The sequence below is a fragment of the Cylas formicarius genome, unplaced genomic scaffold (genome assembly GCF_029955315.1).
Source record: "Cylas formicarius isolate icCylForm1 unplaced genomic scaffold, icCylForm1.1 PGA_scaffold_4__25_contigs__length_36172078, whole genome shotgun sequence".
Taxonomy (NCBI): domain Eukaryota; kingdom Metazoa; phylum Arthropoda; class Insecta; order Coleoptera; family Brentidae; genus Cylas; species Cylas formicarius.
In genome coordinates this window covers 18,596,364-18,828,919 of record NW_026844334.1, presented here as the reverse complement: position 1 = coordinate 18,828,919, position 232,556 = coordinate 18,596,364, and the positions used below count along the sequence as shown (strand labels likewise).

Sequence of the window (232,556 nt, the reverse complement as noted above, 5' to 3'; positions counted from 1 at the left end):
GAATCGAAATCTGCGGTGCAGAAATGTCGGAAACGGGACTGTTACTGTTACTGTAGTCTACGGTTGGAAGTATTTTTGCGCAAGTTGATAGTTCGCAGGAATCTCGCGGTGTGGCCACAAAAACTTTCCAACTAATAAAAAATTGACCGGGCTGCATGTTTTTTTGTATTTGCTTTACTTTTTTTAATGTTTAGCCACATAAATTATGGAAAATGCTAAATTTTGGAATTGTTTTTTAAGCTGACTATATGCAACTTTATATATTAGAAAAACCCACATGATAAAAAATAATTCACAGGGAGTTAAAAACATAGCACTGAATCGTACACCGTGTGCCAAATAAAACGACCCACTATACGATCTGGAAACCCATAGGCGATACGAAAAAAAGTTTCGTACAAAAGTTTTTTCGATTCTTTGAAGATTTAAAATATTATAATTTTGTTGATACAGAGTGTCCCAAAAGTGTCTCCTCCGACATCAACTTTGTTATTTTAAATGTAACACCCTGTATATATTGACATTTTTTTAATACTTGGTTAAAATAAAGGTCACTTTTTTAAGAAATTTATTCGAATTTTACATAGTATAGGCAGAAATTTTATTATTATTATTATTAATATTAATAATTTTCATATTTTGATTGTCCCATTTAAAATTGTGCGGGTGATGCGATTGATCCAGATATTGCACCGAAAATTTACCCATAGACTAAGGAGATGATGCACTACTCAATCAGTTGTGACCTATGCACCTCTGCTTATACAGGGTGTTCCAAATAGGTGGTGCCGTTCTGGTGAATTCAATTAACAAAATATCAAGATTTTCAAATGAACCACCACCGTCTATATTTTTATTCATTCAGCTTGTAATTTAATTAGTTTGTAATTTATCTTATATTTAAATTTTTCTTACTTTTTGGGATATTCGCGCTTTAAGATAACACCCGTATAAATTCTGGTTGAATTTAAAGCTACTTACTTTAGGCCACTTGTTGACAATATTAAGTATTTTTTAAATAGCAAAGACCCGATCCTACTTCTTTTAAAAATATAATACTCCAGACATGCGAATAAAACCTATTGCTAAAAACACTAATTTAATAACGGTAAGTAAAATTTAAATATAAGATAAATTACAAATTTACCTTGTTTTTTTTTCATGGAATTGATTTTTGAATAAAAGTGAAAATCTTGACATTTTGTTAATTAAATTCGCCAAAACTGCACCACCTATTTGGGACACCCTGTATAAGCTGAGGCGCTTCTGTCAAACTGATTGAGTAGTGCATCATCTACTTCGTTGCAATACCTGGATCAGTAGCGTCACAGCACAATATTATACGGGGCAATCAAAATATGAAAGAAAAAAAACATATAACCTCAGTTTCTTCCTAAACTATGCAAAATTCGAATAGGAATTTCTTAAGAGAGTGTGCTTTATTTTAGCCAAGGATTTAAAAAATGACGAAATATACCGGGTGTTCCGTTTAAAATAATAAAGATGATGTCGGGGGGTCACTTTTGTTACACCTTGTATCAACGAAATTATAATATTTTAAATCTTCAGGAGAGTCCAAGAATCTTTTGGTACGAAGCTTTTGTTCGTATCTCCTATGGGTTTTCACATTGTATAATGGGTCGTTTTATTTGGCACACGGTGTACATATGAAGTTATATAGGAGTTGGTTATTAGCTTTTTGTTAAGTTCAGAAACGAAAACGAAAAACGAAAGCTGCAGATGTTCAAATGGTTCTTACGAAGTTTGATGACTTTCCTTGTGCATGTGCGGCTATTAGAGTTTAGAGTTTAGAGGTTGAATTTTTCAGTCTCTCTGAAAATTTAGGCCCCAGGGGCGTAAACCAAAATACTCAATTCTCCACAAATTTTCAGATGTTCTAAGTACCTACGCAGTCTTGACTAAGTAGTTACGTCCTTTTGTATTTATGCATGCACCCATATGTATTTAAATGTCATTTGGGCATCAAGTAGGCTTAGGACTAGGACAAATGGTGAGACAAAGTTACTTAAAAAAACTAATGTACGCCCCATAGAGATCTTGCAACCTTCGAATGAGATGATCGAGGTTTTGCATTCTCAATAGTATATTCCATACTAAATACTGAGGTGATCGTGATAAATGGTATAAGGTAGTTTAGCTATAATCCGACTCCGTATGCCATTGATTAACGTCTGTACCTTAGCTTGCCGAAAAATGTAACATCTGGATACCATTGAGTAGAAAGACGATAACATGACTCGGGCTTTGAGTGGCTCTCTGAACTTAATCGTTGTAGTCATGCGGTCAGTTCCTTCTTGAGGATAACTTCATCGACGCTTTTACTTCAACCGTGATGAACGGTGAATGTTGCTGTGGCTGTTTTTAATTTAACAAGTCCGTATTTTAGCAGGCTTCCCGTGTAATATTCGTTTTCTATTTTTGGACGTACCGCGTTTTTCAAAAGTCGCGTTACGCTGGCGTAATGACTTAGCAGTGTTGTTCGACCACTCGATGCGGAAGGCTGCAGCAACCGCTTTCATTCTCTCGATGTGTGATTCATTTCACCTTTCGATGTCATGACTGCGTCGGGTCCGGCGGCCAGCCATGCTTTGTGGTCTGCGACCCAAAGAAAAGCCGCCGCCAGGATTTTCGTTCGGGCTTTAATGCCGGTCCTTCCCACCGCCCCCCAGGTTTATAAGAATATGCGTGTAGAGAAACGCGATTGTCTGACAGGTTAGTAATTGTGGGGACCTTTCTCTGGTTGATCAAACATGTTGCTTCGTAGAGGTAGCGCCCTGCGATGGGGGAGCTATCCGACCTGTTCGCAGAAATACGAACGAAGTCAGTAGTAGCGGTTCCTGCTGCAGTTCCGGCGACTATGTATATAGCGATGAGTCGATAACACCCAGCGAGGTGTGACAAGAGCGTGCGTGTTTGGTTTTACGGGTGGCTTAATAATGTGGTATTACTTTGGCTTGCCATTGCCACTAATCACGTTCTTTGCGGCATTTCCCGTCTGTCCTCAAAACGTGTATAATTAACGACTAAAAAATCCGCGTGTTGACCTGCGCGCCGGGCAATATCCTTCAATCCTTTGTTTTCATCTGCCATAAACGAATTTGCTGTTTTTGTTAAATCTTATATTTCCTTTTAAAATCATCATTAATTAATATTTATTATTTGTTTTGCCTATATATTTTTAATCAAGTGGTTGCGATTTAGGAGAAGAGCTCTCATGTTTGTGATAAAAAAATATGCCTGTGAGCCTGTAATAATTTTTTTAAATATCCTTATCAGCCAACGTGCAAATTGAATCTTAATATTTTGATTAAAAAATAATTTGGAAAGTCACGTTTGGTGATGTAATGCGCAGAACGGTTTTGCGTGTTCTTTTCTTTTTCATTTTCAATTAATTGTTGAAAATGTTTTATGTTCGTCATCAGTGCCACGTGTTGTTGTTTCCATGCCTACTTCTCGGTGCATCCGGGCTGCTTTATAGTAAATAGTAGATTAGCAATGGTTTCCGCAAATATAATATTTGCCCTCCCTTGAATTATTTGTACATCTTGAATATTCCGGAGCCATTTTTTATGCCTATTAAGTTGTTTGTTGGAATTTCGGTAAATTACCTCCAAAACGACTATAACTGAATATTAAAAGTAAGGAGGCAATTCTATTTGGATTGATAGTTGATATAAATATTTACTAAATAAAATCATTAAATTCTTGCCTCGTCTCCCTGTTTTTTCTTACTATCTTATAACGTGAGTCACTGACTATTCTTGAATTTTATTGAATAAACGGGTTGTGCACAAATAGAAGTGGGCGTGTTTCCCAAAAATATTAAAATGGAGTATTCTAAATTTTCTATTGAAGAAATAGGGGAATTTTATATTCAGATTTATTCTATAGACCATGAATGGTAAAAATGGAGAAAAAAAAGGCAATACTTATTTTTGTTGTTTTGTGCTTATTTGCGAGATTTTGCTACTTGATTAATATGTAGCCAAAAATCGCAATAATAGGACCTTAACTAATTTGCGTAGTGCTGATTTTGAGGAAAATTTATGTTGAGCTGTTTAGACTAACAAAGCCTCTTGTTCAACAACTTGTGGGTGTGACCACTAATGTTTTATGGTTATATATACGAAATCCTTTTTTTTTATTCTGCGCTAACCTGCTTAAATTCATTTTATTGAGAGTTGATAATAATTACTAATTATTTTGTTGTTGTACTATTATTCTCCATTGTAATAGTTGACTATCAAGATCATAAAATAATATAATATGGAGGGGTGGGATAAAATTACCTACCTACGTTCATTGGTGCAAATTTGGTAACTTAAAATCCTTTGTCCTTGTTTCATTTCCATTCAATGCAATTTTTTTTTTCGTTTTCAAGAATAGGTACAATGAATGTAACCAAATTAGAAACAATTCGCCCAACTTATTATATTTTTTAATTTTGATGTTAGATAGTAGTGGCAGAACTTTTGATAAGTTGTTCACTAAAGAGCTAACTAAAACTGAAAGAAAGAACGTCTGAATCAATCAGAAGGAATTAAGGGTCACTTTGCGTCTCTGCAGTTAAGGCGTGGACACTTGGAATTGTATTTAGGGATTGTTTAGTTAAAAAAAACGCTATTTTATTCGAAAAGGAAGTAAGACGCTCGACCTTCGGACTGATAAAGCAAATATCAGAAAGGGACAGTGTTTGGCATCGATTTCGGTTCGGTCGATCCCTTAAAAACGGCAAACGGCAGTCTTATTGCGGTCCCGGTTAAATTTAGACACCTAAACTCGGGAACCGTAGCGGAGATAGTTCGGGAATATGACCGGTTCCGCGCCACCAAGACGTCGTCGTCGGCCGCATAGTATTATTAGAAGCACGCGAACTTGGGGCTTAGCCGCACACGTGGTCAAAAGCTGCGCTCCGAAACGTTCGTTCGTTTAATAGAAAGTCGCGCACGAATTTTGATTTTTTTTATTGGGTGGGGGCTGGCGGACGTTTTTGTGCAACTATCGACGCGCCGTTTAAAAATCCGTTGGTTTCGAGTTTTTCTCGAAAGTCATTTGCCATGTTTGATTCTTATCCTTAACCGTGAATATGACGGCCTTATTCATAGTGACTTCATGAGGTGTCATTTACGTGCATTACGTGACATGTTGAGAAGGATTCTTCTTTAGCACTCCTTAGAGTATTTAAAGATTCTAGTTATTTGTCATATTTTGTTTTTACGCAGTGTAATAAGCATGTAGGAAACAAACTTGTTATAGTGAGGGACCCGTGTTTTTTCGTATCCGTTGGTCTCGTGGTTGATGGTGATTTTCAGTATTAAGCAAGGTCGGTGTTATGGAAATTCCTTTGAACAATACATAGTGCGTTTAAAATAAGATTTCCAAAATTGTTCTGTGGGATGGTTTTTCTTGTAATTACACAATCAGTTTTCATTTCAGCTGTATTTTAATAACTTTTAACCAAAAAACGCAGTTTACCTTTATCTTTACAGATCTTAAAAGGTCTTTTGATTGTTTGTGTTGTGTAGTGTTGTTTTGGTGAATGCTTTGCAAGCTTTTTTACGTTTAGCGCTTCTAGGATGTCAGATATTTAAAAAAAATCTTTTGAACAATATAGGGACATAGTGCTTTAAACATTTTTTTTCTGATGGTTATGCCATTAGTTCTTTTAGATCCAATTTAGGCTTCAGGATGCAACAACTTTTGCCATATTTTTTGAAACAAAAATACATAATTTTTCTTCGATTTTGTCAAATCATCGTTTCCGCATTGCCAATTCTCGAAACTATCCTTATCCAAAACTACATCTAAAGTGCAAACAGTCGCCACGGTGGGGATGTCGTGTCGTCCGGTGCTGCGTTGTCAGATGCTGCTTATTATCGCCGGGCGGAAGGAGCTAGAACTGAATATTATTTTTTAATAAAGTTTTGTCTCACATGAAGTTCTGTACTGTAGACGTAAATTTACTCCGAAATTCCAAATCTGCCAATTTTTTTTCAAGATACATATTGCCTTATCGCTGATCGGGATTTATGTAACCCCTACGGTGGACACAATCAGTACCTATGAATTCGGCCCTTAATTTAAGTTTTGGCTTGGGACTTTCGATTGATTTATTTCGTTCAACGTTAGAGACCCCTTCGGGCAATAAATTTGACGCCGCGGGACTTTTATCCATCGAAAGCGATGAGGGATTTAAAAGCGAAAAAGAAACCTTCCGTTTACCCCCGCTACATCAAGCGCAAACTGCTCGACTTATTGCTGAAAAAGGTTAGTTTTCTCGGCAACGTCGGAGTTGTTTTTCCAACTGGTTGCCGTCTTTTTTTTTAATAGCGACCGTGCGTCACCTCGTTCGCGAAGGTCTCCAAAAAGTCACCGGCGATACTTGTCACACGCGCGTTTCCACGCCACATCCCCCCCTGCTCACCTTAATTTACGTAATTATATCTCTATGCTCAGTCGAAACGAGGCAGAGCGACGGCTCGCGTCTGGCATGCGTTTTTATATTTTTAGTTTGGCCAGCGTAGGTCGGATCGGAACGTCGCGGCAGTAGTGGTAGAACCGAGTGAACGGAGTTATGCGAAAAATCGTTACCCATGTACGGATCGGGGCTCTCTTCTTATAGTCGGTACCACCCCGGGTACTATGACGACGCGGCGACGCGATATCCGACGACGACGGCATCGAAAGTACTACCGGATTACACCTGGCTAGATTCGGGCTGTCGCTCGACGACCGCCAAAAGTCGCCAGCACGCGACATCGATGGCGAGTGGCGCGGATAGCACGAACCGCAGACAACAGCGCTACTCGCGCTCATCGACGGCTAGCGTCGCGCAGCTATTGAGCGATTCGTGTTCGAGCTTACTCCAGAAACTCACCACGAGGGTGCGCGGACCGTCGGCCACCGTAGAGAGAACGCTGCGCGGCAACACGACCAACGCCGGCGCGAGCGCGCCTACCGTCAATCAGCTGACGACGAGCAGGAGCAGTACCGCGGTGGCGTCGAACTTGGGCTCGACGCGGAACCGATTGGAGGATAAATATTCGTCGGTGCTGGACCGGATATACGGCCGGAAACGCGACAACGAAAAGTCTTTGGAGCCGTTGCTCGGTCGGTCGTTGTCGAAAAGCAACACGACGGCCAACGTGCTCCAGCTCAGCGAGAAACAATACCCGTACGTGTCGAGCAAGCACAACACTCCGTACCGCGAAAAAACGCCTTATCGCGCCGAACAAAAGAAACACTCGACCGCTTACTTGGAGCCTACTCATTATTCCGAACTAAACCGGGAGCAGCCTTCGAGATACAGAACGAACTATTCGGAACTTAGGCCGAGGCGGCACTCGAAACCGCGACGTGCCGGCAAGAGCGAATATAACGAGCGCAAGTCCGTTACGAATCTTAAACTTAGCGCCGTCGAAATTCCTCTGGCCGCGGAGGCGCCTAAAAATGCGAAAGATACACCGGCAGACGACGAGGACGCTACGCCCACCCCTTTGGTTCCCGATCCCGTGTCCGAGAGAGACGCGAAACGGAAGGAAATCCAAGGTCTCATTATGAAATATTCGGCCTTGGACGAGGCTTACAACCGAACTAGCTCTTTGTTGGCCACTTGCAGCGCGGCCGCCGTGCCAAACTGCGCGGGCCTGACCGGCGTGGCCGCCGCCATCGCGAAGAAGTACTATTCGGACACGTCGACGTCGTCGGTAGCTGTAAGTTCGGCGAGCCGGCCTTATGTGTGCGATTTCCACAAAGTATTCCAAAAAAAAAAAGAGTATGATTGAGGCTGGACCCAAACTAACAGCTGAGTGAGACGCTTGATCGGGAGTTCCCTTAACACCGTTTGCCGCGCTAAACGTTTTGTCTAAGTCGCAAGTCGTGTAAGTCTCTTCGGTTTACGTTTGCTATTATTTGTTCGTCGATTAATATCTACGTTAATTATAACCGCCGATTATAAAAGATATTATTCGTAGTCGGGATTAGCTTGTAATTAACAGTTGCATTTATTATTCTCGATTTGGTTCCGAAAATTGTTGCTATAACGCTGGACCTGTAGTTCACGCGGCGTATTCCGGAATTGTCGGTGTTTTCAGCGGACTATACGTTCGAAAATAGGTTCGTTCCAACCTCCTGTGACAAATCGCCTTTCAAGCAAAATGTTTATAGTTCAAACCAAAAATACCTAGTGACCAAGCTTGACCGGCACAACGTTGCTGTCATCTACATATTTTGCTTTAATCAAAGTATTTTATATTGTATACATATAAACCATTGTTACTTAATTTTATAGATATTTATAAACAACTCGATTTTATTTACTCATTGGTCAATCATTACAAAAAAAACATTATAGAGTCGTAATTGGATGACCACGATAAAAGCGGGCGAACGACGACACACCCACGGACCACCGACACATTACCGGGATCTGTATTACCGACAATATTCTCAGAGTATAGAAATTAAAATTACATTGCTACAATAGTAACGTCTAACCTCTAAATATTAATAATTGAATATTATGAATATTCGAATACTTAAAAATATTTTCTAAGTCGCTGAATTACTAGAGTCGCTATCAATATTAATAATAAACGCTAGTTCTTGTCTATTAGTTGTTCCTTGTTAGACCACTCGCAAACAAGAATATTGAGTCTGGCAATGTGTTTGCTATAATATTTCTTTTTATATATACATATCGTAAATAGTGTTACAACACTGATATTGGACTTTAAAATATCACAGACTCTTTGAAATGCTTTAACTGCCGTTGAAATAACACAAACAGTGGACATATTTAAGTTTGCCTTTGCTGTGCCATGAAAATGGAATAAAGTTTAAATTGAAATGCATATTTGGTTTAAGTTTAAGCTTAAAATAGTACAAAATTCATCTAAACCAAGTAAAACGTAATACAACTAACCTCCCTCTCAAACACAATGAAGGATATCAACACATCGATTTTTCAACTTCATGTTTGTGTAGTGCTACCAAATGAACCGTGAGCGGGATATTTAAATTATAATCAAGACAGTCCGAATATTTCCATGGTTTAGGAATGGTTTTATCAACAACGTGACCAAAAGTTTATTTGGTATGCTATTATTGGACGGACCTCCACAGATTTTCAACCAACTGAGCTCTCTGGTGGTAGTTCTGACCAAACCAAACTAAGCTAATTTCTTTCGTAATCGTAAAATTATGCAAATTTGCCTCATATTTAGTACATATTTATGGTAATTTCAGAGTTTCAATTTTCTTTCCCAGATTGTGCAAAAATGAAGCTTGGAACGAACCTAATGTCTACAATTTCAGTTTCTGGAATTCTGGAAACGACCCGGACATGGAAGTTGGGTTTTGCCGTAAAACAGATTATAAATTTTTCCAAAGCTGAAATTTAGAAAGTGCTGGAATAAAACATATTTCTGGATAATTTTTTAATTAAAAAATTTATATTGTACCTGGCAAATATATACACCGCCGTGACTGGTTGAATGTAACTTTAATACTATACAGCAATGATTCACCTTAACAATAAGCACGGCTTTAAACCTTAAACTAACTTCTAGCAAAAACAAAACCACTCTCGAACCATTCGCATAAAAAATAAATAAATATAAGCTCTTCTGCGACAAATGACGCCACAGATTATATAAATTTTTAGACGCAGAGGCAAAAAAGCAACCTATATAAATAAATAATAAATAATAAATAAATAATTTTAACAGTGTAAACAATTGTCCAGACATGCTAAGAATCGTGTCCTTTTTTTTTTTAAATTTGCACGCTGAGATTTAGATCCTCTCATAAAAAAACACTTTTTGCAGTAACGATGTTTTTATAGCTGGGATATTAAAATAGTACTCATATCTTATAACACAATGATGCAGAACCTTTCCTCGTCAAGAACATTTGTTAGGTGTTCTTTGGTAACAAATAATTGTTTTCTTAAATTCTAATAGTAATATTTGAGCCGGTGAAAAGCAAAGTGGAAGTCCCTGGGAATATCAGAGATTTTGAAATCATATGAATTATGAACTATCAAACTACAATACAAATATGTAAATATGTAATGTTGCTATAACATCTCAAAGTTCCACAGAGCAATTATATGAAATTTACAATAGATGCCGTGTCAGCGTTATAGGAGTGTATACTGAGTTTAAAAATATCTAGCGTACACCACTATACTTTCCATCGGTTCATTGGTCCTTTTAATACATTGTCGTACGTTATTAAAAATATAATTGCTTTATCACATGTAATAAAGCATATTCATCGGCGATTGTGTATCTACCGTTAACAATTTCTTTCTGTTATATCTCAACATTTTTTGACTAACAAACAAGGTGAGAAAAATAACTGAACAATCGAATCGCGCTTATTTCGCGCATTTCTTTCAGCATTCTCCTGCTGAACACGTGACAGCGCTATACGTACTTCGATATATCGCAACGCATTTGCATATTATTTGCCGCACTTGTCCGCGAGCGTGGATAAACGAAATGCACGCGCTAATATCGAGACGTACACGTTTTCCGATATTAATGAATAATTTCCGGTGCAGATGTAGTATTGGTACTACTATAAAAGAATTCCATTTAAATTAATACATTTTATTGTAGGGCACGATATATCATACGAGATTCGCAAAGAGATTCGTTATTTACGCACGTGAGATGGTATTAATGCTATAGTGAGTTTATGGGACGCAATCATATAGCTGTTTAATATTAAAGGACTGTAAATAGCTTAAAATTAATGCAGCCGGGGTGGCTATGACATTTTCGCACCGAAGGCAATGATGATCTTCCGCGCAACGGCTAAAATTTTATACATTAAAATGCATTTTGCTTCATTTTCTTTACTCTCGTTTTCCTGAAAATTTAATAAAATCAGATTAAAAGATTATTTGGTAAGCACAAAAAAAATTCTTGACGTTGCATATTCTCTTATTTGAAAATATTTTAGTGTTAATTTTTTTTATTGAAAAAACAGCATCAAAATATTCATCATGCTTTTCAATGATATTAATTAGGATTCGCTACAACCACCAGTTGAGTTATAGTATATATAATTTTTAAATATAATATATAGTTAATTTGATATTGTCAAATTTGCAGGATGTCTCAAAAAAAACGCACTTTTGTCGCATCAAAGTTGTGAATTGTTCCAGTTTTTACAAACACGCCTATTTTAAAGCTACTATGATAATGTTGCGAACTACCTAAAGGTATATTTGTTTTTTTCATTTTCGTAGTATTAATCTCAACAAAAGAAGCTCCTAAAGTTTTCGGAAATGCACTTTTTTTTTAAATCACCATCCAATTTATTCTCGTAATTTATTTCAAAATGATTTTTTTTGATTTGAGCCTCCATAATAAACAAATAAAATCACAGAAACAAAATTCATCGGTGCGATTTTAATGCAATAAAAACGTTTTAAAAATATAAGTGCGATTTGGTGCGGGTTTGTATCGATTTACCACTTACCTTTTATTGCGATTAAAGTATTTTCAAATTTAATCAAAAGAGTACAAAGTAAATATCGCCTCCGTCGAAATAAATGGCGGAACGCCAGCAGTTGTAGGATGTTGCCCTATTAATAACGGAATCATAATAAAATGCTCCGTTAATGTTTGTTAAGGACGTATATTTTTCCCGACGTTTTTGGAGTGCGCGCTTGTTTTGCGCATATATTTTTAGCATTTGTGTCAGGTCGCCGTAACCTACAAATTTACTCAAGAAGCCAAAATTAAAAATAGGCGCGTATTTGGTGGAGCGAATTCGCTAGTCGCTCTAACGCTTTGGCAGTTGATACGTGTTGACTGTTTACAAAATATTTTCTTTTTTTTTCTGGCCGATAAATCACTGAACTTTGTGCGCCAACCCGACAACCTTATCCTTTAGCTTCGGACGTTGCGTCGCATTGAGTTGTGTGTAGGTATTACGCACAAAAGTTTTGGTTCTCGTTTTTGCCTTGTTTCAAAATGTCTTAGGAAAGTTTTGGTTCTCGTTTTTGCCTTGTTTCAAAATGTCTTAGGAAAGTAGGTAATGGGTGATTGCCAGAACCTTATACCGAAACCGATATGTGCATATGCGTATCAAATTTGGTTTTACCTCACCTAGCTCGAGAACCGCAGTTATGTAATTATTTATTTAAAAAGTTGACCAGTCTTATTTGCTCGATCAGGTCACATTATATTTTGCGAAATCGAAATTTTTGTCTTTTTTGTTTTGTTTTCATTCAAACAGATTGTTTGGAATTTACGTTTGTTGAATAATATTTCTTGCGAAAGTATTAGCAAACTTCTTTATTGCTTACATGAAGAACGCTGCTTCCTTTTATGGTAGTGTTTCGGGGGATTCGCGCAGTAACCATGGTTCAATATTTCGTATAACGTAATGAACAGGTTAAAACAGACGAAGCAGAATATTTTATGCCTGTGAGATGTCATTTTGCATGAACTAATAAAAATAAACCTTTTGCTTGATTACTAACGCCGAACTTAATAATTCACTTTGATTTTTTTTATTTTAATTTTGTCAGTCGCGTTTCCTATAACTAGTATTTACTCTTATTTAACAAAATTTTTCAATCTTCAATCAATTTTTTTGAAAAATCAACGCGAGCGAGATCAAAGTGAATTAATGACTACGTGGTCATCGTAAAATCCTGCGAAACGAAAAAAAAATTGTAAAAAATAATACGGTGATTTTTAAATTTGGAACCGGCTTGATCGACTTTGGGGCCATCTGATCCAATATTAGTAGATGTGTCGTAATTTTCACGATGCTCACGTAGTTACTATTTAGTGCGTAGCACAGATTTGCCGTTTTAGTACACAGCAATACTTTATAAACGAAATCCGCAAGTGCACAGAGATACTTTCGATCGTACCTGTGGCAACGGTAACAGTTTTCAGAAATGGCGTGTCGGTAGGAAAAACTCTGAACACGACTCTTTCCACCATCAACTCCCAGTAGTTGTATTTTAGCCTTATCGTGAGATTTGTTTTAAGTTTCATCGTATTCGTATGACGTAGTTGATTCGGTGCCATATTCATGTTTATATGATATTGCTACTATTATGTGTGAAATTTTGAGGAAAACGGTTTTTGATTTGGCAATACATTTTGCCTTCCCTTTGTCTTTGCTTGTCGGGCCACAATCGACCACTTGCATGCGGTGTTGCTACAATGATGACCGAACCGAAATGCTATCAATGCCATCTACCACACGAAACCACACTACCGATCAACCCACTTCTACGTGTCACGGGACTGTGCTTGACAATGTGGACACCCGACTGCCGGCCCATCTAATCGTGCTGACCGGATTGATGACTGGACACTTGCATTGGATGATGACGATGATGATGTTATGCAAACAAACAGAGCTGTAAAGCGCCCTCAGTGGAAGATGATCAAGAAGGCCACCTTGTTTACAGATCAGGAGACATCTTGCAAGATCGATGTGTGTGAATACCGCTTTGATATAACTTAATATTTAAAGTATTATTTTCCGATCGTTCCATTTCACAAATAGGATCGTTCAGGTTCATAAAGCTGCGATGATAATGTTGTAACTCCTTCTTTTCAGCAAAATTTTGTTCACAACGCAAGTCTCTATCAAACTAAATTAGTTTGTTAAAATTATTTCTGCGGAACACTATCGTTTATTCCAGTAGTTTTATTTATCTTTGCATGCTCGAGAGAACTGTCGATAGATTGGGAGGTATGCAGCAGTGCAGGAAATTGAAAATGTTTTGTTTAAAATTTGGTAATCTTCTAAGGGTCTTTATTTTTTTTTTTTATTTGTCAACGTATACTTTTAATATTGGTAGTAGTAGACTGTTTTTATTATGTGATGCAAATTCCAATGAAGTGTTACAATTGGGTTACGGTCAATTTAATCAAATCAAAATAGAAATGAAAAATAGTATCCTCGGAGTGTTTATTATCGTGATTCATGTCTGCCCGCCAATTTATTCAATGCCAATTTTACACATTTTCATCGTGACTGAAGTACCTTACATTAGAAGTATAATAAGGATAAAAAGTATTTTGGCTTAATAAACTAGCGATCCTCAAGCGCTGCATATCGTCCCGATTTTAACCAGTTTTTAACTATTTTTGATGTTGCGTTACAGATAAAATACTTGGCACGCTCGGCGAGGGGACTTTTGGCAAAGTAGTCAAAGTGAAGGACTTGGAAATGTAAGTTCACATCTAACAATAATTTTTGTTAGATAAACTTTGCATCAAATTCGCGAACTATTTATAAATACTAAGTAGACCAGTCAATTATTGTTGTTTCGGTAGTGACAATTTTGCATCTTCAAATAATAAAATAAAATGACAAACATAACCGACCACCATTTTGAATTTTGCGGCTTTCGTGGCCCAAGATTATGTTTTCGTAAAAGTAAATGTGGCGCAAATAGAAAAGTCATAGCTGTCTTGCATTTTTAGATAACTTGTGATTTTGGAAATTTTAAAGTTTTGAACGACCTTTGTAGCTCGGTTATGTGTTCATTTATCGAAAAGGTAAAAACTCTTGGGAAATTTTGATGCATAAAGTAAACTTGTTTTCTTAATACATCCTGTATGCCTTTTAATAACTTTGTTAGGCTTGTTATTAGCTCTTCATAACACGTAAGAGCTATTTCAGATACAAAGCGGCTATCTTTAATTTTATCTAATAATAAAAAATAAAAACACATTTATATCCGTAATATCCAATTTCTTATGATTGTCATATTTTGGGTCAACATGAGTCATAGCAAAAGGAGGTATTAAAATAATTGGCAGCTAAAGTATATTAAGATAATGCAGACCTTTCTTCCATGCCAAATATCTTAAGTGTTACATATTTTTGAAATAAGGCGAATAAAATACATACAGGGTGCTCCATTAAAAAACAAAATTTGTGAATTTCAGAAGAAAATTGGCTATGACAAGTTAACGCATAACCGAATTACAGAGGTCTAAAAATGCAACGTTTTCAAATCCAAGTTAGCATGGCATTTCTGTTTTTGCCACCCTTTCATTTCATAACAAAGCAACCTTGGATGACGATAGTGCAACACGCTTATTAAACATGGAAATTTTCTTCAGCTCGGTATTTTATATTGCTATTCATTTTTTAAATAAATTTGTAACAAAATTTAACTATATTTTTTTTCATACACCGGACAATTTACTTTTAGTAACTTACATTTATCACCTTTACAATAATGTTCTTATATTAACATTACCATTAACATATACCCAAATACGCCTGCAATTTAACTCAATCCATTATAAATAATAATTAATTTTAGGGACCATTCCATGGCTTTAAAAATAATCAAGAATGTAGAGAAGTATAGAGAAGCCGCTAAATTAGAAATCAACGTTTTGGAAAAGTTAGCGGAAAAGGATCCGGAATGTGTTCAGTAAGTTTGATATTGTGGAATAATGAATACTAATGATAATAATATTAAAATAATTATTGCAGCTTGTGTGTGAAAATGTTGGACTGGTTTGATTATCACGGGCACATGTGTATTGCCTTCGAAATGCTGGGTCTTAGTGTCTTTGATTTTTTGGTAAATATTTGGTGTCTCAGTATTTATTGTAAGACTTAATTATTTCGCCAATTAATTTTTGTCAAATAGTCCATTCCAATTAATGGCGTAATTAACAACAACATTCTCTAGGTGACAGACTGTATTTGGATCAAACATTTTGCAATATTTAAAGAATTAATTTGCTATGACATTTCACCAACCATCCACAGCAAGTGTCTTTTTAAATGAAATATTCTAATCTTGAACAAGAAAGTAGATGTATTGCAAGCATATTTGCATCATTCATTACTGTACTTTTTACTTTATGATTACTTGAAATTGCACTTGCTTCAATATCACTCCTTGAAAATAATACAGTTTATTCAGCCAGTGAAGGTTTTCCAAATTCTCTGACTTGCTTGGGCTTTTTTTGCATCAAATTGTTTTTGTAGAAAGACAACAATTATCAACCTTACTCACTAGAGCAAGTGAGGCACATTGGTTACCAGCTATGTTACTCGGTAAAATTTCTCCATGAGAATAAGCTGACGCACACTGATCTCAAACCTGAGAACATTCTTTTTGTAGATTCGGATTATGAATTAGTATACAATTCCAAAAAGGTAAAATGGTAAATCGGCGATAATTTTTTTGTTATAATTTGGATTTTTTGGTACCTTCCCCGCAGAGACGCGATGTGAAGCGAGTTAAGAGAACTGATGTTAGATTAATTGATTTTGGCAGTGCCACCTTTGATCACGAACATCACAGCACAATCGTATCCACTCGACACTATCGTGCGCCCGAAGTGATTTTGGGTGAGTGTATAGTATGCGTGTGTCGAAATTCGGTTTTGTATTTTTTTTTTTTTTTAATATGGCTTCATTAAATCTTCACACTAGATGAACTCGACAGTTTTTCCTTACTATTTTTGCATTGGAAAAGAAAACATTCTTTACAACCATTTAAGATGAGAATTAATAATAAAAATAAAAAAGAAAATTGGCGGCAGTTATAAAGAGTGGAAAGAATATATATTTTCTATGGGGTCTCTTGTAGGTTGTTTCATGTTATCAGCGATATATAGGTGTGTTTCACGCATTTATTTACTCGATTTTGTTTTATTCTTACTTTTTATGTTTTTTTTGCAGAACTGGGGTGGTCTCAACCGTGCGACGTATGGTCAGTGGGTTGTATATTGTTTGAATTGTATCTAGGTATTACTTTGTTTCAAACCCATGATAACCGGGAGCATTTGGCAATGATGCAGCGAATTTTAGGAGAAATACCGGCAAGGTATGCAGATCGGTCCCGTGAATTATGTGTTGCCAAATCCTTTTTGCTTTACAGAATGGCGAGGAAGACCAAAACAAAGTATTTCTATCGAGGCAAACTTGACTGGGATGAAAAAAGTTCTGCAGGGAGATACGTACGCGATAACTGTAAACCCTTGCTGGTATGTACGGTATATTTAGTTTACCCTCTATGCATCTGATGTAACTCAAATTCTGTAATTAATGTTTCCCTTAATTTTCAGAGATACAAGCAGTCAGATGATACGGAGCACAACTACTTATTCGATTTAATCTTTAAAATGTTAGATTATGAGCCAACTGACCGAATAACGCTCAAAGATGCATTAAGGCACCCATTCTTTGATAAGATTTTGCCAAATCAGAGATTGGGCGATTTAGATGGATCAGAAGATATTCATCATGAAAGGAGTATATCCCGATGATGAGTGAAATTATATAATGTTGCATAATTATTTGTGATGCGCTACTATAAACTTTCGATTAATAATTCCGAACCCGGTAGTGCGTTTTTTTAATGGTTTGGTGACGAAAATTAGGGTTTACTTTGGACGTAATGCATTCGTTTTGTAAAAAAAATTAGTTAAAATCACTTGCGCAAGGATATATTATCTTAACCAAGTATTTTTAACCTCCTGTCTTATGGGGCTGATCATTCGGTTCATTGAGTATGCAATTAAAAAGTATTGTAATATGAATTAATTTGTTTTAATGAAAACTCTCCGATAAAACAGACTGTTTCATTTAAAAATAATTTGAAATAAGCCTTTCAATTGTCATTTTAAAATTAAATATAATTATTGAATTTTATCAATGTAAATACTTGCTTTAAATAAAGTTCTATAATTATATTATTCTTTCATTTGTGTTTTTAGTTTTAATTTAACCATCCACTACATCAAAGAGGTATTGGTATTTTTATGACCTTGACAAAAATAGTAAATATTTGTAGTTATGCTACGCGTAGTTCTCAATTTTTATTGCGCCATAATACCATATGATTAAAAAGTGCGAATTTGTTTACATTAGAGAATGGTGTTGCTGGCAATGTGAATAATTTTGTCAGCTTTAAAAAGGAAAAAGAAAATATGAAATATGGTCTATTTCTTCTTCCATCTCTTAGGTTTGTCATCAGCGCATCTGCAGTTAAAGAAATCGTCTCGTAGTTATATATTTATACCAGTATCGTGAAGTGCAGAATTTGCTAAGGTGAGTGATACGACTGACCAAAACATCGCGAAAATGTTCAGTAAAATAATGAAAGTTTGAAATGCTAGTGTCAATATTTATAGACGGCACCTGGCAAGGGTAAGAAAACGCGCTTGTAGGTATTTGTTTGGAATTATTATTTCACATATTTCATATAAACAAAAGAAATAAAAATGTGGAAAATTATTTCATAAATTAAAGTAAATACATTATTCTAAAACATTCATTAATAGGACAATTGGCAAAATCACAATTTTACTATAAAAAAGCATTGCACTCTGCCTTGATATCAAATGAAATATAACGAATCACAGATAATTTTACCTATACAGAACCATTACAGAGCATACAGAAGAAAATACATTTATACAGAATTGCTATTAAGATTAGTCCTTTCACAAAATATCCAGTTTCCCTCAAAAAATTAAATGCGAGATCCAATAATCTTTTAAAAAATAGCCTTTTTGATTATGTTCGTTTTAGCTCCGCCGAGTTGTACTTCTTGCGTTATTGTGTAACTCTTAATGGGGAAATCACGTATATAATCTGATGAGAAAAAATCCTATTTCCCCCTTGAACTTAATAAAATATTAAATCAAGCTGAAGAAATACAACTTATTCTGTAAACAAATTGTTCAAATAGGCCTTTTTGATAATTTGATATTCAGCAAAATTTATTCAGCAGTTGAGATGTTTCTAAAATATACGTAAGTCAAGCATGTATAGTCACATATTTTCATACAAAAATGAAACTTTCCAGACTATAAAATTACACTAAATTATGTACAGAGTTTATTAAAATACATGTAGATAATTCACGTTAGAAATAAAAATAAAATCTTCGTTATATATATATTAAGGTCCCTGAGCATTTGATAAAAATTATAATGTACATACCAAATCAAGAGTATCATTAAGTAGTGTGACAGCATAATTTTAAAGAAATATGTAGAATGCAAATTTTTATCGCACTAATCATCTCAACCAAAATACTGAAAACAAAAATTGCACAACAAATCACTTTGAATAACTTGTCAAGTTTTTTACATATGAACCTACACTATTCAGGTTTGTTCAGTTACACTTGTAAAAAAGACAAATTAAAACGGAAGAATACAAAAATTTTGAAATTTCTTAATGATTTTTGGTAACTTAGTTAATAAACATAAATAACAAAAGATAACTTTACCGATCTTCGTTCTTGCACCAATATTAATTGCGTTAAAAAATCACAACGTTTTTTTATAAATTAATCAACAAATTTCAATTGCAGTTATATTTATTTACATTAATATGTAATGTCATTTAAAGAGAGTTTTTAATTTTTTGTCACCTACTCACTATTGTTGATTCAATACCTAAAAGTTCCTTCACTCTATCGGTATACTTTACTAAAGCTATTTTTGACGCTCTCGTGTTGATTTTTTCACCTTGATTTAAAAATTGGCAACAATGCGCCTGCTCTAAAAAGTCTGTCATTTTGAGTTCTCTAAGCAGACTCTTAACACTTTGTTGGGAACCCGAACTAGAAGGCGGCGCGATTTGCCTTAACAATGCGTCACGAGATTTTACTTTAAGAAGGTTGGACAGATCTTGAAGCAGGATCCACCTCTCTGACGATGGCTCACCACGAAGTGTGTAAAGATTTGGTAAAAGAGTTTCAGATACTTCAAATTCAATATCTTCAAACTCCTGTTCTGAATCACTTTTTGGACTGTCGTCCAGTACATTGTATCCGAGGTCTTCTACAGGATCTAAAATACCAAAATCATATATTCCCATTCTCATTATTTCTCATAACAAAGAAAAATGTTTAAACATAGATACAAAAAAGTAGATGTTTACCAAAACAAGAAGCTGGTCCATGAAACTGCCAAGGAGGACCTTTTTCGCCTTGTAAATCCAGCAGGTGATCTTTTAAGAGATTTCTGGTATTTTCATCATTGGCTAAACTCAATGGTGTTATTCCAGAATAAGTTGCCAATGCTGGGTCCGCACCATAAGATAACAACAGTCTTACTACTTCAACAAACCCATTTTCAACAGCTTCGTGCAGTGCTCTAAAGTTTGACAAAAATAATTAAACGGAATGTTAAAACTAATTTAAATGTATACCTGATCCCACCCTGAGCTGATTCGTGAACATTCCCACCATACATAAGAAGCAGTTTCGCTATGTGAAGGTGACCTCTCGCACATGCTTCGTGAAGTGGAGTGTATCCAGCATTATCTTTTGGCGACGGATGAGAGTCCATTTTTTCTAAACAATATGCCGTGATATCCTGCGAAATAAGTAACGATCATAAACACTTTAATAACACCTGCATATTGCTACTTACCGTATATCCCAGTCTTGCGGCTCTATGCAAATGAGATTCACCAATTCCTTTATTCAAAACCCAAGATTTGATTTCTCTCTGAATATCGTCCACTGATTCGGGCGTTTTAGCGGTAACTTTTTTCTTTCTTTCCGTGACTTCATTCTCAACGTTCTCCTTTTTAGTTTTTTTCTTTTTCCTTATGTAATCGAACCCTGAACTCAATTTTCGCCTCAATTTGCCAAATTTATTTTTTCTCCTCGTCGTTAAATTAGAATCATCACCGTCTAGCGATACAGATTCGTACTTCGCGTCTGGATCATTTTTGATTATCAAATTTCCAAATTTTTCCTCTTCTAGATCCTCATCTACAATTTCTTCTTTAATTTTTGTTTCGGATGCAGGTTGTTTCCTGTGTTTCGTGGTCAAGTTTTTAGTGACCTCCTTAACAGCCACTAACTGTTCCAGATTGACAGAAAACATTTTGACATCTTCGAGTTCTTCTTTAACTTTGACATTGTCAATACAGGTCACCGGTGGTGCGGAAGCTGGCCTGTCTTCGCCAAACACTTCTTTAATGGTGGCTCTTTGCTTTAACGCCCTGGTTCCTTTCCTCGTTCTAGATGTCAAAACAACAGTTGTAAATTTGTCGTGAATTACATTGTTATTACTTTTTATAAAAGCGTCTTTAAAATTTTGAACAGTATCTTTTCTAAATGGCAGTAATTCTGATTTTTCGGTTTTTACCGGACTTTTGTTTTTCGCATTTTCGGAGCATTTTTCTTTCGGTAATTCGAGGCCCGGAGTCGGCAAAAGTTCGATGGGATTTTCGGCTTTGGGAATAAGCTTTAGACCATGGTCGTCTTTACTTTTTTGTTTCCTTTTCTTTCGACCGCCACACTTCTCAAGCAGCTTGTCCAGAATGGACATATTCTCCTTTCTGGTATTAGGTAGACTTTTTACTGAACACGATCCCTCCGAATCATAATTTGTTTTTTTACTGAAAATATTAAAATTACTCATGGATTCACTATCACTATCGAGTGGCTCCGACTTAACCTTCTGCATTGTCTTTTTATTCGTTTCTTTATTTTCTATATCAGTCGTCACAGATGATGTGGGGGACTGAGGACATGGATCCAAATCTGGTAATGACGTCGATAAACGCATAGATGCTGGAGGACGCGTCACTTGAATCAGACTAGCGGGCATACGTAAAGATTTCTTATACCTATACACTTCTTCTTCCCAACCTGGCCCAAATTCAGAACCGGTTCCAAATAAAGGTTTTCGAGCGGGCCTTACAACGGAAAGTTGTTCACTTTTTTGAGACATTTTTGCGTCGACATCGATCACTTCCTTCCCTTGACTAGCTTCCGTAGCAATTGCATCAGCTTCTTGTTCTATAGGTGCATTAGAACGTCCATTATCTACGACAGGGATGTCCTCATCATCATCATCACTACTTTCACTGGATGAAACTAATTTACGTCTTACTCTGTTCTTATTTCTAAACGCACTTCGCTCATCTCTTTTAATTTCACTCTCTGTCTCCGCTTCATCCTGTTTAAGTGTGGGGGTAGAGGTTTTAGACTCAGCTATCTTACTGCTTGACTCACAGTTATCTGATAACTCTACTTTCTCCCCAACATTTTTCTCGCTACGAGCTACATTTTCCGGCGGACATAATTGTAATACAGCTATGCTCTCCGCGTTATCGTCTTTTATTTGCTTCTTTGTAGTTCCATTTTTTAATTCATCAACAAAGCTATTACACAGACTATCGAAAATATCATCTGGCGTAGCTGGTCTAGGCGATTCAGATCTGAGATCCTTGGCTTCGGCATTAAATAGAGGGGCTGGAGTCGATTTAAATGACGATTTTCTGTCCCTCCTCATTGACTCCAAAGATTGTCGCTCTAACACAGGCATTTCGTTGTCGTCGTCTGAGTCCGGAAAATCAAACACTGAAGTTTCCGATGAGCTGCGTAATCCTGACTTATCCCTAGCAGGAAGATTATTTCCCGACTCTTCTTCGTTACGACTAAATAATCTTTTTCTCGGAGCAAACTGCCCAAGCTTTTCCTTCAATAACTTGGGTGGACTCCCAATATTCTGGGTCGTTAGTGTAGGAGACTTTATTTGTTCATTAATAAAAGTCTGAATTATAGAAGTTTTAGATGTTATTCCGTTGGTATTCATCGGACCGCCTTGCTTCAGTTCCCCTTTAGTCCGAATCCGTGCAGCCAAACCATCGTAATCGCTATTTGCACCAGTGCTTATCATAGAGTTAGTCTCAGCTTGTTTAATGATCTCAGTTTCCGTTTGTTTAATGTAAGAATCACAGCTTACAGATTCGGTGGCTTTGGGAAACTTGTAAGTAGATGCCATGTTATTTTCTGGAAAACTGGTGGGAGTAAATGGCGACGTATTGTTTCTACCAATAACACCTAATTTGGGTTGCAACGGTGCGGTAACATCTGTATTGGGATGCTGAATATCGGGTCTAGGGTGCAAAGGTAAATTTTCGCACGATTTCAGTTGCTCCATCTTCTTTTGTTCTTTAACTTCTATACTGGTACGCAACAAACTAAGAACTCTTTTGTCCACCGCCCCCCCAATATTCTGCTTGTTTAAGCCAGAAGCGTTTGAGGATGTATTGGTCTGCGAAGCTGGATTCGTATAGGCATTTTGAGAATGCCTAATGTTTGAGTTATGGTAATCTGGATATTGGTGCGCGACTGGTGAAGGTACATAGGTTTGTCTCAGACTAGATTGCGTATGATAACTGTGGGATGGATTGTAATTTGTTTGAAACGTTGAGAATTTGCAATCCTTCTGAAAACTATAATTTCTATTATAATTTCCATTGGAAGATGCACTGAAACTTTCGTTCGAATTGGTGGGAGGTTTGTTCATGGGATTAACACTTTGTTGTTCCATCTGGAGTTGTTTTTGTTGCTGCTGTTTATAAGAGGAAAGTTTCTGTTCAATCTGAAGATCTATAGACTGCCTCCAATTGTCGACTTTGGCTAATTTGTTTGGAACTATGTTCGATGTAATATCGGCTGTCCGTTTCTTTGTAATTTCGGAACTCTGGTAAGCATATCGTTGGCTGTCTTTCTGTTGCTCGGACGCCGAGTAATCCGTTCGTACGACATTTTTCACAGCTGTGTGATTGTGAGAATACGAAGCTGTAGAGGATACTGGCACATTCGATACATTTTGAAAAACTCCAGGATACGAATTGTAGCTACCGTCTAATTTAATACTGTTTGATGTTTCTTGCGGAGGCGTCCTGGAATCATCAGGTTGCTTTCCTAACATGCGATTCGCGTGTCCCATAGTAGGAATATTAAAGTTAGGATGGAAATCCACTTTTGGTGCTGATGCAGCTGATATTTGAGAACTATGAGAAAGATTCCTTTGAAATGAACTTATATCAAGAGTTGGGTAGCTGTGACTGGAAACGCTTGTGTTTGAATGCGAATTCGGAATAGACCTGTTAAGAACGACTTTATTATTTACATCATATTCCTCTAACGTTGAATCGGCAGAGGTACGAACGGTTTTCACCGACAGATCCAGCGGACTTTCTCGTTTTTGCTTTATCACACCGACCGACCTCGTGTCGTGAGATGCGCCGTTGTTAATTACTTGCGTCGGTCGATTCGCCGTTTCGTTTAACTGGGCTTCTGGGTTCGACTGATTGAAATGCTGATAGCACATTTGAGATGATTGTTTTGTTCCAGAATAGTATGACGTTGTATTCGATGAAGTCCCAGCTGCATTGTTGAAAGTGTTGACGTACGAATAACTTTGCGATTGCGATTGACTTTTAGGATTGTTGTTCCGAGGTTCTACATTATACATCGAACTAGTTCTAGGGTAATTTTCTGACTTAGCCTGGCTCTGTTGTATCACATGTTGATTCATACTCACTGCGTGAGAACTCGCTTGCAAAGACGACCTTGATATTGAAGCATTGCTGGCAATATTCCCCGATACTTCTTTGGAATTTCTATTGGAATGATAATTAGACAAAGATGCAATCGGTGGTAAATTGTGAGTATTTCGAAAGGAAGATTGGGCCGAATCGTTCTGTCCAATACTCTGATGTGACTGCCCCGTGACAAAGTTATTTGCGCCCGCGGACACCAAAACGGAATTAGAACTCTGCGTAGCGTAATTTCTTTGATGAGATAAAGTATTCTGCATTTGCGGTGTATAAGTATTTTGCGTCGGATACACGTTTTGCGAAGTTACCGGATACGACTGAGTGGGTGGGGTTTTAAAGTTGTTGCCGCCTCTGTGTTGAGATTGTGCCGACGGATAGTACGAAATTTGTTGATAATTTTCATGGGGCATATGCCCTTGATATCTCGGAGATTGGTGATGTTGATAATTCTGAGTCGGCTGTGCTACCTGTTCTTTAGATGGAGTCCGGCCCAGTTGGGTCGTCGCAGGTTGAATATAGGGAGAGTTGGTGACGCTATGCGACTGATACTGATTGGAGGGAGCTTCCCTTGACTGTGGACGGGAGAATGTAAAACCCTGATGTTGCGTTTGAGGCAATGACTCTTTTGGGTAAGAGTTAGTATATTGCCTTGAGATATCTTGATACTGTAGCGATTGAGACGGAGGCCTCGAACCGTCCGAACTATGTGATGATGGCCTCTGGAGCGGTGTTTGTTCCCTAGTAGGTGGCCTATATATCAAGAATTACTTTTCAAATTTCACTCAATTCGTGTATGTTACCTGTTCGGTTCGCACTGAGACCAAGATGGTTGAGATGCAGAGGGGACTGCCGAGCATCCATTCTGTTCTGTGTTTTGATATGGTGCATTCTGGTGTTGATAAAAGGTACCATCGACAGAACTGGCTGACGGCAGACCCTGGAAATACTGTCGCGCCCCCTCCAATACGTTGGTAAACGTAACATCCATGCTCTGCAGGCAAACACCTGCCTATAAGCTGTCACCTAAAACAGGTACATCAAATAAAATAAATTAAACACTAGTTGAAATCAAAAAGCATAGAATTATGTAAGTAAACTTCAAAATTTGTCCTCATCATATAATCGAAAGTAGACAAAATGCGTTAAAAATTGCTACATACAAAAAGTAGCAAAACATTGTAATCTAGATCTCATTTGCACCAAAGCCGGAAACTGGAAGTCTTTCAGTACAAATCTTTACAAAAAACACTGAATTAATTTTCGTTATTTGAGTTGTACATAAAGTACATAAACAAACAAAAAAACAAATAAATATTGACAATCTGAAACAAAAACTAAATAAAAAACCTTCCATCTTCTACTAATATACTAATATAACTAATCAAAACATCCTAAGCGGCTCGTATAGAATGGAACCCAAGAATTCAAAAAGGAAGCCAATATTACTGCAGTAAAAATATGCTTAATATTAATTTAATATTAACATTATTGACGACCATACTCATTATTAATAATTAAATAACATTTAATTAAATAAATTAAATAACATTAAATAATAACATAATAATATAAATATTAATAATATAAACAATATTATTGCTCTTATTAAAAGTGAGCTTAATAGTCGAAGTGCTGTATAAAGTCTCAAACTAAAATATCGAAATATTAAAAAGAAAATTTCAATTGCTCGATGCATCCACCAATTTGTCGTCATTTGCAAAAAAACGGTGACGCCCTGGTTACTATAGTCGATGTCATACTTACCTTATGATATTTATCCAAAACAGTAGTTAGGCCAGCCCCAGACTGGCAGAATGTTTAGTTTGGTCATCTGAAATAACAAAATAAATAAAATGAAAAATTACCCCAAAAATAGAAGAATAGCAAATTTGTTATTCGTTTAAGAATTTACGAGACATCCATTCGTCAAATGGTGCCAGCGCTATTAGCTATTACCGAAACATTTGCTTGGACAAAAAATTAAATTTAAACAATAACCAAATCATTTTTTTTTCTTACGTCCGCGAGATTAGTTTTCAAATTTCTTATAATTATGGGCAACTAACTAGCAATTAAGCTAAAATTCAACCAAAAGAAAAATAAATTGTCAATTGTCTGAAAAGCTGATTGCCAAATAAAAAAAGATGGAAGTCCACATTTATTTTTATATTGGCTTGTATCATTGTTAAACAATATCAAATAAAATAAAACGAACAATAATGTTTAAAAACAAAATTTTTGCATTTGTAAGCAGATAAAAGTAGAGACTCTGTATATGTATATAAGTTGAAGAGTTTGCGGATGGTACGTACGTGAGTGCTTTTACACATTTTTAAAGTCGCAATTCATTTCTTAGTAAAAATAATCTCTGACTTTGTGTTGTCAGACGAAGAGTATCCAGTGAAAAAATTAAGTCATTAGAATTTAACACATCAAGAATCGTACTTTGATATTTTTGGCAGAGTGAACAAAAATTGTTGGTTTTGGTTAGTTTTCAGCCCATTTGAGATATTTTTTGGTTAAAACATGATATATTGGTAGAATTGCTTGTTGACTCTTTTTATTATAAGCATCTAACGATATGAACATCAATGCTTTTAATATTTTTCGTTGGGAACCCTTAGCCGGACGACAAAAAGTCAAGAGTTTTTAAAAATGCAATTTATTATTGAAACAAGAAATGGCCTATCACATAAAGAATCGTACTTTGATCTTTTTGGCAGAGTGAACAAAAATTGTTAGTTTGGTTAGTTTTCAGCCCACTCCAGATATTTTTTGGTTAAAACATGATATATTAATAGAATTGCTTGCTGCCTCTTTTTATTATAAGCATCTAGCGATATGCACATCAATGCTTTTAATTTTTATCGTTGGGAGCCCTTAGCCGGGCGACAAAAAGTCAAGAGTTTATTTTTATTAAGAGATGAATCTTGATTTTAAAAATGTAATTTATTATTGAAACACGCAATGGCCTATCATTTTTTCCACTCACGAAAGTAGAAAAATAATTTGCACTAAAAAAAGTTGTTTCTATGCCTCTACCCAACAACCAACAAAATAAGTAACACAGTTTCAATTAAATTGAGGAAAATCATTGTTAATACCATATAAATCAAAAATAGCAGATGATATAATTTTTTTTTCTTAAAACTCACTGTATATTTTGACATAGTTTGAATTTAATCTCTTTTAGCGTTTTAAACATATAAACAAAAATGCATGATTATCCTTTTAAAAGTTTAATGTTTAAGTTACATAAAATTTTAAAAAGTTGTAGCGATAAACTGACGCGCCCAGTTTGAACGTTTACTTTGGAGGACAAACACGTGGATAGGTGAGGGAAAACGGTTCTTCCGTTTTTCCCTACTTTAATTGATTCGACTTGTAGGGTGCTTAGTATTCCACGCATTAGTTGCGCGAGTATGATAGTTCGAATTTGTCTCGCTCCGTGTTTATAAACGAATGACCTCGATACATTTATTTATACGCGTGTATCGTTGCTGCAACATTGACACTGCCATACCGCAGTCGGCGGCGAGTCGCGCACGAACAAGCAGGTTGGAAATAATCCATTGTGATTTACGTTACGTAACAATTTTGGCGCTTTCGCGAATCTATCGGTAACCCCTCATCTTTTATTATTTATATTTTACTAAATCGAGTTTTATCAACGAGTGGCCATCTGCGTCGAGGAAAATCGTAACATTTTAGGTTTAAATGGTGTTCGGACGATATATTATTATAATGCCCTTCGGCTTCAATCATTCCCAATCTAGTCCCTTGCGATGTTCAAGATCAGCGAACAATCCGCGGGGTGGAGAGGCATTTTTAGCTCTCCAACCGACTAAGTCCCAGAGTTATCATCTTATTATTATCATGAGCACTAAATCGATGTATCAATGGCACAGGCTCTCCAATATAAAAAAAACATTTAATGAACTAAAAAATATTTTAAAAAACTCGATTTAAATACACCTAGTGTTGGGACTTCTCAATTGAGCACTTTTTAATTGATGAGTCAAAAAATGTTTTAAACGATATCGTGCAATTGTGTGTATTTATTATTTATATGTAATTATTAGTTAAAGTCTGTTCATAGATATAAGAAAGTGACTAACGGATATGAATTAAGGAAATACCCGGGCAAGCTGTAAGAATGAAATATGGCCGAACAGGTCCGTATTTTGCTTAGAATTTAATTATTTGGGGTTTTGTTAGGAAAGATACTAAACAATATTTATTTATTTATTTATGTATTTATGTTTAAATCTAAAATAAAATTACAAATTATTTTTATTACCTACTTAAATTACTTAAAATCATTCACACAATATATCAATATCACTATCGCTATCATCGCCTGTTCTAATTATTATTTGTTCTATATTATTTGCAATATGGATATACGATTGTTCTGCTTTTTTCTATATGTTTAACATAATTTGCCCAATAGATGTTAAAAACTTCGGTTTCTATAAGTTTGAGGACATTGGAGTTAACACGAGAAAAACATTGTTACGACGAATGGCAGATTTCAGTTGGTGCCAAACATGTTCAATGGGATTAAATACACAGTGGTGGGTCTTAAAACAGACAGACGTATTCCTTTTGTAGGTTCAAGATTGTAGAACCTCAATTGTTTTTTGGTCTAATCTTCGTAAAAATAAATGTCGTTATTATACAAGTAGTTTTGCATTGTTGCTTTTGTGTCACAGGAAAGGGTTTTAGTCAACTGTCTACTGTGATAACTTGCATTGTCCATTACAATTACGCTATTAGGAAGAATGTTTGGAACAAGTTTGTTTTTAAACCAACTTTCAAATAAATCGGGGGTGGTGTCTTCATGGTAATCCAAAAAAGAATCTTTAATATTTTTCGCAAACAGAGAAAGTCCATTTGGAATCCAACCATCTTTAGAGACAGCATGCAAAATAGTTATTCTTTTACCTGTTTTTGATGGCGCGTTTGTTTTACACTTATCAGTTGAGTGAACCCAACCCTTTTCCGGAGTATCATAAGTGTCGAACCAGGTTTCATCCAAGTAAATAATTGGCCTTTGTTGTTCTCTGTAAATCCTAACTTTTTCTAGATATTCCAGTAGCCATTTCCGAATTCTAAAAGATCCCATTAAAACTTACCTTTTGTCGATATTTTTAAATCTAAAACCCATGTGTTGAATACACTTCCATAAGGTAGTTCTGCCACATTTAACACTGGTTTCATCTTTTTCAAACATCCTTATTAAGATATCTAATGTAGGCACGCTTTGTTCCTCGTACAACTGGTAAATTTTACGCCGTATTATATCTTGATCACTTTCATCTACACTCGCTTCTTTTTTTTCCTCGCTGAAATGGGATTATTCACAATTTTTCATAGAGTTGATGTTGGAGTTTTCGTTAATGTGGCCGTGAGAGTCAAATAAACATTGTTTATAACTTCCTTAGCCTCAATAGAATAGTATTTTCTAAATTTGGGCGAGAGCATCTCCTGCGATACACTAGACTCGCACATATTTTGCATAATTCACACACGATTCAACACACGCTGTATTACACACGAAATAAGAATATTAAACACAGGTAGGTATAATAATATATAATAAATAATCTATTACGAACCACAATTTTACCTGAATTTAAATTCCGAAACATTAGGTAATAATCTTGTTGCATTGTATGTTAATGACCACCCTAATCCCATTCAAAAGCAATTGGTCACTTTCTTATATCTATGAACCAATAACCCTCTTCAAGGAATATCTGAATACGATTCCGGAAATCCCAATAATGATATCGACTCCATTTGGTTCCCAGAATGACGCGACGGCGACGTAATGCACCATATAAATTAATATATATTTCATGGTACTTTTAAAATTATTTCGGTCCATTGACCAGTCAATTGACACAACAAAATTTGACCTGTCAATTCCACAACCCTAAACTTACACATGCTTTTCCTTTAAGACGGCCAAAACACACTAAACCGCAGAGCTAAGCATAATTGCTTCTGTACTTATAATTCTTCGGATTTTTTTGGAAATCCTCGGAATCTCTCGAAATTCGACTGAAATTTAACGGATTTTAAAAAAAAAATCTTTATTTCTCGAGAAGGCCCAGGTTTAAGTATTATATTATACTAATATAGTGCGGATACTCATAATTCAAAATGGGTTAGTATAAATAGAAAAAATTGTATAAAGAGCAAAATACATAAATGACTATATAATGTCTTTTAAGTTGACTTAGATACAAACTAACTCGTGTGGATTAACTGAATCGCTCATGTTAAAAACCAGATATAAATAAATACACCTTAATAAAAAAAAATCTATTTGCACCAACAAAACATACCATTTTAATTAATTAGGTTTTAGTGTTTGGTAAAAATTATACTTTTTGTGTTTTTTAAATTAATTAATTGGCTTTTTCACAAATTAGTTTGTTTTAATCTTAACGACCGTTGCGATTTGTGTATCATTAAAAGGGGCCGAAGTTGTTTACATCAATAGGAAAGGTAGACCATTATGCCCTTGATCTCTAAATAATTTTTTTAAATGCTTAGCAATCGCAATTTTCATTGTTCCTTCGATTTATTTATGTCCGTTATGCTACGGTTTATTAGTAAAGTAGTGCGAATAAACAGGAAATATTAATAGACTTCGACAGTCGATTAGAAGACGAACGCAAAAATCTTTGTCGACTTAAGTATCTCATACGTGATCTCCTAGTTTATTACTTTCGAAACATTTCTATCACGAGTAATCACAATTGCGCAGCATAATATAACGACTTTAAAGTTTCAATTAATTCGAATTAATTATTAGTTAATACTGATACACTTGGTTCTAGTTTTATGCCCATAATACTCTCCAAAAAATGAAGAACTAATAATTTGACATGACGTCAATATATTAAAAATATATCCATCCCTTTATTAGATCCAATACAGTTATGCGCCAGTGGTGTATCATAACAACATTAAATATTAAGGTTCAAACTTTCTTCTAAATAAACTTGCAACGATGAATAACTTTCGAGCGACCCAAATTGGACGTACGCATGTAAGAACTAATAATGTGACATACATCAATATCCCAAACATATATATGCGTCCCTTTATTAGACTCAGCTTATTTATGCGCCGGTAGGATAACAGCATTAAATATTCAATTTTAAAGTTTCATCTAAGTAAACTGGCAACGATGACTTTTGAGCGGCCCAAATTAGATGTACGAATGAGAAGTGGTTCAGCAACAACCTATTTTCATCAAATATTACAATCTATAGTGTGTCCCACTATACACCCTTGTGAAATCTTTGTTGTTTATGGATCGATTTTGATGATTTTTTGTGTTCGATGGATCTCTGAAAAATGCAGTAAAACCTTGTTTTGCTTATTGCTTCAACTTAAAGTCATGGCCAACTGGGACTAGTTAACAAAAGAAAGAGAAGAGACACGTACTATTTAGAACCCTACTATACCAATACAGGGTGTTTGAAATATCGTTTACGGCCCGCTTAAGGATGTACATCGTTGTAAAATCTTTGATTGCGGTATGATTTTAATATTTTTTTGTTGGATAGATCTCTCAAAATACTTTGTTTCTTTTTACATGGCCAACTGGGACTAATTTTTGAGTGTCAACGAATTCTTATTCAGAACTACATAAAATCTAAGTATACTATTTTCCATGAAGTTCGTTTAAGCATTACTCCCGTAGAATGTTTGGTTGTGGCTCAATTTTGGTTAGTTTTCGCTAACAGACAGTTTTTTGAAGCGAAAAATCGAAAAGTACTTTTAGGGATTTTTTCAAATTGAAAATGACAACAGATTCGTATTCGAGACTACCTAAAAGTAACTAGACCAATGACCAAAGTTTTTTTATGTTTTTAAAAAAATTATAGTGTAAACCTTGCAAATAATCGAAAATCCAACTAAAAAACAAATCCAGACAAGAGTAAACTCTTTTTATCCCAAACCTAATACAAAACAAGAACAATTTAAAACAATTACATACATAGGAGAACCCAATGAAAAAGTTTCAAAGATTTGTCAAAATGTGGTTTAAAAATAGTTTTCATAAATAACAACACAATAGAAAAGTTATTAAAAAACAGTAAAACGAAGTATCCAAAATCTCAAAAATCCGGTGTCTACAGGTTGAAATGCGGATCTTGTCCTACAATTTTTATTGGAGAAACAGGTAGATCCTTCAAGAAGCGCATTAACGAACATAAAAGAGCGTTTAAAAACAATAGTCTAGAATCTAATTAGACTACACACTTAAACACAGAAAAACACATTTTTGACAACAATTTTGATATTTTAAATACAGCCACAAAAAGTAGAAAATTAAATTTATTGGAAGCCATGGAGATTAACAAAATGAGACATTCAAATGTATTGCTTAACGATCAATTACATTTAAATACCTCTCCTTTAAGACAACCCCTTTATAATAGTAAATACATTCTATCGATAAAAGAGCGCCAGACACACCATACCTAAATCAGCCGTTCAGTGGAAAATTGGCATAACCCAGTTATTCCAACATTTCGTAAACTCAACAAGAGTATAGAAGATAATGTAAGAAACCTATATAAACGTATTTACTGAATAAGTTATATCAATTGGAACCAAAATACTGAATAGTCATACCATTTCTCGTATGAATGGTTCATAAACTTTTGTTAATTTTATGTGTCAGCTGATACCCCACTCGTACGAAATGACTACAATGAATATAAATTCGCGAGACTCCTATCATCATGAAAATAAAAATATTGTTTATGATGTCAACTGATGTTGTGATGTTAAATTGTAATAGGTTAATGTAATATGTAATGTAGTGATCAAGAGTGCGCTAAGTCTCACTGTCGCGAGTCGCGAGCGTTTCGGTAAATCTTTTCCTGTCGTTTGGCCAAAATGTAACCAAAAACTAATGGTAAGCAACACGTTGATAAACGTCGGTATGCACTTGCTCCGCACAAACTCGTAACTAAAGTGTCGTTCATCAAACTTGTCGGGTACTATACCATATCAGGTTAGTTTCACACAAATAAAAAATTTATTTCATCTCAAATAATAACACTTTTGCTAGCAACTGATTCAAAATATAGCATGCAAGTTCACTTTTATTCAAGTAGCTGTATTTATTTGGTTTCCGAAAGAAATTGCGCTCCCAATGTATCGAGTTCAGATTCGCTCGATACGCAGCGGGTCAGTACAGCGCCAATTAAAAATTTAATAAAACATAATCAACTTAAAGCGTGGAGAAATAGTTTTGGCATGTTTAAACGAATACTTTGACCTCGAAGATAAAAATGTAATGCGTCGTTGATTCAATATGTATGGTCGTAAATTAAAGTTGTGCATGTTCTAAAAATATCCTCCTCATCGCACGAAAATATTTATGTTGCGGTTTTTAAATAGATTTTTCGAAATTTAAAAATGCCGGGACAATGATTCGCGGGACAATGAATTTATTTTTAAAACCCTTGTCTCGAATGACCGTATGAGAGAGAAAGGAGATCCTTAGCTCCCCATTTTAAAAGCAAACGACCATCGTTTTTGTAGTAAGAAACAACACGTAGTTACGTCAAGTATAAATTATTTAATAAGGTTAAGGATCGGGATAAAGAGTTTTACTTTTACGTTGGTGCGATTACATATCATAATTATTTACCTATATCCGCTGTAGGTCTCTAAGGTTTTCATCAAGCTTTAAAAAAAGAAAAAAAAGTGTTAAGGAAGTATATGTTTTTGACTAGGGCTAAACGACAAAAGAAACAAACCTGAAAAGCTATACACTTCCTTTTCATAAGTTAACCCTGGGAACCAGTTTTGCTGCAACGTAATTCAGGCACCCGAATTTCTGTTAAAGCTTGGTATCAGCGAATTCGGCATATAAAGTCAAATCCGAGAATGTCCCCCTAGGGAACGTTCTTTCGCTCATTATAAACCACAGGACGCGTGATTTAAGCGAATGTTGTTTAAAGAGAAAAAAAATTGTTAGCCTTTGTTATTATTGTGTTCGCATCGAATAAAATGTGTCCTTTAGGCTTTAGGTAGCGTCAAACGTTAAAATCTTTACCGCTATTTAAAATGAAAGTGCAGCAACACATAAAAAAAATTAAAATAAACAACTTCGTTCGTTATACATGTTTTGCACTGTTTGAGACAATAAAACTGGCAAAGTAATTACAGTAAGATGTACAATACATTTTGCTGATGCAAAGTTAGAGAAAAGTGACTTAATTACAATGACAAGTTGAGTTTTTCAAGCTGTTTTTGGCCTTTCTAACCAACATATGAAAAAAAGAACACGAAAAAATATTTCATATTTACTAATACCTAATTTCTAAAGAGAAATAAGGGACCGTAAATTAAATATTTAGCTTAACATTGACGAATTATTTCTATAAATATGAGTGAGCAAGTCTTTCGTTTTTCAGATACAGCAATTGAACTGAGGTGGCTTTTACTTAATGAAAGTCCATTTAACAAAATAAATAAGAACTAAAAGTTCAGATTTTCACATGACAATTGTTTCGACAACACCGTGTCTTTATCAAATGTAATACAGGATGTTTTATTTTTGTGTAAACATTATTTATTGTAATGTTTATAGTGGTGGTGACGAATTACGTAACAATAATAATGACATAGCCAATAACTTAAAAAAAAGTAAAAATAAATGCACACACCGATAGAGACAAGTATCACCTTGACAATGTACACATTACAACCTAGATCAATTAAAATCATATTCGAACTTCACATGTGGAAATATCAAAATCATTTCAAATAATATTTGGGAAAAACAAACCACAACAATGTTGTAAAAACGAAGGTCTAACGAAATTGTTCCTTTGGGCTCCATACTTAATTAACACATATACATAACAAATAACTATTTACTTCTTTATGTGTGTATCTATTGATTTGTTTGACGTTTTTGTTCATATAGACAAGAGTTGTTGTTGAAACTCGAATGTAATTTTGGTCGTGATTTATATATAAAACTATAAAAAAAATATATATTAATTATTTCGAATCTTAGTGTGTACTATTTAACTAGCAAATCTCCAATGAAATGTCAATTGCATTATAAACAAAATGAAAATATTAATTTGCATATATTGTAGCACACAAAATAAAAAGTTTGCGGCGGGTATCCAAATTAAGTATTTCAAAAATTTATGGTTTAATTATAATATTAATAAAGTATATGTTATACATTAACGATAGGAAGTAAATAAATTGGATTTAATCACGCATGGCTCTCCTTAATAATCAAGAAAGGATTCTTGTGGATCGACAAGAAATCTGATTTAAAGTCGAATGGGCTGAAACATTAACATTATGTTGTTAATCTTATTAACAACATAATTGCTATCTCTGATCAATTTTAAACCACCATCTTTGCAAACACTTGGGCTCGTTATTTTTTATTGGTTAGTAGATTATTGCGGAAGCACGAAACTCTTTGTAGCGACTTGCTCCTTTAGCGAAGTGGACAACACTGAAATCGATACATGTCAAGATTTTGATTTATATCGTAGATCAAATTTAATATACAAGCTTTATCAAAAAATTGTTCGACTCTTCGTTTACTCAAAGGTCTCTTCACCGCAGTTTTACTTCAGGACAACAGCAGATTTTTTGTCGGAAGTAATTACATGGCAATTCACACGAGATATTGATTAAACGCGTTTTAAATTGTGCAGAATAATGGTAAGCGTATATCTATAATTATTGGCAACAGTGCCTCTGTAATTTATGGAGACATAGCGGCGACTTATTCTGAATATTTAAACAGGTTCAGATTACTGCATTTTCCTCTTTAATAGATATTACGAGAGCCGAATGGTAAGTAAAGTTCTGCCAGCGAGCAAGTCTATACGAAACTATTGCTAGAAACTAAATAAATATGCGTATTATAGAATGCCAAAAGGCGTCGATGGCCGTATTAATTTTCTATTACATTTTAACAGTTTGCCGCATTGGCTTGTACGTCTACGTTTCTAGATTTGCTGAATATATCATACATAAATTTGCTTAAAGAAATAATCGGTTGTAGGTTTCGGCTATACGCCCTATACCGGCTGATTGACGCTCGATGGTAGGTTAGACGTATACGTTAACCTGATGTGATAAAAAGGACGAAAAATCGCAATAATCAAATATACTTATTATCTTGGTATATTTATATTAATTATTGATTCGAGTGTCCGACAGACACAATTTTTAGGATTTTATTATTTAAATGCTTTTATTACATATTCAAAATATTTGTTTGGTCGCTGGTAATGCAAATTAGTCTTGCTTTTTACAAAACTTCTGGATTCTTCCTGCGTCGGTTTTTGCTTAGTCGAAATTGCTGACGTTTCGCTAATCATCCTGTTGGCTTCTTCAGAGCTTGACTGAAACAGTTTCAATTTCGACTGAGCAAAAACCGACGCAGGAGGAATCCAGAAGTTTCTTTGAAAAATTAACAAATCAGCCTTGTTCTTATTCTTGTTTGAAAAGCTGGAAGTAACCGCGATAAAATTTTGGACACTAATAAAGCTTTTCTCCACGTGCAAAGGCAATAGAAAGTCTATCTATTTCTAATCCATCGCATTTAAACGAATTAATTGAAAATACCGCCGTGAATGCGAAAACGTATGCATTTACAATTTGTTTAATACAATTTCCTCATGGTAGAAAGAGAAAATCGTAGTTTATCCTCATTAGCGATTCTGCGTCCTTCTGTGGGTCGAGGAAGACACGCGCCGTTGTCTACTTTAGCGTTCGACTTTCATATGTATCGGTATTACCTGTCTTCGGCTGCGATTCTCGGGTCAGGAATGTGTCAGCGGATTCGACCTTTTTAACGTTAAACTTATTGAAGAAGCAACACTGCGATTTAGTATCACACTGGAGCGTTCGCAGACGACATACCAATAAATTGAGGAATACAATTCTTTATGTTAAAAAGGAGCTTTTTAAACTGGGCACGACTCGCAACCTAATCTAACTAACTATAAGAATAAACTGCCAAATAAATTAGCTACAGCATCACCTCGGATAACAACAGCAAGAAGAAGGATATATTTACGAGGAGATCTTGGAAAAATAACCGTGGTATCTAGCGATATAGGGTGGAGCAATACCCGGAAGGCTCATGTATTTGCTAAAACATCAGTAACAGATTTAATTTATATCAACCCAAAGATTAATGGACGAAAGCAGACCTCAAACCAAGAGACTTGATTTTTTGGCAGCAGTGGTCTAACTTTCGTCTAATTTTCGGAGGACTCCACATCTCGTTTACCCGTCAATTTCTCTGTGTAATCCGAAAACGAAAGAATGGGACTAACTACAAACAACTTTTTTAAATGGAACTAAAATTATATCACCTTAATGTGACCAATATTAATACAGATGCTAAATTAAAAAGTAAACCATTCTTCTTAGTAAAGTAGGAGAAGAAATTATTTAACATGGTTTATGATAATTTTAAGATAAAGATAAGAAAAATAATTTGTTGGTAACAGTTTGCAAGCACATTTAGGAGATCAATTACTTTATGGAATTAAAAACATATTGTAACAACAAGCAATGATCAGCCAATACGCTGATAATTCTATAACTTTAGAAGAGGTTTAAGCGAAAGCAACTGCACTGGAACAATCTTATATTAAATCACAACCTGTAACAAGTTTATCAAACAACAATGAAACAAACAGAATCATCAACAGAAAGGCCTCTTCATTCACTTGTGGTTTCCGCTAACCAAATTTAGATTTCAGACTTATGAAACTTCTTGTAACAAATTACCACCAGTGGATCAAGAAGTTTCTACTGATTCTGTTTCAAGAAATTCCAGATTATACCATCAACGTAACAGGAAAATGGTAACATTAAGTCTTCTAGAAACGCCGGGACCTTCAATTATTTTTGAGATATTTAATTAGTCGATCGTCTATTGTAGGTATGTAGTAATACAAGTCTTCCTGACATGTGATGTTAGGTTCAGAATTTAATTGTATAGTCTGTCGTGTTGGCTTTGGACGGCCCTACCCAATAAAACTTTAACGATGTTATTACCAATTGTTGTTGGATAAAGTCATTAACGAAAAATTTATTCTTACTTGAGTGATAAGGCAGGGGCGGATCAGGAATACTTCTTTCTTTCTGATACCTTTCTTGAGTGTTGACCAATTGTGACAGTGTTGAATAATCGTTTTTACTGTGGGTTTCGAAAAAGTTATTTTTCGAGAATATAACAATTATTCAAAACGGGTTGTGAAAAAAGTGTATGAAACTTTAATCAGTAGAGGACTTATTCAACCAGAAGAAAAGCTTTAAAAGAAACCTGTCTACTTACAAAAACGCCAATATCGTGGATAAGGAATATTATTAATAGTGGAGAATTGAAGGAAAGGAATAACGCCAGTGATTTTTAAACTCACCCTCAATAGAGCTGTTTGAAAAATGGTACTGCAAAATAGATAAGAGGCAAGTAGTAATGGAATCACCCAAATTACGCATTCAAGACTGTCAGACGAAAGCACTTTCAAATAAAGGAAACGCATCACCATAATACCCGCTAAGTCAGAAGACGGATTTGCCCGAAACTGCTTGCTGTTGCCTGCAAAGAATAATAAGAATTCCTAGCTTGGATTGTCATGAGGATACAAGCGCCGAACTTTTTGAAAATCTCTTGCAAAACAATTTTTAACAAAATATTCCCCATAACGCAAGCTACCACATCCGTCTGTTACGCAAAACACCAGCACCATCAAGTTCAAAAACCGTAATCCAGATAAATTTGTTAGAAAATTATAATTATTTTGAATTCAGTTAAACAAAGGCGCAATTTTTGGAAGTCCTCAATTAATTAATTAAAAAACAGTATGTATGAGATAATTTGGCTGAACAGGCTGCGCATACTGTTTTACATCTTCCTCCATATCATTGCATGATTAACCCATCGAGCATTTGTGGAACCACGTAAAATCAAAGATCAGAGCAGAAAATGTTACTCCTACTTAAGTCACAGTGTTATAAATTTGATAAAAAAATTAATTAATAGCATACCAGTTGAGAGCTGGAAAAATTCATTACAGCACATTATAAAAATCGAGGACTCTTACATTTCTATCCAAAACAACATCAATCCTATTATAATTAATCCCAATGACGACTCTGATGGTGAAACAGAATTAGATTCAGACATTTAGAATAAAAATGTAATTATGAATAGATATGAATTTATCGTATATATTTAATGTCACTATTATTTCTTAGTGTAATTTAATAATATTATACTCATAAACAAAAATATATCATTACCAAAACATTGAGCGATCGTCCCTAATAGCTACCGGACCAAGTTTCATTGCCGTCGGCAGGTAACTTCCATAATTGCCGCAAAAGCCAACACGATGAAGATTGAGACAGACTATACCTTGTATATAAAAATGTATAAATATACCCATATTAGCAATGATGAGTAATTTTAACGGGTCCATAGAAACCCGATCAAAGTAGATCCCTTCGTATTACTTGATTTACGTCCCCGACCGGAAAATAGAATAGAAAATATGATTTTTTTTTACGCACTAGCATCGATATAATCGTAAATTTGGAAATTTAACACGTTTCGTGAAAGATTTATGCTCGTTATGAATGAATTTAAATTTGATATCCCATCGTAAACCTAATGCTAACTTAATATCCAGTTTTATGGGGAAATTTATTTCGAAACCTGCACGAAGCACGAAAACGTTGCCGCGATATAATCGATACGGCCCCTTTGACGATGTTGGAGCTCCAGAATTCACCCCGCTGCTATTGCCGTTCCCCCTCGCTATAGTGGTTTTCACGGAATAAAGTCACGTTTACGTATTGCAATGGCTGGACATTTTTCCCACAGCGACGCTATAACCCCAAATACATTGTTAAATATAAACAACGCCGTTAAAAGCTGCTCGAAAATGGTTTAAACAAGTTGTTTATTAGTCTGGTGTAAAACCCTAAAATCAACAAAACAAAAAGCGTATTTATTCAACATTTTTTGTTAATAAAAATTATAAAGATCGCATATACCGCGGACAAACTGTTCATTTTACCCTATCAACGTAATACATGACTAAAATTAAAACACATTTCACGCACACTTTTCTAAATGTAAACATCATGTTACTATTACTTGCACAAAATGTTTTATTTTCTTCATATTTTAACCCCAACCTAACCTAACAAATCCCAAAATTTAATTATTACAGGACGCATTAAACTTTAACAAAAGTAATCTAAATAACTATTACTTTGAAAAGTAAAATAGAATTATGGTCGAAATTTTAAGGAAGTTAACGGGCTAACCTAGTGAAACGAATAAACGAATGTCTTAAGAAATTTGCATACCATACTTTGTATATGACAAATTTTACTCTTATGTCAGGCCGGACGTTTGGAGTTTATAGAGAATTAGATAGAAAGCGATCGAATTGTGTAAGGGACGCATATACAAGGGTATTTCCACAGGTTTATTTTTTCTAAATGTGAAGTAGATTGCTACATCCCCAGTCACTTACACAGAATTAATGTGCTCTGTTAGTGTGGAGACATTGAAGATCGATTCCATGTTTTATTTGATTGCCCCCCTAATCTTTATGAATAATAATTATCTATCGTGCTATGCACGTATTTCAGAAATCGGTTGTTGATGAATCGAACTTGCTGACGTTGCGGATGGGTGGGGGGGAGCTAAAGGATGACTGAAAAGTTTTGACGTTATATTTCTTAAGAACTCCTGATATGTGGTCAGCGGCAAGTGTGGGGTTGCTTTCGGACTCATTGTCTTGGACGTTTGTGGTGAAATGTATTTTATGATAGAACGCTTAATATCTGTAATGTGGAAATTATTAGAGAAGAGGAGATGTAAGATGTTCTGGGTTCAGTGACTCGGATGGAAATAGTTTTACAAACTGTAAACAAGAGAGTTGATACCCGATAATTTTTGGGCCGGATGGTGATGTGACATAGCATTAAGGTATCTGTATCTGTGTGCTTAGGATTTTTGTAAACAGAATTATCCAATGTTGGGTCTGATTTTGTATTGATAAGAATATTTATATAAGAGATTATTAGTAGCTTCTAATTCAATGGCAAAACGAATCGTGGAGATATTAAACGTTCCATCATAAAATACACTTCACCACAACCTTCCAAAGACAATGAGTACGAAAGCAAACCGGTACTTACCACTGTTGTCCTTCCTTTCATTCAAAACATCACACATATCAAAAGTTCTTAAGAAATATAAATCAGATTTACCACCTACTCAAAAATCCTTCAACATCTTCGATCCGTCAAAGACCAAATTCCGTTTAACATAAAGCATTCCATGCATACGCGTCAAAGAACACATTTGAGAGACCGTACGTAAAATATCAACTAGGCCCAAAGAACACCAAAGAACCGTAAGACTACTCTAAATAAACTTATCTGCAGTTGCCGAACACAACCACGAAACCAGACATTAAAATTTATTTGATAAAACTGTTCACTGTTTCATGTGATCATTTCTTCTACCAACAAGAATCTATAGAAATTTTGAAGCAACCAAACAATGTTAACGACGACTCAACAAGTACAGAATAGAATGCGACCCAGTTTCAGTTAAGCTCTGAAGAAGACAGCAGGATGATTTTCGAAAAGTCAGAAAGTTTAATTCATCAAAAACCGACGCAGGAAAAATGTAGAAGATTTGTTATTATATTGTTATATTTCTTATATTACAGTATCCTGTGGAAGTTTGTTTGAAAAATTAGGAAGGTTCTTTCACGCATGTAATCTTTGCTTATAACTTAGTGCTTGGATGTTCGGCACATGTGCCTAGTTTACTTTTAGCTTCCCTATTGGATGGTTTGGTGTTTTTTAATCTCTAAGGCTGCCCAATGAAGTTTCGTTGACAGCCGAGGAAGAAATCCTAGGTGGATGCAGGATATTGGGGGCATGATCTTAGTACTCGAGCACAGCAGAACGCAAGTCGTATTTCTTTTCTTTTTCACTTTGTTACTGAGTGAAGCGTGACGTGACCGTCAAAACGGGCGATTGTCAAAATACTGGCTAAAATCTTTATACCGAAAACTCCTTTCGTTTGGGCCCATATTATAGAGAAATTCCAAGGTATATCTCACAAAAATAATGTTTTTCGAAACGTACCGTAATGTTCTTTCATTATATATGATTGCCCCAAATTCCAATATCTTTGCTACTAGCCTGTCAATCTTATTTTCTCACAAGACATCTCGTATATAATAGTTATCATTGTTGAAAACATTTGTTCAAATTAACCTTCGCATAAATTTGCGATCTAATCTCTCGTTCGATATGTTAATAAATCCTCTTTCAATAATGCCTGTTCCCTTCCAATATGTAAAATTATTTATTACACCTGCCCTTTTCCCGAACTTACTTTAATACCCTTTGGCCAATCTTCCATGAAAGCTTGACGGACGCTGGCGATATTTTCATCTCGTCACATTTTTTGATTACCCCATGGGCAAAAATGTACCGTATTGGACTTAATTCCACTTTTTATTTCTCTACAATTCGGGAACAAACGAAAATAGTTTAACAAAATGCACTAAGACGACAATACAGAATGGAAAACAGTCAATATCTTCAAGATATATCGATTACTTTTGTTTCACTGCCAATGTCACCATTTGAACCCGTGTAAATGAGATCACCGGCCGCGGATATGGCCTTGGAGATTTTGATTATAACTAGTCCCGACAAGATTTCTCACCGACATATCCCGGTTTAAAGAATTTAGAATTGCAGTCTCGTCGATTCTGGGATTCGCGCTTGTCACCTTAGTATATATTAATTATTATAAAGTGCGTCACAGAGGTCCTGCGTTCATTGATGTCAATATGAGCAAAATAACAACAGAAATCGCTTGTATCGTGTTCTAACTAAATCATAGGAAACCATTTCTCGCCTTCACAGGAAAGTTTTTTTTCAGCAACTAAACAATCTGGCAACGCGGCGCTTATAAAAATAATCCCACATCCAATTGCCACGCTTTTGTTCGGTGCGGCTAGTCGGCCAGTCACCGGTTCCCTGAAATATCCGAAAAAGCGGTTGGAATTTATTTACAATTTATACCCGAGGATTGCAGGGACGTGATTTAGGTGTCATTCATCTGTTGCGCAGCTAAGGGCCGTCAAATGACCAATGCGGAAATCATTTCTGAACGAAATCCGTTTCTCGTTACTCGGACTTTAATAATATAATTTACTTTATTTGCTTTTCCACACTACATAATGTTCAACATCCTCCGATAGTACATAATAGTGATCAATTATACATGACAAAAAATAAAGTAAAATACAAATAGTTAGAATTTAACTAACCCAATAGATAAGGGGTACATTTAAAATTTGTGACACAGACATAATTATTAAAAAAATTTAAACGACCCTCGCCAATCCAGCAACAAACTCGTCCACTGTGTACGGTGAGAGATCCAGGATGATTCTCTTTACTTTCGCTTTAAATCTTTGAATTGGAGGTCTCTTATGTGGAGCGGAAGTAAATTAAACAGTATCCTAGATATTCCTATCTTTCACAGTGAGGTAGCCCGATCTTCTCGACTTAACAAAAATTAGACACTGATAGATATACAGACCCTGCAAGGTCAGAATCCTATATTCCCTGAATAGATCTCTACAGCTATCCCAGGGTTTGTATTTACCGATAATTCTTAGTGCTATCTTTTGCATTTTAAATACTCGCTCCCAATCTGCAGAGCTCCCCCAAAATAGAAGTCCATATGGTATTCGTGACTAAAAGAGTCCAATGTAGGCAGTTCGAGATACATATCTTTCACTCTGGGAAGGAGATAAATATTCAGCCTAATTTGTTTGTACGCTCATTTATATGATTCTTCCAGGACAAACGGTTGTCTAGATATACACCCAGAAATTTCACGGCCGTACTGTGTTCATGTTCCTTAAGAGAAAAGGTACATATCTCGGTTTTATTGAGATTTAAGCTTAGATTGTTATCTGCGAACCACTCAGGAAGTTTTTGTAGTGTTAGTTAGTGTTAAAGTGTAAATTTTGTTTAATTAGGGCACAGTCAGTGTAACTATCGAGCAAGGTGGTATCGTCCGAATATTGGACTGTTTTCGTATTAGAAAAAGAGGCTGGAAGTTCGTTTACATATAAAATAAACAATAATGGGCCTAAGATAGATCCCTGTGGGACACTATGACTGGTAAAGCTGATGATAGATTTTTTTTCAAGATCAACAACCTGTGAACGACCTGACAAATAGGCTTGTATTAGGTGGAGCGAACCAAAGACAAAAAACTCAAAGAGCGATCTTCGACATTTCGAAATTACGCTGTTTAATGTGTGGATTTATTTTCCGTTGCCAGAATTTTTGTGTTTATCCTTATCACAACTGTCACGGGTAAGAAATTAGAGCGTCATCTGACATCCAGCAACCGTCCAGTCTCATTCGTTTCGACTAAATAATGCTTGTATCTGAGGTAAATATTGAACATTTCCGCGTCTTTTACTTTGTCATTAACAGATGTCATTAACGCAAAGATTCGGATATATTTTTCTCTCTTCCTCTGCATATCATCAGTTTCCTTTAAATGTTACAACGCAAAATCAGTTCCTCGTTTCCCATGGATGTGGGCGCATCCTAAATTAAAATCTATAACTTCCATTTAAAATTTACAGGTTTTAGCATAAAAATCATAAAATCGGGCTATTATACACAGCAGTTGTTTGCAGAGTTAAAATTGGGTTTATATTCGGCGATTATAGTAACGCGAATCGCAGTAATAAAGAGGAAATCTCACCGGTAATCTGACGAAATACAGGCGACTTCTTGCCTTTCTCTTTTTTTAACGGCCCTGTTTCAATTTGCTCCTCGCTACAGGCAACCGCCGCTTGTTTTTAAATTTCTTCTTAATATTCGGTTAAGTTACGAGAATTGGCCGGATTTTAAGGGAATAACACCTTTCAGAACATCCCTTGCGCTGGGTGGGCCAATTTGAACACTTTAAAAGGAAAACTCCCTTTTCTACAATAGAAAGTTAAAAACTGATGGTTCGTGGGAGACTCGACTCCATTCTCATAAAAAAATATAATGTTAAAAACTGTACATATCTGTACAGTTGTTATAGGGTGTTTTTCATTTTAAAAAATTCACTTGACTTGTTTAGAGTGTAAAATTTGGGTTTTACGTGAAAATATTCCCAGCGCACCTTTTTACATAGAAAAAAGTCTGTATATTATGGAATTTGGTAGTTTGATAAACTGGGGAGGCAGTAAGCAATCGTTCCTCGACTAATATCCTGAGAGAAAACAAAAATACAAACCATACATACTAGAAATGTACAATGTACAATGTACAATGACCTTTAGCGCGGCATTTAATTTTGACAGTCGTTTCTGGAAAAATGTAACCGAGTTTCGCAATTTTCCGTTCATTTTTTGAAAATTACTTGAAAGATTGATCTAAAAAATAGTCTTTACAGCGAAAATCACAATTTGACAGCAACATATCGAGTGCGCTCTATTTTTTGGAAATGCAATTTTAAGTTAATTTCAATTATTTAAAAATATGCATAACTATTAGATTTACAAATATCACAATAGTCCTTTAAAAATGTTTATATTGTTAAACAAAATTTTAGAAAATTGCAAAATAACTCTGACACGGTTATATCTGCAGTTGTCACAATTATCTTTTTCATGAAAATTAAGTCTATTTTTCGTTGGTCTCTTTTATAAAGGGGAATGTTGTTTTAAAAGCGTCCCAAATTAAAAAAAAATATTAAGTACCAAAAAAACAATTAAAAATTATAATTTCTCCGATAGTTCTCTGGAATAAAATAAATCACAAGGAAGAAAATAAAGATAAATAAGAACTAAAAGTTCAGATTTTCACGAAATTATATATTATGACATGACAATTGTTTCGACAACACCGTGTCTTTATCAAATCAAATCAACATTTGAAGTATTTAAATCTAATTGATCGTTAAGCAATACATTTGAATGTCCCATTATGTTAATCTCCATGGCTTCCAATAAATTTAATTTTCTACTTTTTGTTACTGTATTTAAAATATCAAAATTGTCGTCAAAAATGTGTTTTTCTGTGTTTAAGTGTGTAGTCTAATTAGAATCTAGACTATTGTTTTTAAACGCTTTTTTATGTTCGTTAATGCACTTCTTGAAGGATCTACCTGTTTCTCCAATATAAATTTTAGGAAAAGATCCGCAATTCAACCTGTGTATACATCGGATTTTTGAGATTTTGGATATTTCGTGTTACTGTTTTTTAATAACTTTTCTATTGTGTTGTTAGTTCTCAAAACTATTTTTAAACCACATTTTGACATTTTTCATTGAGTTCTCCTATGTATGTAACTGTTTTAAATTGTTCTTGTTCTCTATTAAGTTTAGGATTAAAAGAGTTGGCCATGGACATTAACAAAATGAGACATTCAAATGTATTGCTTAACGATCAATTAGATTTAAATACCTCTCCTTTATTGAACTAAAATTCTCGCAACAACATTAATTTTTGGTCATTTTTCGGTATATATAGTAGCAGGTAGTTTGTAAATATTACATTTGATAAAGACACGGTGTCGAAACAACTGTCATGTCATAATATATAATTTCGTGAAAATCTGAATTTTTAGTTCTTATTTATTTTGATAAATTGATTTTCATCAAGTAAAAGCCAACTCAGTTCAATTTTAGAAAATAAAGAATAAATTAGGCAAAATTTAGAAATTATAAAAACGATATCACAAACGTGCCGGTTTTAGGGACAAAAATGCAGCGTTGGAATTGCAACGCGAACTCTACCTCGTTTAGATAACAATAATTAACATTAGTGCTTCGGCATACGAAATGTAATTAAATTTCATTTGGCCGCAAAATCCCTATTTTCTCCATACTTTTATGTAAATACCATTACCACCTTAACAGCGACACTGTTTTTCATCGTCCTTGCGTTCGCCAAGATGAATATTATTCCTTACACCTTCAAGCGAAAGTTTCTTTCGTTTTCGTATACGAAATTTCTTACTGAAAACAAGCCACTTGTTACTTTCGAAAAATCGATCTAAATCGTAAAATCACAATCACATCATAGCCTGGTCAGGCAAAACGTATAAGACAAAAGTATAAATTGACTAATAAAATAAATGTAACTCAGTAATAATGTATTTTATTCAGGTCATAAGTTTAAATCGTAATATCTTAATAGGTTAATAATGTTTGTTTGTCAATATTTATTAGGTATGTGATACTTATGCTATGTACATCAGTTATTGTTTAAATGTTGAGGCCTGACATCCGACAAAAATGATTCTTATTATATTAATATTCAATCAAGCGAATCGCTACCGTTTTTCAAAAGAAACAATAATTGACAATTGCTATAGATGGTTAGAGATCGAGATGACAAAATGATCTTTGATACCAATGAATATTGCGAATATACAAATGAAAGAAAAATGTGCAAAATAGAAAGTAAACGAGATCTCCGGTTATAGAATCCAGAACGTCGATTTGCGAACAAAATCGCTTGTCAAAAAAGCAGAGCGATAAATCTTCAATTCCCACGCGCATGTAAGCAAGACCAAAGAAAGTTGGACATTAACGTTAGATTTATGTTGTTGCAGGTAGAAGAATCGGTCGCGTCTAAAAAAGAGTGGACTACCTGCAAGAATTTTCCTCGTCCAATGTCGGAAATACCAAGCAACACAATGCTGACCGCATGGAAAAAATTGGTTGTTATTGATCTGCGATTATTAATAGTTATCCGAGAACTACGGAATTTCATGTTAATGATTATAAAGTTAACAAACCATTTAAACCCAACTATCTAATGTCATTTGTTATCTGGAGTTAATCTAATCTAAATCTAATCTAAAATATCTGTATTCGTTGAGAATGTGATTTCGATTCTTCTGAGGAAATCAAATGAAGAAGTAAATTAAAAGAAGAGGCGCAAACTTAAAGAATTTATTAAAATATATAATTTTCTCGAAGTATTTGTGGGTTCGCCACCGTAAAAAGGACACCCATCAGATCCTTACAATTATTTCTACTTTGGGATAGTTATAGTCTTCAATATAGGTAGAATTGTTAAATATTGAATAAAACAATTATTTCTGTTTCTCAGGCCGATATATATTGTTTAGTATAAATTGAATTCGCAAATTAAAGCAGAACCAAGAAACAGCAAGAGTACAAACAGTACAACATATTTTATAGACATGATTTTAAACCAGACACTTCACGACCAGTTTGAACGTTGAGGCGTCGGATAGGTCTTAGGCTTGCTTAAACTTACTAATTACATGATTGATTGTGGTGTTTGAATTTTATGAATGGTGCTTGAGATTTAGTAGAGAGATACCAGGTCAATAAACATATTTCAGCAGCCTTTTGGGCGAACTAATATTGGTTTTAATTGATTCATACCTACCTGGGGCAAGATTATTCTGTATTATGATTACCTTCGTTGTATTTTTTTTGTGCTAGTTTTAAAACTTTTGATAAGTATTAACTTAAGTGGTTTAATAAACTTTGACAGTTTCGATTTTCAGATAATATGATCATATTTTCTGTAGGATCCACCAATTTTCAGTTAAAATACACGAAATACAATTAGCATATTAGTTCAGTGTTGGTAAACTTAAAAAAAAAATCAAGTATCAGTATCGTTCTGGAATCAAAACAATTTTTCCTTTTTTGATTCAAATTTATTCAAATATAGGTTGCGCTTAGTACTATATGTTAATTGAATCTAACAGCCTAATCCACTAAATTTAATTTAGCTTAAGATTATCAATTATAATTTTCCAAATTTAATTGTTTCAGACACGGTTCATTAAACTATCGACAAATAACAAATTAATCTGAAAAACTACAGAATTATAACTTTATTAACGTATATCGTATACCAGCTAAAAATAATTTAATACCTCCAATTAGGTTAATCGAGCGAATATTTTTAGATCGCACGCTATTGTTGCTTCGATTTAAAATAATAATATCCTGTTGGCAAGGATTGTAATGAAATACTCCATAAAGCGCGTTTAATTTGGGGCGAACGGGAACGAACTAACGCATTTTCGTTTACTTAAGCTCGCGTAATTTATGGAGAACAAAGCGGGAGGCAACCCAGGCAACGAAGTCAATCAGGTTCAGAGATGTGTCGGTCAATAAGCGAGTATAGCAAAAATTTTTAAAGACTTCCACTAAAGTTGTTAACACTTTAATGCCCACGCCTGCCACTTGGATATACTTTTTCTTTTTTTAAGCTACGAAGGTACAAAACTCATCTAAAAAAAAATGAACTAGAATATTGTTATCTCCAAAAGTTTTTGGAAAGTTGAAAATAAATTGCTCAAAATGCCGACTTGAGTTTTCGAAAGGTCCCTAGTTACGTTGTCATAGTTTGTGTCCATCTCGCAATCCGTCGTCTTTCATAGAAATCTAATATCAAAAATATCTTTTTTAAAACTTACTCAGTGTCGTTTTTCTTTAGTGTTGTAGAATTTTGGCATTGTGTTGTATTGTGTTGTATATAAAAAGTCTAAGAGCAAGGGCGTTGCTGAAATAATACGAGATATTGAACTTGAACCTTCTCGTAGTGTTTATCATTTATCAAATTATTATTATTATTATTAGTTTAGTCCTCTTTTATCAATAAATAAATCAAGAAATATATTTTATCAACCTTTCCCAGTCACAATTTGGGGGGAAACATTTTCGTTGATTTTTAGTTAAATTTTATTATTTATAAATTGATTGTTCGGGTCCATCAATTATGTAGACATATATGAAAATCGCCAATTAATACATCATCTAAAGTCATTTGCGGTTTCATTTTACGATGTTTTGAAAAACGAAAATGTTTCAATAGGGCATGGGTATTTTGAAAGTATGTCTTGTCCATATTGATCTTTGAAAGATTGTCCGTGTTGTATTAAATAAAAAATTTTTCTGCTCCCGTGTGTAAAATGCCTAATTACACACCGATCTAGCGTGCGGGAAGCGGCACTTTACCACGTCAGTTTCGTTTCCCACGGGTCCGAGCTACTTCGGACATTTCCGGGATTTTACCGCACGGGTTTGGGAGCAATCGGATGTTTTCGCAGATTTTACCGCACGGTTTGAATTTTGACGTTTTTTGACGGTTATGTCAGTGAATATATTCGTGCTGTTTTGCAACGATGTACCCAAAAACTAATACACAGAAAAATGTTATGCAATATATCGGACAATTTAATTTACATTTATACATTTATATTTTAAGGTTCCCACAGAAATTTTACATACCGTTACAGTTTTTATATTTATATCTTATCAAGACAAATATTCGTGTCTCATCAGTACAGACAAAACAAAACTGAAGGTTAGGATCTGCTTTTTCTTGCTTATACGAACTTAAAAATTTAATCCTCTTAAAAGGTGTATCCTTGAATGATTTTTCTTCCAATTACAGTCTTTTTCTTTAAATAAACTATTTAATGATCAATTGTAAAAGTTCAATAAACAACATAATGTTTTAAAATTGGGTTTATTCCGTTGTATATATGACATATCCAATAATACATCTCTCTCTGTCTAACGTATACAGTTAAACAGATACAACAATAGCAGAACCGATCGGAACGATAAACGAATACGTTTAATGGCAAATAGTAAATATTTTGATTGAATGGTACGAAATCTGGTATCCGATAATCTGTTATTTTTAATTTGTTAAATGTTAAATTTTTTCGTGACAGTCGTAGAAAAAGATGAGTATGCAACCCGTTTGCTAAACTCTCGTGGGTCAAATGCCGTTGACCGCACTTGTTTCATAATATGCTATTAATTATATTATAAATGCACTAGAATTATCATACTGGGTGTTTTTAAATACGTGTCAAGTGGCCTGCCTATTCTCCTTTAAATATATTATGATGTCATTGTAATAATGACGTATATCCATAGGAAGACCCACGTAGGCATACAAAAGACGTTTGCTTGCATTTTTGTATTTTATTATGCCAACGCGATATGTTGGCTTTGGCAATATATAACAATTTCAAAACGTTTCGTTTGGCGTCATAAAAATTTGGGTCACTACATACTACCAAATTTTTGAGATCTCCAATTCTCCAAGACTTTTATAATTAACACATTGAAACGCTGTCGTTTTTGTTATCTGTTACAAACGATCCCATTTAGGCAATCAAACATCGACCTTCAGCGAGACACCCATTTCCTCCCAATAACTCAGAGACAAAATCATGGTCTCTGCGGTGATGACCACGTATTGGTTAATAACTGAAAAGGTTGTATTATTTAAAGGAGCCCTGACAGGGCTGCAATTTGAACCCACATGATAACTTTGGAAACGGCAAAACATTTGCTTTAGTTATTAATTTATTTTGCTATTAAGTTTTTCCTGCGACTTGGTAAATTTCAGGCCTTTACGATCTCGGAAGAGTCACAAAGTAATTTGTGGCAAGTGTTAGGCTGTTCAGGCAAAAACAAAACAAATAGATCGAGAATCAGGGTTGATAAATAATAGCAGAATTTAAATCTGTTGTAATATCGTAAGCACAGAATATTAAAATTAACGGACCATATTATATGTATTTTTCTATAGTTTTTTAAACTTGTTAGAAATATTTTTGCCTTTTCTAAATATTTAAGTACACTTAACTTAACAACGTCATTAAAAAAAAAAGCTTCAATAGACTATACGATTTAATGTAAAATTTTTGTATATTAGGGGGCGATCATCTATTAAATAATTATCTCACTCCTCTCTACGGATTACCAAGCACCTGTCTATTTCTCTACAAACCATCGACAGCAACCACTTTTAACCCCTCCATCTTTGAAAATGCATTTTTTTTTGTTTAAAACGGGAAGACTGAAGTTGTTACGTAAATAATAATGTTTACGAGGGGCGGATCTTTGTTTATGTCTGCTGTCGAAAGTTTACGGGAAGACCTTTCACAATCTCCGTGTAGGTATTACTCCCACAGAACGGCCATTTTATACAAATAAATAACCAGCGAAATGAAGGTAATTAATTCAAACAATCCATAATTCCATTAAAATTTATTTAACCGACATCGGCTCGCGTATCGCGTCGGACGTCCCCCAGGAAACCAAAATACAAACACGACACGTGATCCCGACGCGCTGGCCGCAGCCGAACGAGTAATTTTAGCAATCGGTTGTTGCGAAACAAAACGGCAAACTTTCGATCGACTACGACGACGACGATGACGGAGAACGAACGACCGCAAGTTCCTTCGGCGTTTTCCGCCTCTTATCTTCCCTACTCTCTCATGTCAGGTACGTGGCAACGTCGGCGGCGGGCAGTCGCTAATCTTGGCCTGAAATAAAACTTGGCTGGTCGCACACTCAAAAAGAATTCCATTTCGACTCGCCGCGTTTCGGAGGCTACGAGGTCACTGCCATCTCGTCTAACTGTTGTTCGCAGCCGACGCAATAAGGAGCCCATCAAGGAGATCCTGGTTAATGTGTTACGGGCGGGTGAGGCGACGGCGATGTGCGATACAGAACGATTTACCCGGCGGATTATTATTTGCGTTCGAAATCAAATTATCTTGGCTCAAGGTCTGCTCGGCTTTTGTAACAAACGTTTTTTTTTTATTTGAAAAATCAGCTGATCAGCCGACACCTTATGTCAAAGTTACTGAGCATAAACAGGTGAAGACTGATCACTCTAGGCTCCGCCTCAAATGTTGCCTTTCTTGCTCGCACAGTAATGATTCTCTTCTTTATGACGACAGATACAGGTTGTTGAAGCACTCACGACTGTCGGGTATGTATGGTTATTTGTTTAAGGGTTTGGTTAATCCAAATAAAATATGTAATCTTATTCATCATCAAATTAATTAATGGATAAAAAAGAAAATAGAAAAAAAAGGACTTGCCAATGGCACGTATCACCAGAACACCCGTTTTTCAACTCCATAATTAAAGAACTTCTAAACACTGCATATGAGAGAAATTTCAAAAATCGTTTAATCTAAGGTAGAGGTAAACATATTCTAGATTGTAAGCCAATCCCAGCCGTTTTGTAATAAAGGACAAACAAATATTAACCAGCAATAAATATATTCAATCATGAATTATGAACATTATGTTCAGATTTATTTTGATAAATAAACTTGATATTATTATCTATCACTAAATCACCTAAATAACTTGCAGTTCAAACTTAACAATTAAATTAAAGTTCGCAAACTTCTAGTGACTTTCTTTTTTGAAGGGTAGGTTTTCCAAGAAGCAGTCTCCAAACTGCACTCCACATATCACAAACTTTAGTCTGGACATACTCTAATAACAATTCAAAAAACTGTCGCAAAAATATCCTAATATCCTCAACTAATACGAGTAGGAAACCTAATGGCAAAAAGTTATAAAATTAGAATTCAATGCACACCCTAAACTCAACCCGTATAACAAGATTATAAGAATCCGATGAAAGTTTGTCGTATAAAATGGAGTGGAGAGGGTTAGACGGGGAAAAAATTAACGGAAGTTGACCGTTACGAGCATCATCCTTAATATTCACGAAAGACATCTGGTGCCCACAGTTACGTGAAGTAAATAGTGTGCATTTATATAATAATTGTTCTTTCTGTTCAACGTATAGTTTCTCAGTCAGTAGTCGCGCTCTAGAATATGAGGATTCGCAATCTGAACAAAAAGCGACTTCAAAATCAAATCAAATCAATTCGAAATTTTTAAATGTCTCTGCCAAAAGTTGTCACATCGCAAAAGTTTAGAAATAATTGGTAAAGAGCAACTAACAAAAGTAAGAATGAACAACCACAAACTAACCCAAACAGCCTGTCAATGATCACTTCTCCGTTACTCGGCGTGTTTCCTTTATATTTATTTTTTAATTTAATCTACAAATGCTGAAACAGCATCATCTTACTTTAAATCAGACTATCACAATGAAATGCATAATAGAGCATGTTTCTTTTATTTCTCCAATTTGTTTTTGAATATATCTTCAACAAAACCTTCTTATTTTCTGTGTATATTCTTTTGGAAGGAATTAAATTGTAGTAATTTAAAATGCAATATCCATAGTTCATATAGCATATATAAAATCAATTAAGCTGTTGAGCTACTGTTAATTAGGTGAGAAAACCACCTTGGTTTAGGAGATCTCTGTCTGATATTGCAAGTCTTACTATATTAGGAATGAACAAAATTTCATTCTTTTACCTTTGATCTTTCCTATACTATGTCAACAACTTCTTTTGCTTTAGTTAGTACCCCAGGCCTTTGCTCTGTACAGTAAATACGAAATTTTTAACGCTTTTAATTTAGTGCGGTAGTTTAAGGTTGAGATCTCGGCTTTTAAGGCGCCTGAACGATTTTTCTCCTCCTGTGCCTCCAAACTCTGATATCATTTGTCGCTACTTTATAGCTCTCAAGAGAGCTTGTGAACTTTTCCTAATTGAATACTATTTGCGCGAAGATTCGGAACTAAGCCATTTTAATAATAAATATTTGTTTGGTTAGTTCTTAATCTTCAGTTCTTTGAAAATTCCTTGTTAATCTTGAAAGGCCTCAAAGCTGATCTTTTCAGGAGATGTTAAGGAGTTGGCCCCCCGCTTTTAGAATCTGAATCTACACTTTCCGACTTTTTGTGAAGTCTATACAGTTCTTTTAAGAATAATTACACAGATCTACCAAATTAAACTTTTTGACAGATATTTTTATTTGGAAAACTGATTTTATATAATTTTGGTAGTTCGATTTCAAAAATGCTGTACACTTATTTGTATTACGTAGGGTTTTTTTTGCAAATATTGAAGGAAAAAAACGATATTTCTAAAATATATATTTTTTTTCAATAAAAAAGTGAAATCCTATTGTTGCAATATACTTCCTGAGTAAAACATCGACCTAATTCTTTTTCGCGATCTCGGTAAAAGCTTGATGTGACGCCAGGTGCCAGTAAATGCTTGTGACGAAATCTGAATGCTAACAATTCGAATGCATCCTTTGAAAGGTGCAAATCTCTAATTAAATAATTTAATTCGTTCTGCTTAAACCCTTCGGGCTCTCTGAAATCTGATGTGAAATATAAGTCATCTGGGTCGGAATAATATTCTTCTGACATTGACGATATGACGTTTTCTAGTTCTTTTGGTCCATGTGGAACTTGTCGAATAGCAAGTCAAGATGGGGATACACAATTTGTTTCTTATTTTTTCTGTTGATTCCTTGAACAATACACGAACAAAAATAACAATTCTCACTGCGATTCCTACATTTTTGCCAGTTTCTTAATGTTTCAACTTAAACGGAACAAACAGTATGAGGAGCGCCGTACTTGTCTTGGTTGCCAATTTTTACACCAAAATAAGCGTAGTATACATTTTCAACAAAAAAAGTTTGCCTTCGCTTTACTAGGACATAACTACCACAGATATAACAAACGTTATTTGAATTGTTCACACAATGTCTTCTCTCCATATTTATAAGTTGTAGAACACTGAGAATACGCAACAACGAAGACAACAGCCCCGAACACAGTAGCACGACGAATTGCGCATAAGCTGTATGCTCCTGCGCCAACTCTGTTGGTTTGCAGATAAATCTAATATTATCACATTTAATTTCATATAAATTAATTCGTTTCATATTAATTACATTCATAAAATAGCATTTTTAAGACATAGAGCGCTATAAAAAAATGACGTGATAGAGCGAAAACATGGCGTTTTTTGGAAAAAGGGGCTCAAAAATATACAAATAAGTTATCAAACATCAAAATCACTGTAGACCTGTGTTATTTCAAGTTCATCGATAACGGAATTCTATAAATTAGAAAATGTCTATTTTCCAAATTGCGAATTAGAAATAACAAAACGAATCACGAGGTTGTGAGCGACTGCATAAAGAGCCACAATTTTACGCCGCGATATTTCGAATCATTCGTTACACTAGGTCAAGTCTGTGTTTACGTCAGATAACATTTTTCAATTCCCCAGCATTCATTTATTACCTCGGAGCGTCGGGCGACAGCAACTCGTTCGCATTTATTAATTCGACGGATACACACTTATTCTCTACAGAGATAAACCGAGACATAATTTATAATTCATACGTTAATCGTTACGCCAGAGACACGGAGGACCACTTGATGATTTTCAATTATGCCGATATCTACAGACGAAAACGCCATGAACTGTAACGGATGTTTAAAGACGAAGCTGTTGATTACCGAGATCTGAAACTGGGTACGAGTTTTATACGAATTTCTCGATGATAAAATAAATCAATAGACTTTCATCGTCTCGCCAGCTTCGCAGCACTTGACTTCAAAAATAATTGTAAAGGAGAATATTGTGCTGCGCCGGCGGAAAATATATTTCATTTAATTAACGCTCGTCTTCACAAACTCGTATTAATCATAAGATTGTTTTACAAATATATTTCAAATTTTCAATATTTTTTATTCAATTTTTTGTCGTGTACATTCTTTGGCTGGAACAATTTTTCAGGCCCTACTAAAGTTTTTTTTAATCAAGCGTCGCCACCCGATGCTTTATTTTGCTATACGACTAATTTCGTTAATTTCACTTTAAATTGACAGAACATGATTTTTTGTTATTTCATTTTCATTAAGCTTCAAGCAAATGGACAGAATATAGTTTTACGCGACAAAAGTGAGGAGGAAGATAATACAAAAACAACTTCCACGCTACTACAGGTTACTCTTCTTCTAGCAAAAAAACAAGAATATAAATGTTGATATAAACGTAGGAATGCGAAAAGATATCTTTCGGGGTCTTTTTTACAATTTGCAAAATATTTTTTAGCCTATTTTGTTGTGAAGTGTAGTGCCTTCCTGGGGATATTCTAACGAATAGTGTTGTCAAAGTATGCCACTGACTTTCTTTGAATGTTTTTTGTTTACTTTGATTAACCCATTAAAGTACAACTTTTTTGACTCTTGGGTTGTTTTCGTATCATACCTTGTTTTAGAGGGAATAAATAAAACTCATGACAATTGAGAAAACGTATTTTTTTGAAATATTTATTTTTTAAACCTCATGTACCTCATCATGAAAAGTAAGGATTTTCGCACTCTGTCGCAAAAGCGGTTTGTTTTTTAATATGTATTTTCGAAACTCGTAATTATACATGTACTGGCGGTGCGGAAAACGTCACTTAAAGACAGTTTCGTCGCTTAAGTCTGCAAGCCACTTCGGACATTTCCTATATATGAGTGACAGGTTTGGAAACGATCGGATTTTTTCAGATATATTAGTTACGGCATGAATTTTCACGTATGTCAATTCTGACAGTCGTTCAGTAAATGTATTTGTGCTCTTTTGAAAAAAGCGAAAAATATTTTACTTGTATGTAGAATGGATTTCAGCAAGCTGCCGCGTAATAAGTCATGCTCGAATATATTCAAAAACGTCTAAAATCCCTAATAATACATACTTGTTTACAAAGGTCAGTAGGCTACACGTGAAAATATTAATGTAATATATTTTGCTTCAGTTCGATTAATTTTCGGTATAGTGGATTAGACACATTGAAGGTCTTCAAATTGTTAATAAAAGTAAAGTTGGGAAAACAAAGAATATAATAAAGAAAAAAAAGCATAAAATTTCCAGGGAATTTTTATTTGTTAATCCTAATCTTAATTAGTGGCATAATCATAATAATAATAAAGGTGAAAGAATAAAATGTTTTTTTTTATGTCAACTCATAATTAAAAAATAAAAGCAAATTAAATTTAATTACAATAAAAACTCCAAATTTTTAATGTTTACTAGGAAGTAAAATTAGAATCGCTATCATCAGCAGTATTCATAATGGAGAGAAGGGTTGTGGAATTGACCGGTCAATTTTTTTTGTTTCAATTTACAGAAATAATTTTAAAAATACCAGGAAATTCATATTTATTTATTTATATTGTGTGCGCTACGTCTTCGTCGCGTGGTTATGGGAACCAAATGGAGCCGATATTATAAGTAAAGTGAACATCACAAACGCATAATAGCTTATTATAAAATATTATCAAATAATGATAGATAACACTCTACAATTGCAAGAAGTCATTTAAAACATTTTTTGACATGTCAATTGAAAAGTGGTAATTAAAAATTGGTCAATTGGCTGATCCAACACTAATGGAGAGTATTTCTTGTCTCAAATAAATATTCTTGTTCATATCAAATGGAAATCTAATCAAGTTTTACAAAAAAAATACACTAATTATTTCACCAAATTCATTTATTTCAATTTGCAAACTATTGGTTTTCTAAATGCGACATGTGTGTGCTTGAAATCTGTACGAAACTTTGCAATATACTGCACGCAGCGTAATAATCCTACTCACCTTGCCGGAAACCTTGAAAACAAAAAACTGTGCACACAGAGTTTTAATTGAAGCCTTGGAATTTCGCTCGGAATTCGTCGTTTGAAACACATCGAAACGGTGAGGTAATTTCACGTATGTACACGTAGTTAGTCGTACGAGATAAGATTTTTATGCGACATTTTTCGGGATATAACCGTTCGAAATATTTTCACACCCGCGACGATTTTACAAAAATCTATTTGATTTTATTTGCGAGGACGTGTCGAAATTGGAATATCTTCTCCACGAACCGAATCGACGAAGCAACAAATCGATATTTCGGATTCTCTTTCAGATTGGGTTTGATTTTAAACGTAACGGATTGAATTGCATTTGCGAATTTTTAGAATTTTTTTGTTAACTTAAACTGAACGACAGATGAATTGAACACGCAAGAAGTTGTTTAATTTTGACTAGCTTTAACTTCGACATTTTCTTGTCGACGTTGGATTTTCAGTCAGCCGGGGCAATGCGTAATCCTTGCTTTATGCTCCAGTGGTGTCGGATTTTTTCACTCAAGGTGTGAAGGCAGCGAAAAACTGAAAATAAACAACAGATATCGTCCAAATTGCATTAGGTAATAATAACTTGTAACGAAATTATCAAAACCAGAGGTGTGCAAAAGAGGTTTATGAAATTTGAGAAAAAAAAAGGTTTTATTTGAAACAGTTTTTTTTAACCGTTACTGTGTAGAAGGTGTAACTAACTACATAATTGTAATGAGTTTATTCTCTATAAGGTTTAAGTTCGATTTGAACATTCAGAAGCATTCAGTAGGGAAAAAAAACGTTTTCCTATTTTTTTATGTTCTATAAAGTGTTCCCACTGTAGAATGAGCTGGCTGAAAAAATACAGCTATTCACTTAAGTGTCCCACTTCATTTGCCGATGTTTATTACTAAATATCAAGCAAAAGTCAAGCCAACAGTCCCGTTAACGCACTAAAGGGCGTGTATGTGCGTAACTATCCCCTGGGGAGTTTTAGTTACTGCCACTAGAGTCTCGGCATCGTTTATAAAGTAACCACAAACGAGGCCGAACGCGATCTTTCGCCTGTGGGAAGACACGGCACTTTCAAAGAAGAAGTTAAGTTTTGCTGTGTTACAGTTTTGTCGCGAAGATTCTTAAAACAATATGTTCTCGGGAGATTTCTTCCCGAAAAACTAACTACATCATTTCTCATGACGTGGAAAAGTTCCACAACGTTCTTTTCGTCATAGTACTAATTATGTCAATCTGTCTATCCCGTCATCCTCAACGTTCGTTGCTACGTACACATTATGAAAGCTTTTAAGCTTTTGTGCGATGTTTCAATGAGAGTCCACGTACGATAATATGCCGAAGACTGGAGCACGTCCATTCTACCGTCTCACAGCTTTTGTTTAACATAATTTACGTATTTTTGACACTATCCAAAACTAAAAGCTAAGATTGAACGTTCAATTTGATTGTTACTCTTTGCGAGTAAAGAGTAACGGGTGAAACATATTTAAGCTCTGTTAACATTTATATAGATCTCTGGCGACTCAGACTCGTAGAGAATATGGCCGCCCTTTAAGCAAACCTGGAGCAAGCTCTGCTCGTAAAAGGGTGGAGCCGAGGGGTAAACCGCAGAGGAAGGAGTGAACACTTCAAATTTCTTGCAATTCTTCTAGAATTTGCGGAAGTCCTTCATACTGTACACCAGAATACCTCTGCGAGTAACGTCTCCCTTGGCGGTGTCTTTTCTGTATATAATAACGCATAGTTTTGTTCAAATACTGAGTTCTTCAGCTCAAAATTAAGTAGGACAGTGTAGGTTTAGGTTATAATTTACCAACTACACGGTAGTAGCTGGAGGCGGTCTTAACTCTAATTGATATTTCAATTTAAGTTTTAAAAAATTGCATAATTAACTTTCTTAGTGAATAGTAACTTAGTGCGCGGCGTATAAATTAGATTAAAATTAATTAAGCAATTATTAATTAATTTCTGTGTGCATTTAATCCAACAATCTTGTGCCATTTTGGTTTCCGATGTCCGTGCGGGAAGCGTCACTTTACCATGTCAGTTTCGTTTCCCATGAATCCGAGCCATTTCAGACATTTCCGGGATTTTACCAAATGGCAATCGAATGTTTTCAGAGATATTTCCCACGTTTTGAATTTTGACGTTTGTCACTTCTCATAGTCATGTCAGTGAATGTATTCGTGTTGTTTTGCGAAAATGTACCCAAAAACTAACGGTCGTAGAAAAAGTATAGTATACAACACGTTCGGTAAACTTTTTAACTCACTCGTTTATTAAAGACTCGCTCCGCTACGCTCCGCTCGTATCAAATAAACTCCTTAGTCATGCCGTTTACCGCACTTGTTGTTTAATATACTATTATAAAACTTCTGATTTGCCGACGCAGGAGGGATCCAGAAGTTTTAGAAAAAGTGAATGTACTTTTGTTGTTTTGCAAAAAATCGTAGAAAAAGTATACTATGCAACACGTTTGATAAACTTTTTAAGTCACTCGTTAATTAATCACTCGCTCCGCTCGTGCGAAATAAACTGTCTATCACACTTGTTACATAATATACTATGTTTACGTATATTTGCTTCCTGCTTGCTTGCAAAAAAAAATATTGCTTTCTTTGGCGTTCCAGCAAGACTCTTAGAGCACCAAACTAAAAGAATTTTCCGGTTTTTATCCTTCACTAATGATGGCCAACAAAAAAATCGTTTCGTTCGAATGGCGAAACTGGAAAACGGGGAATAACTGCTACCGCCATGACAGAACTTGCAAACATAATAATCTTTTGTATAAAATCACTTGCACAAAGGCAACTTTTCCGATAATCTTGGCAGTAATTTTTTGTCGAAAGCGTCTTCCGGTTTGCATCAATCGACTTATTCTGTTTATGAGCGCAACTCCATAAAATAAAAAAGAATCAAAAGATCGTGGAATCAAAATTGATGACATCCCTAAGACGATACGAAAGGCAAAAGAAAGCGTTAACAAAACCATTTTTCATGTGTGACGACTGGAAAGACTTATTCAAAAAAAGAAGAAGAATGAAGAAGAATAAAATGCTCAATTATTTTTAATTTGAACATATACAGGGTGTTTCATCAACAACGGAACATGCATCAACCATGGAAATACAGGGAGGTTAAAATTGGAATATGCTTAAATGAAATTTGACTTTTTTTTGCAAAAAAAGGGAGTATCGAGTGCTACACAGCAGGACCTTGTAACTGGAAATCGCCCTTCTTGCAAAACTTAATCAAATCAAAAAACTGTGAAATAAACGTCACTTACGAAATTATCGACGCAACAACTATTTTTCTGCGGAATTAAAGTTTTGCTAACAGATAGACCTAGTGGTTCTCTAATTGCACAAATAATAAACAGAAAACCACTAAAATGCGAGTTACGAGGTCCTGCCGTGTAGCAGTCAATAAGTTAATTAATAGTTACAATCTATTGTGATCACAGCCACCCATTTCTATTTCATCTACTTAATTTCATTTCTCTAATAAGTTTAGCAAGATTGCAAAATATTTACTGTTAAACTTTGAAGGAGAATAAATAATGCTTTGGTTAGTTGGTAACCATGTATTTTTGCGAATAGTCTCTTGAAGTTTCATTGCGAATAAAAAATTACGACACAATTTCAATTATCATAACATCTAATAATTTTAGCATATTCAATTTCCTTTGGTCAGAACATTCCGCACTATCTTTGGTGACGTATGATTGCATTTTTAAAATGGGCAAAATCGGGCGGTATACACATGCATTCTAGCAATTTGCGATATCCAAAACACACATTAGTCGTCTCTACCGACTTTTAGCATAATCGATAAAGGGGTGAACGCGAGAATCCCCCAGTCAAATAATCCATCAATCGAAGTTTTGACAGTTGACTTCAGGGAAAGCCCGTTATTACGTTCCAAGCTTCGACAAAATATCTGCACCGCGGCAAATTTGACAACTAGTAATTTTATCACTTACCTTAAAACGTATTGCATTTTTCCGCTATAATTTGTTGTGTACATGTACAGGTGCGGAAAAAACCCTATCCCAAATTGCTGGCGGTTAAATATAACGATTTAATCCGATTTATCTTACTTACCAAAGTAAACTTGGTTTTACTTTTGCATAAACCATTTTAAATTAACTCTGAAAAGATTTAATAATAAAAGGATTGATATATCAGTTTTGTTTGGTGTAACTAAATCGAAACTGAAAAGCCAACATGAAAAAATAATGCTGCTGTAACTTCCTTCGAGACCTCAGTAAAGCGATAAAAATGAATTCGAAATATTACAAAAATTTAAGAGAGAAAACGCTTCCTTTAAATCCCTTACCTTGATGGTATGTGGGTCTTGTTTCTTAATTTAAGGTAAAATATTGGATGGCAATGGACAACGGTACTAAGACCTATCTCGATGGACGTACGACTTCACCTTCTGTCTATAGCGAACTTTTGTTCTGAACTATTAAGCGTAGTGAAATTAGTTTGGAGTAAGTTATAAATTAAAAAACTGGCATAAATTTAATCAGTATTTCATTGAAGTTGAGGAACTTGATATATCAGTAACTTATAACTTATAATTAAAATTTAGCGTCAGAGCTGACTATGACAGTGCGTATTTTTGCAAAAGCCGGTGGAAAGTTTTCCGAATAGGCACTGCATTTTTTTATTTAAAGAATATCGCGATGCAACATTTTATTTTTGTTTTTTGTTAACAATTTTTAGTGCAAGTGCAACTGCAGCATAATATACTTAAGATCCATGGCATAATTAAGTTAGATAGTGTCCCGACCAATTTAAGTATAAGTATATAAATAAATATTTAAGCAAAACACTACACACACACACACACATACACACACACACACACACTACACGAGCGCAGTTGTGGAAATAGATCGTGTGTATTCTCGGCCAAGTAAATTGTTAGATTACGTTCGAATATTTAAATATTGGCGCGATCTATCGATTTCGGATGCGTCGGGAAATCTTCGGGTCTATTCGCGCGCGTGAGCCGGGACGCCGCAGAGGGTGGCGACGGGCATCAGTTTGATGCCCTGCTCTGGCATGCACCGCTCGACATTGACGCCAAGATCGGAAAAGTCGTCTTTAAAACAATCTCGATTTATTTAAATCTAACATCAGGTGTGGGGTACACGTGTAATCGTTTAACGTAATTTGGAGTGTGCTATAATGGCCGAAGAAGAACTGAATCGATCTTTGGGCGCCATAGCGTCGATCCTTGAGAATTTGCAACAGCGTGTCGGTACAAAGGAGCCGTCGCCGACATCAACCACATCGCCAGCCACCCAAACCACTCCCATTTCGTTGGCCTTGCCGAGTTTTGACCCCGACAATATGGATAGTGGTATTTGGTTACAAAAAATTGAAGGGTATAAGAACGAATTTGCTTGGTCAGATCGGGAAACCGTGAGTAGAATTGGTCCATTTTTGCAAAAATCTGCACTAAGATGGTTTTCGGCATGGCAACCCACGGAAGAAACGTGGGAAAATTTTAAATTTGACTTTTCTGTATCTTTTCCCAAACAAAAGAATTTGGGTAAACTGTTAAGCGATGCTGTAAATTATCGTAGTTCCGATGCGCGCAGTTATGTTGAATACGCGAGAATTAAATTAGAAAAATTAAAGCGCACGCGGGCAAGTTGGTCTGATTCGGATTTGATCGAAATAATTGCTCATTCAATAGACGATCTTGCGGTCAGAACTGCGGCCTATAATTGTAGTGCCGCCTCTGTTAGTGATTTAATTGCATTTCTCTCTAATTACATAAAAATTCCTCTGGTCGAAAAATCGGCATCCGAATTGAATAAGAAAAATAATGTATTTTCACACAAAAAAACGACGCAGGCAAATTGTTATTCTTGCGGTCAATCGGGACACTTTTCTCGCGATTGTAAATCTAAAACTAAGAATACCAATAACTCGGATAATAAAGGGTTTGATGTTTGCCGATATTGTAAAAGACCTGGTCACGGCATTGAAAATTGTTTTCGTCGGCAAAATAAACAAAGTCGAGGAAGTGAAGTTTCAGAGTCCGGACAGGACCCAACCGTAAAGAAATTTAAATCTCATCACGTTTTGCTCAATTCACATAATTTTAATGAAAACAAGTTAAAAACTGTGCCTATCGTTATTTCGGGTTACACTACAAATTGTTTAATTGATACCGGCTCCACGTGTTCGCTAATAAAAGAAACGTTGGTAGACAAATTAAATCTAAAGAAAATTCCGCGTGTTACTCCTTTACGATGGTTCGACGGTACCATACATAATTCTTTTTCTTTTACCAAAGCATTGGTAGAGTTTCCCGAAATAAAAATAACGCTTGATCTTGTTATTGTGCCGCATAGTCATTCCAAATATGACGTTATCGTTGGTGAAAATGTTTACGAAAATAATGTAGTTTTAATAAAAAATAAAAACGTTCAAAAAATTATGCCCATGCTTGCGCTTACAAATTCTACTCGAACCATTCATAACTCGGAAATAACAAGTGATCTGGAGCATGCAGAAATGGCTGAACTAATCAAACTGCTGGGGAATTATCAGAATTTGTCAACTGCTACTGATTTTACCATTAAACCTGTCAATACCGGGGAATTAACCATCACATTGACAGAAAACAAAACTGTTTATCACCATCCCTACCGTATGTCGGAGTTTGAGCGTCAGAAAGTACGTGGCATCGTTGCTGATCTAATTAAAAACGAAATCGTCCGGGAGAGCAATTCTCCATTTGGGAGCCCGATTATACTCGTTAAGAAAAAAGATGGGACATTTCGATTGTGTGTCGATTATCGTCATTTGAATAAAATAACTTTAAGAGATCGGTATCCATTGCCACGTATTGACGATCAGCTCGATCGTTTAGGCAAAAATAAATTTTTCACGTCACTTGATATGGCTTCGGGCTTTCACCAAATCCCGATTAATCCCGAGTCGATTCCAAAAACCGCTTTCGTGACACCGGATGGTCAGTATGAGTATTTAAAAATGCCTTTTGGACTGGCCAATGGTCCTGCGGTCTTTCAGAGAGCAATTAATATGGCTTTAGGTAACCTAAAATATGACACCGCGGTTGTTTACATGGATGACATAGTAATACCCTCCATCACACTTGAGGATGGATTTTGTAAACTAAAATTAGTTCTTGATGCTTTGTCTAAAGCCGGATTTTCAATTAACCTTCGTAAATGTCGATTTTTTATGCAAAACATCACCTATTTAGGTCGTCAAATATCGGCTGATGGTATCCGACCTGATCCGAATAAAGTTAAAGCAGTCAAGGAAAGTCTGTCACCCACTAACGTGAAACAAGTGCGCCAATTCATCGGTTTGGCGAGCTACTTCCGTAAATTTATTCCCGCTTTTTCTTCCAAAGTAGCTTGTATAACTCACTTGACTCGTAATGATGTTCCCTTTGTTTGGACGACTGAATGTGAAAAAGCAAGGCAGTATGTTATTGATGTCCTTACTCAAAAACCCCTATTGTCAATTTTCGATTCAAATTTAGAGACTCAATTGCATACTGATGCGAGCAGTATTGGTTTCGGTGCTATTTTATTGCAGAAACACAGTGATACCTTTCGTCCAGTTGAATATTTCAGTCAAAAAACCAATCCAGATGAAGCTATGTATCATTCGTTTGAACTAGAGACTCTGGCCGTTGTGAAAGCTTTAAAAAATTTTCGTGTATATTTGCTTGGATTAAGATTCACTTTAGTAACTGATTGCAATTCCTTAAAATTATCTGCAAGCAAAAAAGAACTTAAGCCGCGGACCGCCCGCTGGTGGGCTTATATGCAGGATTTCGACTTCGAAATTGTTTATCGTAAGGGCTCTGAAATATCTCATGTTGACTTCCTTAGCAGGAACCCAATTGAAACTGTAGCTCATATCGATTCACAACCCAATTTTCATAAAAATTGGCTTACCGTATCACAAAGTCAAGATGAGGAATGTAAACAAATCATTCAATCTTTGAACGATGCTAAAGATGATGTCAAACGAAAATATAAATTAGAAAAAGAGACCTTATTTCGTATTACAACCAATAAAAATAACAAATCGTCTCAGTCTTTACTTTTTGTACCATCTAATAACCGTTATAGTCTTTTGAAAATATTTCACGATGATCAAAGTCACATAGGTTGGGAAAAAACTCTTGCCTCAATCAGACTTTACTTTTGGTTTCCCCATATGACCAGGTATGTTAAAAAGTATGTTGAACACTGTTTGATATGTGCAGTACGAAAAAATCAGACGGGTCCTAAACAAGGCTTCCTTACTTCTATCCCAAAGCCCGATGAACCATTCCATACAGTTCATGTCGACTGTCTGGGCCCCTTACCAGGTAATCCAAAAAACTATAAATATATCCTTGTTATAATTGACGCCTTCTCCAAATTCTGTCTCCTATATCCTCAATCCACCGTTACTACAGAAGAAACAACACAAAATTTTGCTAAATTCCTCAGCATATTTGGCACGCCCTCCAAACTAATTCACGACGCTGGAACTAATTTCATAGCAAAAATATTTAAATCATTTACCGAATATTTTGGCATCGAATTACACGTGACAACCCCCGGTGTTCATCGCTCCAACGGACAAATAGAACGCTATATGCGAACTATTACCAATTTGTTAAGAGTTGAATCCAATAAAGTAACAGATTGGCCGAACAAAGTATGGAAGATCCAGTTAGTAATCAATACTACGAAACAAAAGACGACTGGTTGCTCACCTTTTAAGTTAGTATTTGGTCGAGAGGGTCAAACGCCTCAAATTCGTACAGTCTTAACCGATTTGCCAATCCCTGATGAAACTAAATCTCCAGTGGATTATTCCGCAGTTATAAAGAAACTACGGCAAAATTCAGAAAGGCAGTTGAATTATCTAAATAAGAAGCGAAGAGACAATCAGCTGTATAAAGTAGGTGATACTGTTTTGTTAAGCCGAGGTCAAAGACCTGAAAAGTTTTCTTGTGAATTTGTTGGTCCTTACATAATCAAGAGATCACTTACCAATAATCGGTATTTGATTAAGAAATTAGGTACTCCGAAAACTTTTAAATGTTCTAAGGATCAGTTGCGGCATTGGCCTACTGATTGGACGCCTGACGATTTCCAAAGATTATTACAACTAGACAATTGTAAGTACATAATTTGACTTGTTGTGCCGTGTTAGATTGATTTGAGTTGTGTATATAAAACTAATTTAAATAGTCTTTGGAGTATTTTGTGTTTTGATTTTGTTGTTTGAGAGCCCATCGCAAATACGTGCTTATTGCAGTATTTCCATCGCGCTGCTCAAGTCAACTCTGTGTTTTGATTTTGTTGTTTGAGAGCCCATCGCAAATACGTGCTTATTGCAGTATTTCCATCGCGCTGCTCAAGTCAACTCTGTGTTTTGATTTTGTTGTTTGAGAGCCCATCGCAAATACGTGCTTATTGCAGTATTTCCATCGCGCTGCTCAAGTCAACTCTGTGTTTTGATTTTGTTGTTTGAGAGCCCATCGCAAATACGTGCTTATTGCAGTATTTCCATCGCGCTGCTCAAGTCAACTCTGTGTTTTGATTTTGTTGTTTGAGAGCCCATCGCAAATACGTGCTTATTGCAGTATTTCCATCGTGCTACTCAAGTCAACTCTGTATTTGTAAATGCGTGCTTACTACAGAATTTCCATCGTGTCTGTCAGCTTGTGAGTTATTACGTAAATCTAGTCCCAATTGTTTGTGAAATTCATTTGATTGATGAATTCTCGTTTTTTGTTCATTACAGGGAACTCTGGGACGGCTGATGATAAATCTGCAGAATGAAAGGTTTACGAATTTTTACCGATGTACACATCTATATATTTTAACGTTGCTGTAAAGAAATAAAACTTTGTTTTTTTTCTGTGTGTTCATGTCTGTGACACTTCAAATGAGTCATGCATTCCGAGAGCGGAATGTTGTCAGTTTGGCCGTGTTAGATTACGTTCGAATATTTAAATATTGGCGCGATCTATCGATTTCGGATGCGTCGGGAAATCTTCGGGTCTATTCGCGCGCGTGAGCCGGGACGCCGCAGAGGGTGGCGACGGGCATCAGTTTGATGCCCTGCTCTGGCATGCACCGCTCGACATTGACGCCAAGATCGGAAAAGTCGTCTTTAAAACAATCTCGATTTATTTAAATCTAACAAAATCATATATTTTCGCGGTTCACGAATAATTAACAAGCTACCGGTATATGAAGTATGTCGAGCAAAATTGAATTACAGTAAATTAATAAAATATTTTTAAAGTTAATTAATTTTAATTATGATATTTTTAAAGCTTAGTTAAAGCCTTACAATAGAGACCACGTGTATTAAAGAAAAAATACCATAATCATTACAAATTACAGGAAATTGTCGAGAGTTAACCCCATTTCTAATTGGTGTACAAATTTCTAATTAAAGAATCGCAACGCGAACTAATAGATACTACTACCTTAAATTTTTTTTAACTTATATTGTTTATTGAGAAAATTATTCCCATAAATTTATTTGAATACTCAAGGCGAGAACTTTCGTTGCAGCTCCATTAAGTGATAGTCTGAATTTGTTAGTGTAAATTTGGTGTGGCTTTTCGTTAAACAGTGTCTGGTAGGAATTGACTTCTCTTCACCAAAGTGTCAAAAGTTATGTTTTTGGTCACACTTTCGACATAAAGAATTTGGCTGGTCAGCTGATTACGTTAAATCTGCACTCTAACTGTCAAGACACTGGAATTGGCTTGGATTTAGTTATTTATTTATTGGAAGTTATCAAAAGGAGAACCACCCATAAAATTCATAGAAATGTGTAGCTAAAAAATTTAGTCGATTCAAATAAAAAAGTAAAGTAAATCTCCGTGTTCCGAATTTAATAATTTTTTTTGGCTGTTTGGCACGCGGAGTTGAAAATACGATAAAAATGGATTCCAAGAGAAAAGAATAGAACTTATAGAGAGGTGATAAATAAAGATATTCAACTTTAAAATTTGTTCTCCCACTCCAAGATTACACTTTCAGCTTACGAAATAATTTAATGTGAATCGAATTGCGTGGATAAAGTAGAGTCTGAGCGTAACTAATTGATTGGATGTAAACCGTTAAATCTTGTTCAAACTTTAAACTGGCGATGCTAATGAAACATGTTTGTTAGTCGGTACACCTTTAGAATTTGGAGGCAATGAAAACCAAATATTGAAACCGGCCAAAAAGAGAACATTTTTTGGTCTTAAAATTTAGGAAAGCAGGTGGGACTCACCTGAAGAAAAATACGAATCGGGGTTAATTTTGGTCAGTTTAATTAGTTCACCTGATTTTATTTTTTATATTTCGAATAAATACGATCTTCCACCAATTGAAAAAACCAAAAAAATTAAAGGTTTTTTGGTTACTTTTGTGTGCTTTTCATAAATAACAATAATAGAAAATGTCTATTTAGATGATTACGATTTTCTTTTATAACAATTTGAAAAATTTCAGAAAAAAGTCGTACAATATTTTTTGATTTGAGTGTTTTCAGCATTTATGGATTGCCAAAAAGAGAGGTTAGACGAAATTTGTTTCTAGATTTACATATAGTTTTTGCTGTTTTGCTGCCACTTCGCACATTTCTGGAACTTTAGTCACAGATTGGGGAGCGATCGGGATGTTTTCGGACATATTCGACACAGAAAAGTTATCAATTCTGACAGTTATACGCGGGAAAGTATTCGCGTGTTTGACATGTTTGACATGTTATACGCCAGACAACCAAACGGAGATTGTGAAGTAGTCGTTTTTTAGGAATTAACGAACTTTTTGTTGTTTACTTTCGAAGTTTCTGGCAAGTACTTTATTCAATGAGTAAGCAGCGAAAATCAGAGCTTGTTTGTGTGGTTAGGAGCTACTCCCTACTGTAAAATAACTAATTATACATGGATCTAGCGTGCGCAGAACATGACTATACCACGTGAGTATCGTGTTCCACGGATCCAAGTCACTTCGGACTTTTCCGGGATATTATCGCACGGGTGTGAGAGCAATCGGATGTTTTCGGAGATTTTACCGCACGGCTTGAATTTGGACTTTTGTCAATTCTGAGGGTCATATCAGTGAATGTATTCGTGTTATTTTGCAAAAATGTACCCAATGTATTCGTGATGTACAAAAAGTGTAGTATGAAACACGTTTGGTAAAGTTATTAAGTCACTCGTTTATTAATCATTCGCTCCGTTCGTGCCAAATGAACTCGTGACTCAAATGCTCTCTACCACACTTGTTGCTTTCTTTGGCGTTTGAGTAAGACTCTTAGAGCACCAAACTAAAAGAATATACTATAATATACTTTATACATAAACAGAGTAAGAGAGGTACGGAATCTGAAACATCTTGTTACTTTCTAAAATCGATGAAATCTTGTATACAAATTTTATATCTCGATCGGTAACGGTAGGACTTATGGCTTCGCCATTGGTACAGAAATGATCAACGCCGAAAAAAAAATTTTTTTTTGTCTGTCCCTTCTCCGTTCTCCGTTCTCGTCTTTTGGTTTTTCATGAATAACGTTCGCACGGTTGGAGCTACAATATTTAAATTTGGCCTCCTTTTTAACCCTCCACGAAACACATAAGCATATATGAAATGGCCTCGATCCGACGCCGACATCTATCTTTTTTTCACGATTTTCGACTGTTTTTTGAACATTGGTGGGAATCACGATAAGTGTCCGAAATTTGAAGCAATGGACTTCATATGGCACATATATGCAGTTTTGCCCTGTGACGGAACCTGTGGGGTCAGGAAGTATTTTAAAAAAATTAATAATCGCGTGTGCAAGGGTCTACAAAAAAGACCATTTTTCAAAAACCGTTTAAAAAACCGAACAAATTCTTGAACCAAAAGGCTTCATAAACTTTTATTATTTACAATTTTTCAAAAATATACAGGGTGCGACGCAAATTCAAAAAAACTGAAAAATGGCCCCCCTATTATTGAAAATTGGCAATACTAATACGATAATAATTTCAAGTCTGTGTTTTAGATGTCAGTTTCTTTTACATGACGATATAGCACATATAGGTAGATAAAGCTTTGTATTTAAGGTTTTTAAGTATTGTACAGGGTGTTCACTATATTCCGTGCAATATTAAAAAGCATAATAAGTGCCCCAAATTTGCAGCTACCGACTTCAAACTTGGGAGAGAAGTAGACTCGCATTTAGACTCTTTAAATTGGGAGCAACAAAATAACGCGAAGTATTTTTTTTATTTCAGAATTTTTTTCTGGTTATTTTGGCATCCAGAAAAACATCTTTTCCTCCAAAACCATTCATCCGATCGAAAAAATTTTATAACCGTAATACTTGGGAGACCCGGCGCTAGAACTTTTGTTTCACGCATTTTTTCGATTATATACAAGGTGTTTTAGTTATGGACGAAAATCTAAAACATCCTGAAAATTGTTCGTTTAGAGAGTAAATTATTAATCGTAAATCAAAATTCGTACAAAAAATAGCTAATCCGTTCAAACAGTGTTATACGCCGTATCAAGGGATACAATTTTTGTATTTACGGTTTTCGTCTATCACATACGCTGTTCGAGATATTTGAAAAAATCCAAATGAAAATCACCATTTCTCGCCCCCATCTAGCCGCGATGACGTTATTTGGACAAATTCGGATGCCAGAAAACTAAGGAGAGCCAGGACTATAGCCTCTATTTCGAACATTGTTGGGATTATATACAGGGTACGTCGTTTGTGGACAAAAAATTCTAATAGATCCTAGAAATTTCCGCTTTTGTGGGTGAACTATTTTAATACCCAGGAAATATCCGAAGTGGCTCGAATGAGTAGGAAATAAAACTCACATGGTAAAGTGACGCTAGATCGATGTATAGTTAGGTATTTTACCAAAGGGAGTATAAAAATACCTTTAGTGTCAGTACCTAATGCGCAGTGGGGGAGTACAACTTAAAAAAAATCTGATTTCGGTTCTCTGTAAACGTCTAATTTACTATGGACCACCGAGAAGCCGGTATTTAAGTAAAATTACCATAAAAAAGGATGGACCAAATATAGACGTCAAAATGCGCAACCTAAACATCTTATAAATTCTAAACTTGAAAGTGAAATCGAGCGCGGTACATTTTCAGATTAAAAGAATTCGCTTCGGGTTGCCGCTATACGCATGCTTGTTCTCGTAGGATAATTTATTAACACATCGTCGCGGACACCGTAGAACAGCGGCAACGTTCGCGGCATCCAACCGTAGACGTGAAAGTTCCGTGACCCACATAGAGACCCCGGCTATTTTCACGAGGCAACCTGCTCGAGATCTCCTCGACGAACACCGAAGACTTTTGCGCCGTTTATAGACGCGACGACGGTGGCGGTTCGAAGGGAATTACATAAATATATCGGCGGGGTAAATATTCATTTCGCGTTCCTTTCCGGATTAGGCGGTTTCGAGTAAATATATATATATTTAATTACATATAATTGATAAGCAGTACGCGGCAAAGATAATTTGCGAACCGAAGATACGTATCAAATGATAACAAAAGTCGATGCAACGGTATAATATACTTAACGTTGGCGAATGACACGGTTCGCTGCGAAAGAGGATGATCCGGCCTCCAGCACGAGTTAGTTATCGCGATCGGATGCGAAAGAAACGCGACCCGTTACTCAACATTATTTTGACGGTCTGGGGAACTGTTGACACCGAACCAGAGAGGCCCGTCTAACGAGAGGCGACAGTGTCTCTCGTCAATCTAGTTACTTTCGCAAAATGAATGAAATTCATTGTTTGCGAAAGTATAGGAGCTTGGCAATGAAACTTATATCTCGGCAACGGTAGGTCATAGAGGACCGCCATTGGTACAGAAATGATCAGCGTCGAAAAAAAATTTTTTTTTGTATGTTTCGCCGTTTTCCGTTCTCTGTGGAAGTATTTTTAAAAAATTAAAAATCGCGTTTGCAAGGGCCCAGAAAAAAATCATTTCTCGAAAACCGTTGATCGTAGCAAAAAAATTATTACACCCAACTTTTACTCTTAATAATTTTTCAAAAATATATAGGGTTCCACTTTTAATAAAAATTGGCTATAACTACAAGACTGAGAATCAGTAGTCGATTTGTTTTACACAGTAATATAGCCCGTTCAGACAGATAAAACTTTTGAATTTCAGGTTTGCACCTATTCTACAGCGTGTTCCGGATATTCAGTGCTATATTAAGAAATATAACAAGTGTCTCAAATTTGCAGCTATCGACTTCAAATTTCGCAGAGGGGTAGAAGTCCACACCAGCATTTAAACTGTTAAAACTGGGTACTGTCAAATATCGCAAAGTATTTTTTACAAATTTTTGGAAGTTTGTTTTTCCTAAACCGTTAACCTGATCCGCAAAAAAACAACGCAGAAAATCTGGTGCTACAACTTTTATTTCAAGCATTTTTTCGATGAATATATAAAGGGTTTTTCAAATATAGACAAAAATATAAAGGTCCCTGAAAATTTTTATTTTACGCTGCTCGCAATATTTGAAAAAATCCACGCTATTTCTCGCAGACTCGATGACGTCATTTACTATTACGGCGTCCTGCATAGTTTCAGAAAAGTATTATTTTCTCGAAAACCATTTACTATATTGGAAAAAATCATGGATTATTAAACGCGGGAGATTCCGGGCTATGACTTCTACTTCGAATATTTTTTGAATTATATACAGAGTGGGTTGTTGTAATGTATAATTAAAATTTTAATGATTAAAAAGGTAATTGTGTAGGTACTTTCGTTAAAAGAAACTTCTCATAGTTTATAAACCTGTTTATCAATTGGTAAACAAATTTGGCTGTGTATAACGAGAGGAAAGCAAGGTCGCGAAAAATGGACACCCCACAATTTTAAGGATGTCGACGCTTAATGCCACCTCTCCTTTGGAGGTCCTTGCAAGCTAGCGAACTGTTGAACGGAGACACCGAACATTAACATCGATAAGAAGAGCCAATTTCGGCGACCGCGTCGAAACACTGCTGACCTCTCTCACTTCTTTTAAATGTCACTTACTAGCATTCGTTAAAAACAAGCATATACAACTGCACAACTCTTGTTTAATTGTTTTACATTTGATTTTGTTGTGAAATGGTTGGCAGCAATGGCAAAATTGGAAACTTGACTTCAGGGTCCTAGGTAAACCCAAATTTGCTTTTGGAACAATTTGCGATTCATACTTTTCATAAAATTTTACAAAATAGGTAATGTAGCTGTTGGCAATCGATTAAGTGACGACAACATTAGAGAAAAATTTTGTTGAAAATAAAATAGCATGCCGAGAATCTATAGAAATCTGTAAGCAACCAAACCAAACCCAATATTGGAATCAGTCGTCCGAGACAATGTTGATGCCCTTCCCTGGTTCCACCCCCTCAAACTATATATAAGCAGGTGCAGAGTAGAATGCAAGCAAGTTTCAGAGACGCTCTAAAGAAGTCAGCAATCGACGAAGGAGGCATCCAGTAAATAGTAGGTTTGTAGCATATATATTAATAGTATATTATGCAACAAGTGTTTAATAAACTGAAGAAGTTAATAAACGTATTGAATACTATACTTTTTCTGGCAGTCAGATTTTGGCAAAACAGCATGACGTGATGAATGCAGAAAATGATAAATGTCGAAAAACCAACACCCGAGAGCATTTTTGATAAGACATTTAACCGCGCAGATTTAGGGAATTAACTAATTTATTAATATGAAGATGGATTTAATTTCCGAAATCATTTTATTCTGACTTTGGGAAATACAAATATAAAAGCAAAGGAGTTAAATATATACCAGTGTTAATAATAACCTCAAATAACGTCTAAAATGTATTTATAGTTTGCTGCCAAACACGTCGGCAAAGTACGGGAAATGTCCGAAGCGGATCACGACACTTTAATGCAAAGTTAGATATTAGAACTAAGTAAAATTGTTAAAAAATATAAAAAAAATAAAACATTATCATTGTCGTATTCCTAACCTGTACACTATCTAAAACCCAATTTGTTTGGTAATCCTTATGAATAACATAAATAGTTAATTCCTACCGAATTTGTCTCTACGTTTGCAGTTTCATATTTATTTACTGTCTTATGGCGTCACAGAAAAAAGGCAAAAAAGGAGTAAACGTAACCACCTTTGTGGGCGTCATATTGCAGTCGCTCCGCCTTCATTCAATGTGCGGAAAGAAAAAGACGCCTCCTTTTTACTATTCGTTTTCTTTCAAAATACATCACGTACTCTAACCACTCACGATATGACACGCGTGTCCACAAAAACGTCTATTGAATTCGAAAACTTAAATATCGGCTGGTTTTCTTACTGTGCGGGCATTGAAAACCAGCGAATTTCTCAGGCGATTTTACTGTCGACGCGGACGATAACGAACGAAGTTTACAAACTCGAAAACGCTATAAATGATCTCGCGCGGCGCGGCGGTTGCGAAAAAAAGAAAACGAGAAAGCATTTTAATAACGTAAACACGATTTTCGTAGGCCTTGACAGAAGAAATTAATGGAATTGTTCGAAGAGTACGACGAACGAGACGATTGTGACGTAAACCAAAAGCTTTCGAGTGTCGGGAACGGACGTGTGGCTTGTTGTTTGTGAGTTTTTAATTGTCGGTCTACATAGACGAGGATATTTTCACGTTCGCTAGCATAAGCATAAGTAAAACAACTTTCACATCCAGAAAAACAGCATCCCCTTTGCACTTCTTACACGCCCATTAGAAAAAAAAACTAAAATGTCACCTGAAAAACTTGCAGTCAATATAAACTAACCATTCATCGATATTCAACGGCTTTAATTAGATATAGTTATTAAAAATATCACATGTTTAATGTTCCACAATTTTTTTTCTGAGCTCTCTTAAATCTGTGCCTTCCGGATTTAAATTGAGAGCGCTTAAGATTGTTTTAACCAGTTTAGAAGTGAGGCTGGAAATATAATCAAAATGGATTCCAACAAAATGAAAATTATCGTCTTGTTGATAATAGTAATATTATGCAACACGTTTGAGCCATGAGCGGAACGAAGGTTTTAATAAATTAGTGTCTGAAAAACTTGTACAAGTGCTGCTCATATAGCAAAAGGTAAAATATTTGATATATTAGTCGAGTTTGGTTTGACAAGAGCGGAGTGCCTGTATAAGCCAGTAGCGTGTTGCATAATATACTTTGTTTGTGAGTATTGGTTTTGGATACATTTTTGCAAAACAACTGTCTCGGGGCATCAATTTTATGGCATTTATCCTGCCCCTAATTTTTTTAATAGGAATATGAAATTCACCATAAAACAAAAGTCTTTACGACGGCAAAACACTCAAAACGATAATTTTTGATTGTAGTAGCAAAAGCAATGTTGCCAATTTGACTTTGAATTGATTAAAATTTTTAATAATTTAAACGCTTTAATGCCAAAAAATACTATATATTTCTAAAGATATATTTTCTATGTTTTCTTGCACAAGAATAGTGTTAGGACTGGTCACTTTTTAATTGACTAGTCAAAAAATGTTTTAAATAACATTTTGCAATTGTAGTGTTATCTATTATTATTTAATAGTAATAGGTATTTTATTATAAATTATTATTAATTTGCGATACCCAATTTACATATACTCTTCAAGGAGTATCCGCATACAATTCTTAGCGATTCGGGGAATCCCAGTAATAATATCGGCTCCACTTGGTTCCCAGAACGACGCGACGGCGACGTAACGCACAATAGAAATAAATATAAATTTCATGGTATTTTTAAAATTATTTCGGTCAATTAATTTAAAATGCGGCAACAATTTCCATATACGTTACGAATATGTGGGCTCTGTAAATAGTAAGTGTATCTTTGGATACAATGTCGTTGGGTGACACTCCTGTCAGCTCTGTCAGGTCTTAATAAGATATTTTTATATAAAAATTATGCCCAACAACTGTTGCAATTAAAAAAAAAACTAATAGAACTACGTCTTAAGTTAAAATAAGTATAAGTACAAATTAACTAATTAAAATTTGTTTCCCAAAAAGTTATACGGCCCCTTAAAATTTAGTCTCGAAAAAAAGTTTGTGGCCGGTATCCCATAATTTCAATTGTGGTTATCACCCTTTTAGACGAATGGTACAATACTTGACACGATATAGCAAACGTAGTAGTGCACGCGTGCAGAGCTTACACGCAAAACGGTGGCATCAAAGGGAGAAAGCACGGCACTGAAATATACCTCTCAGGTGACGGTATCAGTTGTAAACCCACGTACGTGCGGTTATTATTATATGTTTTGAATAGACACCCGAAATTACCGGTTCTAAATCAGACACCTCTTAAAATAAAATGATGAAAAGGTTGTAGAATATTTGTCGCAAAAGTAAGTTGGATGACGAACGGCATAAGACAATTTATGAAAACAATGATCCTAGATCTAAGATCTAGAAACACCTTCTACTCAAGTCAACCAATGCAATTGGTATATTTTTGGAGTATTCATCATTGTTTATTTATTCTATTAAAAGTATATTTTCTTATCGGTCCTTTAACGCAGTCAATAAGAGTAAGTTCTTCAAAAAAACAGTCCTTTATCACAAGGACGAATATGTACTACAATCAGTTTCATTGTTATTAAAGATAAGTAATCTCGTGTGGAATAGATTAACGCAAATAAAAATATATAAGGTAAGTTATTAATACGCAGAAAAAATGCGCCGATAAATACAACAATGTCTTGCCATATATTAAGGGTCGTCAATTTTAGAACATGACATGAAGTAGCCGATACACCATGAAACTGGAACTTAGGCAGAACGTGCGACAAACTATGCGTGAGAGCGTAATGGAGAGCATACTCAATCGATAATCGATTTAGTAAACGGGTGGAATGAATGGATGCGATGGGAAAGATCACATCTCGCGGCGAACATTTCATTATGCGAATTAATTACTAGCAAATCATTAAGCCACTGATCCAAGACGTTAAACGAGAGTAACGGAAAAACAAAAAACTGGCGTTTTGTGATCGCTATAACATCAAAGGCGTTTATTATTTAATAAATATCAAATTTTTAATATCTTTTAAGGAAATCGGTCGATGAACAGGTTGGTTTTAGAGCAAATCTGGAATTTTTACTAAATTATTTTCCAATTAACTGCAGATTAATAGAATATAAAATGTTCAAAAACTTGTTTCAATCATTCTTAAAAACAAGGACCGTTTTATTATTATGTTATTATCTTTTAGTAAATTCGAGCATGCGGAATTCAATTTCAAATTGTTATCGAGGAAATATCACAACCCAAACTTATCGCCATCAGAAATTTGAGACGGCATTACCCGCCACGGGCTAATGACCTTGAACTTATCTTTTCGAGGGATCAATAGGCTCAAGATTAAGTACTACGAAACCGAAAATCGATGTTTGTAATTCACACGTGATATTTTGCCGTTCGGACGTTTACTACCGAGAATTAATTTTTTTTATACACCCGTCAATATACGGATTTGGGGAAAACCTACATATTTTATGATATATACACTATTACAAGTTAAACAATGAAGCAAATGTGAAGTTATGACTATATGGATTCTCATTTCCGCAATACTGATAGTGATGGCCCGTTATCGATTTGGGATCATCGACAGCATAACTATGTGTGTGCCACATAATATGTGTAATGTGTGTAATCACTTAAATAATATCGATGCGAGCAACTTACCATTCCTCAGACGTAAATAATTTTCAGTTTTAGTATGAAGCTGGCTTACCTGCAAAAAGAAATATTTGTTAGCATCTTTTCTTTCGTCAGTATAGTACTGCCACTTCAGACATTTCTGGGATTTTACCGCACGGGTTTGGGAGCAATCGGATGTTTTCGGAAATATTTCCCACGCTTTGAATTTTGCGAAAATGTACCCAAAAAATAACGGTCGTAGAAAAAGTGCACACATACGTTCGGTAAACTTTTTTAAGTCACTCGTTTATTAAACACTCGCTCCGCTGGTGTCAAATAAACCCGTGAGTCAAATGCCGTTTACCGCACTTGTTGTCGAAACTAAACTATCAATTCAATATCAATATGTGGAGTCATGCAAGGTCGTTTCCTTTTCATCAACAAAAAAGTAAAATACATTTTAAAAGCGCAATATATTTAACGGAAATTTCGATATCCTAGACGAAAGTGTAAGTGATTTCAGGCACAATTCTGAGAATATGTGTTAATAAATTTTAAATAAAATACAATAAATTACTAAACTACAGTCAAAAAAGAATGCAACAAATAAACCAATAATGTGGCAAACAAAATGCTCTTGTCAAAAATGTCGACAAACCGAAACTGGTTCTTTTGTCTTTTTTTTTATGCGTTCATTACACCTCCCTGGTTGAACTACGTGTTGAGCGGCAAATATCTCCAACATATTTGACAAATAATGGACAAAACCTGTTCATTCGTATGCAAAAAAAGTCTACCGCTACACTTTGCTGGATCTCCTTTTAACGTACGGACTCAAGGACGACCGGACTTTGTCTGGCCGTACTTTCGTATAATACGTATAACTCAGATTTGGCACATTAGGCTTGCGGCTTTCTAAAAATGAGTATGGGAGCAAAACCCCAAACGACCAGCATTAAATGTAGTATGTGTTGCTACATGGACTCTCCATCGTTGCAATTTCAAAAATTAAATGCAAAGTTGCTCGTAATATAATTTTTTATAATTTATGTGCGTCTTAATAAAATAAATTAGAAAAAATGGAATTAACAGATGAATTTCTAAAAATTATTATAATTGTTATTATTATAATATATAATTTAGTAAAGCCACAAACGATTAATTAATGTTGGTAGACTTTTCCACGGATGACAACTTGTCCAAACTTTTCAACGCATACGTACAATTTTTTTTTATTTTTTCTCTAAAAATTAAAAGAGAAACTTTTTTCACAGTGGAGTTCTCCAACCTATATAACGTTTTTTACGACATAGTACGGTATTTAATTTTGATAAATTTTTACGAAGGTTTAACCGCAGGCCTTACTCGCTTGGGTTTATCTGTCTAACCCTCAATAAATAGATTCCCAATTCCACAATGATCGGTACTGCATGCATACAAATGCTGAAAGCTGACGAATTTGTGTAGAGTTTCATCGGTGAGATTCCTCGATTATTATTAACCCATGCAGTGAAAAATCCATTCTTTAAAATGTCAATTTAGCTATAAAACAACGTTAGAATGTTTATATAAAAAAAAAACATTTCTGGTACTCGTCGACTTCTTCGATAACATGTTCTACACATTTTTTCCAACTAGAAGCAGATATTTTTTCTACCTCACTTCTAATTAATTCTATTGTCCCAGAACTAAAATTCGGAGAGGTGTTGTTTCTTTTTAAACTAAGTTTCAGCTGTCCAACATGTCCACATTATACTTCTTAACAAACGTTCCCGCCGTCTTAAGAATTTCCTTTCTTGACAGTCTCGGGGCTATCAAACCAGGTCTCATCTAAATATATGATGGGGACGAAATACGAATTTCTTGGATTTCTCTCAAATATCTTGTCCTCCACTCCGAAATTCTTCTTGGCAACAGTCAATGTTCAAAACATTACGCCACTGTTCATGTGAAGTTTTAATTGTTAAAACAATATTGTTCTGATACGCATCAACATATCAACCGACTCACTATTCCGGCATGATATCAAGTACACTTTTTGGGACCCACGATCGTTCCGCGTTTTTCTTTCTTTTAATTTTTTGTTTTAATCATCTCGGACGTTAATTTTCGCGATTTCACCAACCCCCTCAAATCAACCAATAGCAAACTGGGAAAATATCCATAAATCAATTATCTACAGAAGCTTTTGTATTGCTTTCCTAGGAAAATATTTTAGAGTCATTGTGTTAAACCCTTAAAATCAGCTTAAGCCTTCTAGTGTGTTTTTAATATGGGAGATCAACCTATTAAATGGACAAATTCAACTAAATTCGAGCTACCTCAAGTAGGGCCTGTTTTAGAAAGATTTACAAAAGGCACACTAATATGAATTAATATCACAGTTTAATCAAAGAAATCTTCCATACTCTTAAAATACAACAGTCCGCACGGCAGAGTTCTTGTCGGTTAATATCTTAAATACGGTCCTGGCTTGTGGTACACGTGCTGAAAAGAATGGTCCCTGTCGCTTTACAATAGGCGGGTCTTAAACACATTCCGAAATCAAAATCATAAAAGGTATATTGTTTGGTGAACTTTACTAATTTATTCAACATCAGTGACAACATGTTGAAAATGACAATTCAGGATCACGTAAGAAGATAAATTCAACACCCGAAGGTAGATGTATAAAACTTACCTATAAAAACGTTAAAATGCATTTTTGGTAAAGCTAACGAATCACATAACACTTAAATGGTATATGAACTTAATGTTGCAATGCCAAGTCAAATCCGGGAGATAAAGTTCAAGTAAACAAGTCCCGGTAAATTGCAATAGTACATTGTTTGATGGATTGATTCATTTTAACCACGTATTATTATGTTTTCATTTTGTTTTTATTAACGTTACGTTACGTTTATTAACGTTAGTGTATTATCTATGGCTTTTTTTTTAGTCAGATAGATAGTCAGTGCCACTTTTAATCAATACAGAATCTAATATTGTTGTATTACAGTACCTTACTTTACTATGATTTTCGTTACACAAATCATGCTGTTTTAGAAAAATCTATAAATTTTTCTCCGTGAATGGCAGTTATTATTAGTGTCGTAAATGATAAGTAAAAAAAATACTGTGCTGTTTTTAAAATATCTTGCACATGTAAAAAGGTGTCAATTGATGTAGTGGACGGCGCGAAACGGTCGCGAGGCAACACTCCTCAACAACCCGAGAAACATCGCGCCAGTAGCCCTTTAAGGGAGCCTCAAAATCGAAAATGTATCTCCGGAACTAGCCGCACGGGAATATTCATTTGCTTTCGGCAAGGGTGTTTTTTTTAATTCAGCTATAAACCCCCGATTTTCAGAGTTGAACTTATAAATTTGACGTAGTCGTTGTTGTTCCGTTGTTTTCCGCGACGTACCCACTTGACGGGGCAATGCCCTAAGGCAACGAAAGGAAATAAACTACACTACATTACCGAACATGAATGCAAGAAAGGTTACTTTTCGTCGTCTCTTTCTATAATGTTAGATTACGCAGTTTTTGGCCAACGTGGGGGGGCGGCAGTGCGAGTTTTTGTCTAGTCTATGACTGAGGCAAACTTTACAATAGATAAAGGCTAGTGGAGATTGCTGTCTTTCTCTTGTTCATTTATATAAATGGGATTATTCTGGTTGCGTGAATAATTCCACATTACTTTTGGCGATCAAACAATATTTTCTTTAAATATTTGTATAAAATAAAATTTATAATAATCTTTAAACAAAAAACATTCGAAAACAGCGTATGCCGATTGTGATACACTTAAAAATTCAAAAAGTCTTAATATGTTATAAAAATATATGTCAGAAAATAGCAGTATATATTTTTCAGGATTATTGTATCAAAACGACTTAAATATTTTTCAAAAAGAGCAAAATTCCCTTTTTATATTTCTGTGAAAACTCGAGGAAGCGTTAACAAACAATTTACTCTCGAAAAACACAAACAGGTAGAATACTTGAGAAATAATATAAAATAGTCTCTTATTACTTATGACATTACTTACCAAAACTAACATCTGGAACAAATAAATCAATCTCCATTAGTACCCGCCTCACTCATCATTCCAGCTCGATAGATGTTTATGGATAGAGTTTACTGGTTTATGCACGGTAAATATAAATAATTTTATTTAGAACCAAAATTAAGATGGAAATAATACGAAGCTATTGATTACTTAAGTACTTTTTAAGTCATGTATATCCGCCGTTGCCGCTGGGCATAATGGATAGTGACTACAGGAAGTGTGAAATTGATTAAGAATTTTATTTACAAAAATTATATTTGGCTAAATAATTTTAAAACACTGAGCACTTTTGTCATTAAGTGGACAGTACACGAACGTTACTTCATTACGTGAAATGATAGCATATTCATTAAATGAATCTGGCATAAAAATGTCCAAATAGTGAACTAAATGTACTGGTTGCACCAATTTATTAAATTAGGCAACTAGGAAGTCACAGTACTTTACATGTAGAATAAGGAGCAATATTTCAGAGATAACAATTTTGTTGAATGAATATTTAGTCTTGTAATAATTACAATTAAATCAGGGATCATGCTTTCAAAAGTTAGAAGTCAATTTTGAGCGAAAACGAATTAAAGAAAAAAAAACACAAGCTTATTAATTGAAGATTAAAAACTGGTCTCTCAATCTTTGAAAACCAAGAAGATCAGGAATAAATTTTAGGATAAAATGAACATTTGTATATATTATACCTTGTGTGTGTTTCTAATTATAAATAATTATGTCGTATAATAACTTCATTGATTTTCAATCGTTTTCCGAATTGTTCGAAATCTGCAAGTACCCACCTGAGATTTGGCGTGAACATCGATGGTTCAAATACGATATATCGAAATCGGACTGCGCCGCCAATTTCCAAGTATTTCTATTCTCAGATATTCCGTCGATTCTCCGGATCGGAAAATCGTATTTTCCTCAAAAACGACACGAAAAAACTCTCGAAAAGCGGGGCTTCCAAGATTCTGAACTAAACAGTAAATGAAATACGGTAACAAAAGAAAGAAGGCGAGAATTCTTTTCATTTTCCTTTAAGTACAGGGTGACTGCGATATCTTGCAAAATTGGTTTAAAATGTACATTACCCAAACAAATGGGTAATGTTCATACCATTATGAACTGAAAAATCTTTTAAATACTTAAATATTATTAAAACCAGGATGTATTCTTATAAATCGGAACAGCTTAGCAGGTTTCATTGGGAAAAACTGCAAATTAAAAAAATAATTTACACTAAAAGATGGTTTAATATTACCCCGTGAATATAGGAAAACAGTACTCAAACCTAATAGGAGAGGGCGCAATCCAAAATATTTTTTAATAAATAAATAGGTAATTTTAATTTAAATTTTAATCAGAACTCATAAACGCCAAATCACAATCTTTCCATCCTTTTTCATGTTAGAATTATCGACATCTCTTCTTAAAGTTTTACTAATTTCTTTTTTTTTTCGAGAAAACACTTTTAAAACTTGCCGATTAATTTAATGTACATGGAAAATATTAATTTGAGCATCATCTGTAGCAGTTTACGAGCCAAGCGGATATAAAAATATTTAATGAATCCCATATAAATGATGACAGTATTAAATTTTGCTATAAAAATTAAGTTAATTTAATTTTTCACTAACGTATTATATACGTATATACTTCAGGTAATTACGTGCCATTTTTTGTAACAATATCTAAAGCTATTTAAATAGTGTTATTTTTTTTTATTACTCCCTCTCGCCAAGCAATAAATAGTTTGAGTTTTTTTTATGGTGGATATTTATTTTCAATAAAACTATTTTTTAGTGAGTGTTTAGAATTTCACATGATATTCTTCAGGAGCGTAACAGAAAATATACCCACATGATATTCTTCAGGAGCGTAGCAGAAAATATACCGTTTAAAAAGTATAACAAATGTGCAAAAGACAAGAACAAAACCAAAGATCGAAAACCGATAATTACACTAAACTTGCCAGGCAGGTGATAATTTTGTCAAAGCGTCTCGAATGAAAGCTCGTATCAAATCGAACCCGGTTGCTTTGTCTATATACTCCTCCGCAATCAGAAACTCGTGTCGTAACGAGTCACCGATCGATATTTCCGCAAACAAAATTATTATCGGAAAACTTTCTAGTTACGTCTCTCTCAAATTAACAATTTTCGCACCGTATATATCCTGAAAAAAATAAACAGCAGCTTAAAGTATCAAACCACAAATAAGTTCGAAACAGCTAAAAGTTCACTAATTCGAAACTCCGAACGCAAGGTTATCCAACATCACCGCCTGGTTGTGGCCGCTCAACCGTTTATCTGTTTATTATTACCAATTAAAATCTTTTATATCAAATCGAACAGCAAACACCGAACGCCTAATTACACCGAAAAGATTGTTGAGTGAATTGAAGCGAACGGTGACGGTGAATTCGAGATAACGATCGATGTTTGTGTGTGTGAGTGGGTATGTGTGTGTGCGGGAGTACTTCGACGCCTGCCGTGGGGAATCTCGGCATTTTAAATGAATTCTTTAAAATAGAATGGTTCAGGTTTTTGTGGGAATGTTTAAACTGTCAATAACAAGGGCCCTACAGGAAAAACTTATAACGAATGAGCCGAAAGTAGTAATGAATTAAAATTAAATTAGTAAAGAAAGTCGTAAAAGATGCCGGAATCATTTCTTTAAACATCTATCGGCAAAAATGTTTCATTATAATGAATATTAAAATAGGATTCCGAACATATCTTATAAAATGGGAGTATTAATCAAAACACATAAAGTGGGATGCGTATTGCTGCAATTAAAGCGCAATTTTTCTGTCAATCGACATCATTTTGCACGAAAACAAATCGAGAAATCATTCTGATCATTAAAAATCTCATGTAATACTCGCGGTTACACTAAAAAATATATTTGTGGAACAAAAATAGTCATAAAATGAAAGTTCTATTAATATCTTCGTACTCCTTGAGCTAATAATTCTATAATGTTTAATGCGTCTGCGGTTGAAATATTGATCCACGTGCCAAAACAAAACGCTTAGAAAGATGCTGAAATGTAAACAGGCACTTATTCACGTATTAGTATGATACTTTATTAGAGTTCACAAAGAAATTTGTTGTTAGAGTAATTTCAGTATCAACTGTTCTTACATTTTCAGCTTAAATAATTGAAAATTAATAAAAAAAAAAACAAAAAACTTATGAAAATTATCTTGAAGAAATCGGAAAGGATGAACAGCACCTTTCATTTATTAAAATTGAACTTTGAATTTCGTTAGTAATACAATTTATACAAATAACGTTTACGTTTACCTCACTAAGTATTGATTTTTTTCCTCTTACAATGTCTTTCTTAACAGTTAGTACTCTACAGGTTTGAACCTTCCGGCAAAATCATACGATTGGATACGAGATTTACGTAGAATTCCATTGAAAAATTTAATGAATTCATTTCCAAAAAAAAAAAAGAAAAACGTAAATCCATATAAAAAGATTTTTGTTTTTGTAATAATAATAATCTTTAATGTCGACAAATTCAAGTCCATATACAAGATAATTCTCGGCATAAAAATGCAAGCTATAACACATTATTTCAAATACTTCCGGTTTAAAAGTAATATCCAGAATATCCCGAATTTACTTTTGACCAACATATTGTGGGCAACTATTCTGAAACAATTAAAGGTTGGTGAAGATGAATCTTGACTTAAAAATATGTGTTACTAGGCCGATTCCGTTTTTGAAGAACAATACTAACGATCTTTATAATTTTCCGCGATTTAATAGAGATGGAATATCAAAAGTTGCGAATGACAATAGAAACTGAAAAAAAGGAACCTTAGGAAGCACTACTTTTGGAGGACGAGGAGGTCTTCTTTTATGATTAAAAATAAATATACCACGAAACCTATATTTCAGACTTTAATGATGTGGCAAATTATTGTTGTCCTGGTTTACCTTAGAGAAATTAACAAAATTTGAACAACGTTTCCTTAATAATATTCAATCAACGTAACATTATAGAACTCGTCAACCCATTTACCCACCCACCCCTTTGTAAAAATACGGACAATTCTAGCCAGTGAAGTCGTAACCTATAGCGAGGACTAGGGCATTAAATTAGCATTTAAAACACTGGATCGTGTTACTCGGACAGGCCTGATCTAAAAATGCATTCCCGGTACGATTATAAAACCGGTTTGATTCCGAAATAGTTACCTACATTTAGACGATTCAAACCAGATAAGTTAAATGCTTCCCACCACACCGAAATATAGAACTATAGAATGGACTTACCGGGTAATTTATTTTTAATCGAAAAACGGTTTCATAGTAGGTTAGACCTAACCAAAGCAACCAACAAAACTAAGCAGAGTACAAATCAAAACACGCTTAATATTTTTCATAATTGACAAAAGAATATGTTAACAACAACGTTCTAATTTAAAACGTGTCGTAAAGAAGTTTCTTTTCTGAGCTTAACCTCCCTACTTTAAAATACCCAATTGTACACTGATCAAGCCTGTCATTTTAAAGCGACAATTGCATGAGTCACGGGTTTGGGAGCGTTCGAATGTTTTCGGTAGATTTTTGCTACGGATGGTATTTTGACGTTTTGTTGTTTGGCAAAAATGTACCGAGAAACTAATGGTCCCACCAGAATAAGAGTATGCAACACGTTGATAAACTTGATTCGTTATTTATTTTATTATTTAGTAAGCACTCGCTCCGCCCGTGCCAAATCAAGCTCGTGACTAATATGGCGTTTATCAAATTTGTTGCATAATATACTATTTTTTGTTGATAATTCTTCACAAGCCGTTTGGTGCCAAATCTCTCTACTTAATTACACAACTAGCGAGTTGTGTAAGGACAAAAATAAAGCATTCGTTGAGTGCAGATATGAAATTTTGGTTGGTTTTGATTTTTGACATCCAACACTAACTAACGCGATACAATATACAAAAAACGTTTACTCAGCGAGGAACATCAGCAATAAAAGAATTTTGAAAATTACAGATGCTGAGTGATCCGACTTGTGAGGACATTAAAAAATAATTTATATTTTATAATATTAGATGAAATTTTGACAAACTAGAGTGATTTCAAAATTACAAAAAATGACATCCGCGCATAGATAATCTTGTACTTTGATTTGATCCCATAACTTTATAGACCTGAATATTTCAATACAACAATAGTAAATTTCCTTTATATTTTCTTTGAAATTCCAAAACCTTAAAGGCCTGGAAATGTGTCTTCTTCGACATTTTGCAGCGATCTAGCGCAAATTGCACAATGTTGCCTAGATACACCGCCAGATACAATACTTTTGATATTACGCAAGAAAATACAGTCTGATCATCAATAATATTGTATAATGTAATTTTGAATGAATGTAATTAATGTGAGAAGTTTTAGAAACAAAATTTTCAGCAAATTGGGAATTACGAGGACTTATTTATGTTATCGTTTTCAAACCCAACCTTGAAAACAGACTGATGCTATTTGGAGCAATCTCGAATATTTAAAGTTACACTTACGCACAAAAATATACAATAGAAAACCTAGATATCACACACAGAGGAAAATGCGGAATTACTAAAACGGCTAACTCGCTGATAAAAAAAAACTACTTGACCGGTTTATAGATTGCCTTCAAATATAAACTTTAGCTAAAAGTATCATCCTGCATCGTTTTCCCGGAATTTCTTTCTAACGTGTACTATTGGGATAGTCTCTAAAACGTAAAAACGTCTGAGAGATATAAATGCGAATGCCCGAAAAACGCGCCAAAACAAAACGGATTAAATGAAAAAGGTACGAATTGGGTTTCTAGCAAAACAAAATAAACTTTCGTCTGCGATCGATAATCCTTTGTTCAGTGAGGTGGATGACCTTCATCATGAAGCTTTATTTAAGTGAGCCGATTTTCAGCTTTTTATTGCCTTGCCGATGTGTCCCTGTCAGATCGAAATGTACTGGAATTAATTTATACCCCTTGAGGCCACAACTACCTACATCTAATAATAGTTAATTGATATATTAAGGGACCACATGACGTAGTCTTATCACATTAGGTTCTAAAATTAAGTTAATTGACTAGTTATTGGATGCGGCGCCTATAGTTTGCGATTATAGTTATTATAGTTCTATAAAAACAAACGGTACATACTACAAAAATTTCAATATCTATATCCTAATATACGACTATTTTAAGACAAGTATTACTGTTAACATTTTATATTTACTTTTAACACGCCAGTAATTCAACAAGTCCAAGGAAAACAATAAAAAATGTTATTTTGTGTGAATTGGTTTTATAATATCTCAGTTTCCGCATTTCCAAGCGGTCCTCAAACTTTTTTAAATGTAAACGAAACTTGTAGACGCTCCTTGCATTTCACGCCATATCATCATGTTTTGTGATTGTGTTGCAAACACAGGAGCAGATGCGCTACTGGGCTTCGATTTATTCAAGATTGACATTGATCGCATCTCCGTGCTAATCGTACCTACTCTTTCTTTTAATTGTTCCAAATGTTTTATAGTTACACCAACAATAAAAATGAAGGCCTGGAATGAATATAACTAATAGATACTTTAGCAGTTTTCTCTTTTCAGTTTTCGTAAAAAAATTTAGTATAGTATGATTACCCATTTAGTATAGTACGATTACCCAGGAAGCGGCAGCTAGGACTGTAGGCCAGTGAGTTTAGTGTGGGATGTTTTATATAAAGAACAAGAACAGATATATCTACTTTCAACGCAAGTCATGCCGATATAATTCGTTGAAAGATATATGGTGTAGTGAACTTGAACGACGACAGTGACAGTGAGAGTGAAACTGACCGAGGGTAAAACTTATTATAGTTATTTACATTTATTTTTTACACAGCACTTGCTTTATATACGTACCTAATCAGCTACTTAGTATATTTATGATGTTTTTTTGACAAGGACATACCTAGTATAATGCACATGTATAGATCCGTTTAATTGGACCTACACTGGTACTTTTTGTGCTGTTTCGTTAGCAAAGTATTCTACACAACTCGTAATAAAAACTTGTTCTATAAACCATTTTTTCACTATTTTTTTAGTATCTATGTGAATACAGGTAGATAGATACCTAGCCGCGCCACATTTCATTCCATCAGCAACAAGTCTGTTCCTGCCTTCGGCAACTGGGTTCTATCGACAATGAATAATAACAAGTTCGATAGATCGCTACACATTTACGTACAATTTCGTTTTGTTTATTACTGACTTTTACCCTGTTTGCGCCATTAATAATTTTGAATCAGTTAAGTCAGTGCAACAGTGGCCAAAATATTTATTATCAGGCAAAAAGTTCCATAGTTACGTTACAAACACAGCGATAATGAAAAAACTTCATCCACGCAAAGATGTTCTGAAATATCCTTTGTCTTACAATTCCACGTCGAGATGCTGCAATTTTAAGGCATAATGTAACATATTTTAATCCACTCAGGAAATAATAATATTTAACTGCATCACGTCTATCAAATTTTTTGCGTTTTCACCGAGGTTTTTACTTTACTACAAAATAGTTGGCATTAAAAAAAAGAATATGGGAGAAATAACGGGTTACAAATTATTAAATGGTAAATAACACCGAAGGGTTATCGGCCTTACGCAAGCTGTGCACAAATAAATACGTTTTCGGTCGCCGTTAACACGTCGAAAGCGCGATATTTTTTTGCGTGCATGAGATTAATTTTGGTTTAATTTTCGTTTCCGGACAAATAAGTTTTACTCGTTAAAAAGACAACACATATTTCCGTAGTCTCATTTGCTTCATTATTATTAATTAGCGCTTTTTCTATGAAAATATACAATACACATATTTCATTATTAAAAAACAATATTATCTTTATTGTCGGCTGGAAAAAAAAATATTTTTAGATCTCGTAATTTCAAATAATTTTGAATAAAATACACAAGTTGATATTATGGTCGTTCGGAGATTTTTTTTCAATCGTTTCGCAAGCGGTTATTACAAACATCGTACACATGCAACACCTGCTTGTGCAGGAAACTATCCTAACGGTTGCGTATGAAGGTAAGAGAAGAATGATAGACCCGGAAATAAACTATTCTTTTAGATTTAATATCTATAAAAGTCGCCTCAGTCATTTAGAAAACCTTTATTCTAGTGACTCCCGCAAAATCAGATGAAACCAAATTTTAATGTAGTAGGGAGGAGACACAGCATACATTTTTCAAAATAAAATGGAACATCAAACACGATTTTTTGACAGAATAAGATTTGAAATAGAAGCAATTCTTTAAATTTTAATCATCAGCCACGTGGCGCAAAATCTATCTTCAAAACAGGAATTTTGTTCAACTCTTTGGTATTATATTCGTTGAATTCGTTAAATTGTAAAATGTTTTCGTATTGTATGCCTTGCCAATCGCCAATGTCGGTAAATAAGATCTCAGTGATCAACAATTGGTTCTAATAGATGTAGGTACATCCATTTAAAAAATTGACATCCGAAGACATTCAGAGTTAAATATTTTTTTACTTTCGTAACCCCACATTTTCATAATTATGATGAAATTTTTAACAGTGAACGGCAGCCACGTTACCACGTCTGTGGTGGTCATTTTTCATATTTTTCTAGTACAAATATACGCCAAAGCTAAATTTTACTGTAGATACATACAAATTCATATTTTAATTTTAACAAAGTATACACACAATACTTAATTAATCCACATATTGGGTCCAACGAAATAAAAAATTGCATTTTTTAATTTAAATTTTTATTGCCGCAATGTATTAACTACCAAACATGTTACCTTTTAGTAATTTGTTTTGTTTGTTATGTTTTTCCACAAAATTATACATCTAGTATAACTAGTTTTATTGTTAAATAAAGCACCTTACACCTAAAATCTAATTTTAACTTACGACTAAACGATCACAGAAAGCATCTAAAACGCAAACAAATTATGGACTAAGATATCAAATATTACGTTTATGAAAAAACTAGACTTTAAATTCAAATTTTAAATGCGCATTTGAACTTGTTCGAAAATTGCAATGAAAAAGTTTTTGCGAAATCAAAATATTTCAAAAACAAGTACTATGTACTGTGTATCATGTGCAAACAGCATCTTTGTATTTCATAAGGATATATCCAAAATGGGGCGCTCTGCACTTATATGTGGCTAATGTGGAATCGTTATCAGTGGACTTGGTTTATGCGACGATGTCATTGCTTTTCATAAAGGATCTATATACGAAAATGAATAATTGCAAGAGCGTTGTCTGTTCGTATTTGGATATTTTCGTATACGGATTTTGCTCGATCATGAACTGCGCTGCAGGAAAGCGGCCACGTCAAATCGCATCACGCTACTGATTACTCCTGCAACGCTGCGCTGCGAACGTGAACAAAAAAGTTAACGCGACTCAGACGAGGATATTGGGTGCAGTCTTCAACGCAAGCGGTACCGACTTAATAGCTGATTTGATGATCATGATATGACGACACGGTTTCCTGCTATTTCCGAAGACCAATGCGCCACCCAGTCCGCGCGCCGGTCATCACGCCTACACCGGCACGGGTATAACGGATCGACATTGCCGATAGGCAAAACATATACAAGAAAAATATTTTTTTAAAGCATAACTTCATAGATCCATAGCTTTAAAAAAAATCCATTCTCTTTGGGCTTGTGCTTCTCTAGTCCTAGATTTGGTTTTCTGCAGCTTAGCTATCTTACTGTATCTTACTCTTTTCCACTACTTTCCACGCTATTGTTGATATGCTTTTGAGTTGTTCAAAACTAATATTAAAAGTGTTTCTTATTGAAAAATTGTTTCTATACTGCGGGCGAATACTCCAAATAAAAAAACTAAATTAAAATCCTTGGCTTATTGAAATATATGAAGATCTTAGCATACTATCTTGCACATTCTGTACGATTTTTATACTCCGTGTTACTGTTGTTGACCTTTACATTTGTTAGTGTTCACTATTGTGTTATTTATAAAATAGGTTTTTTTTACACCTTTATACTTTTTACATTATGGTTTTGTATTTTACCTTATATTGGCAGGCTGCAATTGTATTATTATTGTACAATATGTGGTTAATAAAATTCTTCTTCTATTCTTTTTCTTCCATTCCCTGCAGCCATTGCATCTTCTCTCTCCCCTCAGGGAGGCATCTATATATGGCTCGCATAGTTCACCATTCTTTCCCACTAGCTTTGATTTATTTGCGTGCCACCGAATATTCTCCTCAAAATCTTCCGTTTCCTTGTTTACAATCTATGTTGTATCGTATCAGTCTTTTTTTTGCGTTTTACTCGATTCCCCCTAAAGGCTCGCTTGTACTCGCTGGCCCTGCTGTGTTTGTTGTTCCTCTCCAGTTTACAAAGGATTCCTCCTCACTGCTTTTCTTCATATGGTATGGTACATTATACCTTGAAGTTTACTATATTTATACTTTACATTTTTATACATTAAAAATATATTTACTAAGCTTAAACTGACAAAGAATATTGAAACACAAAAAAAAAATTAAGAAGATAAAAAAAATATACTTTTGTTACCAGAGTCACAACTAATAATAACATAGAAAGTGTTTTCATTTAATTTTTCAAAGAGGCTACTATTTCAATACTATTTACATATACTATTACCATACTATTTACACATCTTCTGGATTCCTCATGCCTTGGTTTTTTCACGTTGAGACCTTACTGAAACCTAAAGGTTCAGTTAAGATGGAACAACTTTTTCAGTTAAGCTCTGAAGAATCCAACAGGGTGATTGGCGAAACGTCAGCAAGTTTGATTTATAAACAACCGACACAGAATGAAAATCTAAGATTCTATAAGAACACCTCACAGCATACAATAACGAACATTTTGCACAAAACAAATCAACGAGACCAAAGATCTGCTATTCAAAACAACAATTCCTACCAAATATCTTAACACTATAAATCCGGGGCTCAAATCTTTACATGACGCCCTTGGTCGCTGAAAGTGTTGCTTTTATAACACACAAAGCATATTTGCACTTGGTCAAAAAAGGAAATGCGAAAAAATAGATAAACCTGATGGAGTGGTATAAAATTGTTGGTAAACACAGCCTGGGACACATCACACAATCGTATATCATATCACGAAAATGTCAACTAGTTGGATCAGAACCACAAGTCGATAGCGGAAATACCTCGAAAGAATGCCTTTAAGGGATTGTTATATAACATGAGATGAGTCTTACGAACTCCATGATGTTTGTAGAAGATCGTGCCAAAGCGCGGTTATGGTACCCGTAGACCCCTATTTCAAGTATGATATGCTATATCGTCATAAACACTAATATAACCGTCTCTCCTTCACTTATCCCCAGTCAAGAATTTGTAGTACTTAGTATGCGTGTTCTAAGGACAATCATATGAAAATGAACCAGGAGATTGTGACGATAGAATATAACTTTAAGTCAGGCTAGTCTAGCACACGGCGCTACGTTTATACCACAACGAATAATTAATAAAATTCCTGCTTGGTGCCTTCAGACAATTGGCATAACTTTGTGGCAAAAGCGAAAACGGAAATTGCAGGTACTTGCCGCGAGTTTCAACATAATAACCCCAACATAAACACAACGGTCGCTTTATGGCAATTAAAATCGGCAAGCGCGGCAAGCGATTCTTTCCTGATCGAAAACATCTAGCGGCAAACTTGTGCACTGTTGCCAATTTTTCGAAAGCATTGGCCCCGACCGAGGAGAAACGCGCCTGAGCGCGATCGTTGGCCCACTTTCAGGTCGGCGGGACGTGACATCGTTTATCAGGACCGGGTTTCCAAAGGACACTTCAAAAACTAATTAAATGAATAAAAAAAAACATCACAGTTCATTTTCAGGATTTGATCTATGCGAAAAAGGAGTGCATATACTTTCTAAAAGAATTTTAGTTTAACAAAATCACAGACGTTCAACTAAAAGCGTTTAGGCAAGAGACGAGTGGGGTGAAGAGTGTTGCGCGAAAATGAACGATGGCAAATATTGATGGATATGCGATTCTATACTAAATATACAAGTCCCTGCTCCTTGTGTAAATATATTAAAATCAAAGAGGTAACTTTTACAATTAAGAAAAAGAAAGAAGCTCATCAAGGTTTCGCATACTATACTTTTTTTTATTATCATTAATTTTGGATACTAATAATCAGTGCATAATTGAGTATTTTAGAGTTGGGAATTTTATCACTAATACTCATCTATTTACCATTTTTCTCACTAAAGACATAGACATGCATGCTGCACAGGCTAGAAAAATACGTATCTCCATTGCTCTTCACTACATATTCAACCTCAATTAATTTCTAGTATTTTCTGATAATTTTTTTGAAGACAGTATTTTCGTAACATTTTGAGAAGGCAAAGGTACATATGTAAGGGGTGTTTTTTTTTTCGATGTATAGAACTTTATGTTGCAATAAAACAACGATGAATTATTCGATTGACATGAATTTGATTTATCCGAAAGATAATCTTGTGGCATTACATTTTAAATATGATTTCTGGCATATGACCGCCCCGGCTGGCGCGGATGTAGTCCAATTTTCAATGACTTTTTCCAACATTTCTGGTCGTATATCGGCAATAACACGGCGAATGTTTTAATAAATCGATTGTGGCACGAGCGTGTGACATGTTGCGCCGTCTTGTTGAAACCACATCTCCTGGACATCATGGTTATTCAATTCAGGAATGAAAGAGTTAGTAATCATAGCTCTATACCGATCACCATTGACTGTAACGTTCTGGCCATCATCGTTTTTGAAGAAGTACGGACCAATGATTCCACCAGCCCATAAAGCGCACCAAACAGTTAGTTTTTCTGGATGTAACGGTGTTTCGACATACACTTGAGGATTAGCTTCGCTCCAAATGCGGCAGTTTTGTTTGTTGACGTAGCCATTCAACCAGAAGTGCGCTTCATCGCTAAACAAAATTCGCTTATGAAAATCGGGAACAACGGCAATTTCGTTTTGGGCCCATTCGAAGAATCTACGCCTTACTTGATGATCGTTTGGCTTCAATTCTTGCACGAGCTGGATTTTGTAAGCACGTAAACCAAGATCCTTCCGCAAAATCTTCCATAAAGTGGATGGACACATCAAATTCCTGTGCTCGGTGGCGGATGGACTTATTCGGGTCTTCCTCAATGCTACGCTCTACAGCAGCAGCAATAGTTCTGGGGATGCGAATTATCAATAAGAGTACCTAAACGTGGTGCAAAAACGTTCCATGGTTAATCGAATTAACTGCTCTGATGGACGATTTTGTCGATGATAAAATGGACGTAGTGCGCGATACGTATTTCGCACAGAACCATTATTTTCGAAATAAAATTGCACTATTTGCAAACGCTGTTCAGGCGTGAGTCTATTCGTGATGAATTGCCAAACCAAACTGAGAAGAAATCTCTTGACAGCTGTTAAATCGGTCGCCATCTTGAACAGTAATGCCAACTTAAAGTTCTATACATCGAAAAAAAACACCCATTATATTACCATAGAATTAAAACCGAAAATTTAGTTTTCTGCTCGAAAATTCAGGAAGTCAAAATCTAGAGTACGTGGCTGAAGAGACAGGTCAGACAACGGAATCTTTAGGTCAGAGTAAACAATTATGGTATTAAATTTTTAGGCAATTATTTTGCGTACTATGTAATTTATGATACGATTTTACATTAGTACGCGATATATTTCGAAGGATTTTTAAACAAAATAAGTACGCCGATACCAATAATTTTCAATTCTTTTCCAAGGTTGTAGTCCCAAATTTCTTTGTTGGGTAATTATTGATATTTCTCTGGTTAATCATATTTTATTATTCATGGTTTCTTAGGCTCAAAATACAAGATAATGAAGGGGTTAAAAGTGCAATTAATTGAATATAGATTCATGATGCTTGCAAGTTGCGAGTTTTCATTCACCAAAAATGAAATGTTTGTAGGCTTATATTTTATTCCACTGGGAGGATTTCGCTTCTGCTTCGTGCAATGAAAAAGGCTAAGAAAGACCAAATTTCGCCCAATTTTTATATTCATTACGGAATAAATCTTGAGTCCGGCACTGGCCCATATAACTGGCCAACCAACAGCATGTTTCTCTGTTCTGACTTCGGAATTGTTTTGCGGTTCGCAAATTCAGTTTTAAATATTTTTTCAAGGTCAACACTATCGTCCGCGCCCAAAGGCGTGAAAATTGATTTGATCAAAGGAATACAGAGAAAGAACTCAACAATTTGACTATTTTATGATATAATTATTCTCCTAGATATTCCTTAACGCACATAGACTGTATGAAAAGAATCAACCAAAACGTCAAAAAGAATACATTGCTATATACCTAATTGTTTTTTTTAATGTACACAAAATGCAAAGGTTATTCAATGAAATTAAAACGAAACTTTTCTGCTGCTTGAATAAATTTGGTATCTCAGTTTATAACCAGAAAAAAAAATGACACTTTTTATTAAAATTAAAACATTATTTCGAATAAAGAAGAAGCAGGTCCGTATTTGATTGAATAAAGATGACAGAAAATTTTAAATTTAAAAATATCAATTTTTTTGGAACTGTAGTCCGCATTTTTTTAATTTCAAAGTATTTTTAATTTTTATTTAACGGACTTCTTATCTCTCACACATACGCTGTATAAAAGTGACATGATACTGAAATAAATTCCTGGTAAAGCCTTTTATGTATATGCTGGGTGGGGTTCAAATCACAGGAATCAATCACCGACATGTCAATTCCGATCTGGTTGAAATTTTTACGAATCGTATATTAAAATGAAAATGAATGTTGACAATTTGAAGTTGCACTGATTAATAAGTTTTTGTTAAATAAATTATTGCTTGCCCCATATAAATACCGGTGTGTTTATGTACGTGTATGGATCGCTGCTTAAGTAAACATTAAGGGCTTGTCGGATCTCGTTTCGATATAACGTCATTGTACTTGAACGTATCGATAAATGCAAATCAAACCTTGCCCTCGCCCAAAAAAAGCAATGTAGCATTTAAACCTGATATAAAGCGACCTCCGATCTGTAAACACTTTTATATCCTCTTCTATATAGAATATTATCTCGTTACAAAGCAACGCGTAGCGAGACCTTCGTCCGCCTCTTTTTACTTCAAATATTCTCCTCTGCTTCCGTAACAAACATTTTGTTCCGAATTTCATTTTCCTTGTTCCAAACTCCCAGGTGGTCTAAAATTCGGCAATCAAATATTGCTTTGGTTTTCAGTATCCCGATCGTCGACCGGATTTTCCAATGACATTACATCCAAAGGAGAGAGACCCTCATAATATTTACCGAGGCCATATGTATAGATCATGGATTACATTTTTAAGGCACATGAATAACATTGCTATATTTTAAATTTATGACTTATCCTTTACAAGACACCAGAATTTATGTCAGATATTAATTTATTGAATAAGAAATAAGATTGAGGGTTTTACTTACCCAGTGCAGCATTAAAGTAAAAGTAAAAAGCTTTGAAATTTTACACATTTTGACCCACTTCTGAATTTAGTGCTATTTTTAGTGTTTGAAACATTACAACCACAGTTTTTAGTTAGGGAACTCAACATGCGGAACCAGTACTGAATTTATTTATTACTTTTACCACTGTTCGCTATAGAACGACTTCGTTCCATATACTGGGTGACACAAGAAAATGGGAACAACTCTAAAACTTTTAAACGGCTTGAGATAGCGCTTTGAAATTTGGAAGGGTAAATATAGGCTAAATGTCCAATTTTTTGACAATATGTAGTCAATGGTAGCACTTCCAGTTTGAGCGGAAACGAGAGTAACTTTCAGGAGATCATTCTACATAGGATGTTGTTATTTTGAATTTTTATTTAATTTTTGAAAATTGAGTCCAGGAGGCTGTGACCATCAAAAAAATTATAAATGAAATTTTTTTATTTTTTTAGGATAACCTAGTTTTGTCAAATAGCACCCAAAAACTTTTTAAAACCGGTACTTTTTGTGCAACATTTTGATACGAAAATTTTCAACATCCGTGAAAAAATAAACTCACAGGAAGGAAAAAAACAGATAAGTAAATACATTATTATAAAAAAAATATTATTTAGGTGGGTTTGCTTCTTCTATTCATTATTAATTGTCAAGTCGGTAAGATTAAAAATGCAGAATAAACTCTCGACAAGCTCTTGCCATGGAAAGAAAAAAACAGAATAGTATTTTTAAAAAAAATAAAATTCAAGGGAGAGTTTCTTCTTTTTTGTTCAAAGTGTTTTATTGTGGTAAAAAGTTGATGAGCTTTTAGAATATGGGGATACAGTCAAAAACTAAAGTATTGTATGTATACATACGTCATAAGCTACAAGCACTTTTTATTTTTACCGGAAACTCAGAAGAACAAGAGATTCATGATGCACATTTTTTTTGCTTTTAAAATCTGTCACGTTTTGGGATAATTCAACACAATATTTTGAAAATCTGTTAGAAAATAAAACGTCAGTAGAATTGATTTGAAAGTGGTATATCAACGTGTGTTACTGTAAGACAAGTTTTAGATTGACACAAAACATCACATTCATTTATATTGGAAGTGCAGTTTTGTATTTATTTGAATTAAATAAGTGCAGTAGATATTTACTTAATAACCAATTTATTTTAAAATGAAACTTTTATAGAATGTTTTCAAAATGTCCTCCTTCTTGTATACGATACTCCTTGGCTCTAGAAATTACATTCGCTGTAACCCTTCCTTCGGGAATTATAGTATCAAATGCAGCCGACATTCTTCTTGTAAGGTCGAACACTGGAGTTACATAAATACAGTTTTTCACGTACCCCCAAAAAAAATCTAACATCCTGCTGAAAATACATATTTAATGTCACCGCAACAAGTCTTCAATTTCATATCTTAGGCATTGTAAATATCGTGCACCAGTTAAAGCACCATAAAAAAAACGGTCCAATAATTCGCCTTCCTATCACTCCTGCCCAAAAAATGATTCCGAACCGTTCTTGAAACTGTCTGTAATTCTTTGATTATTTAAAGACCAGTATCTGTGGTTCTGTGGATTAAACATAGCGTTATTTGAAAATCGTGACTCATCAATGGACAGAATTAAGTTAAAGGAATTATTATTCTCGTCATGTTTATATAACAGCCAATTACAATATCGAAGTCATCTTACAAAGTCAGCTTCATAAAGATGTTGATGAAGGTTATACTTAGAAGAATGATAGCCTTGTTTTTCTTAAATTCTAATCACAGATTCTCTTGAGCTGTGTAATTCTAATGCCACTTCTCTTAGCGACGCAGCTGGATTTACGTTTACGTATCTCACAACATTGATTCCATTCCATTTTTTCATTTATAATAAAATTATCATGTCGATTATTTTGTGGGTTTCTCATTTTCATTTCCAGCTTTCTAGAAAGAATGTACAGGAAGGCGACGTCCCTGATAGAGGGCTGCATACAATGCACGGGCCTGTCAAGAGTTTTTTCTGCATTCCCCGTATATCAGAAACATATCAACTTTTTCTCCATTTGAAAATTGATTGTTTTCCATGATAATTCAAATCGGTAACACGACAAAATCTATAATCAGATAAAAATGTACAAACTGTCAGAATTTTCAAGCATGCCGACTTAATGATGAAAAAAGCAAAGTCACCTAAATAATACTTTGTTTTTTTATAGTAATGTATTTACTTATCTGGTTTTTTACTTCCTGTGAGCTTATTTTTTAACGGATTTTGAAAATTTGGGTGTCAAAATGTTGCAAAAAAAGTACCGGTTTTAAAAAGTTTTTGTTCCCACTAGGGTGCGATTTGAAAAAATTAGGTTATCCTAAAAAATTAATAGTTTTTTTCATTAAATGCTATTTGTTATTAGTCAAGTAAAGAAAAGTTTTATTTACAATTTTTTCGACGATCAGGTGACCCGGTAAATATTATTTATGATGGACACAGTCTCCTAAAAACAGTTTTCAAATAGGTTGTGCTATTTAAATTCGACATCTACTGTCTACATATTGCCAAAAAATTGGACATTGGACATATATTAACCCTTCAAAATTTCAAAGCGCTATCTTAAGCCGTTTAAAAAGTTATAGAGTGTTCCCACTTTTTGTGTCACCCGAAATGTGTAAAACTAATCCGACATAAATTCTATAACCAAATGGGTGGAGAACTGGTTCACCATTCATATTTCATGTTAATTAATGTTCACTGCAGAATTCTAGTTAGTTTTAAAATCTCAATTAAACTAGCACAATAAATTAAAAAAAAAAACTTAAAATTATAAAAAGTTGGTTTACTCAGTTAATCTTATAAGGCGATGTTGCGTATTTACCTATTCCATTTTTAACACTCATTTTGCAAATTCAAAGTTTGTATTTGGATTTGGGTAACAAAATTGTAACTAAACTGTAACACTTCCGTTTATTTCCAATGCCTACAGAAGAGGGAACAAATAAGTAAATGCCGTTAGTCTTAAACATTTTGTCATATTTTTGCCAGCAAATTTTGTGTTTACATTTAAAACAAGCAAATTTAGGAGAAAGTTAATTAATCTCATCAAACGCTTACGACGATTATTAGGTCAAATATTATATGTTAAATATAGTGCTTAAATGAATTTTTATTATTTAATAGGGTATTACAAGTTCGATAAACGCCACTTTAGTCACCAGTTTGTTCCCAAAGTTAGTGGAAACGCCCGAGAAGGCTCGCGGCAGTGTTTACCGAAGTGACACATCGCGCACGCCTGATCAATGCATAATTGGTCATTTTAGAGTAACGAACAAAGTTTTAGACTTTGCTTGAGCTTCAATTTTTGATAAGTGATTTTTACAACTACAACCAACAATTATTACGCCGTAACACATCAACGTGACGTTAGCGAATTCACAAAACAACAAAATCAATGGGGAGCAGAAAAAGTCTACACCATTAAAATGGTACAAATATTCTAGGGCTTGCTCCATAATGAAATGCCCAAGCATAACGGGCTTTTGGGTGCAACCGAACGTACACCTCAGTGAGTCAGGCAGTTGATTAATTCAGTAATTAAAAATAATTACAATAATTATAAAAGCAAAAACATGGAATAACGGCAAGAAAGGGACAAATAATATGAAATATGAGCAATGTAGAGAAAATATGTTTAAAGTAAAAGAAAGCGTCTGCGATCAAACTAAATTAAAAATCTACGCGATGTTGCGATGTTACCCAACAAAAGAATCAACAATTCGAGGAATTTACGTATACAATCAATCCAATCTATTATTTGGAATTAGCGATTACTATTTTCAATCTTTAAACTGTAATTATTATTACCTCGAAGTTTTTTCCGAAGTATAGAGTTTAATTCATTACTAACTTATGGCATTAGCACAAAAGGATTGAAGAAAATTATTATCGCTTTCTGGAATTGCTGACATTACCAGATATGCAAATCCGACAACGTGTTTCTTTGAAATTATCACCATAAAGTTGTAACATAAATTTCTAAGCTTCTTTTAACAATAATAATAATAGTCTAAAAATTTTTAGGCTGGGATTAAATATACCCGGTTGCATGAATACTGACACATTTTTCACAAACCCCACATTGCTTGCAGAGCCAATAGAAACCTAAAATATCTAACCCAAAGGGAATTTTCGGATTCTCAAAATAGATACGAAATCAAAAAATCCGCCGCGCCGCATTAATAAACGTATGTAATAGATAAAAGTTCGGTCACGAAAAAAACTACAGCGCCATATGTCAAGAATGTAATCAGGAATCTTATCTTGATGGTTATCTATTATAAGTAACTTTGAAATGTAAATATTTGCTCTACTGTCATTCGGAACAAAAACAATATATAACAAACATGATTTAGGATACGGTCGGGAAAAATTTACGTAAGTATGCGATGTAATGTGATCAAACATGTTGATATCTGCCGACGATATCTCCACGTAGTACAATACATACTAATTTACATATATCCAAAGGACGCGAGATTACCAATTAAATACCAAAAAACAGCAAAGTGAAAATTATGAATGGAAATCACGCGTCTCCCCACTCTTTTGACGAAATAATTAGCCAAAGTTTTTTCCAAAACGATCGCGGTATAAATTGACGTATGCACTCTCCTTTTTATTCATAAATTTGTCGCGCGAAAGTTGAAACTATGACTCTCTAAACACTTTACTTATGGAACAGGTTCGACTAAAGAAAAAAAATTTCCAGCTCCGCGTTTTTTTTTTTTTTTTAAATCACCGGTAAATGCTAATTTCACCATCCAAATTCGTGGATTAGGTGTCCCTTCATTTTTCAATTTTAGTATATATTTTTTTTACTGAATTTCTAGGTTCTGTAGTTTTCGCCATATGGTTGGTGGCCACATTTAATGAAATAAGATCAAATTTTGATCTCACTAAAAGGATCACTTAAATCAGCATAAAAATTTAAAATGTCAAGTTTTATGGGGTTTGCGAAAATTGGTATGAAGTTATTATTATCACGAATATTAATGCTAACGTCCGCATGAAGTTATAACGTTGCCAGAAGTTATAACGTTGCCAGAGATTTTATTAAGAAGAAATACAGCGCAACATTTTTTTGCCTACACGTTGTAAATCGATGGGGAAACCACCTTCCAAAATTTGGATAAATATTTCTCCATAGGAAAATATTTCATTAGATTCCTCCGTATTTCCTCGTATTACCCCAATATTTCTCTATATTTACAATATTTCCTTTTACGCAATATCTTTAACCTCGTTTCTTTGTATGAAGAAACTGACTTATACCAAATATTTTTTTTGCTAGATTTTCCAATAATCTTAATGCTACAGGCGGACGTCCGCATGCATGTAAAAACTTACACTCGGTCTGGGTACAGGTGATGTCAACTAAAAGTTGCGTTGGCAGCAATGGCGTGCGTTAATATGCTCAAAAAGTAAAACCCTGCCCCCTGTCATCATCAAAATACAATACATAAAGTGCTGCATAAAGAATACCTAAAGGCAAGAACAATTAACGCAATCAATCACGAGAGTGTTCTACAATCCTAAATTCTACAAAACAATGCAATTTCAACCCACAAATTGAGATGTGCGGGCGAATCTGCGCGTTGACGCACAAAGTTTCTGCCAGCGACAGAAATTTTGTGCGTCGTGCTTTTTGAACGTGTGACGTTCTTCTGCATGACTGCGCATATTTCAAGCAGACATAAACGTCCGTTAGTAGGGGCCAAATAATTAATACTAATAATAATAATAATTACAGGAAATATTAAATATAAATCATATGATGATATATTTACTGAGGATGTCAAAACTAATCTTATAACTGAAAAAAATGAAAGCAAAAAGAAAAGGATGAAACTTGTCAGTACGCATAACCTGATGCCAATCGAAGTTGCATAAGTATCGCCTGGAGACCATCATAATATAAATCACAATGCGATGATTGTTTGTAGAACGTAACACACATATCGTAAATAGAGTTTTGAAAATGGATATAAGAAAGTTGATTGATGTCTCCCTTCCAGCTGAGGCACGTGAAAACGTAATTGTTCCAGAAGAAAGGGACAATCGATTCCGAAATGAATTAACTTGGAGAGAAATGATACAGATTGCAAGTCTCTGCGTACGCTCAGAGGCAGTAGAGCAAACCTTCTCAGTAGAAGACCATGATCAAGTCCACTTTATATATATATATATATATATATATATATATATATATATATATATATATATATATATATATATATATATATATATATATATATATATATATATATATATATATATATATATATATATATATATATATATATATATATATATATATATATATATATATATATATATATATATATAATGAACAGAAGTGGTCCAAGGTTAGAACTTTGAGGCACACCAGAAGCTGGAAAAAAAGGAACTGATCTAAAGCCCTCAATCTCAACGAACTGTCGACGGTTCACCAGATTCAATGAGTAAGTGATGATCTATCTGGTCAATCGCTTTATGGAAGTCAGTTTATATAACGCCAACTTGACCTTGTTTGTTCAGGGAGCCACAGACATAAGAAGACAGGGAACGAAAGTTGGTGATATATGATCTTGTCGCATAAAAACCATGTTGCTGCGTAGAGAGTTTATTTCGAATCTGAGCAAAAATATATTTATGTAATACAATCTCCAATATTTGCGAAAAGGTGCATAAAATCGAAATAGGTCGGCAATGTTCAACTGCGGAAGAGTCACCGTGTTTGAGAATGGGACAAAATTTGGCAATTTTTTTGTATAAAATTTACTTCTCCGAGGAATTATTAAAAATCATTAAATAACAAACAACAGGCTCATTAACCGAATCTCAATTTTTACAAAAGGTAATTTTCAACCAATATTACATAAATTTAATATAACAACCTATTCTAAAATTCGTTTAGTTCGCTTGTTTCGTTTGAGACGGTGTGTGGATTTCCGAACCGAACATTTAATAAGAATAAAAAATAAAGATCGTTTTCTTGAAAACTGTTAACCGAGCGATAATTTGCCGGTGCAACATTCCGATACGAAAATTTATTCCGACCGCGCGATGCTTATTTCAACCGTTCGATTACGTTGCAGTTTTTCTGTGTCACACGCTACTTTTCAACTCATCATACTGACCTCGTTAATAATTTACGCTTATTATTTATCACGATTGCGAAATACTGATTTTCGCGCAAATTTGTGCCGTTTTAATTAGTTCGCAATCCGGTGTCGTCACGTTGCGATCGATATGAATAAAACTAAACTAAAACTGTGGACTTTTTTAATAAAGTTGCTGATTTCAAATGTTAATAGGTAAATGACAATGATAGTTTAAAAACTGTACTTGTTCACTCGCTACTCTAAAAAATCGGATTAAAAATCGAAGCAGTAAGTCTGCTAAATTAAAGTAGCTATTACCAAAATTACACTGCTCCGCTAGCTGTTGTTTGGTGAAACCAGTGCTTTCAAAACAAATTAGGTTTTTATATGGGTGATATTTAATGTAATACCCTGTGCACCCTGTCTATTGTTCTTTTCTTGATATAACTGTTTGAGACTACTTGCTGAAAAAGTTTTATTACTTCCCGGTCAGAAGCTCTTCGTTTCGTTGTCGATTTATGTGAATATAAACTGACTGACTGAGCTGTTGCTCCCAAAAACGTACCTTATGGTGGGACAATTTCCAAAATGGCTTTTGGCATTTCAGTATGTAGAAAGTGCTGAGTTTAGTGTCATTTGACAGAGATGGAGGACCATCACGTTTAAAAATTAAAGCCTACTATGACAGGATTTTGTTTATACTCCCCAATTTGTGTCACTTTAAAATGTCAGCAAGTGAATTGGGGGGTTTCGGGTACCTTAGTTTAGATTATAGCCGCTGATTTGCCATCCAACCTAATAACTATGTGAAGTTACATTTGCCAACGTTGTTTGATAGGTGCCGCGGTTATTAGCCTGATAGTCTGAATCAACCATCTAGTTAGAGTTCACAATGACGTTCCAGAACCCGGTACTTCGTGCATACAAGTGCTAAAAGTTAACGGATTTAATAAATTGTCTCGGATAAGTTATAATAAAATGTATATGGTACCTCAATAAAAATGGCACATTGAGTGTTGAAAAACAATTGAATAACATCAAGTTGGTTATTTTATTTATTTATTTAGCGTATGGCATAAATATACACAGTACATAATTAAGTCACAATTTAATATCTAAATTATATATGTATTCAATCGTTGCTGGAGTCGCGTACAGGAAGTCCTCTGGATCACCGTCGTATCTTCTTATAGGACATTCGGTTGTAATGTGCTGGATTGTTTGCCTCTCTGCACCACAGTCACATTCGGGACTTTGGATTTGGTCACATTTATACCGGAAGTCTGCACAGTTTCCATGCCCAGTTCTTATTCTGTTTAGAGTGGACCAGACCTTCCGTGGTATGTTGCTATACTGATTGTTTAACTGGATGTCGTTTGTCCTCAGTTCTTCGGCTGTTCTCGTTGGCGGGTTTCTCGAACGCAAGCGATTGCGGTTGGCATCAGCAATTTCATTCTGGATTGGCAGGTTAGGGTTGTTCTGTATCTTCTTGAAGGTTTTCAGTAAGGCATTTTGCCGTCGTAATTCTGGAGGTGGTATAAAACTTAGTAGCGGAAGCCATTGGGTCGGAGTGGATTTTATTGTACCAGATATTAACCGCATTGTTGTGTTTAATTGTGTGTCAACAAGTCTTGTGTGAGCACTATTCAGCCACACTGGCGCACAGTATTCAGCAGTTGAGTAGACAAGCCCCAGGGCCGAGCATCGCAGTGTGGAAGCATTTGAACCCCATGTTGTTCCGCATAATTTGTGGATTATGTTGTTCCTAGTTCTTAATTTGGCTGCTGTATTTTGGAGGTGTTGTTTAAAAGACAGTGTTCTGTCTAGAGTCACTCCCAGATATTTTGGGGTGGTGTTGTGTGTTAGCAGACTTGGAGCTGCCTGTGAGCCATTTTGGTGTTTAGGTGGAAACAGCATACCTCTGTCTTGTTCGGATTCGGCTTAAGTCGCCACGACCTAAAGAAGTCCCCTAGTGTCGCAAGGTCCTCTGTGAGTACGCGCTCGGTAGTTTCCATTGACTTGTCCCTGGTTGCAATTGCCCAATCATCCGCATACCCGAATTTTTGACTTTGGGTAGGTGGCATATCTGATATGTACAGGTTAAATAAAGTAGTAGGCGAGTACAGATCCTTGTGGAAGTCCGTTGTTTAGGGTCCTATTAGAGCTTTTTGCACTTCCCATGGAGACCGCGAAGCATCTACTACTAAGCATGTTGTTCATTAGTCGATATATTGTTTTGCATGGGATTACTTTTAGCAATTTGAAGAGCAGACCATCCTTCCAGACCGTGTCGTATGCTGCCGTCAAGTCTATAAATGCCACTGAGGTCTTCAGTTTCCTTTGGTAGCCACCTTCTATGTAAGTTGTAAGAGCTAAAACTTGGTCTGTTGTGCTGCGCCCTGGTCGAAATCCTGCCTGCTCTATTGGGATGTGGCAGGACAGTACTGGGTTGATTCTATTAAGAACAAGTCGTTCAAGAAGTTAATATATTGCATTCAGCAGTGCAATCGGGCGGTAGCTTTCTGGCTTGTCGGCAGCTTTTCCAGGCTTTAGGATTGCAATTATGTTGGTTTGTTTCAGCTTTTTTGGAATTTGTCCTGATTGTAATATACTGGTGTAAAAATTCGACAACCATGTTCTTGCTGACTTTCCACAGTGTATCAAGAACTCTGGGTGGACGCCATCCAGTCCAGGTGCTTTGCCGCTCTTTGTGTCTTTGATTGCTGTGTTCACTTCCTCTATAGTAAAGGGGCAGGAGAATGTTGATTCTTCCGGGCTGGTCAGTTTTAGGTGCTTCAGCTGCTTGTTAATGTTAGTCGTGAATTGCTTGATGCTTTTCCCCCTTGAAGTATTGACTATGTGGGAGGCGACTTTATTTGGGTGGATATCAGTGTTAGGGCGGGCAGTTGGGCCGTCATCTCCTAGTTTTCTTAAAAGAGACGCTTTGCGGCTCGATTTTTTGAAGTCCAGTGACTCGACTGTGCTTGTCCATTTATCCCTCCTAGCTTTGTCCAGGCTGTGGAGGAGTTCATCTGCTATCTCACCGTCGCCGCTGTCAAGGAATTGTTGGTAGAGACGGTCGCTATTTTCGTTCCAACCAGGAACGTACTCTTTGCGATAGCCCCTTGGAACATGTTTCTTAGCAGAAGAGATGACGGCACCAATGAACCTATCGTAATTTTTGTGCGTCGGCGGAATCCAGCGGAGGCACTTGTCAAGCTCAATGGCAAAGGAGGTCCAGTTAGCTCTGCCAAAATTCCAGCGTGGTCGAGGGACAGATGTGATTAGTGGAACTTGGATACCTATTTCGTAAATAATGGGTCTGTGCTGGCTATGAGGGAAGTTGTCGAGCACTTTTCTTCTAGTTGGTACAGGTTTATGGTACTGGTCTCTTGTCACAAAGCACAAATCAGGGGTGTATTCCTGCTTCCACGCAACGGACCTGTAGGTGCCCTTGGCTTTAGCATCAAAAACGTGAAAAAGTTGGTTTCTCTCTGCCCAACCCACCAGAGTATCTCCATTTTCGTCGTTTTTGCTATATTTCCATTCCTGGTGGTGGCTATTAAAGTCTCCTAGGTAGACAGCTGGGTGTGGGTGCAAGTCTGTAACCTGTGGTGGCCAAAGCATTTTTGGAGGCTTGTAAATGTTTGTTATATGTATATCTCCAATCTTTGTTACAACGGAGTGAATGTTGTTCTGTGTGCTACAGGACATGAGATGGGCATTTTCAATGCTGCGTCGAGCGTATGTGGCATTGCCATAAGCGTGATGGTAAGTGGCTCACAGAAGGTCGTAACCGGGGATTTTTCCTCTGGTTTTTAGTTGTTGTTCATCTGCAGCATGAGTTTCCTGAATGACTACCAGGTCGACATCGTTCGAGGTTAACAATTTAGATAGAATTTCACTCTTTGATCGGCTAATGCCCTCTATGTTTATTTATCAAGTTGGTAATTACTAATCACAAACACAAGATGGAATAGAAATAAGTCCAAAGCTTTGACGGCTAAGAAAATACCGTTTCATAAAACTGACAGAATTATTCCGATTTCACCAACCCCCACAAATCAATCAATAGCAAACTGGGAACACATCCATTATAAATCAATTATCTACATAAGATTTTGTATTGCTTTCCTAGGAAAATATTTTAGAGTTATTATGTTAAACACTTAAAACAGTTTAAGTTTTCTAATGTGTTTTTAATCTAGGAGATCCACCTATCTAATGGGCAAATTCAACTTGAAATCGAGCTACCTGAAGTAGGGAGTGTTTTAGAAAGATTTATAAAAAGCATACTAATATGAATTAATATAACAGTTTAATAAAAAAAAATCCCTACTCTTAAAATACAATAGTCTGCACGGCACAGTTCTTGTCGGCTAACATTTTAAATACTACCCTGGCTTGTGGTACACGTGCTGAAAAGGATGGTTCCGCTTTACAACAGGCGGGTCTAAAACTCATTCCGAAATCAAGACCATAAAAAGTTGTAAAAACGGTATATATGATTTGGAGAACTCTACCAGAGAAGCCCTGCCTATGCCGATAACACAGAAACTTATGAAGTAACTATAAAAAAAATGAGAAGGTTCAACATGCGCATGCAAGGGATTTATAATCTGTTTTTAACCAATTACCTTGCGACATTCAACATCCAATATGGCCGCTGACAGATCGGCATTTTTACGGCAGTATTTTCTCAAAATATCCCTAGACCTCATTAAATGTTTTCAGAAAAGACGTTCAGTGTATCGAAAATGGCGCAAAGTGCCGTCTGCGGCGCATACCGTAGTAAGGTCACTTATTATCTAATAGCTTATATGGGAGCAACTCAAGTCGCCCTCTTGGGCTCATTTGTTTATTTGATGTCATTTCCCTAACACCCTGTATTAAATTGATAGAAGCCCTTTTTGGGTCTTGACCATCTATTCCTCTCGAATTGGGTATTTTAAAGACATTCGATGAACATAAAAAAATGAATAAGAGACCTGCAGTTTATTACTTTGTGGCCACTTTTTGTTAGTTTTTACAATACACAGCAGCACACCAAGCTGCAAAATCATCAACTTTGTTTAACTTTTTTGGTTAATTCGATACAAAGCGATTAACAAAATACAAGGTTGTGATCGAATTTAACAGACCAACCAAAATTGGCTAGTGAGATCGCACCACCGATCAAATGTCATGTAAATTAGATCCTGTAGCATAGCATAGAAGAGATTCTATACACACAAGTAAAATATTTTCAGATTTTCGAAACACTATATACCCACCTCAGATCTAAGTCTACATATATTGATGAGCTCGAACTACTAGTTGCCCATCCCTATTTTAGATAAAAATCTCTGTATGAAGGGACGAACGTATCGAATCCAAGTGTATATACGCGTTTTCCAAGTTTTTTTTTATCGGTTAACGCGTTTCAATTTAAAATTTCACTTATCTGAATGCGGGAATTCGCGCTCGCCGCGATAAAGCAATTAATTTTTAACGACCTGCTCGTAAACGCAATACATTTCCTAACATTGAAATCCGAGCCACGAGTGCAGGAAGCGCCTTACCAATAATGCAAACAGTTTCATTTTTGTTTTGTTTTTGACGACGACGCTTATTAAAATATTATGCATATCTCGACTTTTCTAAAACGAAAACTTGTCTATCTCCGAGCTTTAAGAGAATTAAAAACGGATGGGTCGTAGAATCGACTTTGTTTTTTCGGCATTCGACAGAATTGTTGGGAAAAAAATCGCATAATCAATTTCGATAAGGTACGAAAAAGAAAATATGCATCCAGTAATAATAATTACATGATAAAATCTAGTAGAAAATGTGCTACAAAATAAAATACAGGAGAGAATTAGATAATTAAGCAAAGAACTATTTAACAAACTCACAAAAATATGTTTCTCTTACTTTCCTTAAAGACTTTTTCTTTTAATGGGGTATCGGAGAAAATTGACGGAACCCATTCATGAATTGCCGGTTTCCTATGAAACTATTAAGATTTCTCGAGCCCAAACTGCTAAAAACTGCGGAAATTATTTGTTATTTCGAATCCAACAAGAGGTTGAGTTAAATAGCTAGTCAAACTCGAACTTATTGTTAACATAGTTTAAAACAACATAGTTTGAGCAACACAGTTTTCTTGATGATTTCACCTGCTTAACGTGAGTAATATTTACCTGATCCTGCTGATATTTTCACACAATTTTGAGGTATTCGGCAACCAAATAACTACAGTTCAAAACTGTCCCGAGTTTGGGCAATCAAAAGTGGAGGCTTTCGCTTTAAACCATTTCAAATTCAAACCTCCCATGGCCAAAAACAGAAACCACTCGAATTAGTTAGGTCATCAAGTTGAATTTTTTGTACAGATTATCACGCTGGGGAAGTTCAGCGCAATTGCGGCGATACTGAACTTCATCTTGTTCTATTACAGATCTCCATTCTCTGATTATAAGTATTTTCTGCTAATGGGCGCAGTTCATGATGAACGAATGTGATTTTCCCTTTCCACCCGTTTTGGAACCATAAAGTTTTCTTTAAGTACACGGCGGAACACGTAATTTACACAAATTGGTATATGGTAATAACTTCACTTCCAATTTAATGTTGCGCATCGTAAGCGGACGTACCAAAAAAAAAAAACAATATCGGCTGCGACGGCACTTCGACCGTTATGCTTGACCAATTAAAAAAGCACAGAACAAGTTTTCCGCACAATTAGCTACATGCGAGTGATTCGCATGTGTGCACTGGAGCATCCGAGCCTCGGTAAAGCGAGCGACCGTTTTCGACACATCGCGTCGGTCAAAGGTAAGTCTTACATTAAATTTACCCGTTTTCATCATTTACCGAATGAATAAATTAAGGCAATTATCGCTTTAAATAGTCGAATAACGCGTATAGAGCGCGTGATGCGGTTCTGTTACCCGATACTTTATTTCGTTCAGCTATGAGCGACCCCCCGAATATTGATCGGCAGACTATACAAGGCGCAACAAACGAGGGTGAACGTCCCCTTCCCCGAAATTGGTATTTACGTGTTCCCTGTCACTTGTCACCCTTAAATGCACTGACTCACAGGTTCTTATCCTGCACGCCGGTGTTTAGTTAAAACGAAATGATTGAATGATGAAATGAAGAATCTGGGCTCACGGTACACTATAAAATAAAGATACATTCGAAATTTTATTTCAACGAATAGGCCGGATTTGCAGAAAAACAAGCTTCGGAAAGTATGCAAAAAATAAATAAATCCGGAATCAAATAAATCCGGCAAAAGTCAGCAAAACGAAAGCCAAAACTACAACACAACCAACACTAAAACCTCAATTTTTTTAACATTTTATTAAAGACCGGTCTCCTTTGGATATATTCGATATATATTTACTCACCTACCTCATGACTAGTGCTGACTATCCAAATTCGATGAAAATGTTTCAAATAACATCTTGCAATTGTAGAGTGTTATCTATCATTATTTAATAATATGTATTTTATAATAAATTAATATGCGTTTGTGATGTCCAATTTTACAACCCTCTTCAAGAAATACCCGAATACGATACATAGCGATTCGGGAAATCCCAATAGCAATATCGACTCCATTTAGTTCTCGGAACGATGCGACGGCGACGTAACGCACCAATAAATAAATAAATATAAATTTCATTGTATTTTTAAAATTATTTAATATTATTTGGACATATTGCCACCCAAACCTATTGACGATCTTTCAGCGGCCAAGTTGGTTGTTGATTGCAACAAAGTGTGCGATTTTAAATCTCGCGCATGCGCATATTTAATGGACTTCCTCAATTTTGATTATAGTTGCCTCATAAGTTCCTGTATTATCAGTATATAGGCAAGGTTTACTTCTTATATATCACACATAAGCTACTAATTGTGTTTAGGTGGTTTGCCAATAAGAAATAAATACATGACACACTCGATATCAGTATACCACAAAGAAGGGCAGAGCCTCGGACAGAGCCAACAGCCAGACCTGACATGAGGCTTGCGAATCGGCAGGATAGCTCGAGACGGTGGAACTTAACACGCATAAGGTCGTCGCCCTCCTTCTTAACTTCCTTTACGATAATAAAATCCTACACAGAATAACGAATGAGATATTTTTGAGGTGACAACCATCAGAAGACCACCAGATCCAAAAGCATTATAAAAAATATATATAATCACGACCAATAGGCAAATTTATCTAACATTAATAAAGATTATAGCCAGAGACAAAATATTATTGTATTATTAAAACTGAAACAGACCCCATACGTTGGAATACCCATACAAAGAACGAATTTCTAATGTGCTAATCTACTGATAAATACGAAATTGAATCTCCTACCACACGGTCCAGTTTTCCAATAAAGAGTGTAACAGTAGTACAACCGTCAGATATGTAATTTAATCTTTAATCCAGCGAATACTCTTTCAATAAAGTTGCTCATGGCTGTTGTTCGATAGGACATCTTATTTAGCTCGGGTATTCGAAACACGAATGAGACATCAATCTAGGCTGTTCAATGTCAGGGCTGTAACAATTGCTATTATAGTAAATTCGTCTAATCTTCATTTACATAACGCGTAGGTATCTATTTTAAATATTGCAGTCATTTTTTAAAAGTGTTTTTCTTTAACCTTACATAGTATATAGCGGTATATAAGCATCAAACAAGTTTTTTCAAAAGCTTATTATTTAACAAATTTATAAATATGACTATGCTAAATATTTACACAATTTAACTACAAACATTTTCATTTACAAATTTGTGGTAAACTTTGATTCCGATTTAATTTGTTTACCAATTAGGCAGATGCATTGATCTTTCTGCCGTTTAATTTCATCAGAAGCATCTCTCTATGCGTCTCGCAATCATTCTGATATACCCGGCTATACCCAATACCCAATCACACAATTTGAAATAATCGTTGACAATAATATTAAATTCAATTCCTACGTAGTATAACAAATAAATTTTTAACAAAGCTGTTATTTTGCAAACAATACAAAAATGACAGTTTATCAAAACAATTTGTTTTTCACCATTAGATATGATTCTAGAACTCCCGAATTTATAACTAAACTTCTTAATGTCAATCTGGAAAATCTATAAACAAGAACTACACGCCTAAGGGGAGTTCTAAAACATTTTTACTTATTGTCAACTTGCAAGGTCAATTATTTTTTGATTACATTTCCACTTTCAAACTCAATAAAGGAGAGTACTAAAAATCAAATAACTTATTTTACCTGGAAAGTCAATGGGCGTACTTTTGTGCTTAATAAACGTACGAAATATGTATGTACGTATGTAAATAATAAATACATAATAGATGTGTGTCAATTCCTAGGGACCTACCTGTTTTACTTCCACCAAAATCAGGTAACAAGATCGGTACCTAACAACTTTGAAATAATTAAACTGAATTAAAGCACAAAATGTCCACACCTAAATACTATCAAATCGATTAAATTAAATTTTAAAGGGAGCATGGAAAATATGTAATGCACATATTGTTGTATTAAGTAATTCCAATAAAATGAAATTGAACCTGTTTCCCAACGATATGATAGAAACACTCTCAAACGTCGGATCAAACTGGTTAAAAGAATATGTAAATTATTTCGCAAAGGTTTAAACATAGTAACTTGTTTGGATTCAGTTCTTATTCAAAAAATAAATAAATTGTTATCCCTTTGCATCGGCGTGGCAACAGGTCGTACTTGTATTATTTGTCGATTAACTTCGCAACAGTTTAATTCGACAAGCAACTATCAATAAAAACGTCGAACTTACCTTTGCCGTTATTCATTAAAAGTCAATTAATCCAAAAATATATCGCTAAATATTAGGGTATCCAACGTGAGTAAATTTCACAATACACTTAAAAACCAACAGTAAACAATGAATCGCAGCAGTCATTCAAGAAGTTGTGGCGAAACGAAATTGCGGAAGACCGAAACAAAGATCACAATATAATTGATGCGAAATGTCGTTACACTTGGCTCGAAAATAAATAACGAAGCAAAACGCACCACTACGTGGCAGTCAAGACACGAAAATAGCAAGTTTCATAAACACGATCTTGCGGAGCGCGGCGCGCTTCATCTCCGTATTTTTAAACTTTCCGCTGGGCGAGGGCACTACGCGTAAAGCACTTGCATCGCAGTAAGCAAAATCCAAATCACTACATCATTAAAATCACTTTATCGACGCACACGTTCCTTTGAAAGTGCACTTATACGTCTCGCAAGTAGGTTTTCGGTTGGGGTTGAATTGAATTAATTGTTGTTAATGCAGACAATGGGTAGGGACACGGTTCGAAGGCAGAGAGAACGGAGACAGCACCGACACCTCTACAACCTCGGACACGAATAATGGGTGCGCGCCGTGGCGGGGTACAATTTAAGCGCACCAAGTGGTGGGGCTCGTCGGATGTTCCCGATCTGATTCGGTCTCCTCGTTGCCAAACTTACAAAATTTATTAATATACTTGACTATTTTGCAAATCGATTTTTTTAATTTAATTTATGAAGTTCCAAATTAGTTTTGGTTACTCAGTTGGTTAGTGAGAGTAAATTAGATTATCTTTGATACTTTTGGATATTTAATATTCAGACTATGAACAATATATAAGAAACAAAAAAAAAATGTATATTATGAAACAAGTGTGGTAAATGGCGTTTGAGTCATAAGTTTATCTGGCACGAGCAGTGGGTAGCGGAGCGAATGTTTAATACACGAGTAAGTCAAAAATTTTACCAAACATTTTGCATACTATACTTTTTCTAAGACCGGTAGATTTTGAGTACTTTTTTGCAAAACAACACGAATACAGTCACTGGCATGACTGTCAGAATTGACCAACAAATGTCGTTTACCACACATGTTGCATGATATACTATTATATTAGTTCCAGTGGAAATCAAAGATTGTAGAGGTATGGGTCTGTCTCGAATTGTAACTTGATGACTTTTGACTAAGCCTCCCCCAAAAAGATATTACCTATTGTGATTGAGCAAACCCAAGAACCAATAATTTATTCATAGGTAACGGACAAGACAGGGGTGAGTCAGATAAAGATCGACCACGTATCGCTTGATATCAGTGGCTGTGTTAAATACATGGGTTTACCGTACGTTTCGAGAAAGCTTCTTACGAATAGATGTTTCTGTTCTGCCGGATCGTAATCATTGTCATTTTATACAAAACAAATTGTGAAAATTTTGCATTTGCAAACAAAATACCATAGAGCCTATTGCAATTAATCTTAATAACGGCTACGAGAAGGAAACAGAAGTGTTTAAGGAAATATTGATAATTTGTATATAATTAGCGGCAACGTATTTTCTACATTTAGTCCTTACATTTTTAAAGTCCGTACCTGATGGTCTGACATATAATATTGCTAAGGTGGTTTATTACCCTCAGCAGGTTATTTCAATAATTGGAGTCAAAAACCAAGACTGTATAATGTGACACAGACTGTACCTATGAGTTTTGGTCAACAAATACCATTGTTCTCATGAATTCAAAAAAGCTCATTTATCTGTTGAAACAAAGCGTTAAGCAGTTAACCTTTATTCATACCAACAAAATCCTAAATATCAAAAGTTTACTATTTTTTCAGGATATGATTCTGATAAATGTTAATTGTTTTATCCTTTTCCTGAAAATGTTACTGCCGCATGCAGGAACACTTTATTATGGGGCCATGTCGGATTTTTGCAATTTTGAATAGCCTCTTTTAAAGTTGCTCTTCTTTCAATAATGCGAAATATGAAAGATAATTTGTTTAAACCATCATACGTTTTGATTTGTTCAATCTGTTAAGGAAGCTACAGACTTTGCATGTGTTCGCAATTCGTAAGCTAGTCAGCAATTTATGCATGGTGTGTATAGACCTATTCGTTTAAAATTAATTCTTAAACCACGCTATGCGTGTGTTCGTAGCGATTCGCTTTTGGAGGCGGTAAACTGACGAATACGGCGCATTAACACGACTCACTGAGTCGTTAATGTTCGCGCTAATTCATTTGTTTAGCTTAAGTTTGTGAATTAGAAAATTGTTTAAACTTATGTGCGCGAAATGGCCAAGTGTTCCCTAAAAAAATGGAGTGGTGGTAGAGCTTGTTTATAAATTTAAGATTAAATGATGCTTGTAAAAGTTTGGCAGGCACTTTCGGAGTGACTGCTAAAATTAAGAAGACATATTTAAATGCAATAATCTGCTAATATTACGAAGGCATTTGGGATACTATCGCATGCGCATTAGTAGTAGTAGTACTAGCTGTTCGAGGTGTAAATAATTATCACTCTGGATTAAAAATTGTGCGAGGAAGACGCATAGTACATTTTGAACTCATTCGGGGTATGTTCAACAGATTCTGGAATCGCCGAAACCAGTTTTCGTTAGGAACGAATTCAAATTTATTGGTTATTGTTTTGATAGGCTGAGGTACAACGAAGGGTAAAGATATACTTTATTTAAGTATACAGTATGATGTTAAATTTGTTTGATTCAGAAATTACAAAATGAATTAAATTTTAGATATGCTTTCAAGCTCAGAACCTTCAGATTTAATTTGCCTTTTAACTGGGAGGTTGACAGAAATTTTTAATATGACAACAAAACTACAAAATTGTATGCATCCATTGAAAAGGTAAAATGACCAATCGGGCAAAACTTACTTTCTTGTTCAATTCTTCTCATTTTATCTGTAACCCATAAATTTAATATGATGAGCATAATAATTATTTTTCTAAGCGGTAAATTCGTAAAATTTTAGCTAGTTGTTTGCGGACAAATATCGTGGATTAGTTTGTTGGTAAAATTCATCACTTATACCGAATAGGTACGGGATCGACTCCACGAAAATAGCTAAAATAGAACTACAACGAAGGTACCCTGCGGTTATTAAAAAAGAACTCTACCAATAAAGAAAACCTTTAAAACGTCATTACGATGGAGACTAAGGCGAAAACATAGGAAATATTTGCATGAAATTAATTCAAAAAATTCAAAATAGAAAAACTGATAATTCTGCCAAGTTTTTGGTATTCCCTTGTCTTCAATACATATTTATAGAAATAGTCACTGATTTACAAATGAAGTAAATTGAACACGCTGAATTTTGAGTTTGTTCGTTCAAAATAAAAAAATAGTATCGCCATGTCACAATGAAAAAATATTATAGGATCGGATAACTGATTGACTTGACCATGTATATATTTTTTTGGATGCAGCACTCAATCCCAGGCAAACAGCCATATAAGGAACGATACAGAGGGATCTTAAAATATATAATTTTCAAAAAGCTCCATAACTCAAAAATCGAAAAGGCTAGGAAAATCCCGAAAACCGCATCTCATACCTCGTACCTCTTAAAAGGCTAGAAGAAAATTATTATTATTTTATTTGGTTTCATTTTTGGTAAAAATTGTATGTATTCGAAATTGTAGTCAAAAAATAACATGTAAATAAGAAGAAAATAAAATGTAGGGTTTACAACATATCTTTTTTCACATGTACTAACCAAAACACTAAGATGCATGTATGTCATTTAAAGCTATTTTAGTAATATTAATATCTGTCATAATAACAGCAACAATTTTTACACAGAGTGGGCCAAACAAGTTTTATTATGGGAACACACATTTTATTCGAAACTCCAGTTTTTGGGGCTCGAATTTTGGACGCTAATTAAGTGTTTGTAAAAAATTTGGAAATTAAAAATGCTACGCAACTATTTTAATTTTAAAAACAATTTAAATTTGAAAATGCATTTCTTCAGCAACCTTTTATGCGTAATTCTAAAATCTTAAAAGTATTTATAAAGGTTGTTCCGTTTACCCACTTTTGACACAAAACTAAAATTTCTTATGAGACACCCTTTATATTTTTACAGATTTGAAGAGAGCTTATTAACATTACCTTTTCAGCTATTTTTTTAAATAATTAATTTGGCAAGATGGAAAGATAAACGGCCAGATCTTACAATTTGTCTCTCTCTGACTACTGAAATATCAAAGTTCTTACATGTAGAGAATTACAACCGGAAGCTGCAGTTCGAAGGGATTTTGAGACTTTAACCACTTTCAAACTTATTAATACTGTCAACAGTTGGTTGGATAACATTGCAGTTCGAACACTTAATATTTTAATAGCTTGTTATTACATTATTAATAATTTTAAGGAAATATTATTAAATTAATTTTTGTGCTATTCCTATACTGTAATTGCGATGCAGAGGTATTTTTTCAGCGATCTTAAAGCTTTGTATATAACAATCTGAGCTATATCGTTAAGGGGTAATTCTTTCTACATAGGTACGAATATAGGTATCGTTCATCAGATAATTTTAAGTTTGTCTATAAAGCGTAAACGAAACACCCTGATATTCCGCATAAAAAGTTGCCAAAAACATTTTTTTAACAGAAAGTTTAAATGGTATTTTTTACAAACGCCATCTAGTGAACCAGCAAGTTTTCAAAAAATTCGAGTTTCAGAAAGCGGGGACTCGAAAATTTTCTGTCTTCAAATAAGATATGTTTCCATAAGAAAGCAACTTCTTTGGCCCACCCTATACATTAAAAATGTAGTTAATATTACAACTTATTATAATGGGGCTTACCTGTAATATATGATCAAATTTTTCTAGATCAACTGTCAGCTCAGTCTATTTTATCCTTCCTATACATATTTCTGTAACTTATTAATTAAATAATAAAATTTTCGAAATATGTGCATAACTTACTAGCCGATTCAGCCCGATTATTGCTTCATTAGTGTGCTTCAAACTTAGACGCCACTGCGTTGGTCTTTAATCAGCTACTTGTCAGGTACCGTACGTAACCGTACTCTCGAAACTGTCTGGGTATGGTCTGTTCATAGATATAAGAAAGAGACCAATTTGAATGGGATTATCCAAGGGTGGTCATTAACATACAATGCAACAAGATTATTACCTAAGGTTGCGGAATTTAAATTCAGCTAAAATTGTGGTCCGTAAGAGAAAATAATTTTATACCTACCTGTGTTTAATATTCTTTGGTTTGGTATACTACTTAGTTTAAGTTTATTAGTAATCATTCTAATCGTGTGTAATACAGCGTGTGTCGAATCGTGTGCGATTTATGCAAAATATATGCGAGTCTAGTGTATCTCAGGAGATGCTCCCGCCCAAATGAAGAAAACACTATTCTATTGAGATTAAGGAAGTTATAAACAATGTTTATTTGACTCTCATTGAACGTGGTGCCAGCAAGCAAACATCTTTAGAAGAAACGGCCACATTGACGAAAATTCCAACATCAACTGTATGGAAAATTGTGAATAATCCGATTTCAGCGATGAAAAAAACAAACTTGCCTACATTAGATGTCTTAATTAGGAGGCTTGAAAAAGATGAAACCGGTGTTAAATGTGGCAGAACTCCCTTATGGAAGCATATTCAACACATGGATTTTAGATTTAAAAAAAAATTGACAAAAGGTAAGTTTTAATGGAATCTTTTAGAATTCGGAAATGGCGACTGGAATATCTAGAAAAAATTAGGATTTACAGAGAACAACAAAGGCCAATGAAACCTGGTTCGACACTTATGATACCACGGAAAAAAGTTGGGTTGACTCAACTGATAAGTGTAAAACAAACGCGCCATCAAAAAGAGGTTGGTTTGGTTGGATTCCAAATGGACTTTCTCTGTCTGCGAAAAATATTAAAGATTCTTCTCTGGATTACCATGAAGACACCACCGCTGATTTATTGGAAAGTTGGTTTAAAAACAAAATAGTTATCACACTAAAAGCCCTTCTTCGTGTGATTATACCAAAAAGCAATTAATTGAGGTTCTACAAAGCTTGAACCTCCAAAAAGAATAATGATAATTATGCAAAAAATCTAGGGCATACAGTTTTAAGACTTACGCTTACCACTGTATATTTAATCCCATTGAACATGTTTGGCACCAACTGAACTCTGCCATTCGTCGTAACAATGTTTTTCCCCGTGTTAACTCGAATATCCTCAAACTTATAGAAACCGAAGTTTTTAACATCCCTCCACAAAGTTGGGCAAATTCTGGTAAACATATGGAAAAAGCAGAACAATTGTATATCCATATTGCAAATAATATAGAACAAATTATAATTAGAACAGGTGATGATAGCGATAGTGATACTGATATATTATGTGAATAATTTTAAGGAATTTAAATAGGTAATAATAATAATTTGTAATTTTATTTTAGATTTAAAAATAAATACATAAATAAATAAATAAATATTGTTTAGTATCATCTTTCCTAACAAAACACCAAATAATTAAATTCTAAGCAAAATACGGACCTGTTCGGCCATATTTCATTCTTACAGCTTGCCCGGGACTTTCCTTAATTCGTATCAGTGAGTCACTTTTTTATATCTATGAACAGACTTTACTTCTCGTACTTCCACAAACTATTTTGAGAAAATTAAAACCTCTGGATTTAAACTAGGTCAAAACAACTTGAAATTATCGCGCCTTTTAATGTTAATGTCAGATTATAAAGTTCTTGTTGGATCAAATAATTAATAAAACGATTTTGCCATTTTATATTTATAAAAATAAGGGAAAAACATAGATGAGCACTTCGCCTCGCCGATATATTATTTGTTTGATGCATAAGACACTTCTTGGTGCCTTTAGAATTCAGCGTTTAAGCATTTTTTTAAGAGTAGCAGTAGCATGCACTTGGCAAAGCAACTGCTAGTTTTTTTCCTCAGAAATTGTTTGATGGTAATGAAAACTTCAGTTTTCTAAATAGGTCACAATTAAGATATTCAATATTGCACATTTTATATTGCATCTATAAGAAACAGTTACAATAATGGCTTGGATAGACAAAAATAACGAACTCAAGAACTCTACGGGCTGACCCCCCGGTACTTGATTCTACGATTTGTGTAAAAACACCATATGCATATATTTAATTGTTTTATGAATACCACGCAAAACCTTATATCTTGTTTCCAAGTTTTTGGTATTTATTTGCTGGTTTTTAATATATAAGTTTATAGTACTAGCCACTGATTTGCAAATGAAGTGAATTCTTGAAAATTCTGAATTTTGAGGTTGTTTTTTTAAGTAAGTAAGTAAGTAAAGTATTTTTTAAACCTTTTCACGATTTTTATTCAAAATAAAAAATAGTATGCAGAGTGCCGCAATTAAAAAATGTAGTATAGCATCCGATAACTCTTTGACTTGATCCCGTATATTTATTGTGAATGCAGCAGTCAATTCCTGATAATCAGTCATATAAGGAATGATACCTTAAAATGCAAAATTTTCAAAAAGGTATCTTAAAAATCGAAAGATCTAGGAAGCTCCCGAAAACCGTACCTCATAATTATTTTATTATTTTATTTGGTTTCATTCCATAGTATCTCTCGATTTAATTTTAATTGGTTTTTTGATTCCCCTGTCATCTATTTTTTCCATACATAACTTGCAGGCATCAAAATATTAACAAAATATTAATTGAATTTTTAAAAATAACATGTCTTCACTTAAACTTATTTTTGATTTCCCCAAATAATGAAATTACCTATACAGTTTTTGGACCTGTGGGAACTAGAAAATCGTGTGTAATAAGTGTATAAAATAGTATATTATGCAACACGAGTTTATTTGACACGAGCGGAGCGAGTGTTTAATAAATGAGTGACTTAAAAAGTTTACCGAACGTGTTGCATACTATACTTTTTCTATGTACAATTTCGCAAAACATCACGAATAAAATTACCGACATGGCCGTCAAAATTGACAAACGTCAAAATTCAAGGCTTGGGAAATATCTCCGAAAACATCCCATTGCTAACAAAACCCGTACGGTAAAATCGCAGAAACGTCGCTCGGATCCGTGGGAAACGAAACTGACGCTTCCCGCACGATAGATCGGTGTGTAATTAGTAGAATTGTGCCGAGTCGCTGTTTCGGTGAATCGAGTCGACTCGAGTCAGTTTATATGGTACTCGAATCATGACTCGATTCCCTGATTCTATGTTTAGTATTCGAATATGACTCGAGTTCGGGCGGACTAGAGTCTAGTAACTCGAGTCTGGAAATTCGAGTTTAAAATTCGAGTCTGGAAATTCTAGTCCAGATGGTTAAGCATTGACACAATAATAAAGGGTAAATCAATATTTTTAATGAAAGATAATTATAAACATTAAATAAAAACAAAGAGCATAGGAATTCTAAGGAGATAATTTAGAAAAACATAGAAAATAATTAAAAAAATTCTCAACTTAAAGTCTAGATAATATTCTATTAATTTGATACAGCTTTAAACAATTCTTTTAATGCTAGATATAGTAAGCATTATAATCAATTTTTTTTTAACTTTACATTAAGTAGGCGCCCAAACTCAATAGCTTAGAATACAAAGTTTGGTAAGGTATCCACCTAAACTACCTAAACCGAACCCAAAATACAGTACAAAACTAAATGAATATGAAAAAAAATAGATATAAGAAAATGAAAGTTATTTGAAATAACTGTTCAGAAACAGTATTTAGTCAACCTTCTTGGGCTCCAGTCTATTGCGGCGTTGGTTGCATAAAAGTCCAGCCTTAGAGAAAACTCGTTCCGAAGGAACGGAAGTGGCTGGAATGCATAAATACTTTAAAGCAATTTTATAAAGACCGCTGTTGGTGATTTTGCGAAGTTCCCAAAATGTAAGTGGATTGGCTTTTCTATCCAAATACTCTACGTACTGTTTCACCTTGATGATTGCTGATGTTGTGGGGTTTTCCATGCTCGAAAATTCCAATACCTTTTTATCGAGATGCTCCCATACATTCTCGCCAGTCCTCTCTGAAGTTATCTGCTGGGAATCTGAAGATGAAGTTGTACGTGTTTCGAGACGTGAGGTAGATGACAGTGGAGATCTATTAGGTACCTTGAATTGAGCTTGATATTCCTGTGTTTCCAACATCATCAACTCGTCAATAACAAATTTTTGAGCATTATCTGCATTGGTCTCCACGCCAAAACCAGCTTTTTTAAATCTTGGATCCATGAATGTTGCTTCAGCAACAGTTTTATTGATCTCATGACCGCCAAATCTTCTATCGAAAACATCCAGTAATTTTATGTTTAACCTGCTGGCGACATCCGAATTGGAACTGGAACTTCTTAGTGCCGTTTGTACTTCTCGAATAAGAGGTATGATGCAGGATAACGTTGGATATTGCTCGCCAGATATAATACCCGTCATTTGTTCCACAGATTTTAAAAGAAAGGCACTCGTGCACCTCGATCCATTCGTCCGCGTTAAGGTTATCCGGACAGCTAGGTAATGAAGAAATTGCAGCAGAAAGAGGTATCTTGACCTTATCGAGGCGTTCGAGCATATAATACACTGAATCCATCTTGTCCGGACATCTTGATTTAGTTTTAAGGGTTTTAATTTATACGCAGCATTATTGCTTCTTTTGAAATAGGCTACTATTGCTGGGCACTTTTCAATCAATTGAATTAACAGTTCATTGTTTTTGATGGTATCCTGAACCACCAAGTTCAATGTATGAGCTACACAACAGTGTTCGGTTTCCCATATTTCTTTCATTTCTCGAGCTAAATTTTCTGACGTATGGGCATCCTTAACTTCCCTGGTGGATAACGTTAAAGTTTCAGACTTGCCATCAGAAATGAAATGAATTGTCAGGGTCATGTAGCTTTTGCTGCTATCGGAGGTCCAGAAGTCTGTTGTCAAAGCAATGTAATCTGTTACTTTAAGCATCCCTTGCGTAGCCTTTCTTGCCAAAGAATATTGCTCCGGAATTAATTTTTCCGAAAGAATCTTTCGCGAAGGTAGCTCATAATTAGGGTTAAGCGCACGAGTATACTCTTGAAAACTTGTGTTCTCAACGACTTGAAGCGGCTGAAAATCAACACACACCATTCTCAATAACGCTTTATCCACATTTTTAGAGTTCATCTTCAGAGCTTGCTTAGACGGAAACGTCATCTGAAGTTGCCGTTTACGTGGTGGTGGTGCTGGTGGTGTCTCGCCGTCTGTCAACTGGGATAGATTGGAGTTCTTGTCCTCGTGAACTCATGTTCCATCGCCAGAACCAGAAGCTACACTTAATAAATCGGAATCACTTTGAGCAGAGGAGATAATTGAAGAATTGTCAATCTCAGTCGAGTAAATAATACGATGAGGGTTTTTTACGTGCTTTAACAAATTAGTTGTGTTTTTGAAATCTTTATCACAGTTTTTGCACTTTATTTTATTGCCGTCCACTTTCTCAAAATACTTCCACACAACTGAGGTTTTTTTCGGCGCCATTCTATAGTAAATTAAATTACAGTCAAATCACAGTTAGTATTAATAAACAATTAAATAAAGTCACTCTGAAATACTCAGTACTCACAATAACTGCTAACTAACACAAATCAAAGAAATCAAAACAAAAAGTTGCAGGTTCAAACTTGCCCGCCGGGCCACTTCATTGCTTAAGTAAACTATTTATTTATATATTATTATTATATTTAATACGATCGAGTTGACCAAACTCAAATACTAAACTCTCTAGTCAGTTGGACTCGTATGAATAGAACCGAGCTTGCGAGTACGAATCGATTCTTTCTGATTCGAGTACCTGAATCGAGTCCGGCGTACTCGAATCAAAATAAAGTGGTATTCGAGTAGGCGAGTACAAAGCTGGAATCGAGTCTGACTCGAATCAAACCGTACTCGGCACGTCACTAGTAATTAGGTATTTTATAGACGGGAGTAGAAAATAATATATTGTATATTATGCAACACGTGCGGTAAACGGCATTTGACACGAGCGGACGGCAGCGGAGCGAGTGTTTAATAAACGATTGAGTTAAAAAGTTTACCGAACGTGTTGATAACTATAATTTTTCTACGACCGTTAGTTTTCGGGTATATTTTCGCAAAACAACTGACATGACCGTCAGAATTAGCAAACGTCAAAATTCAAAGCGTGGGAAATATCTCCGAAAACATCCGATTGCACCCAAATCCGTGCAGTAAAATCCCGGAAATGTCCGAAGTGGCTCGGATTCGTAGGAAACCAAACTGACTAGATTGGTGCGTAATTAGGTATTTTACAGACCGGAGTAGAAAAAGTACATTATGCAACAAGTTTGATAAGAGACACTTTAGTCTTAGTCAAGAGTTTTTGTCACGAGCGGAGCGAGTGTTTAACAAACGGCTAACTGAAGAAGTTTATCAACGCATCGTGTACTATACTTTTTCTACGATCCTTAGTTTTTTGGTTGATTTTTGCACAATACAGGACCTGAGTGACATGATTATCAGAACGGACAAACGTCAAAATAAAATCAGTGTGTTAGATGTACCATTCGATCGCTCCCAATCTGTGATGTATGCCGGAGAGGTTCAAATTGGTTCGCGATAGTGATCCCTTTAATAAAACTGACGTTTTGAAGTGACAACTTGCGCACGTCTGGTCAGTGCATAATTGAGTATTTTAGAGTAGCGATTACTCGTTTTCTTATTTTAATCTATAGTTCCCCTATTTTTAAGTTTTTATCATACGGCGGGGTCTTTATACATAAGCAACAAGGCATAGAAACCCAAATCTGGGTAGTTTTATATGAAAAAATTATACACGTATGACTGTGCAAGCTAGTAGATCCAAAGGCAGAATTCCACTGGGGTAGGTGTTCCCTTTTTGACTAAAAACATCATTATCACGATGTCAGTTTGTGAGATTTAATAAGGGTCGTATAATCCTCATTTTATTTGAACCTGAACGTTTTTAGAGCCATAATATTTTTAAACTTAATTATTTAATCTTTGTTAGCAAATAACAGTACCACCTGTGCTACCACTTACTGCTTGCTGGTTTACTCATTACTCATTTACTTATTTTTAATAAAAAAGGAAAATAAATACATTTCCGAGTATATTTTGATCATGCATATATAGGTTAGTTTTGTTTACGTTTAATTGTGTATTTTTGTATTTCGATAATGTCCGAACTTACATAATAATTAGAAATACCTTACAAGTTGTTTTTTTATCGAGTGAGCTATAAAAAAAAGTAGATACATTATTATTAATGTCCATTGAGCAACCCTCTGCCGATGCTCATAAAAGTGGCCACATCACACAAGTCATGGTGATACTCCAAGTCAAAACAATTTTCCTTTCAAACTGCATTTATTGATTTATCAGCGTAATTAAACAGTTCAAAAAACAGTCAAGGCACAAAGGAAGACATGTTTCAAATAAAATGGCATTTTTAGAATAAAATTTTCGTAAAAACACATTATGGCAAGTATGTACATACTTGTCACATAAGTATTGTAATATTTACAATCACATTCCCTCTGTTTAAAATTGAATTCTGTACTTGCTGGAGCTGGAAGACACGTTACTATCTCTTCCCAACGAATTTCCCCTTCTAAGACTACCCCCATATATTTTTGATTTTGACGGCGTTGGCAATGAACTAGCAGAATTTTCACTCAATGTCGATGCTGAATCTCTTTCTCCTGCACTGCCGCTTCTAATTCTGGCCGATGATTTTCTCAAACTTGCGGAACTACCTCCACTCTCACTTAATCGTCCATATTCACCAAGTTTCCGTGGAGGAGGTATTAACGACCTTGCAGGAGACGCTCGCCTTGAACTGGTATTAGATGATAGCGAATCGCCACCATTTGAATTTTTTCTTTGAGGCTCACTATTGTCTAATCGATTATAATCACCCATACGCCTTGGAAGCCCAGAGCGGTGGGAGGAGCGTGGAGGTCTAGGTAATGAACTTGGAGAGGGACATATGTTTGTCGTTGCCTCTTGAATAGTATTATTAGTGATATTTGTTTCTGTCATTCTTTGTTGTTGAGAAGTAAGACCTTGTTTTTCAAGAAATAGCATGTCACCATTTTCATGACGACTAGTAGAGGTGAAAAATGTAGAATTGCCCTCAAATGTTGTAGGGCGGTCATTCGAAGTCTTTATTCCCGCCAGTAATGGTTTGGGTACTTTTCCCTTTCTCTGCGCAGCGATTGGATTAGGGAGTCCTGGAAAACAGCACAGTCCACGCTGTAATAAAAAGGGAGAAACCAAAGTTGGCTTCGGCGCTCTTAGGACCTGGAACGGGGGTTAGTAGACACAGCAACCAAACTGAGGTTGGGACCACGGGAAGAGCTGTTCAAAAATTAGAGGAATATAAATCCCACACGCAAACAAATTAGGAGGTATTTCTATAAATGAAATGTATTTTTAACGATTTTTGCATAACCTGATAACTTAATTTCATATGGAAAAACTCCCGGATTTTGTGTAGAAAGCGAGCACTAAACTATATAAATGACTAAAATTGTCGCTGTTTAGATAATCATTTCCAAAACCTTACTGAAAAACGAAACATCCTAAAATTAAAATAAAAATCTTTTAACGGTACATTTGGATGTACTTTGAGGGCGATATCAAGACCAGATTGTCTACTTTGATATGATATATTAATTCATAGAACCACACTGGATTCTACAAACAACGAAAAGATATATTATTCTTTTCCTTCAATATTCACATTACTGCTATTCACGCAAACCATTTAAGTTTGAATGTTAGCTGGCCAAAAATTTTAATTCTTGTAAAATATTTCAATAAAAAATCCATAATTGTTTAATGTATTATTGAACTTAATTGTCTATAGGTTTGTCTATACAATCCCTTTTAGCTATTTATTTATTTGAAATTAAAAAGTTTTTAAAACTATTTAAATGTTTGTAGATAATATCAAATCAAAAAGTAAATGATAACTAACGAAAGAAACTATTTAAAAAATAAACTATTATTACCAATATTTCTTTCAATTTGGTGTCTAACTAAATTATAGCAAAGGATTTCGGCAAGTGAAATGGAATTATAAAAAGGAAGTACAATAAGAACAGGATCATAGGCAACACACCGAAGACAAAACAAACAGAATATATATAATATATCATCAATTAGTTAGAGGAAATACCAAAATAAGAAGAGAATTAATCACTAATTAATAAAATACAATGAACTCAATGTGCTAAGAGCGTGGTGTTGCTTTCAGCCAGGTTAATTCTCTTCCATCAAAACCAAACAATAACACACACAATAAATAATAAAAAATTTATTTAACATGCTGGCAAAAGTTATGACATGCATTCAAATTAAAAGCTAATGCACTGGCGACACTATTTGAACTGGTAACAGATATTGGAATGATTAAATCAGATCTAATCATAGCAAAAAATGTATCATACACTACACAAAAATTTATAAATAAAAACAATTTTATTGAAACCAAGTAAAGTTTGGAAACGGCAATACATATTTTATTACCAAACAACCAATTTCGCAAAAAGATCAAAAATAAAAAAGTTGCAAACAACTTGCGTCCAACTGTGTCGTTGGAGAGTATTTCAATTTCCTAAAACATCTTTAGGATTTTTTTTTGTATGTCTGGTAAGAAAATATCTACATGAAATTACATGGTTAACGAACATATTGAGTACATGCTAAAGTGTAAAACAAAAAGATATACAAAAAAAACAAAATGACTCACTATTTGACTGTATGACTTTTGACTAAAGATATAAATAAACTGCCTGAAGTTCTGCAGGCTAATTTACAAAGAACGAGATCACAGTAATGTGCTTAAAAATGAATTAAAATTTTTATGAAAAATTTTTTCCCAACATCAACTCTTCACATTAAATTATGGCTAAAATACAAGTATTCAGAGACCGTCTGTTATTTGTTTTAAATAAATGTCAACCGAACTACTTTAAAGAGTAATCCTGGCTTACTTAAGTTAGTTCAAAATGTAAAAAGCATTTTATGATCAGAAGTTAATATATCTAGCCATACTAATCTCACGTGAAGTTTGCTATGTAAAAATGCCAAAATACCACTATATGTAGTACCCTGGTTTACTTAAGTTACTCCAAAATGTAAAGAGTTAAAACTTGAGTTGAAGTTGCTGTGTAAAAATGATAAAATGGCAAAATACCACTATGTGTAGTACCCTTACTCCAAAATGTAGGAAGTTAAGTAAAATGAGCTGAGTAAAAATGCAAAAATGTGGCAAAATAGCAATATGTGTAGTACCACCACAGTTGCTTCATTGTAAATACACTTGTAGTCCAATTTTTTCCAATGAATTAAAAAAAGTAACGTCCAATTTGTATCGAAAAGGCAATTGAAAACTTAAGAACATACAAATCTCGCTCTTTATAAACAACTAAAGCAAAACAGATTAGACGCTAAATATGTATGACAACTAAAAAAAAAAAAAATGAGAAGCTCTTTGGTACAGAAGAGAAACATCATAAAACATTCAGTCAGTCAATAGAAAGTCTCGGTCTCTCCTACCTTACTCAGCAGCTGAGTATCCAGTTGGCTGTCAATTTCTTTCAACTGACTGTCTAAAGTCTGCTTTGTTGTGTCGAAATTTTTGTTTTCGTATTTGCTATATGAGGGCATGTGGAATGATGAATCGCTGCCTGTGTATGAATTGCTTGATCCATACGCAGTAGAATTTGTTAAGACGCTACTAACTAAAAACAAAAACAACTGTCAATTGTCACAAACAATAAAACCACCATCAAGTTGAAAATGCCGGCAAAATAGATTATTCTGCTGTTTTTCTAATTTTATTGAAATTTTTAATTAGATTTTGCTAGCTAGCTATTCCCCTATAAATACTTGAGTGATTGGAATTTTTTTAATGTAACTTTTCCAATCGGAAACAACTTCCGAGTTATAAATGCAGGCGCCTCAATAAAATTTTCAAAATCAAATTAAAAATTTTATAGAAAACAGAAGAAATGAGGAAACGCACCTATTTGGAGTGGAACGACCATAGAATATATTTTTTTTAATTCCGGGTACACCATTTAAAATTCGAAACTGACGGTCATTCTCGTTGGTACGTTTTTGTGAAACGAAAGTTGACGTTAAGAAAATTTTCATTACTTGTGATTTTGGAAACTTCAACTTTTGGGGCACCCCTCGAATCTCAGGTGTCCTATGAAACGTCGAAATATGTTAAAAGTGCATCCGATATATATTTTTACGTAGAATTCAGTTTTTTTGAATGGAACACCCTATGACACCCTATGACCTCTCAAAAATGTTTTTTTTTTCATTTTCATGAAGGTGTTTGCGGTAGTCCTAGGAAAAAGAATTGATTAAATATCTAAAATAGTTACCTTTGTTATACAATAACTTCTATAATTTGCATGAATCCAACTTAGTTTAAAATTAACATTTTATTTGTAACATTTCACATAGGTGCATGATCTATATATTAATAAAAAAGATAAACATTCATTCAAATTATAAAAGTTATTGTGTAAGTATTGTCAGGAATAAACAAGGTAACAATTTTAGATATTTAATATATTTTTTTGAGGTCAAATAACCCAATACTGTACATTTTTGAGAAGGTCATATCAAGCGTTCCATTCAAAAACGCCAAACTTTTTTTTTTCCAAAAAGACGAAACCATTTTGAAAAAAACTGTCTATAACATTAAATTCTACGTAAAAAATTTATATCGGACTCGATTTTCATATTTCCGATTGGCAACGTTGTGTTAAATAATACAGTGATTATTTTCTGCGCTATACTGGCGCTAAGCTGCTCTGTCCGTCGATGGTGGGGAGGGACAAACCACCCAACGCGATGTTGTGAAATAGCTAGTGTTGGAACTGGTCTATGGACCACTTCTTAACTGACCGGTCAATTAACCACTTTTTAATTGAGTGGTAAAAAAATGCTTTAAATAACATCTTGCAATTGTAGAGTGTTAACTATCTATTATTATGCGATTATGATGTCCAATTTACCTAAAACCCTATTCAAGGACTATCTAAATACGATAGTTAGCGATTCGGGGAATCCCAATAATAATATCGACTCCATTTGGTTCCCAGAACAACGGGACCGCGACGTAGCGCACAATATAAATAAATATAAATACATAAATAAAAATTTCATGGTATTTTAAAAATTATTTGGGTCAATTGACACAAAAAAAATTGACCGGTCAATTCTCCAACCCTACATAGGATACCCGAGATAGGAGGGGTTCCCGAAAACTTCCAAAATCATCCTGTATTTTAAAAACTACGCAAGTCATGAAAATTTTGGTAAGGTAATCTTTAGTTTCACAAAAAAGCATCAAAGGTTTGCGAAAGCACAATGTACAGTCGAACAAGGGTGAAGGGTGGCGTTCAATTCACTATTTTCACAGGGACAGTTGTGGCCAAGTTTTAAAGACTTGTTAGTATAGTGCGGTGTAGTATATAAAAAATTCTACAGGTTTTTGCTTGGAATACCATAAAAACTTACCTAGTTCTTCCCTGGATACAGTTGCGCCTAATCCAAGGTTAAGATCAGTTCCTCCCAAACTAGGGTGGGGGGTATGATGCGGCGACCTGCCCAACATGGACACATCCTTGTCGTAGGTATGTTTTTGAAGAACCTTAATCATTGCATCCTTTTCTGCCAATTTTGATTCTAAATCTTTTAATCTGAAAAAAAAGTTACAACAGTTAGAAATGTGACTTTGCCTAATTACAGTTACACTCCTAACCTAGATTCCAAATCGGCAACTTTCTTTTGCGCAGCATGAACCTCGTCCATATGTCTAATCTTTTCATTCCGCGCCTCGGCTATAATCTTTTCAGTTTCTTGACTAGTTTTCTCCAAGGCTGCTATTTTTGCATCCCTGGAACATACAACTCTTTATGCTATTTTCCCAATCAAAAGTAAGAGCATTCTGACTTAGGTATACTTGCTGCTTCGATCGCAGCTTGTCTCAATGCGTTCTCTTCCAGGAACCTTTGTTCCCATTTAGCGCATTCACCTTCCAGTTTCATGATACTTTCATCTTTTTCCCTAAGTTGTCTCTTAAGCTCGGATGTAGATTCGCCCGAGCCATTTGGAGAATCCCAACCCCCTTTACGCTCATCTACAACATCATGAAAACATTTATGGGAATAAAACATTTTTTACCAGCACTACTTCCTTGTGCTGCTTTTGTCCTTTGCAATTCTCTTTCCAGTTGCAATCGCAACTTTCTCTCGGTTTCTTCCCTCCTATCGCTAGCCATTTGTAATGAATACAACGCTCTCTGCAACTGAGCAACTCTTTCTACATACACTTGTTTCTTTCGGCACTAAAACAAACACACTTTAAAAGACGCATTTCAAAATCTTGAAAATTGCTTTACCTCTTCTTCTAATCTCACAACATTCCCCTGAGCATTTGTTAATGCAGTATCTAATATGTCTATATGAGTTCTCTGTTCTTGTAATGTAGCCCTCTGTGCTGCCAACTCAATTTCCTGCCTTTCTTTAGCAGCAGCCAATTCTTTATCTAAAATGTAACACATACAAATTATCACTCTTTAAATGGAATGCTTTTTTTTTTACTCTGCATAATCAACTGCTTGATAATTCCCTCTCTTTTGCTCAGTTCTCTCCTGAGACTATCTGGTCCATTGCCATCTGGTCCGGGAGACCTACTCAGCACTTGAGTTGATAGCAAATCAACTTGTTCCCTCAATGCTCTGTTCAAATCTTGGTAACGACGACAATCTGCTTGGAGCCTTGCTCTTGCAGCCCGTTCAAGCCTTTCCCTTCGATCACATGATTGCCCCAATTCCTCGTGAGCTTTGTGAACTTTAAGAATTTCCTGTTCCAGCTAAAATCATAGTCACAATGATAATAACATTGAAAGTTAGACCACTGATACGTACTTTATGAGTTTTCTCAACTCTTTGATAACAATTCTCAAGCTCGTGTTTTAATGCACTATTTTCTTTAATTAAGATTTCTATCATTTCTGAGGAAGGCCAAACTTCCTCAGCATTAGATTCATTTTCCTCTCTGCCTTTTGTTGGTGGACGAGGGGCGGACACACCCCTTCTAAAACCTGACAAAAAAATTGTGTTACCAAATTTCCCATAACAACACACCAATTCTAGGCTCACCTGTAAAATCGCCCTTAGCGACTCCAACAGATGTCAAATCTGGTTGGGATTTTGACAGAGCTAATTTTTCACTATTAATTTTGTTGCGGTTGTTAACACAGGCTTCAAGGGGAGATTTCTCAGACCACTTGTGAGGATATTCTGGGGGCGGTGGTAGGTTATTAATATCAAAAGTTGTAGGATCAAACTTTCTTAATAAAGATTCTATGGTATCATCTTTTGAAGTACCACTAGGTGAAGGAACCTTCACCTAAAATAAAAAAATCTATTGAACAGATCAATATGCAAAATTCCAAACTTACCTCTTTTGCCAAATGCTTAAGGACACTTGATTGGCTGAGGTAGTCGTCAGGAATTTCTGTAATTTCTTGAACGCCTAAAACAGTTTCAGATGCGCAATTGTAAATAGAATTCAGTTCAGCATTACCCGAACCAGTAATTGATGGGGAGGGTGTGGCAGAACTCCTCTTTTGTATTGGTGACGATTTTGGATCATTATAGAGACTAGACTGCTGAGGAATATAATTTGAGGAAGAAGAAGTTATTTCTCGAGGACTAGAGTTTCTTCCTAAAATTGGGAGAAATGTTTTTTATTTAGTAAATAGTATACATAAATTTACTCCCAGTGAAAACTGATAGCAAAACATTGTTCTTATGTAAGCCACAACTACCTATAGTAAATTAGTCGTAAAAACGATGAACAGTAGAAATAATGTATAGTTTTGAAATTTTAATACCCTGAGAGCTTCATTCCCATTCGTTCAAAAAGCACCCGCAAAGGTAAACTCACGGCATTTTTCAGGGCTGACCGAGAACTGAGTGATGTGGAAAGGAGCTCAATATCGCAGGATAACAAAATTATCATATGAATGCTAACCCTTGCTCATAAATATTTTATGTTCTGTGGGAGAACTGCTCTTTAATTTCAAGTGTGTTCATTTTTTGATAACTCTAATAATTCTCAAGAAAATCGCCGCAAAAAACGACGCTGGACAAATTTTTTTCTTCCCGCTGAGAACTGTTTATTTGAGTCTTGTATGGAAGATACCTAAAGACATATAACAATTTTATGTAGAATTTAATGGAGAATATAAAAAGTTCGAAATTACTCTGAAAAAGGCCCCGAGGTCTCCTTTGGGTTGGTTTTTTGAGCAAAAGGGGATGCCACAGGGTGGCTGGGAACTCTTTGAATCTGCATTTGGGTTGCTACTGAAAGTGCAGTACCAAAATTTCAAAAAAATTTAATTTTTTTCTTTTAAGGTCTTATTTTCTGCACTACTACCTGTCCATGGCTCATCTCCTGCGCTGTGGATAATTAAAGTATTATATGACGAAGATGACACATCCAAGGAACTACGATTTGATGGCAAACTGTCCCTTAAGGAACTTCTATTACTAGACTGAAGATTTTCTTGACCTTGTGGTTCTTGTCTTGGGGTATGTCTAATAACATATTTCTCCTCATTCGACAAATTTTCATTTGAGGTAGACACATCAGTTTCACTACCACTTAGGCTTTGAGGAAAATTTCCTGAAATAATAATGTTCTGAAAACTGTTCATGATAGCAACATCTCTACCAATAATTGTACCTTGTCCCGTTCCCATTTGGATGGAATAAGCTCTATATCGGTTTGACTGTTGCATATTCAAAGTGTAAGAAAATGCAAAAATCAAAACAAACCTTCAGTTGTCAGATTAAAACTAAAACAAGAATATAAAATTAATAATTCTCATAAACTTAGGTAAATTGATATTTTTCCTGTATAGTCTTCAAGTTATATGTCAGAAAAAATACTATATAATCAACATATGTAATGTTATAAAACTAATATGTATATATTATTATAATTTAATTCTTTGTCCAGCCCTTGACTTCAAGGTATTTTCGCATTAACATTGCAATTAAGTGATTATTAAACAATTAAATCAATATTATCCTCCTGATTAACTTGAGTTTATCTTAATACGAAATATTTCTATTTGCGATAAAAAAAGAAATATAAGTACCTCCTAAACACTGTTAAACAATGTTAAATAGAGTTCAAGGCGAAATTGTCGTCTTATGACCCACTCTTTGTACCGAAAGTCTTATAGAATTTTGTTGAAATATATAGAACCCAAATATATGCAAAAATAATTATAGGGAAATGTAAATTGGGTTTGGAGTTTGCTTATATGTATACAAACTTCAATATAATGAGAAACATAACTGCTGATAACCATTTCCTACACAAACCCACCTTCTCCAAAGATTCCATAAATATATTACACACACATTTGCGTTTCCAACATATCAGACACTTATTCTATCGATGAAATAAATTAAAAACGAAAAATGTTGGAGAAAAGAAAATAATTTTGGACTCAAAATGGGAACTAAGAAGAATGTAACGAAAAATTAAAATTCTCCGTAAGATGGCCTCGTTGTTGCTAAATTTTTTAAATTCTTCACATTCCAATCTAAAATATTACCCGTCCTAAATAAATCGACTCGTTTTAGTTATAATTTTGTCTTGGATTAAGTTGACCCTATACTTTTGGCTAAAATCCATTGACGTATCATGTTGAAATCACCAAATAGTAGCAAACTGCTGCGTTCAACAAACCAGTTTTAACTTTTTTGTCACAGACTATAAAAACGGGCTATCCTATTTTTAAATCTTATGTAGTTTGAAAAATATCACAACCACGATTTAAGCCTCAAGGTTCAATGGAAAAAACATCAATATAGTTTACAATATTTACAACCATATTAGATGAAAAATAGTTTATAGAAAACTTTGCAGTTTTAATATGGATACTTATTTGAGCTAATTATTTCTGTAATATAACAAAAAACAGCTGCAATAATCAGAACACTTTCCATTTTAAATCCTTTATTTTAAATAAAAAACTAAATTAGAAAATTTTTAGTGTGGACCACCATCTCCAGCAGGCATGGACTTGATGATATCAGAGTCTCCTGGATCAGTAATTGACATGGCACACACTCTGAAATATTTCCCACAGGCGGTTCCTAATTCAACATTATTTCCAGTATAGTGGTGAACACCAGTTTTGGCCAGCATCGCATAGTATTCAATTTCTGACTTTCTGAGGGGTGGGGTGTTGTTCGCTATGATGATCAATTTAGCTTTTCCTTGTCTAAGGGTCTACAAAAATAATTCCATTAATTACTTGCATTATTCCCAGAGTTATAGTAACATCAGCGTCAAATCTATCTTCGAACTCAAAAATAAGATTCTTTATGAGGCTTTGCTGCATTCAAAACAGCAGCAGCAGAATACATAAAAAATAAGTAAATGGATAACCAGATCTCACCTTCAGTGTTTGTTTGTAACCTAAACAATATTTTCCCGACTTCATAACGAGAGCCAATCTGCTGTTGATGCTCTCAATAGCCTTTTTTTGCTTCTTTTGAGTAACCATAATGGCTGAAATAACGGAAAATTATTTAAAACTAAAACTACATATAAAAACTAATAAACGCTATCTTTGAACAGACTTCCAACAATTGGCACCTGAAAATAAAACTTCTGTAAATTTACCTAAAATATTTTTTCCACGTGCCGACCAAACACAGTGTAAAATGTAAAAGAGATTTGACAGTCAAACTGCATCGACAACTGACATTCAGTATGGTAAGTTTAAAAAACATCACTATTCTTCATTATCTATGGGAAAACAGAGGATAGTTATTTTCCTGATTATTTCACTCAGTTCAGCTGAGGCTAGAGTGACGTCACCTGGTCCAATCGAAACAGGTTTCATTTTATTTGTATGGGAGCATTATTTTAGTTTCTATAATATACGCTTCATAACAACATTGACATATGAATTTTAATCAATGGTTAACCCGCCAACAGAAAATTATTAAATTCTTGTATAAAATTGAATTGCTTTTACAAAGTAAGGAAATAAATAAAAATCAAACAAAGTTTGTTACTAAAATTATTTCAACAAATATTGTAAATAATCTAACATTTTAATGCTACAAATATTGTTGAAAACGCCGCCGATCGCGATATATGAATTATGTATCTTCTTTGTACTGACGTCACGTCATCTGCCCGTCACTAATTTATGCCGTTGACTAAGATGCTAGAAAATGTTGCGCTTTCGAGTAGAAGCGTTTGTGATTACTGTTTCCCATAAATAAATTTTTTTAAAAATGTTAACAATTTTAGACCTACATCTGTTTTTTCGTGTACAAACTGCACAAAACTTAGAAACTATGTCCTATAAATTCGTATTTATCAAATTTTAATGCCCCACAGTTAAATATTGCAATCACGAGGTAGATGCGAAAATATACCATGGCCTCTACGGGGAGCACCATGAAAGCACAGATGCAGTTGCGACTTCGATTTAACTCAATGTTTAGTAGTCTGTGGATATACCCAATTTCAATTCACCAGTGGTAGCAGGTGAGCTGGTGACGAAAAGGTAAATAAATTAGCATTGTTGTTGGAGCGAGTTAGAATTAACATCGAATTAAGTAACCATTTCGCGAAAGTATACGTGCAGTAATCAACAGGACTGTGCCAGACTGCCAAGAAATGTTAAAAATAAGTTAATTGAAATACGTAACTATTGCAGCCACCGTTGAGTGAAGTGTTTCCTTTAGAATGAATTTCTTTGTTTTGCATTTTAAAGCAACCAACTTGCAGATAATTGTGTTGTGACTGTTATTAAAATTCGCAGTTTTCATCGACATTTTCACACTCACAGCTGTTGAATTTTTAAGCTGTTAGTCACGAAAACAGTATGGTCATCTGTCAGTGGAATTGCTAAAAGGTGAGATTTGATTTACAAGATACGTAACATTGGCCTTTCTTTTTTTTTTAATTATTGAATATATTTTACAATCTCAGTAACGATTTAGCAAAAGCAGATAACGCTGGTTAGGAAGTTTTATTGAATTTGGTTAATTAGAAATTACTTAATTTTTTAGAATACTCTTGCTATTTGTTTTCCTAAAAGTATGTTTAATAATTTTTTGCATCGGGTTCATGTGTAGCGGTCCTGACAGTCTGGGAGGAATTTCCCAATCACTTATTTTAAGTACAGTAAGAGATTAATATATTACGAGATATGTTCGAAAATCGAGGGGCGTTTCATCAACAGAAGTTTGATAACTAATTTTCAAACACCAATGCCATCATTGTTGCAAAAATTGCTATGATACCTACCGGTCAAACTCGATTTCAGGTCAAACTAGTTTGTGTTAAGTCAAATCAGTCTATAACAAACGAGGAAAGGAGCAAATATTAACCAAAAACTAGTTTTTTTTTCTGTGTTAAACGGTCTTATTTTACCCGAAAATTAAAGATGATGGTTGTTTTTTGCTCCATTACTTCCAACTGATAAACCAGTTTGGCCTAAAATCCGGGTTGGACGGTAGCAACGATAACCCAAGCAAAGCAATTAATTTCAACACGTAATAATTGAAGCGGGTCTAGTATTAAATTGGTTTTTAAATGCAGGATACAAATTAGAAATTCGTGGAGTTAACAGAATTATTGCCGAGATTATTACGTGGTATTCAAAAATCGTTTTCGGTTTTGGTACACAATTTCCAAAAATATTTTTGTTACATATTAATAATTTTGTATGATTCTCCAAGATATGAAATTTGTTTGTTCTATTAGAGACAGCATTAATTCTATTCAAATAACTCAAATGTAATACAAATGCTCAGTAACGAAATTAATCGCGGCAGGATTTTCCATTGCATTTATTGATAAATTTAAAATAGCGTATATGGTTTTGCCTTGTGATTGCGCAGTTAGGTTATTTATCAAATTATGTATCTGCAGATGTAATATTTAACACTTGTTTCTCTATTTCATTGCATATGAACACTCACATACATATACGCATAAATCTTATAAAATTGCAGAGAATTTATTTAAGTACATCCATTTCTTTTTTTTTCCTTAGTTGTGTAGTTTAAGTCGTATCTTTTACAAGGTTAGTTAACTGGTATAGGTTATATTCCAAAAACAGCTGTAGGTATATCCGTGTTAACTTCGTATTAGTACTACTTTCCACGGAACACAATGTTAATATTAAAACCTCGATAAAAGTCAGAAGAAATCATTATATTAAAATAGTGACAACGACGTCCCAGAGAACCTTTCGCTTCTGTTCGCTTCTGTGGGTCAAATAGTTATTTATGTCCGTATATCTTTTTCTTGTATTAAAGTTCCAAGTTCCATAATACTCGTCTCATGGATCTATATTTTATTATGCTTCAAAAACTTGTTAAATTTGACATATTCTTAATTATGTGTTTGGCCCAGAAAGCCTTAAGTATCGACTATGAATTCCATCCTTAATCTCTGGTACCAACTCTAATTAATCAAATCAATTCTGGTAATCCTAAAGTCGACTCTGCTGTAGGCACACCTCGACGTAGGGTGAATCACAAATGGTGAATAAAAATGAAACTTTGTAATCTTTGCCGAATTTTAGTGGGGTATTTTCTATAAAATTTTTATCTAGTGGAAAGCGAGGTGAAAACGCAGTAACAGGAACGCTTTGCTGTTCTCATCGAGAACGGTGTATCTGACAAGAAAAACGTAAGGTGTATGCAGAAATGACTATACTATCGAACAAAGTATTCACATCAGTGAGGTACTATTCTTTTCTCCATATATATGCGATACAAATCGCGACCGGACGACACTGCCAGAAATAAAAGTGTTCCGCAACTGGAAATGTCTCTTGGTGCACCTTGCTACCCTTTAGGACATACGTTCATACGAAGTTTTTTCCTTAAAGCATTGACGCACATTAAGGAACACCAATTCATTTTAAGTCCCCTGCTTTTGGACGTTTGTGGGAATCGTTTCAACATGCGCAGTATTGAATTTGATGGTATTAAATCCCTAATGCGCATATGCGTATTGTTCTAGAACCGATCCAAAAGGAATCGAAAAGAAAGCTCTAATATTCTAAACGTTTCGTGGTTGCGGTCATTTCATGTAACCTCAAATTTTTGGAAAGATTATAAAATGCTTTTCGTGTGCTGGACTATGTAGGTACTTTATTACATGCAACCAGCACCTTTATTTACTTTTTGCGGGCCAACGTTTATAAATTTCACCAGTCACGTCTATTTTTACCGATTTTGTCAGATGAATTAAAAAGGAGCTTTAAAAATAAAATTGTATTGGTTATATCTTTTGTTTCCCTCGAAATACCATGCAAAAGGAAGGAAACTTGGGTAGTGCCGAAGGTTTTGTCACATTGATATTAAAAAAAATTATATAATTTAACAGGGTGACAAACGGAACTATTATCCATCTGAATGATAAAAAATACGTAAAATTTCATGTAATTGAAGATAGGTATACTTACGAAACTTCTACTCCAGCGGATAATTTGGTTATTTGACGAGAGTTTAGTCTTTTCAAGCTTTTCTATTTTTGTCCAGATTTTTGTGCGTCGTTATCGGCAAACATTGTGAAATTGGTTAATGAGAGATAATTTTGTTTTATTAATGGCAAAAACGAAATCAAAATATATTTGTGTTTAACGAAGCCTATAGTTAGCTCAGATAGCAGCAATTAGATGAAACGAGGCCTATGTATAAGCGCTTGGCTATTAAAAAACGCAAGGGGTTGAATTGATTAGGTATGTATATTGTGAACAGTCTTGTGTGCGGCCAACGGGTGAACACATCGCAAACATTCAACAAATTTTTAAGGATTCAGTTTTTGCTTCTATTTCTTGTCTGTCTGTTCGTTTGGTTCAAACCGGCATCTCTGTTGTTGTTATGTCAAGTGTGAAATGGTTTTTATATTTTTGCTCCGCTATAAATTGGATTTTCCCGTTTGCCCATTATAACAATTGTTTAAGGTCGTTGAAATTTATTTTGAAATAAGTAAACCGCCATTAATTTTACAAGGTGAAACATTTGGTCGACACGAACGTATTTTTATATTAAAAACTCGGGATGTAAAAAAATTACGTTCTGCAGCAATGTATTTGGGTCGCATTTGTATAGTTAAATTGAATCCCGGTTTCAAACTTGGAAAGAAGATTAACAAAACATAATTAAGAATATAAACTTTAAAAGTTCTCATCAAACATGGTGAAATTGATTAATTAGATAAACTTAATTTTGATTTCTTAATGGCAAAAACAAAACCAAAGTGTAGTTGTATTGCAAGCTGTGTGTACCACATATACATGATATAAAAAAATAATTAGACTTTGTTGTACAAGCTTGTGAATGTGAAACTGGTACCTGGTACGACCAGAAACAACTTATGACTATTTCACAAAATTTTATTTTTTTATACATTCCTTGATTTTTAAAAATAATTGACTCAAAAGGTCAGTGCTTTTTTTACAAAAAAATTTTCATTGTGATGTTATTGTTTGAGATGAAAAATGTATTGTCTTTATTTTATTTCATTTGTTTAAAAAGTGCCAAAATTCAAATTTTTTTAAAATTTCTCTGATCGTCCAAATTGTTTTATGTTTTATACAATATATAAAATTGCGATTCTTTATAGCTGCTGGGTGCTATTGTTTTCTTTAAACACCTAAATCTCGTCTTCAAGGGATCTATAATGTTCGAGAGAATCTTGGAATTATGTTACAATTCTTGGTGGTGTTATGCTTCATGCGCTATCGATATATACACAAATTCGTATCGCATATATTCGTATCTTGCAAAAAAGTTAAACCTTTCACCAAATGGACGAGATTAGATCGTTGTCGTTGCATAGATTAGATTAGGGCTGCGGATATCGTTAATTACGGGAATTCCGAATCAAATAACGCACACGAATATTTTTAGAGTGTAACAAATTCTAACGTGACTTTGGCTGCGTGAAATTCAATCGACAATTTCACTTTAAACGGCCCATTGTTAGTTGTTACGCCTAGAAGCCTGGAAATGTGTTTATGTTACCCGCGATTAATTAGGAAGTTCATACTTTAATTGCAAGTTCTTCAATTAGTTATTAATGTGACAACCGAATCGTATTTGCGGACCAATGGTTAATTAAAATGTTGGGTTTATGTAAAAATAATTATTCCACAAGTTTTTCGAAACTGTCTAAGAATATATGTTTTTTCTTGCTATGTTTTTGCTTGCTAGCATTGTTTAGGAAAGCCCGCCAACCGCACGAGCGATATCGGAAAGCATAATACGATGGCAAATTTGAACCGACAAGGTACCGATTTGTAAACTTTGGGGTGAGGCTTTCGTAGCTTCAGTTAACAGAATTTCAAAAATGCTGCGCCAGGGGTCTAATAAGATAAATCCCGTAGATTTATTAATAGAATTAAAGTGTTTGAAGATTCTTTGAAAAATTAAGGAAGCGTTCTCAATACTAATTCGAAATGTCAAAAATGTCCCATATTAGAATGATTAATCTCAAATCTGATCATCAATTCATCATTGTAGTATCACATAGTAGTAAAATGCGCCAATCGTCTGCGTTAAGGACCAGTGGTCGCCAACGTCTTCAATGTATTGAGCTAGTTTGTTAATTTTGAGATGAACAATGAGCTACTACCCACACTAGGGACTAATATTAAACTAATAACAAAATAACTAATATTACTAATACGTACTTGCTCATAGCTACATTCCTACCTACCAAACGAAGGTCCTACCAAACGAAGGTGTTTGAAAAATAAACACAAGCTTTTATCCAACCACAACGGCATGTCACGTAAGATTTAAAAATAGTTAATAATAACAATAAAAAAGTAACGCACTATCATGATCATAAACATTGAGTAATAAAAAAGCGCGTTCAATGAGAACGTCGACACTCATACTCATCGATAATTTTTTTAGTGTTTGCAGTATAATTTGATACAGCCATTCGAATACAATTATCCAAATGTTCATCTGTAAGTCGATTGCGATATTTGTTCTTAATAAACTTTATATTGGAAAAAGAAGATCCACACAAATAGGTTGAACTGAATAATGCTTTCACTTTCAAGACAACACGGGATAGAATTGAATATTTGTCTTTACTTACAATACATTTGGTAGTTGAGACTAACGATTTTAAGGCTAAATCATTTTGAAACTCAATTACTTCCATTTCTGTTGCAGCGATGTCTTCGCCAAAGTTGCGAACTGTTGGATATTAATTTCCATAAAGGGTGAAACAACAAACTGCGCTACTAAAGTCATTTCGTTGAAATCGTTAAAACTATTTTTGAAGTTATCGTTCAGGGTGGAAACTATTTCCACATGATATTTGCTGTCATAGGGTTTTAATGGATTTTGAGATATCTTTTCTGAAAGAATAGGAAAATGCTTGGCATCGCTGTTAATTAGGTTTTGCTCCCAAAACTCCAGCTTTTTGATAAATGCTTTTATATCAGAAATCATTTGAAGCCCTCTGATTTTTGCAGTTTGTATTCTGAAAATTAAAATCGTTGTGAGAGCTACCAGAATTGCCTCCGTGAGCTACCGGTAGCTCGCGATCGACAGGTTGGCGACCGCTGGTTTAGGATATTTGTTTGTCGGGTTTCCTTTGTCTCTTTGATGTGCGCGTACATCCTTTTTTTAAAGTAAATCCCACCAAACAAATGAAGTTCGAACATTAATTGGGCTCTTGGAAGATATATAGGTATTTCTGCTTTATGCATTTGTTAGATTTCACATTAAGTACTTACAAAGCGAAACGTTTTGGAAATATTGGAGAGGAACATGTTAAACAACTCTAATACATGTACACTGTGTCCCATTTTGGTATCGATGCTTCTGTTGTTGGTGAAGATAGAGCCTTGCGTTTTCGCAAACCTTTGGTACCTTTTTGTAAAACGAAAGATGACGTTAACAAAATTGCCATCGCTTGCTTAGTTTTTAAAATTCAGAGTGATTTTGGAAATTTGAAGTTTTGGGCCACCCCGCGTATCTCGGGTGTCCTATGAAATGTCGGAAAGGTGAAAAGCGCATTCGATATAGATTTTTACGTAGAATTCAAAGTTTTTTTTTTAATGGGACACTTTGATTATAGGCAAATTGAATCCGCTTGGTAGGAGCTTCTCAAAAATGATTTGTATAAATGACCTTACAAAAACTACTTTCATGAAGGTATTTGCGGGAGGCTTTGGAAAAAAGATTCAAAAAAGTACCAAAGGTGTGCGAAAACGGAAGACCCAGTCTTCACTAACAACAGACATACACTGTGGACTCAAAATATCAAATACTTAAATCTTTTTTGCTTATCACAGTCTGATGGCCACTCGCTATTAACAAGGCAACTCATTTTAAAAACCAAAAAAAAAAATTGGTTAATTCCATATATAAAATAATACTTGTATCTGATATAAAAATGTGTCAAATATAATTTGGGAAAATTGTGGTGGTTGACATTTACTACAGTATGACTTATATTCACGTGAATTGTTAGCCATATTGCAAATAAATTTGAATGGGTTTTTCGCGATTACATTTTTCATGTTTTGCGGTATTTTCCCCCTGTTTTCTCGATGGTGAGGAATCGGTTTGAGGTAGTTGTGAGATTTTAATGGAACATTCTGTATAATAAATTTCAGACTGGCAATTATTGTGTTTATGTTTATATAAGTTCCCACTTTTTCAAAAACTCGTTTATTTCGGTGTCCATTAAACTTGAACTATTTCTTTGTCATAATGTGACCTTGTTTGGCATTATAATTGTTTAAAATTGATAAATGTGATGATGAAGGAACTGAGAATATTGTATCATCTACCACATGGATTGTTACTTATCGAAACGGGTCTAGGAATTTTTTATATTTTTACAGACAATCAGCATAATTTGCGTATGAACAAAATTTATATCGCTATCGCGGTCTTTTTTTTTGTACGTATACGATATTTTGAATTTCTGGTCAAGGAATCAGTCAACCGCTTTTAATTTTTAGAATTAAATATTTCTTCAGTTATTCCTTTATCAAGCACTCCCTCCGCTCTTATCAAATCAAATTGGTGACAAAAGTGGTCTTTATCAAACTTGTTGCATTAACGGCTAAAGTTGGATATTAAAATAAAAAAGTTGTTAACAAGTAAACTTGACATTGTACATTGAATTATGCTATTTATATGTTAAAGAATTCATTAAATTGCATCCAGTTGACGACTACTTTAAAAAATTGATGAATATTATTGACCCACGTTTTATCTGTTTGTTTGTTCTTGGGTTGCAACAGCAATCTAAAAAGATGAGAGTTCGAAGAAATAATTTAATGACATTCAACAGTATGCTATCATTGATTCAAATGGGACAGGTGTTGTGTATAAACAGCGCTAAACATTTTACGGGAAGATTTTAAGGTAGGCAGTTCTTCCTCGCGTATTATTCATTTTTGTAGACGAATTAGTAAACAATATACGAAGTGATACTGTGTTGTCACGCGTCATTTAACGTGCGGGTCTGTGTGCTTGTGACTTAATTAGTTTATTAGGGGGTGTATTTTTGAAAGTTGAATTGTGCACGTTTCGACGAAATGTGATTTTATGTCTATTATATAAGCTTTAATGACAATAATTTCAAAAGCATTTTTTTTAATACGTAATCATAAAAATGCTGAATTTGAAAATATTCATAAATCGCTCGGTTAGAAGAACATTATCATACTAAATCTATTGCAACCGTATTTAATTAATTGCCATATTATGAGAGTAAATGACCGCGACAAAAAAATTAAATGTGTGAATAAATAAAGCGAAATTTTTAATCATTCACATTTACTTTCTATTTAACACTTTAGTTGTACAATTATTTCTGTCTCACGTTTCAGGTTGTAGAATTGAGGAATCTGCTTCGGTAATTGCTCGGGTAAATGGTATGTGTAAAAAGTTGTAATTTCATACATATACATCAAGTTTTCAGAAGGAAAGTTAAGTCCTAAAAGTGTTAACTTTTGTGCTGTAGTTCGTTTTAGGAAAATTAGCATTTATGTATAGCTTTTTGCCACTCTAGGTTTGGCCTGCCTCGTTTTCTTTTACTTGTTGGTTCCCAGTGGAGTATCCCTTTTCCACGTGTCCATACAGGTAAGGTGTTTTTTCTCAACCATTTTCTTATGTCTATCTTTTATGTTTACTTTTCACTTTACTTTTTTTGCTATTTACCATTGCTACATAGATATTAAATTTCCGTTTCTTGGATATTTCTTTGCTCCATAGGATTCCATTCAGAGCTTCTATTACTTTTTTGGCTTTGACTATTCGTTTTTCTATTTCTTTTGCATCTGTTCCAGTGTTGTCGAATGTGATGCCCAGATATTCATATTCCTGACATTGAAGGATTTCTTGGCCATTGCCTAATTCCAAATTTCAGTCCTGAGTTCCCACACATGCTATGTCGACTATCAAGCCCCATTCTTTATACTCCTCTATTAGTTTTCGAATCATATATTGCATATCATCTTTCATCATTGGCTACTATGACTTGGTCGTCTGCGAACTGAAGAGTAAACAAGCATCCACCATCAATTTCTATTCCCATGCCCTGGACCTTTCTTTTCCATTTTTTTAGTGCCATTGCCACATATATTTTAAAAAAGGTGGGGGAGACACAGCATCCCTGACGTAGTCCTTTGTTCACCATGAACTCCTCCGTAATGCATTGGCCGACCCTTATTCTGGATTTTGATTCCCTATATAGTTCTTTAAGTGCTGCTCTGTAGGTTTGATTAATGTTGGAATGCTCTAAGACCCTCTATAGCTTTATTACTGGGACTGTCAAAGTTGTATTTTGGTGTAACAACTGTCTCCGTGGATGTCACGTTATTGTTTTGAACTCCCTGAAGGTTTCTAGTTTTTCGAAAATGAAGGCTTATCTTGGTTTTCACCAAGTAGTGATCTGATCCGCAGGTGCTCCCTCTCAGGACTCTCACATCGTTAATTTGCAAATTTGTTTTCTGTCGACTAATCACGTAGTCAATGATGGATTTAAGATTTCGAGTACTGTGTGCCCATGTATAGCGATTGATATTTTTATGTTTAACCATTTTTGATTTTTAGGCTGTGGGTCTCGCAAAGATCAATTAGTCTTTCACCGTTATCATTGATTGTTTTTTCTCCATACGGTCCCACGATTGGACTATTTTGGTGTTTAATAACTTAATAGGTATGTTTATGGAATTTAGCACGCTCCATCTGAACATCAACAGTCATTTTTTAACGTAAAATAATTTTTGACCATTATGGCGTCCGTATAGAATCTGCTCTGCCTTTGTGGTGAAATTGAAGTTTCATAAGCCATACTGCTGCTGTTATGTAAAAAAAACTCAATATCGAATGGACATAGAAAAAGTCTAGTATGTAACACGTTTCTAAACTTCTTCAGACATTCGTTTATTAAACACTAGACCGCTCGTGCCAAATAAAATTCACCACTCGTTTATCAAACTTGTTGCACAATATACTATTTGGTGCACAGCAATTAGGGACCTGTTATTTCTATTTGGAAAAAGTGGATGGTTATTAACAACTACCCGACATGAAGTTCCAAGAGTCTCATTTTTATCACTATCCTCCTCACCAACAATTTTTTCATTCAAACTTATTGGCAATTTCCTACATATAATGGGGTACATAAATTCTTCTTATCTAAGCGGACATCATTTAATTTCTGTGAAATTGTTTAATTTGATTTTTTTTATATCTATTTTAGGACGACGTTTGATCATATCGCGTTTAATTTGAAGGAATTAGTAAATTAAAAATCATGAGAAACTGCACATTCGATTTTATTTATTATCTCCCAAATTATTGTGAGTCTTATCTTTCACCACTTGAAAGTCTCGCCTTTGTTTTGTTTTTTTATTTGTGTGGGTCACTGTTTACGTTTCTGGGGCTATTTAATGGTCGTTTTAGTTGCAATGGTCATTAGTCTCAAATATCATCACTGAATATGGATGACAAGAAAAATAAAGTAAAATTTGATTAATTTAGTTAAATGGTTTTGAATGTCTATTTTTGAGTCGACACTTCCAAAGATCTCGGTTTTTCTGAAAACATTCCTGCTACTTAATTGAATTAAATACAATGGATTTCGTTAATATACTATGCAGTAAATTATATAAAGTGTGTTTTTGACGTTTGAATTTGTTTTTGTTACTAATTCACGAATTCATCGTGTTATTTTCAAAGTTGTAATTAATCCAAAGAAAGCAACGATTCATCATCGAGTTTGTTGTTGGCGGAAGGGATTTAATTTTAAAATCTCCATGATAAAAAGTATAAAATTTTGCACGTTTAATGGTGTTAACCAGCCACGCAATCAGTTTGCCAAGACGTATTGCATCCTAATTTAGCAATGGTAAGGATAACTTGACTTGTGAATTTTAGCATGATTGTTAGGATGTTCCTAATTTCTTCGTTATTTTTGATAGCAAGTCACACCTTTATAATGTACAGAGTGGACATGCAAGGTGATGAGGTGAAAAATTTAATTCAAAAGTTTTTAGGTATGTAAAATTATACCGTATGTCTGTCATAAAATATAGCATTATTTTTTTAAAATTTAGAAATACCGTTCATATTGCATATCATGATTCTACATGAAGTTTTCGACTTTATTTATCATAAATGTGAGATTGAGCCTAAGATTTAATTTGGGTTCGGTTTCTTGTTCAGAGGGACTTAATGAAATTTGGGGTTGTTGGTTGGCGTCTTAAGATACACGAGCGACCATGTATAGTCCACAAAAACCGTTACCATTAAACTAAACGAATCTTTTGTTATGATCTACCTGACTAGCATAAAACCGTTCTAAAATATTTCTCGTTTCTCCTAAATATACCTAAGCAAATCGGCCGAAAATTGATAGTAACCGAAGTTATAAAGTTGATTTTAATTTACAATAGTCGAAAACCTATAAGGTAAAGGAAGGAAAAAGGAAGGATACTTTCGTGTTTTTGATGGTCAGATAAAGTACGGTGGACGTCAATCGAAGCCTTGTGTTGTTATCTGGTTGATATTTTGTACTTCGTACTTACCTAAATTAACGAGTAGCGTTATTAGATGCTATTGTGGCCATATTAGTAACAAATTGTGAGAAAATAGACTATCGGTTTTTTGGAAATAATTGCGGAATTTGTTTATTAGGAGCTCGCTCGACTTCTAGGTGTATTACGTCAAATTTTCGTAGTAGTCTACGGTTTTCAATATTGTGTAACAAATCTGGTGGCAATATCTAGGCAAAACCAAATGCAGAAGATTCTAAAGCAGGGTACTCTCAAATATCTTTATTGGATCAACCGCGCGTTAAACAAATTATAACCAAATCCTCCTATAACTAGTGTAATGTAATATTACAGGAAAACTTATAAGGAAAATTGCAATTCGAGGGGTTATGAGCATTGCACATAACAATTTACTAAGAAACAGACACGTCACATGAGTAGGGATAAATCCTCTGTTAACTATTTCTTTTTTTTTATTTTATTTTGTTTGTTAACACAGTACTATACAAGATTAGGCTTTATTTCGTCCAAGGTCTAATCTTTTTTGTTAATTTTAATTGAGTGTTCGAAAATGCAGAGTTTTCCGAGGAGTTGTTACGGTGGAAAGGTGGGTTTTTGGGACACCCTGTATCGGTGTATACTGTATCGCCGGACGTAGAACTTTAACACTCGACAATTCTTGGAGTCGATGAAAAAAATTGTTTCACTTACGTAGATATTAAATTTTACTTATTCTCTAAACAAAATTTTCTCTCACAATCATAATAAAAGTTGCTTTTAAATTCGTGTAGTATCTGAAGCTGTATTGCGTGATAAATATTTACGAGGAAATTATTTCGAGACACAATACGTGTTTTTGTCCTTGTACTTTACAAATCGCTTACAACTAATTTAAATAAATTTCACGTAAACCCAACAGTTAAACCGTACGAGTATCATTTCGTCTAGAAGCGCTTCACTTTCACAACTTTTTCAGTCGGGATGCCGTTCAGCTGGTTACAAAACTGTTTCTTAATAGCAACAAGAATAATGTTTATACTTCTTGTCTAAAAATTCATGTGGCTGTCCATACGTGCCGTTCTCTTACGAACGAAAGAAGTGAAAGTTCTGCGCGTTCGTTTCAAAACTAGCTGCATCTGAAATAGTAAGTAGTCTACTTTGCAAATTGAATTTTTATTTTGTGCGGACGTCTGCGGGGCAGCAATTAACTTTTCCTTTCTTTCGATGATCATTATTTTTGGATGTTCTGAAACCAAACACTAGTAACATTTTTTTCACTTACTTTGCGGCGTCTTCGAGCAAATTTTATGTGATTGGTTTCGTCTATCATTTCGCCACAAAGTGAAATTAATCTGCGTGAAAGTACATTTTAGCTGCGCTTTTTTTTATCTTTCCACGTCGCTTATTGTGGCGTTATAGATAATGCAAAAATATTACGATAAGGATTAAATTTGGCCTGTAATTGTAACTAATAACTGATATTTTATATATTGCCGTACCTTATCAGATAATATTCTCAAGTTTACAAACAATAATATACCAGAATACCAGAATGAGACACCAAAATCTGCACAACGATGATTTTGCAATGCAGAGTGAACAGTTTGGTGTGATGCTAGGTAAACTAAATTTAAAGGTCACCAAAAATCAAAATTTTGAAAAATAAACTTATATGAAGTCTATCTAGTTGTGATGTCGGTTTTACTGCCCTGTTGGAAAATAATAAAAGTAATACGTTAACTATGTATTATGGATCAAATAGGAAGGTGGATTCCGGAATAGCATAGGATAAACTCCTCCTGTTTAGTTGGGACGCCCAACATCCTTTGCTTTACTTTCTCCACAAATCTAACTAGAAAATTTTTGATTTATATCGGCTTTTCCCCGGGTGGGCAGAAAAATATTTACTGACTGTTACCTATTTTATATTCGACCAAATTCCTATCTCCATCGTTCATTAATCTCAATGAGTAAGAATTGTTGCACGTACACACTTGAGTCACCTAAGTATGAAATGACAAATTTCCGGTGACGCCATGGTCTTTTCCCTCGCATCTGATTTCGGTGTGACATTACAATGAATACTTGTCGATTCCATACAAAAATTAAAGAGTTTTGTTAATCTCGCCGTGCGTATATATATACGTATTATTACACGCGCTTTTTATACATTGGCGTTTTAGCGGTCAATCCAACAGGATGTTTAGACGTGTGTCCGTTAACCTTCGTTTATGTATAATTGTGATTCATTAGCCGAGCCGAGAACCTAAGAAGGAGATTTACAATGAACACTGGGCAATTTAAAAATTAGAGTATCTTGTTTTGTGCATAGTAATTAGCTAAGCTTTTTTATATATTTGCGTTTGTTTATTTTTTTGCTTCCTTCACATGCTGTTTTTTTATTGTAAAAGGTTCACCAAAAACCTCTACAAATTGAAGATGCAAAATCAGTGTCGAAAATTGCACGAATGATAAAATAAGTCTTTTGGAGGCACCAAGTCGATAGATCATCCAAATGTTCCCTCCACAGGTGAACGTCAAGTAGCAAAGTGACGTGATACATCTTAAAATCTCTTGTATGTCAAAGAAACTGCTTTGGTTTCCCTATATTTAAAGTAATATGGAATTCAGTCAACTCCACAGTCCCAAATTTCGATGATCCCTTTTATTTCGCATTGTTTAAAATGTATCAAAATAGCCCAAATACATCGATATGGAATAGAGTGAAAAATTACTTTTATTTTCAACTCTATGACTGCAGCGCTGTTTTCTTAATTGAGCATATAAGATATACATTACAGTTCCAGACGTATTACAAAGTTATTCTAATTAAAATGAACAAATATATCTTATATATACACTATAATTTAAATTATTAAAAAAAAATAAATTTTACGCCGAAGCATTGATTCTGTATCTGAGTTTAATATTTTGGGAGCCATGTAGGAGGAAGAGCGCTAAAAAAAATCTGTTTTGTGACTCTGGTTATTGTATCGGGTGTTGCGGTAAGAAATTGTAGTGCGAAATATAAATTTTTGCAGAAGATGATGTCAGCAATTTCTACAAAAAACTACCTATTTGCAAATTCTGCATATTAAGCCACCCCAAACGACTTAGCTGAAACGTACACAGGAGTTTTAAATTCTCAGTAGCCCGCCTTTGGACTGAACCTCAAAACAATGTCAAGGTAATTCCAGTGTGAGGGAACGAAAGATTTACATGGCTATAACAGTTTTCCATTGCTCGGGAAGCATAGAGCCTCCCTCTATGCATTTGTATTTGAAACGGAACAATTAGTTCATAGAAACAAAGTTAAAGACCACAACTACTCGCTAACAAAGTCAACATCATTACATTGATCAAAATTACGGTGCAGTGAAATTCGTATGGTGTTTTGCAACCCACATTTTTTCTTTCATCAATTTCATAAAATGACATAGTTGCAAATGTTATGGTAGATTTATAAAAGGCTGTTGCTGTTCCATATTTTTATCTAGACCGCTAGGTTTACTAGGTTAATTACTAGCGAGGTGCCGAACAAACTGGTGTGCATTTGAGTTGAGAATTGTTATTAATTTTATTTATATAACCAATTTGTTGCGCGTCTGCGTTTTCGTGAAAGTTTGGCACGCGTAACATGATCTTTGAAGTACTTTATACTCTGCAGTGGTAATAAATAAAGAAGTTTATGCTCCAAAAAAATGTAAACCAAAATTTGTTTATTTATTGCAGCAAATGTATCCCTTCGGTTTATTTTTTAATAAATCACAGCGAATACAATCGTATAAAATTCGCTAATAAGCCGCCGCTTTTTAATATAATTAAACTTGGAAATCAAATGTTTTTTAATAAATTAACACCCGAACAAATGTTTTGCGAACATTTTTACACTCTGCAATGTAGCGAACAACCAGAGGTGCCTTTAGCCAAGTTTGATTTTATTTCTTTTTTAGAAAGTACTGACATATTATTGACATTTTATGTCAATGCTAGTGGGAATAATTAAGAAATTCGTAGTTATGTTATTGATGTTTTATGTTAATGATAATTGGAATAATTAAGAAAGAAAAATATGTAATAAATATTATTTTTCGGTTAATTTGCATTTCGTGGATATTTTATTTGTCCTAGACACTTTTTCTACAAATCATTATTTATAGATTGATGTTGTAACAACCTTTACGGATCGTTTTGAAATCATTTAAATGAAGTGAATTATTGCAAAAGAAACCAACAAGTTTTGATTCAAAAATATTACTTTATTTGGCTTTTGGACATTTTTTGTTCTAAATCTTTTACTGTATTTATTGTTTTCAAACTCTGGTACTCTCTGAGATTTTCTGCAGATTATTATATAGATATATATTTAAGCTGGTAATTTTTGGGTTCATCTTAGAAAGAAAATTTGGTGAAATTTTCAAATATTCAAATGTTTTGTTGGATATTGAAATTCAATTAGGAAAACATCCTGTATAGATGATTAAAAAAGCGACTATAGCATAATAGATACCGATAGTGTGACTATAGCAGAAGATGAGATTTTCCTTTTTTGTAGTTTCTCAACTGGACAAATGGATCGTCATCGTCTATGTTAACGCTGCATCTTATTGATAACGCCAAACCCTAGAATGAGAAGTTCATTGGATAGCACCGAAAGCGGAGGGAGTAGCGGTTTACCGCCGTGCATTGCTGGGCAACGCAAGAAACGATTCCCTTCCAGGTGGTCGCTTAGACATCTCATTTACTCGTCGCCACTGGCTCGCCGGAGAAGCTCCAACGGTGGCGGATCATCAAAGGTACCCAAGAAAGGAGATGCAAATTATTCGGGTAAATGTCTAACTTAATAAACCTATTAAAAATACAAATAAATCAGCTGAATTTGTCAATATAAGTATTGATTACACAGGTCTACATAATTAAACTTTTTGACAGGTGTTTTTATTTTAAAAGCTGACTTAATTTTGGTAGGCTGATTTCAAAAATTCTATGCATTTATTTGTATCACGTAAGGGTTTTTGCAAATATTGAAAGAAAAAAAAACGATATTTCTAAAATAATTTATTTTTTTATTCCGTAAAAAATTCCATTACAAAAAAGTGAAAAAAAAACTTTACTCAGTGAAATCTTCGTATTTTTGCCTGAAAGCTGCGTCGTCGGGACATTCGGCTGTGTGTCTTTGAGGGCATATCTCGTTTAAACACGTCCAGCAGTAGTCCGCCATTATCGTTATGCTCCATCTGCCTTGGTATCGCCGTTCCATTTCCTTAATGTCCTGGTGAAATTTTAAAACTCATATCACAACCTAGACGATGAAAGTGGTGTAGCAAATTTTGAAAAATATTTTCGCAGTTTTCGTCCCTAGAAACTTATTTAAACTTCTTTAAATGTTTTGTGTATTGAAAATCCTTGTCTTTTTACATAATGTTCTCATGTGCCGCCCAACAAAAATACCTTCTTTTATCTTGGCATCAGATATGGATGGAAATTTCTCTCACAAATCTTTGAAACACTCTTCATTTTTATCTAGGGCTTTAACAAACTGCTTCATCAAGCCAAGTTTGATATGAACAGGAGGCAGTAAAACTTTTTTGAAATCAACTAAGCTTTCTCTTAATACATTTTTGCTACCAGGTGTACGACTTGTTCTAGAGGGCGATTCTATTTGAGTCCAATGTCTATCTCAATGTCTTCTTTCCATATTTATACGTTTTTGAACACTAGAAATACGCAACAAGGAAGACAACAGCCGCGAACAGAGTAGCCCGAGGATCAAGACAACCAAACTGCGCATGAGCAGGTTACAACGCTGTATTGACGCTTTTGTGCCAACTCTGTTGGGAAATCTAATATTATCCATTGTTGCAAAATCACATTTAATTTTATAAAAATCAATTCATTTAAAAATCATGCTTAACATGGAACAAACATATTCATGTCATGGGTATTTATAATAATAAAATAACGTTTTTAAGATATAGAGCGCTATAGAAAAATGACGTGATAGGGCAAAAATATGGCGTTTTTTGGAAAAGGGGGCCCAAAAATATACAAATGAGCAAACAGTTTTCAAACATCAAAATCACCGTAGACCTGTGTTATAATTTCTGTAAATAAATGCGACCGAAAATCGTTTGTTCAGTTGCTTTGTTGTTGTGTTTATATTAGGGTTCCAATTTTTATTGTGTTAATGTAAAATAGCAAAATGAATATTTTGTTTCAGGAAAGGATATATTTGATGGCAAACCAGGACACCCTTCAAAAGAGAACGATAAATTCCCCATAGAATTAAATCGCGCATCAAGCAAGACCTCGGTATACGCGTCAAGTATCAAGGTAACTTCAACAAAAGTTTTGATTAATTAAAATCTAAAATTATTAACCTATTTCGATCGATATTCGTTATAAATATTCAATGACATTGATTTATATAAATGAGGAATTATTGTGAAAGTATAATATTAATATGCACGTGATTGATGTTGCAGAGTGGAGATGGAGGTGCCCTATCCAACCAATGTGGGGAGTGTCCACTATGTCTAGCAGAAGTAGCTTCAGATGATTTCTGTGAACTCTCGGCTTGCAGGCATAGAGCATGCATATCCTGTTTTCAGCAGTACTTAAAAGTTGAAATCACCGAATCTAGGATTTCTATTTCGTGCCCGGAATGCCTCGAGCCAATGCATCCAAATGGTAATCATAGAAATTATTTTAATAAATTGATACAAAGCCAATTCATTCAATTTAATCCCTTTAATTTTGATCAAGGTCAATTTATTTATCTATCTATACATACGTGGTATTCCACCCTAATCAAAACTTTCCCTTTTCTCTTTTGATTTTTTTTTATAATGTAGTGTATCGAGTTTTTTTTTCAGAAATTAGAGCTATTTTAAATAACCCAACATTATTTGAAAAATATGAAGATTTCATGGTGCGAAGAGTACTGGCTGTGGATCCCGATACAAGGTAACTAATTAGTTCTACTTGCTTTCAACTTTTTTTTTTACTTCAAGAAAATGTGAAGCTTAAAAGATTCTTGCAGAAAACTTACCAGAATTAACTACAGTCGAACTTGGATAAGTCGAACTGTGATTTGACACATGAAAATTTCGAGTTATCAAGACTTCGAGTTATCAATAAAAACATTTTCATTCATTTTCAAAAATGGGTTATACGTTACATAAATGCCCTAATATCTATGATTTTTAAACAAAAAACGAAAATTATGAAATAGTAGTACATATGTATGTATGTATTTACATAATATATATACCAATGTATTGTATATGTACCCAGTATATATAAACATAGTATATATGCACATATACATACATATTAAAGTTTACTGTTTCATTGGAAAAAAGTCAGTTATTTGTGACTGACGACCGGATTTCTTATTTTAGTTTTCAACAAAAGCTTCAATTTTATTTAAACAATCATAGAGGGAATCGGTTGTGTATTCACTGGTTTTCAAATAGGAATGCAAGACAATCAACAAATTTTCAACCAATTCATATGAAGGTGGTTGCTGAGAACCATCTTCCAATTCCTCCTCCATCGTGTCACTTTCGCAGTCATTTTCAATGTTTAACTGTACTGGTTCAGATCTGCAGGACTCGATAATATCTTCATCAGTAGGAAACTCTGAAGTAACAATATCCTCATCTACATGTATAAAATCGTTGATGGTGCTACCTTCTGCTATACCTCTAATGTTTGTCCAAGCTTTAAACTCGATTTCTATTTGGATTTCGTCTTCACTCTTTTCTTTCAGGCGTTCACTTAGGAAAATCAGGGGAATCTCATCTTCTTCTTCCCATTCAGGATACTGACCAAAACCGGCTTTTTTAAGACAATTGGATATTGTTTCAGGCTTAACAACAGCATATTCTATGCGGTAGTTACGTCGTCAACACAATCCATTAGTGTAATGTTATTGTCTTTTTTTTCTTCGAAACGTTCCATTGCGGTGATGTTTATTTTTTAAAATTGTAGACACTGTACTTGCCGAAATCCCATACTTCACAGCTACATCTTTATTTTTTGAGCCACTTTCCATTTCTTTTATAACCTTAAATTTTTGATCAACAGACAAAGCTTTTAAAGTAAAAAGGTCTTTAATATAACGTGTAAATTGAATAGGGACAGTATTTTTCACTTAGTATTACTAGTAAGTCATACAAGTGAACTTAGCAAGTACAGAAACTGAACTGCTTGCATAGATACGTTAAAAAGACAGGTTAAGATCGGTCGTAATTAGGGGGTTCCCCGAGAAAATTCGACTTATCGAAGTTGGCACCAAATTTTTCGTTCGAGATATCAAGATATTCGAGTAATCGAAGTTCGAGTAATCAAGACAAACTAACATACGTTTCCTACTTTAGACGCTATTGCCACCCAATTTGGGTCGACTTATGAAAAAATTCGAGTTATCGAAGTTCGACTGTATTTCGTAAAGCAATATTAAGATAAACCTAAAACCATAATACTGTATGAAACTTGTATGAAAATAACGCAACATTAAAAATTTGACTTCTCAAATGCATTAATATTTTTTCTGCCAGATTTCTCATTGATTTGTAAAATTGCCAATTGGTTATTGTAAAGTCGCATTATAATGAACCTGTACGGTTGACCAATATTATTTTTATGGTGGCTGTTTTACTGCAATCGAAAAATCAGCAAATATTTAATTCTAAAAGGAGCCATGCATAGTTCTCATTGGCGATGTTAATGCCAGGCAAACTATATTTTATAAAAAATTTTTACAGGTGGTGTCCAGCGCCCGATTGTTGTTTCGCGGTAATCGCATCTGAGTGCGCGAGCTGTCCGAAGATCAAGTGCGAGAGGCCGGGTTGCGATTCCTATTTTTGCTATCACTGCAAAGCGGAATGGCATCCCAATCAAACTTGCGACGCTGCGAGAGCGCAACGTTCACCGAACATACGTTCGTCTTCGATTGCGTACAGTCAAGATTCGCAGCATAGTAAGTTTTTTTTTAGCCTCAAAACACGTTCCTCCAATAACTTCCGGTTTCATTTTCAGGAGACGATATAAAACCCTGTCCCCGCTGTCAAGTGTTGATCGTTAAAATGGACGACGGTTCCTGCAATCACATGATGTGCGCCGTATGCGGCTCGGAGTTTTGTTGGCTGTGCATGAAAGAAATCAACGATTTACATTTCCTGAGGTAGTTAGAACCACTTGCCAATTTTTGTACTCTATCCATTAAGAATGTATTTCATTAGAAATCCGTCCTTGACGAGAAATTCATTAAATTATTATTTTTCTTAAATGTAAACAATAATATAATCTAGTCCCTTTCTCCCGTAGGGTGTAAGGGTGAAATGTAAACACACTTTAATTATAATTTTTATATAATTTTTGCGCTTTAAATAAGATTTGTGGAAGGTGAAAATGTGATAAAATAACTAATTTAATTAATATTTTTAGCACAAATTCTGTATTTATATGTGCTCTTAATTATCTTTTCACATTTTTCTCTTCTATTTTTCAACACTTTTTAAAAGTATGTTTTTTCCATTATCTCTTAAAAATGAACCCGAATGACTAAAATCTTGAATTTCTGAACAAAATATTTTAAATCCAAAAATTAAATTGCATTTTCTGTTTACCTAATAGCCCATCGGGTTGTACATTTTGGGGAAAGAAACCGTGGTCCAGGAAGAAGAAGATTCTTTGGCAGCTAGGCACGTTGGTCGGTGCTCCTGTTGGGATAGCTTTAGTGGCGGGAATTACGGTGCCTGCTATGATAATAGGTATTTTCCTTATTTTTAGTTTGTTAATTCAAGAGTAGTGAATACAAAATTTGTTTTTTCACCCAAATAAATGTTTAATTAAAAAAGATAAGATATTCAGCTGTGAAGAAAAAAAGTATTAAAACTCGAAGGGGATATTTTAGTAATCTTAATTTCTATTTACACACGAGAAATTTTTAGAAGATCTGTCTTGCGTAGTGATCTAACATTCCAGTCCCACCAGTCATTTCCCACAAACTTAAATATTCATTTAAAATGTTGATGCCTGTTGGTACGAAACTCCCACAATTCGCAGTCTCGACCATTGCAAGGCACACGTAAATTGTAGGGGTTGGTCGGCGGTAGGACACATGTGTTTAATAATTAATTAATAATAGTTTACATAGTTTGCATACATACATGCTTACCTTGCCTAAGCCTCTCAAGAACTTGCAAATATGTTTTTTTTTAAAGAAACATCCATTATTTACTAATTTAGTCTAATTTTTGCACTTTCAAGAATAAAACGCGGTTAATGAGAGAAATATATATTTATGCATGATGTTTGAATGCCATAGACAAGAATAAATGTACCCTAGTCATCTGAAGACGACTGAAGATACTTGACCAGTTGAAAAGTTGCAGAAGTAAATAACGGCAATGGAAGTGCAAAATTTCAAATTTCATCGATTATGTAATAATAATTACCTTGCTAGTTATGGCTAAGTTCATATTAATATTTGAATTTAAAAGTTAAATTAAAATTATAAAATTAAATTAAATCACATTGTTATTAAATTTATCCCCCACTTAATTTTATTCACAGTTTACTTATCACTTCCAGAATGTCATGGTCAACTCTAAACAACAAGGATTCAACAAGCCTCTTGATTTTTGTATATTCCCTGTTTTGCTCCTCTGCACTGAAGTAAATTTTACCATTGGTACTGGCATTGCCTGATTTGGTACAAATCTGGTTTTTACTGAAAGGTTGATTGTTTCTTTACGAATTTTGTTAAGACAGTCTAATGACTATTTTAATGTAGATTTTGTTGAAATTTAGTACTTTGGCTTCAGTAAACAATTATTTAGAAGGATATAGTTTGTTTTTGAGTAATATTATTTTCAAAACATGCTTCGGGCTAATTGCTAGCAGTTGAAGAGCCTTACCGATGCACATGTACCATAAGATAAAATTGATTCTATAGATTTATATATTCCAATAAGAAAACTTTGACTTGATATAAAAAAATTATGGAATAACTTGCGAATCTTCACAGTGATACAATTGAAGTTGTTATGCCATTTAAGATTCTGATCAAAAAATACCCCAAAATTTTTATTCTTTGCAAGTCTGGAGTACCAGCTTTTGTCATGGAATAATTAATGAATTGGGTTTTCTCTCAATTAAGTGGCAGCAGGCCATAATCTAGCAATTTTTTTACCAGACAATACCGTCCTTCGTTAAAATAGAAAATATTCCATTCATATATAATATTAACAACTAGCCCTCTAATACCTAAGTCTTCCAGTCTCTCCAGCAAGATATGGTGCAACAGAGTGTCGAATGCTTTGGCCAAATCCAGAAAATATAATTAAAATAAATAAAAATTCGAAATCCTGAAAGAATACATACATACATATATCAATGATAAGCTTATAAATAATTCTGGAGCAAAAATAAAAAAATGTTGCTTTGGCATCTGCAATTCCTGTGAATTTTAATATATGTTGCTAAAATGTCTTTGATTGTGTTTAATGCAACCCTATCCAACCCTAATTAGTCGTTTAGACTCTAAAATTGGGAATTGTCTCATTCTCAAAATATTTAATGATTCTCTTTACTCGAAAATAATCCAATTAGTATTGTGTATCATTATGTATGTATATAATGTAGTAATTTTTTTTTTGTTTTTTGTAGGCATTCCGGTATGGGTCGGGAAGAAACTATACGCCCGCTATAAGACTGCTAATAAACACAAAAGAAACATTGCCATTGTTGGCGGTGTTTTAGCATCGGTAAGTGAAAAAATAATTATTATAAAATTAAGCAAAAGTGACATTGTCGGGAAGTTTTTGCGATTAACAGAGAACGCGGGTATTGTTAAAAATAATGAGGAATTGTGTGATGTGTAAGTGTTCTTAAAAAAAACAAACAAAGGCTTTAGTTTGAGGAAATGCTAATATTAGACTTTCCGCAAAAAATGTTTGCGCTAATTCATTATTCATGTGGCGGTCTGCATTCGGGAATTTCAAAAGGTAAAAATACCGTTGTATTAAATTGAATTATAGAGACATACTTATATTGTGTTATTGAAATGATTTTTGTCTAAAACAATATTACAAACTTATTATTTATAGCTAACAAATACACAATACTACAACATTACCATGGTTTCTTGCTGCTTTTTGAACTTTGTGTTCTAATTTGGCTTGATGGTGATTCACACTTTAGCATGTAGATAGACTCACAAACATCGCTCCCGAAAATAATAAATTCATTAATTTGTGATTCTGAACTGTTGTTTAGAATAATTATATGTTCTTATTTTCTGAGCATACGGTCCTCCCCTAGTGACATCCGCAAGTGATATTTTTACTGGATGCATTATAAAATTTTGTTCTCCCTGTTACAAAATAATTGAAATTGGTTGTAGTCAAAACAAAATATCGATTATGCAGCAGGTTGTGGTTATTTCAAAACACCATAGAAGTCTAATTCGATTTGTGCTATAGGGTCAAAGTCGGGTAAAGTTGCTGACAAGTGCCTAACAAATTGTAGAGTCGATATTAAAGAAAATTCATATTTTGCGGTCAACATCAACTTTATTGTTTCTTATGTGTGTCATATGGATTATAAAAGAATTAGTTTGACACTTTAACTTTCACTTTTTCCGAAGTTCTTCACAATTCCTCTGGAATTCCTTCATAATGTACACCAGTGTTTCCCAAATTTTTGACATATAAGTTTTGTAATATTTTCCGTTTTTAGTAGGTAAAATAATAATAAAAACAATATGGACAGCTATAAGACAAATTAAGCAATGTTTATTTTTTATTGAGGCGATTAGAAATTATCTATTAAAGTTGATCCTAAGTTGGATCCAACAGATCCTGATGCATCGTGTACCACCACTAAACATTACATAAGCTGGACTTTTTGAATAACTGATTTCAATCTTATTAATTGAATTTGCGCTTGCATACTATGTTATAAAAAATTTGCTAAAATTTCTAATTTTATGCCGATACGTATTTTTCATTTAAATTTATTGTTTGAATTATGCGTTTTTTTTTCTTTTTTATTGTGCTTGTCGAGCTAAAAGTAAAAATACAGATAGAATTCGATAAAACTACGACAAAAACTAAATGTGCTTCAGAAAAAACGATGCGTTTTAAAGTTACTGCGAAGTGCGCTTACAATAGCAACGATTAGCAAACGAGTTTCCGCCCATTTCCCAAATCTGATCGATAAAAGCCCTTCGCAGAAAATATACGACCCTGACGCGAAGCGAGCCTTTTGCGATAGAAAAGATGCGGGCGTGACCCAGTTTAGCTTGCTGCGTTATCCCTTGGGATTTTTAGGATATGTGATTTTTTCAAGAAGCGCAATTGTTATGAAGGGAAATTAAGAGTTGCACATCCCAATGGATTTATTTTACTACTTACAATAATTATTGTTTTAGTTTTTTTTTTACTAATAAATTTGCGTCTAATATTGTTGTAAAATGTGGTAACTGCTAGACTCAAAGTTAAATTTCCACTTGTTTATTGGATTGTGTGTAACTAAATACACTTCCACTTTTTAAAGCTTTTAAATGTAATATAATTAAAAATTATTCATTACTTTGCCGTGAATATTTATCAATATTGGTTGAATAAACCGAATTTTACAGGGGAGCTGCAAAAATAGGCACATAGTATATACCATATCCCATTTTTGATGTTTACGGCGTATTTCTAGACACCCTTTGCAGTTCGGTGATGCATTAACTTATCGAAAGCGGTCTGGATAGGGTTTTTTACGTGGGACATGGTGCCGTTGTCTTAAACTTTTCCAGACCAATTTTTACTTTTTCGGTCAGATAACGCATAACTATCAACGGTGTCTAAAAACGCAAAAATTTCAGAATCACTCTAGCTTAAAATCCGAATTTATGTTTGCGCCAACCTTCATTTCGGGAAAAGGGGACACACTGTATATATAAAACTTTAAATTTTAGACTTATTCGGTGATAATAAACTCATTCAATTTTTTTGCATGGTAATTAAAACAAAAATACAAATTTCTTAATGAATAATAAAAATAAAAATTTAAATTAACTCGAAATTTAACAATCTTTTATTAAAAAAAAAACAATATGTAATTCAATTAAATAGAAATAGAAAAAAGGAACATTTTTCATGAATTATTAATAAAAACACACCAACAAAACGCCAAACTGAAAAACTATTTTTCCTTTGTAATTTTTATAAACTTTTCGGGCAAACCCCAAATCCAGACCAATTTTTATTTTTTCGGACAGAATCACTGTGTAGTTTAAAGTGCGAATTTCTGTTTGTGCCATCGTTCATTTCGGAAAAAAAGAACACACTGTATAAATAAAACTTTAAATTTTAAAGTTATTTGCTTAGAATTAACTCATTCAATTTTTTTTTGCTTGGTAATTAAAACAAAAATACAAATTTTTTAATGAATAGTAAAAATTAAAATTAACTCGAAATTTAATAATAACAATGATAATGTCTTTTATTAAAAAAAAACAAATATGTAATTAAATTAAATTGAAACAGAAAAAAATATATACCGCCAAATTGAAAAACTGTTTGTCCATTGTAATTTTTATTTAAACATCCCAAGGATTTAAATTTTTCGGGCAAACACCCTATTTTTGATTTTCACATTTTGTAATAAATAGGAATAATCAATCACATTTAGTTCGCTACGATTTACTAAGCGTATTAACATAAGTTGAAGCATATCACATGACAATTTGTAAAATACTAACCGATTATGTCTGAGTTACTTCGGGCGACAGAAGTCCGTCTTTGTGCAAATCTTGGAGAAAAGTCAGTAGTCGTTCTTCGACTTGGGCGTTCCCAATTGCCAAGTCGACGGAACCTGTAGAAACATTGAACATAAGTTGACGTCATAAGAAAAAATTACAGATTTGTAACTACCGATGCACAAAAGCAGCGCAAGTAATTGACTTTTCGTAAAATCTTCACCGAGACGAACTCTGTTGTAATTCATTTCTTCTTCAACGTTAAATTTTAATTTTCGACAATTCGCTGTCAAATGTTCCCAGTAACTGTCTAGCAGTTGGTCGGTGTGTTGCCTTCGTACGTCGGCCGCCAGAGAGCTGACAATAAGCAGGGCCAAATCATTCGTCGGTCTGCTGTAGGTGACCATTTGCCAGTCCAAAATCAGGCATTCGCAGGACTCTTCGTTTTCTCGAAACATAAGATTGTTGCACCAAAAATCCGTGTGCGTTATCAAAGCCATGGGCTCCTGGGGCGCTAAAAGATTTTCCATCATCTCTTTCGTATAAGGTCTAATGTTGTTCAAAGCGGACAGTATTTCGCCCATTTCAGTTTTACTTTCTAGGAATTTCAACAGTTGCGGCAGACCTCGTTCAACTAGTTGCTGATAAGAGTGGGAGGCCTGCGGTGCTTTGAATAGGAACGGGTACCGTTCCGACAAGTGTTTATTTTCGCTAACCTAACATATACAATTTAAAGGAGAATCGACAAGTTTTCTAATATTAAGAGACTCACTTTAAAAGCGAGGGCCAACGCGTGAAATTGAGCGATGCTCTCCATGGCTGCCAGGGCTTGCCTAAGGCTTAGCCCTCCTCTAAAATCGGCAGACAAATAGCCGTGAGGTTTGGCATTCTCGAGGACGAGGACGGATTCAGGTGGCGAAGGTTCCGGTTCTGTTTGGGCGGGACTGTAATGGGCGTAGAAACATTTGGGGACTGGCAGCGAATTTGGTTCGGCGGTTGTGTCGTTTTCCAGAACTTTTTGCCCGAAAGATTCTAAATCTGGCACAATCTGCAATTGGAGGTTGCGTATTCTCTAATCAATCACCCGCAGAAAGATTTTTGATAATTTATTGCAATTGATGATATTGGAAAATTTGGTTTATTTTTTTCTTGCTTGATGAGAAACCCCATTGTCATCGAACCTTGTTCTTGGTTACTATTAAGGGAGTAAACGAGAAAAGTATTAGGTACTTACTTGCGTATAAAATTTTATTTCTCTCAAATCAAACTGCGCTTGGGTAACGAAATAGCGACTGAATGGATCCTGCGGCAGCAATTTGATTACGAAGCTAAGGTTTTGTATATGGGGTTCGTTCCTAGAAATTAGGGTGGGAAATTATATTTTGCTTGCTAGCACTTTCGTAATTATTAAGAGACGTCGTGACAATCGTATCTTCTCGCATCCCTCCTAAATATTTTTTTTTATAAAGAATACCTTAAACGATATTTGACGGTGACCGCTAAAATATCGGAGAGTACGCATTCGCTTGCTGTGCATCCGGGGGTCACGACAAAGTCCTCGATATTCACGGCAATGTTTATCGTAATCTCTTTGTGGTGCGCTCTGAGGACCATCTCTATCCATTCTTCGTTTATGGACCATTCGGATACGGTGGAGTCGCTGCTGTTATCGTCGTCAGTATCGACCATTTTTCTCGGAAGTTGTTGACTTAATTAAATATCGAAAACCAATATCCCTTCACCGCACATCACCTGTGGCACTTAGCGATGCTTTAATAAAATTCTTTTGTTTGAACGAGAAAATGTTACGAAATTTTTGTACAGCAAGTTAGACTATAAAACGAAGGCATTATAATTTTTTTTAATAAATTCTCCGCTTTATTTTATCTTTATCTTTAGTATTTCCACTCAACCGAACTTTGATTTGTTCAATTATTTTTTACACTTTGTAAAGATTCAGAACTAATTTTAACTTCTTTTCCGACTGTACTTTTATTTTGTTAAATGGGAAAGTGACGTACACTAGAGTGAATAAAAAATATCCCACAACACCTTTGGTATGGTCTGTTCATAGATATAAGAAAGTCACCAATTGCTTTTGAACGGATTATCCAAGGCTGGTCATTAACATACAATGAAACAAGATTATTACTTTAATTAATAATTAATTAATTAATAATTACCTTAATTAATAATATTCTTGTTGCATTGTATGTTAACCCTTGGATAATTCGTTCAAAAGCAATTGGTCACTTTCTTATATCTATGAACAGATCATACCGCTTTTTTTGTTGCTGGTTCGATTGAAGATGTTTCAGGCAATCGCTATGTATGCAAATAAATTGTTACAATAAGGTGCAGACAAAATAAAGCGGAACTGAATAAAAAACACTAGAAACCGTAGTTATGCACCATAAACGTTACTGGTTCCGGAATTTAAATTTTTTTAAATTACAAATTGACCTGTCTGACTCGTGCTATTTAGTTCAATTTCGTTCCTGCCGATCGCAGGATTTGTCAACGCGAACTGGTGACGATTTGTTGCACCGGCCAACTGGAAATCGTCCCGTCGAGCTGCTACGTTCCCGGCAAGGTTTCGCGAGCACGTCGTTGTCTGGAAAACTGGAGGCTTCGGTTAATAACGCGCTACGCATGCATTTGACGGAAGCTGCGTTGCCGCCCTCTCTGATGGATTTTTCTCCTAATTTTTGCTTATACTTGGGGACGTCAGAAACATTGAAAATGCTGCTGGCGTGCTGGAAGTCCTGGAATTCCTAAAACTTATGAATAATCGAATTAATTATTTTCGTTTGTTGTTACATTTAAAACTTAAAAAAAAATCAAAATTCAACGGTTGTTGCTTCTCTCTGTGTGACCGAACTTGTATTGAGTGAGTAAAATTGATATTTTCTTCAGTATTTATTTTTACCTTTTATCATTTGCTTTTAGCTGAATTTATTCAACGCTTATTTAAATGGTGAATAGTTACGGAAAAATCCTCTCTTACGGTCAGGCCTTATTTAACATATTATGAATAAATAATAAATACTTTTTCTTCTAATGAAACATCCTGAAAATATGGAGTGGCTATCAAATCACTTTTTGGGTGATGGGTGATGCAATGATAAAATTTCCTCACAACTCCGCTGGTATAATGAAAGCAAAAGAAACACGACAAGCAAAAAAAAACTTTTTTTGCTTGAGCGTGATGGTTAGTTCTGGGATGTTATGTTCAAGCCTTGTGTAAGTCTTCTCTATTGATGTAAATTGTGTAGGTATTTTTCATACCGTATATCTGTATTTTTATCGCAGACGCGATTTTTTTAAAAATATTACACATGTTACATTACACATTCATGTCCATAATTGTCACTTATCAAACCCAACCAACGTTTTATCTTAAATTTAAAAAGGCACCTATATTTCTATATATTAGCGTCTCCGAGATCCTTTTGGTACACTTCGTATGAAGTTTGCGCATACCCTCCGCATTCAAGGCAAGTCTGGCAACGTGCGTTTAAACCAGGAAGGGTGTGGTACAAATGTGTTGCGCCCGGGTAAACACTTTGAAGATCCAGGCGTGTGTGAGGGATGGTTTTATCTAACATCTCGAACGGAATTTGTTATGCAGATTGTAATATGGTATTTGTTGACGCGCAATGCATCTTTAATCGCCTTCTATCAATAAAATATATCTACGAAATAAACTAAACTGATGTATTTTAGCTTTAACGAATTCGATCGATGTTTCTTTCGAACGAGCAGGTTTACAATATTATAATTTACCGAATATTACATTTTCGATGGTTGTGGCTTACGTGGAACAAAAATTTATTTTTAGCAGTAATTGCGATCGAGTTCGATTGTAGGGTTGCGGACCAACTTAAAAAGCATGCTATAGATACGTAAAAGAAAACCATATCATTTTCAGTTTGTTTGTGTTTGTCATTGTTCTTTCGGTGGCTTATTCTAATTATTTATTTATATTTCTTATTCCTGTCTATTTAAATTATTACTTATATTAAAATGTAATTTATTAACGTGGAATAATTTTTAAACTTATATGCAAGAATACGAGAAACGTACATTATGGTTGACAATAGTAAAAATAATCATGACGTTTCAATTTTTTTCAAATATTTCAAATAATTTCAAATCATATTTTCGCCATCAGTTAAATAATAAATATAGTTGAAATAATACCCATTGTAGATTTACACTTTGGGTGCAATTTTTCGGTTTAGGGTGTCACTTTACTAAGGTACAAATCTATTGTTAGAGATAACGAGAAAGATAATTTAATAATATTTATTCCTTGCGCACATAAGGAAAATTTGATTTTTTTTTAAACCTTCTTTTTCTTGTCTGTATGACTACTAGACACTAGACTACTAGACACTGAACCCATCATCATTTAAAAAATGGTATTGATAAAACAGGTTTGGAAACATTCCTATGCAAAGAAAAATGGCGATTTTTGTTCTAAAATATTTTAAGGTTTATTCTAGTCATACCAAAGCTTGACTCTATTAATATAGTTTAAATTCCAGATAATGATATCCCCGCTATTGGCCGGTCTCGCAGTAGGAATTGGAGTTCCCATTTTGTTATTCTACGTCTACGGCGTCGTTCCTGTTTCGCTATGCCGTAGCGGCGGATGCGGAGGTTCGTCAACGTCCGACGATTTAACATCGAGGGCACCTGACGCCACATCGGTAGATGCGGTCAGCACTAAGGGAGGCGCGAATCCAAGTATAGGCGAAGCTAGTCTCAGCCTAGCATCGGGTAGTCAAGCGCACCTTGGTGAAGCAGACAGGGAGAGTGCTAGTATGGTAAGAAGTTTCTACTCGTTCATTTTCATCAAAATTTCGGCTTCTTTAATTTTACTAACAGGAAATGAATAATAGGTCTGAGTATAATCCGCACAGAGGTGATGCCTGCAATGGTCCAATTACTTTGTAAAATTTAAAATATAAATGCGACCCTGTGGTACCCCCAGTCGAACAACAAGTAGTTCACAATATAGAATACTCTCTGAACTCGTTGAGACAGGAAAGAGCTTAATAGTTTGCACGATTTTTTTCCAAATAAATTATAGTGTCGAATGGTGATAAGTAATTTATGATTTATGGTATCATATTAAAGTCTGCCCATAGGTTTTGTATATTCTTTTATATTAAATATTTCATCTTGAGTAGCTAGTACAAAGTTTAATTGTTGGTCGACCTGTTCTACTCGTTCATAAAAATTTGTTAATTCCTATATTGTTTTTTTTTTAATTTTGATCATATGAAGGTGCTTTCATTTTTATGGGGAATGCCTCGTACCATCTTCCTGCATCATCTAGGGCAAATTTATTAGCTCTCTTATTGCCACATATACAGGTACCCAAATAAGATTGACAGAGGTGTAGTAGTTGTAGCGGCAGATTTGAGCTCACATTCACCAGTCCTTTGTAAGAATCTGAACTTTATATTGTGTAGAAAACCACAGGACGGCTCTAACCTTGCCTTTTTTTATGGCGAGGTCACTTCGACCGAGCTCTTGTAGTCTTACGGTGCTTCCCTATCGTTAATGAGTTATTTTTGTGTTACAGGTAGCTTTAAACGGTAGCATAAATCAAACTGGCCAGCGTCTAGAAGTTCAAGCAGACTTGGTTTCCGCACAACGCTTCAGTCTTAGTAGTCTAACCGAATCGGTCAATGCAAGTTTAACTTTAGATGACGGTGGTGCTAGTTTAAAAGCTTTGGCAGGTTCGGTAATTAATTATAAGGTATTTTACAATTATTGAAAAAGTTGCGAGGTTTGTTTTAATCAAAATCGATTTCAGGCTGCCGGAAGCGACTCTTGTAGTTGCATAACAACGGAAGACTGCACCTCCGAACGTGTTCGATTCGACGATAATGTTAGTTTTATAGCGTCCTCGCAAGCCGAAAAGACAAGCATCGGCAGCAGTTGCAGTTTTAGAGCGCGCTGCTCTCGGGCTTCGATGGGCAAGGTATCTCCTCTTCAGGACACAGTTTCGAATGATAGTATCTGTATAGATATTGAGGAAAAAGCCCCTCGCAAATATTCGTCGCAATCAGCCATTTTGCGGTCTCAATTTTTTCACTCCATTAACGAGTGCAGACCGACGACCAAAAGCCTAGACGAAAAAACTATCATGGAAGTCTCCAATGAAACATTAGATAAGCCCTCGGTGTCGTTGATTAAGGAAAAGAAAAATATTGTCATCTGTCAACTGCAGCCTGCTTCATCTACAATTTCTTTAGATGAAAATGGTCCACATGGAAAATCAATAGGAGAAATTGAAGCTGAGAGTGTTGCTAATCCGCTAATTAGTGATGCCCAAGATATACTGCTTTGTTATTCTTTGTTTGCCAAAAGTGATTCGAGTCATTAAACTTCGAAATTTACAGCTAAAAGTTACCCTACTTTATTGGAAAAGACTGATATGAATTATTATTAAATTATTTTTTAATGTTTTATGTCAAACTTTGTTGTGTAATGTTTAAGAATGAGATCTTAAATGATACAGTTTTATATACATAAAAAAAATTATAAGTTGTATAAAATATCAGTTTGCAATATTTTTATATATTTTTTAATTTATCGTCTTTGGAGGGCTTTTCAGATGTGTATTTTTAAAGGTTTTCCCAGCAATGAGCAAGGATGCTCTTTTTTTTTTTCTGGCATTTTACATTTTGTTTTAATTAAGTAAAAATACACATTAAATTTACACAAATATCTTTTCTGTATATTAACGATATGATGTGTAATTCTCTGGTGCAGAGAACTTTTGTAACTATATACGAGCTATTTAAGCAGTAAATATATTTCTTCTGTCCCAGCTTTATTTGTAACCATTTCCTGGGATATCCCATATTGAACATTTGAAAACTAGTACACTTCACCAAACACATTTGAGACATGAATAAAAATGGCATAGTTTGTATTTCAGGATTTTGAGTAAATTCTTAACATATGAATAAAAAGCAGAAGCTTTGCTTGAGTATTCATGTTGCCATTTGTTGTAAAGAATTGTTCATTATCGAGATAAGAATCTACACCCTAATTTGGGAGCCTGATAGGAAATTTAAGTTTGACTGCGGCAGAGAGATGACTGAGTTAATCCTTAATTTAAAGTAAACAATTAAAAAAACTAAGGAATAATTATATTTTTAAGAAAATTATTTACACTGATTAAATACAGATAAATTACTGTGTTCCCATCATTCCCATTTGCATATGTGGCTGATACGCTGGATTTCCGGCCTGACCAGGCATGGGCATCGCAGGTGACTGAATTTGTTGTACAGCTCCTGGAACCGGACTCTGTTGTTGAGGTTCCGAGGGTAAAGTAAGATTAATAAGTAATTCTCTTAGAGCGGGATATACTGAACACTCGGCCATATTTGCCTGAAACTGGCTAAAATGTTTTAGCAGTTGGCTCGCCGCAGTCATCGCAGGCACTGTGCCAGTTTCACGTTTTTCTGCTAACTGAGTGACATTTCCAGCTACGTCGTAGATAAGGGGCAACACTATTGAGGGCGGCTCCATAGTGCCTGGGTATTGCAATCCAATACGAGTTATTTGAATCTGGAATCATTTTATCAAGTACATGTATATACAATGCTTAAAATTATCCTACAAAGAATAATATTTTGTTCCTAAAAGCCAAAACACCTTGAGTACCGGTGGGTACAATGGGTGGAGCAGCTGGCGGAATCCTCAGCATCCACTGAACTGACCACTTCATACCCTGTTGCGGGGGCATCAATTCGAGCTTCATTATTTGTATAAAGTCCTTCAGAACATTTACGGGAACATTCAACATACTACAAAAAGTAAACATTGAGGTAGGTTTATAAGGTGGTGCAGCTGCCCTAGTCTCAAAGAAATTTTCCAAAACCTAAAAACTTAACAGATTCGAAACCTGAAATTACGAGTTTTAAATTATACCTTACCTGAATTTCTTCAGGTGAGAATATTTCTTTATCAGGTAATTGATTAATTTTTAAATGTAAGCTCTGAAGGTGTTGAGTATTTAGACCTACTCTGCATTGTAGGATTTCATTAACTTTGAAATGGGTCACAGCTGGCTCATTATTGGGAATTGCAGTGAGCTAAAATTAAAATTACTAATATTAATTAGTTTTAGAATTTTTAGAATTGCATCATACCACAGTCCCATAGTCAATTGGCGCAGTCAAAAATAAAACAAGGAGTACTTACATATGCTTCATTGTGAATAAATCTCTGCAACTGTCTTCTCATGTAAACACATCCCAAAAATCTTTCCAAAGGGGATAAATCTGGCCCGGGAATACCTTGTGGATGAGCTGTTGGACAGCACAATGTTTCAAGTGCTTCATGGGTAAGCAAAGTAGGAACTGCTCCAGCCCAAGATCTTTGGGGCAACACTCGGGAAAGATGGTTGCCTGTCTTTAGGTCAATTTGTTGAGGACTGAAATGATTAGTGATATGATCCACAACATTATATAACACCAAGGGTGACAGAAAACACTGTTTACCTTACCTGTGCATAATTGGTCCCCCAGGAGATTGTCCTGTCCTTGCTGGAGATGGTCTTGGCATACTTGGAGAGCCAGGCCAATTTGAGGTGGCAGGTGATGACAAGCTTTGAGAAGAAGGAAATGGGCTTCCATCGGTATGACCTACATATATTAAGCAACTTTATCCAACTCATAATAGGAACAGGGCAATTTCAACATACCAGAAGGCATAAAACTACTAACAGGTGAATGTCCTGGTAAATTTGTGCCAGCTCCTTGAGGTCCAGGACTTGAATTGCTCAGTAGTCCGCCTGGGCTGGCCAACTGAGGATTCAAAGGTGAATTGGCAATTAATCCAGAGCTGGGACTAGGATGAGGCATAGGGCTTGGATTAATATTGGTCGGTAAAGATGTGGGCGATGCTAAATTAAATGAGGTTGCTGGACTTGAGCCAAAACTTGCATGTGATTGATTGATATTGGAAGTGTGAGGTGAAGCAGGAGTATGGGGATTAGAGCCAGATGGAGGAGTCAAAGGGGGATGAAACCTAAGCCCAGGTTCAGCTCTACTTGCGCCTGCCGGTGATTGAGGTGGTCTATGGTGTCCTGCAATCATTACCAAACACGTTTTATAACAATGTAATTAGCAATTAGTAATAATAAATATACCCAAAAATCCACCACCATCGACTTCAACCGGACTTGGGGGGTTATCATCTTCACTTTGACTTCTTCTTCTAAAGACAGCCGTTTCATCCACATATTTTGATAGAAACGCTTTCAATAATTGAGTTGGACTGAAAACATCAACGACATTACTTCTGTCAAATCTACTATAAGCTCCGTCTCGTAATGATACCAAGCCGCCGCCCCTAATTCTTAACTCCAGGCAATACATGCCTTGATAAGCAAGTCGTATAAGAGTACAGGATTGTGCCATTATGGTAAAAGTCTCTACTGGAACTTTCGGTCTCTACAAGAAAATTTCATATTTTTTATTATATAATTTATACTGCATTCATTTTCATATGATTGCCTACAGTATAACTTACGGTATTGTGCACACCAAGCTGAGGTAAGGTGGGTAGTTTGCTTATTGACAAGAGAGGTTCATAAGTTTCAACAAGAAGCTGTATTATCTGGGCTAGGTTTCGATGTTCATTAAGGTGAGCTTCTAGTTGTTCTCGTGTCAAGGAATGAGCATTTAAAGAATTATGCATAGCGCCAAATGTAAGCTTAAACATTTTTAGTTGATTATTCCACATTATTGATACCATTGCACCTTTGTCTGCTCCATAACACAGTATTAACTTGCTGTAGTTGTATGATTTTATTGAAAACAAGTTGCTCAAGTAACTGTATTTATCTAAAAAGGAAAACAAAATAAATACTCAATGATAAAAAGATTGTGGAAATGATTTGATCAAAAATTCTTACCTAATTTAAGATATTCACTTAATTCATGAATCACTGTGTAAAGGTGAACTATTTGCCACCAATCGCTTAGAAGACAATCTACGGTTTTTGATGTCTGATCTATAGTTGTCATTTCGTACTGAAAGTATATTGGACGTCTTGAACCTGAAATTGAAAAATATGTTCTTTTCAAAAACTCTAAAAAGTTCGCTGTATCACAAACCTTGCTCCTTAGCATGTGTGCTAGAGAGGGGAGTTGAACAAAAGACAAATTCCACCATCCAACTTTTTAGTGCTCCTTTACTAAGCACTCTTATTGAAACTGATAAAAGGCGTTTTAGTAAAGCAAACCATGCTTGAGAACGACCTATTTCAGTAGTAGGCGGGGGTAATTGAATAAGCTTTAAAACTAGACCAGTTGCATTAGCCTCTACTTGAAGTCCTTGATGGAATATATTTTTCTTGGTCAGCTATTAGTAGACAAACAATTAACAAAATATATTCAACAATAAATTTAACCTCATTCACCTCATTTGCTAGAGTAACATATGGGAGTCGTTCATCGCACATGGCTACGACATGAGCAAGCTCAGCAATGAAATAAGCAGGTTGTTTAGAACGTCTAGTTGCAGATTCTGCCTTAATTCCTCCCTTCCTCTTTAGACTATTACCTTCGGTGTGGTCTGGATCTACACCGCCTAAATAAAATAAATTTTAAGATTAACTCAATACATTAATTTAAAAGCAACTAACCATCAATGCATGTAAATGGCCCATGGGTAGCGACAAATGTGTCAAATTCAATAAGAGTTTGAACCTTCAAAAATACTTTGGGTATTTCAGTTTCTATGCTTTCATCATTTGGATTGTCTTCGATGCTGGAATGTTTGACAACACACATGTAAAATGAACAATCTGTCTCACAATGAGTGCTTTCTTTTTCTTTTATTTCCACGATCTGAAATAAATCAGCAACAATAACATACTGATTGCCTTATGTACTTACTTCACTTCCTTAAATTAAATAATGCAAAAATAATAATGCAATGGAAAAGTATCAAGGATATCAACAAAATATAAAAATACACGTACAAGTACAACATTGGTGTGCCGATGGAGTTGGACATACATTCTATGTTTTCCAATTTTATTTATAGGATGGTCCGGTGAGTATAAAAGTGGTAATCTTTCATGAGCAGTAGCAGACAAATGCTGCAAGGTTTTTTCGCACCTTCTTTGGGTAATCCAGTACCTTAGTTCTGATATAAACAATGGCAATTTGGACCGATCTCCATTTAATACATTGTTGACTTCAGGAATCAGGGGTGGATCATATTGAGGCACATGACTCTGCAACATACCAGTGTGAGTATCCACAGTAATAAGTAACTGTTCTGCTCTTAAACATGGTTGGAGTATTGCAACTGAAAGGATTGCTGGAGATCCTTGTAAGTTACCTAGCAATGAATAAATAAAATGTTCATTAACTGATACTAATAAATAAAAAAAACTCTTACATTCTACTTCTTTTAACATCCCTTGAAGCTCTAGCTTAATATCTCCCAATCTACTGCGAGTTCTTACATAAATGGTATGAACCAATAGCCTTTCCATAGAGAGAACTTCACTTCTGATGGCTCGGTCTGCTATTTCACTTTCCTACAAGACAATGTGTAATTTTTTGTAAAATTAAAAATATATATGTGTTTTGCCTTATTTCCTAATGAAGGTATGTGTACCACCGCTAATGGTCGTGCGGGATCGTGCTGGTCAACTTGTATTGTCAATTTGTAACCAAGTTCTGATCTTAAATCTTTGTTTGCTAGTTCTTTTCCTTTATTAGTTAATTCCCTAAACAAAAATCAAAAAACATGTTTATTTCCTTATTATCAGGGAAAATTTTGTTACCTCCAGTAAGAAATTGTCAAACACTTTCCAGGAATATATTCATCAACATATATGTGATCATCTAATCGATCCCTCATAAGTCTTAACGTTTGTGAATACAAAACTTCCAGTTGCAAGGACTGACAAAAGAAATGAAGACAGTTGTATACTTCAGTTAGTGGTTGCAAGTTATCAACAAGACGTGCTTGTATGAGTTGGTGTATATACTGAACTTGGAGGGGATGCACTAAAGCTTTACCATCTAAAAATGAATAAATAAAACTTGGTAATCAGAACAGGAGGTAAAAAAAAGTACCTCCAGTCTCCTTGTCTTCTACCAATATATCAATTTCTAGCAGCCTCCAAGGTATATTTGGTCCATCACCCATAACAGTCAAAGCAACTTCAAATTCATGTTGAACATGAAATGTCACTCTTCCATTTTCAATCTGAAATACTCACAATAGTAGAAAACGAAGTAGAAATAATCTCAATTTTATTGAAAATTAACAAACCTTTAGATTCTTCATTTGCGGCAACAGATTTCCAGTAACTAAGCGATGTTGAATCACTTGATTTATTCTTAAAAGAGTATTTCTTTTCTCTTGAGGAGTAATTGGATCAGGAGGTACAATTTTCTCTCTAATGCATGATGGTAGCCGACCATAAGTACCTACAGATGTTGGTACCATGGATGAATTCGTAAATATTTTTTAAATGCAACATACCCGTGGTTAAGACTTCCACAGCAGCCGGTATATGAAAATTAGGGAGACGAGCTTGTACCAGAGTCTCCCTTGCCATTCTTGCCAACATATCAGCCGTTTCCACAAATAAAAGAGATTGCTTGTCAAGAAATGCCATTATTCGCTAAAATGTTACATTAGGTTGAAACAAAACACAATGTTGAGGTATTACCTCAATTTGCAATACTAAATTTTAATAAGCCATTTATTTTGTTATAAGTTATAAGTTAACAATAATTTCAATCAAATAAACTTACAGCAGATTTTTCAACCTTAGATGCGCTGTTAGCCCATTTTACTAAAGCAAGTAGCCTAACAAATAGCTGTCTGGTTCTTGTGGAGAAGTTATATATTTCAATTTTTCTTTCCATATCAGTTTTCCGTAGCAGCCTAAACAAAATACAGTTCTGTTTATCGTATCTACGTATCTACATGTTTTCTTTAAAAATTTATCTTAGCCATGAAGAACAAGCAAATTAGACCCTGAAATCTAAAAATCAAAAATGAATTACTTACAGTTCAGCTAATATAGTAAGTTCGTGATAGGTTCTTTGCACTATAAAGTCGATTAACATGGCTAACGACATCATTCCACCCCTATTGCCTTCTTGTGGTCCTCCCATTAAGCCCTGTCCAACATTGTTGGCAACAGGGGTTTGTAACCCTTCTAAGGGTACAGGGGCCATTCTCGGAAAAATTCTGTCACTTAAGCTCCAATAAACTAAGCAATTACCAAGAAATTTGCCCTGTTTTCTAGACCCTCCAAACTTGCCATGAAAGTTTAATAACAAAATAGAAAAGTTTTGTTTTTGCAATACTGCAAACCACAGCCACAGAATAGTAAGTGAAAATTATTTTTGGCATTCCGTGGCGAATAAACAAACATGCACAGAAAAAACAAAATGGTAGAAACCTTTGCAGTAAGAAACTGAACGCAACTTGAAAGGGTAAGTTAAAGCTTTCGGAATACATTTTTTTTATATAAATATTGCAATGTGTTTACTACCAAATTGCATGAAATTTGGCAGATGAAATTGCCAGCTATTTTGTGTAAAATGCAAATAAAATTAGCCATCTCCAAAGATGATTTATTAAACGTGTATTTAGTATAAGAACTTGTATATAAAACAAACCATTTAGTTAAAAATCTAGATGGAAAAAGTCCAACTTTGGAAATTCCATGGAACAGGTTATTAGAAATTTAAATGTTAACTAGATATTATTGTGTAAGTGAATGAAGCCCAGTGCATAAGGCACTTGGGGTCCGCAGGCCCATAGCAAAGAATATCTGAAATTTATATACATATGTTTTCCGAGATTTTGACAGCACGTTAATTTTGTGGGGAGCATTGTACCTGGTACGTTGCACTATATAGCTAGAGATACAGAGGCCCCACCTATGCGGATAGTAGTAATTTTTGAACAGCGATATCCACATATTTGATTCATTTTAGGCGATAGGCATATTTTGAGAAATTATTGTGGTCATGTTGGTTGTTGAATGCCACAAGATCGTTGGTTAAAAACGAGATTATTAAATGTGCACGTTGAATGTACCTTTATCATTAAATATCGCCAATTCATTTACTTTTCGTTTTTCCGGTAACATTTTTGGTGTTTCTTCTGACTGCGACGTGTTTATTGCGTCGTACAAAGAAAAAGTCGTCCAGAATTTGGCAAGTTAATGCGGGATAGGAATATTTATGACACACTTGGGATTGGAAATTAAAAAACACTTTGTTTATCGTGAAATAACCCTGACATAACAATATAATCGCTGTCTAATACCATTTATTTTTTCTTTCTTTAGATTTTATTCTACATATATTTTCTTTTCGTTACTGCTTGAACGCCAGGAAGCTTAAAAATCGATTCTAAACCACGTCCATATTCGAATAAATGGTCGCTTATTAACCACCAGCTCTTAATAACAACGCAGTAATAACCACGTTACTATTTATCAAAATAGTGCAGTGATTATTTTCTGCGAAAGACTAGCGCTAAGCTGCCCTGTCCTGTCGATAGTGGTGAAAGAATTAGGCAACTTAATGCGGGATAGGAATGTTTATGACACACATGGAATTGGAAATTAAAAAACACTTTATTTTTATCGTAAAATAACCCTGACATAACAATATAATCACTCTCTAGCTAATACCATTTATTTTTCGTTTGTTTAGATTTTATACTACATACATATTCTTTTTTTGTTACCGCTTGAACGTAAGGGGGCTTTAAATCGATTCTAAACCACGTCCCTATTCGAATAAATGGTTGCTTATTAACCGCAACACCCTTAACAAGCAATGTTGTTGTGTTAAATAATACAGTGATTATTTTCTGCGCTATACTGGCGCTAAGCTGCCCTGTCCGTCGATGGTGAAAAATAGCTAGTGTTGGAGCTGGTCTATGGACCACTTCTTAATTGACCGGTCAACTCACCACTTTTTAATTCACTAGTAAAAAAATGGTTTAAATATCATCTTGCAATTGCAGAGCGTTATCTATCATTATTATTTAATAATAAATTATTATGTGTTTGTGATGTCCAATTTAGCTATAACCCTCCGAATACGATAATTCGGGGAATCCCAGTAATAATATCGACCCCAATTGGTACCCAGAACGACGCGACGGCGACGTAACGCACATTATAAATAAATAAATACAAATTTCATGGTATTATAAAATTTATTTTGGTCAATTAACAGGTTAATTGACACAAAATAAATTGACCGGTCAATTCCACAACTCTAGAAATAGCTGATCAATGTCCAAGTACTCTTTGAGTATCTTTTCAATAATTAGAGGAAATATGATTTTCAAACTCGACTGCGAGTAGTGTAACTTTTTCGAAGATTCGTAAAATTATGTTTTAGAATATCTGTATAGTTGTTGTTTATGATCGGTAAGCTAATTTTATGCGACTAGACGTATACAAAATAATTATTTACAACTATTTTTAATATCACCACATCTGAAGGTTGGTCTCGAAAGTAGGTAGGTATAAATTAGTTATAAATCAGATTATTTGCACTATTTTCCGCTATAGCCGTTAATTGATTTTGTTAAACAAAAGGAAAACAAAACGCCCAATACTTCCACGAGCGCCAACACTCCCACGGTCATAATTATTATATTTAAGTTTTTCATGATCCAGTTTATGATCGCGTCATAACAGCCCTGAAAATGTAAATAAGATAATTAAGGCCTCGAGTCGCGTAAAAATGTCAAAACCTACTTTAAGGTAGTACGAATTAACCTCATTCGGATCTGACGTACAACTGGAAACGAGTGGTCTTTTATCGTCGTCCAATACACAGCACGATTCCGGTACCGTTTTGCCGGTAGAAGCCCAAGCCGAATTTTGTTTGTAGTCGTTGTAGTTATCGACTCCACAGCATTTGAGATTCATTTGAAGCTGATCCCAGGCTATGGACACTGGGTCTGATCCTGTGCTGTTGTAGTACTTTTCTAATGAAGTTTTTAACACATTTTTCGTCTCTTCTTGTGCCTAGAAACAAATACTAGATTAGCACGAACAAATTTATTTTCAAAGCATAAGCATAAATCACACTATTACAGTATCTATTTGACCTAAACACCTAGGTTTAAAAAACCTGCTTATTTGTATATTTCTGGGGACATTTTTTCCAAAAAACGCCATATTTTTGCTCTGTCGCGTCATTTTTTTTATAGCGCCCTATATCTTAAAAATGCTATTTTATTAATATACACAACATGACATGAATATGTTTGTTCCATGTTAGGCATGATTTGTAAATGAATTGATTTTAATGAAAGTAAATGTGATTTGACAACACTGGATAATATTAGATTTCTCTGCAAAGCAATAGAGTTTGCGCAGAAGCGGCAATACAGCGTTATAACCTGCTTATGCGCAGTTTGGTTGTATTGGTCATCGTGGTCGTGGCTGTTGTCTTCGTTGTTACGTATTTCTAGTGTTCTAGAACGTATAAATATGGAAAGAAGACGTTGTGTGAACAATCCGAATAACTTTTGTTATATCTGTTATGTCGTAGTGATGCAACGCTACGCTTATTATTGTGTAAAAAATGGCGACCACGACAAGTCCTCGCCTCCTCATACAGTTTGTTCCGTTTGCGTTTCAAGCATTGGCCAAAACTGACAAAAAAGTAGAAAGAAATGTTTATGCTTTGGTGTTCCTATTGTATGGTGAGAGCCTAAAAATCACAGTGATGGTTGTTATTTTTATTCGTGTAATGTGCAAGGATTCATGAGAAAAAATAAGAAACAAATTGTGTATCTCAATCTTAACTCTGCTATTCGACGAGTTCCTCACGGACCAGATGTACTAATACTTACCACCACAAAAGAACTAGAAAACGTCATATCGTCAGAATCAGAAGAATCTAATTCCGACACAGATGACTTACATTTCACTGCAAATTTCAGAGAGCCCGAAGTATTTAACCAGATCGAATTAAATGATTTAATTAGAGATTTGCACCTTCCAAGGGATGCATCCGAATTATTAGCACCCAGACTTCGGGACAAGCTTTATTGGCACCTGACATCGAGCTGACTAGAATCCTAACTAGAAATCCAATTTTTTACTGAATAAAAAAACAAACTATTTTAAAAATATCGTTTTTTTTCCCTTTCATATTTCCAAAAAAACCTTACGTCAGTCTGCCAAAATTCTTTCAATCAGTTTTCAAAATAAAAACATCTGTCAAACAGTTTACTTTTGTAGAGCCGTGTAATTTGCAGTGTAAATAATATGAGGAATCGTATTTTGGATCAATACCTTAATTTTTTTTTGAAGATTATCAATGAGCCAAAAACAGTTTCTGATTCGATGTGGAAATAAATATGAAAAAAAAAATTAATATTGCTTATACTACTTTTATAAATTTGCTATTAGATACTATTAGGTACTATTGTCTTTGTAACTAGTGCTGGCAGAACCGGTTCAGTTTGCGGTGTTTTTGAGTTTTAACTGACGATCAACGGCGCGGCGTGGCGATGTTCGTGAAATATCAATTAAAACATTTTGGAAGATTTAAACTTCCAGCCAGGATATGGAGAGAAAACAGCAAAAAAAAGTAAAATAAGACATAATTTCCGATGGCGCATTACAAAATATTTTTACACACGAATACACGAAAACGATTCGGATAACATTTCGTTGTTATCATTATGTGGCGTTAATAATTAAGTTACATAGCCTTTTCGAGGGTTGTTTTGCAATTACCGATATAGGTCACCCCATCGGGGTAAAAATATACAATTTCGATTATTATGCATATATGTAGGTTGGTTAGTTAATTGGAAGCAAAAGTTTTTCGTTATACTTGAAGCATTCAAAACTGAGTGCGACAAAGATGAGTTAATTCAATCAATTCAAGCTAATCCGCACCGTGAACAATTGAGCATTTGCAAAATTAAAGTCTACTAAAATTTTGAGATATTTTATCCAATTTATTTCGGAATCTATAAATTAAATATTTACCTTTGATTTATAAATGGTTGCTAGGACACCAGCTGCTATTTCTAAAGCCAAGATGACGATCAGCAGAATACCATACTGGAAGAAAATATCATTATAATGATATGATACAAACGAATTCAGGAAAGGCAAGATTGTAAAAAAATATACACAAAAACGTTAAGCCAATTGAAATACTTATTCCGGTTTGGTATAATAAACTTACAGTTGTCAGCATGCATTGGGACTCCCTCAGGGCCCCACAATATCCCAAGAAACTCACAAGGAACATGCATCCTCCGATGGCTATCAGAATGTAGGACGCTTGGTCTATTATTCCGGGCTGTGCCAATCCCTTAAAAATCAACAGTTAATAATAATTATTATAATTACTAAATAATTTTTAATTTAGTTTCTTTGCTAAAACCTAGCATTTGTATACATTTTATTGTCCATAGATCAAATTTTCAGTGTAATAGAAATATTATGCCGAGATTATTGAAATCTTCTATTCTTTTAAAACCTAGAAGTAACTGTGTCGCGCTTGAGGTGGACCATATTTTTTCTGTGGCAATTCCAAAGTTCTGTCTGATGCAGCTCATACATATTTAATATTAAGAAATTATTTTAATGGTGACTACGGTGAATAGGGAGATAGTCAGTACTGGGCAAGTGATTGGAAGCACTTAAATATAACTGGATTATTTTAAACATGGAAATGAAATTTGGAAGAGGGGACTAGTCCAATAAAAAAAACAAGTTCTAAGTAAAGAATCATATAAGGTATATTAAACTATTAAAGATTTAGACATTATGTTCCAACAATCAAATAATCATCATTTATTGTTGAATCTGTTAATATCAATATCACAATCAATTAAACTTCTATATTAGGAAGTATGAACATTATGTATTTCGTTTAGTTTTTTACTTCACGAATTCTAATTTGGTTGCCTCTACAGTAAACTTGAACACGTTAGGACATGCACTTGTAACAGTTTTAATTAGGTACAGTTACATCATTCCTATTGTTAAGTAGGCATCTATTACGTTAGTTTTATTTGTTCTATTCGTATACGTGGTTAATTCTCCATGAAAGTGAAAGTCCACGGCAGGTATAGTTGTTTAAGAACCGCTACAATTTTTTAATTAATTAAAATTTCACTTTCCGTTAGAAATGTTCGCGCAGTTCGTTCTATGCTTGCAGTTTTTATTAACCCAATGTTTAAAGTCGCGTACTGAATATTTTATTAAACTTTTTAAATACCTTCGACGGTATTACGGTCATTGTGATTCTACTGACGAAGTCGAGATAGGATATGCGCCATTAACGCATTTATATTTTGATCTGGTCGTCCGTCGTCACGAATTCCGTTTTATCGGTCCCCTGAGTATGATTTCATTTAAATTTTTTACTGAATACCTGATGGTATGATTAAGCCATTAACAGATGTTGTTATCGCTAAAATCCTTAGCACGTTGGAGAGGATTGTGAGATTGTTGATAAAAATAAATTACGTAAATTAGCAGTAACGGTATTTAGCATAGATATACGGGGTGTGTTAGAAGTGTGCACACAATGCTATCTGAAAACATGTATTAGCAAAATAGTATATAATTCAACAAAACTAACGACCCTTTGTTTTGGTACGAGTGCAGCGATCAATGGTGCATACTATACTATTTCTACGACTGTCACATTTTTGCAACAAAGTGATAAACGTCAAAACACTATCAATTTTAAAAGTCTACCGAAAATCTTTGATGGCACCGAAATCCACACTCCCCACACACAATTACGCCTTAAAGTGACAATTGGTACAGGACTGGTCAGTGCATGATATTTTAGAGAGAGAGAGAGACAGAGTAAACAAAAACGTTCAAAATTTAAAACATTTAAAACCCAACGAAATTTAAATTATTTCCTTTTTTATACATTTTTATTTGGCTTAATTTTTGTAGTTAATTGCTGTTAACTTTATTAGACATTTTTGTATTCTTGTGTTGATAACGCATTCTATATTTACTAAAATTTTCCATGCTAATTTGACAATATTCTGCTGATAGCAAACTTCATCAGAAATCATAACAAATTTTTGGAGAAGTTCGGAATAGCAAGTCAGTAAAGTAAATAATATTTACAAATGTGGTTATATCCGTCTTATTAAATTAGATTTGATGTCATCGTGTAATACTAAAACTCTAAAATGTATTTTGCGCTTTTCGTTCTCTAACAAAGGCTCAAAAAAACTAATCAAAACTATTCGGACTGGTCCCGATGTAAACAACGCTTAGATCAAATATGAGACCGGCAATCAGCTTTCAACGCTATGAAGATCGGTTGAACATGTTAAGAACGCGCAAAGAGTTAAATATTTTTTTCCAAAACGATTTTTTCCATTAGGAAATAATTACTTGAGGACTATCCATTTCAGACCTAATTAAATGATTACTAATGCAAAAAAATGAAATATAAAAGTTGCCGTTCTGACCACACAGTAACAACTAAAACCATTGTATTATCCATGAGTAAGTGCTATTTTATATAGAAATACTCACACTCACTCAAACACATTTTAATGTTTTTCATAACACTGTTAGATTTCCGTACAACGGATTATTTTTTCTCAGCTCATGACGGAAGTTCTTATAAAAGTTTATTACTTTTGATGAAACCGAAGCATATTGCGCTATTAACCAGGTTTAAAGTTTCAAAAACGTTGCCATTTCGTACACGGAGTACATCAAGCGTATCTTCTTAATAACCTCTTAAACCAGAAATTATCCGTTTTGTTGCTTCAATTACTAAATACATGTTTTAAATTAAATTTCCTTTTGAAATGTCCGCAAAATGGATCGGGAGTTGACTACGTGACTTTTAAAACATAAAAATGATGAAATTATATACAGGTTGTTGCAAACACAGTTCCCCCGGGGCTATTTGAAAAAACGATGTCGAAAATTATGCTATAAAATTTGTACACCGAATGTGAACTCAAATTAGTTTTATACAGTTTCACGGTGTATACTGGGCGCACCAGTAAGAACAACGAAGTACGATTTCAGAAAAACGGGCAGTTCTACAAATTTGAAAAAAAAAGTAAATTGGCAAAACGCAAATGTTGGAAATTATTTTTGTTCGTTTCGGAAAAGGGCACCGGGGGGCTTAATTGCCATTTTGATTTCTACAACTGATTTTCTGCAAAACTTTGTTATCTTAAGAATAGTTAGAGCGAACGCTGTTTTAAAGCTTAGACAAATTGAAAGAGTCAGGTACTAAAATTAATTTTCAATGAAAAAATAGGTGATAATAAATTATTGAGAATGCGTAATTATTAAATCTTCAAGGAAGCCGTCGAAGAAAGAACAGAGGGTGTAATAGCTAATGGAATCGTCACCAACAATCTAAGATACGCTGACAAGATGGTCTTATTTGCAATAGATAAGGATGATTTACAGCTAATTTCATCAGCGGTAACAGACCATAGCCAATAAATAGGTCTGCGCTTAAATATAAAGAAAACCAAATGGATAGGCATCAGCAAAAACAAAATCATAACTCATAATTTTTCAAAGAAACTTCCACAGACTACTGTAATAGTTTTTACAAAACTTCTGGATTCCTCCTGCGTCGGTTTTTGCTGAGTTCAACTTGCTGACGTTTCGCCAATCATCCTGTTGGCTTCTTCAGAGCTTGACTTAAACTGGCTCGTATTTTACTCTGTACCTGCTTATATATTGTTTGAGGGGGGCGGAGAGCTAAATGAGGGGCATAAACACAGTCTTGGTCATCCAATCCTGATTCCCATAGAGACCTGAGTCTTGGTTAAGATTGTTAGGTTCTTTATAGATTTCTATAGACTCTCGGATCTTTCGTTGGTAAAAGAACTGATTACATGCAAGAATTTTAATTTTATCGAATAAAATTTCATGTCCGGTTTCATGAGTGTGTCCGGCTGATGAGTTTATTTGTTTTAGTCGTAAGGCTCTTTCGTGTGGTAAGTAAGTGGTAAATCTGGTTTTGACGTTATACTTCTTTAGAATTTTCGATATGTGGTCAGTGATGTTTTGAATGTAAGGAAGGACCACAGTGGCAAGTGTAGGATTGCTTTCGGCCTCATTGCTGTTGGAAGGTTGTGGCGAAGTGTATTTTTTGATGGGACGCTTAATATCTTTAATATGGAAATTATTAGAGAGAACAGCAGATGTAAGGTGTTTTAATTCTGGGTTCAGTGACTCGGGCTGAGATAGTTTTACGGCTCTGTAAAGAAGAGAGTTGATAACCGATGAGTAGGTTTTCTGTAAACACAATGACCCAATGTTAGGTCTGATTTTCTATTGATAAGAATATCTAAGAATAGAAGGCTATTCCAACTCAATGCTAAAACGTATGTGATGGTGTATAGAGTTTAAATGTCTAAGAAAATCTACTAGGGTTTCTTGACCATGAGACCAAATAACAAAAGTATCATCGACGTAGCCTTTCTATAATTTTGAATTTAGATGACAAGTGTCGAGAGCTTTCTTCTCAAAAGCTTCCATAAATATATTCGGGATGACTGGTGATAGCTGTTCCCCATGTTTGTCCAAAAATTTGACCATTATAAGAAAAATATGTTCGCGACAATCATTTTTCAATTAAGGTGAGAAGGTTTGGTTCCAGATTCTCGGATTTTAATATATGTGAAATGATGTCGAGAGTTTCAGGAATAGGAACTTTGGTAAAGTGAAAAGAATTAACGAACTAATAACTTAACAGATATACATCGTAAATGGAAAGATAATGGAGAGAGTACAAATATACAAGTATTTGGGGTGCCGGGTGAATGAAGACTACGTCTCAACTTAACAAATCAACAAGAGAATAGAGCAAGTAAGAACATCTTTTAAGAACATGCAAAATGTGTTCACCAGAAGAGCCTTAAGAATTCCCTTAAGAATACGCTTATTACGTTTGTATGTCTGTAGCATATGATTGTACGGTATGAAAGCATGGACCCTCACTGAAACAATGTGTGTAAGAGGATTGAGCCTTTCGAAATGTGGGTTTGCCGGAGAATGTTGAAGATATCATGGGTGGACAAAGTGAAGAATCAAGCGGTTCTCCAATATATGAACAAAGAAAGAGAGGTACCATTAAAAAAAGAAAGCTGGAGTATTTTGCGTACGTAACGTAATGAGAAACAAAAAATATGAATTGCTCCATATAATCATGCAAGGGAAAATAAAGGAAAAACGTGGCCAAAGAACGTCTGGGCTAAAAAAAAAATCTTCGTCAGTGGTATGTAGTAAGTGCCACCACATTGTTTAGATCTGCTGTGGACAAAGTGAAGTGCGACTGATCACCAATGTTCTGCGAGGACACGGCACTTGAAGAAGAAGAAGGATATTAAAACGTAGTGATCACGAAGCGAATGTAATGCAAAAAAAGTAATAAAGATACCTAAATAAAGAAATCTTATTTAAATTTTAAATATTGTTTATCATTCTCTGAATATCAAATTAGTGCTTTATTTGGCAACCTGGAGATAAATTCAGTATAGCGTAAAAAAATATTGAGATGCGGTTTCTTGTGACTCAAAAGTAATATATTTTTCAAGAATTTTTTTTCTTTTTGCGATGTCTGAGGCCATAATAGTACAATGGATAGCATGATAAAAGTCCCTTTTAATGACTATTAAGTTTATTTTCGAAAATGTTGAATTTAATATTCGCGTTAAAACAGCATTCGTTCTAACTACCGTTAATATAAGAAAATTTTGCGGGAACGGGTTTTTGAAAATCAAGATGACATGGTCGCCATTACATAAACTCAAAAATAATTTGTAGTATTCTCTTATCCGATTTATTTCTTTTTTTTATTTCTAGGACCGTCCGCTTCTTTTATACAGCAACTCACTGTCTTTACTGGAACAGCGAGGATATTTGGATCCGCGGTTTTTGTATTTTAGATTACTAGGTCGAACTTTTTAAAACTTCGCGCACGACACTCAAAAGCACGGGCAATGTGTTTAGTAAAAAGTATCCATAGGAACTATCAGACCGATGGAAAAATACTTTGACCTACTGACCTGTCCGGATAATTATATATATCTTCTTCGAAAATTTATCGATTTTTATAGGGAACATTAATTTTTCATATGAGCACATTCAATATCGCCCTTACGTTTTATGCGTTCCATTTGTAAATGTATTGTGACACAGAAATGGAGGTTAATTTATAACGAACTATTAACTCCTTTTATCGAAAATGCATGCGATTTTGACTACGCGGAATGAACCTACGCTGTTACTTATATCTAGAATGTCATGACCCAATAAAAGTCGATAATTTAACCAATTAACGCAGATCTCGCAGGTACATAGTACATTCCACACCAAGAGAAGGCGTGAATTATTGCTAAGTACGTATGTACCAGAACCATGGCAAGTTAAACTAACCTGTATTTCGTCGACTGGCACCACCTTACTAAGTCCGATAAAGGAACTCTTGTCAACTAGAAGCCAAACCCCAATCCCTAATACAATGGTACCGGCTATCTGAAATAAGAAAAAGTGTTTCAATATATAAATATTTTATTTTGTGGTCTACAAGTCAAAGTTTTCTTTCCGTAGGCGATATATCACTGAATAAACAAATCAATCTTTATTTTGTCAATTCTTTCTTTAACATACTGGAGATTGGTTATCAAAACGACAAACATTTTACCCAACAAGATGTAAATTCGAATAGATAATAATAAATAATAAAATAATGAAACACGAGGCAATTTTACAGAAATAGTATAAGCATTAAAACGAAAATATTAGCACTGATTGACAATTAACAGCAAATTGAGAGCAGATTAAATAACTACTTTTCGGTGCTCTGGTGACACGGCGAGATACCATGAAAGGAAAACAAATAAATAAAAACTGTTAAATGGAAATTGGAAAATTGCTCGATTTTGAAATTGTTTTATGTATTTCTTCAAATTTTCACCAATACGGTATGATAGTTTTATTTGTTTTTAAACTTTTGAAAACTCTTCCTAAAAGAAATTTTTGTTACTAATTTTTTTTTATTTCGTTTTTTTTAATCTCAGCTTATATCGATTTTTCTTTATTTGCTTTGTCATGCAGCGATCATTATTGCAGATTTAATAACATTTTCATGATACTGCGAAAGTTTTTCTAATTAAAAATGTTTTGTTTAAACCTTTTTGTATATATATCGTTTGAAACTGCCACTACATAAAATATTTAAATAGCGACTAGGTGCGAAATTTACAAAGCGCTATACCATCTTGCATCGATGGCAATATTTCAAATCACACCGCCAGGCCAATAACCGAAGATACAAAATGCAATCTGTATAGATTAATGTTCGACTGCAGTTTGATCATTTATAATTTCAAAAGTTAGTAACCTCATTCGACATCTTTGCGATCAATTGGTGCAACTAAATGAATTATGATTTAATTAACGCTTTATAGACAAACGAGGTCTTGAAAATATTTCCATAAACTTTAAGGCCTAGTTTCTTAACCTCACACATACGCGACCACTTGTAGATGTTTGTCGGATATCACGCTTATCATAAGAGATAGAAGATTGCTGTGTTTGCAGTCCTATTTCAGTTATATTAAAAGAAGATACTACTGAGAAACTTTTCATAGCTCACTTAACTTTTTGTATATAGAGCAAAGTTGAATTTTTGTTTTGTTTTTTTTTTTTTTTAATGCAACGCTCTGTATGAAACTGTTAAATTTCACACAACACAAGCAAAAATTTCAATTTTATTTTGATTGTCCAAAACGAAAAGCATACTTATATTGCCATTTTTGTTTGCCGTTAAACAATGATGCTTTCAAAAATTACTACAAAAACTTTGTATGGCATTGGCTCCAACTAAATAATAAATATAAACAAAATAAAACAAAATATGGCAACAAAATTAGAATAAAACGAACTAGAAGAAAATAAAAACCAAATCTTAACTTTCGTTTTTTCGAGGATATTTGTCGAAGCACCGAAAACCTTAAAAGTTTCTAAAGAAATAATAATAGATGGCGCCATTTAGTAACGCTTATCCCGCTCAGTGGCACTAATACTGGAAGATGATATTACTCTGCTTATTTTAAATGCCATAGAAATTCAGACAAGTATGAAAAATGTGTGGATTGCTACGATTTGACAATCGTTGACAACAATCATGCCGATACTTTTAAATTATACACATCAAGGTCACTTGAATTTGTTTATTATTTATGGATAATGTTATACCAACGGTTTTACAGAGAAATTGACATTTTTTAATTTATTTTTAATGATGATTTTTTCATCAACTTGCGACAATTGCCAGAATTCCTCAAAAAATTGCCACAAAGGCATTTTTTTTTAAAGTTAGTCACACACAAATGTGTCCACAACGCAAAGAATACCCAATTTTTCCTAATTATTGCGCTTGCAGCGACAAAATATTTAAGTATATATATGAAATAATCAACTAAACTAATTGAGCACGAATTATTTATTATTACATTATTTACATAAAATTCCGGCTATTCGCTAGTCTGAGAAACGCTGCAAGTCTATAAAACCACAAACGCACATGTGTACAACGGAAATGACAAATACATATAAAGATATTATTGTTGTGCGTGACTGATCCAATATTATTGACAATAAATGCAATTTCTCGCTGATCGATTGAATTAAAAATTTAGGGGAGTATCGGAAACCGCAGTTGAATAAAATACTAATCTGAGGCAATGTCCTTTGGTTTCTTTTAAATATTCAATATCTAGAGTTCCGTTTATTGGGGACGATGAAAACGTTGGACATAATACCAGTTGAAGAGAAGAGTAGAAAAAGAAAAATTGAGACAAAATCTTAATTTAAAAAAGGACTGCTAAAAGAACGTCGAAACAAAAAATTTCGGGATTTCGCATATTTTCGGTATACTATAGTTCGAATTTATACAAAGAACCCGTACAGTGGAACAAAAGATGACGTAGAGTGTGAATCAGACAATTAATAAGTGACTACACCAACAAAGCTATTATACGAATGGATGATAATTTAATGTTCTAAAGAATTTGAGGTTTGTTTTTTAACATTTGTTATCTTTTTAATTTTGTTATCTGCGTTTTTGATCATTTTTTTCCCTGTAATGGAATGCGGCGACGCTCTTAAATGAGGTGACATTTCGACCTTTAGATAAAAATTGTCGATATCCTATAGAAAATGATATCGAGGTATCTGATAAAAATATCTGACTGGTCACAACGTATTCTAGATATGGGTGAGTCACTTTTAGAGAGTTCTTTCAGTGTTAGTGTTTTAGTGTTTCAGAAAAACGTTGACATCAATCTAAAAAAACCCATTTTTTTCAAACTCATCGAAAACCTGTACAGCCTATTTCTATTTAACTGATACGAGTTAGTGTGGCGTATTTTAACGTCAGATATATATTGCATAGGCACACTTGTACTTATATTTGTTTATAATGTAATATATGTAATAATATGACTCCGCACAATAGGGAATTTTTTGTGTAATTTTTTGTCAACAAAATTTACACGGAATTGGGATTTACCTTGTAGCACATAATTAAGTAGATAACAGATAACCAAAACGATGGGTAATTAATGTGTTAATGAATCATGTCCGCTTTATAATAGCACTTATAAAAAATTTGCTGTACTCGTATTGTATATGGATGTTGCGCAGTGCTGTTGTAAAAATTTATGCTTGGCAAATATGATCGTCTTAATACAATGCTAATAATGGATTAGTGACGAACGTCATAACCACCCATAAGTGTAAATTTTGAGAATTGTAATTATGGTATTCCATTGGAATTTTAGCATTGTTTATAATAAATTATATTGTTAAAATAACAATAACTTTTTACATATGTACACTCAAAGCCGATAAAACTTTAATAATGAAAAATATATTACGCAAAAATCATTAGGGACGACAAAACCCACAACTAACATACATCATATATACTTTCTTTTATGAAATTACTCAGGCAAAAAAATTTTTTTTCATAACCCGGAATTAGTCCTCTACAAAAATGTTAATAATTTCTTTGTAACGACCTATTTTTAGATATTAGACATATATAATTAAAAATAAAATGGCGTTTATAATTACATTCCTGGTAAATTTTCTTAGTATGCGATAACAAATGTATTTAAAAATGTATAAACTTGAAAATGCACAGTGTGCAAGTGTACGTTTAAAGTCTACACCATTAAGATTGGAAAATAGGAGATAAGTACCTACACCATTACGGAAAAAGTGTAAAAAGAGACTTGTAACTTGTTCATGAAACCTACTAATATATGCATCCCAACATTTTACTAAAATTATCAAAACTTGACTATCAAACGATTGTTTATTTTCTTACGAACCTTATAAGCACTTTGTAGTGAAACTAGCAAGGTAGTTTTAGAGTTTGTAAGAACTGTAATATCTGAAAAATACCTATCGGAAATTGGTTTGTATTCTGTAATTATTATCGTCCCAATCGATTTAAGAAATTTGTCGTATTCCTAGGATGCTACAAAGGTTAAGATACATAAATTTATTTATTTGTTTTAATTGAAAAAGGTATGTACGTTCATAAAATTCAGTGCCAGCTTTATAGAAAATTTATACTTATTTAATGTTAATATAGGACATACCTAATTCCCTGGAAAAATCTGTAAATTGTATTATCCACGCTTAAGTAACACCGCGAAATCTAAAAATAGCAAAGAACCGTAGGTAATCACAATGCCGAAAGGAGTAGTTTACACTATCATTAACTTATAATTTGAACAAATACGATAGACACACTTACGAAAATTATAAAATTAAATGCGCATAACACGTATTTCACCATGCAGGCTCCGCAGTCATAAACCATGTTGAATAAGTTCTTGTGTAGATGGTTTTGCTCTGCAACAAAAATAAAAATAATTTCTTTCAAGTGCCAAACGTGAATGACAAACGTTAACCTATTCTTTTTGTACTTCAAAATTGCCATTCCTTAAAGCACACTTTACAAAATATCGTTTAAAAGTTTTAAGGTACTCTTCGAAATAGCGCGCAGCCCATACAGCAATTGATTCAAGCACAAAAAAGAAGAATACAGACATAGGACCCAGATATTCCATATACCTTGTCACCGTAAAAATTGTACAAACTGTACTTTAGCCCTTACTGATTAGTAAGTATAGTCATCTGGAATTTTTTAGCATTAAGAGACAATTCTTGCGACAGCTTTGTCAAATATCTTGGCCTTAGCGTTATTTATCAATTTATAAAATTGCATTCATTTCATTTGAACTGATTCGCTTATTTCTTAATGTGCCTGGTGTTGGTATTAGTATAAGTATTAGTTTAAATTATTAGATTACCGTTTAATATAGTGTGTATAATAATGGACACTGTCCTTCAAACAATAAAAAGATAGAAATATTTTGCTATCTGCCCATAAGTCACATTGTATTTTGAATAACATTTTAATTAGGTCTGATGACTGTTCGAATGCAGCTTTTGAAAAGTTGCGGGAGACTTGCTCAGGCGGGAGAGTTGAACCATGGTTCCAAAATTCAGTTGAAATTTTACGCTTGCGCAGAATGTCGATTATAAATTTGTTCGGCTACTAGGATTTGAACGTACTTTTGCATAGATTATATATTTAATTACAGTTAATAATATAGAATGAAATTACAAAGTACATACCCGGTACCTTACTTGGAAGTAAACAACAAAGAAAAAAAAAAGAACAAGAGAATTAAAAAATATCATCTGTGAAATATAGGAGCGCAATTCCAAGAAAATAAAAGAATTCCGAAAACAGAAGGTAGGCAATGCTAAGAAACGATTATTTTAGAAAAGTGTCGCAGAAGCGGAAAATCAAAATTGCACAAAGAAGTTCCAAAACAAGAATAGTTTCATGATAATGTTTAGAATAACTAATGGTTCTGATTGTTAACATGCTTAATTTTGTTAATTTGCTGTAATTTGTTTAAAAAAAATTTAGCACTAAACTGTTAAAAAATATGCTTTGTTTTGAGTTTATTTATGTACGATAAGAACCGTCGGTGGATAATTTTAAGAGTTAATAAACACATAATTAACAAAATAGGATGGTCAATGTTTCCAGATCTCGGTTCAATAGTTCCCAATTTTAAAATTTAAAAAAATAAAAAAGAACATCAAATTCACGCCCCAAATTTCCAAAGTTAATCGGCAAAACCGATTTCAGGCGGGCCAAAGAATGAAGAAATGCTTGACGCTACGTTGCATGACCGGAAAGGAATGTTATTTTGGTTTTGTTGTCCTCTTATCGTCTTGGATGGATGCTGCATTGTTGTTCAGGTATATAAAACCGAGCAGGTGCACTTAATTGAGATTACAGCGACCTCGAAATATGTAGCTCCATTCTCTCTTATAATTTGGGACTGACGTTGTATTGTTTTTGAACTCAAAACCTTTTGTCTTTCCATTAAATCTAAAGCGAAAATCCACATTTCCGGAGAGTTGAACCAGATGACGTGTATAATTCGAATTGTTTACGTAAATTTTTACTTAGCGTAAAAGTTTACTGAATTATCTATGGCTGAACTACACCAATATATCGATAAGACATTAAAATGGCTACGTTATTAATTTAAGTAGCAATTTTAAGATTGTGTGTGTGTTACAAGCTGTTAAAGATTATCTTGAATTTCCTACTTACAAAAGTTAATTTATTTTACTACTACAAAAAATGACGTAATTAATTAATTAAAAATTACCCCTTCATTCTTTTATACGTGTTGGTTAATAAAGCGTTTTCCAAAAATAAATGTGCAATTGACTCTAATTAGTGGAATGGCTGAAGTGAAATATACCGAGTTCGCACCTGGATTATTTAATTGATTTATTCGAAGAAGGGTTTATTCATAAATACACCACCAACACAAATTTCGCATAATAATTAGTTCACATATTACATTAAATTGAGAAGTAAAAGGTTAAAATTAATTATTTAAACAAAGTAAGTGCGTTTACATTCCTTGCTTTTACCAAGGCCTCTTAGGTAACTATCATTGTCTAAAAACTATAGCAAAAACACTTTTTCTAGATTAAAAAACACTAACTATATGCAAGTAAAGTTTAAAATAGATCGATGAATGGTACCATATCAGGGCTTTCAGGAGTTACAAGAAGTAGAAGTAGGAGATATCGTTAGGTATTTCAAAATGTGCGGTATTTACTTCTTTTTATTGGGGTTGCTTGTGGGAAGGAGATAATTCCGTTAAGAAGAAGAAACTTTTCGAGTCATCCAAACAAGTTCCAAATCAGGCTTTAATCTTTGTGGAACGAACAAAAATATATTAGCAAAGGTTCTTTCAAGAATGGATATAAAGAAATTTGACAGCCTAATTTCAAGAAAGTTTAGATTGCTAAAGTAACAAAACCACGGAAATAGTCTACCGTTCATTTCCGATAAAAATTTTCGCGTAAATCGAATTTAACCAAGATATTTTTAGTGAAAGCAACGGACAACAATAAAATTGGCCGTTAAAAAAATTGCGCTGCGTTAGGTAACATTTACAAGCTTTATTTATTTATTTTTTTTAATTGGCAAATTTTTCAACCGCTATAAATTACCGCAACCAAAACAAATACTCACAATTTAATCGGCACATGTATGCTTTAAAAAGCCCGGCAAATGTTTAACTTTTTACCGATCGGGTCCGAAGGCAAGCGTATCCGATCAACACGTAGAAAAGGTTGCGATCGTTATTCAAGCGACCGAACGTTTCCTGCGTTTTATCAAAGCAGGCGCGGAACACTGAACTGAACAACACGATTTCGGGATCAGCGTGAAGCCCGCGGTCGCAGCATGCTGCAACCTACCACTAAAAACTGCTTAGAAAGAAAATAGGAGGTATACTACGGCGGACTTATGGAAGGTATTACTAAGGAGGTCACAGGAACCATTCCGAGCATTAGATTTTAGTATAAAGTATACGGACGGCGCATTATTGCCGTGAAAAAGATTAACGTTTTAGGCAATTGTTTTCTTCATTCAATCGATTTTGAGACAATGCGGGTCACAGAATAATAACATATCCAATTATTTGTCATAAATTATCTGATCTTTAGGTGTGTGTGACAGGAGAATAAAACTACACATTTTGGTTGATCATTTTTGTACCAAATTTCGATAAAAATGAAAAAACATTAAATTTTGTCACTATTGAAGCAAAAACTAACCAAAAGAAATTCATTCCCTAATAATTCAAAAACTTTTTCATCAACCTTTTTGAAAAATTGACTGCAAGAAATATATTCGTTAACTAAAAGTTAATACAATATTAATGTTTTAAATGTATAAAGAAGTATATATATTATCTACGGTGCAGTTTAATTTAATGTCTGTGCTGGCTAACTTGGGAGTACCCGGTTTATCTAGCAACTTATATCACTCGATGTTAAAGCCATATGATACAAAATTTTATCAAAATTGACGTGAGAAGTAATAATACTAATTTTAGAACTGACAAAGAAACTGTAAAAAAACGCATAAGTTGCATTCAATTCAAATGTATTCACTGTGTGTATGGATAGAAAATGTTTTGAAAGTTTAAAAATAAGATGATTTTACTGTTACTGATATTTATGTACCTTTAAACGGTAAATAGAAAGTATTAGTCATATACATATTTTCAGGAAAGAAAATTTTTGAAAATTTCTCACTTGTAACTAAATGCACTTAAATGCTGAGCAACAGAAAACTATCTGGGGCCTAAATTTAAAAAGATTTAAAAAATAACTAGTGATTAATTTTTAGAGCCCACACTTTCAACTCATAAATTAAATAATGTATGAAACAAATTAAAAATTGCAATTACATATTTGAAATGAGTTTGCACGTATGATATATTGCAACTAGTTGGCCTGAACAAGCATATTAAGTCAAAACATAATTTTGAGTTAAATACTTATGGGCAGTTTGAATATTAATTTGCTTATCGTCAACAATTATGTGGCAATATTCCTCTGTTAGTTCAACATGTTATTAAAATACAAAACAACAGCATTAAACCGCTTAAGTTGAATAGGCTAAGTGACGTCTGATGAACAGCTGATGTTACATACACCCCTCATCAACTGCCACTCATTGTAGTGCATATATTATAAAACTACATATATAAATAGACCAAATAACTACTAGAGATATAGGCCCTGCCCTTGCCTTATGTACTGAAAATTTTAACTTAAAAGAAAAATGGGCTTATATTGTTTGCAATGGGCAAATACTCTGAAAATCCCATCTAACTATACATCAAAATCTGAAATCCGCAATGGGCGGATGCCGCTAGTTAATGTTTAACCTAGAATAAAACGAAAGAAGAAGAACTTTTCTACGGCATGTAATGTGGTGTGTTTGTAGGTTATTGATAGTATATTAAGTTTTTTATATTGAGAGCATTTTTATTGTAATTATATTTTTTTACATTTATTTTTCTTCACAAATAAACCTAGATTCAATCAATTATGGAGTATTTAAATGATTTCCCTGAGCAACATTTAGTCAAGACCATGTGAGTTTGCTTTTGAGATTTTATTATTGTTGGTTTATGGAACTTATTTATATTTCTTTTAGGCATTGCTGCAATTGTGGGCTATCAATTGAGCCAAATCCTTCCAATATGTGTGTGGGCTGTTTAAGACATGAAGTAAACATTACTGAAGGTATTCCAGAACAAGCAACACTCTATTTTTGTAGAGGATGTGAGAGGTATTTGCAACCTCCTGCAGATTGGATCCATTGTGATTTAGAATCCAGAGAATTATTGGGGTTATGCCTAAAGAAGCTTAAGGGTCTAAGTAAGGTTAAACTAGTTGATGCAAGTTTTGTTTGGACCGAACCACATTCAAAAAGAATAAAGGTATGCTTTGGATTTTTTATTGGAAAATTGGGTATTGCCCAATGTGTGTGACTATTCTGTTTTTAATTTAAACCCTTGGTTCAATTTAGGTAAAATTGGTTGTTCATGCAGAAGTGATGGGTGCAGTACTCCAGAAGCAATTTGTAGTTGTATACACTGTAAATCATCAAATGTGTGATGACTGTCATCGTTCAGAAGCTAAGGATTACTGGAAGGCGTTAGTCCAAGTGAGGCAAAAAGCTGAAAACAAAAAGACATTTTATTACTTGGAACAGCTTATCCTTAAACACAAAGCACATGAACATACATTAGGAATTAAACCTGTTCATGGTATGATCCCAACATTTTGTTTTATTTTACTATTAAATTGAACAAGGAATCTTGGTGTTTTCCAGGTGGTCTTGATTTTTTTTATGCCACAGAGGCACATGCAAAAAAAATGATTGATTTTCTGAGTACAGTACTTCCCTGCAAATATCAGCACTCAAAAAAACTGATATCCCATGATATTCATAGCAATATTTACAACTACAAATTTACATACTCTCTGGAAATTGTTCCTATATCTAAAGACAGTGTAGTGTGTTTGCCAAAAAAGTTAACTCAGGTTTTGGCAGGTATATCCCCAATTTGTTTGATTTACCGAGTTACTAACACATTGCATTTGATAGATCCATCCAGCGGTCAAAGTAAGTATATGTCGATAACTAGTTGTGATTCTGATAGTAATTCTGATATTTTAGTTGCAGAATTGAACAGTGTTACTTATTGGCGCAATCCATTCAATGCAATATGTAATCCCAAACAGTTAGTTGAATATGTTGTGATGGATATTGAACCCATCATGGACAAAGATAGGAAATTCTTTCCTGGGCAAGGAACAATTTCTCAAAAACATGTTCTAGCTGATGTATGGGTCGTTAAAGCGTCAGAACTGGGTATAACAGAGAATACCATACATTCAAAGACCCATTTAGGGCACATCTTAAAACCTGGAGATTCTGTGATGGGGTAAGTAAATGTTGTGTAATAAATAATGTTTACTTAAAATTATGTTTAGTTACAATCTCCAAGACAGCAACATAAACGATATGAGCTTTGATAGTCTGGACAGAGACAACATCCCAGATGTGATTTTGGTTAAAAAACACTTTGGCGAAAGAGCTGCAAGGAGGCGTCAGAGAATTTGGAAGTTAAAGAGATTGGCTGAAGATGATATGGGTTTAAGTGTTGATGGAAAGTTAGTAGCTAGTTGAAATATTACTTTATTTTATTTGAATCACTTGTTGTTCTTGGGGTGTGTTCTTCAGATTGTATTTAAAATTTTATATTTTTTAGTGATTTTAATGAGTTTATGGATGACCTGGAGGAAGATCCAGCTTTACGAAAAAATATAAATATATTTAAAGACAACAGTAAGCCGATCGCAGTTGACTCCAATGATCTTGATTATGATGCTACTATGCCGAGGATTACCTTGGAAGAAATGCTAGATGATCTGGTAGTGGATGATGTTGAAATGGCTGAGTAAACCACATAGTTTTACTTTTTATCTAATGTTGACAATGAAAGCAAGAAATATGTAAAAATAAATGATATATTGTTAAATTTATTCCACGTTTTAATTTTCAAAATCCCACCACCAAGTTACAAAGGTAGTAGTTATAACATTATATTAAAATTAAAATTATTTAAATTATTAAAAAAAATGTATTATGCGTGACAGCCTCTTATAAATTATCCAATAGAAAAGACCATTAAATAGTTGCAGAAGCTTCACATTGGCAGGCTCTGTAGCTGCAATACATAGGCAACCAGATTTACGTTTTTGATTAGAGTGAACACTTAGAATAACTGTCACTAATGTCAGTATCCGATAATAATATAATTTTAGCATAGAGTAACGAATATTTCCCAGATCGATAATTTTAATTTTATAGGGTTAGTAGGAGAACTAGATTTATGCATTTTGAGTAATCCTGCACCGACATTTCTGATTGACCAATTGCTTTTTCCATTTCATCAGTGTCTTAATGTACCAAACAAATTTTATTAATTTTAATTGACAAATACAATCCCAAATAAAACTTTATTTTTATGAATATTGACAAGACAAGAGCTTAATCGATGGCCCTAATTTCTTTCTTATTTCGACAAGAACATGCTCTGCCTTTTTACTACATACGTATTAAACAGTACCTAGATGCTTTTTACATGAAATAAATCCGTGTGTAGATTCAGAATTTTAAGAAGCATTTTTCTTTATAAAGATATATATTGCATTGTATTATTGTGTTCTGCAACGTGCTGAATTTGATGAACTGTTACGCGATTTAGTGAAATTAGGAATACCTATTTATCTTTTACTATGACCATGTGGCTCTAGGTACTTGTCTGGTGAATTATAGAAAACGCTTCATGAGTTTGTTTCCCTTTTTAACGACTCAAGTTTTCCACACTCCGCTATCCTGCTTAGCGGAAGCGTGTTCCGATTCACTATAAGCTTCATTGTGGGTACGTAATAATTTACTAATGTCCTCACGAGATTAAGTTTTTCAGTACCTGATGTTGGTTGCTTAGTTTTGTTCACAATTAGTTGTTTTTTGTTCAACGAGCATTTTCGATTATTTGTGTGTATTATTTTAAATTTAATGTGAATATTGCAAATAACAAAATGTACATGTGTTTTAGAAAGCATTTCGTGTTTTTCTAAAATATTGATTTCATTTTGTTTTGTAATTGAAAGAGTTCTAGTATATTTTATAATTTTATATGCGAATTCCTATTTGCAAAAATTTGAAAATTCTTTCCATCGATTATTTTACTAGCTATATGATTATTGAAAAACATTAATTGCATAATCTAAGCCTATTGTTTTTTATTATATTAGACAATTTTCCGTTTTTCCTAAAATTTAATTTGAGCAGCTCTCTCTTCTGTTTACTAGAATAGTACGTCTGGGTGAATTTTCCTATTTACTTTATTTGGGTCATATTAAATTTTGACATTCTCCCCACTAAATTACAATTTGTACTTCTCGCTAGATCTCAACGTTTTAATAATTAGGTTAATTTAGGTGCGTTCGTAAAGTTTTTAATAACAAACTACACGTTGAGAAGCAATTAATTTACACCTCAGTTGGTGCAGTGTTGGGTTTTGTCTGCGCCAGACGTAGTCGAAATTCGGAACATATACCTAATTACGATATGATTTAAAACATTTCATGATTGCTGAAATACATCGTGGCTTCGCAGCTTTTATATACTGGAGAGCCCATCGAAAACACGGCTACCAGGAAGCGTATTTGTGCCAAAAAATCTTGGAACAACCAACCCCAAGGCTAAAATCTTGCCGAATTACAAAAAATGTAGTAACTATGCCCTGTTTCTTAATGCGACAGAGTTATATCATTCTGAACTCTAACAGTTAGTGGTTTTAGCTGTTTTTTATACGCGTAATAATATATTTACGATGATTGTCACGGGTCAAGAGTGGCAGACGAACAGACAGATAGTTGACTTAATTGTGGCTACGCACTCTAGCGTTTAAAATTAGAATTATAGTTACCTGTTGGAAAAGTTAGTTCTTGGAAATAGTGTTTCTGAATTTGTTGTTGAGAAACGGATTACTAAAACTCCACTTTATAAAAATGAGAAAATTATTATTCTCAATGTGTTCAAAGCTCTTCGCCACCGAAAACTTAACATTCGGAGCAAAGTTAATTGAAATATATTCGAATATGACTAGCGTTGGACTGTCAAAAATGTCTTGCGCACGAGGATAAACGCGGACCCATCAGATCACCAAAGGGAAGGAAACCATAGACTATAGAAAATAAACTGTAATAAATGAATATGAAAAGACTACCATCAGAAGAATAATATACTTGTTTCATTTTAAAAAGAACAACATAATTAACTAATATTATTTCACCAATGTATAAGAAGAAACTATGGAAAACTTAGAAGGAAATGAATTTTCATTAAGAGAAACCTCAAAATAGAAAATCACTCTTAGTAGAGATACACGAAATTATCCGCTGGCGACGATGAGATTTGAGAGGGTAGATAGCTTTGAAGGGAAACCAGGAATGTCTGTTGGGGCTGGACGAAACTTGGGTGAATAAAGGATAATCCGTTGGTAGAACATGACAGGATAAAAATTTAAAAAGCTCGTGGCATATTTTTATGGAAGGATGGCTCACTGGAAGAATATAAGCAAAAGTGGCTTTGTCGGTGGTGGCTTACTAGAATTTCAATCACAACGGACTGGAGACTATCATGAAGACATGAATGATGTTTTTATAGACTACCTCCAACAAATACTACATAATACTGTCAGAACTCGAGAAAATCCGAAAAAATACTCACTCTTTTTTGGATGGACAAAATGACATCATTCATTGATTTTCTTTAAAAAAGAAGCAATTTCAGAAAGATATGTCGAGAAATGGCCTACTGGAGATTGTAAATTTAAATAAACCTCTTTGTACGAAATGGATGAAATCGCTTCAAAACGAAATACTTCGCCTTCCGCCATATCACTGTAAATTAAACCACATGGAATTGGTATGGGCGCAAGTAAAAGGGTTTGTAGCAAGTCACAAAAATGAAGGGATGTTGTCTTTATTCCTTCTTGCAAGAGGAAAACCAAAGAATGCTTCTTATATATAGGTTTCTGTTTACTTGATCTTAGAATAAAGAAACGCCGCAGTTATATTACTTTCATTTACTAAACTCGTCTTTCTATTGGACGTAAATTAGAGTGACCCAAATTTTGGAACGATTCGAGGTGTGTAGGTCTTAAAAATTGAAATACGGAATTTTTAAAAACTATCATTGCGATTGATCGGAACTTTACGATATAACCCTGTTTATGATCCCCGTCATTACATCTCGAGTTAAGAAACATAGTACAGTTACTAAATATCGTATAGGCAAACTGAATGGGAAACATTATTGTTCAAAAATATTCGTATGGTATGGTCTGTTCATAGATATAAGAAAGTGACCAATTGGTTTTGAATGGGAATATCCAAGGGTGGTCATTAAAATACGATACAACAAGATTATTACCTAAAGTTTTGTGGTCCGTTATAGAAAATAATTTTATACCTACCTGTGCTTAATATTCTTTGGTTTGATATACTACTTAGTTTAAGTAATCATTCTTATTTTGTAATACAGCGCGTGTTGAATCGTGTGCTAATTATGCAAATTATGTGCGATTTTAGTGTATATCAGGAGACGCTCCCGCCCAAATGTAGAAAACACTATTGTATTGAGACTACGGAAGTTATAAACAATGTTTATTTGACTCTCATTGAACGTGGTGGCAGCAAGCAAGAATCTTTAGAAGAAACGGCCGCATTGACGAAAATTCCAACATCAACTGTATGGAAAATTGTGAATAATCCCATTTCAGCGAGGAAAAAAAGAAGCGATGCTGACATTTTCTCGAGTGTAGATGAAAGCGATCTAGATATAATACGGCGTAAAATTTACCAGTTATACGAGGAACAAAGCGTGGCTACATTAGATATCTTAATTAGGAGGCTTGAAAAAGATGAAACCGGTGTTAAATGTGGCAGAACTACCTTATGGAAGTGTATTCAACACATCTTTTAGAATTCGGAAATGGCGACTGGAATATCTAAAAAAAATTAGGATTTACAGAGAATAACAAAGGCCAATTATTTACTTGGATGAAACCTGGTTCGACACTTATTATACCCCGGAAAAGGGTTGGTTTGACTCAAATGTGTAAAACAAACGCGCCATCAAAAAGAGGTGAAAGAATAAGTATTTTGCATGCTGGCTCTAAAGATCGTTGGATTCCAAATGGACTTTCTCTGTCTGCGAAAAATATTAAAGATTCTTCTCTGGATTACGATGAAGACACGAAGTTGGTTTAAAAACAAACTAGTTCCAAACATTTCTCCTAATAGCGTCAATTATAATGGATAATGCAAGTTATCACAGTAGACAGTTGACTAAAACCACTTTCTCATGTGACACAAAAGCAACAATCCAAAACTACATGTATTATAACGACATTTATTTTCACGAAGATTATACTAAAAACAATTAATTGAGGTTCTACAAAGCTTGAACCTACAAAAAGAATACGTCTGTGATAATTCCACCTTACCACTGTATATTTAATCCCAAATAATTAAATTGTAAGCAAAGTACGGACCTTTTCGGCCATATTTCAGTCTTACAGATTGTTCGGGTCTTTCCTTAATTCGTATCAATTATCAATTAGTCACTTTCTTATATCTATGAACAGACTTTACCTTAAATTATGTACCGCTTCTATAGCATAATAGCGATTCATGCTGTTGACTTGTTTGGTGGACTACTTATCCCCACTCGAAGGCCATAATCTCCATTTATCTCCATTTATATCTCCATTTATATATCCTTTCGGCTTATATACTTCGACTTAGAAACATTTCGTGTGTAATAACTTTTTTTTTGAGCAGCGATAATAATCGATTTTTGAAATTGTTCGGAAACAATAACAGATATTTAAATGAACTTGAATAGGCGTTTAAACAAGAACTATCGAACATCGCAACAGACGCTCTAGGAATATCCCAAAACGTTCTTGAGATATTTCATAGATGTTTCGGTTCATGGGATGTTTTGGACATCTCGAATTTTACAATTGTTATTCCTGGAACCTTCATGTAATATGTTTTGGGATGTCTCTGTGTGGAACGTTTAGTAAGAGACAACATTTTGAGAATACCTTCCGTTAGAGTAGCGATTCCCCTGAAATTAGAATATACTAAATCTGTCCATTATTCACTAATGACTAAAAAAAGAAACTCAATTTTAATTTTAAATTCTTAAAGTATTTGTATCTCCAGCTGACGTACGTCCGATTGTTATTGAAACAGTATGATTAATTTTTTGTGAAAAATATAATTTAATTTAAGACAAATTTTTAGATCAAGAATTTTTTAAAGATTTAATTAATTGACTTAACCCCACTGTAATGCAAGTTATCCAACAAATTTAATTATTTTTTGATGGTCATAAGCAGAAGCAGAAATAATAAAGTTCTTTTCTTTAATAAATTTATTACTGGACTTTCTGCTTAATCGGGTAGATTTCGGTGTAAATTTGTTCCTTGGCAATCAGCGTTTCCGGTACTTTAGTCACGGATTTGAAAGCGCTCGGTGATTGGTGGATATTAACCATGATATTATTTTAACGTCACTTATTGAATGTATTCAATGAGTAACTGAATTAGAGAATTGTTGTACAAAAAGTACAGTATGCAACCTCTACTTTGGATTTGGGAGGGATCGGATGTTTACGGTAAATTTTAAATATTGATGATGGTATTTTGACATTTGTCAAATGTGATGGTTCGAAAGGTGTGTAGTTCATCACTTTACTCCGCTAATATGTTCGTGCTGTACTGCAAAAATGTGACGGTAGTAGCAAAAATTTAGTATGCCACATGTTTATAAACTTCAGTCATTATTTTATTAAGCACTCGCTGCGTTCGTGTCTAAATAAACTCGTTACCAAAGTGTCGTTTATAATACTTGTTGTTTTTTAATTCAAAGTGAAAATAACTCTTGAGCGAATCTAACAATTAAGTGACATTTGTATTGACTGCATCATGGTTAATTGTTTTATTACCTTCATTGCAATCAAACTGATACGAGGGACACTCCTGGCAATTAATCTCTGGATTCCAAAATATCAAGGTGTGTTAACTGTGTAACTCAGGGGAACTTGTGAAGGATAACACCGAAGTCATTCTTCTTGTTACGACGAGAGTAATAGGTAAAATGACACCGTCACGCGAGGGATAGATGAGGGTAGATAAACAGCTGATTCACCGCATTTTATCCTATTGTTTCGTGTCTCGTTGGCCGTAGAAAAACAACGTTTAGTCGGAAAGCGATATATGATCGCCCAGCTCAGATATGCTACGAAATTTCACAAAGTTATGCTGCATTTAAAGATATTTTACTTTAATATTTGAGAATGAATTAAATTAATAATTACAGCTTAGTTATAAAACATAATTAAATAAATTAAATAATAAATATAAAAATATAGCATAGATAGGTAACAGAATGGCTGGCTTTATTTCTATTCCCTGGTGTTCACTCAACTAAGAAATTGCTATAGCATATATATTTTTATCTTTACGAGCTTTTTGTACTTGATGAATTTGGTGTTTTTTGTTACAGGCGATTGGGATAGTTAGCGTAGGATTTTTATTTAAATAATTGTGAAACAAGTTTTTTGAAAAAGTTCTGCGCTTCGTGCACATGATAGTCTAAGCTATAGTTCCTAATATTCTTCGTAGACAACATCAAGCAGTTTGGAACAAAATCCTTTTGATCCAGCGTGAAGGTGCTTTTCGTTGACAGCTTTTACGGGAATCAACCCATTCTTCGTATATTTTATCGTGTATATCGAATGAAATTTCGTTTAGGTACGTTAATTTTTCCGTCTGTTTTCGGATTTATAGAAGAAATGAGGTTATTTTATAATAGTGGTTTCAAAAACAAATTGCAAAAAAATTAAATTTTGATAATTTGTCTTAAATCTATGCTATGTTATACGAAAAAGTTAAAGTATTTAAAAGAGGTTAAAAGGGTGTTTTCACTATTGAAAAAAAAAGTGTTAAAAATCCTTGTTCACATAATATGCGGGTAATTTGGAATAGCAGCAATTGGAAATATTCCAAAATTGCAGCACATATTTTTTATTCGTGAGATAAATGAAACTTTGTTGAGATTATTTACAGACGCCATAAACATATGTTCCGGCATCATATTCAGCACACTCCCAGCGCATCCATATGTGAGGCATTGAACCCACTGGCTCTCCCCATGCATCTTCGCTAAATTTTCCATTGCAGAAAAAATACAGTCTGCTGATCTTCTGACTCTCTGTCTAAATCGAATTCCGGAGCAAGTTCTTCTGAGGAATTTGAAATATTTAAGCTTGCGTTAAACACCATCTGTTTCTAGGTCTTCTGATTGGTGCTTTCTCTTTCCTTCCTTCTTTGTTTTAAGGCCTTTCTTAATAGTCTCATTGAATGTCAATGTGCATTGTTGCCTTCTTCAGTTCTCTTTTGTATGGAGAACAATTGGTGATTTTGTTGTTTTTCGACTTCTATTGGAGTTTCGTTCTTCGGTAATGGCACCGGTGAAATATCAGAAGACGTTATAAACAAACCACAACCACATACTAACCGCTGTACTATGGCAACATTCTTTGAAGATGGACCCGGTATTCCCTCCCTGTTCTGTAGACTTTCTACTTCGGTTTATGAATCATCGCATAATCTTAGTTATCTGATGATTCGCCTTCATCAGCAGATACCACGTCACTTTCGTTTAATTGTTAAACTGTAGGTACCGTTTTCTCATTGTTCTTCCTGTTCCGCCTCACTAACTGTATCTCTGTCACTACTTTAAAATCGTTGGCTGCTATTTCGATGGTCTGACACTTGCAACACAATTCGACAAAGATTTATTGTTTTCACGAAGCCATATGCGTACCTCCTCATTATAATATTAAGACTTTAAAGGTTTCACAAATGATCTGTCCAAAAGCTAAACCCTGTCGAATTTTCAGACGGTTCTGTATATTCAATATAGTGCTTAAACGACTCTGTCAATAAATTAGTTATTATTATTATTATTAGTCAGTAAAGTGTCTGTGACGTTTTCCTTTGCAAAAATAGTCATTGGTAGCACAAATATACCATCTGGGCTTATACATGCCACTACTGTAATGAGAAAACCTCTTTTACCGCGTCTAGCAACAATTTTTGGAATTTTACTCTGATCTAAGGACATATCTTTTTCGTCCACATTGAAAATGCGGTCCGGTGTAAACTTCTTTGATTCATAGACTTGTTCTAAAAGATTGTAGAACTCATCCATCCCTACGTTCCTTTGTGAAACTAAGCGCTTTTTCCAATGATTGATTTCCGCATAAACAGAATATTTTTGTTTCGAGATAGAAACCCCTTTAGCCAGCTTCATTCGAAATAAATGGGTTTGCAATATTATTTCTAACGGCTTATTGGTAAGTTATATCCATTTGAGTTAGTTCATATAATTTGTACTCCATTTTAAGCGCATATTCCACCAAAGGAGATTCAGCAACTAGTTTGAATAATGTGGTTCTTGTTACCTTAAAGTTTATGCCTTAAGGAAACTCATTTTTTTCAGCCTTACTGCCAGTACAGCAAAGGCGGTATATTCTGGACTACAGTGCTGTCTCTTTTCAGGGTTTTTTTGGGTGGCATGGCTAAAACAAGAATAAAAATCAAAAAATAAATATAATTTGGAATATTCCAAATTTGCATCATTTATAGTATTCCACATTAGCAACAAGAAGATTCACTTCAAAGTCCGTTAAAAAAATATATGCTTTAACTAATCAAAAAATATAACGAATTAAAATATACCATCAATGAAAATAACTGCAAAGTCAGGCTAAGGCAAAACTAATAGTTTATACCATATTTAACGCTCATGGCCCATGTATAGCTTCAATAACGTGGTATTCCAAATTACCAACGTATTCCGAATTACCCTCATTTAATCTACTTTTGAATTTCTTGAAGGTAATTAAATCTCCAAGTGCGCAATCTGTGCGATTCAATTGGCACTTGTTCAAATTACATTTCACTCTAGGCAGGGTGCCTCGGCTAATAATTATATTGGTTTCTTCTTCTAGCTTCCTTTTCAGTCTATTCTAAGTACGAACAATAACTTTTTTCTTTCATTCAACAATTGACTGTTAACAATATCCTGGGCGTTTTTGTAAGTAGGTAGGTTTCTAAGCTGATATCATCAGTTAAAAACTACTTTTCGTAGTTTTTGCTAGTTTCATCCTTTTAGCTTGGCTTAGGAGAGTTTGTCAACTTGAAATCGGTTTTGACCAATGACATAATGCGCACAGAGATACACATATTTTTAAATGGACGGTAGATAAATTAAAACCTCCTTTCCTACAGGATTAACGAGGAGTAAATCGCAGAGGGAAGAATGTCATAGTAATTCCTTTAATTACTCGTAATCCCTTGGAATTGCTTCATACTGTTCACCATAATTCTTCTGTGGTTTACCGGTCGTGTCGAGGTGAAGGTATTATGTTCCCAATTGAAGCGAAATATTTTAAGGCACTACGTTGAAACTTACCCCATTTAGTTACAAAATCAAGGGCATAGGTCGGAAATAGATATATTTTCTTACCTCGTATCGAATGTTGCATGAATGAATTGCTTGGAACAAATGATAGAGTGAGATCTGTTATAGTACCTTTAGGATCCCATATTTCTTGGATGATTGGGATTTTTGCAAGGATAACCGTATTCCATTATTTACTTGTTTTGAATTCTGTTCGTCTCTCTTCTAAATTTGTCATTTTTAAGGGCACAAAAAGAGATGTAAAAAAACCCTCTCTGGGGAGAATATCATTTTTTAACAAATTTAAGCTCGTCATCCATCCGGATTACACAGTACGTTCTTCGGATCGCTCCGGAATAGCAATAAAAATGCAAGTAACGAACGTAAAAGTAAAATCCAAAGCAATTTAGTTCAATTTCGTTCCAAATAAGGGAAATCTATTTGCTTTTTATAGTTGATCCGCATTTATTAAAAGGGACTAGAATAAATTTCAACGTTAAGCCTCCCGAAATTGAGTTTTCTGATTTATTCTGATGAGATAGCTCGAAGTAAATTACCTTTCCAAAGTGGTTTTCGTAATGCGTCCCGTTCTGTGGAATGTCTGAAAAATTTGTGACCCAATGCAGCGCCGCGCAAAACTGCATATCCCGTCTCCATTATTTGATGATTTCTTTTCAGCGGACATTAATTGACGATGAGGCGCAGCCACAAAATTTGTGTGGAAGCTGAAAATCGATATTACGCGAATATGTAAAGTACCCTTTGAAGTTTTACATTACGTGATTGTATTGTCTGTACCATTTCATATCACAGTAAGTCATCCTTACTAAAAATGATTCCTAAGAGAGGGAATATGCTTAGTACTGGAGATTATGCGTTAAGTTATAGCCTCGGTTGTATGTGTTGCAGTTTATAAGGAACGATAAAAGGAGCAAACTCTCAGCATACATTTCTGATTTTCCTTCTGTTTTGAAACATGTATATCTTAATATTTACGATGCCTAACTAACTCTTCTCAAGCAAATGAAGTATTTGCTGGAGATGCAAAGATTAACGAGTTTGCTTGACTCTGTCAATACTACTACGGATTGTTTAGACAACTCTATCCAAATTGTAAATTAGATTATCATATCATTATCATTATGGCCCAGCTTTAATGGCGAGGGATATTGGCAGACTCTAGAAAGTTCAAAAAGTCTAAAGCTTAAACCTTCGAGACAGCTTCACCTCATGTGTTACAAAACGTTAAAAACCAATCAGCCGTTTTATTTATCTAAGAAGTTTGTATGTAACTTAATAGTAGTAATATAATAAAAAAACATTTACTACTTCTGCCTCGACATAACAAGGCATTATTCCAAAGATCTTTTTAATATGAAGCCCCAGTTGCACAAACAAATTACCAGGAGATTTTGTAATGATTTAATAACAAAAAAAATTAAAAACATGTAGTTTAAAAGCATCCTATTATCCTTTTTTTTTAATTTGTCATCACTGAATTGCAAAGTTTCTTGATTTTCGCATAATAAAGACACACTAACAACAAACTCAAATCTAATTTCACACGTTTTACATGAAAAAAGAACACATATTGACAGTTAAGAATATCAATAAACTGTACATTTTAGTAAACGAAAATTAATACTATTGGAACACCAAGACCTCAAAAATCCTATTTTATATTTGCATTTGTTTTAATTTTTTGGATTTTATACTAAATTTTTCGTTGTAATTTTAATTTAGCAAAGCTATTGTAAATAAATTATAGTTTTGGTCAAATTTATTGTTACATTATGTTACAGATCCGCGATTGAATTTATTAAATAATTCCAGTTTTATTATTAATATTTTATTTATTTTTCTGCAAGTAAAATGTTACAAATTATTGTAGAGATTGAAGACAATCGATTGAACACTCGCGTATAATTCCGCCAAAATTTGAAATAGGAAATTGTGCATCCACCTAAGAGATGCAATTTAATGGGATTTTATGGAAGTTTACATTATATAAGCACCCTCAAAATTCAAAATATGCCTCAATTGAAACCGAAACTCGGTTATTAACTTACATCGGCTTGAGCCTGATCGATAAAATCTAATTCGCATCACGTGTTTGCAAGGAAGATTTGCAGAATCAAATCTTAATTGGCAATTTCACGTACTATAGGAAATTCGATGTATTAATTGCGTTCGACGTAATCAAAATCTGTGGCAATTGAATTTGGTTTCATGATGTAAGTAGCGTATAAGAAATTCGCGAAGTACAAATATTTTATCTAATTAAAGTGGGCTTAACAAGGACTTTATAGTTTCCAAAATGTGGAAAACATCAAATTTTGTGTGTGAACCGCTATTTTAAAACCGATTCGAACACCGTTTTAACCAAAAATATAATATTAATTTGCGCGCATATTTAGAACAATTACTAATTTTAATTACAAATTACCTATCGCCGAGAGTGGTTTATGGGTTTATGAGTATTTAAGTCAAGAAATGCAAATATCCATTACTAGAGTGAATTTAGAATCCCGATGCATTAAGGAATCTTAAAGAAAGACTATTATGAGGCTATTTGCACATCATTTTAAAAGTTAATAAAAAAGTTCACAGTTTTGTAAATTTCACGTTTTTGGCAAATTACTAATCAATAAGATAGAGAACACACTGACCAATTTTATTGATTTATGTTCGTGAAATCGATTGTAACTAAATATTTTGTGCTAATTATTTTTAAGTAAATCTGTATAGATATATACGTAACATTCACCGGTACTTCAAAATAACGCGCCACACTGACTGTATGCAATAATAAAAATGAAAAAGAGAGTAATTAAATTAAACTATAATTAGTTAAAGATTAATATACACTATAAGACTGTGCAATTAAGGGAATTTTAAATCAATATATTTCCGAAAAGATCTTATAATTGGAAAATAACGTTTCAGTTATCTTATTACACTTGACTAACCTAAGTTATAAGATTATAAAGTTATAAATGTTGTACAGATGCTGGACAGATCTCACTAGTTTCTAACATAGTAGCACAGTAAAAGATGCTTGCCGTTATTCTTGATATGTGCTCAATAAAAGTAAAGTTAGTGTCAAACACAACACCCAGATCTCCCCAGGGGCACAACGTTGAGGGTATAGTCAAGTAACATGTGACTATTATTTCGATAAAAAGATGCGACCTTGCATTTGGCAACATCAAGTTTTAGAAAGTTCATAGAGCACCGCTGATTTTTTTTGTAATCCCTTGCAATCATTCTGTTTGGGGATGTCCTCCTTCATCCGCAAACATCAAATGAGATAAGTTTTTTGTAATGGATTTGATGATTATCAACGAAAATATTTAATTATATATATTATTATACAATAGAAATACGAGACACAGAAGAAGTCGTTCAAAATTTGGTAACTGGTACAACCTCTTCCTGTTCCTGTTCCTGCCTGTAAATTAATACGTCCGGTCATTGTTAAGTTGCGTTCTATACTAGACCATTTACGCCTCTTTTTGCTGACTGAAGACAGGTTGTTTAATTGCAAAAGGCCTTACTACATGGTGAGGATGTGTTTCTGGTTTCTTATCCAAACTTACAACATCCTTTCTAATATATTTGAACAGACATAGACTATGTTCTTGGAAGATGGCTACAACATTGCAAACTTAGCACAAGCTGCTGAAGTTGGTAGGGTCTTTATGTAGAAAACAAGGACGATTTTCAAAATGCCAAAAAGAGGTAAAAAATATTTCATTAACAAAAAATTAATATCCCTCAAGAGTCTGCTGTCTGCCTGGAGCCTAGATGAATACGAAGCAACTATGGAGGCATCAGGAGATTAAATTTTTTGTGGTTTATTTGTACCTCTTTTTTTCTAAATTACAATATGCTTTTGTAAATAAATTGGGGAAACTAAATGTGCTTGAGTAAAACATATACACTTAGTATGTTATCTCCAAGATTATTTTACGTATTATTTGATGAAGAAACCTCCATTTTATTGGGCCTCGAGAATAATCGATTCTTTTCTATTCTATTCTTCTTTCTTATTCTATTCGTTTGGGTTTCCTCAATTAGAATCCACAGAAATATTTCGCACGGTTTACCCTGAAAATCAGGTCCGTGTTCAGCAAAGACAATGAGCAAAAGTTTTTGAGAAAACCATTTTTCACCGACATCGTTAACGGCTCCAATTATCGCAACCTGTCCAGCCCTACGAACTGCAGAAAGCACTTCGGACACAATACGTGTGTTTCCTTATTTATTTCTAACTAGGCCACAGTAATAATTAGCACACCTCATTCCCTAACACGGTTCGCAAGAAGCGTAAAGAACTTGCGCCCGCGCCCTAGCGTTGTCCTCTGTATGGTCCAGAGCAGACTCTATCATAGAGCCGGATCTTTCCACTCTGTATCTCGTTCAGTCGTTCGGAAGAGTCAGGTGTCGCGTGCACAGTTGCTGTAAACTCTGCCTCTTTATTTCGACCGTCGATTTTGGCCGCTGAGGTTGCTCAACGCCTTGCTGTTTTGGGGTAAGTATTATGAGTTTTGAAATTATTTTATGGAATTTCACGATTGTGTAAAAAAATTGTCAAAAATTATTTAATTAGTTAACGATCTCCTGTTACGGATGCGTCGACGGTGGGTATGTCAACATGAATGAAGATATAATGGAAAAATTTTATGAATTTCATCAATTTTATCACATGTTTTAAAAAACCATAAGCGAATTTCTAGTTAATGTTTAAATATTGGATATCGGATATTTTAAATATTGGATCTTGAATACCAAAATATCTGAAAAATATTTCGTAATTCAGATATTAGAAAGAATTCCTAGCTAAAAGTAGTACAATATGTGTCAGTTGATAAAGTCTTTCTATTTAATGGGGCTGTTATTCTGGAAAGGCTGTTATTTGTATTCAGAAAGGTGTAAAGCTGTCGTTCAGTTAATTAAAAATTTTCTATTGTTTTTTACAATGGCTTCTACAACACAAAATTGAAGCGTTTTAAGATCATACGAAATTTAATTTGCTGAAACGTTATAACCATAAGTTTCATGGTATATTAGTTAGCTGATATTTAATGGATCAGTACTAAACTGTTATTGTTATTACTTTCGAAGAATCTATAAAATCGAATTTTATTAGTTACTTTCACATAGCTATTTCTTCAGTAACAGATAAAAATTTTTATTTAAGGGTATCGCATATTACACAGGGTGTGGCGAAATGTGCTATCCACTTGCAATTTGGCAATCCGTGAAAGCTGAAAGTTTTAAAAATTATTTTGGTTTATTTTGGGGTTTGAAAAAAATTCTTTCTTGAAAATCATTTGCTTGATCGGTTATTTTTCGATTATCTAAATATATATTATGGGCAAAAACTAACCAAAACTCGATGAAAATATTCTTTTTAGGGAGTAAATTACCTGCCAAAAACAATTTACCGCGAAAAATTCTAAAGTTTGGTATAAAAAGTATTGTAGACTGCTTCAAGGGCTGCAATTGTTTATGCATTTTTCATTTATCATACACACTACGCTGGATATTTGAAAGAATAAACTTATAGTACAAAGTTTTATATTTAGGTACTTATTTAAAAGGCAATTCAAGTACTACAGAATAATGCGAGGCCATGTTGCGAATGCGAATAGTTTTCTTAAATGGAGAATATCTCTGCAAATAAACGTTAAATAAGGGCTTATTTAAGAAAAAAACTAGGCTAATAACATTGTTTTTAGGAATATATTTGCTCTTGCTAATTTATGTTTTAATTTGAACCATATTTATCTTATCTTTGAGCAGATTGGGGATCTTATAATTTGCTTTTGTTGCATAAACTATCTATGTACCAAGCATGATGCTTCGTTTTTATTGATGATTCGATTTCAAACCTGCATATTGTGTTATCCTTCTTAGTCTACCTCGTTTTCAAACAATAAGTGAAAACATGTCGACCAAAAAATAATGCAGGTTATTCATATTTTCTTTTTAAGCAGTAACCTTTATGTGGGAATTTATTAACAAATAGTTCTAATTATGATAGTTCCTTTGATGAGTGTTTATTTGAAAGGCAATTCTAAGAATACAAAAAATAATACAAGAATATAAATTCATGATGAAGAATATGATCTAAACTTTGAAGAAACTACAAAAAAGGGTTCTAAATGCATTAGCATATAATAATGTTGAAAACTCTTATAGTTTTTAAATGGACGATGACGACAGTGAAAGCAAAATTTTAGCAGGAAGGTTGTTATGGGTAAGGGTGTAGCATACTTTATCCCACTTGAGAAATCAATGAAAATGTCGGAAAAAGTCTTTACTTGCTTAACTAACTGTCACTATAGCAACAGTTTCTAACATTGTCTGAATTGTGCGGTATTCCTTAGCATATTAAAATGTCTTATGCATCATTAAACTATAATGAATTCCCTCGGTAGAAACATTAGTAAGAAGTAAGAAGCTATCGGTTCTTTTGAATGTCTTGGTGTAGTGATAATTGATTTTTTTTTTCGCAAACTTAGTTAAGCGCGATTGTATTAACACTACACATTCTATTTTTTTAATCAACTCAAATTAGGGGTTTTCAATCAATTCGTGGTATATATATATATATATATATATATATATATATATATATATATATATATATATATATATATATATATATATATATATATATATATATATATATATATATATATTCTTTCTGTCTTTTAAATACATAAAAATAAAAAGTTACGTTTAAAAAGCCTTTATATTTAACCACATAACTTGTGCCATTTTAAATTTAAATTTAAAATAATGGAAAATCTTTCCTCAAGTAACTAAACTAGGAGTTTTTAGTAGCAAAATGTCTCTTAATATCACTTGTTCTTACATTGGGTTTTTTTTTTAGATGCATTAATTTGTTACTACTCTATTACTACTTACTTAGATTAATTGTACTGAAGTGGCTTTTACTTGAAGAAAATCCATTTAAAATAGTTAAATAAGAAGAAACGTTGTTCAGATTTTCACATAAATATATTTAAATGACAGCTGTTTCGGCAACACACAATTTTGATAAAGGCCGAAACAACTGTCATTTAAATATATTTATGTGAAAATCTGAACAACGTTTGTTCTTATTTAACTATTACTTAGATTACTAATCTTAGATTTTAAGTCAAATATGAATCAGTAGATCCAAATATTTGGACAATATAATAATGAATAATTTAACTTAATAGAAATAGTCTCATACCACGGACCATAAAATTTGCGCTGTAGCCAGTTACTATCGAAAATTATGAAATGGATATTAACATGGAGTCAAGATCAAAAGTGACAATTTACTAAAAACAACAATTAAAGTTCATTCAGCAATGATGGAATTGGCCGATAAACTGGAAAGGCTTTATTATACAATTCAGTCGCTTCATTGTTGTAAATGATTAGACAAACGAAAAACGTGAATAAATCGGCAATAAACATATTTACAATTCAAAAGATTGGCTCTAATAAAGTGAGTTTGAATTGGTACAGCGAAATTTATTGCTCAATCACTACGTTCCCAATTTATTGTATGCATGTTTAATGGAATTATTGTTAAAATTGCAACACACAGAATTAATAAGCCGTGAATGGAAACTGATTAATGGGAGCTAGATTATAATTTTTGAACTTCGGAAATTGAATATACTTGCACAATATGTTTTTGTTCAGATCGATTGAATAGTCGATTATTATTATAATCTCGTTAATAATAAAACACGTGTTATAAATCCCTTGTCACAGTTTTAGACATTATGATTTGGTGCTTTGCATCGTCGTTCCTAAGTTCGATGTATGGGCAGTTATAATGTTTTAACGTTAACTTTAAAGTCATGTAGACTAAACTCACTAAGTAGCTATAATAAGTCCAAAGGATTTTGGATTAGTTTTTAAATAGGCAATTATCAATAATTTTACTTCTATTTTAGCTATTTTAGTATAAGCAATATCAAATATCACCGTTTAGTTTCACCTGTCTAACTGTGACCCAACGGATCTACTGCGACTCCGTTGTCGTAGTAGTGCTTTATTCTTTGGCATGTCTTTGTCGTCGTTTTCTATCTAAGGTACTTCATAAATTTAATTACACGCAATGGTATTATTCTTAAATGAACTAAAATCTAGTAGAAAACTAAAATAATCACGTTCCACTGTTTGCGCAAAATAGCAACAATTTGGTTTTGCATGGTTAGGGATTAAAATAGATAATTTTTAATGGGAATTTCACGGAGAAGAAGCAATATTTAGAAATATTTCGAAAATATTTAGAACACAAGAATGAAAAAGGGTTTTTTTACTCTATCAGTTCTGAAAACAGGTAATTAAATTCAAAAACGAGTGGGTATAAATTTTATTATTTACTAAATTTTGATTAGTTAGGTCGAGTGCTTATTTGAAAGGCCATTCTAGTAACACGTTGATCAACATGATCTATATTGTGAAAAAACTAAAAAAGTGTTTTAAATACCTTATCATATAATAAAATTGAAAACTCTTTTGAAAGTGATAGCAAGAAGGGTTAGTGTAACACAACTGTCACTATAATAACTATAACTCCTTCGCTGAATTGTGCGGTATTCCTTAGTATAATAAATTATACGCCATTAAATTACAAACAATTCTCTCAGTAAAGGCATTAGTAAGAACAAAGAATTATTGAGTCCTCTTTTGAATGTTTTGTCGTTTCGACGGAAATGTCCAAGCAGAATGCTTGCTTATGATGGATTTTTTTTGATAACTTGGTTAAGAGCGATCGTGTTAAGCTTCAGAATATTATTTTTCTCTGTCGCAGGACCAAGATGAACAAAATATTTATTTCTGCAGGCATAATATCTTCTTTCTCTAGTTCCTAGAAGCTTTCTTTTACGTATGTAAAAATAAAGTTACTCAGCTCGTTCAACAATCGAAAAAAATGCTTGCTTTCGAACCATTCGATGAAAATTTATCAAAAACCTTAGTTTTTATTAATAATCGCACGTATTATAGAAAAAATTATAAATTGCTGTTTCAAGATGATCATTTAATTGGGTAACATGCATTAATTTTGATTTTTTTGTCTTTTTGATTTACTCGGTGACTTGTAGAGCGTAAAAGTAAACGAATCCTTATCGCTGATTACGATCGAGTATTTTTTAGGAATCGGTACAAAGCTTTCAGTTAGTTAATTGCAAACATTTCTAGACAGTATCGAGGGGCGAAACGAAAGATTGAACAAATTTATAGGACTCGGCGAGTTTATTTAACTCTGCTCTCGAGTAATCGAATCAATGATTAACTATTTACTTCAACGTAGTCTGTGAAATACCTGACGTTTCGAGTTAATTGACTGAGAGATTTTTTTTTTAAATCAATAAAATATAAGAATTACAAAACATTATTATCGCAAAGTTTGTAATAAGCAATTTTCTAAAATATTTTTGATAGATACCTAAGGTAATAGCTAATTTGTAAACGAGTTGAACAATTGTGCTGTAGAGCAACAGCTTTAAGAAAGTTAATCAATGTAATTTAACCTGAAAGATAACCAACTTTCAGTTTTAAATATTAAGGTAAATATCCAGGATGCATTTAGACAATGCCATTGGTAATGTGTCAGCTTGTTTTTGATCGACGTCGTTTCATTTTTGTAAATAATAATAACAATAATATTAATAATGAACTCACATACGATAAAAAATTAATTAGTAGAACATTGTTTTGAAAAAAAAAAACATAAGTATTAGAGGCAAAATATGTAGTTCCATACTAATTGTATGTTCGTTCTTATTTTTGTTGCATATATATCATTAATTAAAAAAACTAATGTTGCCAAACCTGGAAAGTAATTAGTTTTCTATTTAATGTAATAGACAGAATAATTCGATGAACTTTAGTAAAATACGGTATTAAAATAATAGACGGAGCTTTACTAACTTTTGTAATTAATGCTGGTAACTTAAAACTTCTATAACCTGAGTTAGACAATCATTTTGATAAGTTAGGTGTTATTGTACCTAACTTTATGAAGCACATGAAGTACCTACACCCAGAACACATACATATCTAGAAAATTGTTTATGGAGGTGACAAATATGCACTTTTAACTCATAAATCCAGAAAATGTGTTGCCGGCAAACTCATTAAGCTGGAAATTGACGAATTAATACTGATCACACCACCCATATTTGATTCAGGCTGGCTGAGTGTGGAATAATTGGAAATAATTGCAAATGCCTCATTTGTTACTAGTTTTCCTTTAGGGATAATGTTGTTTCGGAGGGTTTCAGTAAATTAGTTCCATGGCGAAATTAATGTATTGGGTTTTCGAATCGGAGGTGGGAAAAACCACTAAAGCCCGTCTGATGGCAAGGCGGCGAGACCAGATTCGGCAAGGCTAATTTTAAGAATTTCAACCTTTCGGAAATAAATTGTCTGGACTGGGGATTTGACGGAAAAAGGATTCTGCTTATTTTTAACTGGAAAGTTCATTTTATAAATTTTCATGAAATCCTTCTACGAGTTGGCGTAATTGTGTGGCAATGTACTGTATTTTCTTGCTGCTTTCAACGAATGTTTAAATTATAATTAAACGTCTCATATATATGAGATGTTTAATTATAATATTTTTGGGAACAAATAGAAATTATTTAAAAGGAAACACGTTTTCCTATGATATAGTCAAATGCATTGCTGAGAGTAGTACCTGTGCAATTATTTCATATAGGGAGTTTTCTAAACTTGACTGTATTTAAACTAGTTTTCTTCAAATTTTTTTAAATAGAAACTCGTTGGATCTAACTACTTTATACGGTTATTAATTATTTACAAAAATAAGTTAGTGAGCTCTGCATGTAAAATAAAAATTCCGCTTGATGATTAACAAATTAGGGTTTTTTCCCCTCAGATTAAGTTTGCCTAACGACAAACGAAGAAATACGAATTAGTGTAAAAAACTTTTTTTAAGATGTGAGTTGCGAATTTAATGAACTTTATGGTAAGCTAAGATTATTGATCAATTGTTATCAAATTGTTACACTTGTGTTACATTGGTTCAAAAATGTCGGCAATTCGTAGCACTGTTCGTCTTGCAGTTTTGTCTACAGAATTAGCTTTGATAAAGACACGGTATTGTCGAAACAAATGTCATGTCATAATATATAATTTCGTGAAAATCTAAACTTTTAGTTCTTATATTTTTTTTTTACAGAATTTGCTATTAATCAGTAATATAAGCAGTCAAACTTACCTACAAACCTACTGGTTAGATAACTTTATTATACATTTATATTTATATTATCAAGAAATGAAACTACTAAGTAATATTTTAATAGGACAGAAATATTATTTTACCATTTTGAATATCGATGGATGGGAATGAGTAACTAGAAAGTTGAGGGCGGAAAATTTATGTAGATTTCTTGACCACACCTTTGGGTGCACTTTAGTTATAATCATGATCATTCGAGTAAACTTTCAAATGAACCCTGTCAATACCATATTCCAAGTAAAATAACCTGACTTTGACTCTTCACCCTTACAGCATGTTTATATGATGAGTTAATCTTAATTAACTAAACCCTAGTATCACGTGAAAATTAATTTTGAAGGCAGAATGTCGCCTGACTAATTTCTGTAAAATATTGCCCTCCATATGTTGGTAGCCGATGTCGAGTAAGTGGCGACAAATAACCAGAAACTTTCAGCCTATAGCAATTTTCATAATGTGGCGCGTGATTGTGACAAACATCTTGCGCTGGGTGATTGTTGATTTTAGTAGAACGAGTCACTTAGTCATCCGTATTCGTTTCTTACTTGGTGGGAATTTTAAAAAATACTTTTCAGTCCTTTTGCTTCCTGAGTCGTCGGTACTCAAATTGCATCACTTGTTAGCAAGTTGTAAAAAACAACACTAGAAACTGTGTAACTTATCTGAAAGCTATATAAATGGTTTTGTTGTGTTTTTTCTTTCGATAAACTCATCGGCAAATAAAGAATTTTTGATAAATTTGAAAATTTTTGAGATTTTTGTTCAAGTTGTGAGACTTGACATCTTGAGGTAATCTTTTTTTAATTTTTTAATTGTGGATGGAGCTAAATATGGCTATTGCGTTTAACAAGGTTATACGAAATTCTCTAGTGAATGCGAAGAATGATTAAATCTGAGATTCTGTTGGTAACTGCGTCTTTGTTTTTTTTTTGTTTTTCGAGGAATGGGAGTGTCCGCACATAAAAAAAACTCGATTTATTGCGTTAAAGTTCGCCAGAGGAAGACAAATGTTCTTTTTGGTTTATATTTTTAAACGTTATACGTAGCAAAATATAGTCGTTATTTATACATAGCTAATTCAAATACGTTCGAAATCATGAGTAACGTTTCCCAAATAAATGATTGAATAGGCCACTGTCATGGTTTAACAAAATAGCAACTAAAAAAATATACTATCGCAGTTTCTATTTAAATTCGATAAAATTTGTGATAAAAAAGCAATCCATTTCATGCACGAAATTAACACAAACAAACTACTTATATGGCTAAGTGATAACCACAGAATTAATAAAATAACATAATTTGCTTTGCGATTTTTGATAAATCGCAGTGCAAAACACTTGATGTTGGTATTATAAAAAAATATCGATTGAAGATTCGCGTTCCTGGTTACAAGTTGATCAAGGAATAACAAAACAAATTCATGCTAATTGGATGCTAAAAATAATACAAAAGTAAATTCGCATCTGTGGGCCTCGACATCTACTTTGTTATTAAACTGGTAATAACGTATATTCTTTGGGATATACGCATGTAATAAATGCATTGCCGCAAATACTCTATGGGGATCAAATGATCCATTCAGTAGCGAAAATCAAAATGGGAGATAGCTTGTCATATACTGACCCTTCGTCCCAGCTCATTAAGTTTCTATTAAGCAAGAAAGGGTCATGCGGTGCTCCTTGTTACTTAGCAAGTTTTGAAAACGACTATCGGAAAGCAAAGTGCTGCCATCTGTGTAGATAGTTAAATTTACATCTAACGATTCCTTGATGACGTATTAAGTTTAAAGTTTATTAAGTGATTGTTAGGCCAAAAAGTCATCTAAAATTGGGCATTTTTGCATATCATAAGCAAGGAATAATCTGGGAAACGGTACTGAAAATTGTTGAGCGACATCTGGCGAAGTTAAAAAAGAAAAATGAAAAGGTGTGATGTGTTCTTTTGTTTATAACATTTGCTACTAACAAAAGATAAAACGAAATACAAAGTTTTCCGATTCCCCAGCACCACAATGGGAGAAACTTTCTTGTAATTTAATCGTCCTTGTAACTTTCACCTTTCATCCATTCTTGTACAAATAAGAAACTGTGAATTTTTGTTTGCATAAAAAGATTTAAGAAATTAAAAAAAAATTGATTGCTGCAAGGGATTTAAACAATTTTTACCTCATTTAGTTGATTATTTAGCATAAACAGATATTATGCAGAGTGATTCAAAAATATACGTCGTTTTTTCAACAAAATTTAACTGCATGTCTGAGTTAACTTAAATTTGTTTTTTGACTATCTTTGTTATCATTTAATATTTGAAGTGAACATGAAGTTCAATTTTGTTGTTAAAAAAATATGCTATCTACGCTGTGTATGATAATGAGGCAAATCAAAAAAAGTAAAAATGAATAACATTTTGTCGTAGTCGTCCAATTTCAATGACTATATTTGACTATTTCAGATTTTTTGACTCAATCGGTGCCTTCCAAAATAATATTTTTCTAACGGATTTTATTAAGATTTCAAAAAATTTAAAAATTAATTCCAATTTACAATCTTTTGTTTTAAAAAGTTTGTGGTATCTCATTGAGGGCGTAAACAATAATCAATACAACATTGTATTTCATTGTCATTCTTGCGACGGATTTAACTGCATTGATAATAGTGTAGAACAGTATGTGAGAAGCTACAGATTTTTAGTGACACAAGGCTTCGGAGATAAAAAACGTAATAATTTAAAAATTTGTTTCCCACAACAGCCAGAGTAAATAACATTTAAATACGATGTTTCAATATTGATATTATCATAAAAATGCAACATTCTGGAAACATTTACATTCTTTATTTTGGCAAATGCTAGCATTGGGTGGCCATGTTACGTGGTTAGAAATAAAATATATGTGTTGCAGGCACTAAAATTATAATTCGATTTTTCAAAAATTTGACACACCTAAAAAGGTTTGCCATTACTGTCGTAGAAAGATCGGGAACATAATAATCTAGCATGAACATTTCAACCCCCCGACATTTAATAAATTTTAAATTTAATTTAAGGTAAAATTTGGAGTATCCCTCAAAGAGAGCGGACTAAATAGGTAGTTCCCTCAAAATTACGCGCCACCTTGCGGTTAAAATTGCCCTCGTAAGGCTGTATCTTACATTATGCGAGACCGTTAATGGTTCTCCACATACTTCAACTTGCATAAAGCTCAGCCGTTCTTAAAATTGGAGTCGAAATGACACGTTTTAGAGACTGCTATTAATTTCCCGATTTTATTCGACGAGAATGCGCGCTAGTGCCCCACTTTGTAATTTATGTACACATCCATGCGGTAACGAGTGATTTTCTGGGTTTCCCACGTAACTGAACGTAGAAATATTTATTTCGTAGCAATAAGCACTTTTGGCGTTAATTTTTGTAATGATCAACAATCAATAAAGAACTATATATGTATTAATATATGTATTATTTTGTTGATTATATAAAATTACAACAAACAACACAGACATTGGATCACAGTTTATAAAAACAGCGATTTGAAATCATTGTCTATAATATTATAAGAACTCATAAGATTTGTTTTATCGCAACAGATGTGAAAATATTGCTATAATCGATTGCAGTTTAACAAGTAGAATGAATTGTTTTACCAATAACATAATTTTCTAATGTTATTTCCGTTCAACCCATATTATAATTATAAAGCTGGGAAAAGATATAATCAAATATAATTTCCAGTGCCTATTAAAGTTTATGTGCACATAATTTATTTCTGAAAAAGAAACAATTCCTTAATTGCAGTTTATATTGTTCTAATTTAATATAGGATATAAGTATAATTTGAGTAACACTGTAATTAATCATATTTAAAACCTGCTGTGTTAATTTTACTTTCAAATTCGTGTCTAAATAGAAAGCAAATTCGTTTTGCAAGTTTGTTAATAATTTAGTAAACTATTTTGAAGAAGGACAAGAAGGAAGTACTACAGAGAAAGGTAAATGGTTAACAGTTTAATTAAAAATTTAAATCATATGTAAATGATCATTCAATTTCTATTACTCTCGAATTCACATTGTCACACTGATTACAGGTTATCAGACTTCTGAGAGTTTTGGACTGTGGTATGGTGTGTAGTTGATTTGACTTGAAAAAACTTCCTGGGATTAATTTGATCTTTTATTAGAGAACAGTATATTACACATTATAAAGAAGAGTATTAATCGAGTTTGCTGCAAATTCAATGGACTGACTCGATTCACCAATACTAATTTGAATAGTGACTGAGTTGTCATTTCTGAAACAAGAATAAACAAATAAAATCCGTCTAAGAAATAGTAACAATAATAGTAAATTGAAGATCGTTACCCAATAAAGACTTTCCGAAAACTTACTCGTTCGTAACAAATACTGCCACTTTTCCGTCGGGTCTCAAAGCTGCCACAGTTCTGATACCGTTGTCAGACAGACCATCGCTAGTGGTTAATGCCAGTTTGAGCGAGTCGGGAACGATAAACTTGGAAAAGTGTCCTAGAGCGTAGAACATCGGTTCCTTGTAGAATTCTACAGCTGTGGCATTAACAATAATTGGTGCATCGAGAGAAGCGTTCATCCAGCTCGGTCCCCCGTCAAGATTCAGCGCGAGGTTCCATTCCACCCATCCAGTGTAATGATGATCTAAATCCTATGATAAAACGTAATGATCTTAGGAGGCTCAATAGACTGTAATATAATATATATCGTAAGCGCATTTGGATGAATTAAAATTTCCTTTTCAAAATTCTTGATTGTAAGTACATCGTCAAATTATCAACTTGGCTTTTCTTTTTTGAGATTTTGATGAATAAATACGATCATATTTAGACAGAAATTACTGATTTTTTAAGCTGGCGAAAGCCAAATTAAAAAGCAGAGAGTTTAATAAATACTTACATAGACTATGTGATCTATGTATTCCGTGGCTCTATCCCAGTCTCCTAGTCGAACTTTGTTCTCTGTTAAATAGTTTATGACACTTTGACAAGCTTCGGTGCCGATCAGGAAAAGACTTTCTGGCCACCCTTCGAACCAGCTGTCTTGATTGAGATTGTCGTTGTACCAATGGAGGGCAATGCCATCGAGATAATCCAATATTTCCGGTCTTTCAAAGGTGCGCTAAAATGGCAAAAGGTGTTAATATATTAGTGATGTGCACTGTAACAAAAATACGTCATGCACCTTGGAAACAAATATAGACTAAAGGATAAGAGAAACGTGAGTAGGAATATTATTAAGTAAAATTATTCAGTTGTTTTTTATAATAGATGCGGGTAGGATAGACAAGAGGTAAATCAACAAACAAATTTTGATTGGCCTGGAAGTTTAGAATTATTAATAACATTCGCTTGAAAAAAAAAGAACTAGAAGATTTATTTTCCTCCGCAACTTAAAATGAATGTCGTTTAGAGTGAGCAAAGTTTTAAAAATCTTTTATTCGTCTTATTCGAACTTATATCGTTTAATATTTAAGTTCGTTCGTTAAAAATTATCTACTTATACTTACGTTATTTGAAAACTAAACTTCTCTATCTAATCGGGTTAATATTTTTTACGACAAAGTTGTCGTTTTGTCGTTTCAGAATTTATTGGTCATTGCTGTGTAAAAGTTTGAGTACTTTGGATAATTGTAATTAAGTCGACATCATTGTTAATAGCTTTATTATTTCAGTTTTAGTTTTGATTACCTATCAATTTCCTGTTTGTAGAATCAATCAAATCATTTAATTGAATATACACAAAAAAGAAGGAGAAGTAACCAATTCAACATGTAATACTAATTTAACCGAGAACATAGCAATAGTATGCACTTGATTTCGAATGATAATGATGCGGATAGTATTTTTGATGCGACAAGATAAAATTAAAAATTCCAGACTTACACTTTTGAAATTTTCAATATGGTTGGTGTTGTCGTCAAGCATGAGAATTTTCAGATCTTTGAAGGTTGAGTCTCTGAGTGTTGGGCCGAAGTAGTCCAGTACCCAGTCTCTCTAAAATTATTGTGATAGTTTAGAAAAATTAAGATCGTCGTTTCGTCCATTTTACCAAATTACCAGAGAGTTGTACGACCATCGCAAGTTGACGTTACCAGCCGGACTGGTGTAAGGTTCATTTTGTGCAGTTACTCCCCAGAACTCCACGCCAGCTTCCTGGTAAGCTTCGAAGAATTTGATGTAGTAGTCCGCCCACAGTTGATTGTACTCAGTTTTTAAAACTCCCTCGCCGAAGTAACTAAAAACGCAGAAAGTTTTTAGTCGATTTTAATTCGGGACTAATATTAGTTTTTAAATCCTTTTTCCGAAACTTCGTTAATTTACTTTGTTTCCCTTTTATCAAATTTACTCGCTCTGCACAACAAGCTAATCTACATAGTGAAAAGTTAATTAAAAAAATATTGATTCTCGCTACGCACGAGAATTTTAAATTTATAAAACTTTTCTAATCATCGCGGCTGAGAACTTTGTGTTGTGAATTTTTGTCATTGAATGTGTACGCGATTTATTTCAAAATGCAAACGTATCTTTAGTTTCCGTCTCGTAATTCTGGCCTTCTTAAAGAACAATGTTCCATAATATTCCTCAGATATGAATGTAACTCGAGGTACGATTGATATGTAAATTCGTGTCCAATCAATATCATAACGAAAAATAAAAAAAATTACAATTTTAATATTTTTAATTCATTATTTACTTTTTTTATGCAGATATTAATTTTGGTATTAGTTTTTGACCAGTTTATGTATCTGCTTTATAAATCTTTTCCTTTTCCTAATAATATATATTTATTCAACTTACTCTTCAATAGTCTTCATCCACTTTGGTGATGACCAAGATGAAAGGAAGAGTTTAAGAGCGTCACCACGAAACTGTTGGGCTTTTCTGATTACTGGAATCTAGAACAAAATGTTGAATATGAATAGGTAGTTGGCGAATACATATACGGAAATAATGAGCTAATAAAAGTGCAAAAGCCCATAAAAATTTAAGAATGTATGACAAAAAAATCTCCTTCCATTTTAAATAGACAAACTCACTTTCATTTCCGAATCTTCGGGCACTAAGGCGAAGCTTTCAAGTGTCTCATCTTTTTCATCTAGATTCGTAAAACCTCTGACAGAAAAATCGGACGTGCCCATTAAAACCCTATTGATAGTATATTGGATACCATCATCAGCGAAGTAACTTTGCAAAAGTTTATCTTGGGCGGCCTCGGGCAAGGTTAGTATCGTGTAACTAGCGGCATCAGTAAAAGCCCCACCGAATCCCAATATTTTCTGCTGGGTGGCTTTAAGATCTGGGACCGCGATGGTAGCGGTGGCAGAAGGACCTCCGTTGGAAAAACTTCCGGTCGAGGAGGCGAATCCCAACTTTAATTTGGAAGTAGTGTAGAGCTGGTACTGTCCGGAACTGAGGTCCAGTACATCGGGGACGTTGTCACAGTAGGTGGAATTACACACACATACTGGTCCGTATTTTTCAGCCCTTTGAACGCAATCGTTTGCGTTGCTATACTGCAGAGACAATATCAAAGACGCTACAACTGCAACAACCCGCATTTTGCACTGAAATGTCTGTTACTAGTTACTAATGTAAAATTTTTCATATTATTATATAGGCGGCCCTTCAGATTTGTATCTCGATTTAAGTGTTTTAAGTACGGATTGTTTATTATGATAAAATGGTTTTTATGATACATTTTTGAAAAAACCTTATACGTGTACATTAAAATGATTTGTTGATTGTTAAACGTGGAAAGTCTGATAAAGCCGATAAATAAAGATTTGTTTTTACTATTTGCATGGTAAATAAAATTTAAAATAACTATAGTTTTAAGCAATAATTTTGAGGTGAATGTATCGTGATTTATTTTGATAACACGGAATTTTTGTGGCATTTGAAACCGATAACAATTGTTTACAATCGAGATGTGACAAGGAGTGATAAAGATAAGTGTAATGGAGTATGAAAAAAATATCACCAAGTGAATACAGAAATCGAGTGTGCGTAATCGCGAGCGAATAAATAAACATCTTGCTCTATGAATTGCCGATTTTTTCGGTGTGTTTAACTTCTTTCAACAATTTGGTAATTAACATAAGTCGCTTTGTCAGAATTTCGCAGTTATCGATTTCAAAATACCGAGGAGAATAAATTCTAAAGGATATTTTAATAACATCGTAAAAGTTTATACAGTACTTAATTTAGTAAAATACTGGGGAAGAGGGTTAAAGTCCTGGATTTCGAAAAGCCTGACCTCCTAGTTGGATTCACCTTAACAAACTTATCTATACCAATGACGCATTCCATAAACAAAGAAAAGAATTTTGAAACCACTTACCTTCACATTTCTCTTTCTTTAAGTTAATATTATGGTCTAAGCCAAAAAAATTTTGTTTTAATGATTTATTAAACAAAAATTCGTAAGATAAGGTATTTTTGTTGCTCTTTACAAGGAACGAAATTTATAATTTAACATGACAGGGTCTGTTAAAACTATAAACATCCAAACAACCGAAAACATTATTAATGTGTCAAGTCAACAAGAGAATAAAGGATAACGTCACAAGAGCTATCTTAACAATGATAACGATATTTTAAATGCAGCAATCACAATTAAAACATTCGTGTAGTTTACAATTGAATTGTACATAGATGTGTATAAAAACAGTAAAATAGCGATAGCGATTTTCTCCAATTTATCTCCAATTAAATTTGGAAGCGATTAGAAAGAAAAACGGAAAACTACCCTCGGGGTTTCCCTTTTCTTTTGTAATGCGGAAAACTCAATCAGTATACAGGAATAAAATTACTTGATGGTCTTCATCGCGGAAAACGTTTTCCCCATCCAATCCAAGTAATCCCATAAGACAGGACGGCCGAAACGTAAACTTAAATGAAATTATTTTTGGTACGAACAAAAAGCAATCGATTCTGTTCCGATGGTCACTAAAAGCCTTCTATGAATGCAGACGTGTTTGCAGAAAATTGGAAACTCAAAAGAATTGTAATGCCCACATTCTTGCAACGGCGACCGGCGAATCACAGCGGACCCGAATGGAAAACAAGTTTTCCCTGCCCGACTTTTAATGTGGCAGGTTGGGGGAACTTTTTTGCTAAAACTTACGCTTTATGAATTTTGATTTGCTAATGGCTGATGGATGACATTCAATTCTACCAGTGAAATGCACTTGAATAAAAATCAAGTCAATATTACTTATCAAAATATATTTGGTATCACATTTTCTAGATTGTCTTTATCGCACTGAAATATATGGTACCTAATCTACGTAAAATTATTATTTACGCTGATTACGGTGTTCCGCATAAAATATATCCTCTAATCGCCATATTTATTCGATGTGCAGAAAAAGGAATATAAAATAATGTTCCTGGATAACTAGCACTTATGATCAGTTTTTCAAGAACAAAGATCACCTTTTAAAAAACAGATTTATTATTATAGTCATCTTGGAGATTTAAAATAGTATAAATAACTCTATAATTATTATTATTTTTTTTTGTTAAAACTGTGTTTACTTAAACGTTTTAGCAAATAATAAGGGAATTTAATATTTTATAGGAAATAATGATAATGTAGCTTAAGTTGTTTTTCTACTCCCGTCTGTAAAATGCCTAATTACACACCGATCTAGCCTGCGGGAAGCGTCACTTCCGTTTCCCACGGATCCGAGTCACTTCGGACGTTTCCGGGATTTGACCGAACGGGAGCAATCGGATGTTTTCGGAGATTTTACTGCACGTTTTGAATTTTGACGTTTGTCAATTCCGAGCGTCATGTTTTTACAGTTTTTATATTAATATCTTGCTAAGACCAATTGTACTATTTTCAAATATCCATATCTCATCAGTACAAACAAAAGAAAATTGAAGGTTAGGACATGCTTTTTCTTGCAAGTGCGGTAAACGGCATTTGACTCACAAGTTTATTTGACACGAGTGGAGCGA

General features: G+C 34.2%; 12 protein-coding genes across 23 annotated transcripts in view; 4 read left to right on the top strand and 8 right to left on the bottom strand.

Annotated features, from left to right (window-relative positions):
- The first annotated feature begins 5,358 nt into the window (after positions 1 to 5,358).
- LOC132701377 (probable dual specificity protein kinase madd-3) lies at positions 5,359 to 17,708 on the top strand. Of its 3 annotated transcripts, XM_060669236.1 has the most exons (12): positions 5,359 to 6,288; positions 6,352 to 6,455; positions 6,532 to 7,733; positions 13,419 to 13,497; positions 14,174 to 14,240; positions 15,347 to 15,460; positions 15,523 to 15,613; positions 16,027 to 16,197; positions 16,263 to 16,392; positions 16,726 to 16,870; positions 16,925 to 17,030; positions 17,112 to 17,708. In XM_060669236.1, the coding sequence occupies exons 3-12, from the start codon at positions 6,615 to 6,617 to the stop codon at positions 17,310 to 17,312; spliced, it is 2,223 nt and encodes a 740-aa protein (XP_060525219.1). In that variant the 5' UTR covers positions 5,359 to 6,288; positions 6,352 to 6,455; positions 6,532 to 6,614; the 3' UTR covers positions 17,313 to 17,708. The 3 variants fall into 3 exon arrangements, with proteins under 3 accessions (XP_060525219.1, XP_060525217.1, XP_060525218.1); XM_060669234.1 differs by having other exon boundaries at positions 6,352 to 7,733; XM_060669235.1 differs by having other exon boundaries at positions 5,359 to 6,455.
- A 511-nt stretch (positions 17,709 to 18,219) lies between these two features.
- LOC132700381 (uncharacterized) lies at positions 18,220 to 116,736 on the bottom strand. The gene is made up of 7 exons (XM_060667653.1): positions 116,176 to 116,736; positions 26,137 to 26,203; positions 25,173 to 25,395; positions 20,436 to 25,122; positions 20,212 to 20,378; positions 19,942 to 20,156; positions 18,220 to 19,850 (listed from the first exon to the last, which is right to left on the bottom strand). Exons 3-7 carry the CDS (start codon positions 25,358 to 25,360, stop codon positions 19,426 to 19,428), a joined length of 5,682 nt encoding a protein of 1,893 aa, XP_060523636.1. The 5' UTR covers positions 25,361 to 25,395; positions 26,137 to 26,203; positions 116,176 to 116,736; the 3' UTR covers positions 18,220 to 19,425.
- Positions 108,839 to 109,984, bottom strand: LOC132700921 (uncharacterized). Its single transcript, XM_060668515.1, has one exon. It carries the CDS (start codon positions 109,982 to 109,984, stop codon positions 108,839 to 108,841), a length of 1,146 nt encoding a protein of 381 aa, XP_060524498.1.
- An 11,839-nt stretch (positions 116,737 to 128,575) lies between the features above and the next one.
- LOC132700382 (angiomotin-like protein 1) lies at positions 128,576 to 137,791 on the bottom strand. Of its 3 annotated transcripts, none has more exons than XM_060667654.1 (15): positions 137,654 to 137,791; positions 137,003 to 137,114; positions 136,694 to 136,942; positions 135,839 to 135,979; positions 135,714 to 135,787; positions 135,412 to 135,661; positions 135,178 to 135,353; positions 134,852 to 135,122; positions 134,650 to 134,795; positions 134,442 to 134,595; positions 134,202 to 134,388; positions 134,011 to 134,145; positions 133,767 to 133,948; positions 131,784 to 131,968; positions 128,576 to 129,473 (listed from the first exon to the last, which is right to left on the bottom strand). In XM_060667654.1, exons 2-15 carry the CDS (start codon positions 137,055 to 137,057, stop codon positions 128,760 to 128,762), a joined length of 2,919 nt encoding a protein of 972 aa, XP_060523637.1. In that variant the 5' UTR covers positions 137,058 to 137,114; positions 137,654 to 137,791; the 3' UTR covers positions 128,576 to 128,759. The 3 variants fall into 3 exon arrangements, with proteins under 3 accessions (XP_060523637.1, XP_060523638.1, XP_060523639.1); XM_060667655.1 differs by having other exon boundaries at positions 135,845 to 135,979; XM_060667656.1 differs by having other exon boundaries at positions 129,255 to 129,451.
- A 481-nt stretch (positions 137,792 to 138,272) lies between these two features.
- Positions 138,273 to 139,065, bottom strand: LOC132700902 (large ribosomal subunit protein eL30). Its single transcript, XM_060668484.1, has 3 exons — positions 138,962 to 139,065; positions 138,735 to 138,847; positions 138,273 to 138,565 (listed from the first exon to the last, which is right to left on the bottom strand). The coding sequence occupies exons 2-3, from the start codon at positions 138,840 to 138,842 to the stop codon at positions 138,323 to 138,325; spliced, it is 351 nt and encodes a 116-aa protein (XP_060524467.1). The 5' UTR covers positions 138,843 to 138,847; positions 138,962 to 139,065; the 3' UTR covers positions 138,273 to 138,322.
- A 715-nt stretch (positions 139,066 to 139,780) lies between these two features.
- LOC132700566 (E3 ubiquitin-protein ligase RNF19A-like) lies at positions 139,781 to 172,968 on the top strand. 7 transcript variants are annotated; one of them, XM_060667972.1, is made up of 13 exons: positions 139,869 to 140,210; positions 148,188 to 148,232; positions 155,914 to 156,185; positions 157,579 to 157,691; positions 157,844 to 158,048; positions 158,234 to 158,324; positions 160,130 to 160,344; positions 160,404 to 160,548; positions 161,001 to 161,137; positions 163,038 to 163,135; positions 170,673 to 170,954; positions 171,719 to 171,895; positions 171,953 to 172,968. In XM_060667972.1, the coding sequence occupies exons 3-13, from the start codon at positions 155,987 to 155,989 to the stop codon at positions 172,523 to 172,525; spliced, it is 2,235 nt and encodes a 744-aa protein (XP_060523955.1). In that variant the 5' UTR covers positions 139,869 to 140,210; positions 148,188 to 148,232; positions 155,914 to 155,986; the 3' UTR covers positions 172,526 to 172,968. The 7 variants fall into 7 exon arrangements, with proteins under 7 accessions (XP_060523952.1, XP_060523955.1, XP_060523951.1 ...); XM_060667969.1 differs by lacking the exons at positions 139,869 to 140,210; positions 148,188 to 148,232 and adding an exon at positions 139,781 to 139,859; XM_060667968.1 differs by lacking the exon at positions 148,188 to 148,232.
- On the bottom strand, positions 165,961 to 168,736 carry LOC132700567 (uncharacterized). The gene is made up of 6 exons (XM_060667976.1): positions 168,586 to 168,736; positions 167,597 to 167,955; positions 167,357 to 167,477; positions 166,895 to 167,170; positions 166,298 to 166,838; positions 165,961 to 166,238 (listed from the first exon to the last, which is right to left on the bottom strand). The coding sequence occupies exons 2-6, from the start codon at positions 167,809 to 167,811 to the stop codon at positions 166,129 to 166,131; spliced, it is 1,263 nt and encodes a 420-aa protein (XP_060523959.1). The 5' UTR covers positions 167,812 to 167,955; positions 168,586 to 168,736; the 3' UTR covers positions 165,961 to 166,128.
- A 331-nt stretch (positions 172,969 to 173,299) lies between the features above and the next one.
- Positions 173,300 to 179,514, bottom strand: LOC132701553 (mediator of RNA polymerase II transcription subunit 14). The gene is made up of 21 exons (XM_060669586.1): positions 179,203 to 179,514; positions 178,944 to 179,076; positions 178,669 to 178,810; positions 178,456 to 178,613; positions 178,257 to 178,389; positions 177,962 to 178,202; positions 177,766 to 177,904; positions 177,571 to 177,712; positions 177,146 to 177,510; positions 176,807 to 177,011; positions 176,582 to 176,751; positions 176,277 to 176,523; positions 176,075 to 176,218; positions 175,690 to 176,003; positions 175,307 to 175,610; positions 174,860 to 175,243; positions 174,662 to 174,800; positions 174,358 to 174,589; positions 174,090 to 174,248; positions 173,774 to 174,034; positions 173,300 to 173,721 (listed from the first exon to the last, which is right to left on the bottom strand). Exons 1-21 carry the CDS (start codon positions 179,370 to 179,372, stop codon positions 173,341 to 173,343), a joined length of 4,563 nt encoding a protein of 1,520 aa, XP_060525569.1. The 5' UTR covers positions 179,373 to 179,514; the 3' UTR covers positions 173,300 to 173,340.
- Positions 179,515 to 180,768: 1,254 nt separating this feature from the next.
- LOC132701555 (tetraspanin-18-like) lies at positions 180,769 to 197,997 on the bottom strand. The gene is made up of 7 exons (XM_060669590.1): positions 197,823 to 197,997; positions 194,997 to 195,094; positions 190,601 to 190,699; positions 184,386 to 184,514; positions 184,184 to 184,258; positions 181,928 to 182,200; positions 180,769 to 181,869 (listed from the first exon to the last, which is right to left on the bottom strand). Exons 2-7 carry the CDS (start codon positions 195,060 to 195,062, stop codon positions 181,723 to 181,725), a joined length of 789 nt encoding a protein of 262 aa, XP_060525573.1. The 5' UTR covers positions 195,063 to 195,094; positions 197,823 to 197,997; the 3' UTR covers positions 180,769 to 181,722.
- A 343-nt stretch (positions 197,998 to 198,340) lies between these two features.
- Positions 198,341 to 201,700, top strand: LOC132701554 (60S ribosomal export protein NMD3). Of its 2 annotated transcripts, XM_060669589.1 has the most exons (8): positions 199,688 to 199,740; positions 199,803 to 199,875; positions 199,926 to 200,088; positions 200,178 to 200,418; positions 200,484 to 200,777; positions 200,832 to 201,099; positions 201,149 to 201,328; positions 201,427 to 201,700. In XM_060669589.1, exons 2-8 carry the CDS (start codon positions 199,871 to 199,873, stop codon positions 201,617 to 201,619), a joined length of 1,344 nt encoding a protein of 447 aa, XP_060525572.1. In that variant the 5' UTR covers positions 199,688 to 199,740; positions 199,803 to 199,870; the 3' UTR covers positions 201,620 to 201,700. The 2 variants fall into 2 exon arrangements, with proteins under 2 accessions (XP_060525570.1, XP_060525572.1); XM_060669587.1 differs by having other exon boundaries at positions 198,341 to 199,740; positions 199,803 to 200,088.
- Positions 201,701 to 215,712: 14,012 nt separating this feature from the next.
- Positions 215,713 to 232,556, top strand: part of LOC132700699 (C3 and PZP-like alpha-2-macroglobulin domain-containing protein 8) — a 152,702-nt gene continuing 135,858 nt past the window's right edge. Inside the window, exon 1 of the mRNA XM_060668186.1 lies at positions 215,713 to 215,807. The gene's annotated coding sequence lies outside the window, so the exon portion shown is untranslated. The remainder of the gene's footprint in view (positions 215,808 to 232,556) is intronic.
- LOC132700914 (lysosomal acid glucosylceramidase-like) lies at positions 226,693 to 230,183 on the bottom strand. Its single transcript, XM_060668501.1, has 7 exons — positions 229,625 to 230,183; positions 229,386 to 229,483; positions 228,645 to 228,822; positions 228,471 to 228,581; positions 227,485 to 227,706; positions 226,947 to 227,236; positions 226,693 to 226,849 (listed from the first exon to the last, which is right to left on the bottom strand). Exons 1-7 carry the CDS (start codon positions 230,144 to 230,146, stop codon positions 226,750 to 226,752), a joined length of 1,521 nt encoding a protein of 506 aa, XP_060524484.1. The 5' UTR covers positions 230,147 to 230,183; the 3' UTR covers positions 226,693 to 226,749.

Coding starts and splice junctions, on each gene's coding strand:
- LOC132700566 (XM_060667969.1), top strand. CDS start 155,987: ATGAGAAGTTCATTGGATAGCACCGAAAGCGGAGGGAGTAGCGGTTTA. Junction 156,186..157,578: donor AGGAGATGCAAATTATTCGG/GTAAATGTCTAA, acceptor ATTTTGTTTCAG/GAAAGGATATATTTGATGGC. Junction 160,345..160,403: donor CAGTCAAGATTCGCAGCATA/GTAAGTTTTTTT, acceptor TTTCATTTTCAG/GAGACGATATAAAACCCTGT.
- LOC132700381 (XM_060667653.1), bottom strand. CDS start 25,360: ATGGATGTTACGTTTACCAACGTATTGGAGGGGGCGCGACAGTATTTC. Junction 25,123..25,172: donor TCTCAGTGCGAACCGAACAG/GTAACATACACG, acceptor CTTGATATATAG/GCCACCTACTAGGGAACAAA. Junction 20,379..20,435: donor CCGCAAGACTGGGATATACG/GTAAGTAGCAAT, acceptor CTTATTTCGCAG/GATATCACGGCATATTGTTT.
- LOC132701553 (XM_060669586.1), bottom strand. CDS start 179,372: ATGGCCCCTGTACCCTTAGAAGGGTTACAAACCCCTGTTGCCAACAAT. Junction 179,077..179,202: donor CTTACTATATTAGCTGAACT/GTAAGTAATTCA, acceptor TATTTTGTTTAG/GCTGCTACGGAAAACTGATA. Junction 173,722..173,773: donor GGAACAAAATATTATTCTTT/GTAGGATAATTT, acceptor AAATGATTCCAG/ATTCAAATAACTCGTATTGG.
- LOC132700921 (XM_060668515.1), bottom strand. CDS start 109,984: ATGCTTTGGCCACCACAGGTTACAGACTTGCACCCACACCCAGCTGTC.
- LOC132701554 (XM_060669587.1), top strand. CDS start 199,694: ATGGAGTATTTAAATGATTTCCCTGAGCAACATTTAGTCAAGACCAT. Junction 199,741..199,802: donor CAACATTTAGTCAAGACCAT/GTGAGTTTGCTT, acceptor TATTTCTTTTAG/GCATTGCTGCAATTGTGGGC. Junction 200,778..200,831: donor AGATCCATCCAGCGGTCAAA/GTAAGTATATGT, acceptor CTGATATTTTAG/TTGCAGAATTGAACAGTGTT.
- LOC132700382 (XM_060667654.1), bottom strand. CDS start 137,057: ATGCAACAGTCAAACCGATATAGAGCTTATTCCATCCAAATGGGAACG. Junction 134,389..134,441: donor GACAAAAGCAGCACAAGGAA/GTAGTGCTGGTA, acceptor ATGATGTTGTAG/ATGAGCGTAAAGGGGGTTGG. Junction 129,474..131,783: donor ATACTCAGCTGCTGAGTAAG/GTAGGAGAGACC, acceptor TTTTTATTACAG/CGTGGACTGTGCTGTTTTCC.
- LOC132700902 (XM_060668484.1), bottom strand. CDS start 138,842: ATGGTTACTCAAAAGAAGCAAAAAAAGGCTATTGAGAGCATCAACAGC. Junction 138,566..138,734: donor GTTACAAACAAACACTGAAG/GTGAGATCTGGT, acceptor TTATTTTTGTAG/ACCCTTAGACAAGGAAAAGC.
- LOC132700567 (XM_060667976.1), bottom strand. CDS start 167,811: ATGGTCGATACTGACGACGATAACAGCAGCGACTCCACCGTATCCGAA. Junction 167,171..167,356: donor AAATAAAATTTTATACGCAA/GTAAGTACCTAA, acceptor CTCCAATTGCAG/ATTGTGCCAGATTTAGAATC. Junction 166,839..166,894: donor CGTTGGCCCTCGCTTTTAAA/GTGAGTCTCTTA, acceptor TGTATATGTTAG/GTTAGCGAAAATAAACACTT.
- LOC132701377 (XM_060669236.1), top strand. CDS start 6,615: ATGTACGGATCGGGGCTCTCTTCTTATAGTCGGTACCACCCCGGGTAC. Junction 13,498..14,173: donor AGACATCTTGCAAGATCGAT/GTGTGTGAATAC, acceptor GTTGCGTTACAG/ATAAAATACTTGGCACGCTC. Junction 16,198..16,262: donor TAGTATACAATTCCAAAAAG/GTAAAATGGTAA, acceptor CCTTCCCCGCAG/AGACGCGATGTGAAGCGAGT.
- LOC132700914 (XM_060668501.1), bottom strand. CDS start 230,146: ATGCGGGTTGTTGCAGTTGTAGCGTCTTTGATATTGTCTCTGCAGTAT. Junction 229,484..229,624: donor CCGAAGATTCGGAAATGAAA/GTGAGTTTGTCT, acceptor ATTTTGTTCTAG/ATTCCAGTAATCAGAAAAGC. Junction 226,850..226,946: donor GCAGTATTTGTTACGAACGA/GTAAGTTTTCGG, acceptor TTCTTGTTTCAG/AAATGACAACTCAGTCACTA.
- LOC132701555 (XM_060669590.1), bottom strand. CDS start 195,062: ATGGTTTATGACTGCGGAGCCTGCATGGTGAAATACGTGTTATGCGCA. Junction 184,515..190,600: donor TGCCAGTCGACGAAATACAG/GTTAGTTTAACT, acceptor TTGATTTTTAAG/GGATTGGCACAGCCCGGAAT. Junction 181,870..181,927: donor TTAATTCGTACTACCTTAAA/GTAGGTTTTGAC, acceptor TTACATTTTCAG/GGCTGTTATGACGCGATCAT.